The sequence below is a fragment of the Bos mutus genome, chromosome 7 (assembly GCF_027580195.1).
Source record: "Bos mutus isolate GX-2022 chromosome 7, NWIPB_WYAK_1.1, whole genome shotgun sequence".
Classification (NCBI taxonomy): domain Eukaryota; kingdom Metazoa; phylum Chordata; class Mammalia; order Artiodactyla; family Bovidae; genus Bos; species Bos mutus.
The window spans coordinates 43,343,050-43,591,088 of NC_091623.1; the positions used below are offsets into that span (position 1 = coordinate 43,343,050).

The window sequence follows — 248,039 nt, forward strand, 5'->3', positions numbered from 1 at the left end:
CAATGAACACCCAGGACTGATCTCCTTTAGGATGGACTGGTTGGATCTCCTTGCAGAGGAGGCTGGTGGCTACAATTCATGGGGTCACAAAGGGTCTAACATGACTGAGCACACACATATACACAACTCTTTTCAAGCTACAATGTATCCTGTGCAAAATCTAAAATATTTACTATCTAGCCCTTTACAGGGGGATTTTTTTATTTCTTTTTAAATTAATTTTTATCAGAGTAGACTTGCTTTACAATGTTTCTTTAGTTTCTGCTGTACAGTAAAGTGAACCGGCTGTACATATATATTTATCCCCTCTTTTTTAGATTTCCTTCCCATTTAACTGACCTCTTTTCTATAGAAAAAGGAAAGCCTGATACTCAGTGGTCCATGAATCAGAGTCATCATTATTATGAGAAGCTTGACAGAAATGAAGACTCAGACACCACATCAGACCACTTAAGTCATCATTTTAACCATCTCAGGGGAGTTATATGAGCCTTAAAATTTGAGGATCACTGGAATAGATGGGGATAGAGAATGGCTGTGGAGATCCGGGCCCTAAATATGTCTTCAGGAACATGAGAGATGCAAATTTGGGGCATTTTTTCCACAGGCATCTTCCATTTTTCCCTGCCCTGGACAGGGTCAGGAGAGGTTCTACCCGGAAGCTTTAAAAGCATTACAGCTACAGTTTGTTTCTTTAGGTAGATATATTCCTAAGTATTTTATTCTTTCCGTTGCAATGGTGAATGGAATTGTTTCCTTAATTTCTCTCTCTGTTTTCTCATTATTAGTGTATAGGAATGCAAGGGATTTCTGTGTGTTGATTTTATATCCTGCAACTTTACTATAGTCATTGATTAGTTCTAGTAATTTTCTGGTGGAGTCTTTAGGGTTTTCTATGTAGAGGATCATGTCATCTGCAAATAGTGAGAGTTTTACTTCTTCTTTTCCAATTTGGATTCCTTGTATTTCTTTTTCTGCTCTGATTGCTGTGGCCAAAACTTCCAAAACTATGTTGAATAGTAATGGTGAAAGTGGGCACCCTTGTCTTGTTCCTGACTTTAGAGGAAATGCTTTCAATTTTTCACCATTGAGGATAATGTTTGCTGTGGGTTTGTCATATATAGCTTTTATTATGTTGAGGTATGTTCCTTCTATTCCTGCTTTCTGGAGAGTTTTTATCATAAATGGGTGTTGAATTTTGTCAAAGGCTTTCTCTGCATCTATTGAGATAATCATATGGTTTTATTTTTTCAATTTGTTAATGTGGTGTATTACATTGATTGATTTGCAGATATTGAAGAATCCTTGCATCTCTGGGATAAAGCCCACTTGGTCATGGTGTATGATCTTTTTAATGTGTTGTTGGATTCTGATTGCTAGAATTTTGTTAAGGATTTTTGCATCTATGTTCATCAGTGATATTGGCCTGTAGTTTTCTTTATTTGTGGGATCTTTGTCAGGTTTTGGTATTAGGGTGATGGTGGCCTCATAGAATGAGTTTGGAAGTTTACCTTCCTCTGCAATTTTCTGGAAGAGTTTGAGCAGGATAGGTGTTAGCTCTTCTCTAAATTTTTGGTAGAATTCAGCTGTGAAGCCGTCTGGACCTGGGCTTTTGTTTGCTGGGAAAAAGGCAGCCTTCAGAATGGGAGAAAATAATAGCAAATGAAGCAACTAACAAACAACTAATCTCAAAAATATTCAAGCAACTCCTACAGTTCAACTCCAGAAAAATAAATGACCCAATCAAAAAATGGGCCAAAGAACTAAATAGACATTTCTCCAAAGAAGACATACAGATGGCTAACAAACACATGAAAAGATGCTCAACATCACTCATTATCAGAGAAATGCAAATCAAAACCACTATGAGGTACCATTTCACACCAGTCAGAATGGCTGCGATCCAAAAGTCTACAAGCAATAAATGCTGGAGAGGGTGTGGAGAAAAGGGAACCCTCTTACACTGTTGGTGGGAATGCAAACTAGTACAGCCACTATGGAGAACAGTGTGGAGATTCCTTAAAAAACTGGAAATAGAACTGCCTTATGATCCAGCAATCCCACTGCTGGGCATACACACTGAGGAAACCAGAAGGGAAAGAGACACGTGCACCCCAATGTTCATAGCAGCACTGTTTATAATAGCCAGGACACGGAAGCAACCTAGATGTCCATCAGCAGATGAATGGATAAGAAAGCTGTGGTACATATACACAATGGAGTATTACTCAGCCATTAAAAAGAATACATTTGAATCAGTTCTAATGAGGTGGATGAAACTGGAACCTATTATACAGAGTGAAGTAAGCCAGAAAGAAAAACACCAATACAGTATACTAACACATATATATGGAATTTAGAAAGATGTTAACAATAACCCTGTGTACGAGACAGCAAAAGAGACACTGATGTATAGATCAGTCTTATGGACTCTGTGGGAGAGGGAGAGGGTGGGGAGATTTGGGAGAATGGCATTGAAACATGTAAAATATCATGTATGAAACGAGTCGCCAGTCCAGGTTCGATGCACGATACGGATGCTTGGGGCTGGTGCACTGGGACGACCCAGAGGGAGGGTGTGGGGAGGGAGGAGGGAGGAGGGTTCAGGATGGGGAACACGTGTATACCTGTGGCGGATTCATTTCAATATTTGGCAAACCTAATACAATATTGTAAAGTTTAAAAATAAAATAAAATAAATAAAAGCATTACAGCTACAGTTTGAATAAGTGGCCAGCAGGTGGCAATAGTGGAACGTCACAAAATGGATTAAAACCTGCTTTTATTTTTTACTTTTTTTTTTTTTTAGTCCTTGTCTTTTTTTTTTAATTTATTTTAATTGGAGGCTAATTACTTTACAATATTGTATTGGTTTTGCCATACATCAACATGAATCCGCCATGGGCGTACACATGTTCCCCATCCTGAACCCCCCTCCCACCTCCCTCCCCATACCATCCCTCTGGATCAACCCAGTGCACCAGCCCCAAGCATCCTGTATCATGCATCGAACCTGGACTGGCGATTCATTTCTTATATGATATTATACACGTTTCAATGCCATTCTCCCAAATCATCCCGCCCTCTCCCTCTCCCACAGAGTCCAAAAAGACTGTTCTATACATCTGTCTCTTTTGCTGTCTCGCATACAGGGTTATTGTTACCATCTTTCTAAATTCCATATATATGCATTAGTATACAATGGCACCCCACTCCAGTACTCTTGCCTGGAGAATCCCATGGACGGAGGAGCCTGGAAGGCTGCAGTCCATGGGGTCGCTGAGGGTCGGACTCAACTGAACGACTTCACTTTCACTTTTCACTTTCACTCATTGGAGAAGGAAATGGCAACCCACTCCAGTGTTCTTGCCTGGAGAATCCCAGGGACTGGGGAGCCTGGTGGGCTGCCGTCTATTGGGTCGCACAGAGTCGGACACGACTGAAGTGACTTAGCATGTAGCATACTGTAAAAACTGCTTTTAGGAAACACAGATCCTGGCTCCTCTGGGAGGGAACAGCATGTGCAGCCTTCCCGTGGTGGGACAGAGCCTGGGTTGTTCAGGGAAATCATGGAGACCGGTGTGTCTTTAGCCCACAGTGAGGACAGATGAAATGTGCAGGGGGCTGTGGTCAGACCTCACCAGGGGGATTGGACTCAGGATGAGGGGACCATCGGGGGATAAGCAAGAATACAGGAGGGCAGGTGATTCAGAACAGACCTGTTGCCAAGTCCTACCATGCGCTAGTGATGAGCAAGCTTTTTCTGTAAAGGGCCAAAGGGTAAATGAATATCAGCTTTATGGACCATAAGGCCTCTGTCACAATGACTCAGCTCTGATGCTACAAGGAGGAAGGCAATACCTCGAGAAAAGGTATTTCTATCATTTTACATGTCACAAAATATAGTACTTTTTAAAGGTGTGGTACATATATGAACCCCTGGGTTGCAAGGAGATCCAACCAGTCCATCCTAAAGGAAGTCAGTCCTGGGTGTTCATTGGAAGGACTGATGTTGAAGCTGAAACTCCAATACTTTGGCCACCTGATGCGAAGAGCTGACTCATTTGAAAAGACCCTGATGTTGGGAAAGATTGAAGGCAGGAGGAGAAGGGGACGACAGAGGATGCAATGGTGAGATGGCATCACCAACTCAATGGACCTGAGTTTGAGCAAGCTCCGGGAGTTGGTGATGGACAGGGAGGTCTGTCCTGGCATGCTGCAGTTCATGGGGTTGCAAAGAGTCAGACACGACTGAGCAACTGAACTGAACTGAACTGAACATATATGAAAGTATGAAAGTGAAAGTTGCTCAGTCGTGTCTGACTGCAACCGCATGGACAGCAGCCTTCCAGGCTCTTCTGTCCATGGAATTCTCCAGGCAAGAATGCTGGAGTGGTTTGCCATGCCCTTCTCCAGGAGATGATCCTCCTGGCCCAGGGATTGAACCCATGTCTCTCACATTGCAGGCAGATTCTTTACCATCTGAGCCACCAGGGAAACCCAAGAACCATGTAATATGACTGAGCCATTCAAAAGGGTGAAATCATATGGCAGAAACCAACACAACATTTTAAAGCAATTTTTCCTCCCATTTAAAAATAAATTTGAAATAAAGAATGCAATAATGGCACTTGCAGCAACATGGATGGACCTAGAGGTTGAGTGAATAAGACAAAGGAGAAGTATTGTATGACATCCCTTATATGTGGAATCTAAAAAGAAATAATACAAATGAACTTACAAAACAGAAAGAGACTCAGACTCAGAGAACGAACTTAACATTTGCCAGGGCGGGTGGGTGGGGGTAAGGAATAGTTAGGGAGTTTGGTATGGACACAGTTGCTCTATGTAAGGACACGCTGCTATATTTAAAATGGATAACCAATAAGGACCTACTATATAGCACATGGAACTCTGCTCAGCATTATGTGGCAGCCTGGATGGGAGGGGAGTTTGGAAGAGAATGGATACATGCATATGTATGGTTGAGCCCCTTCCCCGTTCACCTGAAACCATTACAACATTGTTTGTTCAGCAGCTATCCCCCAATACAAAATAAAACATTTTAAAAATAAGTAAATAAAATGGATAACTAACAAGGACCTACTCTATAGCACAGGGAATTCTGCTCAGTGTTATGTGGCAGCCTGGATGAGAGGGGAACTTGGGGGAGAATGGATACAGGTATATGTATGGCTGAGTCATTTTGCTGTCCACCTGTATCACAACATTGTTAATCAGCTATACTCCCATCCAAAATCAAGAAAAAGTTTTCTTAAAAATAGTACTTTTTTCCCATTGCATTGAAAAATGTATTGAACTCATCAAATTAATGCAGAAAGAATCTCAACTAATATTAACCTTCTGTGTATTCTGCTCCCCCAAATTATAGTGATAAAATGTAGCATGCAGTGGAGCTTTTGTTTGCTTGTTTTAAAGAAAGTAAAATAATATTGCAGAAATGCATCTGCTGTTTGGGTTTTAGTGGCTGGCACTCCTCCTCAACCCTGCCCCTCCAACATAGTTGCCTCTCTCAATACGGCGGGCTACCTTGCAACTGTGCTGCCCGGTTCTTAACCAGTAGGGCCACCTGGGAAGCTCTACCTGCAACAGATGTTCCCAAATATAGTAACTACCAAAATATCTCAAAATACCAAAATATCTCAACTACATCTTGGGGAGGAGAGGAGGAGGGGATGAGAAGGGGATGATAGAGGATTAGATGGTTGGATGGCATCACCAACTCAATGGACATGAGTTGAGTATGCTCCAGGAGTTGGTGACGGACACGGAAGCCTGGCAAGCTGCAGTCCATGGGGTCGCAAAGAGTCGGACACGACTGAGAGACCGAACTGACATCTCAAAAAGAGGAAATCAGGAAGAAGTTTCCACCTTCTGTATCAACTGTCTGATCCCTAATTTGCAACCCAGAAAATCCTGTCTAAAATCTAGTGTGGGCTTCCTAAAATTACAAATCACTGGACATATTAATCTTATGGTCACATCACTAACTCTTCCCTCACAAACACTAGGTTTGAAGGTCTTAATTACCAAAAAAATTATCAACAGTAGCATGAAATTTGGTCCATGAACTGCAGCCTTTTATTTTCAATCATGGGGCTCAGCAGCTGCTCAAAATTTACTTGTTGAGTAAATTAAGGAATGAATGAACTGATGGATGGATGGATGAGAGGATCGATGGATGAATAACGCTGGCCAGTTGTTGTTGTTCATTTGTTAAGTCATGTCCAACTCTTTTCGACCCAGTGGATATAGCAGGGGGCGCCTCTGTCCTCCACTATCTCGCAGAGTTTGCTCAGACTCCTGTCCATTGAGTCGGTCATGCCATCTAACCATCTCATCCTCTGCTGTCCCCTTCTCCTTTTGCCTTCAGTCTTTCCCAGCACCAGGGAAAGATTCCCTGGCCAGTGTGAGAATACAATAACATTTCTTTCTCTCCATATGGGATTTTACTGGGTATTCAGATCAGTTTGAGAGATTCAGACATGGAGGATCATACAGGGGAACTGATTGTCCCAAGGTCACATGCTGAATCGGGTGGGGTGGAAAGGAATTCCAATCCAAACTGTGTGACCCTAAAACCTGATCCCTCTCGCATCATGATGTTGGTTGGTCTCCCAGGTGGGTGACTTTCCCACCCACCTCCCAGGTGGATGACTTGGAACAGCTCAAGTCCTGCCCCATGTGCGGTTCTCAAGGGGCAAAAGTCCTCACCAGATCTGCTGCTGGGAGTGGCTAGAAAGCCATGCCAACAAGACATAATAAAGGACTCAGTAAGACTTGAGCCCAAGGTCCTGGGAGCCCAAGGAAGTTCCTACTTCCAAATGTACATTTATCAGGGATCTGGGGAATTACTGCCCTCTCTATGAATCTGTGTAGTGGGACGTCCCCCCAAGACCACCCTCAGTGAACCACCCTGTGATTCACTAGAAGGACTCACAGAATTCAGCAAAGTTGCTATATTCATGGTTTATTGCAGAGAAAGGATACAAATTAAAATCATCAGGTGGGATGAACTGGGAGATTGGGATTGACATATATACATTGTTGATACTATATATAAAACATATAACTAACGAGAACCTACTATATAGCCCAGGGAACCCCACTCAGTCCTCTGTGGTGACCTAAATGGGAAGGAAATCCAAAAGAGGGTGGGGGTGTGTATATATATATATACATGATTCACTTTGCTATTCAGTAGACATTAACACAACATTACAAAGCAACTATACTCCAATAAAAATTAATTTTAAAAAATTAAAAAAAATAATATTAGCAAAGGTAAAAGGCACATGGTGCAGGGTCCAAAAGAGACAAGGCTCTAGCTTCTAGTTGTCCACTCCCCGTGGTGTCATGTAGACAGTGCTTAATTCTCCTAGCAATCATGAGTAAACAACACACGTAGTGTACTGCCAACCAGGGTAGCTCCTCTTGAGTGGTCGTGCCCAGGTCTTCATAGGGGGTTGACCAGTGTACTCCTCTGTTCAGGTTGCCTCCTCTACCTCTGGGACAACTAGCACCTATGAAGCCCTGGTGGCCACACTAGCACCCCCAGGCCTTAAAAGTTGGGCACTAGGGCAGCTCTGGGTTTGACTGCAGGTGGCCAATTGTCAAATATGTCCTGGGGCCTGTGCAGACACCTGGTCATCAAGAGAGCCCAGCAGACCTGCAGCTAATAATAAAAGCAAGGTAGGCTGAGTGCCGAAGGATTGATGCTTTGAACTGTGGTGTTGGAGAAGACTCTTGAGAGTCTTTTGGATTGCAAGGAGATCAAACCAGTCAATCCTAAAGGAAATCAATCCTGAATATTCAATCCAATCAATCCAATATTCATTGGAAGGACTGATGCTGAAGCTGAAGCTCCAATACTTTGGCCACCTGATGCAAAGAGCTGATTCATTAGAAAAGACCTTTATGCTGGGAAAGATTGAAGGCAGAAGGAGAAGGGGATGACAGAGGACAAGATGGTTGAATGGCATCACCGACTCAATGGACATGAGTTTGAGCAAGCTCCAGGAGATGGTGAAGGACTGGGAAGCCTGGCATGCTGCGATCCGTGGCGGAGGTGGGGGGGGGGGGGCGGAGCGGGGGCGGGGGCGGCAAGTCACAAAGAGTCAGATACGACTTGAGTGACTGAACAACAACAACATGGGCAGGGCTTCCTTGGTGACTCAGTGGTAAAGATTCCACCTGCCAGTGCAGGAGACATGGGTTCAGCCCTTGAGTCAGGAAGATTCTTTGAGAAGGAAATAGCAACCTATCCCTATAATATTCTTGCCTGGAAAACCCCATGGACAGAGAAGCCTGGCAGGCTACAGTCTATGGGGTTGCAAAGAGTCAGACACAGCTTAGTAACTAAACAAAAACAACTTCATGGGCAACAGGGGGCCCCCCTGTACCTCAGCTCCAGCTCTACAAGTGTCCGGCAGGGCTTTTTCATGGGTCATCGGGAGGCTCTGGCTGACATATGCTGCCCTCTCTGATTGCCTTCCAGGCAATACCACATCCTGCCTCAGGAAGCGGCCTTGTGGGAACTCAACCACCCTCTGTCCCCTCTAGTTCCTCAATGCTGCCCCAGGGGACATCTCTGGGTAGCCACTTCTTCCTTGGTACCTCTGAGGACTGACTCCCAGCCAGAGAGACCTGTGCAGGCTGTAGAACTTGCCTTATCATCCTGGAAGATGCGAGATGCTAGTGAGTCTCCAGTGTGGGAACAACTGCAATGACAACAGGAGGTGGCAGAAACTCCCTGTAATCAGCTCCATCTTTCATTTCCCAGGAAGTGAGGACCCCCAGAGAGGTAGCAGACAGGGGACTTAACCCACAGACGCATGCCTCATCCCCAACACCTCCTACTCCCATAATGGGGAGTTATTCTTCCCTTTGAACAGATGAGGAAATTGAGGCCTAGAGAGAATATCTTCATTCGGCATCTCCCAGAAGTTGATCCTGTGATAAGGATTCAAGGACAAGTAGTTTATTTGGAAAGAGATCTAGGAGGACTTCCCTGATGGTACGGTGGTTAAGAATCTGCCTATTATACAGAGTGAAGTAAGCCAGAAAGAAAAACACCAATACAGTATACTAACGCATATATATGGAATTTAGAAAGATGGTAACAATAACCCTGTGTACGAGACAGCAAAAGAGATACCGATGTATAGATCAGTCTTATGAACTCTGTGGGAGAGGGAGAGGGTGGGGAGATTTGGGAGAATAGCATTGAAACATGTATAATATCATGTATGAAACGAGTCGCCAGTCCAGGTTCAATGCACGGTACTGGATGCTTGGGGCTGGTGCACTGGGACGACCCAGAGGGAGGGGAGGGGAGGGAGGAGGGTGGAGGGTTCAGGATGGGGAACGCGGGTATACCTGTGGTGGATTCATTTTGATATTTGGCAAAACTAATATTATAAAGTTTAAAAATAAAATAAAATTTAAAAAAATAAAAAGAATCTGCCTACCAGTGCAGGGGACACAGGTTCAACCCCTGGTCCAGAGAGATTTCACAAGAAGCAGGGCAAGTAAGTCCACCAGCCACAACTACTGAAGCCCACATGCCCTAGAGTCTGTGCTCCACAACAAGAGAAGCCATGCAATGAGAAGCCCACGCACCACAACTACAGAGTAACCCCTACTCATTGCAACTAGAGAAAGCCTGCGCACAGCAATGAAGACCTAGCACCACCATAAATAAATAAATAGTTTTTCTAAGTGACCTAGAAAATGCTCAAGGGTTTCCCAGGCAGTGCTAGTGGTAAAGAATCCACCTGCCAATGCAGGAGACACAAGAGATACAGGTTTGATCCCTGGGTCAGGAAGATCCCCTGGAGGAGGAAATGGCAACCCACTCCAGTATTCTTGTCTGGAGAATCCCATAGACTGAGGAGCCTGGTGGGCTACAGTCCACAGGCTTACAAAGAGGGACACAGCTGAAGTGACTTGACACACACACAGAGAAAATGCTGAAAGGGAGGTGGAGAAGTGAGACAGGGAAGGGAAGGGAATCAGTAAAGAGTGCACTGATCTGCAAGTTCCCACTGTGGGTTGCTGGGACTCAATCCCATGAGGACCTCTGAGAGTCAGTGCAGAACACACACTTCAGTCAATTCACCTGAAGGGTGAGGAAGGTAGAATACATATTCATCAACTTCCATTGTCTGCCACAGAGGTGTAGAGCTCCACTCAAACCTGATCTGCCCCCTCTGCCTGCATTTCAACAAATCCCTGCTGAGGGCTGATTTATCCATCAGGCATCATAAGCATAGTACATCAGCCAATGATGTGAATATCTGGAGGAAACAAAATACACAAACGTGCACACACACCAAAATCTGAGCAGCAACTAGCAAAATTCAGATGAATTATTGTACAAAATTCACATAGTATGAAGCTTATCACTCATAATCATTTCATAATATACAGTTTGTAGATCATTTGTTTTCACTTATCAACAATTTCTGAGCACTGAGAAAGAATCATAGCCAACTGTGAATTAAATGAGTGGCTGCTGCTGCTAAGTTGCTTCATTCGTGTTCGACTCTGTGCAGCCCCATAGACAGCAGCCCACCAAGCTCCCCTGTCCCTGGGATTCTCCAGGCAAGAACACTGGAGTGGGTATTAAATGAGTTACATGTAACCAAATAAATGCAACAGGAAACATATAGAAGCTCTGTCAAAAGGGTTTACCAAAAATAATAATAATATTGATGTGACCTGTGAGTGTCCTTTGATCATTTGATGTGATATAGGTGGTAAGAGACACAGGTTTGATCCCTGAGTCAGTAAGATCCCCTGGAGGAGGGCCTGGAAACCCACTCCAGTATTCTTGCCTGGAGAATCCCATGGACAGAGAAGCTGGGTGGGCTAAACTCCATAGGGTCACACAGAGTCAGACATGACTGAAGCAACCTATTACACACACACAGTGGAACCAAGGGCTGCTCTTACCCTTACATCAGCCTCCAGCTCCTCTGAGTTACAGTACCCCAAAGGACCATAGTCCTGCAGTCCCTCCCCTCCGCTTGTGAAGAGGTATTGCCTTGACCCCCAACCCCTGTCTCCACTGTCAGCAGTTGCCTCAAATCTGATGGTGTGGACCCCACCCCTCTCAACCTCACTTCTCCCAAATACATAGAACCAAGAAACTAACAGAGCCTAAGAGACCTGTGGGACACCATCAAGTATATCAATATATGCCTAACAGGAATTCCAGAAGGAGAGAGGCGACAGGGGCAGAAAGAATAGTTGAAATAATGTCCCCAAAGCTTTCCAACACTGATGAAAGACATGAATATACACATCGAAGAATCTCAATGAACTACAAGTAGGATAAACACAGAGATCTATACCAAAATATATTATCACCAAACACACACAACGTCCTCTGTCCAAGTCTCTACCACCTGCCACCTGATCTCCCACCTGCACATTCAGCAGTAAATAAGACAGACAAGTGTTACCTCATGCAGCCCCAGTCTGAACAAGGAGACAGATAAACTAGAACTAGTCACTAGAACTATAGAGTTTAAGCCATGGCAAGTGTTACAAGAAACAAAGGGACTTCCTTGGTGGTCCAGTGGTTAAGACTGTGTTTATAATGCAGGGGGCATGGGTTTGATTCCTGGTTGGGGAACTAAGATCCCACATGCCATGTGGTGCAATCAAAAAACTTTTTTAATTTAAAAAAGAAGAAGAAATGAATCACAGTGATATAATAATGACTGGACAATGGTAGATGGTCAGGGAGATGAAGGCCTCCTAAGGAAATGCCATTGGACCTAAAGGATGAGAAAGAGGCAGCTTCAAAAGAATCAGGGCTTCCTAGCCAGAGGGAACTGCATGTGCAAACGGCTTGGGGCAGGAACAGTTTGATGTGAAAAAGAGCCGGACCGAAGGTCATGGTGGGTGATGAAGACAACCAAGGCTATGAAGCCAGAAGTCTTGCTGGACTGGATTTTATTTGTGGAAATCTGGATTTTATTTTAGGTGGAGTGAGCAGTTATGGGAAGACTGTTCAGCAGGGGCATGCCATGATCTGATTTTGGGTTTTTAAGTCCACTCTAGGCACTGCATGGAGAATGGAATATAGGAGTAAGATGGTTAAATTTTCCAAAACAGCCACAAAAACACCTCCCATCCCACATTCTCTTGCACAAAGAATGTTACAAGGTCACCATGACACACCACCCATTGAGAGAGGTGGAGTCTGTGTCCCTTCCTCTTGAATCTGGTGCCAAAAGTAAAACAGTGTGACACTCCAAACTGGATCAGTAAAGGAAATTTAGCTTTTGCTTTGTTTTTTGAAGCCCTGGGTGGCTCTGTAAGAAATCCAACTACCCTGACTGCTGATCTGCTAGGAGGAATCCAGTTCGCACCAAGAGGATGGTTGTTCAGTCACTAAGTCGTGTCCGACTCTTTCTCACCCATGAACTGCAGCACACCAGGTTCCCCTGTCCTTCACTATCTCTAGGAGCTTGCTCAAATTCATGTCCATGGAGTCAGTGATGTTATCTAACCATCTCATCCTCTGCCACCCTCTTCTCCTTTTGCTTCAGTCTATCTCAGCATCGGGGTCTTTTCCAATGAGTCAGCTCTTTACATCATGTGGCCAAAGTATTGGGGCTTCAATGACAGTCCTTCCAATGAATAGTCAGGCTTGATTTCCTTTAGGATTGACTGGTTTGGTCTCCTTGCTGTCCAAAGGACTCTCAAGAGTCTTCTCTAGCACAATTTGAAAGCCTCATTTCTTCTGCACTCAGCCTTCTTTACAGTCCAACTCTCACATCCATATATGACTACTAGAAAAACCACACGTTTGACTGTACAGACCTTTGTTGGCAAGAGGCTTGTGGAGGTGCCACAGCTCCTGTGGCAGTCCCAGCACACACCTGGCATCAACTGCAAGTTCTGTAAGTGAACACGCCTCCAGATGATCCTGGCCCTTCGTTTGTTGAGTCACCCCAAACCTTGAAATCTTTCCAACAAAAGAGTAGAGACAACCAATGTCAGCTCTGTCCTGCCCCAATCCTTAGCCCACAGCATCTGTGAGCATCATAGCACGGCTGATTTACAACCACTAAGCTTTGGGGTGGTTTGTTAAAGAGCAGTAGTAACTGGACTTGGGGAGAGAGAGAAGTGGAGAACTGGATGGAGGAGGAAGGCAAGAGAGTGGCATCCGGGGAAACTAAGGGAAGAGGGGATGTTGTCAAAATAAACGATGCCAGGGCTTGCACCAGGCTGGAGCAGTGGATGGGAGGAAAGAGAAGAGATCTGTGGATTTGTGCAGGACGCCTTTTGGAAGTAAACTCAAGAGAACCTGCTGTATGCGGTCACTAATGGAGGGTGGGTAAGAGGAAAGACAACAGCCAGTGACAGGTCCCCCGCCCGGCCCTGGCGATTGACTACAACTCCCAGCATCGCTCGCTCAGGCCGCGGGAAGGGCAAAAAAAAAAAGTTTGGGCCAAGCATTCCCGGAATGCGCTTCCTGCTGGCGCGGGGCGGGGGGCGGGCAGGGAGACCGGGCGGGGCGGGGGGCGGCGCGGCCGGAGCCCGGGGCGCGCACTCAGCCCGGCCCGGGCCCCAGCATGGCCGAGCCGCTGCTCAGGAAGACCTTCTCCCGCCTTCGGGGCCGGGAGAAACTTCCCCGGAAAAAGTCGGACGCAAAGGAGCGCGGTGAGAGAGAGGGAGGTGGGGAAGAAGGGGCCCCGAACCCCGCCCGGCTTGAAAGAGGGTCCCAGGGCCCCAAAGAGGGACAGCTGAGGGGACAGGAGAAGCCCCGCGGAAACCCCCGGCGGGTCGGGGTTGGGGGCGGGGGCAGGCAAGGGTCGTGAAAATAACGGGCCGGGGGGGGGGCGCGGACCGTTATGTGCGCTTGACCAGGGATGCCAGCGCTGCGGGCTCCTCGGGAGGCCCGGGAGGGGGCCTCACCCCTGACAGGAAATGGGGCCGAGGCTGAGCGCCTGGAGAGTGGTGGGGAGGAGGAGCTGGGAGGCTGAGAAACTTGGGCTTAGTCAGGCCAGGCTGGCGACACCCTGTGCCCTAGAGACCAGGGATGGGAGACGGGGGCGTACACCCTGCAGAGGAGGGAGAGGCTGTGCGTCGATCGTGGGGGCCACCTCCCAGTCCCCTCTTACCTACTAGCCCGTAACTGCAGCTACACCCACCTTAGGCAGCCGCAGGAAACTGCCCCCTATACAGGTGGGGAAACTGAGGCATGGAGCAGTTTGGGTGATTTACCCAATGCCAGTGAAGCGACTTAACAGCTCTGTGGACTACGCTACTAAATGAGAGCCCAGAGAGACTCGGGGAGTGGAAGTATGAGATGACCAGAGGAGGGAGTCGGCATGGAAGACCTTAAAGACATGGGAGCTGCGTGGGACAGGAAGTTCCGGAAAGGAAGGGGTTAAAGGAGGGAGGGCCAGAGGACTTCATGGATCTGACTTCCCCCCAGCGGTCTTCCCAGAGATTCCCAGGGTTCCCAGGGCAGAGAGAAGGGACAGGGGTGCCCACGCACAAACACACACAGGAAACAGCCCAGGATGTCGAAGGGGAGGATGGAGCAGCGGCGGGGCAGGGGAGTGGGGCGGGGTGGGAGGGGGGTGGTTCCTAAAGCAAAACTGTTGGGGTCTGTCTGGGCTAAAACACACGGTCAGCTCCAGGATTGGGGCAAGATTTGGAAAGAAAGGCAGCAGGGTGGGGGAGTGACATGCTACGGGTAAAGAACCTGGCAGCCACACACTCACTGTCACGCCTGCTCTGGTCTTCTAAGCAAGCTAGCCAGCATCCACCATGGGCTGTGTGTGTGCCTGAGATATGAGTGCCTAGGAAGCGCTCTCATGCTGAGATCACAGTGAGACTCAGATGGCAAGTGGTTTCCCCGAAGCCACCCACTGAGAAGGCACAAGCACGGGGCTCCACGCCAGCATTAAAGAGAGGCATGGGGACGTAGAGTGGGGAATACAAGGCCCAGGCCCGGAGAAACCCCTCTGGACCTCTGAGGCTGGAGGGCAGACGGACCGAGTCCTGTTTGGGACACTAGGGCAGGGAGCTGTGGGCAGGGAGCTGGTAGCAGGTGAGATTGCCAGCCTGCAGCCACCCATTCCAAATGAATGTGGGGAGTGTACAGGCTGAGTGCACCCCATGTCCCATAGGGGAAGAGCCCTGGGCTGGGGCTGCTCTGGGGGCAGTGGGGGGCTGCATCTCACTCCCCTTGCTCTCTGCCAGGCCGACCAGCCCAGCGCCCGGAGCCCAGTCCCCCAGAGCCCCAGGCCCCAGAAGGACCCCAGGCTGGAGCGGAGGGGCCCCCCAGCCCTGAGGCATCTCGGAGCCCGGCTCACGGTGCCTACCTGCAGAGCCTGGAGCCCAGCAGCCGCCGCTGGGTGCTGGGCGGGGCCAAGCCACCAGAGGAGGCCACTCTGGGGCCGGGGGCACCTGGCAGTGGGGAGCCTGCTGGTGAGATCTGGTACAACCCCATCCCAGAGGAGGACCCCAGACTCCCAGCACCGGAGCTCCCAGGCCCACAGCCAGGCTCAGCTGAGGCAGACAGCCCGGCCTCTCCAGGTGAGCACAAGCCTCCCACCCTGGGGCCTGCAAGGTGACTACAAGCATAATCACCCCCATCCCAAGCCCAGAATTCTGAACCCTGAGGTCTGCTGTCTTCACAGGCACAGTCCCTGCCAGCCCCCCGACCAAAGCCTCCCGCACCAAGTCCCCCGGCCCAGCCAGGCGCCTCTCAATGAAGATGAAGAAGCTGCCTGAGCTGCGGCGCCGACTGAGTCTGCGGAGCACCCGGACGAGCCGAGAGCGCGAGCGGGCCGCCCCCGAGGGCTCGGTCATTAGTCGTTACCACCTGGACAGCAGCGTGGGGACCCCAGGGCGGACAGCAGTAGCTGAGGGCGCACGCGGCCCGAGGGCGGGTTACCTCAGTGATGGCGACTCTCCTGAGCGCCCCGCGGGGCCTCCGTCACCCACTGCCTTCCGCCCCTATGAGGTGGGCCCCTCCGCCCGGCCGCCCCCGGCTGCGCTCTGGGGCCGCCTCAGCCTGCACCTGTACGGGCTGGGGGGGCTGCGGCCGGCGCCTGGGGCCACTCCGCGAGACCTCTGCTGCCTGCTGCAGGTGGATGGGGTGGCCCGGGCCCGAACCGGGCCGCTGCGTGGGGGGCCAGACTTCCTGCGGCTGGACCACACCTTTCACCTGGAACTCGAGGCAGCCCGGCTGCTGCGGGCCCTGGTGCTGGCCTGGGACCCCGGTGTCCGGCGGCACCGGCCCTGCGCCCAAGGCACTGTGCTGCTGCCCACGGTTTTCCGAGGTAGGGTGCATGGTCTCGGAGGGGGCGGGGAGGGCACAGGACTCGGCTCCCAGCTCCCTCCTTCCTCTAGAGTGCCCAGGGTGGGGACGTAGCTTGGCCTAGGGGACAGGGCACAGGAAGTGATGGGGGAAGACCCCACTCAGGAAGTCCCCCTTGTGTCTTTAGGGTGCCAGGCCCAGCAGCTGGCTGTGCGCCTCGAGCCCCAAGGGCTGCTGTATGCCAAGCTGACCCTGTCGGAGCAACAAGAATCACCCAGCACAGCTGAGCCCCGAGTCTTTGGGCTGCCCTTGCCCCTGCTGGTGGAGCGTGAGCAGTCCCCTGGCCAGGTGCCTCTCATTATTCAGAAGTGTGTTGCGCAGATCGAGCGCCGAGGGCTGCGGGTAAGTCCCTCACCCCACCCTAGCTAGCCCCCAGACCTCAGAACCACTCCCCAGAATACCCAGGGTATGGAGGCCAGGCTTCCCCCTACCCCACCTGGGGAACTCTTAGCTCCAATCCCAGCCTAGACAAGGGCAGGAGCTCCCTACACACCCCCAGATCCTAGCATCTAGCCCAGAACTCATGGGTCCTCTGTTCATTAGATAACATAGGATCCCAGCCCTTTCGGAGCTCAGAGTCTGGTGGGGGGAAAGACATGACTGCTACTGCTACTGCTAAATCACTTCAGTCGTGTCCGACTCTGTACAACCCTGTAGACAGGAGCCCAGCAGGCTCCCCCATCCATGGGATTCTCCAGGCAAGAACACTGGAGTGGGTTGCCATTTCCTTCTCCAATGCATGAAAGTGAAAAGTGAAAGTGAAGTCGCTCAGTCGTGTCCGACCCTCAGCGACCCCATGGACTGCAACTTACCAGGCTCCTCCATCCATGGGATTTTCCAGGCAAGAGTACTGGAGTGGGGTGCCATTGCCTTCTCCGAAAGACATGACTAATAAATCACATATAAGAAACAGGCTGGGATAAGAGTGAAGAAGCTGGGACAACTTAAAGCAGGACCTGACCTGCTGGTTAGGACAGGGAAGGCTTTCCAGAGGAGGTGACAAGTAAGCTGAAAAGGAGTCAAGGTTTCCTGAGTCAAAGGAGGTGGGTGCCAGGACAAGTAATTTGGAGGGTTTACAGGGCTGGGTTGTCCAAGCAGCCAGATGGGGTCCCCCATGACAGGTGTCAGAAGAACAGAAAGGCAGCCAGTGAAGTTTCAGCCAGCCCCCAACCTCTCAGCCCATTGCCACCTGGATCCAGGCCTCTGGCCCTCACCCCATAGGGCCCACATCAGTCTGTACTCTGACAAAAAAGACACCTCTCTGCTCCTACCCCCAGGTGGTGGGGCTATACCGTCTGTGCGGCTCGGCAGCCGTGAAGAAAGAGCTTCGCGATGCCTTTGAGCGAGACAGTGCAGCTGTCTGCCTCTCTGAGGACCTGTACCCTGATATCAATGTCATCACCGGTCAGCTTGCCCCTTTGCTCTCCTGCCTGCTCCCCAGTCAACCCTCAACTCAAGGCAGTCCCTGTGGTCCCTCTAGGACTTCACCCCTTCTGTTGGCCTTGTTTTTACCTTCCTGCACCTGTCCTCCTCCTCTTGCCCCCCTCCCAACCCCTGCTGAAGTTCCAGCCTCAGAACTCAGGGGTGCCCTAACTAGTGTGGGCCCTATATCCACAGGCATCCTCAAGGATTATCTTCGGGAGCTGCCTACCCCACTCATCACCCAGCCCCTCTATCAGGTGGTGCTGGAGGCCATGGCCCGAGGGCCCCCAAGCAGGGCTCCATCCAGCACTGAGGGCACCCGTGAGCTCCTCAGCTGCCTGCCAGATGTGGAGAGGGTGAGTTGGGCCTGGGGGGTGGGGAGAGTGGGCAGGACAGGGAGTGAACTGGCATCAGCAGAATGTTTCTCCCATGCCTGGGCTGGTGATGGCCATGAATGTGTGGCACCATCACACTCCTAGTGCTGTTAGTGTCCCCACTATACATAATGGAAGCCAAGGCCCAGGGCAGTTGAGTGAGTTGCCTCAGGTTTCACAGGCAGAATGTATCGAAATTAACAGACTCAACAGAGGTCTGTCAACCTACCGTAAGGGAGGTTCCTGGCTGTGGGATCCTGCCTCTGTACCTCAATATCCTCATCTGTAAAATGGGATTACTACCAGCCCTGCCTAACACACAGAGGAGAAGGTTCAAGCCCAAGTTCTGCCATTTCAAAGTTGTTACCTTTGGCCTCAGTCTTCCCTCCAGCAAAACGGGAGCATAATACTAATAGCTAAGTTCTGGCAGGATCATCTCCCAGCTATGAGACTGAATCTCAGTTTCCCCATTCTGAACCGCCTTAGTCTGCCTTGAGTGCGACAGGGGACCGACTTTGCCCATCTCGTACTCGCCCAACCCTCTTCTCTCAGGCTACATTGACGCTTCTCCTGGACCACCTGCGCCTTGTCTCCTCCTTCCACGCCCACAACCGCATGACTCCGCAGAACCTGGCCGTTTGCTTCGGTCCTGTGCTGCTGCCAGCGCGCCAGGCACCCGCCAGGCCCCGCATCCGCAGCTCTGGCCCGGGTCTCTCGAATGCGGTGGACTTCAAGCGCCATATCGAGGTGCTGCACTACCTGCTGCAAGCCTGGCCAGGTGAGCTGGCCCCCGCCCCCGCGCCGCGGAAACGAGCCTGGTATCCCAGACGATGCTTTCTCTGGCGGCCAGTTAAGAGTCTTGGGCTTCAGGCGAGGCACGCCCCCTCGTCAGAGTGAAAACCAGTACCTAGTTGCCTGAGCAACCAGTACTAGCTCAGCCAGTGAAATCCCGATCCGGTCGAAGGCCTTGCCTTTCGACAGGCCAGTAAGGGGCGTGATTACCTAAACAGCCAATCAGAGGCCTAGGTGTCGCCTCTGGACGTGACGTCACCCAAGCCCTCCCTCTCCCACTGCAGATCCCCGCAGGCCCCCAGAGCCTCCGGAGCTCGTCCCGTACCTGCGGCCCAAACGACAGCCATCGCTGCACTTGCCGCTAGCGAGCCCCGAAGTGGTGACTCGGCCCCGCGGCCGGGGCGGTCCCGAAAGCCCCCCGAGCAACCGCTACGCGGGTGACTGGAGTGTTTGCGGGCGGGACTTCCTGCCCTGTGGGCGGGACTTCCTCTCCGGGCCAGACTACGACCACGTGACGGGCAGCGACAGTGAAGATGAGGACGACGAGGTTGGAGAGCCGACTGGCGCCACCGATTTTGAAGACGACTTCGAGGCGCCCTTCAACCCGCACCTGAACCTCAAAGACTTTGATGCCCTCATCCTGGACCTGGAGAGAGAGCTCTCCAAGCAGATCAACGTGTGTCTCTGAGCCGGGCGGGGCTGGACCCCAATTACTAAGGCCAGGCTCCTGGTTGCTAAGGCGGTGCCCTAACGACCTAGGGAGGACCAGACCTGTAGCTCAGGCCTAACTCCTGGTTACTGGGGAATTGCCTAGCGACCAGCCGATCCTTTGCTGAGAATCATTCCCTATTTCCAGTACTCAGTATTTGGACACTGGTTGCGACGGCCGGGCATGGGGGACTTTAGGGACCAGCTACTGTGGCCGTCTTTTCTTGAGTACCAAGGGCTTCTCTCCTGGCTGCCAAAAGGCAGTCCTGCTTGCAGGGCCGCCATCTTTAGCCAGGGAAACACCAGTTACTGTGAGCATCACCCTGAGATGGTGAGACACCCTCCCAGTCAGTCCTTGCTGCTGCCAACCAAATCAGTATTAGCTTTGAGCACTGCACTCTGCTTCTCCCTCAGTGGGCCCCAGGACTATGAAGAAGTGCTGTTTGAGGCAGGGTGTCGGGGGAGCCCCTCTCCTGGGCTCTGGATAGATAGGAGCAGCCTGGGGCTTATAGGAAAACAAGTGGTTTCGCCACCCTCTTTTCCAGGGAAAACCTCATAATTGCCTCAAACCAGCAAAAGTAGATAGCAAGAGTCTGGCCCTTCCCCTCCCCAATTCTTCCTCCCCATTCCTGAAGAAATTAAGCACTTATAAGACCTCCCTTTTGGAGGGGACGTGGTTTATTCAGTGTGTGAGACAGGAAGCTGCAATACTTTGGCCACCTGATGCAAAAGAGCCAATTCACTGGAAAAGACCCTGATGCTGGGGAAGACTGAAGGCAAAAGGAGAAGGAGGCAGAAGAGGATGAGGTGGTTAGATAGCATCACCGATTTAATGGACATGAATTTGAGCAAACTCTGGGAGATAGTGGAGGGATGGAGGAGCCTGGCGTGCTGCAGTCCATGAAGTCACGAAGAGACGGACACGACGTAGTGACTGAACAACAAGTGAGCAGGGGAAAGGACACAGTTGAGCTCACAAATAGGCCCAAGGACTCCCCAGGGCTGTCAGAGCCTGTCTTAGCTCTGACTCCTTCCAGCCCCTCCCTGTCCTCAGGGAAGACTGCAGGGTCACTGGGCCTCACGGCTTAGGCCCAGGGCAGGCAAGGATGAAACTCCAAGCCAGCTAGGCACAGTCCAGGGGTGGGAAGAGAGCCAAGAGCACTGACCCACGAGGCCCTACATGGCAATGGAGCCGTCCCGGAAGTCCATCCTCCCGATGAGGATGCTGACCACAACCGGGGGGCCATCCTGGCACCACTGCTGGGCGTCACGCAGCACCTGACCACCTGATCCTCATTCTCGCGTGAGAGCAGCAAGCCCTGGGCCCCCAGTCCCTGGGCTGCCTTGTGATAATCTGAAACGGGAGGGCAAGTCAGAATGGTGGCAGAAACCCAGCCCCCCATGCAGGTAGCCCAGGAGAGGAATACACGTTCAGCTGACCCTGAAATGGCGTTCCCCCTCCCCGCCCATCCAGGCCCCTCTCACCAGTGTAAGCCAAGCCACAGGCCACATTGCTGCCCAGAGAGGGCACCTGCTCCCTGGAAATCTGGGTCCAGCCAGCATCATTTCCTATCAAGGCCATCACTGGGATCTGCAGGGAGGGAGAGGAGGCCAGGCCAAGGCCTTCAGTCCCAAGGCTTGGCCAGCGGCAGGTGAGAGGCAGGGACAGGACCTCTGCCAGATAAGGAGCTCCCTCCCCAGTCCACCCCTGAGGATATCTCCCAGAATCCCAGGCTCTGAGCTTCCCTTAGGCCAGCCCGCCCGGTCACCTTGTGTCTGACGAAGGTGTCAAATTCGATGAGGCTATAGCCAAACGCTCCATCCCCAAACAAGCACCAGACCTGAGGTGGGTACCAAGGATGGTTGGGCTGGCTTACGGCCCAGAAAGCAGCAAGCCTCCCGCACCCAGCACACTCTGACTCACCTCAGCATCTGGCCGACACAGTTTGGCCCCAAGTGCAAATCCGGCACCAACCCCCAGAGTCCCAAAGGCCCCTAGGAGAACCAAGAGCAGGTGTAAAGAGGCCCAGAGGAGTGCAAGCTGCCCCAGGTGTAGGTCTGCCCTTACCAGGATCAAGCCAACGCAAGGGCCCACGGGGCTGCACCAGGTAGGCAGCTGTGCCCACGAAGTCCCCGCCATCAACCACCAGGATGGAGTTGTCAGGCAGAGTGTCCTCCACCAGCTGCAGGACCCGCACCGGGTTAAGATGCTGGGCTACGGGCATCAGTGCCTTCTCCCTGTGACGGAGCAAGGCAGGTCAGCAGAGCCAGCAGCCTAGCCCGCCAGGAACCCATGACCCACCAAGTCCACTCTACCCAGCCCCCACCGAAAGGCCTGCTCCTTCTGTTGGTCGGCTTGCCGAAGCTCCTCTGCCCAGTCTGAGGCCCACATCTGACCCCGGAGGCCCTCCACCAGCTTCACCACGAAGGAGCCCACATCTCCTGGGGAAGGAAGAGGGCACAGCTGTGGGGAGAAGGCCACCTCCTACCCTTTAACCACCAGAGACCCAAAGGCAGCAGGAAGCCAACAGGCATCTGAAGCAAGGAAGCAGGTAGTGGGGAAGGTGGGGGTGGAGATGGCCTAAGGCAAAATGAGTGAAATACCCCAGAGCCTGCCAGAACCAGGATTAGGGCAACAGGGGTGAGGGAGAGCAAGGCCAAAGTGAGTTGGCGGGGCTTCCCTGGGGCCTCAGTGGTAAAGAATCCGTCTACCAATGCAGGAGACACAGGTTCGATCCCTGGTCCGGGAAGATCTCACATGCCACTGAGCAACCAAGCTCATGCACCACAACTACTGAGCCTGTGCTCTGGAGCCCAGGAGCGGAACCCTAGAGCCTGTACTCCACATCAAGAGGAGCCCCACAGTGAGAAGCCTGCACACTGAAACTAAAGAGTAGCCCCCACTGGCCACAACCAGAGAAAAGCCCATGCAGCAATGAAGACCCGGTGCAGCCAAAAATAAAAAAATTACAAAGTGAGTTAGAAACTCATATCTGCCTCTGTCTCCTGCCTCCCCCTTCACACCCTAGGTCACACAGAGGCAGGTCAATTCTGCCTCTGAAACATGTCACTAAACACACCTCTATCGTCCAAGTACATCTCAACAACCCAGGCACACAGAGTATTGGAGAGCAACCAAATTAGCCAATGACGATGTACCTTTCATCAGCTCCATCTCAGAAATGATCACACAGAGGCTCAGCGAAGCTGAGTTTCTCCTCCCTGCCCATCCCAACTCCAGGCCTCATGGTTGCTGTCCTGGCCTTAACAGCCCCCTTGCCTCTACGTGGTCCTCTCCAACTTGCTGCCCATCAGCTGCTCCAGTGGGTCTTCCCAAACATGAATGCACATGGTGCCACTTTTTTGCCTGACACAAGTTCCCTCTCACCTACACTGCAGGGTAGAGTCAACGTCCTTGGAACAATGGGCAAAGCAGGACACGGAAAGGCTGTGGAAGAGGACTGAACAGGGGTAGAAGAGCCATGACAGAAAAACTGAGAGACCCCAGGGCAGGCCCTAAGGGCAGTGGGCAACATGGGAGAGTACAGTCAGGAAACGTGATCACATGCACATTCCCGGGCCTTCCCCCTGGTACACATGCTGTGTGTGCATGTGCGTGTGTGCTCAGTCGGGTCTGAGTCTTTGTGACCTCATGGACTGTAGCCCAAGAGGCTCCTCTGTCCATGGGATCTCCCAGGCACAAATACTGGAGTGGGGTGCCATTTCTTCCTCCAGGGGATCTTCCCAACCCAAGGATCAAACCCGCATCTCTTGCATCTCCTGCATTGTCAAGAGGATTGTTTATCACTAGCGCCATCTGGGAAGCTCTGGTTTACAGTAAACAGTTTTAGAGGTAGTAACAACTGACCTACGAAGGGGAATGACCATTTTATGCACAATAAAAATTTCTAAAAAAAACCCTACCCTTAGTTCATCCAGAAGCACCTACCAGTCTAAGGGACAAATATGCATCTCCAGCCAACTGGGTGCCCCCTGTGGCAGGATCCAGGCCTTGGTCACCAGCACCCAGCTCAAGCCAGCTGTCAGCAGAGGCCAGAAGAAAAGCGACACATACAAAAGGAGGGACTCACCCTGCACAGCCTCTTGGGGCTTCCAGAAAATGTCTGAGTTGATCAGCATCTCCTTCCGGTCACGGTTGACAACAATGATTTTGCTGCTGCGGCTGAGGACACGCCCATAGGACAGGCGGAAGTCACACACTGCTCCTGGGGAAAGGGGACGGGGTCTCAGCAGACCCAGGACCAGCTTCCTGGGGGTGCCCGCCACCTTACTCAATCCACTGTGGTAGCCCGAATGCAGAAAGGTCCCCATCCCTCACCTCTCCCTGTGCCAGTGCCACCTGCAATAAGACTGCAGGTCCCCACTCCTGGAACCTAGACTGGCCCCTGGACCTATGGTGCTCTGGCCTGTAAGAATGTGCGAGAAGTCATGGCGTGTGTTCCTGAAGCCAGACCTCCAGCAGCCTCGCAGCTTCCACCCTTCTCTCTGATATAACCTTGTTCCCCAAGCCCTGCATGTTTCTCATCACCCACCAAGTGAAGAAGGCCAGGCTGCTTGGCTGGATGATGAGAAACATGGAGGAGGAGGTAGGGGGAGAGAGAAAACTCAGTTACCCCAACCGAGGCCATGCTAGCCCAGTCCTGCAGCCAGTCAACCCCCAAGTACACGAGCCAGCCCAACCACTGCCTTCCCACATCCCTGAATGTAGACTCAAGGATGAGCCCTGCCAAAATGAGAAAAAAACTGTCAACTAACTCATGGGTGGGTCTTGAGAAATAATAAGTGCGTTGTAAGCCATGGCGTTTAGGGTGGTTATTATACAACAGTTGCTAACTGATAAAACTATTATTTGCCTAGCAGGATTCAGAGCACTTTATGTAAGAAGATATGTGTACGGGCTGTGTCAATGTTATATAATGCATATATATGCAAGTACTGTATACACAGCCCCACAGGTGCCCACTCTCTGTCCATGCCCTTCTGTGTAAAGCTGGGTCCCAGACACGACTGGCACCTGGTGAGAAATTAGGGGTGAGAGGTAGGAGGGTGGGTGATTATGAGACTAGGTGCCAGCCAGTACCCAACTAGGGGGGCAAGGTCACATGGGCAGGGAGGTACCTAGAGGGAGCGAAAAGGGAGGGAGGGTAGGAGGACCAGGCCCACCTGCCAGGACGACCACATCTGCCTTCTTCAGGGCAGCCCTGCGGTTCTGCCGGAAATGGAGGGGGTGGTTGCGGCCCAGCAGTCCCCGTGCCATCCCCGCCAGGAAGCAAGGGATGCCCAGGGTCTCCACGGCAACCCTAGGGATCCAGGCAGAACAGAAGTGAGTATGGCCCAGGGCCTGCCCGTCCTCCCAGGGCACCAGGGGACCAGGCATGTGACCCTAACAATAAGGGCAGGCCGGAGGCTTCTCACCGAAGCTTGTCTGAGGATGTCGGAGGCAGCAGGGCCTGGCTCCCAATTAGCATGAGGGGCTTTTTGGCCCGACTCAAGATCTCCACACATCGCTGAACCTGGGGCAAGAGGTGGGGGCTCAAAGAGCTGACCTCGGGTCACCAGGAGGCCCCCAAGTTGACAACCCCGATACCGATTCAGAGAGAAGCCACTCAGCATGTGGCAGAGGTTGGAGGAGGGGTGGGGGGGTCCCTGGCCAGGGAACAGAGGTAAGTCACCTGCTGGGGGGAGGCCTGGGGAATGTCCAGGGGCAGAGGTCCCTCAGGCTGAGGCTCCCAAGCTCCTGCAAAGAGGTTGGCCAGGGAATTCGCCAAGTACCTGCGAAGAGAAGAGGAAGAGGCCATTACCAGGAGTAATTACCAGGGTTTCAGAAGCTGAAAGAGAAGGGCCCAGAAAAGGACTGGAAAGGGCAGGAACAGAGGTGGATGAGCAGTGGCCTGGGGACACAGACCCCAGCGGCCAAGTGCCCAGTGGCCTGTTTCCCCTTGGAAGCTTCCAATGACCACCCCAACCTGACACAGACCTTGAGAAATAAGGGCCACAGGCTGGAGCACCAGAATCAGGGGCCAGACCCGCTGGGTCAGACAGATGTGGGCTTGGGTTCTGGCTCTGCTGCTTCCTGTGTGACTCTGGTTGAGAGACTTAACTTTTCTGAGCTTCCTCCTCTGTAAGATGTAAAAGGGACCGTCTCTCCCAAGGTCCAGTGGTATATCCACTCAGGATATAAAGCATGTTGCAAAACACTGTGCTGTTGTCTAGGCACTAAGTCATGTGTGTCCAGTTCCTTTGCAAACCCATGGACTGTATGCCAGGCTCCTCTGTCCATGTTATTCTTCAGACAAGAATACTGGAGTGGGTTGCCATGCCCTTCATCCAGATCTTCCTGACCTGGGGATCTAACCCGACTCTCTTACATCTCCTGCACTGGCAGGCAGGTTCTTTACCACTAGCACCACCTGAGAAGCTTGGTATGTACATATCTATCCCCAGCTCCCTAACTATCCCTTCCCCCATCCTTCCCCACTGACAACCATAAGTTTGTTCTCTAAGTCTGTGAGTCCCTTTCCATTTCATAAATAAGTTCATTTGTATCATTTCTTTTTAGATTCCCCATATAAGGGATGTCATATGATATTTCTCCATCTCTATCGCACTTACTTCACTCAGCATAACAATCTCTAGACCCATCCATGTTGCTGCAAATGGCATTATTTCATTCTTTTTTATGGACTCAGCCCTATTCTTATTTAAGGTAATAATGATTAATTCTTTTCTACCTCAGCATATGCTTTGCAGTATCAAAATAATCTCACTTTATTTTTCACAAAATCTTAGTCTAGAGAGAAAAAGCCATGTTTGTCCAGCTTGCAGATGAGGAAGCTGACATCAAGCAAGGTTTAATCACAATATACATAAGTCAAATCATTATGCTGTACACCTTAAACCTATACTGTGCTGTTTATGTCAATTAGATCTCAGTAAAACTGGAAGAAAAAAAAAGAGGTTTAATCATTTGTTCCCAGCTAGCTAGTGGCAGTTCTGGGATTTGAACCCATCTCTCTGGACTTTCATTTCACTCCAGCTACGTTACAGATGGAACATAGCTGTGTGAATTAAGCACTGAAGGTTCCTTCAGGCTGAACCCTAGTGCACCATTAACAAACTGGACAACTGCATGCAAGTCATTCAGCTGCCTTGGGTCTCAGTTACCTAATCTGTGAAATGGGTTGAATAATACCTGAGTCTTAACTCTAAGGGTTATTATAGAAGACATGTGAGTTAACCTGCTACACCGTGAGCTGGCCTTCCAGGTGCTCCTCATATGCCCAGGGAGCAGGGACCTGTCTGTCCTGTTCATGCCCATCCTGGCACCAAGCACATAGTGGCACTCACTAAATATTTGGAGGGGGAGTAGAAGGCAGAGGGGCAAGGACAGGCAAATGGAAGGGACAGAGGGGGAAGAGGAGGAGAATTGATTCTCCTTTCTGTGTCCTGTTTCAGCGAGGTCCACCTCAGTGGTGACCAGAAAGTGATCCCTGTCACATACCTCTGCTCAGTCTATGCCCCTACTTACAACCTTTTTTAGCCTCTCAATGGAAAGACGTTCCTTCATGAAACTTGCGGCTCTTCCAGGAAAACCTTAAAGCTCATCTCACGCCAGGCCTGATGCCCTGCTCTCTCCAACACCCAGGCTACTCACCACTCAAAAGTCCCATAGGAGGCCCCAGAGTGAACTGTGCCCATGCTGTGGGCCTATAGGGACCCACCGTCCCCTTACCCTGTCCTGCTGCAGGTCCAGACACTCATATGAGATCCATCCACATCTCTGCATTCCACAGCCACCAGCTAGATTCCAGGCCACCATCATCTCTCATCCCAGGGACTGCCACACCACCTCCCTGGCTTCCCAGCTTCCACCTGACCCCAAAGTCCACTCTCTAGCAAGAGCCACAGGGATCATTAACAAAAACCCAAACCAGGGCTTCCATGATGGCTCAGTGGTAAAGGATCCACCTGCCAAAGCAGAAGACACGGCCTCAATCCCTGGCCTGGGAGGACCCCACATGCTTTAGGACAACTAAGCTCAGGTGCCACAACTACTGAGCCTGTACTCTACAGCCCGGGAGCTGCAACTACTGAGCCCCACATGCTCTAGAGCCGGTGCTCCAAACAAGAGAAGCCGCTGCAATGAGAAGCCCACAAACCGCAACTAGAAGAGAGTAGCCCTGATTCACCACAACTGGAGAAAAGCCTGCATAGCAATGAAGACCCAGCACAGCCAAATTAATAAAAATAAAAACCAAACCAGGGTATCCCATGCCAGTGCTTAAGGTCCTAAAATTAAAGGACTCAAATTAAAAACAAAGCCCCAGGGACTTTCCTGGCAGTCCAGTGGTTAAGACTTTGCAGGGGTACAGGTTCAATCCCTGGTCTGGGGGTTCAGATCCCACATGCCTCAAGACCAAAAAAACACAAAGCAGAAGCAACACTGTAACATGTTCAAGACCTTTTATTTAAAAAACCACAGCCATTTATTTAAAAAAACAAAGCCCCAGGTCTGCCCAGGCACTCCTGCTGACTGCTCTCAGCTCAGCTTCTACCCTTCTCCCCTTTGCTCACCTGCTGCCACCACACGGGCCACTTTGCTTACCAGCCCACAAACTTCATTCCTGCCTCAGGACCTTTGCATATGCTGTCTCCTCTACCTAGGAGAAACTCTAGGTAGAGGAGAAACTCTCCCCGTGGCTGGCTCCTCTCAAACTAATGTGCAAATCAGTGAATGAGTCAAAGAAAGGATGGGTGCTGGCAGGGATCTGTGAGAGAAGCCAGGGAATATGGGAGGGAGTGGGCTACTTACCAGTGGACCGCTCGACTCATGAGGCCCTTGGGCGGCTTAGCTGGCACCATCTCCTTCTGAACCATGAAGTAGGGGTACAGCACGTCCAGAGGCAGTTCCACAAACACCGGGCCTGCATGGAGACAAGGAGAACGCTCAGTCTGCTGTGCCTCCCAGGTCCCAGGGCGGAACCTCTGCCCAGCCCCCGCCCCACTACCTACCGGGGGTGCCCGACTGTGCAGCGCCATCGCGGCCCTCAGGGTGGGGATGATATCCCGCACTCTCCGCACAGAAGCACAAAACTTGCAGAGCGGCCGGAACAGGGCTATCTGATCAATTGCCTGGAGTGCACCCGATTCTAGTAGAGACAGAAAAAAATCCAGGAAGTCAACACATGAGCACTTCCAGGCTCCCTGGGGTCCCTGCCACCTGCCCCCCACCCTCACCAGGACAGGGCACCTGCAGCAGGGTGCTGGCAGCCCCACCCAGGAGCAGGACTGGGGACTGGGCTATCTGGGCATTCTTCACTGCAGTCACTGTGTTGGTGAGGCCGGGGCCGGCCGTCACTGCAGCCACGCCCACTGTCCCTGGAACACAAAGCCTGTCTCAGCTGGGTCCACCCTCCCGGCCACGTTCCTCCCCCCGCCAAAATAAAAACCCTGCCCCCTCAAAGACATCCCAGTCTCACCAGCCCCCAGCCCTCCCCATTCTGCCCTCACCGGTCAGGCGGGCTACAGCATCAGCGGCAAAGACAGCTGTGACTTCGTGGCGGGTGTCCACCACGCGGATGCCCAACTTCTCACAGGCCACCAGCAGTGGCGAAATGTGCCCGCCGACCAGTGTGAAAAGGAAGCGCACACCGTGGGCCTTCAGCACGGCTGCCACATTTTCCCGCCATGCCGAGTGCTTGCCGTGTCCACCTGGGCCGGGAGAGGGGAGGAGTGAGATTGTCAAGGACCAAGGTGCGGGCACCAGGGCAGGTGGGCAGAGGAATTACACCCCTCCCCCAGGAAGTAGGGGAGGGGCAAGGTGGGAGGCAGGGGAAGCTTGGTGTTGCTTTGCTGTTGTTTAGTCGCTAGATCGTGCCTGACTCTTTTGAGACCCGCATGGATTGTAGCCCGCCAGGTTCCTCTTTCCATGGAATTTCCCAGGCAGTAAACACCGGAAAGGGTTACCTTCCTTCTCCAGGGGATCTTCCCGACCCAGGGATTGAACCCACGTCTCCCGCATTGGCAGACGGATTCTTTACCACTGAGCCACACCAGGCATCTTATCAGAGCCTCCCGACAATATATCCTTTTACAACAACAAAGACCAAGACTCCTGAGCAAGATTCAAAGTCCCATAGAATCAGTGCTCTCAAGGCACCTGTGGCGCAAGCAGGAAGAGAGGTTAGGGAAGGTGGATCCACGGAACCCAAGGGAGCTTGGCCAGAAGCCACCAGCTGGGACTCCAGAACAGCCCGCCCTCCAGTATCAGGGCCCCACAACAGGAGACTGCTGACTCGTCTCCCAGGCCCCTCCCACCCACTGGAACAGGCCCCGCTCATAGGCTGCCAACCACCAAGTGCCTAGCACGGGAGCAGCCTGTGGCAAAGACGATGCTGGGGCTTCCCAGCCCCAGCTTCCACACAGCCCTGTACACCAGAGACCAGAGGCCTTTGTCACTGTTGTGGTTGTTCAGTCACTCAGTCATGTCCGACTCTTTTGCAACCCCCGGACTGCAGCCTGCCAGGCTCCTCTGTCCACAGGATCCCCCAGGCAAGAATACTGGAGTGGGTGGTCATTTCCTTCTCCAGGGGATCTTCCCAACCTAAGGATCAAATCCACATCTACTGCATTGGCAGGCAGGTTCCTTACCACTGCACCACCTGGGAAGCCCGGCCTTTGTCTTAAATCTTTACAAGTCCACAGGTATAGTGGCGCTGCTCCAGGCTAGGAGGGAGACTTCCCTGGTGGTCAAGACTTCACCTTCCAATGCAGAGGGTGTGGGTTCAATCCCTGGGCAGGGAGCTAAGATCCCACATGCCTGGTAGCCAAAAACCCAAAACATAAAACAGGAGCAACACTGTAACAAATTCAGTAAAGACTTTAGGGTCTGGGAAAGGGTGATTTTCTGCGAGGAGCCAAGTAGTTCAGAGCCAGGTCTGTGGGGTCACTTCTTCCCCAAACAGGTCACCTAAGGCAAGTCATCACACACCCCCTCTGAGCCTCAGTTTCCGCTTGTGGAAAATGAAGACAAACTGTTGGGTACTTGGGAAAATCGCTTAAAGCGTTGAGCAGAACAGACAGCTACCCTCACAAAACTGTTACGGCCAGCCACATCCTCTGGGGCCTGCCCTCAGTACTCTGACTCCACCGTGTTAGGAAGCATCGCTCTGTGAAAAGGACTGGGGACATTTAAGGAAGAGGGTAGATGGGCTGTGGAGTGCCGGGCGGGGTGTGGAGTACCGGGCAGCTGTAGTTTGCCTGTGGCCTCTTCCTAGAGGCAAAGTCCAGGGTCCCAGAAGCAATTCCGCAATAGCAACCGGATCCTAGAATTTCCCGATCAGTCAGTCGCTCTGCATTAATCGGAACCTCACTCTCCTCGCCTGTGAAATGGGTTAGCTAGAAACGGTGCTAACGGAAGTCCACTCCTTTGACTGACCCCGGCCCGCCACCCCTGTATGCCCCCGAACCTTGTGCATCAACTGATAGAAGAGCCCCAGGCGGTGAGCGGCGCCCAGCAAGGCGGCCACTAGCGTCCTGAAGGCCAGGAGCAGGAAAGAGGAGAAGAAGCCCCAAGCTGGGGCGGCAGCCACCGCGGTCTCCATGAGCTGACACCTAAAGAAGAAAGGGCAGTGCTAGGACTTGGACGCGACAATTAAATTATCCAGAAGGCACACCCCATCTCCCGGCCCAGATCCCGGCCACGCCCCTTGTCTCGCACACCTAAACGATCACGCCCCTTACACCTCCAGGCTCCTACCCAGGCCACGCCCCTTGCAACGCTAGCCCAACCCCCTCGCCCCTTACATAACCACGACCACCTAAATTAGGCCACCACAAGTCAACGCGGCGACAACGCCTCCAATTATTTCCCATTTACCTGCTTCTCAATGGGTCCGCGGGAAGCCCCGACTCTCTTTGATATCAAGGACCCGAATCTTCGTCCTAGTGGTGAGCCCACCCCACGACTACACCCCCAAGTCAGCGTGCATGACCCTCTCCTGAAGCCGGACCCCTCCCCTCCAGCGAGGGCCTGGACTCCAATCTGACTCCGGACTCCAGGCCGTGAGTCAAGGTCAGATCGTATCAGGATGCTCCTCCTACCCTCGTGGCACTTTAACCTTCATTCATAGGAAATGGCGCTGGCTCCAGAGGAATTCGGCGCCCTGCGTGTCACGTGACCAGGCGCACAACTTGAAAGGGTTGGGCCAATTACCTATGTCCTTGCCCCTTTTGGCCACTTGGATCCAGGGCTCCCCTCCGCGCATGCGCGGAGCCCTAACCACTCTCCGGGACACAGGCCCCTCCTCTAAGACCTCTGTCTCTACTGGCTGCCTCTTGCACAGGCTCCGCCCTCCCTCGCTTTTCATTGGCTTGTGCTGCAAGCCTCACACACGCACACCCTTTTTTTTTTTTTTTTTAACAAGAAGCCACACCCCTCTACGACTTTCAGCAGCCTGGAGTCTAGCGGATCCGCCCTCCTCCGGTCTCCCCGTGACCCCAAGTTGCTGGCCTGCAGATTCCCTGCATTCCGAGCCCATACTGCTTCCCACATCAGGCATGCTGTACGCCCCTTCACGTTGGCCCAGTACGGACGATCACAGACCCCTCGCCCAGTGTCACCATCCGTGATCTCAGCCCAATCAAACCCTGACCCTCTCTCTGGCTCCAGACTCGGCCTCCCACCCCACCGCAATTCTGAAAAGGCAGAGGCCTGCCCTCTTTCCACTAGGCCTGCTTCCACTGTTTCCCTTACCCTCGTAGGCTCTGCCCACTTCCTGCAGTCTTGGGGGTTTTCTGCTTCCATTGAAGGAGAGGGAACACTCTACGAGTGGTCCCCGTTCCAGCCCACGATTCGCCACATTGCAGCCTTCTGGAAAACGATCTCCCCATCAGTAAAGGAGGAATAATTATGGTCCCCAATGTTCTGCTGCTCTCCAAGACAAACCCTGCCGTTTTATACTGGCTCCCATCCCGAGTCAACTTCTGGGATTGCCCTCTGAGAATTCTACCCCATCGTTCATATTCTGTAGAATCATTCTGTTGCAGAAACCAGTACTCAAGAAACCGAGCACTACACTCAGAGAGTTGGAGAACTCAGGTTTATTTCGCCAGCGGGCTCAGTGGAGTTAACACTCCAAACTCTGAGCCCTGAACAAAGGGGTTATGGAGTTTTTGTACACGAACAGGCATGATTAAGCACGTTTGCTGGGGTTGGGCAATTGCAAAGAGCAGGACAAGGGTGAGATAAGCTCCAGACCCTAGTATTGTGAGTGCCCACTTTCTGAGACCTACGTGATTCAGACTTTGCAAGGAGCAAGCTGAGTTACAGAGGCAGAAGGAGCAGGAGGGTATGTAAATTTTTAACTCTTCAATTCCACCCATTAAAACAAAACTTCCATCAGCCCCACATTCTCCATGTGTTACTGTCCATTTGCTTCTCTTTTTAGAAAAATCCACCTATGCTTGCTGCCTCCGTGAGTTCTTCTATTCCCTTTGTTTTATAAGAACATACATTGAATAATCCCCTGGAGAAGGGAATGGCAACCCACTCCAAGTATTCTTGCCTGATGAATCCCAGGAACAGAGAAGCTTTGATTTTTAGTAATTATTGATAGGTATATTCTTTTTAAATTGTTATTTATTTATTTATTCTTGGCTGCACTGGGTCTTCCTTACTGCACAGGGATTTTCTCTAGCTGTAGGTGAAAGGTTGTTGCTGAAGAATGAAAGACACCGGGATTCTTGGCCTCCGGAGGAGAAAAACTCAACCCAGGGCCAGAGACGAGGCTTGATCGCTCAGAGCTTTTGTGTGATAAAGTTTTATTAAAGTATAAAAGACATAGAGAAAGCTTCCGACAGAGACATCAGAAAGGGGCAGAAAGAGTGCCCCCTGCTAGTCTTTGCTGCTGCTGCTGCTGCTGCTAAGTTGCTTTAGTCGTGTCCAACTCTGTGCGACCCCATGGACTGCAGCCTACCAGGCTCCTCCGTCCATGGGATTTTCCGGGCAACAGTACTGGAGTAGGGTGCCATTGCCTTCTCCCCTGCTAGTCTTTAGCTGGATGTTATACAGCTACTAGCAGTCTGCTAATTAAATAAAGAAAAATGTCTCAAAACTCAGAGAATGGCACCAGGTGAGTCATCCCAGGCCATAAACCGATGGACCTGAATCTTGAAGAAAGGCAGATTACCATACAATATTTCATTAACATAGATTAGGAGAACAGTGTGTAACATACTGTTTGTCAAGTTGGTTCTGAGCTTAAATCTAAGCCTTTAGGCCGAACCGACTTGAAGATAGTACATTAACATAGCTTAAGACAAACATTTCCATAAGAAAAATGCACTGGTTAGCTCAAGGTTTGAGAACAGTTAAGTTCAGGTGGAGCCAGGTGTCACGTTGGCAACACAGAATTTTAAGAGAAACCGCTTTTTAAATTTGTATAGAGAAGGGGGAAATGGCACTAGTTTGTTTCCTCCTGCTGCTTAAGAGAGAGAGAAAAAATGTCCAACACTTGCAGCCTATTTCCTCCGTTTGGAGACCCCTGGCCTTCCTGCTTGTTACCCTCTCATAGGGAGCGGGGACTTCTCTCTAGTTGTGGTGCATGGACTTCTCATTGCAGTGGCTTCTCTTTTTGCAGAGCACAGGCTCAGTAGTGGCACACAGGCTTAGTTGCCCCGAGGCATGTGGAATCTTCCTGGACCCAGGGATTGAACCTGTGTCCCCTGCATCGGCAGGTGGATTCTTAACCACTGGGCTAGCAGGAAGTCCCTTCTATTCCCTCTGGAACATACTCTAAACAGGCTCTTACCTGCCACCCTATGAGAGCTGTTCAGTTATTCCAAGTCTCCAAACCAGTCCCTCCCCACTGTCTCTCACCTACCAGCTCAGCCTGACTCTTCTTGAGGATGAAAGTGAAAGTCGCACAGTCATGTCTGACTCTTTTTGACACCATGGACTATACATCCATGGAATTCTCCTGGCCAGAATACTGGAGGGGACAGCCATTCCCTTCTCCAGGGGATCTTCCCAACCCAGGGATTGAACCCGGATCTCCTGCATTGCAGGTGGATTCTTTACCAGCTGAGCTACCAGGGAATTAACAGGACAAAATGCAAACTTCCTAGAAGGGCCTTCTAGGCCCAATTAAACTTCCAGAGCCAATAATGAAATAGTGATTACCTTATGTCAAGCACTTACCACATGCAAGCAACTGTTCCATATCCTTTTTTAACTGTATGATTCCATGTATTTTATTTTTTTAATGTGTTTCTTTTACTATTATTAATATTTGACTTTGTCAGGTTGTTTCCTGCCCTTTTGACATATTAACTCATTTATTCCTCACAACAGCCCTAGAAGGGAAATGTGTTAGCAATATCTCCATTTTATAGATGCCGCAACTTAAGCACAGAAAGGTTAAGGTGAAGGAGGAAACAGAACAGGCTCCGTCTTGAAAGAAGAACTCTATCTTGGGCTGGACGGTGGACTTTGAGCTATATGCCCAGTATCTATGGAAACAACATACCAACTGGAAAGCCAGACGCCCCGGATGGAAGAGCCCCAGCTCGTACCTAGACTCTCCTTCACCTAAAAGAATATCCTAATTGTCAGGAGAAAAAAATCTCCTGGGTTCTGTGTGGTCTCAAAAATTTGAAGTGACGGACGTTAAAGCCCTCAGCGTGTCACAGCTCTCAGACAGGCCGTGTTATAGCTCTTGGACAGATCAGTGTTACAGCTCTGTGTTACAGCTCAGTTTTATTTAGAAAATAACTGGAAAATACATCCTCGAGGCATGAGGGCATGTTGACTCAAAGAGAGAGAGAACGAGTGTGTGCGGTGGGGAGAGAGAGACCCCCAGCCCTTTGGCTCCTCTTTTTATATATTTTTTCCTCCCCCATGGGCCTGCCCTATGTAAATTGGGCTAGCCAGGAGTGTTGTTTATTCCACCTGAAGTCCTCACTCCGGTCTTCAGACGCCATTCTGGACTCCTTTTCCCTATTCTAACTACCTAACATTCTCCTCCTCAAGAGATGGGATGTTGGGAATTCTTTGGGAATAGGGGCATCGAGGCCACTCCGGCTACTTCCTGCTGAACTGGGATGGCGAGGGGTATTGGGCCTCCCCCTCTTGCTAGTCTCAGGCCTCAGAGTCCTTATAGCGGTGTCCATCTAAGGGTGACTTGTATTTTCCATGGTTGGCTGTAGTTTTATATATCCTTGTGAACTGGTACTACATGTTGTAGCTTGTTGACCTGGGCAGAGACAAAACAGGTTAGACGATTGATAGTACACGGAACAATCATAAGCAGCATCAATATGGCATAACAAGGACTAGTAGGGGCATTAACCAACTCCAAATTTCCATCGCCAGGATGGCTCAAGTCCTTCCTTGTTCAGGGATCAGAAGATCTATTGCCTGTCTGTTTTGGAGTACAACCCCTGCCAAGCTGTGTTGGCTCTTTAGAGCTGTCCTGAGAAATCTTACCCCCAGAAACTAGATTTTGAGGGTGTTCATTAGAATGACACTCATTTTTAGTTCTGAATAGGTATCTGAGATCTCCCAGAGGCTCATAGGTATATTGAATGTCCTCTTCTGTTTTCTTCCACGGCTTGACTCATAAGTAGTGAATCTAGGAGTCATGTCCTGGTACCTTGACTGCTGTGGGGATAGAAAATATTACAGGGTAGGGGCCCTTTCTTGTGGGCTTGAGTTGAGCCTTTGTGGACCCATCCTTCCAGACTTTAATTAGTACTTGAGTTCCTGGAGCATATAGTGGTGACTCCTTAGAATCTTTTGGGTCCTGGTTCACACCCCACGAGCATATATCCTGTTGGAATTGCCCAATGGCCATGGTATAAGACTGGAGGGTCTGAACCTCTGGATCTAGGAAGAGGTCACTGACATAAACAAAAGATCTCCCACATAGCATCTCATAAGGACTAAGACCAACCTGTTCCTAAGGGGTGATACCAGTGTGGGGGAGACCTATTGGTAAAGCCTCCTTCCATCCCATGGATGTCTCCTGGGTTATCTTTTTTTATCGCCGATTTTAAGAACTGGTTGGCTCTTTCTACTTTTCCTGAAGACTGAGGTCTCCAAGTACAATGGAGATAATAAGTTAATGCCCAATGCTTTAGAGACCCCTTAGGTGACCTTAGAAATAAATGATGTCCTGTTGTCACTTTGTAATGACCTGGCAGACCAAATCTCGGAGTGATTTCATGGAGCAGCTTTTTTACCACCTCCTCAGCCCTCTCAGTCCAGGTGGGAAAGCCTTCAATCCATCCTGTGAATGTATCTATCATGACTAATAGGTATTTATACCCTTGAGAAACTGGCATCTGGGTGAAGTCCATCTGCGAGTCCTCTCCTGGGTAGGCCCCATGTCTTTGGACGGGCTGGCCAGCTGGGGTCTTCGAGCTCCTTTTGTTTAATTGACAAGTGGGACAAGAGGAGACCACTTGCTTTGTAGTTGTTTGGAGGCCTGTTCCTCTGAAGGACCTTTCTAGTAATCTTTGGAGGGCCTTTTCCCCTAAATGAGTGGTGGCGTGTCAGGAGTTAACCAACTTCCAGTGGAGGTTCCCAGACAGAAAAAGGAGTCCCCCTTTAGGGAACCACCCCATATGATCTTCTTGAAAGCCCTCGCTTTTAGCTTTAAGAGTCTCACCTTCAGTATATGAAAGAGTTTCTGGCAAATTAGTCTGTGGAACTAAGGTGGCCACCCCTATTAGGTCATTGTTCTGTAATGCTACACTCTTAGCTGCCTGATCCGCTGCGTGGTTCCCTCATGCCACTTTCGTGCTCCCTTTTTGGTGTCCTTTACAATGGGAGACTGAAACCTCAGTGGGCAGATGGGCTGCCTCCAAGAGTCTAAGAATTTGATCACCATATTTGATTGGGGACCCTCGGGTAGTACTTGACAGTGGCCCCTTTCTTTCCAAATAGCAGCATGTGCAGGTAGCACCAGAAAGGCATACTTGGAGTCAGTGTAAATGGCTCCTCTTTTTCCTTTTCCCAGCTCTAAGGCTCAAGTCAGGGCTATGAGCTCAGCTAATTGGGCTGAAGTACCTGGTGGCAGAGGTTTAGCCTCTATGGTCTCAAAACTAGAGACTACTCATACCCGGCTCTTCTTTTTCCATCCAAGACAAAGCTGCTTCCATCAGTGTACCCGATTTCCTCGGGATTGGTCAAAGGATCTTCTGACAATCCCTCTCCGGGTTTTGTCCAGTGGGCCAAGGTTTCTAGGCAAGAGTGAAAGGGGAGAGAGCCCTCGGGGGTAGGGAGGAGGGTGGCTGGGTTAAGAACCTCACAAGGGGATATAGTGAGGCCTGGATTTTCCATCAGCACTGCTTGATATCTGAGGATTCTTTGATCAGACATCCATACTGACCTCTCCCATTTAGGAGTTGTTTCACTTCAGTTGTTTCACTTGGTGGCTGGTAAAAATAGTTTGCCCCCAAATGAGAGTTTTAAAGAATCTTCTATCAGGATTGCAATAGCGGCAAGATTTCGAAGGCAGGGGGGCCAGCCTCGGGGGGTTGGGTAGAGCCTCTTGGATAAGTAAGCTACAGGCTGGATCTCAAATCCCAACCTTTGAGTTAACACTCCCAAGGCTATTCCCTCTCTTTCATGAACATAAAGTTGGGATGCTTTTTCTGGGTCTGGCAACCTCAAGGCAGGTGCCTAAGTTAAGCTTTGTTTTAGTGTAGCCTCTGCCTTCTTTTTGAGGAGTTTCCCACATCAGTGGGATTGAATCATCCCGTCCCTTTGAGCTGGGCATTTAGACCATAGTTGGGTATCCAGACTCTACAATATCCAGTTAGCCCCAGGAAAGCTCGCAATTGTTTTCGAGTCGTGGGGGAGGGCAACTGGAGGATTCCTTGTACCCGATCAGAGGACAGCCTCCTGGACCCGTGTGTAATCTGAACTCCCAGGTAAGTGACCTTTGTCTTGACCATCTGTGCCTTAGCAAGGGAGACTTTATATGCCCTCTCTGCCAAAAAGTTTAGAACCTGAATTGCATGTTGTTGGGCATTTTTCTCATCTGGAGAACAGATTAGTTGGTCATCTACATATTGTAATATTTTCCTATTAGGTCCCAGGTTCAGATCTAGGAGATCTCGGCTAAGAGCCTGTCCAAACAGGTGGGGGCTATCTCTAAACCCCTGAGGTAATACTGTCCAAGTCATCTGTTGGTGTTTTTCTCCTGGGGCCTCCCACTTGAAGGCAAAAAGGTATTGGGATTCTTTAGCCAGTGGTGTGCAAAAAAATGCATCTTTGAGACCCAAGACTGTAAACTGCTTGGCACTGGGTGGGATTTCTCCCAAGATTACATAGGGAGGGTACTGTGGGATGGAGGGGGACTACAGCTTCATTTATGATCCGGAGATCTTGAACCATGCGCCAGGTTCCGTCCTTCTTCTTTACTGAGAGGTAAAGAAGGGTGTTACAGGGCGAAGTGGTGGGTATCAATAGCCCACAAGCAAGGAATTTATTTATTAAAGGCTGTAGTCCCTCCCAAGCCTCTCTTCTGAGGGGATATTGTTCCCGGTTGGGAAACAATAGGATCTCAGAGGACAATGATGACCAGTTCAGCTTGGTGGGCTCATCCAGGAATCCCCTGGTCCCACACCTGGGGGTTAATTTTGTCCTCTCATAGTTTTTGGTCCCTCCCTATTGAAGGTGTAATGGGTTCTTCAGTAGTAACCAGGAGCTGTAGGGCTCTAGGGGCTGAAAAGCTTCCCATCACAAGGGTGGTCCCCAGTTTAGTGTGTATATCTCTTCCCAGTAAGGGAGTAGGGCACTCAGGGACCACCAGAAACTGATGGGAAAATATTTGTCCATCCCAGCAACAAAGAAGAGCTCGGGTGAATCTTTTAGTAGTTGTTTTTCCTGTAGCACCCAAAATGGTACAGGTTTGGGAGGAGAAGCCTCCGGAGTAGGAAATCAGGATAAAGTAGGTAACCCTGTGTCAACCAAGAAATCTCAGGCCTACCTGCCACATCCAGTTGCACCCTTGGCTCCAGCCCCATGATGGTTATCTGTGAGAGGTGGGCTGGCTGGAGCGGGCCTTTTCAGTCCTGTTGAACCATCCTGAGGGAAGGCTTGGCACTTGACCTTGAGGCTCTTGGGTCCCAAGGACAGAGTGCTGCCCAGTCTCCCAGTTGATGGCATTTGTAGCAAGCCATTATAGGAGACTTGTCAAGGTTTGGATACTCTTTGGCCCAATGTCCTGCCTGTCTACAGATTAAGCATTTGTCTCATGCCTTGTCCTTGAAGGACTCAGGGTTTGCCATAGGACTTCTCTGGAGGGCGGCCAACATCTGGGCATGCCTTGTCTCTTTCCTTTCATCCCTCTCCTGGGCCTTGGCCTCCTTCTCCTGTTCTCTGTTATAAAAGGAATTGGTGGCTGTCTTGACCATCTCATCTAAAGAGGAAGCAGGGTTCTGTTGCTGTAGCTGTTGTAGCTTTATTCTGATATCTGATGCACATTGGGACAGGAATTTGTCCTTTAAAATCACCTGTCCCTCGTAAGAGTCTAAGTCCAGATTGGTAAACTTTTGGAAGGTCTCTTTTAGTCTTTCCAGAAAGGCAATGGTGTTTCATTGGGCTCCTGAGTTATTGCTGAGACTGGGCACAGTCCCACAAGTAATAGGCTTCCTTCTATTTCCATGGGTGAACTCCCTTAGGGAAGTCTTTCTGAAGCTTATCTTACCCAGTACTGTTGCAACCTGAGAGCCAGGCGTCCCCGGGTCAGGGTATAGATCCCCAGGCAGGCTGAGGCGTGACAGCCTCCTGGAGATTGAATCCCTGGGCAGGTCAAGGCAGGTCGGCCTCCCAAGAATTGGGTCCCTGGGCAGATCAAGGCATGATGACCTCCTGGGACCCCTGGACTGGTGGATCCCCAAGCATGTTGGCACATGACAACCTTTCGAGAACAAGATCCCTAGGCAGGTCAAGGCAGGTTGAGCTCCTGGAACCCCCAGACTGGAGTTGGGTGTCCCCAAGGTCTCCAGCATGACCAGTGCTGGGTAGGATTAAGGGGTTGTAATTTTAACTCATTACCAGTTCGTTCACCACAGATGCGAATAGATATCATGATGTAAAGCAATCCAAGCCTGTGCCTGAGACTGGGAAACAGTGAAACAGTCATAAACCTTATCCTCTTACTGCTCTGAGGGATTTAAGTCATTGATTTCTTCCCCTAGTCCTCCATTAGAACAGGTTAGGTTATCTCCCTAAGGCAACTGTCTCCCTAGCCTCATGGCTAGGGTTAGCTCAAGACCCTCCTACTTGGACAAGGTTATGTATCTGGAAGGGAAAGGGAAAAATATTAATGGCACAAAAATTGACTGATGATAAAAAAAAAAAAAAAAGAAATTCTACAGGATTTGGATGGGGATGACTTGCCCCCTCCTCCGTACTGGATGATGACACGCCCACCACCCAGTGCTCCACCAGGAACAGAGGCCACCTTAATGCCCGATCCAGGGCCAGGTGAAGTTCCTGCACCAGCCGCTGCTCCTCTGTCAACTCTCCTGGAGATAGTAGAGCTGCCATTTTGGCAGGCTCCGGTCCCAATGATGGTGACCTCTGGTCAACGCCCCCAGGACTCCACCTCAGCCGGACCTCCTAGACTGTATCCACCTCTCCCGGTGAGTACTGATGGGAAAGGGGAAGAAAACACAGGAATTAGACAGAGGCTGCACTCCGCCAAGGAACAGAGGGAAAGAACCCCACTACAGATGCCCCTCAGAGAGCTACAACAGCCTCCGGTTCAGGACGCATGTGGGCACTACCATCTGCCCCCATAGCCTATTATTACCAGCCATTTTCCTCTACGGATATATTAAACTGACAGAGACACACTCCATCGTAGTCAGAGGAGCCACAAGCCATGATTAGGCTAATGGAGACTCTTTTTAGAACCCACCTGTCATCCTACATGGGATGACATAATCCAACTACTAGTCTTCCTTTTCAGCACTGAGGAAAGACACAGGATCCTAACTGAGGCCAGAAAATGGTTAAGAGAAATGGCACCATAAGCATCCCAGAGCGTACTGCAAACCTCCAATGGTGGGCAGAACTAGCCACCCCCGATAAGAGGGAGGCCCAACTGGGACTGTAACACAGAAGAAGGGAGGGGCCACCCGAAGAGATATTGGGTGGCTATTTTCCAAAGTCTTATGAGGGGGGCCCGAAAACCTATGAGTATGGCAAAACCCTCTGAAGTGATTCAAAGGGAAAGTCAATCACCCTCCGAGTTCTACGAAAGACTGTGCGAAGCCTATATACTTTATACGCCAATAGATCCAGAGGCTGCTGGGTCTCAGATGGTGACAAATGCAGCCTTTGTATCGCAAGCCTACCCCGAAAATGTCAGATGGGGACACCAAGTGACTCATGAATTTTTATACATCCCTGAATGCCCAGTACCTTTGTTGGGAAGAGACTTGCTGTCTAAATTGGGGGCACAAGTGACCTTTCCCCTCACGAAAGACCCACTCTTCAAGTGGGCTCAACCACCTATTTACTCTTCCTCTCAGTAACCCCTCAAGATGAATGGAGGTTGCACAATATCCCGGAAGGGAAACCGAATGGGCTAAACAGTCGAGAGGGAGAGTTAACTCAACAATTCCCTGAGTCTGAGTGGAAGATAACACCCCCAGGCTTGCAAAACAAGTCCCACTGGTAATAGAACTCAAACCCGGTACAATTATGTCAGCACCCGCCGTGGGCCTGCCAGACCTTGCGAAGCTGTTTACTCTTCACGTGACTGAAAAGGACAAGGTGGCTATGAGAGTGTTGTCCCAGACTATGGGGACATGGGACAGACTCGTGGCTTATCTCCCGAAACGGCTGGACAACGTTGCCACTGGGTGGCTGGGATGCTTACGGGCAGTTGCTGCAGTTGCCTTACTGGTTTGGGAGGCAACCAAGCTGACTTTGGGCCAAGATTTGATCGCAAAAGTCCTACATGAGGTCAATACTCTCCTGCGAGGGGACCCCCATAAATGGCTGTTGACATCCCGGATTATTCAATACCAGGGACTGCTATGTGAAAACCTCCATGTTACTATTGAGCCTCGTCAGGCCCTGAATCCGGCCACTCTCCTTCCTGTGGGAGAAGGTGGACCCTCACATGATTGCAAGGAAATATGCCAGCAGACCTGACTTGAGAGACCAGCTAATCCCGGACCCAGATTTGATCCTGTACACCAACGGCGCCAGCCTGGTGAAACAAGGACAACAATTGTCGGGATATGCAGTAGTCATGGAAGAAACCGTCGTTGAGGCTAGCTCTCTGCCATCACACTGGTCTGCTCAACGGGCCAAACTATATGCTCTAATCCAGACCCTCAGCTGTCAAAAGGTAAGGAGACAAACATTTACTCAGACTCCAGGTATGCTTTTGCCACACCACATGTAACAGGGATCTGTATAAAGAGAGAGGCCTTTTGACAGCTAGTGAAAAGATATTAAAAACAAGGAAGAACTTCTGACCCTATTAGATGCTGTCTGGGAACCAGAAAGGGCTGTAGTCATACACCGCCAAGGACATCAATAAGAGGATACCCCTCGGGCTCAGGGAAACAGACTGGCAGATAAGACCACTAAACAAGCAGCTGAGGGCTTGGGGGTGACAAGTGAAGCCCCTATTAAAGCTCTCCTATTGGCGGAGCTGCCTGAGCTAACACTGGGCTCTCCAAAATACACTGAAGCCCAAAACCAAGTAGCCAAAGCAGAAGGGGCCATCAAGACTGAAAAGGGATGGTGGGAATTGCCAAGTGGCAAATTATTGGTACCGGAGGATCTGGCACCCACTCTGGTAAGCCAAACACACCAAGCGACCCACCTAGGCCACGATAAACTGGAAAAGCTAATTCAAAAATATTTCTTGATTCCCCGCCTCTCTTCCCTATGTAGGACAGAATCTCAGAATTGCACTGCCTGCTCACAGGTCAATGCTGCCTGTCGGCACAGACAAAAACCTCCGGGAGTTCAGCTAAAAGGCAGGCTGCCCTTTGAACACCTGGAAGTGGACTTCACTGAAATGAAACCTCACAGACCCTACCATTACCTGCTGGTCACGGTATGTACGTTCTCAGGATGGGTAGAAGCTTTTCCTACCCGGACTGAAAGAGCCTCAGAAGTAGCCCGGTTCCTGCTTAGGGAGATAGTTCCTAGATTTGGATTTCCTACCAGCATCGTATCGGACAATGGCCTGGCTTTTGTAGCTGATTTAGTACAACAAGGAAGCAAAACTTTTAGTGGAAATTACCTACAGCATATAAGCCCCAGAGTTCTGGGATGGTGGAAGGAACCAACCAGACTCTTAAAGAGACACTCTCCAAGTGGATCATAGAGACTGACTGCTCCTGGATGGACTTGTTTCCGATGGCTCTGCTCAGACTCAGGATGACCCCATAGTCCCTTGGCTCTTCTCTGTACGAAACTGTGTATGGGAGGCCCCTCCCATAATAAAACAGGTGTCAACAAATTTGCCTCAGGAAGGGGAGATTTTTGGCTCCAAAATCACTGCGGATGGTGACTGCAGCCATGAAATTAAAAGACACTCCTTGGAAGGAAAGTTATGACCAACCTAGATAGCATATTCAAAAGCAGAGACATTACTTTGCCAACAAAGGTCCATCTAGTCAAGGCTATGGTTTTTCCTGTGGTCATGTATGGATGTGAGAGTTGAACTGTGAAGAAGGCTGAGCACCGAAGAATTGATGCTTTTGAACTGTGGTGTTGGAGAAGACTCTTGAGAGTCCCTTGGACTGCAAGGAGATCCAACCAGTCCATTCTGAAGGAGATCAGCCCTGGGATTTCTTTGGAGGGAATGATGCTAAAGCTGAAACTCCAGTACTTTGGCCACCTCATGCAAAGAGTTGACCCATTGGAAAAGACTCTGATGCTGGGAGGGATTGGGGGCAGAAGGAGAAGGGGATGACAGAGGATGAGATGGCTGGATGGCATCACCGACTCAATGGACGTGAGTCTGAGTGAACTCCGGGAGTTGGTGATGGACAGGGAGGCCTGGCGTGCTGCGCTTCATGGGGTCATGAAGAGTCAGACACAACTGAGCGACTGAACTGAACTGAAGGGGAGACGAGATTTCACAGCAGGTGGAACAACTGGGTAAGGTAATAAATCAGGTAGCTAAGTTTGTACAAAAAAAGGTGCTGTTCCCCCTTGGGGAACAGATTCACGAATTTGTGCCCTAGGATCAGGTGTGGGTCAAGGACTGGAAACACGACTCCTTGGCCCACGTCCATATACTGTTGTAACCACCTCTACTGCAGTTAAAGTTGCACGTGTCACTCCCTTGGATCCACCACATGAGGATGAAGAGAACATACCATACAGACCCAGAAAACTCTGAGTGGACTGCGCAGAGGGACCCCACTGACCCTCGAGATACTAAGATCATCCTTAAGAAGAAGAAGGAAAAGAAGATTCCAGACGAGCCCCTTCAGGATGAAGCCACATAATCAACTCCTGCCGCTTGGCCTCATCAACGTGATTTTGAGTTTAACTTCCGTTTCAACTCAGGACAATGTTTTCATCTCACAGGCACATTCCTACACGGACTTCAACAACACCTCCAACTGCCGGGTATGTGGGGCTATGCCTCTGTCTGTGATGGATGGATTCCTTGGTGGGTGTCACCACTCCACCAAGGAGATTTTAAACCACTCTGCTCTTTTCTGGGACAACAAAAAGAGACTTTCCTTTCTCTTGTCAATCATAATCTCTCCCTGCTCTCTTGATGTAAGCCAGATCTACAGTCAATAGACTCGGGTCATGGGGTTACATTTGATATAAACACCAGTTTCATAGAAGTAACAAAAGCCTATCCTTTATATTTAAAGAACAAAAAGGAGAAAAGCTCCCTGACCACCAAGGGAGGACAGGCCTCTAGGTATGTTGAACAATTCTACCAAGTCGGGGATGAATATTTCTGGATGACCCCAGAAAAGGGTCAATTAATTACTCCTGCCACTATATGCTGGGAACAAAAAGAACAAAGGGTAGGGTTTGGGGACTGTCCATTATACCCAAAAGAACTAAAATACATGGGGCATCTATCCCCCAGTGTAAATGAACATTTGAGGTCACATACCACCCCAACCAGTCCATCCATTGGCCAGGCTCTGATTGGCAATATAACCCTGGAATCCACTGGGTGGCACCCAGTGGAACCCAATGGCTTTGTGGACCTAACCTTTGTCCTTGGTTATCAACCGGCTAGGTAGGCCGCTGCACACTGGGATTCGCTTTTGCCCATGGCAGCATAAAGCCTAACCTACAACAAGCCCCGGTAAATCTACCTGGTTTATGTGCTAGGTGGACAAGGTCTGTGTTTCAGTGGTATGAGTATATTGCTGCCGTATTCGTACCTTCTCTAGGGACAACAGAGATTACGATTAAAGTAGAAGCCTTGACTAATTTCACAAAACAGGCCCTCCTAGATGGTGCTAAAGCCATCAAAGTCTTAAATGAAGAACAAATCCAAATAAGAAAAGTGGTAATTCAAAGTAGAATGGCTTTGGACATGCTCACAGCTGCTCAAGGAGGGACCTGTGCTGTAATTAAGGTTGAATGTTATGTATATATTCCTGGTTTATCTGGCAATGTATCAGCTGCTTTAGATGACATGAAAAACCAGGTAAAAGCAATGTCAAATGAAAACATTCCTTTCTGGACTTCAGTCCTATCTTGGGTGAAGGGTGATTGGTGGAAAACTTACTATGTTTACCATTGTTATAGTTGCCTTGATAGTTCTGCTTTGTGGACCCTGCATTTTACAATGAATTATGAACTTTGTAACCCAAAGGTTGGTGTCATTCTCCCAAATTAGCGGCCAGAGAGCTAGGGTGCAATATATCCCTATGAGTGATGCTCATACTATGAGATAAAAGCATCAAGGCGGGGAGTGAAGGAGGAAACAGACAGAACAGGCTCCATCTTGAAAGCAGGACTCCATCTTGGGCAGGACTGTGGACTTTGAGCTATACCCCAGTATCTATGGAAACGGCGTACCAACTGGAAAACCAGACCCCCCCGGGTGGAAGAGCCCCAGGGCTCGTACCTAGACTCTCTGTCACCTAAAAGAATACCCTAATTATCTGTGTAACTGGATAGAATCATAAATTCTATTATGCTTATTGGGGTATGACCACAGGCCTATTGATAATTGTCCACTGTTAACTACCTAGGCTTAAGGCATACGAATCAGGGTTAACTTTGATTATATCTTTCTTTTCCTTTGTTCAGACTAGTTTCAGAGAATTGGGGAAGGTGGGTTTGAGCACGTACACTTAGGGTATATAAGGTTTTCACAAAAACTGGTCGGGGTCCTTGACTAAGAGGAGACTCTGCCTTGGGCCCGCCGGTGTAATAAACTGCACTCCACCATCTGCATTGTCCTTCTGAGTGAGTCTGTTTCCCAGAACACCTGGCTACAACAAAGGAACTTACCCAAGGTTGCACAGCTTGTAAGTGATAGAGGCAGAATGTCGCAGCACTGCCTGTGACTCCAGACTGGGAGCACCTCAAAAATGGGCACTGTGCTTCAACCATATGGCTCCTTCATGCCTATCACAGGGTGTAGTGTTAGGGGCCCACCCAGATCTCCCTGTGCTTATGTTGAATTTTATCCTAAGTGAGTTGCAAAACCAGAAAGGAATTTTTTTTTTTTTTTTTGCCTCACCACATGGCATGCGGTGGTTAAAGATCCACCTGCCAATGCAGAGGACACAGGTTAGCCCTGGTCCCAGGAGATCTCACATGCCAAGGGGCAACTAAGCCCATGTGCCCCAACTACTGAGCCTGTACTCTAGAGCCCACTCACTGCAACTCCTAAAGCCCCAGACACTCTAGAGCCCGTGGTCTGCAGCAAGAGAAGCCACTACAATAAGAGGGCCTGCTTGCTGCAACTAGAGAGAAGCCTGCACACAGCAAAGAAGACTCAGAACAGCCAAAAGCAAATAAACAAACTTATCTTTTAAAAAAAAAAAAAGAATAAGAAGGAACCCAAGTCATCAGGCTCCTTCTAAACTGTGATGCAAGGCCCCAATCCTTGCTCCCATCTACTTGAACCAAAGACAGAGCCACCTGGGCTGGCAGTCATCCTCACCGAGGGCGAGCACAGCTGTGAGTCACGCATAGCAGACTGTGTTTGTTGAGTCTGTAGCTCTCTGGGAGGTGGTTAGGGAAAGCCAGGCTATTTGTTATAGTTGTTGCTTCTTCCCACTATCGTTAAAGAGAGCGGTGGACTTTCCCAGTGGCTAAGATGGTAAAGTCCATCCTTAAGGAGATCAGTCCTGAGTGTTGATTGAAAAGACTGATGTTGAAGCTGAAACTCCAATACTTTGGCCACCTGATGAGAAGAACTGACTCATTTGAAAAGACCCTGATGTTGGGAAAGATTGAAGGCAGGGGTGAAGGGGACGACAGAGGATGAGGTGGTTGGATGGCATCACCAACTCAATGGACATGAGTTTGAGTAAACTCTGGGAGTTGGTGATGGGCAGGGAGTCCTGGCGTGCTGCAGTTCATGGGGTTGCAAAGAGTCAGACACAACTAAGTGACTGAACTGAACTGAAGATGGTAAAGAATCCACCGGCAATGCAGGAGATGAAGGTTTGATCCCTGGGTTGGAACGATTCCCTGGAGGAGGAAATGGCAAGCCTCTCCAGTATTCTTGCCTGCAGAATCCCATGGACAGAGGAACCTGGCGGGCTACAGTCCATGGGGTTGCAGAGTCAGACACAACTGAGCGACTAAGCATGCATGCATGTTCTGAGGCATGCAAAGGTAGAAGGGGCTCTAATAACATGAAGGTATTCTCTCTCCATGCAGACTACAGTTTAAATTGGCTGATTGTGGTGACTTGGGGGCTCACAGAGAAGCAGCGATACAAAGGGCCCTGAGGAGGCAGTTATAGCAAGAAACGGACCATTTCTCCACATCCTTGAGAGAATGCCAAGGTCTAACTGATCTCAGGTGACCTCAAGCCAGCAGCAGCTTGAAGCAGGGTTTCAGTCCCCAGCCACAGATTAAGTTTGGGCTGCAACTGTGAGAGCGCTGAATCTCAGCCACTAGACCAGTGGTCAGTGACACAGGCCCTGGCCCTTCAACTTTGCACAAAAGACAGAAAGACTTTCTGTCTTCCCACAAAGACAGAAAGTAGTTAAACAAGTGAAGTGCTTATTAGGAAGAAAAAGAATACAGTACGTGTGAGTAGACACATGGGCGGACTCAGAAAGAGAGTCAGGGGATTTGAATCACTTTTATGAGGCATTTCTTTCACTGATTTGCCTGGATCTGAGTCCGTATTTGATGTATCTCAGGTCCTCACATGTGCACACAAGCACTTCTTAGCCAAGATAAACTCCAGCAAAGAGGCCTACGGGTAGACTTTTGACCACCAAGGAGTTTTCTAGTCAAGAAGTTCTCCTTGACTTCAAGAGTGAGAAATATGTGGTCTTGAGACATCTCTGGTGGTCCAGTAGCTAAGACTCTGTGCTCCCAATACAGGGTGCCCAGGTTTGATTCCTAGTCAGGGGACTAGATCCCACATGCCACAGTGAAGACAGAGGAAGGTCCCATGTGCCACTTAAGAACTACAGCAGATGGGTGAACCTCGAGGACATGATGCTCAGTGAAATAACTGTCACAGAAAGGCAAATATTACTGCATCATTCCAGTTCTATGAGCAATTTAGAGTAGTCAGATCCATAAAGAAAAGATGGTAGAATATTGGTTGCCAAGAGCTGGGGCAGGGGGCCAAGGAGGAATGAGGTGTTAGTGTTTCAGGGAGACAGAATTTCAGTTTTATGACATGAGGATCTCTGGAGATGGATGGTGGGGATGGTGGCAAAACATTCTAAACGGATTTAATACCACTGAGCTACCCAGGTGGCACTAGTGGTAAAGAACCCACCTGCCAATGCAGGAGATGTAAGAAATATAGGTTTAATCCCTGGACTGGGAAGATCCTCTGAAGGAGCGTATGACAACCCACTCCAGTATTTTTGCCTGGAGAATCCTTTGGACACAGAAGCCTGGCAGACTACAGTCCATAAGGTTGCAAAGAGTTGAACACAACTGAAGTGACTTAGCACATACCATACATTTAAAATTAGTTAAAAAAAAATAAACAAAAAAAAATAAAATAAAATTAGTTAAGATGGGGACTTCCCTAGTGGTCCAGTGGCTAAGACTCTGCACTCCCAATGCAGAGAGGGCCCAGGTTCAATCCCTGGTCAGGGAACTAGATCCCGCATATGTGTGTGCAGGCATGCTCAGTTGTGTTCAACTCTTTCGGACCCCATGGATTGTAGCCTGCCAGTCTCCTCTGTCCATGGAATTTTTCAGGCTGGAATACAAGAGTAGGTTGCCATTTCCTACTCCAGGGGATCTTCCCTACCCAGAGATCAAACTAGTGTCTCCTGCATTGGCAGGTAGATTCTTTACCAGCTACACCACCTGGGAAGTTCCCACCTGCTGCAGTTAAAAAAGATCGTGCATGCTGCAACTAAAGATCTCACATGCAGGGACTTCCCTGGTGGGCCAATGGATAAGACTCTGAGCTCCCAATTCGGAGGGGCCCGGGTTCAATCCCTGGTCAGGAAACTAGATCCCACATGCTATGACTAAGACCTGGCACAGTCAAATAAATAAATATTAAAAAAAAAAAATCTCACATGCCAGGACTAAGACCTAATGCAGGCAAGTAAATAAACAATTTTTAAATAAATAAATAAGGGTAGTTAAGATAGTCAGTTTTATGTTGTAAGTATTTTTGCCACAGTCTAAAAAATGAAAAGGAAAAACAAAAGAGCTGTATCAGGGGAAATCTTTGTCATTACTTGCACGTGGAGCTGCCTGGAGATAAAAAGACCAGACACCTACTACATTTTTGAGAGAAATTATGAACTTGGCCTTCAAAGGATCATGACTCTCTGGTACACTCCCTGGGGAGTTTCCTGGCAGTCCTAGGACTTGTGGTTTTCACTGTGGGCCCCAGAAACTAAGAGCCTGCAAGACTCAAGGTGAGGTCAAAAAAAGAAAACAATGCCCCAGGGTTATGCCATGAGGCCCTTAAAACCATCCCAGTAGGAAATGGAATGAGAAAGCTTCAGAAGTAGCGATGGGGAACAGAGGGCTGCAAGGAGCCTCCCAGAGAACAGAGCCAAGGGCCAGGGACAAAGACCTTACTCATAGCAATGTAGGAGTCTTCACAAGTCCTGCTTAACTAAACATTTGAATTGCTAAATTCAGTGACTTCTGTGTGTTTCCACTGAGGTTTTGGGTTCACTGTGACTTTAACATTTATTTTGCATGTAGATTGGAAATTTTTGTCTTTTTTTTTCAAGTCTGAGTCACCAGCCACAAGAAACCAGTCTGGAGTTCAAAGGACAGTTCGGACAGGATGCTGTGAACAGATGACTCATTAAGCTATGACCTCAGAGGGGATGCTCTGCATCTGAGAAGGAGGGTGTGCTTGTTGTCTGACACGGAGTAGAGTGGCACTAGTCCTTCCGGTTCTGCCTGGCTACAAAAGTGCCTTCAGATCTTTCAGCACCAACATTTTTACAAGACAAAGAAACCCTCCTCTTGCTAATACTGCCTGCCTCTCATATCACAACTTTTTAAATTGTAATTGAAGATGAAGGGAAAAGGCAGCTTTTATGGAGTTTCTGCTGGGTCCCAGGCACTGTTTGTGAATTGCCTCACCTAGACTATTTCATTTAAGGTTATGGGAGTAACCTGTTTTCCGGTTTGGGGAGTTGAGTGTCAGAGAAACTGAGTATCTGGCGGGGCACGTGTTCATGAAAAAGCTAGAGGGGAAACGTAGAGAGAGTGTTTTGTGGGGGGGTTTTGTTTGTTTGTTTGTTTCTTTTTTTTTAATTTTTTTGGTGGTACCAGGTCTTTAGTTGCAGCATGCAGTATTTTTTTTTTTTTTTTTTTGCTTATTGTTGTTGCTGTTGTTCAGTCACTCTCAGTGATGCCATGGACTGCAGCACAGCAAGCTTCCCTGTCCTCCACCATCTCCTGGAGCTTGCTGAAACTCATGTCCCTTGAGTTGGTGATGCCATCCAACCATCTCACCCTCTGTTGTCCCCTTCTCCTCCTGCCTTCAATCTTTCCTAGTATCAGGTTTTCCAGTGAGTCATCTATTTGCATCAAGTGGTCAAAGTACTCAAGCTGAAGCTTCAGTATCAGTCCTTCCAATGGAATATTCAGGGTTGATTTCCTTTAGGATTGACTGGTTTGATCTTCTTCCTGTCCAAGGGACTCTTAAGAGTCTTCTCCCGCACCACAGCTCAAAATGAATTCTTAGTTGCTGACATGTGGGATCTAGCTCGCTGACCAGGGATGGAACCCGGGCCCTCTGAATTGGGAGTGCTGCGGCTTAGCCACTGGATCACCAGAAAGTCCCAGGGAGTGTTTATTTTAAAATTACGTGGCTTAGGGCCAGGATCCTCCTCAGAGCCAACCTCACCTCCTTATTGCGCAAAGTGTACACCACCGGGTTCAGCAGCGGCGTCACCACCGTGTAGAACACAGCCACCAGGCGGTCCTGGTCTGGGTTCCCTCCGGACTCGGGCCTCAGGTAGATGATGGAGGCGCAGCCAAAATGCACGATGACCACGGTGAGGTGGGCAGCGCAGGTGGAGAAGGCTTTGCTCCGGCCAGCGGCCGAGGGGATCCTCAGGAGGGCGGCCACGATGAAGGCGTAGGAGAGAAGGATAAGGAGGAAGGAGATTAGTACCACGAGGATACTCAGGAAGAAGATGGCCAGCGCTTTGCTGGCACTTTCCGCACAACTGAGCTTCAGGACGGGGGCGATGTCGCAGAAGAAGTGCTCCACCCGGTTGCTGCGGCAGAAGCGCGAGGAGAAGATGAGGCTCGTCTCGACGGAGGCCACCGAGAAGCCGGAGCAGAAAACCAGGGCTCCCAGACAGAGGCAAACTGTGGGTCTCATGATCACCGAGTAGCGCAGAGGGTGGCAGATGGCCACGTAGCGGTCGTAACCCATCAGAGTGAGGAGGAAGCAGTGACTGCATCCCAGGCCCAGGAAGAAGAACATCTGAGCCCGACAGCCAGAGATGGAGATGGCCTGGTTCTCCATCCACAGACGAGCCAGCATGTTGGGGATGGTGACCAGAGTGTAGCAGGTCTCGGAGAGGGACAGAGCCGCCAGGAAGCGGTACATGGGCGCGTGCAGGGTCCGGTCCGCATGGATGACGGTGATGATGGTGACGTTGCCGCTGAGGGTAACCAGGTATGTGAGGAAGAACAGTGCAAAGAGGGTGGTCCTCAGGTCTGGGAGGTTGGAGAAACCCACCAGCAAAAACTCTGTCACCAGCCAGGTGGCATTTTCCTGCTGCTTCTCAGGAACCTGGGAGGAGAAAGCAGAGGAAATGGAATAGGACAATACAGTAAGGCTCCACTAAACATCATGTGCAGTGAGAAAGGATAATCATCCCTGTTTTACAAAAAAAAAACGGAAAGAGGGACAGAAATGAGGCCATTGTGGGACCACCCTGGTAGTCCAGTAGTTAAGAATCCGCCTTGCAATGTAGGGGACACAGTTGTCATCACTGGTTGGGAAAATAAGATCCCATATGCTGGGCAGCAGCTAAGCCCATAAGTGGTGCAAGGCAACTTCTGAGCCCCAGAACTCTGGAGTCCCAGCGACACAACTACAGAGCCGGCAGACAGCAACTACAGAGCCCCCACACAGCAACGAAGATCCCACATGCTGCAACTAAGATCCAATGCAGTCAAATAAATAAATAGTAAAAATAAATAAACAAGAAACGAGGTCATGGTTTTCCTAATATCACACATCTAGCAGCTCTACAATAGACAAGAAAATCATAGGTGTGGAAATAACTTGGATGCCCATTAACAGATGAATGAAAAAGGAAGACTGGTATATATACACATCGGAATATGATTCAGAGATGAGAAAGAAGGAAATGTTGCCATTTGACAATATGAATGGACTTTGAGGACATAATGCTAAGTGTGATATCAGATAGAGAAAGAAAAACACTGTATGACCTCACTTATTTGTAGAACATAAAAGTCAAACTTTAAAAAAAAAATACATATATATATAGGTGGGAGTTAGGGATAAATAGTAAAATGGTCATTACCAGGGCCTGGGAGGTGGGTGGGGAATTGGAGAGATGATGTTTAAGTATACAAACTTGCAACTATCAGGAAATAAGTCCTAGAGATCTAATGCATGGCATAGTGAATATAGACCAGTTTATATTATAAACATCGAAGTTGCTAAGAGACTAGATCTTAATTGTTGTTCAGTTGCGAAGTCGTGTCTGACTCTTTTGTGACTCTTTGGAGTGTAGCCCTCCAGGTTCCTCTGTCCATGGGATTTCCCAGGCAAGAATACTGCAGTGGGTTGTCACTTCCTTCTCCAGGGAAACTTTCCAACCCAGGGATTGAACCCAGGTCTCCTGCATTGGCAGGGAAGCTTAGATCTTAATTATTCCCACCATAAAAAAGCAATGATAATTATGTGACATGATAAGAGATGCTGCTAATGGCTACAATGGTGCATCTGTGCCAAGTCGCTTCAGTAATGTCCAGCCCTTTGCAACCCTGTGGACTGCAGCCCTGCAGGTTGCTCAGTCCATGGGATTCCTCAGGCAAGAATACTGGAGAGGTTTACCATTTCCTTCTCCAAGGGATCTTCCCAACCTCAAGGTCGAACCCACATCTCTTACATGTCCTGCATTGGCAGGCAGGTTCTTTACCACTAGGGCCACCTAGGAAGCCTGGCTACAATGGTAATTATATTCACAATATATCAATATAGGATACACCTTAAAATTACACAGTCAAATATATTTCAATTAAAAAAAGAAAAGAAAAGAGGGACATCCCTGCCTGTCCAGTGATGAAAACATCATGCTTCCACTGAAGCATGGATTTGATCCCTTATCAAACAATTGGATCCCGAATGCCACACATGGCCAAAAACTAGGGGGGGGGGGATTTTTTTTAATAAAATAAAAAAAGTTCTTGATCAAAAAAATTTAAAAAAGAAAATCACAAGAACCTTATAAGGAGTAAATTACAATATCTGGGGCAGGGAGAGGGGGTAAGAACTTCAGGGTGTTAGTCTGAATTCCCCTAGAAACAGATCCTGAGGCAAGGATTCAAAAGCAAGTAATTTATCTGAGGCAAGGATTCAAAAGCAAGTAATTTATCTCCAAAGACTTGGGTGGTGGAATGGTGAAGGGAGACAGACCATAAAAGGTGCATTATCAAGATGTTGACTGAAATGAAAACACACAACATGAGAGCTGTTAGTTTCAGTTAAGTTGGGGACTTACTGAGCACTAAAGCTTGAGAGACAGCTGCCCTGGTGGCTCAGACAGTAAAGAATCCGCCTGCAATGTGGGAGACCCAGGTTCGATCCCTGAGTGGGTAAGATCCCCTGCAAAAGGGAATGGCTACTCACTCCAGTATTCTTGCCTGGAGAGTTCCATGAACAGAAGAGCCTGGCAGGCTATAGTCCATGGAGTTTCAAAGAGTCAGACATGACTGAGTGACTAACACTTCAAAGCTTAGGAGACAGCCTCTCAGAGAGCTCTGAGCAACTGCTTGGAAGTGGGGGTGGGGGTGGGGGGTGCAGTGGAGTGCAGGGGAATCCAATTTTGGAGAAGGGGGAAGTGCAATCAAGCATGCACCTCAGTAGAAGGTTGCTGCTAGTCACAAGGAGCAGATATCTTATTGATTTTAGTGCTTTTCTAACTTTGGGAAGATACAAGAAACTCTGTTGTTGTTCAGTCACTAAGTCGTATATGACTCTGTGACCCCAAGGACTGCAGCACACCAAGCTCCCTGTCCTTCACTATCTCCCAGAGTTTGTTCAAGTTCATGTCCATTGAGTCAGTGATGCAATAAATTGGGCTCACAAAAATCTCTCCTGAAAATCTAATTATCTGAAGAGCTGTTCTGCCTGTTTTCCCAGAACACGAAGACTTTCATTCTTGATCCCTACCCTGAACTCCTTTCAGGATGTGTTGAAGGTCAGTGATTGCAGTGGTCTGTGCCTCAATCCTTGTAGAGCCGGGAGGCCAGTGACTTTCTTCTGGAGCATTACTACAATTCAATCCTACCTGGAGGTCCTTGAGGGGTAGTGAGGGAACTGGGCTGTTTATCCACCAATCCCCAATCATCTTGCTCAAGAATTTCTACCAGGAGGCATTAATCTCCCAGGACTTCCACACCTGCCACATGTACAGGGAATTCAGTCTGACAGGTAAGACAGGAAATTGTGGCCAAGGGGATGTGGGCTAGGAATTTACAGAATCCTCTACTATCCGTGTGAAAAGGATACCCAAGAAAGGCAAAGCCTGTAACATTGATATCTGAAATGAACAAAGTAATACTTTTAGAAAATTTGATACCCAAGGCTATATAAAGTCTTCCACGGTCCCTAGGCATTTTTGCCTTCCTCCATAAAAATTGCTTTTTGGGGGTTTTGTTTGTTTGGGGGGGTGGGGTTGGCCAAGCCTCGAGGCTTGTGGGATCCTAGTTCCTCAACCAGGGATTGAATCCGGGGCCTTCAGCAGTAAAAGCACCAAGTTCTAACCACTGGACTACTAGGGAATTCCTGAAAATTATTTTTTAAAATAGGGGAGGAATTCCCTGGCTGCCCAATGGTTAGGAGTCCTTGATTCCATTGCAAGAGACCCAGGTTCGATCCCTAGTTGAAGAACTAAGATTCTGCAAGCCATGAGAAATAGCCAAAGAAAAAAAATTGTTTTTTTTTTTTAAGTAAATTTTATTTCTAATTTTTATTTAAATAAAATTTCATTTATCAAATGAAATAAAACCAACCTTTTAATTTATTTAAATTTTATAAAAACTCAAAACTTTTACATTTTTAGGACTGTATTGATATAAAGATAAATATAATTCTCACCCTAAGGGCTTATTTATTTCTTCTGATCTTAGAAATTTACATAATTTCATGGGCCACCTAACAGTATTTTGGATCCAGGCCTTGTGCTAATAAATACTTCTGTGTTAATTAAATGGAAAATAATTCTGAAATTATTGACTTTTTTCTTTTCTTTTGCCGTGCTTCACAGCATTCAGGATCTTAGTTCCTGGACCAGGAATCAAACCCATGTCCCCTGTAATGGAAGTACAGAGTCCTAACCACTAAATAGCCAGGGAATTCCTGTAAAATTTTTAACCATTTTAATTCAAATAATGAAGCATTAGTAAAACTCCTGGGATTTCCCTAGTGGTCCAGTGGTTAAGAATTTGCCTGCCAATGCAGGGAACACAGGCTCGATCCCTAGTCTGGAAGGATTCCACATGCCATGAGGCAACTAAGCCTGTGTACTACAACTACTGAAGCCTGCATGCCCTAAAGCCTGTGCTCTGAAACAAGAGAAGCCGCCTCCAAGGGAAGCCCACGCACTGCGGCTGGAGAGTAGCCCCTGCTCACGGCAACTAGGGAAAGCCCAAGTGTAGCAATGAAAACTCAACACTGCCATAAATAAATAGAAAAAAATTTAAATACTGGATTGGTGATAGTTTTATTATTTTATAATCAATTAACTTGCAAGCCCAGAAAATGCATATAATCTATATTGGAATGTTTCTGAGTATTTTGCACTCGTTTGGAAAATGGTCCTAATGTAATCCTTCCCTACTTATCAAGAGTTAATTCGTTTGGAGGGAAGCACATTTCAAAACACCAACTCAAGAGACTCCATGACTGGGAGTCCTGGAGAGATGAGGGCTGATTTATTCGCCATCTAGTGGCACTTGGGGTAACCTGCAAGCCAGTGACCCTCGAAGTGAAGTGAAGTGAAAGTTGCTCAGTCGTGTCCTACTCTGCGACACGGACTTTCACCCGCCAGGCTCCTCTGTCCATGGAATTCTCCAGGCAAGAATACTGGAGTGGGTTGCCATTTCAGTGACTCTTAGAAGAGAAGAAATAGCTGCACCACCGAAATTACTCATCTGCAGCAATTGGTCAAGAGAAATTGAGAATGATTCTGTAAAGGTTTTAGAAGTTTGTTGAAATTTTAATTTGTGAAAAATGCATTTTAAATTCTAGTTCTAAAGATATATAAGTAGAGAAAAGCAACAAAAATGTGCTTGATCGCGTCCAAAGACATTCTGTTCATAAAGAAAAGACTAGTCAGGACCATCGAAGAACTTAATAGGTGCAAAAGACAGTAAGAAATGGTTGCCCATTTTTCATGAAGAAAGGAAAACCAGGAACCAGGCAGTCATATTGATCAAGCACAGGGGTGCAAACGTTTTCTGTAAAGGACCAGAGAGTGAATATTTTAGGCCATTTGAGTTGTACAATCTCTGTCATGACTGCTCAACTCTGCCCATCTAGTATAAAAGCAGCCATGGACAATGTATACACGAGTGTCCCTGAATGTTTAAATAAAACTTTATTTACAAAAACAGACAGGGGGCCAGATTTGGCCCTCTGACTATAGTTTGCTGGGTGTCCCAGGTGGCTCAGTGGTAAAGAATCCACCTGCAGGAGACACAGCAGATAGGGGTTCGATCACTGGGTCAGGAAGATCCCCTGGAGTAGAAATGGCAACCCCCTCCAGTATTCTTCCCTGGAAAATTCCTTGGACAGAGGAGCCTGGTGGGCTACAGTCCACAGGGTTGCAGAGTCAGACATGACTGAGCACTCAAGGACACATGCATGCTATAGTTTGCCAACTCCTGATCCAGCATAAATAAAACTAAAAGAATATTCAACTTAGGAAAATTCCAATGAGGTCCTCTGAGGAATTCACACTATTAAAAAAAAAAGCAAAGCCTGACTTGAAATCTTCAAAAACTAAAGCAAAATGAAATTCCAACTTAAGAATCTCAGACTCCACTTAAGAAATCTAGATCTAGGGGGACTTCCCTGGCAGTCTAGCCTCCGCCAATTCAGGGGCTCCAGTTCAATCCCTTGATCTGTGGAATAAGATCCCACATGCTGTGCTGTGCAGGGATGGGGAATCAGGGGAAATCTAAATCTAAGAAAAGGTACACTGGAAGAGATACCCAGAGCATACGTCTGAAAAAGGCTCCTTTATTGCAAATTAAACTAAATCAGAAAGAACATCAGGGCCCTTATATAGTGAGACTTGTAGAAATTCAATTACCTGGAAGACTTCACAGAGGAAAAAAAGTAATTGGATTATGACCACTAAAAAAGTGTAATTTCTGAATATCACAAAACATTGTTAAATTGAAACAAATATATAGGCAAATAACAAACTAGAAAAGGCTGTGACTCTAGAAACTCTTCAGTTCCTCTTTTGCACAGCAAAAGAAATCATAAACAAAAAGACAACCTATAGAATGGGAGAAAATATTTGCAAACGATGAAACTGACAAGAGCTTTATTTCCAAAATATACAAACAGCTCATACAGCTCAATATCAGGAAAAACAAACAATCCACTCAAAAAATGGGCAGAAGACCTAAATAGCATTTTTTTTTAATTATCAAATTGGCAAAGACTGAAGAAGAAAATGAGAGGCAGGTGCTAATGAGTGTGAGTAAAACTAGGCCCTCTACCTCTTTGCGTTGTTGGTTGCAGGGGAATACAGTTTGTTTATATATCTGAAATCTTATTTCGGTTCTATAATTCTCCTTCTAAATATTTTCTCAAAAATAAATTATCTGGGGAATTTCCCTGGTGGTCCAGTGGTTAAGAATTGCCTGTCAGTACAGTGCACTTGGGTTCCATCCCTGGTCTGGGGAGATCCCACATGTCACAGAGTAACTAAGCCCACTTACCACAATTATTGAAGCCCAGGCATCCTAGAGGCTCCACCCTGCACCTAGAGAGTAGCCCCCACTTGCCACACTAGAGAAAAGCCTGTGCACAGCAATGAAGACCCAGCAGAGCCCAAAAATAAATAAACAAACATATAATTTAAATAAAAGAAAAAATTACCTGGGACTTCCCTGGTGGTCCAGTGGGTAAAACTCCTCGCTTCCAATGCAGGGGGCCCAGGTTCTATTCTTGGTCAGACAACTAGATCCCACGTGCCTCAACTAAGGATTCCACATTCCACAACAGAGATCACAGATCCTGTGTGCTGTAACTAAGACCCAGCACAGCCAAACAAACGAACATTTTTTTAAAAAAAGAAATTCTTTGACTTCCAGGTACAAGAATGTTCATAGTAGCATTGCTGCTACTGCTAAGTCGCTTCAGTCGTGTCCAACTCTGTGCGACCCCATAGACGGCAGCCCACCAGGCTCCACCATCCCTGGGATTCTCCAGGCAAGAATACTGGAGTGGGTTTCCATTTCCTTCTCCAATGCATGAAAGTGAAAAGGGAAAGTGAAGTCGCTCAGTCGTGTCCGACTCTTAACGACCCCATGGACTTCAGCCTACCAGGCTCCTCCGTCCATGGGATTTTCCAGGCAAGAGTACTAGAGTGGGGTGCCATTGGCTTCTCCACATAGTAGCATTATTTAAAGTTTAAAAAAAAAAAGAGAAAGAACAACCTAAGTGTTCAATAAAATGCCCTTACAAATCATTAAGGGGAGGGGGGGAAAGCTAAAACTTTAATAGACGAGAAGATGGACTATCATTAAAGTCACGTATTTGAGAATAATTGATGACAAGAGAAGAATTTTCATATATGTGTTTGCTGAGAAATGGAAAACAAAACATTTGGATCCCAATTGACTTACTACAAATGCATGTGTTTTCCATTCTTTTTTGTATGTCCCAATTTTTCTGCATCAAGTGGGGATTTTTGTAAATAGAAGAAATAAAATTTTTTGGAGGGATTCTTTTTCCTCTGGGTAAGTATTTTTATTGTTCTTAAAGAAGTTTAATCAATCTGGTTCAGAAAAAAAGGAGCTAAGTGTAGAGATAAAGAGGTTCCCTTTGAAACACAAAGCTCAGATGGTAAGGAATCTGCCTGCAATGCAGGAATTCTATCCCTAGGTTGGGAAGATCCCCTGGAGAAGGGAATGGCAACCCACTCCAGTACTCTTGCCTGAAGAATTCCATGGACAGAGGAGACTGGCGAGATACAATCTATGGGGTCACAAAGAGTTGGACACGATTAAGCAACTAACACACAAGGGTAGAGATAAAGAGGTTCCCTTTGGAATGCAAAATATGCTAACACCATTTGTGATCAATATTTTCAATATACGATCTGAGGAGAAAACGTCTAGTAAAAACTGCAAATAAGTAGGTGACTTGGCTCCCTAGCAAACCCTGTATACTCAGTCCCTCAGTCATGTCCTACTTTTTGTGACCCTGTGGACTATAGCCCACCAGGCTCCTCTGTCCGTGGAATGTTCCAGGCTGGAGTGGGTTACCATTTCCTCCTCCAGGGGATCTTCCTGACCCAGGGATCAAACCCTTGTCTGTTGCATCAAACCTGTGTCTCGTGTCTCCTGCATTGGCAGGCGGATTCTTTATCCTGGGCAAGCCATGAGGCGGACCTTTTTGGAATATCACAGGAAGTATGTGTGGGCATCTAAGCGCATTAGAGAAATGTTCCAAAGTGAGGTGATGCTTTTTAGAGAGAGGAGTTAAGACCAGGTTGATGGACTCCCAGCTGTAATTGTCCTATAGGAAGGGGTCCTTCATGGTATTAACACAAGCTTTCTCCAGGAATGTCAGCTCTTCTTGGGCCTCATAAAGAGGGCAGTTGGGAAGGAAACATCCCTCAATACGCACTCAGTGTAGAAGTCTCCTCTAGCTAAATTAGCCAGCTTATACTTGCATGCCTCCAGTGATGGAGAGGTCACTACCTGACCAAAAGTCCCATTACATAAAGCAGAAATCTTGTGTTCAAGACAGTGATGTGCTGAGACAACAAGATTGAGCTCTAGAATCAGACAAGACTGCATTTGAATGCTGGCACCTTCACTAACTGGGAGCAGTGTGAGCCTGGGTAGCTGGCTTTCTCCCTGAGCATCATCTGTCAAAGTGAAAATTGATCCTCTGAGATCACAGATAATATTAAGATTCTCTGAACAATGTTAAGAATCCTTTGGTCTCAGGCTCCTGGCAAGGATAGCTGGGATTACTATTCTTGGCTTTGCACTGCTGGAGAAGCAGAGCATAGAGGGGATCACTGTTCACATTCTCACAGTGATGGTACCAAGATTTGAAGCCTGGAGTCTGTCTCCGGAGGCTGTGCTTTAAGGGCTGCCGTGAGTTTTGCAGGCTCACCTTCCATGCTATATACATTCATGGAGCATCAGTTCTCTGCCAGGCATTGCTTTCGGCATGGAGGGCATAGCAGGGAACTAGACAGAGATCCCAGCTTGGGAGGAACAAAAGGCTCTAGGGAAGTGAATCAGGAAATAAGCAACAAACTTGATAACTAAATAAGTGAGATTCTCTAAAAAGAGAAAGCAGAGAACTTAGGGGATAATTGAGAGGTCTGAGCAGGCTGCAATTTTACATAAGATAGTCAGAAAAGGACTTGTTGATAGAACTACCATGAAAGTGAAAATGAAAGTGTTAGTCGCTCGGTCGTGTCCAACTCTTTGTGATCCCACGGACTGTAGCTACCAGGTTTCTCTGTCCACAGATTTCTCCAGGCAAGAATACTGGAGTGGATATCTATTCCCTTCTCCAGGGGATCTAACCTGGGTCTCCTACATTGCAGGCAGATTCTTTACTGTCTGAGCTGCCTTGGAAGCCCACGTGATGTGCTGTGCTTAGTCGCTCATAGTCACTCAGTTGTATCTGACTCTTTCCAACCCCATGGACTGTAGCCCACCAGGTTCCTCTGTCCATGGGGATTCTCCACAAAAGAATACTGGAGTGGGTTGCCATGCCCCGCTCCAGGGGGTCTTCCTAACCCGGGAATCCAACCCAGGTCTCCCGCATTGCAGGCAGATTCTTTACTGAGCCACCAAGGAAGCCCTTATGACCCAGCAAATCCCACTTCTGGGCATATACCCAGAGAAAACCATAATTCCAAAAGATACATGCACCTCAGTGTTTATTGCTGCACCATTTAGATTAGCCGAGATATGGAGGCAGCCTGGATGTCCATCCACAGAGGAATGGATAGGGAAGATGTGGCACATATATACAATGGAATATTACTTGGTCATGAAAAGGGAAAGAAATTGTGCCATCTGCAGACACGTGGATGGACCTACAGACTGTCATACAGAGTGAAATATCAGAAAGAAAAGCATTGTGTATTAACATATATGTGGAATCTAGAAAAATGGTATAGATGAACCTATTTGCAAAGCAGAAATGGAGACACAGATGAGGAGAACAAGTATATGGACATTGGGTGGGGAAGGAGAGATGGGTTGAGTTGGGAGATTGGGACTGACATGTAAACACTACTGTGTATAAAATGGGCTTTCCAGGTGGCACTAGTGGTAAAGAACCCTCCTGCCAATGCAGGAGATGTTAAGAGACACAGGTTTGATCCCTGGGTGGGGAAGATCCCCTGGAGGAGGGCATGGCAACCCACTCCAGTATTCTTGCCTGGAGAATCCCATGGACAGAGGAGCTTGGTGGGCTACAGTCCATGGGGTCACAAAGAGTCGGACACGACTGAAGTGACCTGGCACGCATGCATAAAATAGGTAACAAATGAGAGCCCACTCTATAGCACAGAGAACTCTACTCAGTGCTCTGTGGTGACCTAAATGGGAAGGAAATCTAAAAAAAAGGGGGGGGGAGATATATGTCTACCTATGGCTGGTTCACACTGCTGTACACAAGGAACTAACTCAACATTGTAAAGAAACTATTGAAAAGAAGATGAAAGAAAAGAACTTGTTGACGTTCGATGCTCAGTTGGTCTGGAATGTATTTCCCCACTTTGTTTTCAGATCTCACCTTGAAGGCTGGGGATGGGCCATAGAGGCTTGTCTCAGCTTGCAAGGAACCTAGTCTTTGCTCTTGCTTCCCTCTGAACTGGGCAGATGCCACGTCCATGGTGAGGATGGAGAGGTGCCTGCCAACTGTCTGCATGACCCCGCCCTGCTCAGCCCGTGTCCACCCTAGCATTCCCTGAGATAATCAGAGTCCCCTCTGCTCCTGGCTGGACTGGTCCCTCCCTGTCCTCCTGGTACAGCTTTGCCAGCTTCTCCACCCTCCTCTTTCTCCCACACCCTCATCTAACCTGCCCGGAAATTCTGCGGGCTCCACTTGCACATCTGTCCAGGATCCGCCACCTCTCACCACCTCCATGGCCCACATTCATCATCAGTCCAGCTCAGCCACCTTGTCCTGGATCTCCTGGCTGTCACCCCTGTCCCTCACATTCTGGTTTCCCACAGCGGCCAGAGGGCACCTGGGAACCCCTCAGTCAGGTCAACTCCGTCCTCTGCTCAGAATCCCCCATGGCTCCCACAGCACTTGGTGTAAAAGTCAGGGTCCTCACTGTGACTCACAAGACACGCTCAATTACGTCCTTGCCCTCACCTCCTCCCTCCCTCTCAGACACTCCTTCTACCTCCCTGTTTCTCCTTGCGGTTACTGTTCTAAGCCCATTGCAGGCAATACGGGGATGTTGCCTCTGCTGCTGCTGCTGCTGCTGCTAAGTTGCTTCAGTCATGTCCGACTCTGTGCGACCCCATAGACGGCAGCCCACCAGGCTCCCCCATCCGTGGGATTCTCCAGGCAAGAACACTGGAGTGGGTTTCCATTTCCTTCTCCAATGCATGAAAGTGAAAAGTGAATGTGAGGTCACTCAGTCATGTCCGACTCTTAGCGACCCCATGGACTGCAGCCCACCAGGCTCCTCCATCCATGGGATTTGCCAGGCAAGAGTACTGGAGTGGGGTGCCATTGCCTTCTCCAATGTTGCCTCTACCCCATGCATTTTCTTGACTGATGTCCTAGCTTGTTTCAAGGGTGGATTGGGGATCTTTGCCAAGCTGAAACAAGCCACCCTGATCTACTCTTACTTCTTTCTGGAAGACCTGGGATTTCCCTGGTGGCATAGTGGATAAGAATCTGCCTGCCAGTGCAGGGAACACGGGTTCAATCCCTGTTCCTGGAAGATCCCATATGCTGTGGATCAACTAAGCCCAGGAGCCACAACCACTGAGTCTGAGTGTTGCAACTACTGAAGCCCCTGCAATTAGAGCCTGTGCTCCACAACAGTGAGAAGCCCAGGCACCACAACAGAGAGTAGCCCCCCACTTGCCCCAATAAGAGAGCCTGCGTAACGCATTGAAGACCCAGCAGAGCCAAAAATAAAAAGACATTAAAAAAAAAGACAGAAGCCTAAACGTAGCTGCAATTTAACCCTGCAGCAGCTGAGAAGCTGTGACTTTGAATTTGCCTCAACATGTCCAAAGTCTGTTTTCCAATTATGACAGGTGAGAGTGCCTGGCCAAAAAGACGTCAGGTTACAGGGCTAGACATTGTCTTATTTGCATAACTGGAACCCATGACAGTTGCACCCATGGACAGATCTCCAGGCGAGTTGCTTGTTTCATGGGAGAGTTGGGACCCAGAAAGTTCTGAGCTTAGGACTCCCCAGGAGGCTCAGATGGTAAAGAACCCACCTGCCAATGCAGGAGACGAGGGTTCGATCCAGGGATCGGGAAGATCCTGTGGAGAAGGAAATGGCAACCCACTCCAGTATTCTTGCCTGGAGAATCCCATGGACAGAGGAGCCTGGAAGTCCATGGGGTCAAAAAGAGCCAGACAAGACTTAGTGACTAAACAACAACAACAACAACAAAGTCCTGAGCTCAGGGGCATGCCCATGCCAGCCCCATGGTGAGGGTGAGAGCCAAGGAACACATAGAACTGGGACCCGGATGCTTTCCTTTTGTACCAGGAAGCCTCCTCAACACTGGAACTGCTACGCCATCACCATCGAGCCCTCACCACTAACTGACCCTCAATGTGTATGTGGGCCTTTGTGCCCATGAAGCTTCTGGATTCGTGTGTGTGCATGTGCATGCCTGCCACCTGCAGGGCACACGTGTGTGCATTTTGCACCCCTAGTGCATGCGAGAGCCCCACCCTCCTTCTGCTATCTGCTCACATGCCCGTGTGTGCCCGTCAGGGCTGTGGTGTAGCTTCTCCAGCCAGGCAGGGGCCCTGAATCCACACTCACCATGGCCGAGAGAGGCTCCCACATTGCCTGCCAACATCACTGTCTGCTTACTGCCTGAGAGAGGAGGAGCTGAGGGCCAGGGTCCTGTTATACAGGGGGTCCCTGGAGCTGCTGTCCCAGGGGGTCCCCAGACACTAACGAGCCCCCCAGGGCTCAGGCTGGAAACACCCCGCAGGGTTTTTCCCTCCAGGAAACTGGAGACCCCAGGGTCTGCTTCTCCAGCCCACAGGATCTGTTGGTAAAAACGAGTGGGAAAGGACTCATGACAATTTCTTTTTTTGGGTGGTGGTCCCAAATGCACACCTCACTCCATCCATTCCTCCTAGTGACCCTCAGGGCCCAGCAGGTGCTGGACAAGCCTGCTGCCCCAAGGAAGGTGGGCCCTCTATACTCTGCTCTCAAAGCGGGAAGGAAGAAGTGCATCATTTTGATGTTATTCAGTTGCTCAGTTGTGTCTGACTCTTTGCGACCCCACGGACTATGGCACACCAGGCTTCTCTGTCCGTCACCAACTCCCGAAGTTTGCTCAAACTTATGTCCATCAAGTCAGTGATGCCATCCAACCATCTTATCCTCAGCGTCCCCTTCTCCTCCTGTCTTCAATCTTTCCCAGCATCAGGGTCCTTTCCAGTGAGTCAGTTCTTCGCATCAGGTGGCCAAAGTACTGGAGCTTCATCTTCAGCATCAGTCCTTCCAATGAATATTCAAGGTTGATTTCCTTTAAGATTGACTGGTTTGATCTCCTTGATCAACTAGAAGACTCTCAAGAGTCTTCTCCAGTACCACAGTTTGAAGGTATCAATTCTTCGGCTCTCTGCATTTTTTATTGTCCAGCTCTCACATCTGTACATGACTACTGGAAAAACTATAGCTGTGACTATACAGACTGTTGTCAGCAAAGTAAAGGAGAAAAGCAGAGAGATAGCTACAAAAGGAATGAAGAGGCTGAGCCAAAGTGGAAACAATGCCCAGTTATGGATGTGTCTGGTGGTGAAAATAAGTTCAACGCTGTAAAGAACAATATTGCATAGGACCCTGGAATATTAGGTCCATGAATCAAGGTAAATTGGAAGTATTCAAACACGAGATGGCAAGAGTGAACATCGACATTTTAGGTATCAGTGATGTTGCTGTACAATTTTTGTTTGTTTTAGTCACTAAGTTGTGCCCAACACTTTTGAGACCCCATGGACTGTAGCCATCCAGAATCCCTCTGTCCATGGGATTTCCCAGGCAAGCATACTGAAGTGGGTTTCTATTTCCTTTTCCAGGGGATCTTCCTGACCCAGCGATCAAACCCTCATCTGCTACTTTGGCAGGCGGATTCTGTACTGCTGTGAAGTAGTGAAGTCACTCAGTTGTGTCCTACTCTTTGCGACCCCATGGACTGTAGTCTACCAGGCTCCTCTGTTTGTGGGATTTTCCAGGCAAGAATACTGGAGTGGGTTGCCATTTCTTTCTCCAGGAGATCTTCCCAACCCAGGGATCCCGCATTGTAGGCAGACGTTTTACCTCTGAGCCACCAGGGAAGTCCCTATACTGCTGAGCCACCTGGAAAACCTTTGGCCAATATCTCTCACATTATTTTCCCCTCCATCAATTCCTGGTAACCACCACTCTACTCTGTTTATGAGTTCAGCTTTCTTACATTCCCCACATAAGTGAGATCATGCAGTATTTGTCTTTTGGTGTCTGATTTATTTCACTTAGCATAAATGGCCTCAAGGTCCTGTTGTAACAATTGGCAAGGTTTCTGTTATTACAAATGGCAAGGTTTCCTTCGATATACCATATTATATACAATATATATACATATATATAACATTATATATATTTCTTCTTTGTCTATTTTCATCCAATGCCAGACACTTAGGTTGTTTCCATGTCTTGGCTATTATGAACACTGCTGCAATGAACATAGGAGTCCAAGCTGAGCAATTTAACTTCACGAGTTAAATTTCTCAACTGTACATGAGTCCAGTCTCATGATTTTTCATACCCACCCGCTGTACACCTACAACCCCTGTCATAGTTGAAGGTCCCCCAGAAGCAGACGCTGAGACAAGGATTTGAGTGTAGGTAAGCTTATTTTCCCCGTCTATTTCCCATGAAGTGATGGGACCAGATGCCATGATCTTCGTTTTCTGAATGTTGAGCTTTAAGCCAACCTTTTCACTCTCTTCTTTCACTTTCATCAAGAGGCTTTTTAGTTTCTCTTCACTTTCTGCCATAAGGGTGGTGTCATCTGCATATCTGAGGTTATTGATATTTCTCCCGGCAATCTTGATTCCAGCTTGTGTTCTTTCCAGCCCAGCGTTTCTCATGATGTACTCTGCATAGAAGTTAAATAAGCAGGGTGACAATATACAGCCTTGACGTACTCCTTTTCCTATTTGGAAGCAGTCTGTTGTTCCATGTCCAGTTCTAACTGTTGCTTCCTGACCTGCATATAGGTTTCTCAAGAGGCAGGTTAGGTGGTCTGGTATTCCCATCTCTTTCAGAATTGTCCACAGTTTATTGTGATCCAGGCAGTCAAAGCATCGGTATAGTCAATAAAGCAGAAATAGATGATTTTCTGGAACTCTCTTGCTTTTTCGATGATCCAGCAGATGTTGGCAATTTGATCTCTGGTTCCTCTGCCTTTTCTAAAACTAGCTTGAACATCAGGAAGTTCACGGTTCACATATTGCTGAAGCCTGGCTTGGAGAATTTTGAGCATTTCTTTACTAGCATGTGAGATGAGTGCAATTTTGCAGTAGTTTTAGCATTCTTTGGCATTGCCTTTCTTTGGGATTGTAATGAAAACTGACCTTTTCCAGTCCTGTGGCCACTGATGAGTTTTCCAAATTTGCTGGCATATTGAGTGCAGCACTTTCACAGCATCATCTTTCAGGATTTGAAATAGCTCAACTGAAATTCCATCACCTCCACTAGCTTTGTTCGTAGTGATGCTCTCTAAGGCCCACTTGACTTCACATTCCAGGATGTCTGGCTCTAGGTGAGTGATCACACCATCGTGATTATCTTAGTCGTGAAGATCTTTTTTTGTACAGTTCTTCTGTGTATTCTTGCCACCTCTTCTTAATATCTTCTGCTTCTGTTAGGTCCATACCATTTCTGTCCTTTATCCAGCCCATCTTTGCATGAAATGTTCCCTTGGTATCTCTAATTTTCTTGAAGAGATCTCTAGTCTTTCCCATTCTGCTGTTTTCCTCTATTTCTTTGCATTGATTGCTGAGAAAGGCTTTCTTATCTCTTCTTGCTATTCTTTGGAACTCTGCATTCAGATGCTTATATCTTTCCTTTTCTCCTTTGCTTTTCACTTCTCTTCTTTTCACAGCTATTTGTAAGGCCTCCCGAGACAGCCATTTTGCTTTTTTGCATTTCTTGTCTGAAATGCAGTACTTGGATGCAATCTCAAAAACGACAGAATGATCCCTGTTCGTTTCCAAGGCAAACCATTCAATATCACAGTAATCCAAGTCTATGCCCCAATCAGTAATGCTGAAGAAGCTGAAGTTGAACGGTTCTATGAAGACCTACAAGACCTTTTAGAACTAACACCCAAAAAAGATGTCCTTTTCATTATAGGGGACTGGAATGCAAAAGTAGGAAGTCAAGAAACATCTGGAGTAACAGGCAAATTTGGCCTTGGAATACGGAATGAAGCAGGGCAAAGGCTAATAGAGTTTTGCCAAGAGAATGCACTGGTCATAGCAAACACCTTCTTCCAATAACACAAGAGAAGACTCTACACATGGACATCACCAGATGGTCAACACCGAAATCAGATTGATTATATTCTTTGCAGCCAAAGATGGAGAAGCTCTATACAGTCAGCAAAAACAAGATCGAGAGCTGACTGTGGCTCAGATCATGAACTCCTTATCGCCAAATTCAGACTTAAATTGAAGAAAGTAGGGAAAACCACTAGACCATTCAGGTATGACATAAATCAAATCCCTTATGATTATACAGTGGAAGTGAGAAATAGATTTAAGGGACTAGATCTGATAAAGTGCCTGATGAACTATGGATGGAGGTTCATGACATTGTACAGGAGACAGGGATTAAGACCATCCCCATGGAAAAGAAATGCAACCATGCCGTCTGAACTCCAAACTCATAAATCCAACAATTAAAAACCAATCAGTGTCAGAACGATGCCTTCAAAAATTCCCTCCTCCATAAAGTAATGAAAGTGAAAGTGTTAGTCCCTCAGTCATGTCTGACTCTTTGCGATCCCATGGACTGTAGCTCACCAGGCTCCTCTGTCCATGGAATTCTCCAGGCAAGAATACTAGAGTGGGTTGCCATGCCCTCCTCCAGGGGATCTTCCTGACCCAGGGATAAAACCCAGATCGCCAGCATTTCAGGCAGATTCTTTACAATTTGAGCCACCAGGGAAACCCCTAAAAAAGCAATGAGAAAACTAAAAATAGATAGTGGTACTGATGGCATAATCTTGTAAATATACTACAATCCCCTGAATGGTGCACTTTAAATATGTGAATTTTATAGTATTTGAATTATATTTCAATTTAAAAAATCAATCAATGTAATCTACCATATTATCAAACTAAAGAAGAAAACTTATATATTGACACAGAAAAAGCACTTGACAAAATCCATCACTATTAGCACACTAGTAATAAGAGACTTCCACAACTTGATATACTTCTACCCAAAACCTACAGCTAACACTTTACTTAATGGTGAAAGATTTAATGTTTTCCCTCTAAAATGTAAAACAAGACCAGGATGTCTCCTTTCACCACATCTATTCATTATTGTATTGAAGTCAAGTCTCATAAAATAAGGCAAGGAATTCCTAGCAAAACATAAAAGAAAAAGCATTTTGACTGGGCTTTAGTAAAACTAGAAATGTCTGCGTTATGAAAGATACAGTTAGAAGAGTGAAAAGTTAAGACATTTGAAATAAAGATATTTGCAAATATCTGACAAAAGATTGTTATCTAGAACATATAGAGAACTCCAAAAATCAACAGTAAGAAAACAAAAAAAGTCTTCAGTTGGGTTCAGTTCAGTCGCTTAGTTGTGTCCAACTCTTTGTGACCCCATGAACCACAGCACACCAGGCCTCCCTGTCCACCACCAACTCCCGGAGTTCACCCAAACCCATGTCCATCGAGTCGGTGATGCCATCCAACCATCTCATCCTCTGCCATCCCCTTCTCCTCCTGCCCTCAATCTTTCCCAGCATCAGGGTCTTTTCAAATGAGTCAGCTGTTTGCATCAGGTAGCCAAAATACTGGAGTTTCAACTTCAACATCAGTCCTTCCAGTGAACACCCAGGACTGATCTCTTTTAGGATGGACTGGGATTATTGATATTTCTCCCAGCAATCTTGATTCCAGCTTAAAAATGGACAAAACAGGGACTTCCCTAGTGGTCCAGTGGTTAAGAATCCCCCTTGTAATGCAGAGAACACTGGTTTGATCTCTGATCCTGGAAAATCCCACACGCCATGAGGCAACTAAGCCTGCATGCCCTAGAGCCTACGCTCCACACAAGAGGGACCACCACTATGAGAAGCCTCACAGCACAGCTAGAGTGTAGCCCCTGCTCACTACAACTAGAGAAAGCCCACATGCAGCCAAAGGAAGACCCAGTGCAGCCAAAAATAAAATAAACTAATTTTTTAAATGGACAAAACACACAAGACAAACATTTCACTAAAGAGGATATACAGATGGCAAATAAATACATGAAAATATGATCAAATCATTAGCCATTAGGAAAATGCATATAAAAACCTCAATTAGATACATCTGTGCATCTAATCAGAGAAGACAATGGCACCCCACTCCAGTACTCTTGCCTGGAAAATCCCATGGATGGAGGAGCCTGGTAGGCTGCAGTCCATGGGGTCGCTAAGAGTCGGACACAACTGAGTGACCTCACATTCACTTTTCACTTTCACGAATTTGGAGAAGGAAATGGCAACCCACTCCAGTGTTCTTGCCTGGAGAATCCCAGGGACGGCGGAGCCTGGTGGGCTGCCGTCTATGGGGTCGCACAGAGTCGGACACGACTGAAGCGACTGAGCAGCAGCAGCAGCAGTGCATCTAATAAAATGGCAAAAGATAAAAACAAAACAACAACAATAACAAAACTTGACGATACCAAGTGCCAATGAGGATGTGGAACTGGAGGTTTCAGACATTGTTGTAAATGCAAAATTGCATATAGCCTCTCTTGAAAACAATGTGGAAGTTTCTTATAAAGTTAAACATCTTTACCATATGGGCCAATAATTCCACTTCTACATATTTTTCCTAGGAAATGAAAACATACATCCACACAAAAACCTATCCATGAAATGTTTATGACAGCCATATTTAAAACTGCCAGAAACTGGTCACAATGCCGATGTCCTTCAATAAGTAAAGGGTTAAACAAACTGTGATATATCCTTATAGTGGAATACTACTCAGAAATGAAAAATAGAAACTTACTGAAACATGGAAGAAAAGCTATGACAAACCTAGACAGTGTATTAAAAAGCAGAGACATCACTTTGCCAGTAAAGGTCCCTATAGTCAAAGCTATGGTTTTTCCCGTAGTCATGTATGGATGTGAGAGTTGGACCATAAGGAAGGCTGAACACCGAAGAACTGATACTTTTGAACTGTGGTGTTAGGGAAGACTCTTGAGAGTCCCTTGGACAGCAAGGAGATCAAATCAGTCAATTCCAAAGGAAATCAACCCTGAATATTCATTGGAAGAACTGATGTTGAAGCTGAAGTTCCAATACTTGGCCACCTGATGCGAAGAGCAAACTCACTGGAAAAGACCCTGACGCTGGAAAGATTGAGGGCAGGAGGAGAAGGGGGTGACAGAGGATGAGATGGTTGGATGGCATCACTGACTCGATGGACATGAATTTGAGCAAACTCCAGGAGACAGTGAAGGACAGGGAAGCCTGGCATGCTGCAGTCCATGGGGTTCTCAAGGAGTCAGACAGAGAACTTAGCAACTGAGCAACAACTGAAACATGAATCAAAGGAGGCGGAGTGACTGTTTAGTAGTTGTTTCCACAGAATTCCTGCTTCCACAAAACTGATAACCCTTAAATATACCCCACCCCCCAGTTCCAGAGCAGAGACTGATTGCTTTAAGAAATAAGCACATTCTTTTTTTTTTTGGTGGTAAAGCTGAATTAGCTGATGCACTATCAAAGGTGTCAAAAACTTAAAGATTGTTGAGAGGCAAAACCCAACAATTTTATTTCAAGATAGCAAGTTGCCCTGGCATACAAAAAAAAAACACAGAAAAAGTTTATTTGGTGGTCACTGCATGAATCTTGAAACCAAATTCCAGATTGATGATACTGATAAAAGATGGTAGTTATTAATTAATCCATGTTCAGTTCAGTCACTCAGTCATGTCCAACTCTTTGCAACCCCGAGACCCAAGGACTGCAGCATGCCAGGGTTCCCTGTCCTTTACCAACTCCCAGACCTTATTCAAACTCATGTCCATAGAGTCGGTGATGCCATCCAACCATCTCATCCTCTGTCATCCCCTTCTCCTCCCACCTTCAATCTTTCCCAGCATCAGGGTCTTTTCAAAAGAGTCAGTTCTTCACATCAGGTGGCCAAATTATTGGAGTTTCATTTTCAGCATCAGTCCTTTCAATGAATATTCAGGACTGATTTCCTTTAGGATGGACTGGTTTGATCTCTTTGCAGTCTGCGGGACTCTCAAGAGTCTTCTTCAATACCACAGTTCAAAAGCATCAGTTCTTTGGTGCTCAGCTTTCTTTATTGTCCAACTCTCACATCCATACATGACTACTGGAAAAACCATAGCTTTGACTAGACAGACCTTTGTTGGCAAAGTAATGTCTCTGCTTTATAATATGCTGTCTAGGTTGGTAATAGCTTTTCTTCCAAGGAGCAAGCGTCTTTTAATTTCATGGCTGCAGTCACCATCTGCAGTGATTTTGAAGCCCAAAGAAATAAAGTCTCTCACTGTTTCCATAGTTTCTCCATCTATTTGCTATGATGAGATGGGACTGGATGCCATGATGTTAGTTTTTGAATGTTGAATTTTAAGCCAACTTTTTTACTCTCCTCTTTCACTTTCATCAAGAGGCTCTTTAGATCTTCTTCACTTTCTGCCATAAAGTTGGTGTCACCTATGTATTTGAGGTTGTTGATATTTCTCCCAGCAATCTTGACTCCAGCTTGTGCTTCATCCAGCCCAGCATTTCACATGATGTACTCTGCATAGAAGTTAAATAAGCAGGGTGACAATATACAGTCTTGTTGTACTCCTTTCCCTATTTGGAACCAGTCTGTTCTTCCATATACAGTTCTAACTGTTGCTTCTTGACCTGCATACAGATTTCTCAGGAGACAGGTAAGGTGGTCTGGTATTCCCATCTCTTTCAGAATTTTCCACAGTTTATTGTGATCCACATGGTCAAAGGCTTTGGTGTAGTCAGTAAAGCAGAAGTAGATGTTTTTCTGGAACTCTCTTGCTTTTCAATTACTCAGAGGATGATGGCAATTTGATCTCTGGTTCCTCTCCCTTTCTAAATCCAGCTTTAACATCTGGAAGTTCATGGTTCACATACTGCTGAAGCCTGGCTTGGAGAATTTTGAGCATTACTTTGCTACCGTATGAGATGAGTGCAGTTGTGCAGTAATTTGAAGATTCTTTGGCATTGACTTTCTTTGGGATTGGAATGAAAACTGACCTTTTCCAGTCCTGTGGCCACTGATGAGTTTTCCAAATTTGCTGGCATATTGAGTGCAGCACTTTCACAGCATCATCTTTTAGGATTTGAAATAGCTCACCTGGAATTCCATCCCGTTATCCACACTAGCCCACTGCAAACTAATTTACATTGCCCGCCAGAACTCTCCCACATAACCTTGTTATGGGTGGGGACTCCCGTGTTGGCTCCCGACAATCATATATACGTAAATGAGTCTCTGTTAGTACTGACACCTCCTTCTCACTCCCCATAGGATTTAAGTTCTAGTTTCAGCCATCTTATGGGTTAAACGTGCTTGGTCTAACAGAGAACTATTTAGATGTTGTCAAGCAAGATTTTCTTTATTTGATGGTAACAACAGAGGCTACAGTTTAGTACTTAAACCAGCAGTTAATAGGGACCTTCTATTCGGCTGCCGTCTATGGGGTCACAGAGTCGGACACGACTGAAGCGACTTAGCAGCAGCAGCAGCAGCATTCAGGCAGAGTAACTAAAAGCAGCTGTGAAAACTGCAAAGAAAACTAGAGACAGGACAAGAGGCAGTGAAAGCCTGACTGCTGTAAGCTGGTACACACCCCTGCATTTCAGCAAGCACAGGAAAGCCAAAGTCACTGACTGCTTTCCTCACTGACTTGAATTGACAGTTTCTTCTCCAACCATCTTGTTACTGGTTGCATTCTACTGCTGCTGCTACTGCTAAGTCGCTTCAGTCGTGTCTGACTCCATGCGACCCCATAGACGGCAGCCCACCAGGCTCCCCCGTCCCTGGGATTCTCCAGGCAAGAACACTGGAGTGGGTTGCCATTTCCTTCTCCAATGTGTGAAAGTGAAAAGTGAAAGTGAAGTCGCTCAGTCGTGTCTGACTCTTTGCGACCCCATGGACTGCAGCCCACCAGGCTCCTCTGTCCGTGGGATTTTCCAGGCAAGAGTACTGGAGTAGGGTGCCATTGCTTCAGGTTGCATGTGCTTTAATTTGCTTCCTGGGGGTCCCAGAGGCTGCTCTCCAGGCAGAGGCGCCAGGCTGGGCTCTCCTGCAGCGGGCCCCCCATGCCAGCCCTGCAGACCCTCGGGAAGGGCCGTGTCCTCCTCCAGGCCTCCCGTGCCCTCCACGAGCTCCTCGTAAGTGATCTTCTCAGCGAACGGCCGCGGCCCAAGCAGCTCCACCATGTCAGCCCGCTCCAGCACCTCCTTCTTCAGCAGCCGCCTGCCCAGCTTGTCCACCTTGTCCACCTGCTCACAGTAGCATATGAGCAGGTCCAGAGTGCATGCAAGCGCGGAGCCGATGAGCCACCGCACCTCCTTGTCTATGAGCTGGGCCATGGCCTCGCTGAATGGCTTCTCCACCAGCGCCTCTCCTGGCCACGGGAGGTCGAAGGACACCTGGCCCAGCTTCTCGCTCATCCCGAACTGCATGATCTGAGCCTAGGCGCTCTGGGTGACCTTCCTCAGGTCATCCTGGGCCCCCGTGGTGACCCGCCCGAAGAACAGCTGCTCAGCCATGCGGCTGCCCAACATGGCACACAAGCGGTCAAAGAGCTGCTCCAGTGTGTACAGGTACTACTCCCTGGGCAGGCACTGGGCATAGCTGAGCCCCTTGCCCCGGGGGACAATGGACACCTTGAGCAGGGAGTCTGCATGTTCCAGGAACCAGCCCACCACCTCATGGCCAGCCTCGTGGTAGACCACCATCATCTTCTCGCAGGGCTGCAGGACCTGTGTCTTCTTCTCAAGGCCTCCAATGACCCTCTGGATGGCCTGCTCGAAGTGCTTCTCCCCGACACAGGGGTTTAGGTGGCGGGTGGCAATCAGGGCGGTTTCGTTGCAAACATTAGAAATATCAGCACCTGTGAAGCCTGGAGTGAGGGCCGCAAGCTTCCTCGCCAGGGCATCCTTGCTGAGGCTCTCGTCCAACTTGAGTGGACGCAGGTGGACCCTGAAGATAGACGACCTGCCTTTGATGTCCGGGGGGCCAGTGTAAATCTGATGGTCGAAGCGGCCCGGCCACATCAGGGCTGGGTCAAGGACGTGGGGACGGTTGGTGCTGGCCAGCACGATGACGTTCGTGGTAGAGTTGAATCCGTCCATCTCCACGAGCAGCTGGTTCAGGGTGTTCCGCTCACTCCGGCCTCCAAAGTGCCTGCAGCCACGCTTCTGGCCAATTGCATCAATCTCATCAACAAACAAGATACAGGGAGCATTTTTCCGGGCCACTGCAAACATGTCATGAACCCAAGCTGGGCCAACACCAACAAACATCTCCAGGAACTCAGACCCATTCATGGTGATGAAGGGCACACCAGCCTCCCCCACGATTGCCTTGGGGAGAAGCGTCTTGCCAGTACCAGGAGGACCTGTGAGCAGGGGTCCCTTTGGAATTTTGGCCCCAAGGTCCTGGTACTGTTTGGAGTTCTTCAGGGAATTCACAAACTCCGTGATCTCCAGCTTGGCCTCTTCGCAACCAGCCACGTCTGCAAACCGCACACCGATGTCATCCTTGATGGTCTTGGCTATTGTCTCACCAATGCCAAAGAGGCCCCCTCCTCGCCCACCATGCCCAGCCCCCATCAGACCCCACCTCATGGCATAGAGGAAGATGCCAATCAGGAGAAGGGTGGGCACCAGGCTTCACAAGAAAGTCCCATCACTCTCTAGTTAAATATAAAGAATCAGTCTTCATAGTAAAATCATCTTTTCAGAAGAGCTATACACAATACATTCAAAACCACTGACTGTTTTTTCTTCTTTGTTTCCTTGAACTTGTAGGTGGTTGAATCTCTTGTGTTTCTTCTTTTTCACCAGATATGGGCTGTTTGAAAACTATTTCATTATCTTTATCATCATCATTCATTTTAGCCACTTGAGATTTTTGTTTTTCCAAAAATGTTGGTGTACAAATTGGTGTGGGACCCTGGCTATCCACAGCCTTCTCAGGAGTGTTAGGAGTGACTGAAGCTGCTTTCTTCTTACATACAACCTGGTGCTTTCTGGAATTTCAAGGACCAGTGTTCGAGCATTTTCCTCATTTTTATGTAAGACCTTAACCAATGAAGGGAAACTATAATCAATTCTCTTTTTAGCCAGTCTCTTCCTGAGTAATTTTTCCTCCGTTTTAAACCACTCCTCCGTCCATAGCTTTTAAAGAAGCGACTGATTCTGATTGTACCATTTCACTGCTGGATATGATGACCTTTTAAATAGTATATGCCACTCTCAAAAAGTTCTTCATGTATCTTTTCAGGTGGTATAAAATGACACTTCAAGAGTCTTTCACCAAAAAGGTAGCTGTTCATTGTTTCAGCAGCTATTTTGGCAACATCTTCAGACTCAAACTCCACAAAGCCATAGCCTTTGCTACTTCCAGTCTTTTTTACCCCTGGACAGTCTGAATTTTGTAACAGTGCCAAACTGGAAGAAATATACTCAGATCTGGGTTTCATAAAGTGATGGTGGTAAGCAAACCTGAGCCACCTCCTTTTTAAATTTGGCATCCTCCTGTAGGTTTAGGGACAGGAGTGGCTTAGCTGGGTCATTGAAGGCTGCCATTCCACCAACTTGTACGCAGATGAGAAATCAACACATTCTATATCCCATTGCCGTAGTGATTGGCTAGTGCCGTGATGTTCAAAAGCAAGTTTTCATTGCTTGGCAATTGGCAACATCTGGAAACATTTTTGGTTATCACTATGGAAGAGTGGATGCTGCTGGCATCTAGTGGGTGGAGGTCAGGGATGCTGTTAAACATCCTACAATGCAAAGGACAACCTTCTACAGCAAAGAGTGATTTGGCCCTAAATGCCAGTATTACCAACATTGAGGGACACTAGGCTAGAGGATAAATATGTGACCCAGTTGAAGTCAATACAAAATCAACCCCAAGATTGAAAGCTTCTCAACTCTCTGGAATGTACAAGATGGTCTATGATCCTTACACCTATTTTGTTAACACAGAGAGGGAAGATCAGAGCTGTGGAGGTGGGAAGAGAAGCCAGGTTGAGTATCATGTGGAGCCTGGGGGTGAAATGTTGACCTCATTTGAGCCACTAGATGAAATCTCCCCTGAAGCTGGTCCTTTTCAGTTATATGAATCGGTTGGTTTTTGTTTGTTTTAGCTAGCTGGGTAGACTTTTGTGTTACCTGCAACCAAGAGTGCACCAGCTGACAGGAATGAACACTAAACTTCCTCTTTCCTGGAGGAGCCCAGTCTAAACACAGCCTTGTCTTGTGCACAATTATCTGCAAGACATAAAAACCCGTTCAAGCTGGAGTACTTATTAAACGATGCAGCAGTCTCTCCAAACCCCAAGGAAGCATGAAGTATAGTTGAGATCCGTGCAAAACCAGCCTTAGGCACTTAGAAGGCAATTAATAAATACCCACTGATGGCAAAGCTATAGTTTTTGCAGGAATCATGTATGGATGTGAGAGTTGGACCATAAAGAAGGCTGAGTGCCAAAGAATTGATGCTTTCAAATTGTGGAGCTGGAGAAGACTTTTGAGAATCCCTCAGAAAGCAAGGAGTTCAAACAAGTTAATCCTAAAGGAAATCAACTCTGAATATTCACTGGAAGGACTGATGCTGAAGTTGAAACTCCAATCTTTTGACCACCTGATTTGAAGATCTGAATCATTGAAAAAGACCCTGATGCTGGCAAAGATGGAGGGCTGGAGGAGAAAGGGGTGACAGAGGATGAGATGGTTGGATGGTCTCACCAATTCGATAGACATGAGTTTGAGCAAACTCCAGGAGATAGTGAGGGACAGGGAAGCCTGGCATGCTGCAGTCAGTCCATGGGGTCACAAAGAGTCAGACACGACTTAGAGACTGAAGAACGAATAACATTGATGTCAATGGAATATATGTTCAATTAACTGGAATTTCCATTTGGAAATGAAGTACTCAACATCCTGGAACCATTTGAGTGCTCATCTCTGATTCTCCCATAGAATCTGATCCTCCCAAAGAAGACTGCATAGTTCCAGTCTTCTGCTGTTTTCTCATCAGTACCCAGCACCCCAAATTGTCCATCAATATTTCTTCATCTGTCTTGGCCTTAGTAGCTCCACCAAATGATAGCTTTCTTGGCATCCTCATTTTAAAAACATTCTCAAGCAAGAATCTGATTGGCTCAACTTTAGTTAGGTGGCCATCCCTAGTCCAGTCAATGGAGTCATCCATCAAAAGAGGAAGCAAAAGTGGGTCAGCAGGTGAACCAGATGGTTTGGTCCCAAGATGAAAGCTCAAGTTACCAACCAGGGTTCTTGTACACCTTCATCAATAGAATTGATCAGAGGCCAGATAAGAAATTCCGGCAATCTTGTGTTATATTTAGCTGTCATATATTTTTTGTTTCCTTCAGTCTGGAAAAGTTTCTCATTCTTTTCTTGACCTTCATCATCTTGACACTTTTGAAGATTACAGACCAGTTATTCTGTAGAATGCCCATTAGTCTGGATTTATCTGATAATTCCCCATGATTACATTCAAGATATGCATCTTTGGCAGAAATACCAGACAAGTGACACTGTTCTTCTCATTACATCATATCAGATGGTGCAAATTTCAATTTCTCACATTACTGATAACAAATTGATGTCTTGATTACGATAGTATCTACCAGTCTTCACTAAAGTTACTCATTTTTCTTTTGTAAATAGCAAGTACTTTGTGGTGAGGTACTTGGAGACTTTGAAACTTTCACATTCCCAATCAGACTTCAATCAATGTATTTATTTATGTTGGGATGGATTAATGGTTTTCTACTTTATTCAGCTGGTTATCATCTGTTAGTATCATTTGTTTGATGTTTCATTTTTTCCTTGCTTTTACTACTGGGTGCCCCTTTAAGATGACATTTTTTATCTTTTAACATGTCTCTATGAGGATGCCCTTTTCACCCCACTTGGGAGTGGGCACCTTCATCGGGTTTCCCTCCTGCCCCACCTCTTGGATGCCCTCCTTCCCCTGCTCACACTCTGGCACCCTCCTCTGGGCTGCTTCGGTTCCATCCCAACCCTCTGTCAGTGGCAGAGACTTCTTTCCTGCATTCTGAACTGAATCCTTCTGTTATATAGAAATATATTATCGGGACAATTAACAAACTTGAATGGCTTCTTCAAATTATACAGTAGTAATGTATCAATGTTAATTTTCTGATCTTGATAATTATATTAAGGACATGTACAAAACTGTTCTTATTTTTAGGAAATATACCAAACAGAATTCAAAAATGATCAGGAATCACATAAGTAATTTTCTCTCAAAAGGATTAGGAAAAGGTTCTTTGCATTATGCTTATAACTTTTCTGTAAATTTTAGAATGAAAACCATACAAAGTGTGTGTGTGTGTATGATAATCCTAGACAGCGTATTATTAAAAAGCAGAGACATCATTTTGCCGACAAAAGTCTGTATCGTCAAAGCTATGGTTTCTCCAGTAGTCATGTATGGATGTGAGAGTTGAAAGATAAAGAAGGTTGAGCGCCAAAGAATTGATGCTTTTGAATTGTGGTGCTGGAGAAGACTCTTGAGGGTTCCTTGGACTGCAAGGAAATCAAATCAGTCAATCCTAAATAAATCAACCCTGAATATTCATTGGAAGGACTGATGCTGAGGCTGAAGCTCTAATACTTTGGCCACCTGATGAGAAGAGCCAACTCATTGGAAAAGACTCTGATGCTGGGAAAGATTGATGGCAAAACGAGAAGAAGCCACTGCAGTGAGAAGCCCACACACCACAGTGAAGAGTAGCTCCTGCTCACCACAACTAGAAATAAAGTCCCAGCGCTTTTATAATTTATACATATATAAATTCCTTTTCAAACTGATAATTAATTTGTCATTGCTAAAGAACTAGCCAGCCGCATTTGGTTCTATCTACACACTATTTGTATCAAGCATCAGAAATAATACCTGTTGATTTTCTTTCTTTTTATTTTAGTAGCTATATATATTTTTTGGAAGACTATCAATGCTGTAAAAAAAATTAAACATACTTTTTATTTAATAACCATCATATTTTTTAAAAGCAAAAAAAAAAGAAAGAAATTCCGGCAAGGTTTTGTTGGGACCGCTGTTGCAGCAGTGGGGAGTGAGAACAAGCAACAGGTTCCCTTTACTTGCTCATTTCCCAACAGCAGAGAGGGACAAGCTGGTTCCTTATATGGGGTAAGTGGGGGCGGGGGGTCCAGGGGTTGAGCTGGAGGGGTGGCTTAGGTGGTACCCAGCCCTCACGTGGTATTGTGTGCAGGAGGCAGGCACAGTACCCTGTTCTTGCTCCCAGCTCTTCAGAGGCGGCAGTTGGGGTTTTCTGGTCTTTTCACATCTTATTGTCTGTAATTTGCCCCCAATACACATGCCTGCAGGTGTTTTTAGTCCCTTATAGTTTCTTTGTATTTTATTGCTCCAGGAGATGTTTGTCTAGGTGCAAGCACTGCAGGAAAGGGTCCCAGGTCCCGTGTCTCAGCCTGTCTCAAAGTTAATGCTGAAGAGGCCAAACCCCCACACTACCACCACCCCTCCTCACCTAGACACACAACAATGACACCGAGTGTTAACTATTCCTTTATTAGGTGGTGACGGAACAGGGGGCTGTACAATGCAAGGCCTGGGGACTTAGCTACACAGGGATTGTGACCAGAAGCTATATTACAAAAATAGCCTACAAATACTTCTATTTTGCCCTGAGGCTGGGCCAGGGGAGTACCAGGAAGAAGAGGTGCCAGGCAGGCAGCTCCTTCTCTTCCTGCAGGCCCATTGTTTACAGGGAGACAAAGTAGAATGCACACATCTCCCTTGGTCGTCATAGTCCCACCAGCCACCCCACCCTCCCAGCTCCCAAAGGGAGAAGGCCCACACCCTAGGATGGGGGTGGGGGGACTGTGGGCGGGCTCTCTTGGGCCAGAGGGCAAAGCTCTAGAATAAGTTCCATCTGGAATGCAGTGAAGTGAGGGAGGTGGAGCAGGGAGGAGGCTCCCAAGTCTCACCCGACCCCTAGCCCCGGAGGGTGCGCCCAAGGGTGCCTACTTGGTACACACCAGGGTTGTGTACTTGGTACACAGGAGCCCGGTCATGCCTGTGTACTTGGTACACAGAATCCAGCTTGGCCGAATGGGCCCACAGACTCAGCCCCACGGGGGCACTGGGGGGGTTTGCAGGGGGGCAGAGAGCATCTCCATATATATATTTTGTAAAAAATAATAATAATAATAAGTTTGTTTAAATGAATTTGTTTCTATACAAAATGTAAAAAAAAATAATAATAATCCACTTGTGTCAGAGCAGGAGGAGTGACAGAAGGGGGCCAGAGAAGGCAAGAAAAGGGGGGAAAAGAGAATGGGGGTAGGGGGGTGTTGGCCACAGGATGAGGGGAGAGGCAGGCGGATGTCCTAGACTCACCACAGGACCCAAGTGTAAGGGTCAGCCTGCACCCCTTATAAATAAAGGAAGACTGAAGCCCTAGGCTGGTGACCTATCTTGGTCACATTGCAAGGAGAGCAGGGTGCAGGAGAAAACAAGAAACAGAATGAAATGGACTAAAAGGGGAGAGAGAGAGGGGAATCATGACTGGGAGCCCCTTCAGCCTTCCAAAATTCAGGAACTGGGGAGCCCTCAGGCCAACACTTGCCTCTTGGGGGTGACTTCAGGCTGGGGCCCTAGCTGGGTCTGGGCCTGAGCAAGAGCGCCAGGGACCGACAGGGGAAGCGGCTGGGCCGACAGGGACCCAGCAGCTGTGGCCGAGGCCCCGGTGGCAGTGGCCGGGCTGGGCGTGGAGTCAGACCAGTCCGAGAGTGAGGGTGGGGAGGGGCTGGCCCAGTGCTCGGGGGACTCGGGGGATGGGGTCAAGTAAGGGTGCTCGCTGGGGACCCGCAGGAAGCGGGCCTTGGGGGGGCTGCCGTGAGCCCCAGCCACCGCGGGGAACTCCTCGCCGTGTCCTGGGGCAGCCAGGTAGGGCGGGGGCCGCTCCTGGGGGGACACAGGATTCCCGGGGTTCAGCAGCTGGGGTCCCGGGGCCAGCGGCAGCAGGAAGGAGGGACCTGGAGGGGCGGGTGGGGGCAGCCGGGCCCAGTCGAGGGGTACGGCCACGGGGTTCAACAGGCCCAGGCTGAGCACGCAGCCCCCAGGGGGCTGACGCCCTAGACCCGCCCGGCCCGCGCCACCCAGCTGCGCCAGAGACACAGCCGTGGCCGTGGCGGCCGCGTAGGGCCCCTCGAGGGGGAAGCCGCCAGGGGACGCGGGGGGCCCGCCAAAGGGCCGCGGGGAGTCCAGCGAGTCCACGGGCGAGAGCGTGACCGAGCTGTCGGCCAAGGGCCCGGGGCAGGCCAGCGTCAGCTTCTTGCCCCGCCCCCGGGTGCCCTGCGCCCCCAGCCCCGCCTTCCCCGGGGGCCTCCGGCTCTTCTTAGCCCCGGACTGCGCCACCTTGAGGCCGGGGAGGAAGGCCCCGGGGGGACAGAGCAAGGGCCCCAGGCCGTGGGGGCCAGCGGGGCTTCGGGGCCCGCTGGGCTGGTCCAGCAAGCGCACGATGTCCTGGTGCAGCCTCTCCTGGGCCACGTCCCGGGGCAGCCTGTCCAGGTGGTCTGTGATCTCCCGGTTGGCAAAGTGGTCTAGCAGCAGCTTGGCCGCCTCGAAGCTACCCTCCCGGGCGGCCAGGAACAGTGGAGTCTCTTCCTGTGGGGGCCCAGGAACCCACAAGATGTCAGGGTCAAGAGTCAGGTTAAGTCCTGCCTAACGTCACAGAGGCCTCTAGTCTCTGGGGGAAACAGAGCTAGGAGTTCATACTCTGCAGCCAGACAGACCTTGATTGGAATCTCAGTTCTGCCTGGATGAAAAACTGGGCAAGTTCTTTCCTTAAAGCCCTATTCATCCAGCACCTATTAAGAAACTTCAGGCCCCAAAGCCAGGACTAGAGTGAGGAGAGTGAGGCACTCACCTTAGGCACAGAATTTAAGGGGGTGGTGAAAAATTCTGCTATCAAAATAAATGGTATTTAATGCAGTTTTTAAAGTTAAGATTAATGCAAAAATATATACATAACAAATATAACATGGATATCTTAGATAAAGATGGAATCTACCCCCTGCATTCTTTTGAACCTCATTTTTCCATTTGTAAAATGAGAGTAATACCACCTTGCAAGGGTTTTCAAACAACAGTCATAATAGCTATCTTTTGTTGAGGATCCTCTAAGCACTTTACAAAAGCATTAGCTCACTGAATTCTTGGAAGAGGCGATGAGGTGGGTACTGTTGCTTCCCCATTTCAAAAATGTGAACAGAAGTTCGGAAGAGTTAAGTAACTTGCCCAAGGTCACCAGCAGCTGCCATACACTTCCTCCCCTGATCCGCTATTGGAACCTCTTGGGCCCTGATCCCACGTGAACACTGGCTACAGGCAGGGTGAATGTCCCCACCAGCCTCCCCCAATCTGCTCTCTGCTGCCTGTGGAGGCTGTTCCAGGGCTGAAGGTGAACCAAAAGCTGGGGCTCACCTTGCTATCCTGCATGTCCTTGTTGGCTCCATTTTTGAGCAGAGCCAAGGTGGCCTCCACGTTGTTGACAGCTGCAGCCCAGTGTAAGGCCGATTTTCCTGTGGGGAAGTGAGGGGAGGTCAAGGTCAGGACCTGGCTCATTAGCTGCCCCTCCCCCACAGGGGAGGACAGGAGTGTCTAGAATATGGGATGGGATGGGGGGGAGGGTAGGCTGAGTACCTGTGTTTGGGTCTATGTGTGCACAGCTATAGGTGTAACTTTCCATATTTGGGGCATATTATGTGGGCCTAACTAAGTTGTATGTAGAGCTGTGCTGTCCAATGCAACAGCCACAGTCACATGTGGTTCTTTAGTTTATATAAATTACAAAAAAAAAAAAAAAAGAAGTTCCCTGGTAGCCTAGTGGTTAGGATTCCAAGCTTTCATTGCTATGGCCCAGGTCCAATCCCTGGTCAGGGAACTGAGATCCCACAAGCTTCACAGCATAGCAAAAAATAAATTAATTCATTAAATTGGTGTCAAGATAGTTTAATGGGGAAAGGATAACTTTCTCAACAGATCATGCTGGAGGGCTTCCCTGGTGGCTCTGCGGTGGAAAATCTGCTTGCCAGTGCAGGGGACACAAATCTGATCCCTGGTCTGGAAGGATCCCACATGCCTTGGAGCAACTAAGCCTGTGTGCCCCAACTATTGGGCCTGTGGTCTAGAGCCCAGGAGCCACAACTACTGATGTCCTTGAGCCCAGAGCTCATGCTCTGCAACAAGAGAAGCCACGACAGTGAGACGCCCACACACTTCAACTAGAGAGTAGCCCCCAGTCACTGCAACTAGAGAAAACCCACACACAGCAATGAAGACCCAGCACAGCCAAAAATAAAAAAAATTATTTTTTTAAATGGTACTGGTACAACCGGATCTCCATATGCAAAAGAACAAAGTTGGACCCCTACCTCACACCACATACAAAAAATAATTCAAAGTGAATCCAATATCTAAATGTAAGACCTCAAACTATAAAACATTTAGAAAGAAACACAGGAGTAAATTTTCACAAGACCTTGAATTAGGCAGTACTTTGGCCACCTCATGTGAAGAGTTGACTCATTGGAAAAGACTGATGCTGGGAGGGATTGGGGGCAGGAGGAGAAGGGGACGACAGAGGATGAGATGGCTGGATGGCATCACTGACTCAATGGAAGTGAGTCTGAGTGAACTCCGGGAGTTGGTGATGGACAGGGAGGCCTGGCGTGCTGTGATTCATGGGGTCGCAAAGAGTCGGACATGACTGAGCAACTGAACTGAACTGAACTGAATTAGGCAAAGGATTCTTAGATATGACACCCAAAACACAAGCAACAATAACAACAACAACAAAAATAGATAAACTGGACATAATCAAGATGAAAAAACTTTTGTGCTTGTAAGGACATCATCTAGAAAGTAAAAAAGAGAACCTATAGGGAAATTCCCTGGCAGTCCAATGGTTAAGACTCCAAGCTTCCGCTGTAGGGGGTGGAGGTTTGCTTCCTGGTAGGGGAACGAAGGGCTTGCCCAGTGGCTCAATGGGTAAAGAATCTGCCTGCAATGCTGGAGACACAGGAGACTCAGGTTCAATCCCTGGGTTGGGAAGATGCCCTGCAGAAGGGAATGGCAACCCACTCCAGTATTCTTGCCTGGAGAATTCCGTGGACAGAAGGTGGAAAGAGTCAGACATGACTGAGCGACTAACACACACAAGGACATCATCTAGAAAGTAAAAAGAAAACCTACAAGAACTTCCCTGATGGTCCAATAGTTAAGACTCCAAGCTTCCACTGCACAGAGTAGGGGGTTTGATTCCTGGTTGGGAAACTAAGATCCCATATGCCGTGGGGTACAGTCCCCACTGAAAGAAAACCTACAAATATAATAAACCTACTGTATGTTTGATAAGAGACCTACCTAGAATATATGAAGAACTTTTATAACTCAATCATAAAAAGACAAATAACCCAATTTTTAAATGGGCAAAGAATCTGAATAGACATTTCTCCAAAGATATACAAATGGCTAATAAATGTGGAAAAATGCTCAACATCATTGGCCATCAGGGAAATGTAAATCAAACCACATTGATATACTAAATCACATCCACTAGGGAGACAGTACAAAAAGAGAGAAAAACAAGTTGTCAGTCAGGATGTGGCGATAGCAGAACCTGTTTTATACACTGTTGGTAGGAATGAAAAATAGGGCAGCCACTGTGGAAAACAGTCTGGCAGTTCCTCAGAAAGTGAAAAAGAGTTATCATGTGACCTAGCAATTCTGCCCATAGGGATACATCCCAGAGAAATAAAACCATGTCCATACAAAAACTGATACATGAATTCTACACCAGCATTATTCATAATAGCCCCAAAGCAGAAACAACCCACATGTCCATCAATGGATGAATGCATACACAAAATGTGGTGCCTCCATATAACAGAGTATTACCTAGTCATTAAAAACAAAAAAGGGGGTTTCTCTGTGTGTTCTAGTGGTCAAGAACCCAGTGGTTAAGAACCCTGCAACACAGGGGACACGGGTTCGGTCTCTGGTGTGGGAGGATCCTACATATGGTGGAGCAACTAAGCCTGTGCAGCACAGCTACTGAGCCTGTGCTGCAGAGCCCGGGAGCTGCAACCACTGAAAGCTGTGAGCCCTAGAGCCCGAGCTCTCCAAGAGAAGCCACAGCAATGAGAAGCCCACGTTCCGCAACTAGAGAAAGCCAGCAACGAAGACCCAGAACAGCCAAAAATAAATAGTTTTCTTAAAAAAAGAGGGAGTTCCCTAGTGACCCAGTGGTTAGGATTCCGGGCTTTCACTGCTGTGGCTGGGGATCAATCCCTGTCAGAGAACTGGGACCCTGCAAACCTTACAGCAAGGCCACAAAACAAACAAAAAGTAATCCTGGTACACGCTGCCATGCATATACCTGCTACTTGCAGGCTCATGAACCTAGAAAACATCATGAAAGGAGCCAACCAAGAAAGACCACATATTGTGTGATTCCATTTATATAAAGTAGAATACACAAATCTTTATAGAGAGAAAGTACATTAGCAATCATCTAAGGGCCACAGAAAATGAGAGGGTGTGGAGGGGTGATGGCTAAGAAGCAAAGGCTTCTTTTTCAGGTGATGAAAACATTCTAAAATTTATTGTAACAAAAAATAAAATAAAATTTATTGTGATGATATTTGCACAACCTTGTGGTTATATTAGGGGGCTTCCCAGGCAGCGCTAGTGGTAAAGAACCCAGCTGCCAATGCAGGAGACATAACAGATGTAAGTTCAATCCCTGGGTTGGGAAGGTCCCCTGGAGGAGAGCATGGTAACCCACTTTGGTATTCTTGCCTGGAGAATCCCAAGGACAGAGGAGCCTGGTGGGCTACAGTGCATGGAGTCACAAAGGGTTGGACATGACTGAGGCCAACTTAGCACACACACAGGTGGTTATACAAAAAAAATCACTGGATTTTACCCTTGAATGAATTGCATGGTATGTGAATAACATGTCAATTCAGCTATTTTTTTAAAAAAAGCAAAACAAAGGTTAAAATATTCAGTGAAATAAAAGACTCAGTTCTTTGTTCATACCAGCCACATTTCGGCGCTGAGTTATCACCATGCGTTGCCAGTAGCTACCATATTAGACAGCACAGACCAAGAGTACTTCATCATCACAGACAGTTCTATTGGCCAGCGCCCTTCTAGACCATATTTCTAAAGCAGGGGTGATTTTCCTCTAAGGGGCATTTGGCAATGTCTGGAGATATTTTTGGTTGTCATATCTGGGAGGTGGGGTGCTACTGGCATCTCATGGATCAAGACCAAGGATGCTACACTGCACAGGGTGGCCCCCACTGCAAAGGATGATCCAACCCCCAAATGTCAGCGTTGCTGAGACTGAGAACACCCAGCTCCAAAGATGTTTCTGAGAGTCCGAGTGTGTCTATGTGAGGTTCTCTAGACACAAGGCAGGTTGCTGTTGGGCAAGCAAGCCACCTCCAAGCAAGAAGTGATCCCCACCTACAGATTGGCCGATTCGCAAATTTTACACCAGTAGTCCAGCAGGTGGCACCAGTGTACGATCTTCTAACAAAGCAGATGGAAAGAACGTGTCTTGCAGAATGGCATGCTTGCCTGCTCAGTCCTTCAGTCCTGTCAGACTCTTTGTGAAGCCATGGACTGTAGCCCACCAAGCTCCTCTGTCCATGGAATTTTCCAGGCAAGAATACTGTAGTGGGTTGCCATTTCCTACTCCAGGGGATCTTCTTGACCCAGGGATCGAACCCATGTCTCCTGTGTCTCCTGCATTGTCAGGTAAATTCTTTACCACTGAGCCACCTGGGAAGCCCCATGGGGAAAGGCACCTTTTTCTAAATCACTGAGCGCAATATAGGCTAATGGGTGCCATTTAAAAAAAAATAAATGTATGAGAGTATAAGTCCATGTTGAAACTCTGTTATGAGTGCATGGGTTTCACTGACTGGGTCTCAGTGTGGGTATGAGTGAGTTCAGACCAAGTCAGGGTCCAGGTGACACTGTCTCAGCCTCCACCCACCACTACCCACCACAGCCTACCGAGCTCATCCACAGCATTGACATCAGCATGGCTGGCGATTAGCTCTTCCACCATGCCCTCCACCGCCAGGCGGGCTGCCAGGATCAGTGCCGTGGAGCCGTCTGCCATGCGAGCATCCAGGTCTGTAGAGCGGTTCCGGATAAGAATCTAAGGGAGACGGGGATGCAGGAGGGGGAGTCATGGCAAGAACAAGGGAACAAGAAGCACTCCCAAGCCCTCTGAGGACCCCAACCAATGCCTCCCATGGAACCCATGGGTTCAGGGAGCAGCTACTTGACAGTACACTCATATATCCTCATTTCACAAATGAGAAAGATGAGCTCTGACAGGCAAAACCTGGGCTCAAATCCAAGTCTGTCTGATGTGTGTCCCAGCTCTGAAGTCCCAAGAGGCAAGCCGATCTCACCTGGAAGACACCCTGGGCATCAGCAGTGACAGCTGTGTGCAGGGGGGTGCGGCCAGAGTGGTCCTGGGCATTGGTGTCTGCCCCAGCGTCCAGCAGCCGCTTGGCCGCGTCAGCCCGGGCATAGCGGGCAGCCAGGTGCAGGGCCGTCTCACCAGTGCGGTCAGTCCGAGCCCCAAGCTGTGCCCCTTGGCAGATCAGGTCTGAGATGATGCTGGCTGATGTGTCTTCTGCCTCGTCCTCCTCAGTTGGGATTGGCTCCAGGGCTCCCCCGCAGAAGGAGGCCAGCATTAGAGGGGTGAAGCCATCTGCAGGGACCAGGAGTGTGTCAGAAAGGAGGCAGACACAGGGCCTTCCCAGGGAATATGACACTGTATTAGGAGGAAGCGCACTGCATTAGGGGGAAGTGGGATGTGGGGAAGTACATGATCGAAGGGCCAAACCTCCCATCACACACACGCACACGTGCACACACACACACACACACACACTTGTGTGTCAGGTACTTCGGAGCCAACCCAGGATGAGGCTTTACAGGCATTTGGTTTGTGGCAGGAGGCCTCCTAAGCAGTAGGGTACACAGAACGAGGGAGGAATAAAGTCAAGCAAGTGGACGATGACCACATTCCTGGAGAGTTATTTCAGCCTGAGTTATTTCACTTTGTCAACAAAGGTCATCTAGTCAAAGCTATGGTTTTTCCAGGAGTCATGTACAGATGGGAGAGTTGGACCATGAAGAAGGCTGAGCACCCAAGAATTGATGCTTTTGAATCATGGTGCTGGAGCAAGGAGATCAAACCAGTCCATCCTAAAGGAAATCAACCCTGAATATTCAGTGGAAGGACTGCTGCTGAAGCTTAACCTCCAATACTTTGACCACCTGATGCGAAGAGCTGATTCACTGGAAAAGACCCTCATGTTGGGAAAGACTGAGGGCAGGAGGAGAAGGGGGCAACAGAGAATGAGATGGTTGGATGGCATCACCAACTCAATGGACATGAGTTTGAGCAAACTTCGGGAGACAGTGAAGGACAGGGAAGACTGGTGTGCTGCAGTCCATGGGGTCGGGAAGAGTCAGACACGAGTCTGAACAACAACAACATTTCAGCCTGATCCCAAAGGGGGACTCTGAAAGCTGAGTTGTACCCAGAGTTGTAATCCAGCTTGAGACAAAGGAGCTGAGCCTTTCATATACCTGCATCCACTGCTTAGGAGCTGCACCGAGGGACATAAAATACCAAGTACGTGGGGGCCTAATGGGAGTCAAAAGACAGCCACAGGTGCGAGTCATTTGGAGCGAAAGCAAATCAGAACTGCAGGAGGCATATTATAAAATGTGACAAAGACAGACCCCAGAGGATTCAGACACCATGGTCTGCTCTACTCTGCAAGAGCACTTGCCCTTCTTTCCCTTAGGAAGCCACTAGCACCCCCATTCTCCATTCTCAAGGCCTCAGTTCAGTTCAGTCGCTCAGTCGTGTCCAACTCTTTGCGACCCCATGAATCACAGGAGAAGGAGCCTTCTCCTCCTGCCCCCAATCTCTCCCAGCATCAGAGTCTTTTCCAATGAGTCAACTCTTCGCATGAGGTGGCCAAAGCACTGGAGTTTCAGCTTTAGCATCAGTCCTTCCAAAGAACACGCAGGGCTGATCTCCTTTAGAATGGACTGGTTGGATCTCCTTGCAGTCCAAGGGACTCTCAAGAGTCTTCTCCAACACCACAGTTCAAAAGCATCAATTCTTCGGTGCTCAGCTTTCTTCACAGTCCAACTCTCACATCCATACATGACCACTGGAAAAACCATAGCCTTGACTAGACGGACCTTTGTTGGCAAAGTAATGTCTCTGCTTTTCAATATGCTATCTAGGTTGGTCATAACTTTTCTTCCAAGGAGTAAGCGTCTTTTAATTTCATGGCTGCAGTCACCATCTGCAGTGATTTTGGAGCCCCAAAAAATAAAGTCTGACACTGTTTCCACTGTTTCCCCATCTATTTCCCATGAAGTGATGGGACCAGATGCCATGATCTTCGTTTTCTGAATGTTGAGCTTTAAGCCAACTTTATCACTCTCCTCTTTCACTTTCATCAAGAGGCTTTTTAGTTCCTCTTGACTTTCTGCCATAAGGGTGGTGTCATCTGCATATCTCAAGCCCTGCTGCTGCTGCTGCTGCTAAGTCACTTCAGTCGTGTCCAACTCTGTGCGACCCCAGAGACGGCAGCCCACCAGGCTCCCCCGTCCCTGGGATTCTCCAAGCAAGAACACTGGAGTGGGTTGCCATTTCCTTCTCCAACTCATGAAAGTGAAAAGTGAAAGTGAAGTCGCTCAGTCGTGTCCGACTCTCCTCAACCCCATAGACTGCAGCCTACCAGGCTCCTCCGTCCATGGGATTCTTCAGGCAAGAGCACTGGAGTGGGGTGCCATCGCCTTCTCCTATCTCAAGCCCTGCTGCTACTGCTGCTAAGTCGCTTCAGTCATGTCCGACTCTGTGTGACCCCATAGACGGCAGCCCACCAGGCTCCACCATCCCTGGGATTCTCCAGGCAAGAACACTGGAGTGGGTTGCCATTTCCTCCAATGCATGAAACTGAAAAGTGAAAGTGAAGTTGCTCAGTCGTGTCTGACCTTCAGCGACCCCATGGACTGCAGCCCACCAGGCTCCTCCGTCCATGGGGTTTTCCAGGCAAGAGTACTGGAGTAGGGTGCCATCGCCTTCTCCTCTCAAGCCCTAGGTAAAGGCAAACCCCCGCTGCAGGGACAGGCATATAGCCCAGGCCTGTCAATCTGCATGTTCCAGGCCCCAGGCCACATTGATTGGTTCACACATGGGGCACGTGACCTTAGACTATCCAATCAGAACTCATCCTGGGAGGACTTCCCTGGTGGCCCAGTGACTAAGAATCTAAGGACCAATGCAGGGGAACCAGGTTGGATCCCTAATCTGGGAAGATCCCACATGCTGCAGAGGAACTAAGCCCGTGTGCCACAACTACTGAGCCTGGGTACCCTAGAGGCGTGCTCCGCAGCAGGAGAAGCCGCGGCAACGAGAAGCTCCTGCACTGCAACTAGAGAAGACCTGTGAGCAGCAACAAAGAGCCCACACACTGCAACGAAGACCCAGTGCAGCCAAAAATTTTAAAAAAAATAAATAGCTTTCATTGGCCAAAGATACAATAGTTTGAGCATCAACAAGAATGTGTACATTAAATTTAAACATATCAGTTACATTAAAAAAAAAAAAAAACAAAAACCCTCATCTTGGGACTTTTGCTGTTACAGATGAGAAAAAGGTTGTGTAATGCCTGCAGGAGAAAGACTGCCTGGACTGGAACCAAAAGCTGACAAGTCCAGGATCCAAATGTGCCTGAAGCTTCTGTTTACAAGAGCCAGTAAATCGTTTGTTTTACTTAAGTTAGCTTGAGTTGGGCTATTATCACTTACAACCAAGAGTCCTGATTAACAGGACTGATTAACCCACTGACAGACAGCCAGACACACCCAGCTGTTCCCAGAGCACAGACTCAGATGGAACCTCTCATGAGCAGGATGGATCAAGGGCATTCTGGAGGCAGGGGCGCCATCACTGACCTGGACCGCGCACGTTGACATCCATGCCATCCGCATCTGCGTCGCCCTGCGGCGGTGTCAAGGCCATGGCTGGTGCCACGCGGATGTCGGCCGCAACCAGGTGGTGTTGAGTCCACTGGCGGCAATCCACAGCGTCCTCAGTCCCCATACCAGGCTCCTCCACCTGGAGGCACAAGCACCCAGGTTCTCACAAGGAATTGGGAGACACAGAGGAACCATCTGGGCATTCTCACAGATTTCTCTCACAGAGATGCACACACGGCAGGTGCCGAGAAGCCATTAACATCCTGCTTGATAGGGGCTTCCCAGGTGTTTCAGTGGGAAATGGCAACCCATTCCAGTTCTTACCTGGGAAATCCCTTGGTAAGAACTGGAATGGACCTAGCGGGCTACAGCCCATGGGGGTTGAAAAGAGTCGGACATGACTGAGCGACTGAGCACACACAGCAAGACTAAACAGAGCCTGATCAAATTAGATCTGAACTTAAGGACCCAGGTGGGGAGTTTAATTTCATAAAAAAGGACAGCCAGGTGACGGACAGGTAACCAGAAAAGGTCCTGGAGGATGGGACACCCTTCAATGTGGATTCAGTGTCTGACACAGTCATTTAGTAGGCTTGTAATCCTAGAATTCTGAGCTTCTCATTGGTAAAATCAAGATGATGCAGTCAGGGACTTCCCTGGTGGCCCAATAGTTAAGACTCCGCCTGCCAATGCAGGGACATGGGTTTGATGCCTGGTCCAGGAAGATTCACTATGCCTCGGAGTAACTAAGCCTGGGCGCCACAACTACTGAGCCCTCGACCCTAGAGCCTATGCTCTGCAACAAGAGAAGCCACCGTGATGAGAAGCCTGCCCACCATAACTAGAGAGTAGCCCTGGTCACCACAACTAGAGAAAGCCCACTCAAAGCAACAAAGATCCAGCATTGCCAAGGACTAATTAATTAACTTAAAAAAAAAAAAGAGATGATGCAATAATTTCACAAGACCCACATAAACATTCTACACCATATACTTAACACCCACTTTTGGATGAGAAAGAAAGAAAAAAAAAAGCCTGGGGTAAGCAGATTTCTTTGGCTGTCATTTGCAACAGAAGTATCCATTCTAACAAACATTAAAACATAGGCAGGAGGAGAAGGGGATGACAGAGGATGAGATGGTAGGATGGCATCACCAACTCAATGGACATGAATTTGAGCAAACTCAGGGAGATGGTGAAGGACAGGGAAGCCTGGCGTGCTACAGTCCATGGGGTCGCCAAATCAGACACGACTTAGCGACTGAACAACAACAAAAATCGTATGATGAAGGCCTAATCCCCCAACACGACTATATTTAGAGACAGAGCCTTTAAGGAAGTAATTACGGTTAAATAAGATCTTAAGGGTGGAGCCCTAATCCAACAGGACCAGTGGAAGAGGAAGAGACACCACAGTTCTCCCTCATTCTCTGCACACGAAGAGGAAAGGTCATCTGAGGACACAGTGAGAAGAGGCATTCTGCAAGATAAGAAGTCCTCACCAAGAGCCAATCCTGCCAGCGCACTGATCCTGGACTTACAGCCTCCAGTGTGTATCTGTGCCTGCTAAGTCGCTTCAGTCGTGTCCAACTCTGTGCAACCCTATGGAGCCCAGCAGGCTCCTCTGTCCATGGGATTCTCCAGGAGAGAATTCTGGAGTGGGTTGCCATGCCCTCCTCCAGGGGATCTTCCCGACCCAGGGACTGGACCCACATCTCCTGCCTCTCCTGCACTAGCAGGCAGGTTCTTTATACCATCAGTGCCACCTGGGAAGCCCCAGCCTCCAGAGGTGTGAGAAAAATAAGTGTCTGTTGTTTGAGCCACTCAGTCTGCAGTATTTCATTATGGCAACTCTCGCTGACAAAGACAGGGCCCATCGGCGTGGCCCCTGGACAGGAAAAGACTAGCTGGGGGTGTTCTCAGGCTGGGCACGCTGGACTAAGGTGGCCACATCAGAGAGAATGCAGAGTCACTCTCTGGGATACAGGATCCCCTCTGGAAAGACGCCAGGAGCAGGATGGGGTGGTTGCCGTGACTGTTCCCCTGGCTCTCCCACTGACCACTGGGCCCCCACCCAGGACCCTGAGGGCAGGGGTCACAGGAGGGAACACAACCTTCAGTCGCTTGGCCTCTGGGCACTCTGTGTCCATCCAGTCGGTGGCCACCTCCCCCATCAGACTCTCACCCTTGGCCATGTTCCTGTGGGGACAGTGGGAAAGGGGAGGGGAGAAGGGACAATGCGGTCAGCAGGGGCAGGGTACTCAGGGTCAAGAGATAGGGTCCAAGGATGGGATGCAGGATGCGGTCAAGGTTGCAGGGGGTACTGTCAGGGGTTGTGATGGGTGACAGTCAGGTGGAACTGGGGAAGGGACAGGAGTGGAGTCAGAGGTCAGAGCAGATAGATGTCTATGGGACAGGTGAGGGTCACAGGCATACAGCATGGGTTACAGCAGATGACATCATAGGTCATGGAAGACAGAGTTATCCTCATAGCAGGTGAGAGATGTAGCCAGGAATAAAGAGGTTGTGGAGAGGGAGCAGAGGGCAGAGGGTCACAGGAGAGGTAAATTCAGGGGTTAGGACAGGGTGGGGCTGGAGTCTTGAGGGGCCGGTCAGGGAGGTGGAGATCATGGCCAAGGCCAGGACTGAGGATCATGGGGAATGAGCACTGAGTTGGGGTGGAAAGAGAGGTCAGGTCAAGAGTCAGGGTAGGTTATTCTTGAGGCTTTCAATAGCTAAGTCAAAGATCTCTCGGTAAATGTCACAGTGCTCTTATAAATATGTGGGTTATTTTCAATTTCTTTTGATATTGATTTCTAACATGATTCCAGTAACAAGAGAACAGACTCTATATGATTTCAATACCTTTAGACCATGACACTTTTGCACCTTGTTTTATGACCCTGGGTATGGGCCAGTATCTCCTGGTTTATAGTCTATGGGAACTTGAAGATTTTGTACCCTGCTGTTGTATGAAAATTGTATAATCTTAATTATGTTGAATTGGCTCATACTGCTTTTCAGGTCTACCATATCCCTCTGCTTTTCTGTCTATTCATTCTGTTAATTTTTTGAGAGCTTGATATTGAAACTCCAATGAAAAATCTTAATTTATCTACTTAAAAAATAATTGTAATATACAGTGGAATTATATGTAACTTTCTTCTGTATTTCCCAAGTCTTCTGTAAACGTGCTATCATACTTTCATAAATTAAAAAATAAAAAATTAAAACAAAACAAAAAAAGTCAGGGTAGGTTAGAGCCAGAGGTGGTACTGGGGCTCACAGAGGATAGGATCAGGGGGTCCAGTGAGGGGTTGGGGTGCAGACAGAGGTCATGAGGTCCACGGTCATGTGGGAACACATATCAGGGTGAAGTCTGAGAGGCTGGGGTTGGGGGAGGGGGTTGTCACAGAAGGATCTGAGTCAGGGAACTGGACCATAGGAAAGGGGATCCAGGGTCACAAATCAGGGGTGATCCCTTAGGGATTATGGAGTCGTTGGTCAAGGAGACAAACACTGATGTCCAAGCTGGAGTCTGAAGTTAGGGTCAGGTAGGGGTCAGAGGTCAGAGTCAGGTGACGGTGGGCTCAAGAGCTCAGGCCCCGCCATAGTCAGGGACCGGATGAGGGATCGGGTAGGGTCCTCACTTCATGCCCAGCGCGTCTTGGCCCACGGGTTCCCGCCGGCCCTTGTGTCCCACGGCCACATCCTTGTGCAGTGCAAAGCCCTCGGGGAACCAGAGGGTGCTGTGCTCACGCTTGCGGCGGGCCACCATGACGCCGAGAACCAGGAGGACCAACAGGAAGATGCCGCTGGCCGCCAGCAGCGGTAACAGCGGCACGCTTGGTTCCGGCAGCTCCACTGGCTCCCCTGCGGGCAGGAAGCAGGGGGTCTTTACCAGGGGTCCAGGCCCACCCTCATCTCCCTATCTCGGGCGGGGCCTCACCCCGCGCCGCCCGCAGTGGGTAGGGGAAGTCGAGGCGCTCCACCGCCGACAACGCTCCCAAATAGTCCGCCGCGCTCTGAGCATCAGGGAAACAGTGGTCGTTCTCCGGTGACTGCAGGCACAGACGGTTGTCAATCTCCAGCATCACTACAGAGCTGCAGAGACACAGTGGAGGGACAGGAGGCTCAGCAGGCACTGCCAGAAGCCCCGCCCTAGGCCCCGCCCACCTCCCCACACCTCGCTCAGAAGAGCATCTCTACTCACCAGGTCACCACTAACTCCCATCCGGCATCCAATCCTGCCACATCCCCTCAAACTATCGTTTTTTTAAATCCACTTATGATATATTTGGTGATATTAAGGATATTTATTTTTTAGCTGTGATCACGGTATTACAGTGCTTTTAAGAAGAGAGCTTATGTGTTTAGAGAAGCATGCTGAAATGTCTACATATGAAGTGACGCACTATCTAGGAATTATTTTGACATAGCATGGGAACTAAGACAATCGAAGGGACTATATATGAAACAGGAATGGCCATATGGGGGGCTTCCCTCATAATCCAATGGCTAAGACTCCCAGCGCCAAGCGCAGGAGGCCTGGGTTCAGTTCCTGGTCAGGGCACTAGATCCCACATGCCACAACTAAAGACCCCGCAAAGAAGATCAAAGATCCCGTGTGCCACTAAGACCCAGTGAAGCCAAAGATATAAATATATATATAAAGAATGGCCTTATGCGTTCATTGTCAATGCTTGGTCCTAGGTACCTAGATGTGCATAACCCTGATCTGTTTTTGCATATGCTTAAAGTTCTTTGTCAATTCCCAAGCCAGTCTTGCTGTGGTCACCAGTGTCCTCTAAGTCATGAATCCAATGGCCACTGTTTTCCCATCAATATCTCCTTTCTCAGGCTGGTATATCCATCTCCTGCCTGCTATGAGCACTGGCTTCTAACAGTTGACAGCTGTTCCTTCCCCCAGAGAACTGGCCTCAGCAAAGTGGGGAGCCCTTCACTTGGGAGGTGACACCACTTAGGGAAGCCCTAGGCCAGGGATTGACTGATGTGTACAAAAGCTGGCCCTTTTGTCTCAAGGCAGGACCAACTTTATCCTCCAGAGCTCTCCAAGGGATCAGGCTGTGGCCCGATCCTGGCTGAGGCTCCCTCCTGCCTCAGTTCCTGCCCCTGTCCCATCCTGCCTCCCTCATCCCCTATCTACCCAGAGCACCCTTTCAATACATTGCATATATCTGAATCTCAGGCTCTGCTTCCAGGAACGCAACCCTCCAAACTTTTTCCTTCTTCAGGATACCCAGTACCCCAAGCCCTGGGTCTCCTACTGTCTCTGCTCCTTCCGCTTCTCTTTTCTGAGCTAATTTCTTTCAACCCATCTTTAGGACTCAGTGTCCCCATGTCATCCTTCTGTTCCCCACAACTCTCCCTACTTCTTCAAGTCCCTCCATGGCTACCATGATTGCCAAGTGCTTCGGTCTCACTCTTCAGACCCTAGCTGCCTCCTGAGGGTCTCCCCGAGACCCCCAGTTCCCTCCAGACTCTACAAGTCACAAAGTGACCCTTAATTTTGAGCTGGTGTCTTAATCTTTTTTAAAAGAGATTTAAAATAATTTTACTTGTTTATTTTTGGCTGTGCTGAGTCTTCACTGCTCCACGGACTTGTCTCTAGTTGTGGAGAACAGGGGCTACGCTCTAGTTGCAGTGTGCGGGCTTCTCACCGCTGACGTCTCTTGTTGCAGAGCTTTGGCTCTAGGGAACATGGGCTCAGCAGCTGTGGTGCACGAGCTTAGTCCCTCCACCGCTGGTGGGAGCTTCCCAAAACAGGGATCAAACCGATGTCTCTTTGCATTGGCAGGTAGATTCTTTACCACTAAGCTGCCAGGGAAGCGTTGTTTCTTCATCTTGATGAGAACACTTCCAGCAACTCAGTCACCCAGCCAAGGACAGGCACATCACCCATCCACCCACCTCCTTCATCCCAGTCAGAGGTCCTGCTCCTTATCTCTGACTTCCAGCCCTCCTCTCTGTGTCAGGGTCCTACCCTATTCAGAAGCCACATCTCCCTCTGGCTCCTCCACCAGGTCACCAGCAAGAGTGTTTTATATTTTCCATTTATGTTAATTTTTGAGAGTTTGATACTGAAACTCCAACTAAAAATCATAATTTACCTACTTAAAAATGATCAGAATATACACATTCGTGCTAAGTGGCTTCATTCATGTCCGACTCATTGCGACCCCAATGAACTGTAGCCCGCCAGACTCCTCTGTCCATGGAATTCTCTAGGCAAGGATACCAGAGTGGGTTGACATGCCCTTCTATAGGGGATCTTCCTGACCCAGGGATTGAACCCATGTCTCTTACATCTCCTGCATTGGCAAGAGGGTTCTTTACCACTATCACCACCTGGAAAGCCCATAATATATAATGGAAATACATGTAACTTTGTTTTTTATTTTACAACTCTCCTATATGCTTCCCTTGTGGCTCAGCTGGTAAAGAATCTGCCTGCAATGCAGGAGACCTGGGTTCAATCCCTGTGTTGGGAAGATCCCCTGGAAAAGGGGAAGGCTACCCACTCCAGTATTCTGTCCTGGAGAATTCCATGGACTCTATAGTCCATGGGGTCGCAAAGAGTCAGACACGACTGAGCGACTTTTATTTCACTATAAACTTTATAAGTTAAAAAATAAAAAATTAAAACAAAATGGGCAAGTTAGAGCCAGAGGTGGTATTGGAGCTCATAGCGCATAGGATCAGGGGGTTCAGTGAGGGCCTGGGGTGCAGACAGGGGTCAGGAGGGGGCTCTTCTTCTGCTCCCCAAAGGACCATTGCCCATGTCTGAAGGCATTTCCGGTTGTCACATCTGGGAGGGGGGAGATCTGTTGCCTGCATCCAGTGGGGAAAGGCCAGGGAAGATGCCAGACATCCTACAGTGCACAAGACAGACGGCCCCTCACAGTAAAGAATGACCTGGCCTCAGATGTCAATGGTGCTGAGGCTGAGATGTGTGTATTATATGTATTACATGACTCTGTATGTACCACCAAGAAGGCCCTCCCACACGCCGGGCATTTCCTAAGCAGTGAAATCAGTGAAAACATAACTGGACTAAAGACCTAACCCAGTGCCTGAAACCTATTAGGTGCTTTATCAGATATTTCCGGAATAAAGCCAAGTTCAGCCACAGAGTTTTACAGTTTGAAGGGAACTTAAAAAATAGCTAGAATAGTGTTTCCCAGATGTTAAGGGAAGTAAAACGCACAAGGGGCTTCCCTGGTAGCTCAGCTGGTAAAGAATCTGCCTGCAATGCGGGAGACCTGGGTTCCAGCCCTGGGTTGGGAAGATCCCCAGGAGGAGGGCATGTCAACCTACTCCAGTATTCTTGCCTGGAAAATCCCCATGGACAAGAGGAGCCAGGCAGGCTACAGTCCATGGGATCGCAAAGAGTCAGACATGACTGAGAGACTAAGCACAGCACAGCAAACGCACAAGGCCTTGTGAATGGTGCCCCTTCCCTAGCATCTGCATGCGCCCCCCACGGCTCCCCTGGGGCTGGAGTCACTCACCCAATCACCTCAGGGGCCAGCTCCCGCCGGTTCCGGGATTCAGCGCCAGGCCCCGGCCGGTGGTAAGGGAAGACCATGGCCTGGCCATTCTCGTCCAGACGGAAGCGTAGCGAGGTGCGCAGGATGCCGCTGAGCCGCTGCAGGAAGTCGGCGCTGGAGCGCAGCAGCTCCTCTGGCGGCAGCAGCACTGTGAGCACCAGGACGCCTCGGGCCAGCAGGGCCGGCACCTCACCCGCACAGTCCAGGCCATCCCAGCCGCACTCCTCCGTGTTGCAGCCCTGGTCGCAGCGGCCGTCAGCGAAGTGGTCCGCGCAGTACTTCTCATACACTGGGCTGGGGGAGGAGGAGGGCTGGGTCAAGGGAGCCTCTCCCCCAACTCCCACCCCCCACCCCACATGCCCCCACCTTGCCCCACGCTGCCCGAATACACCACAAAGCACCCAAGATTCCTCAGGGAGCAGAGAACTGGAACGTATCCACATGCCTGTGGAATGTATCAGGCTTTCTGCAAAACCAGCCAGTTGCTATACAATTATTAATAAGTCAGTAACTATTGACAACTGCATCCTAGGTGCTGAGCGCAGTTATAGGAGCTAAGGATATGAGTGAAGTGAAAAACCTTAGTCACTCAGTCGTGTCTAACTCTTTGAGATCCCATGGATGGTGGTCTGCCAGGCTCCTCTGTCCATGGAATCCTCCAGGCAGGAATACGGAAGTGAGTAGCTTTCCCTTTTCCAGGGAATCTTTCCCACCCAGGGATCAAATCCAGGTCTCCTGCATTGCAGGCAGATTCTTTACCGACTGAGCTACTGGGGAAGTCCACTAAGGATATGGCCCCAACACAAAACCTTACCCACTTGAAGCTGTCATTACAATGGGCAGAGACATATATTAAAAATGATGAATGAGCAGAACATACAGTATTTTGATTACACAACAATAAAGGCTAAATGTAAACATACACACACACGAATTAAATGCTAAGGGAAGAAATTAAGCAGAGGAAGTGCTGTGGGTGGCCAGGAAGGTGTTCACGGAGAGACTTGTGCTTGAGCAAAGACTTGAAGGAGATGAGGGAGGAGCCATGTGACTTCCTGAAGGACAGCATCCCGGCAGAGCGGACAGCCAGTGCAAACGCCCTGAGATGGGACCAAGCCTGGGGAATCTAAAGACTGGAAAAAAGGCCAGGATGGCTGGAGCAGAATGAGACGGGGGAGACAGAGGGACAGAGGGTCAGACAGGGCAGAGAATATGGATGAATACATAGAATGTATGAGACAGATAGACAGGCCTCATGAACAGACTGAGAAGGTCAGAAGAGGGGCAGGGAAAGACCAGCAGGGCCATGGATAGATGGGCATATAGAGGGGCAAAAACACGCATGGGTGGACATAAGGACAGAAGGGGCACATGAATGAACAGGTGGGGCACAAAGGTGTGCAGATGGACAGATGGGGCACATAGAGAGACAGACTGGCATAGAGACAGACAAATGGACAGGTGAGGTCCGAGGATGGACAAGCAGGGGTGCAGACAGACAGCTGGGTGCATAGAGGGACAAAACGAATTCATGGATGGACAGAAAGACCAACAAACAGGGTATAAAGAGGGACGGATGGAGTGCAGAGGCAGACAGAAAAACAGAAAGGGCTAATGGATGGACAAACTGCCACGCTGATAGGCAGGGAACGAAGATGTACAGACAGAGCACAAGAATGGGAAGACAGGCAGACAGGCATAAATGGCACGTGGATGGCTAGGTGAGGGGCACAGACAGACAAACTGCACGCAGATGGACAAAGTACACCAAGAAACAGGGCAAACGAAGGGACAGCCCAACAGACAGACTGAGGACGGACTGACAGATCAAGGCAAATGGATGGACAACAGAGAAGCAGGGCCCATGGGTGGTCAGATGTGGCACATGGACAGACAAGACCCAGACTGAGGACGGACTCACTTGCAGGTGCGCTCGCGGCCGCCGGCGCGGCAGTCGAAGTTGTCGTAGAGGCAGGCGGGCGAACTGCAGGCAGGGTCGCAGCGGCTGTTGTTGAACAGGAGCCAGCACTGCAGCGCCGCGCACTGCCGCCAGGGGTCGCTCACGCTCAGCGAGCAGTCGCCGCCGTCCCAGCCGCAGCCGGGGCTGTTGCACTCTCGGTCGCAGTTCTTGTCACCGCTCTTGGCCTCGCAGGCGGCTCTCGGGCACGCCGGCTCCTCTGGGACCTCGGGCATCGCCACGGATACCTCGGGCATCGTCGCGGGCACCTCACAGCGGGGCCCGGCCCAGCCTGACGCGCAAGCGCAGCGGAAGAAGGGCGCGAGCGGCTCCGGGCGGCAGGAGCCCCCGTGGAGGCAGGGAGAGGTCACACAGCTGGCATTGGCGGCCCCGGGGGTCAGCCCCCGGGAGCCCCGGCAGGCGGGACCCGACAGCCCCGGGGGGCAGGCGCAGCGCGGTCCACGGACCGTCTGCTGGCACGGGACACCCACGGGGCACTGCAGCTCCCGGCAGGAGCGTGCCACCCGCTCGCAACGCGGGCCCCAGAACGGCTGTGGGTTGGTTGCGGGGAGGGGAGAAAAGAGCGCAGGGGCAGGGGATATAGAGGGGGAGAGAGAAGGGAAGGAGAAAATAGGGAAGGTGAGAGAAATGGAAAGGTGGAGAAGCGCATTGAGGGTTGAAGGGGGAGAGGAAAGGAAATATGGAGGATCAGAACTTGGGAAAGGTTGTGCCTCTGATCTCCCGAGGTCTGGCCCAACCTCTCCCGGCTCCCACTGCCAGCCCCACCTTACAGGTAAGCCCAAGCTTTCCCAAGAGGCCGCAACTCCAAATTCCGGAGAGACACACACACACAACCTCCAGGTAATTTCAACATTTCCCAGAAATCCTCTTCCACTTCTTGTCCCCTAAAAGCCTCACCTTCCCATGAGGCCACGCCCCCTACCCCCCATCCCTACCTGCTTCCAGAGACCCTGTTACCACCGGCCACCCCCACCTACCACCTACCGGGATGCAGTGGCAAGAGAAGGTCAGCACACCCCCAGGGCCCGGGCTAGGACGGCACTGGCCTCCATGCTGGCAAGGCTGAGACTCACAGGGAGACAAGACAGTCTGACAGCGGGGACCTGGGCAAGCAGAAGGGAGTGGATCAGCTGCCTGTGGGGAACACAGGCAGGATCCCAGGCCAGCCCCCTCTTCCCATGCTCACCTGTGAAGCCAGGGTGACACAGGCAGCGGAAGCCCCCACCTGGGTCCTGCAGGCAGTCCCGGGTATGTGCCGCATGGCAGGCACCTGGGCGACACTCATTGATGTCCCCCTCACAGCGCAGGCCAGTGTATCCTGGGGGGCAGGTGCAGCGGAAACCACCCACCAGATCCACGCAGGTACCATTGTGCAGGCACCGGGGCCCCAGGTCCAGGGCTGGGCCTGGGCCACAGTCATCCTCATTAATCTCGCAGAGCACGCCTAGGGGGATGGGGGATGGGGAACATCAGGAGGGCTCAGAAACCCAGCCTCCCCACCTGTCCCCAAACCCTGGTCCTGGCCTACCCAGTGTCCCTGGAGGACAGGAGCAGAGATAGTGGGCCACGAGGTCAATGCAGATGCCCCCATGCTGGCAGGGCTGGGAGGCACACTCGTCTACATCATCCTCACAGTTGTCACCAGTGTAGCCAGCTGGACACTGCAGTGGGGGCGAGACAGGGACCTCCTCAGCCCAGAGGGACACAGATGCTCCCCATGAAGATACAGAGAATCCCAGGGCAAAGGGACACACACAGTCATCCCATGCACAGAGATATGCTCAGTGAGCAAAAACACACACCCAGTACATGGAAACACCCAGACACAGAGGGCTACAGATACACTCAGTGCAAAGAAACACACATACATACAAATGTACAGGCACATACATACAAATGTACACAGGAGAAATACCCAGATACACCCAAGACACACACAGCCAGAGATGCACACTCAGGCACTGGCACATGTGTGCCATTCATACCCATAGAGACACTATGCACAGAGACACACATGTCCAAGAAATAATGAAAGACAGAGGTAGAGCCAGAGACACCCTGAGATCTACCCAGAGTGACACCCACAAAGATACACCCAGAGTCACAAAAGCAAAAACCCAGACATGCCTAGAGAGGGACACCGCACCAGGCTCTAGACACACAGAAATGTGTAGCCAGACACACTCAGGGTGACCAGCCCTCCATCTCCTTCCCTGGGTGCTCCTTACCTCACACACATAACCGCCCGTGTAGCCTCGGCAGGTGCCCCCATGCTGGCAGGGCTGAGCCAAGCAGGGGTCCATCTCCTGCTCACAGTGGCTGCCGGTGTGGCCCTCTGGGCACACACAGTAGTGGGAGCTGTCCTTGTCCACACACTGCCCACCCGCCTGACACAGCTGCTCTGTGGGCACCCCTGAGCAGAGGAGAGCGGCATCAGGCAGACTCCCTCCTCCCTGCCCCCGTCATACACAGCACACCCAGCATCCCCACTAGCCTCAGTCACCAAGGCGTCACACACATTCCACTGGGTTACCACACATCCCCTGACACTGACACACACACACATGCACTTTCAAAGCTCACATCAGCTAGGTCACACACAGCATTGCAGACATCCCCGCTGTTTCACAGTGATAGACACACATACCACCTTGTCCTGGCCAGCTGTCAGACAGTCACATATCCACACACTCGCACACACCCCACGACGTCCATAAGCTCTGGTGCACTCTCATTCAGCTCACACTAGGAGGAAGTATGTGCACACACGCCCAATCACGCGCTCCCCCTCACCGATTTGGGCTGCGGCCTCTCTGCAGGGCAGGCTCCGGATGTCACATAGGCGGCCGCTCCACCCAGGGGGGCAAAGGCAGTAGAAAGAGGCCCCCGTTCGGGCACAGCGACCCCCATTCTGACAGGGCGAGCGGCTGCACCAGTCCACCAGCGTCTGTCGAGGAAGGGCAGGGTGTTCACACTCGGGGACCCCTAGAAACCCTGCCCAGCTTCTCCTCTGAGCAGGCTCCAGAACGCCTCTCCAGATTTCTCCCTCAGGATCCCTGCCAGGCCCCTCACCACAATCCCTCTGCCAACTCCTCCCCAGGATCCAGGCTGCCTTCTCAACCAACCAGGGTACCCAAAAGGCCCCTCCCCCAGAACATCCCTCTAGACTCCTCCCCAAGACTCCAGTGACCCCGCCCACCTGGCACTGAGCGCCGGTGAAGCCATCTGGGCAGGCGCAGTGGAAGCCAGGGTGGGCGGCAGTGCAGACGCCCCCATGCAGGCAGGGCCGCGAGAGGCAAGGGTCCGCTTCATGTTGGCAGTGTGTGCCAGTGTAGCCCGGGCGGCACAGGCAGGTGAATGAGTTCACACCATCCACGCAGGTCCCTCCATTAAAGCAGGAGCTGGAGGGAAAGGAGGGGCGCGTCTGGCCCCACCCTTCAGAGGCCCTGCCCCTTCCTGGGCCCCTCCTGGCGGAAGTGACAAGACCCCTACCCCAAGGAGAAGCTGAGGTCCCCCAAAGGCCCTGCCCTGTCATGTCCCTTAACCCCAGTATACCAGATGCTTCAGGGCTATGTGGAAGCCACATGGAGGCCCCCGTCCCCGTGGCCTGGCCTTGCTCCCACAGGGACCAGGGTACCTAAGGTGACCTCCCAACAGATGTCCTGCCCCTTCCCGGACACGTTCCCATCGGGCATCAGAGTCCTGAAGTGGGTGTCTAGCCGAGGACTCCTTGTCCCCGGCTCCTCGGGTCCCACGCCCCATCCGATGCCAGGGTCCTTGACTCCCAGGAGAGGCCCCACCCACCTGGGACTGCAGTCGGGGAGGTCCTGCTCGCAGTGGAAGCCGCCATAACCCGGTGGGCAGGTACAGGTGAAGGAGGCCACGTGGTCTGTGCAGGTGCCTGAGCCGCAGGGGCTGCTCAGACACTCGTCCACGTCTCGGGCACAGCGAGGACCAGCAAAGCCAGGGAGGCAGGAGCAGGAAAAGGAGCCCACCCCATCCTGACATGAGCCACCATTCAGGCAGGGGTCTACGGTCAGAAGGGAGGAGGTCTGGTCACGCACCTCACCCCCTGACCTGGCCATGCCTTGCATAGAGGGAAATGGGGAGAAAGCCAAGCTTCATTGGGAGGGGCACACTTAGCCAGGGGAACCAAACCCTGTTCTCTCTGTGGCCTCATTCCCTCCCTTATCTGATGGAAACCTCATCTATGTGTAAGGGAGGAAAGGTTTGAGAAGTTCCCAAAAGGTCCCTTTGAGCTCCCAAGTGCTAGTTGCCTGCGTGCGTGCTATGTCGCTTCAGACATATCCAAATCTGTTTGACTCTATGGACTATAGCCCACCAGGCTCCTCTGTCCATGGGATTCTCTGGGCAAGAATACTTGAGTGGGTTGTCATGCCCTCCTTCAGAGGATCACCCCCACCCAGGGATCGAACCCTCATCTCTTATGTCTCCTGCATGGGCAGGTGGGTTCTTTACCACTAGCACCACGTGGGAAACCCCAAGTACTAGTTGTATCTACTTAATTCCTGAGCTCAGCACAGGAGGTCTCCTCCAGGCCTGGGCTAGCCAGTAGGGTGGCCACTGACCACATGTGGCTCTTGAGCACTTGACATGTGGTTGGTCCAATTTGAGATGTACTGTCAGCATAAAACAGACACCAGAGAGCAGATCGTGAAGATTCCATATGAAAAAAGAAAAAAATAATGTAAAATACCTCAATCATTTTATATTGATTACATGCTGAAATGATAATATTTTTATGTATTAGGTTAAATAAAATATATTATTAAATTTAATATCACCTGTTATCATTTTGTTTGCTTTTTAATACAGCTATTAGAAAATAATTAATTCAAGGACTTCCCTGGTGGTCCAGAGGTTAAGACTACCTGCTCCCAGTGCAGGGGGCCTAGGTTTGATCCCTGGTAAGGGAACAAGATCCCCCATGCTGCAACTAAGATGCAGTGCAATGAAATAAATTTTTAAAAAATTAATTCAAAAATAAACAAAAAAAGATTTTTTAAAAATCAACTAAAAAATTTTAATTCATATGTGACTTGCATTATTTGTCTATTGAACAGTGCTCCTGGTGACTCACTAAGGGGCCTATTATCTCATAGTTTACATACAATTTTAACTTGCTTGCTGCCAGAGGCAGTTTACAGCCTTCAGAGTCAAACAGACCTGTGCTCCTAACCTAGCTCATCTCTCTACTCACTGCATTACCTTGGGCAAGTCACTTAACCTCTGTGGGGCCTCAGTTTTCATGAACAAATGCGGAAAGTAAGACAACTGTGAAGATGAAATGAAAGCACAGTGCTAGGCATACTGTAGCAACTTGATGAACATGTTCCCTAGGTCAAAATCCTCCCCCCAAGAGCTCCCTTGAACTCACTGGGGTCACAGTCATCGATGTCCTGATCACAGGAAGGGCCACTGTAGCCCTCGTGGCAGGTACAGCTGAAACTCCCTGCCAGGTTGGTGCAGGTACCATGGGGACCACAGGGTGAGGGGCTGGCACACTCATCCACATCCTGCTGACATCGTGGGCCTGGGGGTGGGGAGGGAAATAACATCCAGGATTAGCAGATGCAGGGTAGGGTCCGGGAGTACCTGGTGCTCAGGAGGAATCTTAAGACTGAGATGGATGAAGGCAAGAACAATTTGCCTCTGGGCGTTTTGCACATACTGTTCCAGAACACCCCTCTCCTTATTTCAGTGGATGAAGAATGTGATTCTGTGATTGAGGTCTGCTCCTCCAGGCTCTCCCTAAACTCTCAGCCTGAATTCTAGATTCTTAAGCCCTTATCAAACCAAAACCAGTCACTCATAAAGGAAATCAACCCTGAATATTCATTGCAAGGACTGAAGCTGAAGCCGAACCTCCAACACTTTGGCCACCTGATGCTAGCCAACTCACTGGAAAAGACCCTGATGCTGGGAAGGATTGAGGGCAGACGGAGAAGGGGACAACAGAGGGTGAGATGGGAAGTTGTATGGCATCACTGACTCAATCGACGTGAATTTGAGCAAACTCCGGGAGATGGTGAAGGACAGGGAAGCCTGGCATGCTGCCCTTCATGGGGTCAAAAGAGTCAGACATGACTTAGCAACTAAACAATGAACAACACAGCCCATATCTCTTCCTCTTCTCCTGAACTGACTACACAGGCTGCAAGTGTCTGTATCTAGCTCTGTTCCTTCCCAGAGGAAGCTCCCTTAAAAGGCAGAACCAGGGGACTTCCCTGCTGGTGTAGTGGCTAAGACTCTGTGCTTCCAATGCCGGAGGCCTGGGTTCAATCCCTGATCAGGAAACTAGATCCCACATGCTGCAACTAAGACCCAGTACAGCCAAATAAATAATAAATAATTTACTAAAAAAAAAATTTTTTTTAAGGCAGAGCCGGTGGTGGGGGGACTCCTTCTCTGGGTCCCCAGCATCACCCAGTATAGAGCAAGTTGCAGAGGAGGTGAGGAAGAGAAGAAGCAACTGGTGTACCTTGCCAACCAGGGGTGCAGGAGCAGACAGCCATCTGGCCAGGAGCAGACTCACAGTAGCCCCCATGCTCACAGGGATTCGGGGTGCAGGGGGACAGCAGCTCACACTGATGGCCTGTAGTGGGCAGGCAGAGTGAGATAGTCTTGAGAGATTCCTTGTTCCCATCTCCCCGAAAGGTCCCCACCTTGATACCCACCTCCCAAGCTCCTGTGTAAGAGTGGGAAAGGAAAAGAAAAAAAAGGGCAAACACAGAGAAGGAAGAGAGAATGAAGCAGAAAGGAAATAAGAAGGAAGAAGGAAGGAAGAGGCCCTGGGGAGGGAAGGTAGAGACACGCACCCTGGACACCAGGGGGACAGGTGCAGCGGAAGCCCATTCCATCACTGGTGCAGGTGCCGCCTGCCCGGCAGGGATGGGATTCACAGGCATCTCGAGTGAGGCTCTGACTGCACTGAGGGCCACTCCAGCCAGGCTCACACACACAGCGGAACCTGGTGAGGGAGGCAGTCAGGGCTGGCAGGAGGGTAGGGAAGTTGTGGGGGTCAGGGATCTGGGGAGAGACCTCACCCTCCAGGCGCATCGTGGCAGACGCCATGACTGCAGGGTTCCTGGGCACAAGGATGGCTTGGGGGAAGGCAGAGTGGGGGCAGGGAGCCAGGTGGGCAGAGGCATCGGAAGCCATTTTCACCATCCACGCAGGAGGCTCCCTCGCCGCAGGGGTTGGACGCACATTCGTTGATCTCCACGTTGCAGAGGGGCCCTGGGGAGCAGGCAGGCAACCTCATCCCGGGACAAGGATAGCGGAGCCAACCAGGGAAGGGCAACTTTGCCCCATTTAGCACAGTCACACCCTTGAGCAAGGAGCATCTCATTTGCTTCATAACACATCAGCTCTTGTGCATATTAGGACAGCCACCTCCGCAACCCAGAGATACCTCGCCCCAGATCACCCTTGCCCCCAAACTTATATGAAGTCACTTTAATTTCCGCCAAGGATTGCCTTGGCCCCACTCAGAAACACCTCAATCTCTGAGTCTGAATACCTTCATGGACATACCAGGATAATCTTGAGCCAACATGGGGATACATGCCAATGAGAGAAAGCAAAAATCTCAGGGCAAAGCATGGACAATCCCTAAGGACAAGCACGTGCAAAGAGAGGGGCAAAACCCGGCCAGGAAAGATAGATGATTTCACCCTCACGCTATAAAGACCCCGTTTCCATGGCAGCCACTTGCCCACCTGTGAATCCAGGCTGGCAGACACAGTCATAGCGGTTGATGCCGTCCCGGCAGACTCCAAAGGTGCAGGGGTTGCTGGCACAATCATCAGTGTTCACCTCGCAGTTCACACCTGCGGAAGGGGAACATGACTGGGATTGCCACCACCGTGACCTGCCAGAAACACCATTCCTGAACCCTCTGTGTCCCATCAGATGTACTATTCCTGTCCCAGCCCAGCTCCTGGCCCTACCTGTGGTGCCAGGAGGGCAGCGGCAGAGGTATTTGTCCACCAGGTCTAGGCATTTGCCCCCATGTCGGCAGGGCTGGCTTCGGCATTCATCCACCTGGCTCTCACAGCGCATGCCTGTATAGCCCGGGGCACAGGCACACGAGAAACTGGCGATGCCGTCCACACAGCGCCCGTGGTGGCAAGGGTCAGGCGAGCAGTCATCCACGTTGCGCTCACACACTGTGCCCTCGAAGCCTGCGGGGGACAGAGGGTCAGGCTCCACCCAATGGCCAAGGTCCTGCCCACAGCCATGGCTTCTGCCCAATCTTAACTCAGTTCTCCCTCAGGCCTGGCCCATTGAGCCAATAGGAGGCGGGCTCAGTTCAGGCTCCGCCCCTGGCTGGCCTCCAGAGGCCATCCAGCGGCCACCTCCGAGACTTGTCCCTGGCCAGGACCCTACAAGTTAAATCACACCCCTAGCGAGACCATGCTTCCAATCCTTACACCGTCAGCCCTGATTTGCCTCTCCCTCCATTGGAGATGCAGACACATGGGAGGTTCCTGGGCTTCCCAGGTGGTTCAGTGGGTAAAGAATCCGCCTGCAATGCAGGAGAGATGAGTTCGATCCCTGGGTGGGGAAGGTCCCCTGGAGGAGAGCATGACAACCCATTCCAGTATTCTTGCCTGTAGAATCCCATGGACAGAGGAGCCTTGTGGGCTACAGTCCATTGGCTTGCAAAGAGTGGACACAACTGAAGTGACAGAGCAGGACAGTACGGGAGGTTCCTGGGGGTGGAGGGGGTCAGACGGGGTCCCTCCAATCCAGTGCGCATCTATCCTGCCAGATCCTTTGGGCCCACCGCATAGCCTTACCTCTGCTTATGTCCAGGATTGGCTCCTCCTCCTGGCTCTTTCATTGGTCCTGCTCCGGGCCTGCCTTGTGGCAGCTCTGCCCGCAACTTTCCCCCAAGCGTATTATTGGCCCTTTTCCCCCACTAGCCCTGCCTCCAGATTCCTGCAGTCTTGTCATTGGCCCGCCCTCACCCTCTGCGCAGCGGCACTCGTAGCCATCTGGCTGGTCCACGCACTTGGCTCCATTCCGGCAGGGTGTGCTGGCGCACTCATCCACATCCAGCTGGCACATGGCACCACTGAAGCCTGGAGCGGGGAGTGTGAGATAAACAGAGACCCAAGTAGGGTCAGAGCAGTCACCCCTCACCCATGCTGCCTGGTTTGGGTGGAAAGCCCATTTACTTTTAAAATTAACTTCAGTGTTTTTCATAAGGTGGTATCTGCTATATAGGAAGCCACTAACACGATGTTATAAGCTCCCATCCTGGAGTCTTTGCCCCAAAAGATCTTTCTCAGGCTCCCTAGCCCAGAGTCCTCACCCGAGGGGCACGTGCAGCTGAAGCCATTGACTCTGTCCTTGCAGACCCCACCGTTAACACATGGGCTGCTCTGACACTCATCCATGTCCACCTCACAATAGGTGCCTGTGAAACCTGGAGGGATAGAGGGAGGGGGATTACGGCAATGAGGGTTTAGCTTCTGGTCTGAAGGGAGAGCAAGGGGGGACATACCCCGCTTCCCTTGAGCCTTGGCCTTGCCCCTCAACTCATCCCTACATTCAGTTTTCAGACTCAGGCTGGATCTGCATTCAGTGTGGCCCCAATTGGTTCAAGGCTTAAGAGACTCCATGTAGGCTTGTCCTTCTTCCTTCTTCAAACTATGCCTCTTCCCCAGCTCCCAGCCGAGGGCCCACCATAGCCTTGTGCCCAACCTCAATCCCACCCCAGCATCTCTGTCCACAGTCTCCACTTTGACCTCCACTCCAGACCCTGCTCCTGCCCTCATGTCATTACCATCCCACAGTGCCGTCCTGAGGCCCAGACTCCACTCCCAGCCCATCTGAGGTTCTACTGACTCCACCCAACCATGCCCCCAGACTCTGCTCTGGCTCCGCCTCCACCTCATCCCAGGCTTTAGTCTCTCACCCTTCCAGTTCTATCTGCTCTGGGCCCCTCTGCCTGAAGGCTTTTCTCGCCCTGCCTCCCAGCCTCAGGCCCCGCCCCAGCCACGCCCACCACACACCTGCCATGCAGATGCAGGTAAACTGGCCTATGCGGTCCAGACACGTGGCCTGGTTGCGGCAGGGTCCGGAGAGGCATTCATTTACGTCGGTCTCACAGCGCGGACCAGTGTAGCCACGGCCGCACTGGCACAGGAATGAGCCCTGTGTGTTCACACACCGGCCCAGGTGCTCACAAGGATTGGCACCTGCAAGGTGGAGTAACAGTCAGTGTGGGTGTGGGTGGCCGAGGAGCAGCCTCTCCCCTCCTTCCCTACCCTCAGACTGCGCCCCCTCACCAATGGAACACTCGTCCACGTCCTGGTCGCAAGCTCCACCTGTGAAACCCGGTGGACAGGTGCAGATGGCCCGGCCATTCACTGGGTTAGTGTCACAGATAGCATCCTCGTGACAGGGGTTGCTGACACAAGCATCGTCCAGATGACACAAAAGTCCTGGGAAAGAGTAAGTAGAAGTCAAGGGAAGACCATCCCCCAGCTCTGCCCAAAGGTCCCACATCCCTGAACATTGTAGTGTTTTGGGTTTTTTTGTTTATTTTTATTAACCAGCAGTGTATTTAGTGGGCTTCCCAAGTGGCGCTAGTGGTAAAGAATCTGCCTGCCAATGCAGGAGACATAAGAGATGCAGGTTCAATCCCTAGGTTGGGAAGATCCCCTGGAGGAGGGCATGGCAACCCACTCCAGTATTCTCTCCTGGAGAATCTCATGGACAGAGGAGCCTGGCAGGGCTGCAGTTCATAAGCAACTTAGCATGCACACCCATATTTAGTAGCTATTCTCCCCCAATCATTTATTTAAAATTTAAGCATACAGAAAAGTTTATTCATATACCCACCACCTAGATTCAACTATTGTAACTTTATTTTTTCTGAACCATTTGAAAATAAGTTGGAAATATCCACATATTGTTTTTAAAATCTGTTGACTCTTTTCATGATTCTAAGAGGGTCCTAGCATTAAGTCTTTGCCCCGGCAGTACCCTCTGCCTGACATACGCTGCCCTCTGCTCCAAGTCCCCCTCCCAAACATCTCTGATCTTTGCCACTCCCAAAAGTCCCCTCTCCTTATGAGTCACAGTTTAGCTCTCCATTCCTGTGACTTCTTCTCTGGATTGTCTGCCCTCCCAGGCCTCTCCCAGGCTTATCCTTCACCCCAAACCCAGCTTCTAGCATAAGCATTAAGCATATGCTTAATTAATTAAGAACAATATGTTTAATTATGCTTCTAGCATAGCGTAAGTCTGATTCAAGTCAGACTCCATCCTTGGCCCCACTCAAGAGCCATCAACAACTCCCTGCTGCCTTCAGGGAAAAAAGTCACTCACCAGTTTTGCCCATGGGGCAGGCACAGTAAAAAGAGGCCACACGGTCGTGGCAAGTGGCCCCGTGGAAGCACACAGCCGTGGCACAGTCATCAATATTCTGACTGCAGCTCTCGCCCGTCCAGCCATTGACACACACACAACTGTGGCCACCCAGTGTGTTGAAGCAGGTGCCCCCGTTGTGGCAAGCGTTGGGCTGCAGCTGGCACTCGTCCACGTCCTCCGTACAGAACTGGCCTATGGCACACAGACACATGAGTCCGGTTACCTGGCGCATGCCCATCCAAGGGCTTCCCTCAGGTCCCACTGCTCACCTGTCCACTCAGGAGAGCACTGGCAGTTGTAGGTGTTGACACCGTCCACGCACGTCCCCCCATTTAGACACCGGTGCCCTGGACAGTCATCCACATTCACTTCACAGTTCTGGCCCTCAAACCCTAGCGTGGAGCACAAGAATGGTCACTACCAGGCAGGCTTGCTGTGCCCCCACCTCTGCTGCCTCCCCCTGGGTACAGCTCCCTCACCAGGAAGGCAGGCACAGTCATAGGTGAGGTCGCCACTCTGTCTGCAGGTGCCCCCATTACGGCACGGGGAGGGAGCACAGGGCACCGCGGGGCTCTCACACAGTGGCCCAGTGTAGCCACCTGGGCACTGGCAGCGGAAAGAGCCAGGCGTGTTGAGGCAGGTGCCACCATGGCGGCAGGGCCCGCCCATCCGGCACTCATCTACATCACTCCGGCAGCTGCGGCCCTGGTAGCCGGGTGGGCAGGAGCACAGGTAGCGGCCATCGGAGCCCACTGAGCAGCGGGCACCATGGGCACAGGGGCTGCTGAGGCAGGGGTCTGGCAGGGAGCAGTCGGGGCCTGCCGGGAACCAGAAATGGTGAGCCCAGGCCGACCACACCCTTGCCTGCCTTCAGCTCCCTTCCAGACCCTCCTTTACCTCGGAAGCCCCGGGGACAGCGGCAGGTAAACCGGGCAGTCCCTGCCACCACCGAGCTCTGGCAGACACCACGGCCAGCACAGGGGCCAGAATGGCAGGGGTCTTCCAGCTGACACCGTTCACCCACCCAGCCTGGTGGGCACCTGCAGACAGAGACGACTCAGTGGGGAAAGTCAAGGCAGAACAGCCCAGAACATAAGAGATACACACCAGACAGACCAAAAACACACAGGTAAACAAACACACACACGTATTCAACCATGCAACAGTTTCCCTGAGCATACCTACTATCTTCTTAGCAATGGGAATACAGCGTGCATGCTAAGTCACTTCAATCATGTCCAACTCTTTGCAACCCCATGGACTGGCTGGCTCCTCCATCTATGGGATTTTCCAGGCAAGAATACTGGAGCGGGTCGCCATACCCTCCTCCAGGGGATCTTCCCAACCCAGAAATTGAACCCGCACATCTCTTAAGTCTCCTGTATTGGCAAGTGGGTTCTTCACCATTAGCGCCACCTGAGAAGCCCAGCAGCAAACACAATTAAAGTGGTCCCTACCCTCTTGATGTTCATAGCCAGGTCTGCCAAAGAGAAGATATACAAATAATGAATGAATAAGCAACATGCCGGGAGTGGAGGGAAGAGTAGTTCAGGCCATGGGGACCATGAAGGATGCAGTTGGATAGAGTGGTGGCCCCAGAAAAATTATGTCCATGACCAAGAACCTGTGACTGTGACCTTATTTGGAAAAAGAAATGTAATTAATGATGTAATTAAATGATGGATGTCTAGATGAGACCATCCTGATTACCCAAGTTGGCTCTAAACTGAGTGACAACTGTCCTTACAAGGGAAAGGTGAAGACTCCTGGCCTCCAGAACTGCGAGAATACATTTCTGTTGTTTTAAACCACCCAGTTTGTGGTCATTTGTTCCACAGCCACAAGAAGCTAAAACACAGGATAAGGAGAACAGAGGGATGGGGGTGGGGAAAAGGCAACTATGTTTTCCCAGACAAAGTGAGGGAAAAAAAGAAGACTGTGTGGGAAAAGAAAATGAGGGAGGGGGCCATGAGCCTGTGTGGGGAAGAGTAGAGGAAATGGAAAATGCAAAAGGTCTCAGGCTCCAGACGACAACCACCCAGGCGCACAAAGACGGGCAGAACCCCCAAATGTACCAGATGAGAGGGACACACGAACACGATGCACTGGGCTGGCAAATACTCAAAGACACCAACCCACAGCCTCATTCACCAATACGGACTAACTCTCACATGCCAGGCAGGAGGACCTCCACAAAGCCTCAGTTCCTTTCCTGGGGGCACAGAGACCCCTTCCTTCCTTCCGTTGCGGGGAGGTGGCCACCAATGCTTGGGCCCCCTGTTGGGGGAAGGTCCTTCAGCCTCCAGCCCCCTCCAAACCCACTAAGGCCACCCTGAGAGTGAAGGTACAGAAGGGCGCTGGTCCAGAGTGGGGTCAGGGGGAGGGACTTGGACCGGCCCCCGACGCTACCCGTCCTTCGCCTGTGTTCCTCCCTCTGGCCGGTCCCGGTCGCTTGGGGCTAAACTTAAGTAGCTGACTCAGTCCTTAGCGTCACCCACAAGATTCCCCCCACCCCAGCCCCCAGCGAAACAAGTCGGGGCACGGGCGGGTGCAGAGGGAGAACCCAGTTCCCAAACCCCCTCCCCAAAGATCCGCAAGGCAAGGACCGCCGCCAAGACTGCGCGCCGGGAGGGGGCGTGCTGCGCTGGGTGTAGAGCACGGCGGGTTGTTCCTCCCGCGACCACGCGCGCGCGCGCACGGCAGGCAGGGCGTGGCCGCGCGGCCCGCTCCCGGCGCCCCCGGCGGGTTCCCACGCTCTGTGCCCCGCGCCCCTGCCGACCGGTCGGGCTGGTTCTCCGCTGCCCGCGCCCCGCCCAGTCGCCTGGGCTTCACCGGAGACCGATGGGGGCGGGAGAGTGGGGGTGGCGGGGAGCACGGACTTGGTTTGGGGGACTGGCTGGGGAAGAGGTGATGACTAGGAGATAGAGACTAGAGATTGAGAGACTTTGAGAGTTGGAGGATCCATGGAGCGGTGACAGACTGCGGGGTCCACGAAAGGGCTTTGAAGGAAACTCGGGATGAGCGGGGGCGTGGGGAGAGGTTCCCAAGGCCCAGCTCTGGAGACTAAGCCCGGCGCTCCGCTCCGGGCGATCCGGGCTCCGGGAGGCCGCGCGGGCCGGTGATTCACCTGTCGGGGGGGCGGGGCAGCCGGGGGCGCATTCACCTGTCGGCAGCTTTCCAGGCGCGGGGTCCCAGAGCGCAGGCGCCCGGTCCCGCGACTCCGCCTCTCAGGTGAGTAGCGCCAGGTGAGGTCACAGTTTCCCCCTATTCCCACCATCCCAACCCGAGGAACCCGCTCTACCAGGCTGAGACACCCCCCCACCCCCATCCAGATGAGTCAAAGTGCCTGTGTAACTTCAAAGGGTCTCTGAAGTCACCCCAGACCCACCCAGCTTGGGCTGGACACACAAGTTGCTGAATAAATGGATGCATTTAATGAATCGACCAATGGCTACTGGGTGACCTGCTATTATTAATGATGATATTATAAAAGGAACCAAGCATTTTCCCATAACCTCAGCGGTTTCTCCTTATGGCACCTATTTTCCACATCTCTACCAGTAACATTAATAAAAATACCATTTATTGAGCACTTACTGTATGCCCGACACTATGCTGATTTCACTCTTAATCTTTACAATCAACTCCATAAAGGAGAGAACTGTTATTGCCCCATTTTCCGGATGCAAAAATGAGGCTCAGAGAGCTCAAAGCACTTGCTCAAGGTTATCCCACAGCCCAGAATTCAAATTGATCTCTGTCTGCCTCTGCTCAGCAATTCCCCAGGCCCTGCCCTGCTTTCCCAACCCTCTGCCTTTCCTTGCACTTTCCAACAACTGCATTTGGGGGGACTTTGGTCACAAATCAGGCAGAAGGACCATTATTTTATAGATCAATGAGGTTCAGAGAGGGGAAGTGACTCACTCAAGGTCACACAGAAAGTAAGTGGCAGAGCAGGGCTCCTGTGGCCCCACCACTAAATCTTGAGCTGTGGGAAGGTACAGATGCTATACCCACTACTGCCAATCCACTGTTACTAGTCCCTGAAAGTCTGTTGATTGAATAACTATCTGTCCATCAGGGGATTTACACAAGACCGCAGGCAGCAGAGAATTCTGTGTAGTTAGCATTAGTGGGCCCATTTTCCAGACTAGGACACTGAGGCTTAAAAAGTCAGACCATCAGCAACATGATGTGGGATTTGAACCCCAGCCAGGCAGACTCCAGAGCCTCTACTCTTAGCTCTGCTCCACTCAAAGGGGAAACAAGAGGTTGCCCAAGCTACACACTTGAAGGAAGTGGTGGAAGCATCTATGGTGAACACAGAGGCAGGGGGAGAAGACAGACCGCCTCCCCACACAGGGCCCACTGATGGCTCAGAGCCAGGCACTCACAGGCAGGCAGCCTCCCGGGAGGGCAGCTGGGTGCAGCGACCTCCGTTCGCACACGGGCTTCCGTCCAGGCAAGGGGGGGCTGGGTGGGGGTGAAGGAAGGTGGGGGTATCAGGCCGGCGCCCAGGAACCCCAGCCTAGATTGAGACTCCGTCCTTTGCTCCCTCAGGCAACAGCTGCACCAGGCTGGGGGCGTCTCTACGAGTGCAGGGAGCCCCCCCATTCACAGTTCCCACGGCCCCCCGCCCCGGCCCCAGCTGTTGGGGCTGCAGCTGTCACTGCCAACTCGGGCCCTGGGAACCACAAGGCAGGGGCAGGCAGGAGAAGGGGCCGACTTGTGCCAGATGTGGGGGCTCAGAAGCTGCCACAAGGGGGGACAGGAAGTGGGGTGCTGCAAGGGTTGAAGGGAGGTCTGGGACTGTGTACCCAGATCCCAGGGTTGTGGAGGGGGCAGGAGTGGGGAGTCCTGGGGCCCCAGGTCTTCCTTCTGTTGATGCTGGGCATCTACTCCAACACGGCAGGCCTGCATGCTAGTTCTGGGGAGAGATGCCAGGGCATGAACGAACGCCGTGCGCAGCCAGCAACTGGGTGTTACAGGGACGGAGTCTGTGTTAAGGGAGGGGCAGCTGGCACAGCTGACCTGTCCAGCATCCTCACCCTTAAGGACTGTGTCTCTCTGCAGTGTGGCACAGTCTAACTGTCCTGTCGGATGGGTCAGGGGTGTGGTGGGGTGTGAGTTAGTGGGCCCTTGTGTGAGCCAGCAGGTGTGGGGCCGCTTGTGCATGTGTGCTTGTGTGTGCAAGTAGGGGAGAAAGAAAGGGAGAGGAAGAAGATGAGAAAAACAGACAGACATAAAAGAAGGAAACTAGAAGCAGACAGACACAGAGAGGAGATCAAGAAGGACAGAGACAGAGTTTAAAAAAAGAGAGAGAGAAATGAGATAAACTGGACATGTGAATGCATTAAACATGGCTTCTGTCCCCTTCAAGGCACAAGCAGCCAGGACACTATTACCCAGACAGGAGCCCAGGCGTGTTTGTGAACTCATGCTGGGGGCCACATGACACGAGCCATGGGCCTTGCTGAGCAGTGGGCCCTGTGGGCCATGTGTGTGTCTGCGTGGCCTGCATGGATGTAGAGATGTTTGTAGGCTGAAACTTGTTGTGTGTCCATGTATGTGAACTATGTATCTGGGTATATAGCTGTGTGCTGTGTGTGACTTGCGTGTGCATGGGTATGTCTGGGTATGGGTTGGATGTGCCCCTATACCTGCATGTGTCAGCTGGGTGTAGGCATATCCTTGCATCTGTCTATATGCATCTGAGTGTGTGCAGACAGTGAGTGTGAGGCCTTGGGCTGGTGGTGCAGGGTATGTATGAACATGTGTGATTGTATGAGCACGTGTGAGCTGTGAATGTCTGTGTCTTGTGTGAGCTGGGTGTGCACGTGTGCGGGTGTACCCTATGTGTGTGTGTGCACGCACATACACATCTGCATCTCCACATGTGTGATCCAAGATTGTGTGTCCTGTGAGTGTGTGACAGGCCATGTGTGCCTGCCGGCTGGCCTCTGGGGGCAGCTGCTCCTGCCCACTCCTGCCCCATCTGCCCGGCCAGGGCTGGGCTGGGCTGGGCTGGGGAGGCCTGTTTCCTCCCCACCCCTCCCTGGGCTGAGCCCCACAGCGGCGTCCAGAGACCCAGGGCCAGGGCCACTGGGCTCGCGTCCCTCCCCTGCTGGCCAGGCCTCCCTTGGCTGGGGGTGCGCCCCAGCAGCCCCGGTCCGGCCCCGCTGCCGTCCCCGCTTTGTCTGGCAAAGAAAGCGCGAGGCTGCCGGGGGGGAGGGGGTGTCTAGACGGCGCGGCCATTGTCCCAGGCGGGGGAGGGGAAGAGTGGGGAGGGGGAGGGGCGGGGGGCTCCCCGGGCCCGCTGGGGAGGGGGTCGGGCTGCTGGGAGGGGGCGCTGGAGCGGGAGAGGAGCACGTGGGCTCGCGCCCCAAGCCCTCCCCTCCCTTCCCCAGGCGGGGAGAGGGTCCCGGGACGCCGTCCGGTCCAAGCAGCCGGGGGGAGGGAGCGGGGCCGCGGGCGGGGGAAGGGGCGCTGGCGCCTCTATGGCTCCAGCTCTGGCTCCGGTTCCGGGTCTTGCCGCGCTCCGGCCTGGGAAGTTTTCTCCGAGTTCAGAGCTCCCAGAACTTCGCGCCCCCTCCGGCCCCCAGCCCTGCCAGACCTGCCCCGGGTGTGTGCATGGGGAGGGGGAGCTTTTATGCGAGGGGTCCCCGACCTGGGGATACTTGGATTCCAATCGTGACCTTCCCAGGGCTCTAGACAGGCATGGTTGGTGAGAGAGCCCCAGATTCTTGGTTACCCCCCTACTCGCCCGCTAATCTTGATCCGCTCACCTCCAGCTCCCAGTCCCGGGCTCCAGGGTCCCTTTATTCCCAGCCCACATCTCTCCCGGGCCACAGTTCCCCCGGTCTCTGGGGTCCTGCCTCGCCCCCACTCTCAATTCGGAGTCCCTGCCCCCGGCTCCTGCGCTCCCTGCCCCTGCGCTCTGGTCCCTGATTTCCAGGGACCGCCCCACCCCCCCGCCACCCCTCATCAAGTCCCAGACTCGGGGAGGCCTTGCACTCCATTCTTCCCCTTCCCCCACCCACTCACCCCATCCCGCCCTCAGGGTCCCGGCCCCTCACCTGCAGCCCCCGGCCCCGCTAGCAGCAGCAATAAGGGCAGCGTCCGCACGGACGGCAGGGGTGGCGGCGGCGACATCGGGCGACGGCGGCGGGGGCGGCGGCCCCGGGGCCCCGGCCCCATGGCGGCCGGCCGCGACCCTCCCTCCTCCCACCTCTCTCCTCCCTTCTCCCTCCTTCCTTGGGCTCCGGGCGCGTCCGGGGCCAGCCTCCGCGCAGCCAACTTCGCTGAAGTGAGACGGCCGGGCCGCCCCGCCCCCAACCCTGGGCGGCTCGCCCCGCCCCAGGGCCGGCCCAGAACTCCCCCGCCTCCGGCCCGGCCTCCTGGGGTCCCTGCCCACCCTCCACCCACACAGCCTGGGACCCGAAGACCCTCTCGGAAACTCAGGCCAGCGGGCCCAACCCAAGGTGTCAGACACACCCAACTTCCTGAACATCTCCCTGCTCCCCAAAACACATCCAGAGCCCGAGATACACACGGAGCCGGGCACAAACAGACACTCCCCTCCACTGCCCGCCCCCCCGCCCCGACACCCCGAAACTGAAACCAGGCACGTCCTGCAAGGCTCCTGAATACACAGCCAGGATGCACAAATGCAGAGGCGTGCACAGAGCTTCCTCGGGGACTTAAAATCTGAAATATTCACAACTCTAAACTCAGGCCCTCTCAGACCAAGAGCCTTGGGCGATTTTTGCAGCCTCGGACCTCGGACAAAGTCTAGGCGTCTCAAGTGTGCTACCAAATACCCACACCCTTCTTACTCTCAGCGCTTCCTGAAAGTAACCCCTTCCTCCTCAATATCCAAAGGTCCACCCCACCCCATAGCCTACACAGCTTTGCTGCTCAGCCAATCTTGCTCAGTTTCATCCAACTGCCTTTTCCAAAATCAGTCATGCTGAAAAACAACCACCCTGCAGTGAGCTCTGTCCCTGTGGCAAGAACGGGTACTCCGGAAAGGCCCCAAGACCAGCCTAGAGAAGCCCCCACTCTGGGGAAGAAAAAACCAGACTCCAGCACTGAGGACTTAGGGTTGGGCCAGAGGGAGGGACACAGCAGAGAAGCTGGTGAGGGCTCTGCTTGGGGGAAGGGGTCACTTATTCATTCATTCATTTATTCAACATAAAGCTCAAGCTCTACGTCTGGCGATGTTTCAGCGGCTGGGAGTACACCTCCCCTGCCCTCTCCAGGAGAGAGCTTCCCTGAGAAGGGTTCAGTGGGGGCTCAGCCCAGAACTGAAAGAAAGACATTTCAGGAGAGGGACAGGTTCGCAAACAGAGGAGGGGGCCGAGTCAAGTAGGGAAGGAGGGGAGAGTGGGCAGGTCAGGGGTCACCCTGGCCCTGAGGAGAAGGAGAAAGAGACCAGGCCGACCTGTAGGTGTTTAGCATGGTGATGAGGCTGTAGTGAGGAGGAATGGGTTGGGGGTGAGGTGCTGAAACCCAGGAATCTGAGGTTCACCCATGAGGCAGCTGAGCACTGGGGCTAAGCACGGGGGCACCAGGGTGAGAGACAGTCACCTGGGCACCCCAGAGCTCTTTGAGCAATTTTAAATTTTCATTTAGAAATAATTTAAAATGCAATTTCCATAGGCCTTTTATCCAGCTTCACCAACTCGGCCCACACTTTGCCAAATTTACTTTATAATTATTGTTGTTTAGTCACTAAGTCATGTCTGACTCTTTGCAACCCCCTGGACTGCAGCATGACAGGCTCCCCTGTCCTTCACTATCTCCTGAAGTTTGCTCAAACTAATGTCCGTTGAGTCAGTGATGCCATCCAACCATCTCATCCGCTGTCACTCCTTTCTCTTTTTGCAAACTTCAGTCTTTCCCAGCATCAGGATCTTTTCCAAAGTATTGAAAAAGAGTTGGCTCTTCGAATCAGGTGGCCAAAGTATTGGAGCTTTAGCATCCCAGCATCCCCTTCCAATGAATATTCAGGGTTGATTTCCTTTAGGATTAACTGGTTTGATCTCCTTGCTGTCCAAGGGATTCTCAAGAATCTTCTCTAGCACCCCAATTTGAAGGTATCAGTTCTTCAGTGCTCAGCCTTCTTTATGGTCCAACTCTCACATCTGTACATGACTACTGGAAAAACCATAGTTTTGAAGAAATTATATATAATTTTTAATTATATGTAATATATTATATAATATATGTATTTGAGAGCAGAGCTTCCCAGATGGGTGGTAAAGAACCCACCTACTAAGTGCAGGAGACATAAGAGATGCAGTTTCAATCCCTGGGTCAGGAAGATCCCCTGGACAAGGGCATAGCAACCCACTCCAGTCTTCATGCCTGGAGAATCCCATGGCCAGAGGAGCCTGGTGGGCTACAGTTCATGGGGTCACAAAGAGTCGGACACAACTGAAGCGAGTTAGCACGCACACGTGTTTGAAAGCAAGATGTTGCTATGATGTTCCTTTGCCCCCCAAATCATCACTGAATGTTTCCTAAGATCGAGGGCATCCTTTTATACAAACACACAAGTTTTCTCCATACGGACAGTTTTTGGTTTCTCCAGTTATATCCTCTGTAGCATGTTTCTTTGCTGGTCCAGGATCTAATCTCTGACCATGTGTTGCATTTAATTGTTATGTTTCTTCATGTCCTTTAATCTGTATCAGTTCCTTAGTCTTTCTTTGTCTGTCATGATGTTGATATTTTTGTTTGTTTGTTTGTTTTCTAATTTTATTTTTAAACTTTACATAATTGTATTAGTTTTGCCAAATATCAAAATGAATCCGCCAATGTTGATATTTTTGGATAGGCAAGGTCATCTGTTTCACAGAACATCCCTTAGTGAACTGGGCTGCAGTTTCCTCGTGACCAGGTTCAGGCTCTGTATCTTTGGCAAGAACTGCCAAAGAAGTGATGCTGGTACTCTTCCGTGGGTTGTATCAGGAGGCACCTGATATGAGTCCTCAACACTGGTCTTGTTAGATTTTGATCGCTTGAATGAAGCTGGTCCAGTTTCTCTACTGTAAATGTACCATTCTCTTCCCATCCCCTCTTGTAATGAGTAAATATCAATATCATGTGGGGAGATATATTGAGCTGTGTGACTATCCCGATGCCTGTCAAACTATCACCACTGTTTGGAGCATTTATTGGTGATTGCCTCTGATGATTTTTTTTTTAATTGAGATAAAATTCCCTTACATAAAATTACTTACCATTTTAAAGTGTACAGTTCAGTGGCATTTAGTGCAACCACCAGCTCTACCTAGTCTCATCACATTTTCATCAACCCTAAAGAAAATGTTGTCCCCGTCAGCAGTCACTCTTCATCTGTCCCTGGCAGCCATTAATGTGTTTCTGTCTCCATGGATGTACCTTGTTCTGAATGTTTCACATCTGTGGAATCATACAGCATGTGGTCTTTTATGTCTGACTTTTTTCACTGGGTATAATATTTTAGAGGTTCATCCATTTTGTAGCATGTGTCAGTTCTTCATTCCTTTTTATGGCTGAGTAACATCCCATTGAAGAAGGCAATGGCACCCCACTCCAGTATTCTTGCCTGGAAAATCCTATGGATGGAGGAGCCTGGTGGGCTGCAGTCCATGGAGTCGCTAAGAGTCGGACACAACTGAGCGACTTCACTTTCACTTTTTACTTTCATGCATTGGAGGGGGGAATGGCAACCCACTCCAGCGTTCTTGCCTGGAGAATCCCAGGGACAGAGGAGCCTAATGGGCTGCAGTCTATGGGGTTGCACAGAGTTGGACACGACTTAAGTGACTTAGCAGCAACATTCCATTGGAGATATAAAAAATGCAGCTTCCATCCCTGGGTTGGGAAGATCCCCTGGAGAAGGGAATGGCAACCCACTCCAGAATTCTTGCCTGGAGAGTCCCAGGGACAGAGGAGCCTCTTGGGCTACGGTCCAAAGGGTTGCAAAGAGTCGGACACGACTGAAGCGACTTAGCACGCAGGCACGACATTCCATTGATTGGCTACACCACATTTTACTGATCCATTCCTCTGTTTGCCTGGGATGATTTTCATAATTATTTATTTTTGGCTGCACTGAGTTTTCATTGCTGCGTGAAGGCTCTCTCTTGTTGGAGCAAGCAGGGGCTTCTCTTCGTTGCCGTGGGCGGGCTTCTCCTTTCGGTGGCTTCTCTTGTTGCAGAGCATGGGCTCTAGGTGGGTGAGCTTCAGTAATTGCAGCACATGGGCTCAGTAGCTGCAGCTCTTGGGCTTAGTTGCTCCATGGCATGTGGAGTTTTCCCAGACTAGGGATCGAATGTGAGTCCCCTGGCTTGGCAGGTGGATTCCTATCCACTGTACCACTGTGGAAGTCCCCTTGGATGATATTAAAACACTGGAAGAGGAAGAGGTGGTAGAGGCAGAGAAGTACCATTAGAGAGAAAGAAGAATGAAAAGCCAAGGGTGAAAGTTGAACAATTGACCAGGGCCCAACACAGGAGATGATCTCCAGCCCTGCTGAGGGTGGCAGAGAGTCAAGCACCAGGGGACAGGAACTGAGGGTGTCCCAGCCTCTCAGCTTATGAGTGCAACCTCCATCTGGGAGGGGAGCTATTCACCCATCTTACGGGGTCAACCCTCATGGGGGTGGGTCTCTGCCCATCTTATGATGATTTGCTGGAGGCTTTCTAGAGGAAGAGCTGAGATTTGAACCCAGTAACTCCGGGCCACATGGAATGAGAGGGAGGGGTGGGGTGGGGTTGGGGTGGGGACTGGGAAGAGAAAAAGACAAAAGTTGCATAATCAGAAGGGGCACAGCTGACTCACTGTGAGTGTGCTGAGTCAACAGGCCCATGGGGATGAGGGAAGGCACAGCTTAAGTCCTTCTCATACCCATCACCCCGGGAGGAAATCCAAGCCCCTCAGCCCTGCTTTCAGAGCCTTCAGACACTCCCCAGCCCCTCCTGTTCCCTTCATCATCACACTGAGTCACCCAGTAGGCTCTGCACTCTCACAGCCTTTGCTCAGGTTCTTCTTTCTGCCTGGGACATCCAGCTAGTTAGAAGGACCCTTTTGCTTCCTCCCCAAGCAGGAACTCATAGTAGATGTGTTCTTTTTAAAAATGCATTTCCTGGGGCTTCCCTGGTGGTCCAGTGGTTAAGAATCTGCCTTGCAATTCAGGGGACACAGTTTGATCTCTGGTCCCGGAAGATTCTACATGCCACAGGGCAACTGAGCCCATGTGCCGCAACTACCAAAGCCTGCTGGCTCTAGAGCCTATGCAATGCAACAAGAGAAGCCACCACAAGAAGAAGTCTGTGCATCATGATGAAGAGTAGTCCCCTCTCACTGCAACCAGAGGAAGCCAGTGCACAGTGATGAAGACCCAGCACAGCCAAAAATAAAGATAAATAAATGTATTTCCTGGGAGTTCCCTGGTGGCCTAGGGCTAAGGATTCCAGGCTTTCACTTCTGCGGCCCTGGGTTCAGTCCCTGGTTAGGGAACTGAGATCCTACAAGCTGCACGGTGCAGCCAAAGTACATAAATAAATAAAAATTTTAAAATGCATTTCCTTCTAGCTATAGGGAATGCTGTACTATTTCCTGCACATGTCGTGGCTTTGCACGTGCTGGTCCCTCCTTCTAGCATGCCTATTCACCTCCATTCCTGTACCCGGTAAATTCCTATTCTTTAAGATTTCAGCTCCAGGAAGTCCTCTCTGCTCCCCACCCCTGGCTTTCCTAGCATACTTTCACCCTACCACTTGGCTTGTCCACAAGGGGCTGGGAGTGTCTGTATCCTGCCTTTATCCCCTCTTCTATAATGGGGGCTCACCAGTGGCCAGACATCACACAACATGAGGTGGGCACTGAGAGGGTAACGTGGGAGGGAACTGGCTGAAGGAGTTGGCATGCTCAGTCCAAAGGAGCCACCACTGGAGGCCCAGACGACTCTCCTCAGTAACTTCTAGGTATCTGGGGGTCCTGAAAAGGGTCAAGTGGCCCAGGGGACAAAGGTAGAGACTTCAGTGCCTCCCCTGACCCCCCTGAGAAAGGATTTTCTGCTGCAATAGATGCCCTAATGGGTGCTGAGCTCCCCATCACAAGGAGCAACCAAGAACCTGGACACACATTTTGCTAGGCAGGAAGTCCAAAGTCTCCTACTCTGTTGACCCAATGATCCCTGGCCTGTGGCAGACAGAGACAGAGAGGAAGCAGTAATGATGAAAAAACAGGCTGAGTATAGCACAAGGGGAGTGAGGACAAAAAGAAGATACGTTTACAGAGCCCCTACTGTGCATCCTTCTCTTTTTCCCTTCCAATTATTTATTTACTTTCTTTTTGGCCGCCCTGGGTCTTCATTGCTGCATGCAGGCTTTCTCTAGTTGCGGTGCTCAGACTTCTCATTGTGGTGGCGTCTCTCGCTGTGGAGCACGGGCTTTACAGCGTGCAGGCTTCAGTAGTTTCAGCACACAGGCTCAGTAATTGCGGCTCATGGACTCTAGAGCTCAGGCTCAGTCATGGTGGTGCACAAGCTTAGCTGCCCCGCGGCACGTGGGATCTTTCCGGACCATGGATCGAACCAGCGTCCCCTGCATTGCAAACAGGATTCTTAAGCACTGAGCCACCAGGGAAGCCCTGTCAGTCCCTTTCTGAAGCCCCCAAATTCTGAGGACACCAACTCAGCAAGGCAGAAAGTGAGGGTCCCCGCTCCGGTTTTCCTCTGCCCTCCAGTCACAGTGGCAGGAATAGCCCAAGGTGTCCAGATCCCTGGGGGTCAGGACAGTCAGAGCAATTATTCCCATGGCTTTGCAGCAGGCAGACACCCAGTTCCCAACATGGTGGGGGGTAGGGGTGGGTTTGAGCCGTCTCCCTTGCCCCTGCTGGTTGCCTTGGCCAGGGACTGCATTTCTCCTCAATGAGCTCAGTCCCCAGGGATGCAGGACCTGGGGCCAGGCCAAGACACAGCTGCTGGGCCCCGGCCCGCTGACTGGGAACCTGAGAATGTGCCCTTCGCTTATCCTCTTGGGACCACAGTCCTGTCCTCTGCATATGAAAACTGGGGCTAGGCCCTTACACCCAGGCTGTGGGAGCCTAACAAGAACCAGCAGGAGTGAGGGCCGCTGGGTTATGGGGCCTGGGCAATGGGGGGAAGGGATGGACCCCAGGGGTTGTGGGCTGCAGACCCAGCCAGTGATCCTGACCACTGCCTCCCTGGAGCCCTCTCATGCTCAAACCCTTCATGGCTTCCCATTGCCCAGAACGACATCTTCCTCACCAGTTTCTCTTCCCTGTTTCCCAGTCCTAGCTTTTTTTCTGGCTGTGTGCTGGGGCCTTGGCTGCTGTGCAGGGTTTTCTCTAGTTGCAACGTGCTGGCTTCTCATTGCAGTGGCTTCTCTTGTTGCGGAGCACACGCTCTAGGGCACTCGGGCTTCAGTTGTTGTGGTCCGTGTGCTTAGCAGTCGTGGCTCCCGGGCTCCAGAGCACAGGCTCTGCAGTTGTGGTGCACAGGCTTAGTTGCCCAGTGGCACATGAGATCTTTTGGTACCAGGGATTGAACCCATCTCCGTTGTATTAGCTGGTGGATTCTTTACCATGAAGCCACCAGGGAAGCCCTCAGCCTTTCCAGTTTTCACAATGGCTGTACCCACTGCCTGGAACACCTTACTCCAACTTGGGAGACTCCTGTCACCTGACAGCTCACTCTGGCCCTCCAGCTCTCCTCACCTTCGTTCAGTCATTTGACAAACACACACTGAGCAACTACTTCATGCCTGACCCTATTACAGGTAGAGGTGATGAAGACCGAGCAGGTTCCTGCCCTGATAGGGGAGACAGATAAGAAACAAGGAGGTAAACAAATAAGAAGCCTAGAATGGGACATGAGAGGTGAAGAGATTTCAGTGTAGGTGATGGAGATGGGAGTTGCTAACAAGGGAACATTAGAACTAAGACATGGGTCTTCTCTTGTGGTCCAGTGGCTAACACCCCAAGCTCCCAATGCAGGGGGCCTGGATTCCATCCCTGATCAGGGAACTATGAATAGATCCCACATGCCACAGCTAAGGAGTTTGCATGCCACAACTAAGAGTTCGAATGCCACGATGAAGATCGAAGATCCTATGTACCGCAACTAAGACCAGCCAAATAAATAAATAAATAAAAATATTTAGGGACTTCCCTGGAGGTCCAGTGGTAGAAACACTGTGCTTCCACTGCAGGGGGTGCGGATTCCATCCCTGGTCGGGCAAATAAGATCCCATGTGTTGCAGTGAGGCCAAAAAAATAAATGAATAAATATATCTATGTTATGTTCAGTTGCTCAGTCGTATCCGACTCTGCAACCCCATGGACTGCAGCATGCCAGGCTTCCCTGTCTTTCACCATCTCCTGGAGTTTGCTCAAACTCATTGAGTTGGTGATTCCATCCAACCATCTCATCCTCTGTCACCCCCTTCTCCTCCTGCCCTCAATCCTTCCCAGCATCAGGATCTTTTCCAATGAGTCGGCTTTTCACATCACGTGGCCTAAGTACTGGAGCTTCAGCTCCAGCATTAGTCCTTCCAATGACTATTCAGGGTTGATTTCCTTTAGGATAGACTGGTTTGAGCTAAAAGAACTGTGATCTGAAAGGAGGAGCTTTTCAGACTGTAAGCTGTAAGCCAGAGAGGCAAACAGTCTGGTAGCATGTTCCAGGTGGAAGGAAAAGAAAGTGCAAAGGCCCAGAGGAGAGAGGGGTGGGTGGCTAAGAGGAGCAGCAAGGAGGCCAGGGTGCTGGGTGCAGAGTGAGCAAGGGGTAGGTGCTCAGGGAAGCTGATGGGGGCCGAGTTCCAAGGGGCCAAAGATCTGGGTTTAAATGAAAAGCACAGTGGACACCACTGGAGGGGTTAGGCCGAGGGAAGCTGACCTGATCAAGGTTGGAAACGAAAAAAAAAAAGAAGAAGAAAAAAAAATGGTTGGAAACAATAACACCACCATTTCCTTTTTTTTTTTTAATTTTTTTATTTGGCTGTGCTGGGTCTTGGTTGCGTCAGGTGGCATCTTCATTTCTGCGTGTGGGATCTTCAGTTGCGTCGTGATGGATCTAGTTCCCTGACCAGGGATTGAATCCGGGCCCCCTGCATTGGGAGCGTGGAGTCTTTAAGCACTGGATCACCAGGGAAGTTCCAACACTGCTATTTCTTCTCCCAGGGATCCTTCCTTGCAGTTTCCCATGGGCTCTGCTGGCTCCCATGGCCTCTCTCAGTTCCACTCTGACCCTTCCCTGTGATCCTACCTGGCTCCCATAGCATTCTGAGCTCTGTGGGCCTCTGGCTTGCTCACTGCTGAATCCCTGATGTCTAGTATAGAGCCTGACACACAGTAGGTGAAATAACGGTCACCTGAATGAATGAATGAATATACCCAGCACGTGTCAGAGGAACAGCAGGACCCAGGTGCTGGGACTTGAACCTGCTCGAAACCAGTCCCTATCTGGACATGGACATGTCTGGCCTCAGTTAGACCAGGGCTCAGTCAGAGCAGGGCTGATAGGGCCTCCTGAAGGAGGAGTGGGTGGGAAGGCTTAAAGTGGAAGAAAGGGGAGTGAAAAGAAAGGAACTCACTTCCATCAAGCACCTACTGGCTCAACAGCTCTGGGCAGGGGAAGAAGGGAAGCCATACTCCCACCCTTGGTGGGGGATGGGCAGGCAGTGGTTTCCCTGCCTTAAGACCCTCCACTGGGTAGGACATCCCAATGGATGTCTTGGCCTCACAGGCTGTGTGGTCAGACCACTCCAACCTTCCTTGCCCAGGGCCTCACCCAGGACCCCATCTCTTCCAGCTCACCTCTGAACTAAGACACTCTGTGTGTGTGCGTGCGTGCATTTTTTAAGTTGCTTCAGTCATGTAAGACTTTGTGCGACCCTAGGGATTGTAGCCTGCCAGGCTCCTCTGTTCATGGGATTCTCCAGGCAAAGAATACTGGAGTGGGTTGCCATGCCCTCCTCCGGGAGATCTTCCCCACCCAGGGATCAAACCCGTGTCTATTATGTCTCCTACATTGACAAGCAGGTTCTTTATGACTAGCATCACCTGGGAAGCCCCAAACACTCTGACACCCTTTATTACTTCCTTGCCGCCCCAGCTCCTGAAACTTGTCTTCCTTCTCCCCTGCAGGTGTGGCACTTGTCCCCCACCCATGCACTTTTCCTCTTGCTTCAGAGAAGGGGAGCATTCCCCCCACCTTGGCTTTTCATTACCTCTTTCTTTGGCCATAGGCTGAGGTCTCTTCTGTGACAAAGTGAAGTGTTAGTTGCTCAGTCGTACCCGAATCCTTGAGACCCTATGGACTGTAGCCCGCCAGGCTCTTTTGTCCATGGGATTCTCCAGGCAAGGATACTAGAGGCGTTGCCATTTCCTACTCCAGGGGATCAAACTCGCATCTCCCGAGTCTCATCATCGAAGGCGGATTCTTTACCATCTGAGCCACCAGGGATTCTATGATAAAGTGAAACCTGCAGCAAACGCTCATTTCACATGCACACCCCTTCCCTGAGCTCATCTCTCTCCCCTGCATCTCTCCCCACTGCTTGCTCCATTCTTCCCCTTCTCCATTCTGCTCTACACCCCAAGAGGCTGACCTCTACAGACTGTATCAATGGACATCCTTGTCCTCTGGCTTCCAAGTGGGTTTGGCCAATAGGAGGCACTGGCAGAGGATGAAGAGGTGGGGCAGGGGTTAGGGGGAGGGAGGAGGAGAAAACAGGATATTAATTCACTTGTATCTTTCCTGGTAGGGTCACCACTTCAGCTGACTGTATCACTGGACCAAAGGTCCTGTCCATACAATCCACAGGGTATTAAAGAGCAGAGAAATCATTTGGCCAACAAAAGTCTGTATAGTCAAAGCTATGGTTTTTCCAGTAGTCGTGTATGGATGTGAGAGTTGGTCCATAAGGACGGCTAAGTGCTGAAGAATTGATGCTTTTGAACTGTGGTGTGGAGAAGACTCTTGAGAGTCCCTTGGACAGCAAGGAGATCAAACCAGTCAGTCCTAAAGGAAATCAATCCTGAATATTCATTGGAAGGACTGATGCTGAAGCTGAATCTCCAATACTTTGGCCACCTGATGTGAAAAGCTGACTCACTGGAAAAGACCCTGATGCTGGGAAAGACCCTGTCCCCTGGGAAACAAGGGGGCAACAGAGGGTGAGATGGTTAGATAGCATCACCAACTCAATGGACATGAATCTGAGCAAACACCAGGAGATAGTGAAGAACAGAGAGCCAGATGTGCTGCAGTCCATGGGGTCGCAAATAGTCAGACACAACTTAGCGACTGAACGACAAACAACACTGAAACAACAAACCTCTCTCTGGGCTCTGCTAACATCCTTCCTTCCCCCTTCCTAGGCAGGGGGATCCGGAAGTGGTCATGCCTCTTCGAGGGTGCTCACTGGGGTTTGCTGCACTAACCCCTGTTGGTTTCCTCAAACCCTGCCCACTGTATATGGTCCCTATAGCAAATCTGTCTCAAATTGCTCCATTTGAATGTCAGTTGTTCCCTCCAGGCTCCCGACTGGGGTCCCCACTCTTCCCTCCCATCTCCACTTAACTGCATTCAGAGCATCCAAGTCTACTGTCCTCAGCCTGAATTCTCAGGTTTCCTCCCTCACAATCTGCATGGCTCAATCCTCCAAATCTCTCAGTAGCTTTTGATACCATGGGCTGTGCATGCCTCTCTTCCTTGACCTCCTCCCCCACCATTTCTGGGGCATCACCCTTGCCTACTTCCTCTGCTGCCTAACCCTAACCCCTCCTCCTTTGCCTGTCTCTTAGATGCTGGGGGCTCCCAAGTCTTGTTTGTTCTCCACTCTGTTCTGGGGAGGCTTCATTCTCTCTCCCAGCTTCAGTGCCCTTTTGCCTCACCAAACATGGATGCTTGCTGGATTATCTTTGAGTGAGTTATGTCGCGCAGTCATGTCCAACTCTTTGCAACCCCGTGGACTGTAGCCCACCAGGCTCCTCTGCCCAAGGGATTCTCCAGGCAAGAATACTGGAGTGGGTTGCCATTCCCTTCTCCAGGGGATCTTCCCGACCCAGGGATCGAACCCAGGTCTCCCACATTGCAGGCAGATGCTTTAACTTCTGAGCCACCAGGGAAGCCCATTATCTTTAAGGATAAGCCCAGGGATTATCTTTATCTTTAACCTATTAGATGCTTCCAGGTTCCTGCCTCAGGGGTCCCGCTCCCTCAGGTTGAATATGCCGCAAACGTGCTTCTGGTCTTCTCTGGGATTCTACTCCTCCTTCGAGTGCCTGGACTTCATCCTCTATTGCCTGGACCACACCCATTCTCCTTCCAGGCCTCCCCACCTTCAGTCTTCCCCCTCTGGTCCTGCCCCCTTACCAGCTCCCAAGTAATATTCCAGACATGCAGATCTGTCTGGGACCCTTCCCTGTGGCCCTGGTCGTACTGGAGATGTGGCTCCTGGCCTCGTGTTGGAATCATTTTGCATTCCCACGTCTTCCCATCCCAAACCTTCCTCCCAGTCCCACAGAAATGCTAAATGACTTGTGCACGGGAGGTTTCTGTGGACTGGAGCACATTCCAGCAGGATTCAGCTCTAAGGCCGCCTCCTCCAGGTAGGTGCCCATCCCATCCCCTCGCCCCTAGTCCCTCATTCCACTGGGGTCTGACAACATAGGGCTGGGAGAGTCTGCCCGGCTGTATCTCCCCTGTCCGTCCACTGGTGCAGGACCACGTATTACAGTTGGTAGCAAGGACATGTTGGAGAAGGCAATGGCACCCCACTCTAGTACTCTTGCCTGGCAAATCCCATGGACGGAGGAGCCTGGTGGGCTGCAGTCCATGGGGTCGCGAAGAGTCGGACACGACTGAGCGACTTCACTTTCACTTTTCACTTTCATGCATTGGAGAAGGAAATGGCAACACACTCCAGTGTTCTTGCCCGGAGAATCCCAGGGATGGGGGAGCCTGGTGGGCTGCCATCTATGGGGTCACACAGAGTCGGACACGACTTAAGTGACTTAGCAGCAGCAGCAGCAACGACATGTACACGAGTGGGTGAGCGAATGAATGAGTGAATGATAAGTGAGTAAACGATGGAAGGTGATCTGGAGACGGGAGTCCGGAGCAGGAAGAGGGTGACTCGGTGTCTGGGAGGGGCCTCAGTCAGAGTCCAAAACCTCCGGGTGTCGGCTCCTCCTCAGCTCTAAGAAAGACGCTCCCGGATTGGCTCAGGCTGAGAGAGGCGGGTTTTGGCCAAGCCTCTAGTTGCTATTGGCTCACTTGCCAGGACTCTGCCCAATCAACCCGATCGCCTCTCCCCTCTGCCCACCACACCGCCTTTCGCCCGCCAGCAGGCGCGGAGGCGTAAGACGGCGCCTTCTCGTTACCCTGACAACCGTCTGCGGACCCCCTCCCCCGTCGCCCTGGCAACTGTTCCAGGCCTCCCGTCAGCCTTCTCCTGGGCCCCTCTGGTCACCCAGACAACCTCTACCCGTTCCGGTTAACCATCAGCCCTTTCCCCGTCACCCTAGCAACGGTCACCAGACCCACGGCCAACCCTGCCCGCCCCCCGCCCCCGCGACACACCGTCTTCATCCTGCACACAGGCTTCCTCGACCTAAACCTTAACTAAGGTCCCGGGCTCCCTCTTCCTCTCGTTCATCTTCCTGGCCCCTTGATTGCGGCGAGGAAGAGTAGAGGGAGGAGGTGGAATGGGTGGGGTCTGGGGGTCCCGGCTCAGATGGGGCTAACAGACCATCTGGTTCTGAGGCTGTGCGCGGCTCTGGGCCTATCTCCTCGCTCTCACTCTTGCGTGAGAAGTTCAGCCGCCACAGGGAGCTTCTCAAAATGCAAACCATGTCCCTCCCCTGCTGAAAACCCTCCCTGGCTCCCCTTGAGAATCAGATCCGAACTCTTTGAAGCCCCTGGCGGTCTGGCTGTGGCCTCTTCCTCGAGCCTGCCCCCTCGCTCCACCCTAGCAGGCACTAATCTCCACACTGTTTGCTACTCCAGTAGCCCAAGCATACCCCAGCCTCTGACCTTCCTGTTACTGCTTCCCACTCCCTGAAACGAAAACCTTTTCTGGGACTGGTCACACACCCACGTTGCTCTTTCTGCCTCTTCTCTGTTAACTCCAGAAGGGGGCCTGTGTCCTTGAATACACTCTATCCTCAGGGCCTAGAACAGCTCCTGACACATATGATGAGTGAAAGGATTTTTATGCAGGGGACAAAGGAGGACAGAGCGGATAACCAGCAGGCAGGCTTTGGCTAGGCAGGCCCATCCCGGAGATAAAAGTGAAAAAGTAAAAAGTGTTAGTCGCTCAGTCATGTCCAAGTCTTTGTGACCCCATAGACTGTAACCCACTAGGCTCTCTGTCCAGGAGATTCTCCAGGTAAAAACACTGGAGTGGGTTGCCATGCCCTTCTCCAGGGGATCATCCCCAACCAGGGATCAAATCCGGGTCTCCTGCATTGCAGGCAGATTCTTTACCATCTGAGCCACCAGAGAAACCCCTGGAGATAAGAGAAAGGTATTAATATTTCTGAGACCCTCAGACTGATTCATCACACTGCTGCAAGTCCTGACAGTGTTCCCAGAGGCCAGGACAAGGCCTAGGGAGATAAAAGTTAATGCTGTGACCGGCTTGGGGCTGGATAGTTCACCTTTGATGTGTATGATCTTCACTTGGAGGCTGGAGCCAAGAGTCCCCAGGAAGAATCAACAGAAATTCTGGTTAATTTGGAGCAGAAGAGTCCAGGAACTGGGGAGGCAGGCCAGACACCCCAGATGGCTATTTAGGGAGCTGGTCCCTTCCTGTGCTGAGTCCACAATCTTACTTATCCTAACAGAGCCAAGAGCTGTTTTCCCATAGATCTGAGACAGAGATCCCAGGGATCTTTCCCAGGCTGGGGCGGGAGAATTTGACCTCATAAGGCCAGGAGTCATGACCGGGAGGGAGATCATAGGAGTTTACCCAGGGCCTGGCTGGAGAGGAGGACCTCCACCTGCCTGTGTGAGTGAGGAACTAAATTTTTCATCTTTATTTAATTTTAATTAACTTGCATTAACATGGAAGTAGCCAGACGTGGCTACAAGTACTGTATTGGACAGAGCAGCATTTAGCTGAGGACTCCAGACTGGCGGTGGAAGCCAGGGACAGAAAGGTCATAGTTCATGGTCAACGCAGCTCTGGGCTTTGACTTTGGCAAGATGGGTGGGGCCTCATGGAAAGGAGAAGTAGGACACTCGTATCTAGCTCCCCAGAGAGGCACACCTGGTTCCCAGGGGTCAAAGTGCTTGCTCACACGTGCATACATGCCTGCCTGTATGTGAGCATATGAGGGTGGTGTGCCTGAGGGTATCCACAGAAGCACTTGTGTGCAGTCTAGGAATTCCATCCGTGTGCATCAAGAGTCCATCCGTATATATACAACCTGGGACCATGCAAGCCAGTGTGAGAACTCCTGGGTGCATGCAAGCCAGTGAGCTAGGGCCATCAGTCCAGCAGATCTTGCAAGAAGGCCCACATATACTGGTGCATTTCCACAGGGTTGGTCTGGGGGATCCAGTGCCCCATGCCTGGCAGGATGTGGGCTTCGAGCCGGCCTGGCACAAAACGGCTGCTGATGGCCTCTACCAGCCCTTGCTCAAAATAGGGGTCCTTCTCCCCCCATAGCAGCAGTGTGGGTGTGGCCAGCTCCTGGGGCTCCAGGGGGAAGGTCCTATGATCAAGACAGACAGACAGACAGGCAGAAGGATGGCTGCCCCACCCCCACCCCCATGCCCACAACTCTCCTGAGCCTGTCAGGCCCTGGGTCCTCACCTGAAGATGTTTCGATAGTAGTTGAGGGGCCCGGTGAGGCCACCAGGCTGTGAGAAGTCATAAAGGAAGGCTTCAAGTTCACTGGGGGTCAACTGTGGAATGCCCCTCTTGCGGTGGGTGAGGGTGGTCTTCAGGATCTGGGCATAACAACAGGACGCCGGCTTCAGTCCCAGCCCACGACCTTCCACCCAGCCCTGGGCCTTCACCCTACTGCACCTGGAAGTCAGACATGGATAGCAGCTTCTCGGGCAGCCAGGGAAGCTGGAATAGGAACACGTAGTTGGAACGGAAGAACTGGCCGATGTGGTGCAAAGAGTAGTCTAGGGTAGGGAGAGCGAGGCAGGTGTGAGGCCTGGGTTTCTGCAGGCCCCACACCTCTGCACTTGACACACACCCAGATCGTGCACACAGATATGCCAAGACTCAGGAATACCATGGCTGCCTGCCTGAGCCTGTGGGGACACTCAATGGTTCTCTTGGCCAGGGAATAAGCTTGTCTCTCTCCTAAGTGGCCACTGTACCCACAGAATGGGGGCACTTTCCTCCACAGTCCCCAGGAGCTCCCTGAGCCACTGGCGTGCTCCCCCTGCCATGTCTGAATGCGTTTCTCCTGCCTCATTCAGCTAACATTTATTGACCACCTACTGGCCCTGTTCTAGACTCTGGAGATATAGCAGTGAATGGAACAGACAAAACCCTCTTGCCCTCAGGAAGCTGGAGATGGAGACAGATAAGAAACAACAAAAAAAGAAAGAGAGATAATACAGCTCTGACTACAATTCTGGGATTTAAAATTAGGTGATGTGATGGACACTTGGTGGCCAGAGAAATGACATCTCAAATGTTATTGTAGTTGCTTCTGTTTCCCCAACTGGACCATGGGATAATAACATTTTCATAAGCCCAGGAGGCTTGTGTAGGTTACTCTATGCAGGCTCCTTGTCAAAGCAATTGTAGGGCCTTTCCTGGTGGTCCAGTGGTTAAGAATGCACCCTGCAATGCAGGGGGACATGGGTTCAATTCCTGGTCTGGGAAGATCTCACATGCTGTGGAATAACAAAGCCCGTGTACCACAGCTATTGAGCCTGTGCTCCAGAGCCTGGGAGCCACAACTCCCAGGTGCTACCAGGGCAGCACCTCTGCATGACGCCCACATGTGACAACTACTGAAGCCCACACACCTAGAACCCATGCTCTGCAACAAGAAAAGCCACCACAATGGGGAGCCTATGCACCACAACAAAGAGCAGTCCTTGCTCATGGCAACTAGAGAAAGCCCACGTGCAGAAACGATGACCCATCACAGCCAAAAATAAAATAAATAAATAGTAGATCTTGGGGGGAAAAAAAGCAATTGTAACCTGTAAGTGCTCACAAAAATGTGGATTACTCCTTGGTGTACTGTCATGGATTATAGATTGACAGCACCATGGGGGAAGGAAGCCAGGTTTACCGTTGTGCCCCCAGCCCCTGGAGTGGTGACTAGGATGGATGGACATAGAAGTGCTGACACAGACATACACACCCCTTCACACAAGCACACTCCAGCATCCAGGACTCCCCGACACACCTTGGTACACTGACATGGGGGCAGCACTGACCACTACCATTCGCTCCACCAGGGATGGGTAGTAGATGGAGAAATTCCAGGCTAGGAGTGCACCCCAGTCATGGGCCACGAGGATACACTTGGAATAACCTGGCGGGGAAGTCAGAGGAAACTGTGTAAGTGAGATGTCAGGTAGAGGTGAAGCAGGGGTGAGGGGGGCCAGGGCTGGGACGGGGGCACCTCCCTACCCAGGCCCAGAATGACATCCTGGATATCTGCCATCAGTAGGTCTATGGTGTAACAATCCACATCCTTTGGCGCATCGGAGGGGCCGTATCCCCGCAGGTCCACAGCCACCACGTGGAAGCGGCTCTGAAACTCCCGGAGCTGGTAGCGCCAGGAGAACCTGTTAGGCGGGCCAGGGAGGGAGGTTGAGTCAGGGTACCAGGGCAGCACCTCTGCATGATGCCCAGCAGGGACCCTGGGGTGACCCCCACTTTCCTGCCCAGGACTTCGCAGAAGGGAGGATGGGGAACCACAGCAGGTCAGCTGCGCCCTGGATTCTGGACAGCCTCAACATGGATATTTCTTCGTCCCATCCCTTCAGGGCCTTCTGTCTCCATCTATCTCCGTTTGGACTCCTGTCCTCCAGTCTAGGCCCGATATACTTTGCCTTAGGGGCTCCCAGTCTACCCAGCCCTTGTCTCCGTCTCCTCAGTGCTCTAGTGGTCCAAGCTCCACACCTCCCACCCCACCCCACCCCTCCCGCCCGCCCGACCCCACCCCTTCCTCGCGCATCCGGTCCTGTGCGTCCCAGGACCCTGGGCCTCCGACATACCAGTTCTCAGGGAAGCCATGCAGAAACAGCATGAGGGGCCCTTTGCCGCGTCCAGCGGAGACATAGTGCAGGCGCAGGCCCGAGCTCTGGGGGAGGGCACAGTCTGAGACCTGGGAAACCCCTCTTCCCCGGGCTTGAACACCTCCCTTCTCCCAGGTCACATGCATACTCAGACTTGGATTCAACCATTTGCCACTCCGCACCAATCCAACACGGGCCGGCCTTCCAGGATCCTTGAACCTCGAAAGCCCGGTGACGGCGCCCCTTCCGCACCCCCGTCATGCTCACCCTGAGAATAAGGAAGCAGTGCTCTCCCAGCGTGGGGTCGCTCAAGCAGACCGGTGGGGTGTGCCGGGGGCGCCCCAAAAAACCGCGTCGCGGCCGGCACATCACGTGTGTGAGCGCGATGCAGCCATAGACAGCTGCAGCCACCAGCGCCGCCGAGAACACGAGGCTCCACATAAAGGCACGAAGCAGCTTCAGAGTGAGGCGCGAGGGCGCCAGTAGCGCCGTCACCACCAGCTCGGGCATGGCTCCGCGTCCCGGGACTACCGCGTTGCCGTCTGGGGTATGGGCGAGGGGTGCGGGCTGCAGCAGCGAGGCGGGATCTGGGCTGGCGAGCCCGCCGCCTTTGGTTTGGAGCCCCTCCGTGTCGTCGGGCTTTGCTGAACGCACCGAGAGAAGAGGCGGGCGGCTCAGACCGAAACTGCCATGGCTTACAACTCAACCAAGTGCTAGATAAACACCTGGGCGCGACAGTGGCAGGGAGCAAGGCTCGAGGTGCGGGGGAGGAGGCTGCGAGGACGAGACTCAGGTGGTTGGGGTGGAACCTTGGGGAGAAGGGATGCTAAAGACTCGGGCTGTGGGAGGGATCTAGAAAGGCTTAGGCGAGTCTTAAGGGGCGGGGGTCTAGTAGGACGACGGAGTTGGCTGGGTGATCGGGTGAGGGGGGCCCGATCTAGAGGGAGACTGGGGTCTGGCCTGAACAGAAGACAGCAGGCGCTGTGGGTGAAATGGGCGGGGTCTGGGGCAAAGGGGCGGGGCAATGCAGGGTAAGTGCAACCTACTAGCTGGAAATGTGGGCCCCAACTAGGCCTAAGAACCTTATATGGGCTAGGGGCGCGGCTTAGGAGGCCGGGAATGAGGATGGAGCCTAGAGAAGGCGGGCCCTAAGTTGGGCGGAGAAGCCCCGAGGCAGGGTCTGGATGGTTTCGGTGAGAGGGATGGACCAATGAGCTGGGAGTCGGCCTGGTTACGGGCCAATGAGGCGGGCCGGGATCGGAACCTAATATGGCGGGTCAGGCGGGCCCGGAAGCGGAAGAAGGGGGATAGGCAGTGCCATGGAGAAGGTTAGGAGGGAATCGCGGGCTGTCGCCGCGGCCCAAGGAGGCCTCGGGAGCTCCTGCCGCTACCCTCATCTCCCAGGAGCTCCCCTCCCTGGAGCGCGCGATCCTCCCCTCAGTCTGACTCCAAGGGACCTGGCAGTACCTACACTAAGCTCTGGTTCCAACGGTGGTCCAGCCGCCCAGACCCCGCGCCGGCTCCAGTTGGTCCAGCGGATCCGTTGGCCCCCCCTGCACGCCTGTGATTGGATAGCGGCGGTTATTGACGTGCAGGCTACAGGTCCAGCCCCGGAGCCAATCCGCAGTTGTTGAGACCGGGACTCAGCCAGTGAAGACCAGAGCTTAACTCCTAGAGGGCAGGCCCGGCCCGGGCCCTGGAGAACCGGACTGGTCGAATCACTGGGACTCTGGTCAAAAGAGGAAACAGAGCAGGGAGGGTTGGACGAGAAGCCCGGCAGGGTAGCTTCTTCCTCCTCCAGTTTTGCAATCTTCCTCCCAAGATCCTAAACATTTCAAAGTTACTCATTACTTAACCGTGATAATAATCCTATTAAGTGTAGATACTATCACCTTCCCGTATTATAAACCAAGAGCCTGAAATTCGAGTATTAAGTCATTTGCCTGAAGCCTAACAGCTGACTCAACAGCAATCAAGGACTTGAGAAAAACAGCAGTCTTGGGCTCCACCTCTTCCTCCAACCAGAGGCAGCCTTTGGGATGACTTTCGATATTTATTAATAGCTATCTCTAAATGTGTTTATGTGGTTTTATCTTTTGATTACCAGTTTGGGGCATTGACTATCATTGTCACCGCCACTGCAGGAGCTGTATCCATGTTTAGTTTTCCTACTGGTTTCCTCTAACTTTACCCCATTTTGTCACCTCTCATCTTTCCTCACAAGGACTTTTGTGGTGACTTAGTGGCAAAATCTGCCTGCCAATGCAGATGCAGGTTTGACTCCTGGGTCGGGAAGATGCCCTGGAGAAGGAAATGGCAACCCACTCCAATGTTCTTGCCTGGGAAATCCCATGGACAGAGGAGCCTGGTGGGCTACAGTACCCAGGGTCACAAAAGAGTCAGACACGACTTAGCTACTGAACACCATCATCAAATCTCCCATCTACCAGTTAACCTTGCCTTTGTATTGTCAAAGCTGCTCAACATTATATTCGTCCTGGCACCATATTAAGTTCATAGGTCCCTATTTATTTTTTTTAATCAAATACTGCAGTAGTGATTTAATCAGTATAAAATTTTAAGAGCTTTAGATCTGTAATAAAAAATCCAAATTTGGGGAAGGAAGGGCAAACTTTAAAACAGCAGCCAGTAGAGAAGGGCTGGGGATGGTGTGGGCAAGTGAACAGGCACCTCAGAGCTGTGGGGACGTGTTATCGACCACTGTCAAACTAGTTTCCTGGTTTCTCATGGAAAACATTTTATACACCTGGTTTTTTCCTTTTATACTTAAGGTCAATCAGTGTTCAGATAGGCCCATTCCTTGTTTTTCTTGCTGATATTACCACACAGGTGCCTATTTAAGGGAAATCTGGTTTATGTGGTTCTGCAGAGGAGCCTGGTAGGTTGCAGTCCATGGGGTCGCTAAGAGTCGGACTCGACTGAGCGACTTCACTTTCACGCATTGGAGAAGGAAATGGAAACCCACTCCAGTGTTCTTGCCTGGAGAATCCCAGGGACGGGGGAGCCCGGTGGGCTGCCGTCTATGGGGTCACACAGAGTCGGACACAACTGAAGTGACTTAGCAGCAGCAGCTTCAGTAAACAGTTCATTTCAGGGCCCAACAGAGATCTATGATTACATTGCGTATCAATGTACAAACAGTTGTTCACCTCACATTTATCACCTACCTTTTCTTGCACAGTTAGCCTGTATCATGGCTTTGGTTTCACTTACATTTCCCATCAAATCAATTTTCCAACCACTTGATCCAGGAATCCCTCCTCCTGAGGCCTCTAACCTGGCTGCTGCACACACCAACCAGTCATGGCTGGGGGGTGTTTGTGGATCTCCCTTCTGCAGAACACTGACTCCTACATTCCCCCTACCCACACCCATCCCCAAGCTCTACCCTTAGACAAAAAGACAGCAGTAGTCACAGGATGATAATTTTATATTCAGTACAAATGTTTATTTTTGCAATGAGAACTGCACAAAAAAAAAAAAACTTTTAGTATATAAGTGAAAAGTCTACGAATTCCCTTCTACAAATGTCTAAAGTGTTTAATACAAGTCTCAGATTCACTGACATAATTATTGGCCAAGCGATCCGTGCATACAGTACAGTATGGGCTCGTACACACCTCTTACTCTTGTATAGAACTAAGATTTCTAGTACTGTGGGAGGGGTTGGGAAGTGGCCAGAGAAATTAAATAGTAGATCCAAGTTCTAATAACAACCCAGTTAGAGAAACACCCTTCAGGGAGGTGTGGAGAGGGCCATGGCAGAGTTAAATCTTTAGAAGGAAGGTGCAGACAAACCGTTTCTCCAGCTAAACAGACTTGGCCTGGGGAAGTTTCTGAACAAAACACGGAACAAAAAATGAGAGTGGGATGAGAAGGAAGAAACCCCATGGAACCAAAATATAAGTCACACTTGAACCAGCACAGTGGTTTGTTTATAAGGAAGTGCTGTGGGAGGGGGAAGAGGGTAGGGAGGAGTGTGGAGCAGGAGTGGGGCAGGTCTCTGGCTGAATGCCTGAACTACATATACCATCAGTTGGGATGTTTGGCAGATCCCAAACCCAAGATACAGGGCCTTTCTGCTTGAAAAAAAGGAGAGTGTGGGTTAATAAACAGTGCTGGAAATGTTTCAACCACTGTGTCTTTGCATACGTGTAAGTGATAAACTTTCATCTCACATACTGGGGGCTGCTCTTGAGTACTGCCCTTGCCCTGTGGCTGGGGCATGTGTGTACAGATGGGTGCACAGGCAGGCCCAGCAGGGTGTCCACCCAGCAGGCTTGGGGGTGGAGTGGGGTGAGGATCCTATCTGGGGAGATGTACATTATCTAAGTATCTTGTTAACCCTGAGCTTAAATGAAAGGAGTTCGGCAGAGGCAGGCAAGGTGGGAGACGTGGCTCAAGTCCTTTGGGCGAGTGGGAGATCAGGATGGAGGAAGGGCAAAGGGAAAGAATACTGTCTGGACTTTGGCCAGGTTCTGCTGGAGCATGTCACCAACTTCGAGTCCACAGGGAGAAGGGATACCTGGGCTCCCAGTTAACAGCTTCAGTCTAGAGGGGGCAGCTCCTGCCCAAGGACAGGCCAGGTGGTCCCAGGCGGTAGTTCTTGTACCAAGGTGGTGCGTGCGTGTGTGTGTGTGTGTGTGTGTGTATGTTGGGCGGTGGGGGCAGACTTAGCCTAGGCAACAACAGGTGGTTCACAAAGAAATATCAGGGAGACGCCAGCATTAAAAAAGAGAGATGTGTTTATTCCATGATCAGTACAGACCAAATGCATATTCACCGTATGAAAGTCAAACCAGTCAATGACTCCAGAGTTTGGCCAACACTGAGGCGCCAGCGTCATGGTGTAGAGTGGGTTCTCATGGCACGCGTAACCTCACCAAGGGCTCCAATTATAAAATTAAAAAAAAAAGTCGGGAAGGGGCAGCCGGTTGGTAGGGCCAAGCGCCAGGCAGGGAGTCTCTGCCTCAGTCTGTGGCTAATGGCCCCTTGTGCCCACCTCACCCCCTGGCCCTTCCTCTCCTGGTTTAAAAAAAAAAAAAAAAAAAACAAAAAACTCAAAAACAAACCAAAAAAAAACCCCAACAGATTTTACATTAAAAATAAAAAGAAGCCAACAAATGGGGGGAGGAAAAAAGAATAAGAAAACGCAGTTTTCTGGTTTTATAATTAAAAACAGACTAGTAAAAGTTTGAAACTGAGTAAAATGTAGGCAGTTTTTTTTGTGTGTTTTGTATTTTGTGTGTGTGTGGGTTTTTCTTTTTTTTTTTTTTGAGTTTTTTTTACACCAGTTTGGTGGAGTCACCAACAAACTTCAAACAAAGATATGCCAACTATGTTTCACTACACAGTACAGCCACGGTCACACACTACCCACAGCGCGGTGGCAGCCGCCGCTCAATGAGGAGACGATCACACCATTTCAGAGATAAGCAGTGCCATTGTGTCTGGAGGAGAAGAGAGAATTAAAAATAAAATAGAATTCAACAAAAAATATATATATAGAAAAAAACAAAACAAAACAAAACCAGAAACACAGGTGGGAAGGAACTGACTTTGGTTGGTGGCCTCACTCGCCAGGCGAGGCCGGCCCACACACACGCGTGTGACAGTCACCTCGCTCCAGATTGCCATGGACACACACACACCTCCACGGCACTATTCCCTTTTGCACAAGCGAACACTTACAGAGAGCGGCTCTCAATTAAAGGCTTGTGGGGGGAGGGGAAGGGAGGGGTGGGGTCTGTTCAAGGCAAAGTCAGTGCCAGCAAGGGGGTGGGCCAGCGCCCTTGCCACCTCCAGCTCTTGCAAGCCTGCCCTGGTCTCCTGGGTGTGGGCAGCGGCAGCTGGGGTGTGGGAAAGGACTCCCGGTGGGCAGGACGTCACGAACGTCACGCTCTTGGGGACAGTAAACCAGTCACGGTGGCGGCAGCAACGATGTCCTGTGTATACTGTGTAGACATTTGGCAGAGAGAAGGGCCTCTGCCCCACACGCGGGGACTCGGGGCTTGGGTCTAGCCGGCACTTGCTCATGGCGAGGCGTGCCCTGTGCCGATGTCCTGTGGGGGTGGCAGGACGTGCGGCTGGCTGTAAGGCAGACAGGCTCTGCGATCCTCAGCTGCCCACCAGGCCTGCCCCAGGCATAGCATGCAGGAGAGCCAGGCCTGAAGACACCCCCTCGCCGCTGCTACTGCCTCCGTTGCTGCCCCTAACACTATGGAGAGTCAACGTTTTGCCAGGAAATCAAAGTCAGAAGTCACCCAGGTGCTCTCAGAAAAGATTTTCTTCAAATATTGACAACAGATCACTCTGAAAATTCATGTCAATGGTAGCTGCCATCTGGAGGAGAGAGGAGGGTAAGAGGAAGTGAAATTTCGTGCTCTGCCCTTGCTCCCAGAATCCCCGCCCTGCCCTCCATCGACGGCTCTCCCCACAAGCCCACACTGTAGTACTTCCTGAATCAGGCCTGAGCACCCTGGAGGCCCAGAGGGCCAGCACAGCACAAACAAGGAGAGCTCGGCCCCCGCCACCTCCTGGACCTCAGGGTCCCCTTTCTCAACTCCCCCAGGGGTGGATCTCTTCCCAGCAGTGCCCAGCAAAGCCCCCCGGCTCACCGCTTCCCGGCGCCTTCGCTCCTGCTCCTGCTTCCGGGCCAGCTCTCGCTGCTGGTCCAGCATGGACTGGGGCTGGGAGCTCCGGGCCTGGGGGGCGGCGGCGGCAGCTACAGCAGCTGCCTGTTGCTGCTGCTGCTGCTGTTCCTGGCGCTGCTGCTGCTGCTGCTCCTGGCGCCGCCGTGCCTCCTCATGGGCTCGCCGGGCCTGCTCCAGCGCATCCTCATCCTCCCGGCTCCTGAGCAGGGCAGGGCTCTGTGTCAGCATCCACATGGGGACAGGTTTGAGCCCAGGGAGCCCCACGCCCCACCCAGATCCCACGCCCACCTCATGCGCTCCTGCCGCAGCCGCTCCTTCTCCTTCTCTGCGTGCTCAGCCTGCGCCTTCAAGGCCTTCTCGCGCTCCTCCTTCTCTCGGGCTGCGCGGCGGAACTGCTCGAAGCTGTCGCTTGAGGACTTTGCTGTGGAGGATGGGGTGGTGGGATGCTTCTGCACCAGGCTAGCCCAGGAGCCCATGTTCTTGATTTTTAGGTCCTGTGAGACAGATAGACCACGGGGCTGGTGAGGCACTCTGCTGTGCCTGGACTCCTCAAGAGGCCTGAAGTCTGAGGATGCACCCACCCAGGCAGCTCCCTGAGTGCCCTGGGTGGGGTGGGAGTGAAGGGCATTCATGGCTCCAACTGCTCCTACCTTTTTGGGTGCAACTGGCGTCTTCGGCTCCTGTTTCTGTTTGTCCTTGTCTGGGGCCCCTGGTGGGGGTGCATTCTGCTCAGGGGGCCGAATGACAGGCCTCCCGACATCCACAGGCTTCATCTCAGGCCCTGGAACACAAACAGCCCATGGGCCTGGGCCCTACCCACCTCAGCAGGGCATGGCTGACCGGCCCACAGAAAGCTCACACCCAGTGCAGGCTCCCGGAGACCCTCAACCTCTGCAGGGGTTGGAGAGGGCACTCACGCTGGGGCAAGTGGACAGGGGCCTTGATGCTCTCCGGGTGCTTGGGGGGCTCCGGCCGCAGTGAGGGGCTGAAAGGCTCACTGCGGATGATGGGTGAGTGGATCTTCTCCTCCTTCACCACCACCAGAGGCTGGGGCTGGACCACAGAGGCCGCTCGGAGCTCCTGGGACAGCACAGGCATGGCAGCTGGTGAGGCAGACAGCCACCTCTGGCCCCGCCTGTCCCCACCCCTGGGGGCTGATGCCCAGCCCTGTCCTTTACCTGCTTCTTAGGCTGGACATTTTGCTGGGGTGGCGACTGGTGGGTCAGGCTCTGGAACTGTGGTATCTGGGGGGAATGTATCATAAGCGGGGAGGGGGCTTCACGGAGGTGACCTAAGAGAAGGAACAAGGAGCTTATCAGCCAATCTGGTGTGGAGGTCACAGGCCCTGAGCCCAGCCAGGGAAGCCCCACAACAGCTCAGCCCCTGGCACCTCGGGCCCTCTGCTCACTGTGCTGTGCTTAGTGGCTCAGTTGTGTCTGACTCTGCAACCCCATGGACTATAGCCCACCAAGCTTCTCTGTCCATAAGAATTCTCCAAGCAAGAATACTGGAATGGGTAAATTCCTTCTCCAGGGGAACTTCCCAACCCAGGAATCAAACCAGGGTCTCCTGCATTGCAGGCGGATTCCTCACCAGCTGAGCTCATTATGTTCACTGCGCTCACTGTAAAACAGGGCTCTACGGAGCCATGAACTCAATTCTGGTTGGTTGGTAGCACTGTGTGTCAGGAAAAACAGCCTTCATTAAGAAACTTTAAGAAGTACAGATACATCTGGGCCTACGTGGGGTCTGGACTTAAGTCCTTTTTAAAAGTTCTTCAGGTGGTCCGATGGTACGATCTGGGTCAAACACGACGGATGTCAGTAACCCCACAGAGCAGGCAGCCTCGGTGCCCAGCTGTCCCCATGTGACTAGGCCAGTCTGCCTGGACAGCTGCTTCGGGTCTAAGGCCGGACCCCCAGGAACCTCCCCAACACAACTCAACCTGCAAGGCCCACAGAGTAGGGAGAAGGGCCCGGCACACCCACCTTCATCCAAGCCAATGCTGGGGGGACCCAGGCAGCCTTGGCCCAGGCCTGCCAGAAATCCACAAACACACAAGTACAACAAGCCCCCTCCGGAGGGGGGGGGGTTGCTCCCTTGGGAGCCCCTTCTGAGGAGGATCTAGCTGATGGCTCCCAGGCCTGTGACATGGAGGCATCTCCTGCCTCCTGGTGGCTCACTCAGCAGGACCTAAAGGGGAGCCGAGCAGCCTGGGGCAATGCCTGCAAGTTGGCCTTCCCCAGAGTCGCTTGCCAAGCCTCCTTGGCCTCCAAAAACTTGGCCTTTGACCCAGAGCCCCCAGCTGGACTCCAACACACATCACTCCCTGTGACCCAGTCTAGGCCACAGAACTCAAGCGGAAATGGGCCCAGGGACTGTAAGCACAGGCAGCCAGAGGGAACCTGCCCTGCTCCAGATGCTGACTCTTCCAAAGGTATCTCATCACCAGACGAGCCCTGGTCTCAGACTCGAGGAAACCCCCAGCCATCTGCAAGCTGCTGGGACCGTTACTGGTCTTCCCGAGAAACGACGGCCAGCTGCTCTCAGCTCAGGGTGCACAGCGAGCCACTTGGCACCTACAGCTTTTACCAGGTTTAGGAAAAATCACAGCCTTAAGCCAACAGCTTTATTCAATTTGTTGGCAGCACCCACAGCACCCCTCAGGTCAGGCTGCACAGTCTATGTGCCAAGCCCAGGACCCTCAGCTCTGACCCTCACATGTCACCACACCATGAGGCATCAACAAGAATACTGCCAGACTGTTTTGGTCAGAGACACCTAGAAAACAAGTATTCAGGAAAGGCAGGAGGGCTTGGCCTGCCCGATGCTGCTGACTGAAAATGGGCAGCGGAGGTCAGGCTAGAGACTGGGAGCAGAAGACACGAGTGGTTTCCCAGAAAGTTGTGCGCTACCTTTGGGCTTCAGCCCAATTCTCCCTGACATGTTTCCAGCTCCACCAGGGGGGCCTCCTGACACCAAAAGCAGAGCACCTTTTCAGGCAGGTATCCAGAGAGCCACTGCTGCCCAGATTTGCTCCTGGCTCAGCCTGGACCTTATACCCCACTGTTTGTTAAACCAGCTCCTGCTCATCTTGGTCACCTCCAGGAAGCCTGCCCCAACCCCCAGAGGCAGAGGGGGTACCTTCCTTGGGCTCTCAGCTCCCCTTCCTACAGGAATCACCATGCACTGTAATGCTATCTTGACTGTGAGTTCCAAAAAACTGACCGAGGGCTTAATCTGTCACCTTGGCTTGAAAGCAAGATGCACACCTGATTAAAACACTGTATCACTGCCTCTTTTCAGCTGTGTCTCTCCAACCAACCCAGAGCCTCTGAGACTTAGCTCTGAGCTCACGTCAGCCTGCTGTGCCCAACTGACCCACCTGGCTCCTCGGGGATGAGATTCTGGGCCTGGAGCCAGCCTCCCCAAAGCCCGGGGGCAGGGTGGGGACACTTACCAGTGGAGTAGGGGTCTGACTTGTGGTGCCGGGGTGAAGGGTGGTGCTGGATGACTTGTTGAGGCTTGGCAGGCTGCGGCGGGGGTGGCTGCTGGCCTGTGGGTGGGTGGGGTGGCTGCTGGCCAGGGGGCGGCGGGGGCTGCTGGATGTGAGCGGGGAACTGCATGGGCTGCATGTGCACAGGCCGTGGGGGGGGCTGGTGCTGCTGCTGGGGTGGGGGCTGGGGTTGGGGTGGGGGTGGGGGTGGCGGCTGCTGCTGCTGCAGCTGCTGCTGCACGGAGGGATGGGGAGGTGGGGGCAGGGGGGGCGGGGGCTGCGACTGCACCTTCACGGAAGGGAGTAGTGGCGTGGGGGGCTGCACCTTCTGCAGCTGCTGCAGGTAGAGCTGCATCTGCATGGAGGTGAGGGGCGGGGCAGGCGGCTCTTCGTCCTCCTGCAGCAGCACTTGGGGGGGCTGAGCCATGGGGGGCTGCGGGAGGAGGGGTGGCTGGGCCAGGGCGGGCGACACAGTGGGGGGACGGGAAGCCTTGGGGGGCAAGGCGGCAGCTCGGTTACTGGGCCGTGATGGCTGCTGAGGCAGCGCGTTGTGCAAAGCTGCAAGGACGGGAGCCAGGTGGTGAGGCTCACACACTGTGCGGCCCCCAGCCCAGCCTTTCTCCTCCATCCCGCCCTCTGACTTGTCTCCCTTCAACTGGCAACCTCTCCCCACCCTCCTTGGCTTCCCCAGAACTCGAGAGTCAGGATGGCATCCAGGGAGGGCTACAGGAAGAAGCCCCCCCCCGCCCCCCCCCCACCAGCATCATCCTGCCCTGTGCTCCGTGCCCCTAACTTTCCTCCCTCCCCTCCAACCGTTCCACTCACCCTCCAGGTCTTTCGTCATCCCCACATCCCTTGCAGGATGAGAGTTCATGCCCTCCCACCCCTGACTGGGAGCCACAGAGGAGTCCCATCTTTTCCCACCTCGCACTGCGAGGCCTGGCCCACCAGACCTGAATCAGTATCTTCTGCACCAAAGCACGGTCTCTCCTCGCAAGGCCTGTCCTGTCCACACTTCTGGCATCATTTCCAGAATGGGGCCAAGGAGCGGCTAATCGACCCCGAGCAACCAGACAACTGAGGCTAAGAGGGATTCTACCCGTGGCTCAGAGGAGCCCGTCACCGTACTAAGACCCGAGTGGGCGTGGTTACCGCTCACCTGGAGGAGAGACCACCGAGTGCTGGTTGAGATGAGGCGGAGTGCTGTGCTCAGGAGGCTGGGGCAGGTGAGGGGGTAGCTCGGGCTGTGGCAGGTGCAGGATGGGCTGGGTGAAGTGGCCGATGGGGTCGAAGACACTGCCTGGAAGCTGGGGCTCCAGCACAGGCACCTGGGCGGCGATGAAGGGTGGAGGCGAGGACTTCATCGCGGGGGCCGCCTGCTGTGGCATGGAGGGGGGCGGGGGCGGGGCCGGGGGCTGCTGCGGAGGCTGCTGCTGGGGCGGCGGCGGCGGCGGCGGGGGCTGCTGGGGTGGCGGCGGCGGTGGGGGCTGGGGCATGGGGGCCGGGGCCTGCTGCATCTGCTGATGGTGGTGGTGGTGGTGCTGCAGACAGACAGGACAGGCTGACATGAGGTAGGCCACAGTGTCTGGGCCAAGCACAGGACCCCTCCCCGCCAGGGCCCACACAAGCAGGCAGCCACTGCCCACCTGCTCAAAGACACCCCTGAAACCACCTACCTTCTTCTGCTCCCTCCCAGGGTGCCCCTTCTTTTTTGACTTCGGAGCCATCTCTGTGGAGGTAAAGAGAAGGCGGTGAGGCTCTAAGGGAGAAGACTGGGAGTGGGCCTTCCACGCAGAGTGAGGAGAAAACAGAGGGTGAGTTCAGGAGAAGGGCCAAGTGACAGTGAGAGGGAGGGTGGCCGCATTCCATCTGGGAGGGGTCACAGGGGAGGGAAAGATGTGTGGGTGTCACCTACCCATTTGCCTGTGGCTTTTTTTCCTAGCGGGGACCATGCCTAGCTTCCCCACCAAACTCCAGACCATCAGCTTCTTGACAAGAACACACCCGAGCGTGTGGGGGACTGAACTACGAGGGACCTCCTGGCTCAACCGTCTCCCCTTCTTGGCTAGTCAGAGGCCTCCACAGGGATCTGAGCATCTGCACCCCAACCTGCTTCACCCTGGGACCACCACGGTGCTTGAAATGATCTTATCCATTTAAGAAACTAGTAAAGTAAGGCTCAGAGAAGTTGAGGGACTTGCCCCAGCCACACAGCCCAAAAGTAACAACTCGGCGGCCTCCAGCTGCACTGCCCTCTGACACTTGCGCCTTCCCATTGTCCCAGGAGAAGCAGATATGTACAGGTGGTGACAGGGACCACTGGTGCCAGCACGGGCCAAGGCCCTGGCCACAGAGCCGTGGGACAGGCGAGGAGAGCGCTGCCAAGCGGGAAGTGCTGACAAGCAGGAAGTGCTGATAAGCAGGAAGTGCTGACAAGCTTGTGCATTTTGTGGAGGGAGAGAAGCCAGCCAGCCAGCCTCTCTGGACGACCCAGGAACCAATGAGGGAGGCACTCGATGCTGTGGCCAGCAGAGGCGGCGGCCACTGGCCAGACTCCTCTTCCTCTCAGGAGACCAGCCTCAGAGAAGTCCCTGTGTTGGGACATGGTTCATGTGCTGTAGGGAGACAAAGTATGTGTCCTGGCTTCTCAGGAGCCCATGGCTTGTTGCTGCCACTGTGTGGGCACATCTGGGGTGTGCCCGTCTCTGTGAGGAGTGTGCAAGAGCCACCCTGAGCCCCTCTACCCCACCTCTATAGAGCTTCATGCTAAGGAACTTTGGCCCACAGGATTCCCCTCGCCAAACACCGCTGGGTGCACATCCTGGAGCGGGAGACAGGGAGGGTAAGCCTGGCCAGGGCTCGAAGGCTGGGAAGGGAAGCCACCGACCACCAGGTGGGAGCTGGGATCTCGTCGCTTCGCGTGGCCTCCCCTGCACTCCTCACCAGGGTACCGGCTCTTGCCGCTGGTGCTGGAGGACACATGCTTTTTACCCAAAGTGGGGCTAGCTCCGCTGGTAGCTGCTTCACGGAGGGCAGTGCTAAGGAAGCTTTGGAGAGGCGTACGGCCTTGGTGTAGTGTGCCACTTAGAGGGGTGAGGGAGACCTCGTGCCCTGCCAGAACTCACCATTCCATGCAAGAGGTAAGACAGTGACACAGAACTCTGAGGCTACAGACACGTTTTTACCTGAGTGGCAGTGACTAGGGACACCTGGGGTGGGGGAACTGCAGGCCCAGCCCCAAACCCAGATACTAGAGACACCAGGATACAGGGCTCAGGACTCTACAGGTCACGTATGAGACCTGGTAGAAAGGACACTCGAGTCACAACGTATGAAGGGAGCAGTTTGGGTAATTTGCAGGATTGGGCCACGAGCCGGGTGTCTGGGACCTCGGGGTGAAGGAACGCTGGGCCACACAGAAGATGGAAGCCCAGGGCTGAGGGGACCCTACACACACAAGGCTGGAGCATGGCACACAGGAGGAAGAGGACGGGGCGTTCTCCCAGGCCGGGCTCCCCTCCCAGGGTAGATGCCAGCAACAGAAATTGCAGCTCAAGGGAGGCTGGGGGCAGGAAGGCGGTCAGTGCATTAAGTATGACCTGGATAGGACACTGTGTCGCAGGGAAAAGGTTGGATGGGGTTGAGATGGCCTTTCATCTCATAGCCTTGGTGGGGAAAACACTTTTTTCCAACACAGAAGAGGGACAAGTGGCTTTGAGCCCTCACCACCTCCCTGCAGCCATGAGCAAGAGAGGCCCACTGGGGGAACTAGAGGGGACAAAGTGCAATGGGGCCCTTAAGGATCCAGGGAGTGGGTATCAGCTGCCTTAGAAAGGTCACCAGGAGTATCACCCCCAAGCTGCACAGAAGTGCGGGGTAGGGCTGGCCTAGAGCGGGAGAGAAGGTGGGAGGCACCCAGCAGACCACCAGGACCAGAGGACTCAAGGGGCTGGCGGCAGGGACCAAGGGGTGCTGGAGCCTATTTGGGGCTGTCACAGCTGGCTCACATGCACCACTCGCCTCGTGGTAGGAAGACAAGACAGGAAGTGTACAACTTCACCACACACCAGCCCCAAGACACCCCCCACACAAAACTCTCTAGAAAGGGTTACATGAAGATGGCCTCAAGTACTGTGTGATCTTTATTCCATGAACATCTTGAACTCAACACAAATTTCAGCTTTACATAAGATGGTAATTGTACAAAGAATTAAAACGTTTTTGTAAAATCTGATTAAAACACTGATTCCTCCCCACTCCCCCACAACTCAAGGGAAGGAGACAGGACGGAAGGCAAGGGCAGAGGTGCAGAGCCCCTCAACTGAACAGACTGGAAGCCTCCGCACCAGCAGACACCCGGCCTCCCACCCTTCCCTAGAGCAACTTCTCAGGCCCGGCTGGCACCGGCCAGCGCCCGCACACTGGAGGCTGCCGAAAGGGTGGGCGGGCTTCTGCTCGCTCTGCTCTTCCTGGGGCATCGGTGCCAGCCCGAATCGAACGATCAAGTTCTCTGTCAGACGGAAGCACCATGGGCAAGGACAGGACCCCTGAACAGAGAAGATGCAAGGATCACATAGGAAGAGCTGGCCTGGGGCTACAGCCTCTGTGCCCACGAGCGGGAAGGGGTGGGGTGGCACACAGGCTGACGCCATGGGAATCTAGCCTGCCATTTGCTCCAAGACGGCAGAATCTTCCCAGAAAGACAATGCCAGCAGCTTCCCAACTGTCCTGTGGGAATCTCTGGGCATGAAGCCCCCGGACCCAAGCCAGGCCAAGCAGTACTGGAAACATCAGGAACAGGCCAAAGGGCAGCTCAAAATAGTCTGTTTGGCAAACGAGCTCAACTGGAAGCTGACCGGCTGGAGGATCCGGGAGCAGCTGAGGAACTCCCAAGTATCACTGCAGGGCCCGAGGGGCTCCGGGGAGGCTGAGAGCAGAACCCAAGGCCAAGAGCAGTCTGGGGCTGTTACAACTGCTTGGGCTCAAGGTCCCAAGGAGCTGGGGAGGGGGCCAGGGCTTCCACACAGGCGCTGGCCAACTGCACCTCCTCAAGCCCACTCCAAGGTGCAGGAGGAGGCTGATCCCAAAATGCCAGGAGACGGTCAGGCCTCGAAGTACACACCAACTACATTTAAAACAAACGCTATTCCTTAGGGGACTTTACACGCCAGGCAGTTTTCTGCTGAGATGCTGGATTCATGACCAAAAAAGGGCTGATGTTTATTTTTAGAGCCAAAAAAAAAAAGCCTATCCAGTGCCTCTCAGAGGGCTTGGATGATGTGGCCCACCCGGCGGCTCCCATCACTCTTGGGGGCTGAACTGAGGGGAGTACCTGCATGGGCACGAAGAGGGCCCAAAGGCTCCAATGCCCTCACCACTGATTGGTCCAGCCCTCTTGTGCTACTAGCCCAGATCTCGACCCCCAGCGGGGGCAAGGACTGTGGGCTGCAGGAGTCAGGTCAGCCGGCGGCACGGCCACGTCTCCCCAGATGTCCCTCACTCCCGGCCTGCCTGGCAGCTCCTGCGGTCTGCGTCTATGTACCTGGGAAGAGAGGGGCAAGGAGGCCGCCTAGGAGGTACTTTCCCTGTGCGACTTTAGGAGAAGAGGCCAAAGAAATTGGGAAGATGCCCAACAGACAACAGTGGGAACGATGAAAACAGAGAGAGGACTCCAGGGGGCTGTGGGTCAGCTGTGGCTGGTGGGCGCCTCTGGCCAACAGAGCCGCGTGGGCCACCAGAGAAGGCAGGCTGAGGGACAGCCCCAGGGAGCCGTGGGCCCAGCTGGCCTCGCCTCTAAAGCCTCGCTCCTCACTTGGGGAAACTCTAGATGTCACAATGTTCTTCCTGAGGCTGAGTTGAGTGAGATCTTTCCTGGGCTAACATCATTGGAAGGTCCAGGAGGGAAGCAGTTAGGATCCAGAGTCCCCCCAAAAGAGGGAGGGGTGGAGACAGAAAACGCATCTGTGACGGGCGGGGCCTTGCACACGGAGCAGCACCGCATGAATGTGTGTGCAGGGGGATTGTCATCACCCTCTGGGAGATGCCACCCACTCAGAGGACCCCAGACGACCAGGGAGGCTGGGCAGAACAGCCAGGCAGTCTTTACACAGGAGGCCCGGGCGGGCGGGCAGCCAGGCAGGCAGCCTTCCCGGAGGCGGGACTAGGTGTGAGCTGCTGGACATGACTAATCCACCCCGGGGGACAGGCCCAGGGCTCTGAGGAATTCCATAACTTGATGGAGTCCTGTCCCTTTCACGGAAGAAAATGGACTTAAGCTATAGCTTGCTGGGAAGGAATCTGGAACTGAAGACCGTTTTATTAAGAGTCCGTGTCCAATGATTAGGCAGGACCTACGTAGAGGGAGAGAGAAACCAGTGTGAGAGAAATGGTGTGGAATGTACCGTTCAAGTCATAAAGAACAGAAGAACTGCAGACCAAGCCAGCCTCCGGTGCCCCGCCTGCTGTCAGGGCACGAGAAGACAGCGCCGCAACTGGGAGTTCCACCCCTGCCTGGCCAGCTGCGGGTGGGGACAGGCCCACCTTCCCCTGAAAAGGGCCTCAGATCAGGCACGCACAGATGTCTCCAGAACCGCCTGAGCCCGCTCATGCCTCTAGACAGAATGGCTTCCAGTAACGAGCTCCATGTGTGTGCACTGCGTGCTGGGGTCTCCTTTGCTGGGCTCTGCGGCTGAGAGACTACCCCGCCTGTCCTCTCCTTGCCTCACTTCTGAAGTCCCGCGTGGTGTGCCACACCCACTGGGCACCCACGGATTCTGTCCTTACCCTCCAGGGTCCACTTTTCTGCACCCTATCTCAGCGAGGTAATGCTGACCCTGCCTTGGGGCTCAGCTGGAAGGAGGGAATGCCCCTAAGAAAGGAGCTCTGGAGTGCAGGACCTCTAGCTAACTAGCCTCTGCATTCCTTTGAACTCCAAGAAACAAGCAAAACTATAAAAAAGAGGAGCCAGTGACATACACTGTTAAGGAAGAGAACAAATTAAAAATAAAAACAAGTTGAGGAAGAAAGTTGTCCTTTCTTTTTTCCCAGGCATCGAATGCAGCTTCCTTTGACTGGGGAGAGGGGCTGGGGCTCTTTCCCACCCACAGAGCAGAGCAGATGCTTCTGTTAGAATCACGGATGCAACCAACACTGCACTCCCATGGTCCCCAAGTGTGTGTGTGTGTGTGGGAAAAACCCGCCCACCGGCTGCTCTCTCATTCAAGGCACATTCCACAAGGCGCGCCCTCGCCCGGGAAGCCCTTGCATCCCTCCCTGCATGTGTGTGGGTGTGAGGGGTCGCCTGGCACTGCAGGCAGATTGGCTATAGCCCCATCCTCCAGATCTCTTCCTATCCCCACCCCCGCCAGGGACTCAGCCCTTCCCCAAGAGCAAGCATCACACCCTTGGAGTGGGCAGCAGCAGGCCTCAAGACGGGGCAGGAACCGAGTCATTCCAAGACCCAGGGTCGCGGAAGTTGAGGTTGGTTGTCTAGGAAGAATGCCCCACGGCCTCTGTCTGCACTTTCCAGCTCAAATCTTTCCAAAACATAAAGCATTCCTTTTCCCCCTGGAGCTATTAAGAAACACCCACATGCTCCAATCCTGGGAAAAGGAAACCAGGAGACTAAAATAGCTGGTGCATGCTCTCTCTGCAACTAGAAGACCAAAACCAAGTCCAGGAGAATGCTCTGAACTCCTATCCTAGCCTAGGCTAGGGATGCTCCTGAGAGGGACAGGAGGTGGTGTCCAGCCCTGTGTGCCCATAAAACCTGTGGGTAGCACTGGGGAGGAGCCAGACATCAATCAGCAATGGGATGGGGTGAAAGTTTACGCTGGCTCAGGGGTAGTGGGAGGGTGGCCCTTGTACCACTGTCTTTGTCCCAATACTAAACCTCTCAAGCAGATTCAGAGTTTAAGCACAATCAAAGCTCAATGGAAGACTATGACTCAGGTAACAGTTGGGTTCTAAAGACGTGGTGGGTCTGGCCAACAGTGCTGCCTGCTGCTCACGGGAGGAGGAGCACATGGTGCCTGGGGCGGAAAGACCCCCCCTCCCCTCTGACCCCAGTCTGTGGATGCACTGCATCCCTGAACAGTAGCCCTGTCCCAACAGCCAGCCCCCCTGTCCTGAGCAGTTGGCAGCATCCTTGTCTATGGACAGTGGCCAGAGATGAGACCACGTACCACTGCCCTAGCCCCAAGTTAGTGCCTCTGGTCAGTTTCTTTTGGTGATTTGAGTCCTGGGGCTGTGTTGGCAGAACTGACAAATACAGGCCCTTCAGGAATTTTGGCTCTAATCCAAATGGAAACACAAGAACAAGAAGGGCGAAACAGTTAAGCCCCCAGAGACCCCCACCAGGCCCCCACACCCCTCCCTGCCAAGGCAGAACCACCTGTACCTAGTCACAGCAATCTACCCAGCTCCACGGACCCCACACGAGGAACCACCCAGCAAGTAAGCAGTTTCCTGTGCAGGAGGGTGGTGGCAGACAGCCCATCCCCTGGAACCAGGACACGGGCTCCCACTTGGAGCCTGGGGCACCTGAGGTGCAGGGCACAAACCTACAGGGTTGGTCCCTCCCGAGAGCAGAAGCTCTCAGTAGGTCCCCGGAGCACACAGATGGCAAAGGAAAAGGCAGAACCACAAAGACAAAGAACGGCCTCGCAAAACTCAAGGTGGGGAGGGCGCCTGGGGAGAAGAAGGAGCTGAGGCAGCCGAGGGAGCCGCCAGGGCTGGACTGCTGGAGCCTGGGAGCCTGCAGGCTGGCGGCTCCAAGACTGTAAATCTTGCCCTCTTTCCCGCCAGGACAGCTGTTCCCAGGACTCTCAGATTACTTGTTGCACAATCTTTCCACTTTCTTTAAAGGAGGGAAAAATGTGAAGGAAAAAAAAAAGTCTCGGCAGCAGCAGAGAGCTGCTGGAAATGCCGTCATGGTTACTCCACAGGAGGCGGCATCAGGCGGGGTGCAGGGCACTCAGAAGCTCAGGAGTCAGGGACAAAGGCCACAGTCCGAACTCAGGACTGGGACACCAAGGTGTGATGGTCACGATGCCGTAAGGCGCCACGCTAGGCGGGGCCTGGTCGCGCGGGTTTTAGCCCTCAGGTCCTCTGCCAATTTGAATCTCTGGGGTTTTCTCTGGTTGCTCAGATCCTTAGGGGAAAAGGCTGCAAAACCCCTAGTAGGAGAAGCCTGCTAGAAAACATAGGAGGTACAAAACCCCAGAAGCAAAGGCAAACCTGAGGTTTGGCTGGAACTGAGAGTGAGAGGTCAGCAGCCACCTGGAATGCTAATTAGGCCCAAGAATACAGCCATTCACCCTGGCCAGTGCACTGGGCCCTGGCCCAAGGCCCCACTCTGCCTCAGCAAGCACGGGGTGTGGCTCCCCCTACTGGCCAGCAGATTTTAAAAACACACTGGAAGAGGGAGCTAGTTAGGAAGAAAGAAAAAGGGTAAAGGATAGAGACATGACCAGCAAACTACCCACAGCAGTCTCTGCATACAACAGGAGCTCAATAAATACAGAATATCCTCAATGGATTTCACATCACTTGGGCCCACTGAAAGGAGGTAGTCCAGAGCACTGATGTCCTAGAGAAGGCTCCCCTCCCCCCTCCCCTGGGAAACCTAGAGTCCTTACAAGGGGAAAGGAACAGTGACAAGGTCCAGGGACCCCTGCCCCACAAGACCCACACACCTCAGAGCAGCACCACTCTTCAACTGCTGCAAGTAATCCTCATACCTCCTCGGCACCACCGGATCACATTATCTATCTATGTGAACTAAGTGGAGCTTGTCATTTCCTTCCAGTTACAGTAAAGTACCAGAGACAGGATTAGGCATACGGAAGAATACGCCAGGAGCCTTGCTGCCCACTGTGAGGTGCACACTGCAGCCTGCCTGGAGGGACCGGCCCAAGGCAGGCTCGTGGGCGGTCTGCAGACTGCTAACTCAGCCGATGAAGACACCTGCCTGCCCACCAACAACCCTATTCACCCAGACACAGAAGTCAGCTCCACCTCAGAGCAGCCTAGTCACCAGGCTTCTTCTCAGCCTCTCCTCTGGGCCAGTCTGAGCATCAGCTCCCAAGAATAACCAGAAATGCTTGTGTCTGGAGGAAAGGTCCCCTGCCCCACCACCGGCACAGCTCTCAGCATCTCCACCTGCCCCCGCCTCCCACGTCAAGGCTGCTGCTTAGCCGCACCAGGGGGCACACGTGCACGCCCGTGGAGCATGGAGAGAACGAACTGTTAAGAAATACAGGACACGCATGTCCAAGTGCGTGCAGTTAGGAGCAGCCAATGCAGCAGCGAGCAAACTCCGGGGAGAATGGCAGTGCTCTAAGCCCTGGGAACAGCGGGGCCAAAAGCAGGCTGCTCCACCCCTGCCGAAGCACATCAATGGAAAGGGCCGAGCTGCATGCAACAGTGCTGCCGGGGGACTCTGAGGCTGGGCGGGGTCACGCCAAGATCAATTCCATCATCTGCCCCTATTCCTCCTTTCCCAGGGCTCTGCAGTGTTAATACCACTGGCCCCTGGTCTCCGCCCCCAGCCCAGGTCAGGGGTGGGGTGGAGGTAGGTGCTGGGATACCCACCACCCTAGGTAGAGGTCAACATGGTGACCAGGAAGACGGACAGACGGGAGGGCCCAGCAGGTTCTTATGACTGCCGCCTCTGCTCTCTGGTAGCCTGGACACAGGGTGGAACACAGGCAGGAGTGTGGTGAGACAACATCAAAGACACCTAACCTGTTTCAGAGTCTTCGCTGTCAGAGGAGCTGGACTCGCTGGTGCTCTCCGACTCTGAGGATGAGAAGCCCTTCATCTTGGAGGAGCCAGCAATGACATCAACTTTCTCAGCTGCAATAAAGCAACGGGGACAACAGAGTCAGGCAGGGCCCAGAGCCCCATGAGCCAGAGGGCTGCTCCCAAAGACCGGCTGCTGTCCTTCCAGACCCCGGCCCAACCCACACTTCCCAAGGGTGCAGCTAGCCTGGCACCACCCATGCCAGCCAAAATCCTGGCTTATACTCAACTTTCAAGGCCCCTTCAATCTCTCAAAATTCCCTCTCACAGGATTCACTGAGGATCAGGAGACCAGGACAGGAGGGGACTCCCTAACAAGGCACTGCTGGGAGTATGCTCCCTCAGCTACTTTTCTGGCAGTGGGGAGAAGACCTAAAGGGGACACAACAACCAGAGACAAAGCAAGACAAGGAAAAGGCCCCAGGGGACCTCCCAGCACCTCAGTGTGCAGAGTGAGGTTCGGTGTCACTGTGTGACACCCTGAACAGAGGGGAGGGAGTACCAAGGACCCCAAGTCAGTCTGGGCTGGAATGAAGGCTGTGTGCAAAACCCTGACTCAGATCCTAAATTCTACTGGTCCTGAGACAAAACTATGAGCCAAGACAAGGCACTGATAACACCAAAGAGCCACTTCAAAGACTCGCAGAGCAGGTCACAAGGAACTAGAAAAGACAGCAGGCAGGTGCAGTGCCAATCTAATGCTTTTCTCCTAGCCATGTCCCCCACCCCAGAGACCCCAAAGAGGTGTGTGTGGCGGGGTGCCTTCTGGGGAAGACTCAGAAGTGGCAACTGAGGATGAAGGCTGCTGCTGGTCAGAGCAAGGCTTAAGACCCCAAGGGCCATCTGCCAGAGAGGTCAAGAAAGGCGCCCCACAGCCTAGGGTCGAGTTTGATGTCACAACCCTCCAGAGGCTTCTATGTCGAGGACACAGACTTCATAATCAGAAATTTAAATAGCCTGCAGAGGGAGAGGGCCGGGATTGGAAGGCCAAGTTAACTAAAGGTGCCAATGGGGTCTGGCTAATAGGGGTGCAAGGGCAGCGCCTGGCCCCACCTGCCAGCCCTCTCCCTCACCCGGGACTGGGAACGCCCCAGCCCCACCCCAGAGGGCCAAAGGGCACCTTGAGGTTTCCTCTTCTTCCGCAAACAGGAGGTGACGTAGCGCTCCAGTTCACGCAGGGTGGATGGCTTCAGGGTCTCGAAGTCAATCTCGATCTCGTCGGGGTTGGAGTTCTTGAGGGAAGGCTCCCGCGACTGAATGATGTGCACCACGCGGCCCAGCTTCTCGCCAGGCAGTTTGTTGATGTCCAGGCTCAGCTGCCGCTTTTCCTCATATGACATGGGCTTGCATTTGTCCTCTTCCTCCGACTCATAGGCGGGAGGGGGCTTGCTCTTCAAGGGTGCTGGCTCCTTCTTGCTACGAAGGGGTGATGCAGATACCGTTAGGAATGGGTCTCTGCAGGGAAGTGGGGCACCCATCCCTTCGTTTAGGGCTTGGGGAGGCTTCTACACCCCCTCCCAGTGGTCTTCACAGGGGACAGGGGACGCTGGCAACACCCTTCTGTGAGTGCGGAGCTGTGGCTGAGACCAAGACCGGTGAGCTGGGGGCATCTCGCTGCCCACCACGCCCTACCATCCTCCCCTCAAGGCCCGTCCCAGGGAGGGGGCATTTGTCAGGCGGGGCGGCCACAGACCTCGTGCTGCTGTTACTGCTGTTATTTTTCTTGGTCTTTTTGGGAGGAAGTTCCTTGGCTTTGCTTTTCTTATTCTCCTCCACTTCCTCTTTCTTTTTGTGCTTTTCTTTTTTCTTTTCCTTTTTGTCTTTCTCCTTTTTCTTTGGTTTGTTCTGCTGGGGCTGTGAAAGCGCTGCAAGCTGCTCGTGCACGGCTTTGAGCTGTGGTGCAGACAAGCAAGACACACTCTTGTCATGACCTGCCATCTCACCAGCTATCCGCGGGGCACAGGCCCACCCAGACCCTTGAACCCCCAAGGCAGACCAGTGTCCTCCTTGTCAGAGGAGCTGACACTCAAGCCCCATGACCATCCTTGGTCCCAGGAAGAGGGTCCCTAAAGTGGCTGGGCAAGTGTATAGACACGTGTGGGCTCTAAAGGCCAAATTGTAGGGAGATGACCATCCAGGAGGCCCCAGGAGACGGACAAACTGGCTCAACCACCTCCTTCCAGACACCAGAAGTTCCAGAAGCCTGACTTCTGCCCAGAGAACGGCCACATCAGCCCACATCCATACCCACAGTGTACATATAAGTATGAACAATACGCACTTGACTAGGCACAAGGGGACCTGCTGGCATGCAAAGCCAAGGGCATCATGCGGACACCTCCCTCTAGCAGGGCTGCCCGGGCCATGGACTGGCAAGGCCAGAGGTGGGAGCTGGATGGAGAACAGGGCTGCCTCTGCCCTCACCTGCTCCTGGAGCTCGGCCAGCCGCTGGGCTCGCTCCTCCTCGGAGTCGTCAGTGGAGCTGTCACTGTCTGAGGAGCTGTCGCTGCTGCTGTCACTGGAGGAGGGCGGGGCAGCAACCTTGGTGGGAGGCGGCACCACTGGAGAGGACACGGCCACTGCAGGCTCCTCGGGCTCATCTGGCATCTTGGCAAAGCGCATCTCGAACACATCCTGGAGGTGGGGGAGGGAGGGGAAGCCGTGCCCATGAGGGCTGCTAGGTGCCCGAGGCGGGCACCTGGACTGTGGCCCCACACCAAGCCATTCCTGGCTGGGAGAGCTGACTCGACAGGAAGCAGAGGGCTGGGTCAGCGGTGACCCCCTTCTTGCCACTAAGCTGAAGCGTGTGCAAGGGCTCCCAGAAGTTCTTCCAAAACTCCTCTCTCAAATCTCACTTGGAGGTGAAAGGCACTCCCAACATGGCCTGATGCCCACTCCCTGAGAGACGTGGCCTAAGGACCCACCTCACAGTAGATGGCTGGCCCAATGAGGACATCAGGCTGGGCACCCCTGACAGCTGCAGACCTGGACAGACTCACAGAGAAAGTGCTCTGAGGCTCCTGACAGCTTGGTGCTCAGTGAGCACCCCCCAGGGGAGCCTGCCAGACGCTGGGCTGGGCAGCAGGGCACAATACTGAACAGAACAGGAGGCTCTCTCACGGGTCACATCCCCACAGGCAGCAGACACGGCCTGCAGGTTTAGAGTTCCAGAGGGAGTGAAGGCCCCAAGGTGGGAGTGTGCCCCACGTAGAGCCCACAGCCTGCAGTGATCGGGTCCTCACTGGCGATGGCATCTCCAGGACACAATACGAGAAAAGTACAGAAAAGGTGTGGAGCACTGCAGACCGGCTATGGGAGAGGGCTGGCTTTGTGAGGCGAAAGCTACCTGAGCAGAGACCCTGGGTGGACTGAGCACCAAATCCTACCCCAGGAGATCCCAAGACCTTTCAACTCTGAGATTCAGAAATCTGATGGAATTGCATGGGTCACAGAACCCAGCGGGGCAGCAATCCTTCCTGGGCTCCAGGGGTTCAACTGTGTGTTGCCTCGCCTGCCAGCTGGCCATTCCCTCTCTACCCAAGGGACTTTGTCACCAGAAATCCAATGACGACTCAGAACTGATAGTGGTGGAAGGAACAGAGCTGTTTCCCTAGCAGGATGTTGAGACCTGTTTTAAGCCCAGTTTAATACAGCAACTCACACAACAGAAGCAGGGGGACCTTTCTCAAGCGCGAGCTGATGCTTGAGAGGAACAGCAGGGCCCAGAAGGGCCACAGGGTCAAACTGCAAGGCTGCTATTTCAAACTGGGGTGTGTTTGACAGGGCGCAACCTAGGAGACTCTCTCGATGCTCTAGAGACACATCTTCAGGTTTCCCCACCCAGAGAGCTGGGGAAGCATGATCTGGGCAGCAGACTGTGGGACTGTTCCCTCTGCTCCAGATTACTCAGTTTGACCTCCTCCAAGGCAGTTTCTCCTCTCAAATAAGGTGCCTGCCTGAACTCTGCTGAGTGGGTTTGAGGTTAAGAAGGACAATAGCTTTCTATATTTATTCAGAAATAAATCCTGGAGCATATCCAAGGGCAATGAAGAAGAAAAACAGGAGAGATGACCAGACACTATCATTGTTCAGATTGCCAGGTGCAAGACCTGTGGGCAAGCCCATCTCTGCCCACAGGGCCCCTGAATGTGGGCAGGGGCCCACAACTGCCCCCCACAAGCATCTAGAAGAACCGGGCCCACACTTGGAGAAGTGTGTTTAAGAAGGCAGTGGGGCAGCTGGACCCCAAGACAGGACAGTTGCAAGCACCTTGTGCTGCTGGGAGGTGATCCTTTACCAAGTAGAAGCTACGTGTGTCACTAGTTTGTGAACCAGCCCCCATGCCAGCCGTCAGAGAGCTCTACCTTACCACAAGGGCACCCCTGTTCTTGCCCCACAGGTTACAGCTGCTGTGGAAATGAAGCCTCCTTCCACTCCCTGGCTGCTTCTGGCCCTTGACCTACCAAGGCCCCAAAACCAAACAGCAAGGAGCATGGAACAGAAGGCCAAATGGGCCGCCAGCCTCCTGGGCTGTGCCCAGCTGAACGATCCATCATCCCCGTGTCTGCTCCAGCCCTAGGGGGGACACCCCGGGAACACACTTGGGCCTGTGTGCCAGTGAGCTAAGGGCTGCTGCAGAAAACCTTCCCAAGTGACCCAGACAAACATGCACCTGGCTGCTGCTGCTGCTAAGTCGCTTCACTCGTGTCCGACTCTGTGCGACCCCATAGACGGCAGCCCACCAGGCTTCCCCATCCCTGGGATTCTCCAAGTAAGAACACTGGAGTGGGGTGCCATTTCCTTCTCCAATGCATGAAAGTAAAAAGTGAAAGTGAAGTCGCTCAGTCGTTCCCGACTCCTAGCGACCCCATGGACTGCAGCCTACCAGGCTCCTCTGTCCATGGATTTTCCAGGCAAGAGTACTGGAGTGGGGTGACATTGCCTTCTCCGAACATGCACCTGCTCTGTGGTAAACAAGACAGATGTGCTCCTTGTCCTCAAGGGGCAAACTCAGATTGTTATAATGTGTCCTAAGTGCTAAGGCAGAAACGGCAAGAGTTGGCCAAGAGCCTGTGGAGGAACCTGAGACCTAAGAATGAGAAGAGGGTAACAAAGGCTGCAGACACACAGGATGGTACAAATGAGAGAAAGGTCAAAGTGGCGTGGGGTCAGGCAAGAGACAGTAAAACCCAATGAGCTGCACCCAGGGCAAGTGTCTCAGAAGGGGGGAGTGACAGGAAGGAGCAGTGATCAGCAGCACACACCAGGGGAGCAGGGCTCAGGCCTTCTGTGCTAGGACGCTAGTGTCTTGAGGTGTACCCATCTACTCTGCCTAGTATGACATGACCTCCACCCCACTCCAAGGACCTGGGCCACATCGCAATTCTCAACATCAGAGAGAACCCTGGCTTCCGAGAGCAAGCATCTCTTCTCACTATAGTGTTGACCAGGGCCATCTACTCTGGACTGTATCAGACTCATGGAGGAAGCTCCCTACCCTCTTTAGTGACAGAGATGCTCAGGTGCTGGGAGGCGGTGGTGTCCAAAGACTCCCAGGCAAACCAGCCTTCAGCTGAGCACAGCTGGAGACCAAAGGGGAGGTGCTGTCCAGTCAGCCCGTCTTTGCCCCACCTGGATACTGCTTTCGGGCTTAGCCATACCTGGGCATACCAGGCTCAGGGGCTGGGGACATGCAAGTGAGAAGTAGAATTCAGGCCATGGAGGCCCACTTGGCCCCAGGTGCTGGAGATGCAGCCATGAGGGGACACTCAAGATACACACACGAACACACACAACCATACATACACTGGAGGTACACTGGGCCTTGGCTATGTATGTACCTTCCTCAGTTTAATGTTTTTCCCTTGCTGTAAAACAACTGTGTACCACCATGAATTTGCACTTTCTGCTAAAATAAAACTCTGGTAATCCACGTAAGCACAAAACTTCCTAAACTACCCCTCCCTTCACAGCAGAACAGAGAGCAATGGACAGTACCAGCAGCAGCTCTGGGCCCAGAAGCTAGGCTAGCAACCCTCAGCTCAAGTCAACTGCAGGTTCCCAAGGACACTGTGAACCCAAGGGTTCCTAGCTATCTTTGTGACCATAGCTGCCAGGAGGTGGGATGTGGGCTTTCTAAAGATCCAGCATTTGGAGGCTGGACAAAAAACATAAAGTGGATCCTTTCCAGTAAAACTTTCTGGGTCAACCTCAGCCCCTGGGCACAGCAGGTCTCAACTCTTCTTACTGACACACACAAGGGCCAGAATTTTTTTGCTCCTCTTCCCCAGTAGGCAATCTAGCCCCCTAAACCATGCTGATCCTGGAGAACTTTGAAAGAAAGAAGAAAAACAAACCTCTAAATGCTACAAAATATAGGAAGTGCGTTCTAGAAATGCCCACAAGGGACCTGCCACGTCAACTCTGCCGAAGCAGACACCCCAACCTGCTTCCAGGCGTTTTACTTTCAGTAGCATGGAGACCCACCCTGTGAAGGGCAAAGCAAGCTGGGGGCAGAGGCAGCCCTGCACTGAGTCGCCCACTGGGCACTGCCCTCTGCCTCCCACCTAAGTGGACCCTCCTCGAGGGCAAGGACCTTGTCCCATTCCAGCCTTGTATCTGGAACCAACATTTAGAAAAGAGCTGCCATGTGGCAAACACCTCGGTGTCCGTGCTATGAGTAGATCCCATGTTTGGGCATGCTCATGGCACTTCCAGAACAAGAAAAATGCTGTGTGTGTGTCTGTGTGGCTCTGAGGGAACCACTGCCACCTGGTGGTGATGTCTGAGAACTGCAGCACAGGTATGACGCCTGAGCAGCTAGGATGGCAAATGCAAAAGTAAATAGTAGAAAAGGCAACCTTGTGAGGAAAGCAGACAACACAGCACCAAACTGAAGAGAGTGCCCCTTCCAAAAACAGAAAACCTCAAATAAAGTAATACACAGTCAGCATAAATCAGAACCTTCAAGTCTGAGTGCATGTTTAATTAACAATAACCAGGTTCATACTAGTCAGGTGTTCTTTTCTTTTTAAATACCTAGAGTTTCAGGACACCAAAGGCTGACCCAGACAAGCCCAAGTGAAAGAACATCTTGGCTCCAAGACGATGACACAGGAGACAACATGCTGGTGAGTGTGGGACAGTGTGTGAAGCTAGCGGAGCCAGGAGACAGGTGGACAGCAGAGCCGGAGTGGTCTCTGACAGACACCGACTCAAGGCCATCAAAGGCCCTGTGCAAGTCCTCGCTTCTGGAAGCATTCCACAGCTGACAGAGAAAAGCCTGGGGTGAGGAAGCCCCACCAGGACCCCAGGAGAGCCTGTCGCAGGATGTGTGACTTGGACCGTGTGACAACGGGTGGTCCAGGCTGCTCTGACCCTGAAAGCAGAAGTGCAACCTGGGGTCTTGGGGAGAAGAGGCTGAGAATTTTCATTATATGTGATTTCAAAAAATTATAATAATGAAAACAGGTAACAGTACTAAATGTTGACTTTATTCTCCATAATTTTTAACTCCTGATCTTTTTACTCAAAAGACATGTCTCTGCTGAAATTTGGGCATAGTTGTTCCTTGTTTCTTTTTAAAAACAAAAAAACAAAAAAAGAAAAGTGGAGCTAGTTCACGCGTTTCTTTTGTAATCTGCCCCCTCGCCCCCACCCACGTGTGCACTCCACAGCACACACCACCTAGAATCAACCTGAAGGGGCCAGAATCCCACCCCACTAGGGCTCCGTAGCCACACAGAACGTCTAGAGGCAGCCGCGCTGCAGCGGGAAGGCACGCATCATGGCTGTCAAGGCTCCAGTGAATGCCCGCAAATGAGCAGCTACTTCAGCTCACAGCTGGGACAAAGTGTCTACCTGGCAAGAGTGTCCCTCGCCGACTTGAGACAGGTCTGTTTTGGAGAAGAGTTGGGCCATGCACAGGATGCGCACTCTTCCGGCCAAGGGGAATCGAATGCAGGGGGGTGGGGGTGGGGGGTTGGGGGGGCTTTCAGTGGAACACCCCAAAACCCAAAATGCCCAAGACCAAAACCAACCACCCTACCTTAATCAAAAGGAAATAATCCCAATGTAAAATATATGTATTATTCTGACTTTAGTCCACTCTTCCAAAGCAACATGGCATTATACCAAAGCAAGCGACAAAAGTAAAACCTGCTGAGGCCCACAGAGGCCTGGCCCACCCAGGACCCCAGCCTGCTCTGCTGCAGGACGCCACACCCGGAGCTGCCCCAGAGCCTCACCTGGAGCTTGCGGGCCATGGCCACCACCTCATGGTCAGGAGGGTTGTACTTGTAGCAGTTAGAGAACATCAATCGGACATCGGCACCAAATTCCTGAGCATCACGGTACTCACGGGCCTCCAGTTTAGACTTAAAAAGACAGGACGGGTCCTGGTTAGTCACGGCTGCCTATGCTCCAAGAAGGGCTGTCTGCAGGAGCAAGTCAACTTCTCAATGGCTCGGAGTTTAACCCAGACCTCAATGGGCAGAAGTTATTACCTCAGTCCTCAGCATCAAGCGGACACAGAGATACTCTAACAGCAAGTCTCAAGGCCAGGAGATGCCCTGCTAGTGTCTAACCCACTGTGCCTGGCAAGAGTACACAGGATCCAGAGAGACGAAGCTTAAGCTACAACTAACTGTAAAGAGAGGGCTGGCCCTAGTTCTGACCTGGCCTGTATTTGTCCTGTTGACGTCAGACAGGACACCAATCAAAAGGAACACAGCAATGTCCTCTGCTCTGCCCAAGTTTGGACAGGTTTACTCCACTCCCACATGGAAAAAATGCCAAAGGCTTAAAATAAACAAAATCAAAAATGCCAAGAAAATGCCAGCACTTGGGACTTCCCCTGGTGGTCTAGTGGCTCAGATTCAGAGCTCCCAATGTAGGGGGCCCTGGTTCAACCCCTGGTCAAGGAACTGGCTCCTGCATGCTGCAACTAAAGACCCCATGTGCTGCAACTAAGACCCAGCACAGCCAAACAAAAAAACATATATGTATATATATATTTAAAATGCCAGCACTCACGTGCCTCTCAAGAGCCTGTCAAAGTCACCACTGTCCAAACCCTCCTGTGCCTGCCACGCAAAGGTGGCTATGGGCACTGGGCCTCAGGACCACAGATGGCTGGCCTCAGATGGGGGCAGGGGCAGCACTGCTGTCCGCGACCAGCAGGGTCCCAGGATCTCGGGGGCTGCACGCCTCCACAACCCCCAGCAGGGGGCACTAGGCCACTCTGGGTTGGTGAGGAGATTTAGACAGCTCCTGAGACTGGGCTCTCCTCCTGGACAGGGCTCAGAGGTGCTGGCCTTTCCTGTTCTGAACGCATCCACTCACCTTGATTGTGCTCATGTCCATGGGGTGCTTGATGATGTCACAGTAGTCATGCAGACCCAGCGCCTCCACGTCCACGGGCTTGTAGAAGGGCCAGGCGTAGGCCGCGTGCTTCTTGGCGAACATCTCCTTAAGGATGCCATTGCAGCACTTGAGCTGCTCTGAGACCTTGCTGCTCTTATCTGGCGCCGGGTGCTGCTGCGAGTCAGGCACGTCCTTCTTCGGGGGTTTAACAGGCCGGCTGCTCTCCCGCCGGGGGCCCAGCTTGGCAGTCTTAGGCTCCGGGGGCAGTGAGGGCGGCTCATGAATGGGGTCAATGGTGGTAGGGGTGGTGGTATCTGCTTTCCTCTTAACCCCCTTCTTTGTCTGCCAAGAGCACAGGCGCAACAGGCATGGTCAGAGGCAGTGGCTGGCACAGCGGGCCCTCAGGGTCACTCCTGAAGCCAAGTCCTTTCTAGGGTCTCAATTCTCAACAGGAACAGGGCCCAAAGGTGAAGGACTGAAAACAGGGAGACCCTGTCCCACCACTCTGTTCTGCAGCTGGGACAGGACCCTGCCAGTGGCAGGAGAAAGCACATAACCGAGTGTGGGATCTGCTCACCAGAGGCCAAAGAGACTTCTGAGAGCAATTTCCCACAGGCCAGGGACCTCTCCCAGAGCCCACCCCTGTCACTGGCCACCCACGGAAGGCACACTCAGAGACTATTTAGACGGCATCTGCAAACACACAGTCTACATTAGAACCGGGAAGGGGGCAGCAACCACCTGGAAGGTGTTACTCAATTATGGGATCTCTGGGTCAACAGCTTTCGGGCTGTGCTGATTTAAACACAGCTTGATGCCCCCTTGAAATACCCACAAGTGCCCTGGGAGCCAGAAGCATTGGTAAGGATGGGTGACTGTCTCCTGTAAGCCTCACTGCAACTGGGGGGGTGGGAAAGGGGTTCTTTTAGCTGACATGGCGGGACCTACAGAGTGGCCAGGCTGGGCCACACATACACAGGACGCTCACCTTCACAGGCTGTGGGGTGGCTGCAATGATGGGCGGGTGGCTCTGCACGGGCTGGGGGGCTGGCGCAGGTGGGGGCAGTGGCTGGGGGGGCACTGGCGGGGGCGTCTGCAGCGGCTGGGCAGGTACCACTGTCATGACAGGGGTCTGGACGATGAGGTCTGGGGTGACGGCAGGGAAGGGGTGAGGTGTGGCCTGCACAGATGGAGGATTCTGCTGAGGGGTCTGGGTCTGCGGAGGAGTCGACGCTGCGTTGTGTTTGGTACCGTAGAGACGCCAGGTTTTGCTGTCCCTATCAATCATAAAAGGGACAGGTGGTTAGATGCCAGGCCTGCACGCTGGCTGACCTTGTGGGGACACTGCCACACGTGGTGAGCACACAGTGGCATGGGCATGGCACACACAGTCACCAGAACAATTTGTCTAAGAGACGGAACAGCCCAAACACCCTGGCCCTCAGACAGATCTGTCCACCTGTCCTAGGAGGCTCCAAGAGCAGTGGCACACCACATGCCACACTTCCTGGGGTGTCCTGGCTGCAAGTCCTCACTCAGGCACAGAGACCCCTTCATGAGCACGAAGGCGTGAGCCAAAGGAACAGGAAACTCATGCTGAGACTTAGCACCATGACAGTGATAGCAAAAAAATATTCCTTGGCACTTTCAGGCAGAGCTGTCCTCATTCCCAGAAACGCTGCCTTCTGAGTAAGCATTTCTGGCAGGAGGCCAGGATCAGCAGCCCGAGCCAAGGTTTCTGGAAACTGGCAGCCCACCATCCCTCTGAATCACAGGGGCAGGATGGACAGCTGCTGCCCTTCAGGACTGGCTCACACTGCCTCCCTGCAGCAGTGTGGGTGAGCCAAAACACACAAGGTCCCACAACTACCCAGGTGAATGAAGCCCAAACCCCTCCCAGCAGGGAGGCTACGGCTCCTTGGTTCTGAGTATACTGGACACCTGTGGGCAGGTTCCACAGCCAAGGGGTGACCCTCAAGACCAGCTCTCTTTGGCTACCCCTCAGCACTGCAACGGAGATAGCCAACCCCCTTCACTCCCATGAAATTACCCCTTCCAAGCAAGACAGGAAGTCAGGTGAAAGCTTGCTCCTTAGAGCAAACAACTCACAGCACAGGCCACCTTGCAAACATCATCTTTCTGCAACTTGGGTGCTGCAGATGGCAAGATGCAGAAGGCAGCTGTGAAAACTTCCTGTACAGAAACATTTCACGAGTAGGCTACTCCCTACCAACTGGCCTTCAGAATGGTATGTCAGGCTGGGGGGCAGGGCCGGGGTGGGAGCTAAGACAGAGAGAGTTTGACTTCAGAAGACTATCCAGTAGCAGGTATGACTCTGACACAAGTGGATTAAGATAACTCAAGTGACAAACCTTAAGGCTCTAGGATTACTTAAGACTAAGACTGCCCTTGATCAGATCAATTTTACCCAAAATGAAAAAGACGGTCTATGGCATTGGTGGGATGAAGAACTCAAATTGTGAAATACTTAAAAAAAAAAAAAAAAAAGTTACACTTTCTTTTTAACTGAAGTCCATCGAGAAAGGCAAGGCCCAATGTTTTCTACTCTGCTGGAGGGTCAAATGACCCTCTGAGCTGGCTCCCCTGATGAACCTGGCTCCACCATATCCAAAACAGCAACAACACAGGTAGCAAATAATATACCCGTCTTCCCACCACTCTAGTCTCCCAATGAACTCAGAGAAGGCTAGCCAACTGGGGAGAGAGAAAGCCAATTTTCTTGCTGTTTCAATGTGAAGCTAAGAGTGCCAGGGCCACTGAAGGTACCCTACCTGCTTCTTTCCTCCCACGTCCTCTTCCTTTTGCCTGGACTATCACGATCTCAGTTTCTTCAGTGGGCAGTTCGTTGATTTTTTGCAAGAAGAGCTTCTCCAGAGCTTCTGCCATTAAGACTATGTCATCTCCAGGCTAAAAGAGGAGACACACACAGTGAGGGTTGGCAAGCCCTCCCCACCTTTCTAGACAGAACAAGAGCTCCCCATCCTAGGTCCCAAAGTGTGGAGCATCGTATTCAGAGTCCTCCAATTTGAACTCCAAAGGGCCACAACACAGCTATACTACCTGGCACTGCAGAGGCTTCCTAGGCCTGCAAGTCTGCTGCCTCTCCAGCCTTTTAACTTCTGGCCTGAGAAATCATCCTAATGCCTGCAGTATTTATCGAGCACTGGCAACCACAGACTGGGGTCCCTCCCTTGACACGATGCAACTTCACCAGAATTACTTGGATTACATAGGATACATGAGCAGGGCTCCAATAACGTTCCCCAGGGTGTTGCCAAAGCAGCTCACTGAGGCCTGGGGAAATGCCCATTCCTTACTGCCTCATGGGTTCCACTCTGTCACCTCACCTGTAACATCCCTCAACCCACTCAGCTCTAAATGGAGAACTCTAACTGTACATATTTCCCTTAAACCTAGCGATGAGAGCTGAGACTTTAAACAAATGATCTGGCTTCACGGCATAGCCAAGATGAATGGCTTGGCTATTGGGTTAAGATGTGATCTTTAGGCCTACAGGTAAGACCCTACAAGGGGATACTTGATTCTCCGGCCACAGGCTATTATTGATGGTCATGTCCACAGTTGCAAATGCAGCAGGCCCCACACTGTACCCTCTCTCACATGTACGTTTCTGTCTGAGCACATCTTTCTTTACAACTGGGCTTCCCTGGTGGCTCAGCTGGTAAACAATCCGCCTGCAATGCAGGAGATACGTTTTGTTTAATCCCTGGGTTGGGAAGATCCCCTGGAGAACTGAACGGCTACCCACGCCAGTATATTGGCCTGGACAATTTCATGGACTGTATAGCCCATGGGGTCGAAAAGAGTCGGACACGACTAAGCAGCTTTCACTTTCTTTACATTTTCTCTACATTTCAGTAGATTCCTTCCTGACAATTTGAGTCTCCTAACAAACTTTTTAGTGATTCACTACTGTCCTTTTCACATCTTCTCTACTAGACATGCTCAAGAACCAAAGTCCCAAGGGCATCAGAAGCACATGCTTCCAGAAGCACATGCTAACGAGGACGGCTGAGAAACACAGCCAGAAGGCTACTGGCCTCAAAAGACACATACCCAGTTCACACGCAAAACCAACGGCCCCACCTACCTCTGCTGCCAGCGGTCTCCTCTGGCCAGACCCCACTCTACCTGCACCCCGCACCCCTGCCCATGGGTTCCAGACGTGCCCACCACCTCCTCTACCTTCTGCTTCTCCACCAGCCCCCACGTCTCACCTTGTTGTAGATGTAACAATTTGTAAACATAGTGTTGAAGTCCTGGATACATTCCTGAGCATTCCAGTAATAGTTGTTTTCCAAGCGCTTCTTTATTGTTCCCATATCCATAGGTGTTTTAATGATCTTATAGTAATCCTGCAGAGCAGAGAGAGCAAAAAGGCCAATGTCACCTCCGCAGCCAGGCAGCACTCATGGGTGGGGCGCGGATCTCACCCCGCCTCACGCCACAGACATGCAGACCTAAGCTCTGCCACCGCATCAGTGAGCCATCTCATGGATGGACTCCAAGATAAAGTGGTTCACAGAAGAGTTGCTAAAAGCTGAGTGGCAATTTAGAATAAGTAACAGGCAAAGTCACTCAACCTTTAAAAAAGTGGTTCTTATCTGGTAAAATAACCCACGGGAGTTTCTACTTTCTCCCCACCATGTGAAATTATCCACATCCATAAAATATATTCAAGCCTCAACAACTGGACCCCTTGCTTCCTGTCACACTGAAGCACCATGGACCAAAAGCCTCTATCCAGTTCATCTCACTTCCATTCCTTTTACCTACATATAGTCTATCACTAAGGATCCAGTAGTATCTGGATACAGTTCAACAACTAACCAGGTTAAGTGCCAGATGAGGAATCAAATGGAGAGTCCTCACTGTTCTTAGTTTTAAAAAAAAAAACAAAAATTCAAAATTCCAGCAGACCCACTCCTCAAACCTCTGGATCTTATTCTACAAGTGCTGAACAGAAGACATCAGACAGCAGGTGTAGATGTGGCAAAAGCCCTTCCAATCAAATTCTCTTCTACCATTATACCTTTCCCAAAATCTAAACCTATCTTACAAGCAAATGCTTATGATCAGACAGGGCCTGGGTTTCCAGGAGGAAGGACCACAGAGGGGCAGGCGAGAAGGTGCACCTGCACACAGCTCGCCGCCCCATTAAGGTCCACTCTCTCCAAGGCTCCCACAGTCAGGCCCAGGTGAAGTACCAGAACCGCATCACATCCCAGGGGCAGCCTGACGGCAGCGGGGCAAGTCGGTGCTCTGGCAAGCATCGAGGTCCTGCCTAAGAACAGAGGCGGGCAATGCTGAAAAAGTAAGCCAAGGGTGTGAGGTTCTGAGTTGCTCTGACACCCACGAGAAAGGAACAGAAGTCGCTGGCATACACCTGAGAGCTGGCACAGCTCACACCCCTGCCCCAAATGGGGCTGCGGCACAGGCCTAGGTACCCTGGCGAACAGGCCTCAAGAGGAGACTGAACCAGACTTTCTACACTGTATTTGCTCTGACCACCTTTCCCAAGAGAACGAAGTCCAAATATATCTGCCCTGGGGGAAACTCAGATTTTATTCCATGGCCCAAGATCGTGGGGTCACCACCTCAGACTGGTGTCAGGCGCTTGAACCGGCCGTGGGGTGCCGACAGTGGTATGAGGCCCAACAAGACAGTAGCTGAGGACAGAGCAGGAGGAGGAGGTGAGACAGCGACAGGTGAGGGCGGGGGGACTGAAAGGGAGGCAGGGGCTTAAGGGGCAAGACGACCACCCATCTGCACACATGTATGGAATAACAGAAGCAGGCATTCCAATAAGGCCAGCAGGGACCAGAGGCCGAGACACAGGTAAAGATCTGGAAGGGATCAGAAAATAGAAAAAGAATAAACTCTTTCCTGAGATGGCCCTATTCCCATTTCCTGGGGAGGGGGCTGTCCCTGGAAACTGGGCTTCAGTATGACACTGTTCCCAGCCAAAGAGCCCTGCCCCAGCCCTCTGGGTTAGCCCCTAGCTCGGCCACCTCTGTGAAGGCACCAGATCAGTGCCACCACCCCCAGCTTCTTCTTCCTCCATTGGAGCTGCTGAGGGTGACACCAAGTCACACTGGGACCCCAGGGGAGCTTGGCCTCTACTTCAGAGAATGACCTCAAACTCCCAAACCCCTTAGCCTGCCAGCCCACGCACACCCTTGTCTGTCCCACTGGCTGGCGGGCCGCCTTCTCAGGATCTCCGGTCCCCCGACCCCCTTTCTGCTCAGTCTTCACCGTCTTAGCTCTCCGTGCCTCTGCTCCCTCCGCATTCACCTGAACAAACCAACCCCTCCCTCCTCCACCTGGCCCTGCCACAGTTTCCCTTCAAAGCCAAATTTCTTGAACCGGTGGCTTCACATCCTCACCTTCTTGTCCACACTGCTGCGAATCTGGTTTCTACTTCTGCGCCACAGCTTCCTAAGGTCACCAATGCCCTCCTAAAGGCCAACAGGAGGGTCAGGGTGGAATCCTCAGCTCTCTGACCTTCCTGTAGTCTCTGATGTGGACACCTGAGAGGCTGCTCTCTGTTGGTGACCCTCCTAGCCTCCTGCTCCCTCCAGTGCTATAAAAGCTGTGGGCCCCCTTGGATTCCAACTGCAGTGCCTTCTCTCCCCACTCTTTGCATGTGCTCTAGGAAGGTCACCTCACCTGTGGATCCTGCACAGCCCACTCCTTAGTCTAGCTAGAAGCTGGTACCGCAAGCTCTCCCAAGAGCCTCCTTCCAGTGATGGGCTCAATGCCTCTGTGGTCAATGAGGAGAGAGACCTTTGGAGCCCAGATTCCATGAGGACCCTTCTTTTGTTCCCACCGGCTTTCCTCCACCAGTTCATGACCTGAGCCTGCAGCACCCCCACCTGACTCTCCTCCTGAGTGCACACGATGGGTATTCAACGGACAGACAGTACTGGACAGCTGTCAAGAGATACAGCGACCGTCAAGCAAGGAAGGTCGCACTGATGGGTCCCTCCTCCTTGAGACCAAGTGCCCGGCAGAGGCTGGGGTCCTGCACCAGTGCAGTTCTGCCTCGCAGATTCACATCTGGGTCAGCTGCAACAATCATCTAATTCCAACGCCCTTGTCCAGGTGTGTGTGGGATTTGGCAAACAACAGAAGACAATTTAAAGACAATTAGTCCTTGATGCTTTGAAGAAAGAAAAAATTAACACGTTATCCTGTTTCCTCCCCAAGGTTCAGTTAAAGGCAGAAGTTGAGTTTCCAGAGCCATTTGCTAGCAATGTGGGCAAACAGAGAACTCACAAAGCAAAAAGGAGAGGAACAGGGGCACAAAAGAATAACAGCAGATGTAACATGGCCACAACACACCCCTCTTCAATCCAGGCCACCTCCGTGTACCTGGCTCCATCCTGCCACCTTTCCCTGCCCATGCTCTGGGTGACAACGAGGATGCCAGTACCAGAACAGGTACTGCAGCAAGCCAATTCTTCTCAGAATCTGACCAACCACGTCTGCTGAACCTACTGGGTCGGTCTGGCCAACCAAGTCTGTGGAGGGAGGGCCTGGACCACCAAGTGACCCCACTTCAAGTCCCCCGAAGCAAGGGCAAACTGCAAGCAACCCTCCACTTCTATTTCAATCTCGTCACACAACATGTCCCAGAATCGTAGTATCAAAGAAACCAGTTACTATTTAATTCAGTCAGCACTTCTCTCTTTCCCCACTTCCATTCATCAGGACTGCTAAAACCCCTCACTCAAGGATACTGGAGTTTGGCTCCACCCTCCCATCAATCCATCCTTACAGGAGCAACACAGGAGGAGACCTGGAGGAAGGCAGCCCTGGACCCTGCCCAGATTACTCACAGGGAGGTTTAGCTTGACGGCATCCACAGGCTGCTGGAAAGGCCACGCAAACTGGTGTTTCCATAGTGTCTTGAGCACCACTTTGAGCAGATATTGCAGTTGGTTGGTCTGCCTCTTGGGCTTGTTGGGGTTGGAAGTCTCCGGAGGAGGGGGGTTGGTGCTGGCTGTGTTGGCTTGCTGGGGTTGGGCCTGGGCCTGCGTTGTAGACATCTGGGTAGTTTCTAGTCCATCCCCCATTACTGGCAGATTTCTCAATCTCGTCCCAGGGCCACTCTCCGCAGACATGCTACTGATCCCATCACATTCTTCACTGGGCAATCTACAAAGGAAAAGCCACTGTCAGAGATGAGGCAGTAGAGCGGAGCCATTCACAATGACACAGCCCCGAGGGCTGTGGCCTACAAAGGCCGAGTCCCTCTGATGAAGACCGACTGGGTCGGCTGGAGAGACACTCCAGGCACTGACTAAAAGGGCCCCACTGTCTGCTCCCCTCAAAGATTCATCATCCAGTAGGGAAGAGAACCAGAAATCAACTTTGAGGGCCAGGCCATGGAGTCTCGAGTCAGCCAGGGGCTGAAAGGGGCTGTGGGAGCTAAGGAGTTCAGGGGAAGGTGGATATAATAAACAACAAACCAAGTTTTCACCTCTGAGTTTTTAGTGGACACTGTGAGAGAGGATGATTTGCAAGCCTCAAATTATCTCTTCATTAATATTTTTGTTTATATTTGTGGCTCATGAAACATTTAGCCACGTCGGTAATTGTACTTGGTGAGTGGGGGCCAAGCAGGAAGGCCAGACTGCCTGAACCTTTTTTAGCCCACACAGTCCGCTGCTGAGTGCTCACACTTACGAAAAATATTTTCTTGGTAACTTACATAATGTAGGTTTGGAGATTAAAGAGATACCACACGGTAACTGCTGATAACATAAAAATGAATCCATACTTGACCTACTGTTTTATTAACCAGCTTTTCAAAGTTTGTTTATAAAGGGATAGAGGGGCACTTCCTGTGATTCTTTGAGGGCTTGGGGTGGGGGACAGTACATGTGACCTCCCCCCACCCCAATCAGTGCCTTATTAGCACTCTGTCCATGCACTGCCCCCAACAACCCCTGCTTCAAGCCATACTATGGACATTCTTGCAACGGTGGCTTTGTGCACCTGTCCAGTTATTCTATAGGACAACCACAGGGAAGTGGGTTCATGTTTTTAACGTCAAACGGCCCCTCAGAAAACACACTAACCCACCCCTTACTTTTCATTCTTTTAATGAGAAGAAACATCTGCTTAAAAGCGTACTGATCATTTGCACTCTTGTGCAGTACTTTTCTGACACTTTACTACTAGCAAGAAGGAACAATCAGAAAGTGAGGCAGGAGCTGCTTCCATGTAACGAGCAACTCCAGTAATAAATCCAGGAGTTCAGTGAGGGTAAGAAAACCTCCGTAGCTGAGGAAGTCAGGCAAGGGCTTAGGCAAAGAGGGACGACAGGACTCTGGCAGGCAGAGGGGACAAGAAAAAATGGGGCAAGCTGGCTCGCTTTGTCCCAGCTTTCTTTCTGGAAGACGCTCAGCACATACTAGGCATTCTGGTTCAGTCCAAGTGTAATTTAAAACAAGGTTTTCACAATGGTTTCCATAAATGCAGTTCTGGCAAAATGTTACTGTTGTTGTTCTGTCACTAAGTCATGTCTCTTTGTGACCCCACGGACTACAGCAAGCCAGGCTCCTCTGTCCTCCAGTATCTCCCGAATTTGCTCAAATTCAAGTTTACTGAGTCGGTGATGCTATCTAACCATCTCATCCTCTGCTGCCCCCTTCTCATTTTGCCTTCACTCTTTCCCAGCAAGAAGGTATTTTCCAGTAAGTCAGCTTTTCACATCAGATGGCCAAAGTATTTCAGCTTTAGCTTCAGCATCAGTCCTTCCAAGGAAGGACTGGAAAATCACTTAATTTTTAAATGCACAAGGTGAGAACTCACTACATAAAAGCAACTCAGTAGTGAAGTCCGTCATGGCGTGGAGGGGGTGGAGAGCTGAACCTCTTGGTCTGAGGCCTGACAAAGCCAACACGGCCAGGGAGACCGCTTTCCTTCCAGGGTGCTCTGGCTGACTACAGACCTAGCTATCAAGTGGCTAGACAACCCAAGAAGAGAGCGCTGCTCCGAAGAAAAGGCTGATGCGGGGGCAGGAACCCACGTGGGGAGCCCATGGCCATCACATGGCAGACTGTGGATCCTAGGGATCTGAATCCTTGTTTGCTTTAAGAGGAAGCATTGTTCTCTACCCCCTTTCACCATATAGATATAAAACTTAAGAGTGAAAGTGAATGTGAAGTCGCTCAGTCGTGTCCGACTCTTCGTGACCCCATGGACTGTAGCCCACCAGGCTCCTCCGTCCATGGGATTCTCCAGGCAAGAGTACTGGAGTGGGTTGCCATTTCCTTTTCCGGGTGAATCTTCTCGATCCAGGGATCAAACCCAGGTCTCCCGCACTGCAGGCAGATGCTTTAACCTCTGAACCACCAGGAAAGAGTGCCATTTGCCTATTCTGAGATGGGATACCAATCACTCAAACAAAAACCCATCACTCTGAATAAGTGATTCATCATTTAACTCACAGGAAAGGTCAATACTGTCAATGCTAGAGAAAGGGTGTGTTACAGCAGTGCCAGTTAGGTGTCTAGAGGTGGTCATGCATCTATTCAATGATGTCCAGCTGCTCCCAATATGCCAGTAAGACTTTAAGGTTTATGCCCTCCAGGTAACTCCCAAGACCCAAGAAGGAAGGGACAGCTCCTACAGCAACCTCTAAGCTCTCTACAAGGAGAACACCAACCCAGTTCTAACAACGCCTACAGGAAAAGGGGTTTTGCACGTGCAAAGCTGATTCCTGGTACCTCTCCTGCACATATGGTGCTGGAGATGAAGAAGGGGCACCCAGAGTTAAAACCAGATAGGTGTCCGGCATAAAAGTGTGATGGAGACTGATGGGCCAGCAACCTGCGGAAAGCATCCTCCAAGCCATGACAGCAGTGTGCTAGGAGCTGAGGACCACGAACGGGCATTTCCAGAAGCAACTTAATCTGCTGGTGGGCCAGTGAATATTGCAATAGCACAACAAGCTCTCAGGACCACAACTACTGAAATACAATAGTTTTCAAAGGCAGACGTGACAGGATAGGTCTGCCTCAGGCTCTGAGGATACAAGGCACTTTCCTTTCTCCACCAAGGGGACTTCTGGTACAAGTATGGCCAGAACTAAGGGCCATGTGGTCCTGAAAACGTGTCATGCAATGAGCTGTGGTGGGACAGTGGGGATGGAGATGCTCCTAATGGGAGGGAGGTACATAAAGCACACCGGGCTGGGAGCCTGGAGAGGACGGGGTGGACACTGGAGCCTTAAGGTGAGTAAACACACCCCAGTGAAAGGAGGAAGGAGGTCACATACAGATTCAGGGAGGGGAAGCCTCCAAAGGCTGGGTGGGATAAGGTGTGGAGTCATCAGAAAGAGTGCTCAGAGAACAGAGGTGGAGAGGACAAGGGCTTAAGCTGAATCACCCAACACTGAGTGTGACTCAGGAGGAAGGGAGGAATCTAGCTGAGAGCATGTCACTGCTGACCTCAGGTGAAGCAGGATGTGGAGGGCGGCCCCCTGGAAGCTGCATTTGGCCGCACGTGGAACCTTGCACACAAAAAGCATGCCTTCACTCCTGAAGTGAGTGACAAGGAAGAGAAGAAATTTCTCTAGTTCTGAGGTCTAGCTGATAAAAGAACAGGACCTCAATCTCACAGAAGCTAGGTCTTACAGCCACCCGCAGAGTAATAAGGCATGGCAAAGTTCAGGCAGGCGAGTTCACAGAACTGCGTCCCTGACGGCAGCAGGCGAGTGCAGACCACCTTTAGGTAGCTGCCATTTAATTACTTATTCCCCTCTTCATTTCTTTTTATTCTTACCCCAGCATTGATTGCTAAGAAAAGCTCCTGTTTGTACCAGTGTTAAAGGTTGTACTTAGAGGTGTCAGCAGACAATAATACTATTTTCTGGATGAAATTTAACAACACTGTTTTGCTCTCATGGTTTCTAATGTAACTGAATATCCACGCGTGACTCCTGATTTAGTTTCCTTTCAAAATAAAGGTACTATAAACAAAACAGTAAACTGATTAAAAAAACAACACAGTAAAGGATACAAGTATCAAGGTAGGACATGACAAAAATAAAGTAGGAGTTGTAAGGGCAACCTGGTCTTGCCCTGTGATCCTCTTCAGAGGGGAGCCAGGCGAGACCTACTGCAGGTTGCCGGTGGGGAAGCCAGTGAAAGTCGCTCAGTCGTATCCGACTCTGCGACCCAATGGACTATACAGTCCATGGAGTTCTCCAGGCCAGAATACTGGAATGTGTACATGTTCCCTTTTCCAGGGGATCTTCCCAACCCAGGGATCAAACTCAGGTCTCTGGCATTCCAGGTGGATTCTCTACCAGCTGAACCACCTGGGAAGCTCAAGAACACTGGAGTGGGTAGCCCATCCATTCTCCAGCGGATATCTTCCCAATCCAGGAATTGAATTGGGGGTCTCCTGCATTGCAGGCAGATTCTTTACCAGCTGAGCTACTAGGGAAGCCCAGGGAAGCCAGTAGGCTAGGAAAATGTGCAGGAAACTGCTGGAAGAGGGAGGGAAGATGGAGAGGCATCCCCAAGACGGCGGAGACTATGCAGCGTTCCCTTGAAGCCCTCCACAGGTAAGTGAATGGAGGTAATCATTTACTGAGCAGAAACAGAAACTGGGGTTTTGGGCCAATACGAGGGAGACAGAAGGACAAATGACACAGGCAACACACCAGCTGGCCAGGAGCCTTGAGTTTGGTGGCCATGAGCAAGATACACAGAGATATAAGATATGCTGAGTGCGGGACATAAGCGTTGACAGAGGGGCAGCACACAGAGAAGGAAATATGTCAGTGGGATCTAAGAACACATGGAGAATAAATTTATTTAAAAAAAAAGAGCACGTGGAGTTGGCTGGGGGAGGGTTTCTATGCAGCAGGACCAACATGTCCAGAGGAGCACAAGGGGACTAATGTTAACTGTGACCCATGATGAAGGGAGGAATTAAGCTATGAGGATAAAGATTGATGCACAGTCTGGTTTCTCCTTAGATCTCTCCCAGAAAGAAGCTCTAGAATTACACAGCCAAGCCCGAGCCAGGTGAGTTACAGCAAGCAAGGGACAGGAGCCACCCCACCCTGAAGGAGACAGTCTGGCTCTAGGGCAGTGGAGCTCTTTGGGCTACAAGAATGCAAGCCGCCAGAGGGTGGAGCCAAGCACATCCCACCAGGAGGAATCAGCCCCATGTTTTCCATTAAGTAATGACATCCTGGAAATCTTCAAGCAGTGTCCCCAAGGCAAGAGGGAGTCAAAGTAAATGACTTCTAAAGCTTCAGGGCTGGGCTGTGCCTTTTCTCTTTTCAAGTGGACTCTCAGCAAAGTCAAAGGACGGTGGACTCTGGACACAACCATTTTCCTTCACCTTCAAGGCAGGCCCACAGGGGCCTTTGGGCCAAGGAAGTTAAATTTTCTGCTCAAAAAAATGAATACTTTTTCTACAGAAAATCTGACCCTTTAACTTTGCTTCATCTCTATTTTAAACCAGTACGTCTATGACAGAAACCAAAACATCCTTTCAAGCCTGTAAGAACTGGGCAAGTAAACTCCTTAGAAAACTTTGAGAAGCCATTCATTCATACTGTGGCAAGAACACCAGGGAAACCAAGAATCTCTAATCTGTTATGGGCCAAGAAAGAGAGGCACTGGTGAGCAGCGCTGTGTGAGAGCCAGGATGCCTTTTCTAAGGTACAGATCCAACTGGGTTGCCATCTCAAGTACATTGGTCCCACAGTAGTCACCCCTAGCCTGCACTGTCCCAGCGCCTAGTATCAATACTCCGAACAACACGGTGGCCACAACGGGCCCCTTCTCTTGTCACCTTCACGACCTTCATTTGCTGTATCTGGTGCTTCCCTGATCTGTCTCATGGTTTTGATGGTCAGCCTCCCCTATACATGCAGCTGGGAGCCCTAGGGCCATCTTTACTTCACTCTTGTCCTCCTAACACACAGGTGTTTACTGAATGACTCAAGTACCGAAGTCACCCTACACTGACCACACACAATGGTCAGTTACTCTGGGGCTTCTAGTTCAATTTCAAAACTCTGGAAAAGGAAACCAGCTAGCATTCTCACAAGGAATATGTGACTCCTATAGTCTCACTTGCTCAGCCAATGCATCCCATCTGAGTTACAAGCCACGCTTGGGGACTCTGTAGTCCACATGATGTCCTCCAAGTGATTAAGCAACACTTGGGCGAGTACTGTGAAAAAGAATGGCAGGGTTGCTGTGACCACTGACACTGAGGAAGGGCACGCCTGTGGTGGGGAATGTGGAGAGAGACAAGGCTTTTGATAGCCTGGGGAAGGTGCCACTGACGCAGTAACACAGGCACGGGCCTGGAGGCAGGAGAGACACCAGTGCACGTGCAGAGCCGAGAGGAGGACACACAGGAGCATGTGGCCACGCTGGCCTCGTGTCCTCCCTAAGTCCCTGACTGCGGGGCAGGGAAGACAGTGAAAGGGGCAAGGGGGGTGGAAGAGGCACTGAGGTCTGATTCTAGGGACACCAGGAGGTAAAGACTATAAAGAATCTCATTCCTGCCTGGAATATAGTTTCATCCTCAACTATACCTGCACACCGCAGCATGCTGTTTACAGATGCAGAAGATGGGATGCGCAGGGACACGGTAAATCACGAGTGTGAACACAGGGTGGCTCTCTGTCTGCCCCTGAGTCCCACAGGAAATGAACAGCTCTCAGCACCAGAGCTCTCTTTAGAGAGAGGAGGCTGAAAAGTCAAACTTATCAATCTGCAGATATGGAGGAATTTATTAATTCTCATGACAAAGTATAAATGGCCTTCAACTAATTCAACCAAAGTTTTACAGCTGAAAGATTCAAAAATGCTGTCCCCTGTTTCCACACTCACCTGTGGCTAAGAGGCAGGAGCCACCAGGTACTGAGCTGAGACAGGGGAAGGTCAAGGGACAGGAAGAGGATTTCACTTATTGTTTTCAACCCAAAGAAGGCTCAAAGACCCCACAGGGTGTCCAATTCTGGATCTACTCCCAACAGTTATCTTACAGCATGTTCCCAGTTTAGAGGAAGAAGAAAAAGATGAAGAAAACCTGGATGGTCAGTGTCCTGGTTCAAAGACTGACTGTTGAGGCACCACAGAGTGTCACAGTGGGAACTATCAGTGCAAGGTAATTGATAATGTTACACCCTACTATATTCAACAATGTCCCATCTTCCAAAGCCTGCATTCAGCAGTTACTGTCATAAAAAGCAAATACAGCTGGTCCTTCTTATCTGCAGATTCCACCAACAGCAGATCAACAATGGGGGGGGGATATTCTAGAAAGTTCTAAAAAGCAAAATTTGAACTGGTATGCACTGGCAACACAGAATTTACACTGTCTAAATTACTTTCATAATGTTTACTTGCATTAGCTATAAATAACCTAGAGATGATTTAAAGTATAGGACAGGACGCGCAGTTGGTTATATGCAAACACTATGCCATCAAATTTTGTTTCTTTATTGGAGTCTAGCTGATTTACAATGTTGTGTTAGTTTCTGTTGTACAACAAAGTGAATCAGTTCCATTTATACGTATACCAACTCTTTCTTAATACTGATTTCTTGGCTGTGTTGGGTCTTAGTTGCAGGACACAGATCTTCCATCTTCACTGTAGCATGTGGGATCTTTAGTCGCAACATGCAAACTCCCAGCTGAGGCATGTGGGATCTAGTCCCCTGATTAGGGAACGAACCTGAGCTCCCTGCATTGGCAGTGCAGAGTCCAAGCCACTGGACCACCAGGAAGTCCCTGACGCTGCTTTAGACTCTTTGCCTGTAAAGGTCATTACAGAGTACTGAGTAGAGCTCTGTGTGTTGCACAGTGGGTCCTTAAAAGTTCTCTATCTTATATAGACCAGTGCGTATGTCATTCCAAATCTTCCAATCTAACCCTCCCCCCTCCCCCCACTGCTAACAGTGTTTTCTACATCTATGATTTGATTTGTTTTATAACTAAGTTCACTTGTATCAATTTCTTTGGATTGCACATACAAGAGAAATGGTATGTGCAATGATTATATGATATTCGTTTTTTTTCTGACTTACTTCACTCAGCATAATAATCTCTAATCTATCCATGTTGCTGCAATGTAAGAGACTCGAGCACCTCTGGATGTGGGTGCCTGGCAGTGGGTGTGATTGTGTGGCCGTGTGTCCTAAAACGGAATCCTCAACAGATACCAAGGGACGGCTGTACCATGTAAAATTCAACACAGGATACAAAACGTGGGTGACAGATGTCTTAAGGTTGTAGTTCTAAGGTTTAAGGAGTTGTGCTGTAGCCAACAGGCACACATATTCCATAAGCAATTGGCTGTAGTAATGCAAGAATATAATATTTTTTCCTTTCAATTCATGTGTTTTCTTCAAACAGGTGTAAACTGTTGTTGGGATATTAGTACTTACTTTGTTGTTTGTACCTAACTATCCACTAAACAAGCTTGTTAGGTATTCCCTGTGGCCTAATATCATGATTAAAAAAAGTGATATGCTACTTTTGCCATGAACTAAAGTATGGGAACCTCTGGGTTGACTAATAAAAGTTAAAATGTCAATTCTATTTATTTTTGTCTGCACTGGGTCTTCATTGCTGCTCGCAGGCTTTCTCTAGTGGCGAGAGGGGGCTACTCTCGAGTTCTGGTGTGCAGGCTTTGCGCTGCAGTGGCTTCTCTCACTGCAGAGCGCAGGCTCTAGGGCACACAGGCTTAGCTGCCTGGCAGCATGTGGAATCTTCTGGACCAGTGACTGAACCCTTGTCCCCTACACAGTGGCAGCTGTATTCTTAACCAGTAAACCACCAGGGAAGTCCAAAATGCCAGTTCTTTTCCTATGTTTACAGTCCCCTGATTAATTACTCCTGCTGTGAAGAATATTGCTTGCTATCATTCCAACTCATCTAAGGACACTGTTTAGCAGACAATACAACTGTAATGTTTTTCAAATTTCAACAGAAATATTTTCTTTCCTGGAGATTAGTAGGAGGCGAGACAGACACGGGAGAGGCTTGGGTCTAGGCTTCTGTAAGTAACTGAGAGAGGACAAGAGAAAGACTTGATTCCTGGAGATTTAGTCCCAGCTCTGTCTCTGGAGAGAGGCTGACAGTTACACTTTGTATTTGCAGTTCCACCTTAACTCCTGACCTCCCAGAGGGCCCACAAACCCAGTGACCCCACCTTGACTCCTTCCCGTCCATTCACTCGCCTCTGAATTAAAGTGACAAAGCACATAGGCAGTAAGATGCCAGAGAAGGCAGGAGCAGTGCAGGTTAACTGGGAAGCCTTACAAACTCTCCTGTGAGATACAGTGACAATACTCAACATCTGTGCTGGGACCTAGAAAAGCCTGTCAGCAGATAACTGCTGCTTCCTGGGCTGATGCCCTGTACTGAACACTCACTTAATCCTCAAGGCAAGACTTTCATCGTCCTGGCAACAAAGCAGCATAATGGGTGCTGGTCTGGTCAGCAGGAGGTCAGCCAGGGCTGTGTGTCTCTTGACTGCTCTGTTTCACAGCTGCTTCTGTTCATGAAGCCCAGGGGCAAAGGCCCAGTCAACTGCTGGGCCCAGAGCGTGTGGTTTGGCTGAGGGCACCCCACTTCCATATCCTGGTATGTTATTTCTTAAGAAATTTATTTGAGCTGTGCTGGCCCTTCGTTGCTGCATGGGCTTTCTCTAGCTGAGGCAAGCAGGGGCTCCTCTCCAGCTGTGCTGTGCGGGCTTCTCACCGCAGCGGCTTCTCGTTGCAGCTCCCAGGCTCTAGAGCACTGGCTCTACAGTGGTGCCACAGGGGCTTGGCTGCTCTGCAGCATGTGGCATCTTTCCAGATCAGCGATTGAACCTGTGTCTCTTGCACTTGAGCCACCAGGGAAGCCCTTGGCATGTATTTTAATCAACAGACTTGCTCTCTCTGCAGAAGCAGCTCAATGTCACATGACCCTCAAGTAAATGAGGTTAGCTTCTGAAGAATTAAACCCCTGCAAATGTACCAAAGTCAAGGTAACTCTCACAGCACCTGGCCATCTGTGACTTGGACAACATCATAGGTGAAATCAGCAGCACACTCCCCTGCTGATGCCATGCGGAGCAGGGTCAAGGGGAGCGGAGACCAAATTATTTATGCTTCCCAAGCAGTAAAGGGCTGGAGGGGCTGTGGCTTTAACTGGTTTCATGCCAAGAAAAAAAGCTGGCCAATGCCAGATGACCCCAGCATCTCTTGAAAGTATAAGCTGACAGGAGCATGCACCCTTCAGACAAAGGAGATTCCCCTCCTCACTACTACAAGGTTCTTCTATAAGAAGGAGACACTGAAGGCGATAGGGGACCTTGATTCTGGTTAAAAAAAAAAACAAAAAAACCTGGCAATTTTTCAATACTAGTTAATGTGCAGCAAATCGTAGCCTGTCCTAGGAACATCTTTGTTGAAATGTTAGTTACAATGGTTACGGAACACCAATATCAGAAAGCATGTTCCTCCTGGTCCCAGAGGAGAAGCTGCTTCCCGTTCACAGCGAAGGCCCATTTCACTGTGCAATCTGTGTCGGTGGGGAAGCACAAACAGGATTACTCTTCCATCTGACCGGCTCAGACGGCTGGTGAGAACAGCAATCATGTCATCAGCCAGACTGAGGTGTCTGGAGGCTGGCCAGTGGTTGTGCACTGAGGAAGCTCTCAGAAGCCTTAATCCTCCTCCCTGCAGCTTGAACATGCCCTGACCCCTGGACTTGCCAAACAGGGCCCCATCACCTCAGAATCAAGCTGGCAGCTGCCTTGAGCCCAGCAGCTCCAGGTGGAAATGAGTCAGCCATGCTGCTAAGCATGCACAGACTCACTCATGCTCTCTGTCTCCCAATGGAGGGAACCAGGCCCATGAGGACCCTGCAGCCGGAAGACCAGGACCCAGAAGGCTGGGCAGGCCACAACCCCGCCAATCAGAAATCCACTCGCTCTGCTTTAGAAACCAATCAGCAAAAACATTACATTAGGGGCAGTGAAAAATGTGTACCATCTTTAGCTTCCCTATGAAAGCTGCCAGCAGCTGGAGGTCCAATAAAAGGCTCCATTGTTACATACGGCTTACATCATGGTGTTGATGGTTAAATCTGGACAGATGATTTGTGAATTTAAAGTGTTCCTGAGATGGGCAGGCAGTTAAAAAGAAAACAAAACTTTGATGTGGACAAGACTAAAACTACTAAAACATACATCAGCAGGGGGAGGCTAATTTTTCCCAGAGAGTAAAAACAGTCAGCTATGCAGGATAAACAGTCTTTGTAACACTTCATTCTGCTGTTGCTGTATCATGAAAGCAGCCTGCTGACAATCCTGGGACGAGGAACGGTGGCTGTGTGTCAGTAAAATTCAGACTAGTCGGCAGGCCTCAGTTTGCAACCCCTGTTTCATAGATTTCTAGACTTTGTGTCAAAATGAAGGAACTCTTAAGTAACATGAGTGCTATGTTAGAAAAGCAGAATACACAATTACAGATGAAATTAGGTAAAGACAGACAACTGGGTGTGTACATGAAACCATAAAATGGAAGTGAGACATGGTGGCAGCTCTGTGGGTGACTATACCTACTGCTGCTGCTAAGTCGCTTCAGTCGTGTCCGACTCTGTGTGACCCCATAGACGACGGCAGCCCACCAGGCTCCTCCGTCCCTGGGATTCTCCAGGCAAGAACACTGGAGTGGGTTGCCATTTCCTTCTCCAATGCATGAAAGTGAAAAGTGAAAGTGAAGTCACTCAGTCGTGTCCGACTCTTAGCGACCCCATGGACTGCAGCCCACCAGGCTCCTCCATCCATGGGATTTTCCAGGCTAGAGTACTGGAGTGGGGTGCCATTGCCTTCTCCATGACTATACCTACTTACATTTAAAAACCAACCAACCAACAATATGCCCCCCCTCTCACAAATTCCCACTGACCTCTGCTGAGGTGGTTTTTTGATCTGTCTACCTCTTTACCTGGTGAGCTGGCCTCCAGACACTGCTTCTCAAAGCAGCCTTGACCTGCCCAAGTCTGTAAATCAGAGGCTGGAAGACTGACAGAAACACAATCTGCCATTAATTCAAACTCTCCATTCCCACAGACCTAGGTCTAAGGTTGTGCCCTTCATAGGTTAAGGTAAGAGTGATACTTTCTTCTGGTTGCCTCTTTTAAAGTTATTACTACTACTATTCTATCTGCCTTTACTTTTAAACCTTTTATTTTTAGTGATTTTATTTTCCAAAAGAGCTGTTCTGATGTATGTAACACTAAGATTAACCCACACTACAACACGTAATGCCAACAGAACAGACTGTTGTTTCATGCAGAAAATTCCTGCTCGCTTTGAGAGGTGGACTCCAATATGGCCAGAGACATGCAGATCGCAAAGCCAAGGCAGGCAGAGAGGCCAGGCACTTCCTCTGCCTAGATGAGAGTTTCCCAGTAGGAAGGAAGCATAGGGAACAATGCAGAATTGAATAATCTGCAAGGCAGCAAGAATGAGAGATGGTGTTCATTTCACAACACAGAGAAAGTACTGAAATGAGGAAAATGTCTGAGAAGTGAGAAACTAGGATTAGCCAAACGAGGCTGACGTAGTATTACGGGTGACCTGCATGTAGACCATAAAGCTTCTGAGGGTGATGCTACACTGGTTCTCTGTAACTGTCACATTGATTCTCTATAACCCTCCCATTTCCAACAAAAAGATAAAATGTAAGTTCATGATCCTCATGAACAAAATTTAAAACTAAAACTAGTACAAGAAAGACAACTGTGGTATTTCTAGAACACCAAACACCAGGAAAACACGTTAGTGTTAACCTTCAAGCTAGTGGTCAAAGTCGAGCTGTTTGGGAATTTGGGAGGCCAAGAGGAAGGTATGAAGTGCAGATGATGAACCACCTGCAACAGGCAACAGGAAGCACCACACGGGGGAGAGGCAGTCTACTGTCTGTGGCTGAAATGTTCCAGAACATGCCAGCTCACAGGCACACAGGTCTGCTTTGTTTAAGTGGCAACAGCAACATCCCAACCAACTTTCCCATAAAGTCATTCCCTGAAATGAGAAGCAGCCTCCACAAGAAGGCCAAGCTAACAAGGTGGGAGATATCCCACAAAAGCCTATCATGGCTCTAAGCTTCTCTCCAAAGCAGCAGAATGGAAGCTGAGAGGGAGACTCAAAACCACACTTAACTCGGACTTCCCTAGTGGTCCGGTTATGACGATGCTCCCAACACAGAGGACCCAGGTCTGATCCCTAGTCAGGGAGCTAGATCCCACGTGCCACAACTAAAGAGTTCACATGCTACAACTAGAGACCCTGAGTGCTGCTAAATAAATATTTTTTAAAACTACACTTACTGGGGACAAATGGGGCTCAGGAAGAGGGCTAACACAAGAGCTTCCCAAGACACCATGACCCCAACATCTTCAGCCATGACCACCAAGGAGGCAGGAACAGATGCATCAATCAAGGACAAGGGCACACACTGACTTGGGCTTTAGCGAAGCACGAGAGCCTGTTTACCTTGATGAAGAGCCAACGCTTATGGGTGACCTCTTCTTTAATGATACTACCCTCTGACCTTCACTGTGAAGCTGAACTTTAAAAGAAAAATCTCAGAAAAAGGAATTATCTGTCATTAGCAGGCACTCTCAAGAAGAGGATCCAGCTAGGATGACCTGTTCCCCTCACCTTTCACCAGGTACAGAACTCAAATAATAGCAAGAGCTGACAGTGTCTGAACTAGACATCCACTGCCAAGGCTACAGGAAAAGGCTGGTGCTCTGAGAGTCAAGCTGCCCCAGGCAAATAGACCGAGGGGCCCTGGCCTCCAAAATGCACTGATTTTCAGACAGGTGCTTCTCTCAGGCAAGGGCAAGCCACCTCCATGCACTGCAAGGAGGTCTCTACCCTCAGGAAACATTCAGTGTTGACTTTTGCCCTCACAATCTCACCACGTCAGCTTGAGAAGGACGTGTGGATTTAAACAACCAACCTCCTCTAGATCTCAGTAACTTTCGGAGTACAAAGCCAATCAAGGACAAAACTCAACACTGCTTTAGATGAGAACAGCAAGGGAAGCAAAAAAAATAAAAGGTGACAGGGATGTTTCTTTGTAAAAACTGATGTTTTTGTTTGTCATTAATTCCACCTAACTTCCACCAAAAGCTGATTCACAGAAGTCAAGTACCCCAACTCTGACAGACAGAAGGTGGATACAGGTGCTGGAGAGAAAAAGGTCAAACCTCACCAGGCACATATGATCTCTTCAGCCACTGTGCTCTGGGCAGGGGGGTCTTGTCACAGGCAGTGCTCTGCCCTGGGGAACCTCAGCTGCAGCAGAATCTCACAGGCTCAGATCTTGTTGCACAACCCAAGTTTACTCCCTGCTAGACACAATCAGGTCAGCTTGTCCCCAGTGTCCACTTGGGAAAGTAAGGGTTGCTCACTGGTGAGGAGCTCTCAGCCCATCAGAAGCCAAAACCCCTGCCCCAGTGCATAGACTACCACACTCCCAATGAACCCACGGTATTTCCTGGAACTCTCTGCCACTTTTCTATTAATATCAGAAAAAATATTTAAGGATGTGGAACTAACATACACCCCACGTGAAGCTTCAAACCAAGGTCCAATGCACAGAATGACTGAATAAAAAAAATGTGTGCACACACGTCTCTGGCTGGGAATGCCAACTGCCTTCACTGGATTTAGTAACTGGTTTTCCCAGTGCATGGGGAAAGCTGGAGACCCACATGCTGGGCAGATTGAGGCCCCTGGCCCTTCCCCATCTCTCCACATAACTCTCTGGAATTCTGAGTTCTTCTAGACTCCATGCCAGGTACATCTCACCCAGAAGAGAGCAAAGCTGAACAGGGCCAGTGACCCCACTATCTTCTCCGGGGTCTCAGTGTGCTCCCACCAATGATCCCCAAACTTTGTGCAGCTTCAGACCTGGGGCCAAGAGCTAGACAGAAGAGGAGCAAAGAAGTGTTCTCCACCCGTTTAACCAGGAACACAGATGGGCTGCCATGTAATTCCCACCCCCCACACGCCTTACACAGATGAGATGTGGCTGGGCCCCTTCCCTCCACCAGTCTAACACTCAGTGGAGAAGCAAAGGCTTCAAGAGGTGTGCCCAAGGCTTAGGTGCTCCCAGGCCTTATTAAGACAGGACAGAAGTGAGAAAGAGAATCCAGCTGAGAATTCACCAAAAAAAAACAGCAGGGCCCAAAAGTTTTCAGGAGTCTTCAGAAGTCAGAGAAGGACCTGGTAGAAGATGGTAGTGCAGGCTGCCGCACAGAGGAAAAGATTCTTCACTCCTACATCCTATCTACATGTGTCTGACAGAAATAAATGTGACCATTCAAGCACCTTCATTTTCTTGTAGCCAGATTATAATGCTAAAAGGTGAAGTTAACAGTATATTTCGTGGAACCCAATATACTCAAAATTCCATTTCAATGTGTAACCATAAGAGAAACGGAGACATTTTACATTTTTCATACTAAATGTCTTAAATTGGTGTGTACTCCACACCTTCAGCACATCTCAATTCAGGAGCTAAATTTTCATTCAAAATATTTGATCTGTGTGTACATTTTATAAAGTTTGATGTTTAAAGCAGATTCACGGACTTCCCTGGAGGTCCAGTGGTTAGGGCTCCAACCTTTTCATTGCACAGGGCATGGGTTCGATCCCTGGTCGGGGAACTAAGATCTTGCATACCATGCTGCATGGCCAAAGAAAGAAAAAAATAGATGCACGTGCCCAAGATGTTCCAAACATACTTAAAAAGTTCTCCAAAACTAAATGGTGGCACCAGTTTTAAATTTTTAATTAGAATTCATTAAAAATTTAAAATTCAGTTCCTCAGTCGCAGTACCACATTTTGATGAGGCCTAAAAGCCTGATGAGGTTAGTACTGACCTTGACTGTAAAGATGTAGAAGGTTCCTCCTGTAGAAGCTAGGCAGGCTGGGGCAGTCATGTTAGAAACTCAGCTCTGGGGCCAAAGAGCCCAGATCACTATACACATTTGACCCTAGCGATTTCAAACCCATTCACCTGCACATTACATCAACTTGCTTTTTATAAATTTAAATATATTTATTTAAAATAAAATGCTAACATATCACATGTGATGTGTCAACCTATTTGAATGGGAGACAGACATTTTTTGAGACAACATGGGAATTCTTAATATGGAATGCAATTATTGTTGATTTTCCATAATATTTACTGTGGTTTAATAGGACAATGCCCTTATTTAAAAAAAATAATAAAAACTTCAGTAGCCTTTTATATTATTTATCCTTTTATTGTGGCAAAATACACATAACATGAAATTTACCATTACAACCATTTGCAAGGTGGCTCAGTGGGTAAGGAATCCACCTGCAACGCGGGAGACACAGGAGACACTGGTTCAATCCCTGGGCTGGGAAGCTCCCCTGGAGGAGGGCATGGCAGCCCACCCCAGGATTCCTGCCTGGAGAATCCCAGGGACAGAGGAGCCTGGCGGGCTGCAGCCCGTGGGGGTCACAAACAGCCGGCCATGACTGGAGCGTCTGAGCACGCACGCAAGCACACAGGTGAGTGGCCCTAAGCACAACCACACAGTTGGCCAACTATAGCCACTGTCCAACTCAAGAACGCTTTTCATCTTGCAAAATCGAAACTCCACGCCCATTAAACACTAACTCTCCATTTCCTCCACCCTCCAGCTCCTAGTAATCACCATTCTACTTTCCGTCTCTATGAAACCAACTACTCTCACTACCTAATGTAAGTGGAATCACAAAGCATTTGTCCTTCTGTAACTGGCTTCTTTTTCTTAACATAATGTCCTCAAGGTTCATACATGTAGCATGTATCAGAATTTCCTTCCTTTTATGGCTGAATAATATTCCATCATGTGGATAGACTGTATTTTTCATTCATCCCTCCATGGAAACTTGGGTTGCTTCCATCTTTTGGCCATTATTTTGGCCATTATGACCAATACGTCTATGAACACGGATACACAAATATCTGCTGGGAGTCCCTGCTTTCACGAAAACACCTTTATTCTGAAAGAGATGCTTGCTGAAGTACATGAGGTAAAATATCACATCTGCAACCTACTTTCAACGACTGGGGTGGGAGGAAACCTGTGCACTGAAAAATAAAACAAACGTGGCAAAATATTAACTGGTGAATCTACTTTTTGAAGCTATGAAAATTTTCAAAAATAAAAGAAAAAGTCATTAACTTAAAAACAAGCACCAGCTGCTATGAAGAGAAAGTCCGTGTAAAAAGAAGGACAATGAAAGCAATGTTGGCATGACTACTGGCCCAAGATTCTCACTGGCATTGGAAGTGCACCAAGGGAGATTAACAACAGCTGACACTTTTTCCTCAAAGTGAACAGAAGCACTGTGGGAGACTGAAAATGTAACTAGGCCCCTCTCTCATGAGGACTGCTAGCCCTGGCACTCGCCAAAGTCATTCCACTTAGGGGTTAGGCATCCCACAATTTGGGAACACTACCGAGGGGTTGGAGAGCAAATTTATCATGGAGGCTACTGCAGGAACAAAGCACCAAGACGGGGCAGGGCAGGGCAGATGCATGCGGAGGATGGGGTCAGACCCAAAGATAATTTAAGGGGACAAATCCCAGCCATTGAGGCCCAAAGGAAGACCAGAATTAACTGATGAGCCATCATACGACAAACTTGCATCTGGCTATAGGAGCAGAGCACAGCACAGCAGAGTAGCCAGGCTGAGTGAGGCCATTCAGGACACTGTGCCCAGAGATGCTGCTGCTGCTAAGTCGCTTCAGTCGTGTCCGACTCTGTGCGACCCCATAGACGGCAGCCCACCAGGCTCCCCCGTCCCTGGGATTCTCCAGGCAAGAACACTGGAGTGGGGTGCCATTGCCTTCTCCGGCCCAGAGATGAGAGTGCCCCAAATTGAAATCCCTGCCAGGGAGGTAGACATAGGCAATGGAATCAGTAGCCTCCTGAATGGCGACACCACAGAAACAGGTTAGAGGCAGTAGGTGTGGGTCACGGTCTCAGGCATCACGGCTGCTCCTGGGTTTTCAATGAGGCGGTTGGCAACCTGGGGTGAGGGTAGGGGGACTCAAACCATACAATTTCGTCCTCCCAAAGTTGAATAATGGGTGTGAAAGGGGAGGGAGTAGAAAATACGTCAGAAAACATTAAATGTGAGATACACAAAGGCTTTTAAAGCATCAAGACACCGAAGGAGAGTTTTAGATCAAGGCAAAAAACCCAGAAGAAAATAAATTTCAAAGAAGATTCCAGAGCCTGGGCTGTGATCCTGCAGGGCCCCCACGGTCCTCATAACTAGAGGGAGGGGACTAGAACACAAGTTTTAGTTATAAACTCAGCTCCTTCCCAGAGGCTGTTTTGTGAGACACAGGCAGAATTCAGCCAGAACTACTGACCCTGCCCTGAGCCCTCCACAAACTCGGGTGGCTCCTCCCACTAATATAAAGGAGCGCGGAGCCATTCTGTATTTCCCTTGTTCTGGCCTCAGCAGCTGGTGCTACGCAGGATCGTGTGCTGCAGCAGGCGGATGTGAGGAAGTCAGCCCATGAGGGTGGCTTCAGAATAGGGTGGAGGGCACCGACCCAGGCAGATGGAGGAAGGCAGAGCTCAGAGTCCACCCTCAACGAATGGCATGAATGAGCTCTTTCACTGGGAAAGGAGAGCGTGCAGCAGTGCCATCTGCTATGAGGAGAGAAAGGTCAGAGAACAGGCACTGCGTCCTCAGCCCTCCAGAGTCGGGTGAAAATCACCACCTGGCTCTCCACCCTGCCAAGGCTGCTGGAGCCGGCAAGGCCTTAACATGAGAAGCTGCAACATGTGAGCTACAGTCTCTGCAACAAGTGGGGGAAACCAAAGTGCAGAACCATCTCAGGATAGCTTCATAACTTCCACCTCTGGCTGCCCTGTTCAACTCCACGTCCCCAACTCACCCTCCACCCCACCCCCATTTCTCAGCTTAGACATTAGCACCCAGAGCCAGCGAGGGTAGAGATGCTTCACCAAGATGCCTCCAAATGACTCCAGCAGAGAGCTAGGCTTCTTACCAACTTACAATCAGAAAATAGGCGAGCATTTCCCCAACCCCAAACTGCTAACAGGATAGCTCAAGCTGATGAAATCAAGAGAATGGAAGCTGGGAAAGGTGTGGTTTGTGGAGGCCACTGCTCTCTCCCCCTGGGGCACCACCCATTGCCAAGACCATATCCACAGAGAGAGGAAGGCCCAGGGCACTCTCTCTCCATATGCCACCACCACCTCAGCAAGGGGTTCAGGTCAAGGAAGGCTTCCTGGGGAAGGAATTCACATTTTTATTTTGTCTCTTGAAGAGGCAAGATAAGTTAAAATCACCTATCTCCAGGCTCAGGCTGGGGTAGAGAGTTACATGCTTGAACACAAGAATCCCCAATGATAGAAGCCTCTAAACAAAGTTTTGAAACCCAGAGAATGGACATTTTACCGAAGACCCATTTTGGATTAAAAATAAGCTTCCATCAACACCCCCACCACCCAACCAAATGACATTTAAAACCAGACTAACTTGACTGCCATGCAGATGGATTATTGGAAGTGGACTCAAATGAAGTCAATGTTGAAAATTTGGTGCTGGACCATTTAAATTCTCTTCAAACTGCAACAAACTTATAATGGTATTTTCGATGTGCCTTCACTAATCCTGTTACCATGTTAAAGCACAAAAATAGAATCTGTTCCCTTGGAGTTCACTGGTTGCCATAGGAATGGCATCAAAATGTATTATACTTTCAGGTGTAGAAATGCACCATAGGTGCTTAAGAAGAAAAACCCTTATCAAACCCAGTTCAAACTCAAATCCCTTTAAAAATAAATGGGTACAAGTATACCAAGAACATGACTCAAACCGATGTGCTCCAGGTCTGGGGAAGAAAGGGAAATTTCACTCAACACAAACATAGAACACCAGGCCTGTGAAAGACCCTCCCATGAAATACAGCCAACCTGGCCCGACTATCCTCCTGACCAGGACCCTCCACACCCTGCTCCCAGCCTGGGCACACGTACCAGAGGCAACAGAGCTCATGCACACACATTCCCACTCCAAGCCCAGTCTTCTTTTATTCCTGATTTATTCCATTTTTATATGGACCCATATTTGAAAGCATAAGCTTTAACTCCCAGTGGATTCAACTTCCCTAGTGAGTTAGGCTCACTTCCTCTAGTGAGTAAGGACAGAGATATAAGCTATTATGGATCTGACTTCAACCCAAGGCATGATTTGAAACATTTTAAAAAGTGTTCTTTAAAAAGAGAAAAGCCTACTGCATTACAGAGGTTAACGGTCCCCAGCAAACCTAGACGAAGAGACAGGCACAATGGTACTCCAGACCCCGCAGAACCCCAAATCAAGGGGTTCCAAAAAGGGCTGAGCTTGCTCCTCTTTCTTGTTAACTTGCTCCTGTGATCCAACTACTGCTCTCCTCACTAACCACTATCTATCTGGCCTGTCCTGCTTCTTACTTTTGCTTCCTTCACTACACAGATATATGCTAATATAACACGTATTTGTGTTGTGTGAGTATGTAAGGAGATGATGTTGAAGATTAAGAACAAGCTGAAAACCAACTGGTCCAGTCTGGCCAAGCAGCAGAGGCCTGGGGATGACTGGGTATAACCCTGTCATTTGAGGTGTTCCTAGTTTAGGTGAAAACTTTGGATTTGCTATAGTTTTCAACAAACACCTTACTGTGTATCTCTTAATTCTACAGGCTCTGAGGATTCAGTATGAAGACACCTACCCTCATGGGCTTACATTCTGGCCGAGAGGTGGGGCAATGGAGACAGACAGGCAACCAAGAACTAAAATAACAACTAAAATTATGTGATGTATATCGAAAAAAGAAATGATAGGGGGCATATGGCATTGGAGCTTTTAAAAGTAACTACTCCTTGGGACTTTCACAAAAAGCAAGACTGTGGTTTCTGAGCTCTCCCCATTTCATCTATATGATGTATTCAAGGAATTTAGCTGACAAATTTTCTCCATTAAAATATCTAATTCATGTGCAAATTACTCTAAAGATGGTTTCCCAGGTCTATCTACTTTGAACTCAGGGGCTTGTGGCTTACTTAAAACCACAGCTTTCATCCCATGACAGGCTCACCTTTAAAGATACTGAAAAAGGACAGAATTCATTTACCTTACAGAATTTACATACAAGACAAAAGAACTCATTAAGCCAGTTCATACTACAAATTCACTTTTTGCCTACACATTTATTGCATGCATGCACGCTGAACCACTTCAGTTGTGTCCAACTCTTTGTGATCCTATGTACTGCAGCCTGCTAGGCTCCTCTGTCCATGGAATTCTCCAGGCAGAAACACTGCAGTGGGTCGCCATGCCCTCCTCCAGGGGATCTTTCCAACCCAGGGATTGAACCCGAGTGTCTCTAATGTCTCCTGCATTGGCAAGCAGGATCTTTACCACTAAGGCCACCTGGGAAGCCCATTCACATTTATTACACAGCGTATTTTCCTGCAAAGAGTCATGTCTGAGAGGCAAGTCATCCTTGATTCCACCCCTCAGGCAGGATACAAAGACAGCAAATCCTAGGTTTACCTTGTTACAGCCAGAAGAATGCAGTTCCTTCTGGTACACCAGTTACTTGGGTGGCAATAACAAAATTATGGGTTTCCCTGGTGGCTCAGCAGTAAAGAAACCGCCTGCAATGCAGGAGACGCAGGTTCAATCCCTGGGTCAGGAAAATCCCCAGCAGAAGGAAATGGCAACCCACTCCAGTATTCTTTCCTGGGAAATCCCATGGATAGAGGAGCCTGGCAGGCCACAGACTATGCAGTGCAACAGGACTTAGTAACTAAAAACAAAATGATTCCCTAAATAAATGTCACAGTTGTAAGCCTTGCCGAATGATAACTTCTCAGTTGATCAAAGCCTGATTTTTCATTTCACAAACATATTCCACCTTTAATTAGGAAAGCAGGTCAAAGAGAGTACCCTAGTAATAACTGGGGTATTACTGTTACACATTCCCTATCCTAATCACCTACTCAGAATCCTCAGAAGTTTCACAGCTCCCGTGTGCCAAAGGCAAAGTGTGCCTTCACCTGGAGAGGTGCCTTCACAACCCCTATCCATGACTGCTGACTCGGGGAATTTAATCTACACCCTAAGGGTCTCCTCTTTGCTGCTGGAAAGTCCTTGTCATTATTTGGACTGAGCAATGGGCTGTGAAGAAACCTGCCAAATACAGCACTGTGAGCACATGAGAAAAGCACAAAGACCCCAACCTAAAGCGGCCCAGGCCTTGGGTTTCACAGTCTTCAGGCCGCAGAGGATCCCAGCAAAGGAAGGCGAGCACATCTGTCCTCCTCACCAGGCAGGGCGGAGGGTGAGCACCTCCTTTTGGATTTCAGTGCCCCTGCAAGGGCTGGTTCATGCAAGACCACCATGCCAGTGCACACCCGGGGGTCCTGACAACAGCCATCTACCATCGATGCCAGCAGCTCAAGGGGGCCAAGAGAAGCAGCACTCGAGTCAGTAACACCCAGATGGAAAAAAATCCATGAATAATAAAGTCACCTTTAACTCAAAACAAGATTAGCTGAACCTCAGATAACAGTGTAAAACCTAAGCTGGGAAAACCGTGAAACCCAACAACCACAGTGGCTATTTGGAAGAGGGGGGTGGTTCTGGCCACTTGAAAGCCCAGAAGGGTGGCATCGGGTAAGGCTACCACAAAGCCCAACACCACTAAGAAGACAAGCTTATCTCCATTCCCAGGACACCAGATTAGAAGCAGCCCACTGAAAGCAGAGAGGAGCAGTTGAAGGCACAGGAGGAAGCAACAGCTGGCAATGCGATAGCAGACAAGGAGACAATTACGCCGGTTTACTAAATGAAAAAAGAGCCAACGATTTAACTGCCACCATGGCAGAGAAGAACAGCCTTAGGCAACCCGTGCAGACCAGAGGCCATTAGTCTGAAGTGAATATGATCAATATACAGCTAGTCACCTGGAAGAGGTAAGGTACACGCATTTTTTTTTTAATTGTGGTAAAATATACATAAGGTTTACAATTTTAAAGTGTAAAGTTCCATAGCACGAGGTACATTCACAGTTATTCAACCACCACTACCATCCATTTCCAGAACTTTTTCATCTTTCTAAACATGAACTCTGTCCCCATTAAACAAGAACTCCCCCTCCCCTTCCTCCCCCAACTCCTGGCAACCAGTGTTCTGTTTCCTGTCTCTACGAATAAGGCTGCTGCAGGTACCGCACCTAAGTGAGATCACACAGCGTCCGTCCTTCTGGGCCTGGCTTCTCTAACTTGGCAGGGTCTTTAAGGTTTGTCCGTGTTGTAACCAAAAGTCCGAATTTCCTTCCTTCCGCAGTTGACTAATGCTCCATTATATGGAGATGCCACACTTGGTTCAACCATTCATCAAGTGGACATCTGCATTGCTCCTAGCTTTTTACTACTGTGAGGAGTGGCGGTATGAGCAATGGTGAGGGCCCAGCTCTCTGCCTCAGGACAGAGATGCTGGTAATTCTGTTCAGAGCGTGCTCCATCTCCAACTGACTGGCAGAAACGGCTTCAACACTTCAGTCAGTCAGGGGCCTGCATTCCAGATTTTAACAAGGCCCAAATATAGCCCAAATAGTTAACTGGGCTTTAATAATAAACCAGACCACCATTCCCTCTGTCCTCACACTAAGAAGGTGCTCTACAACAAAGATAGCAAGGGAAAAATCCAGTACCAGATTTAAACCAGTGACTTTAAGCCAAGCATGCCCAGAAGAGTCTGTGACTTGCCCAGTGTACGTCTCTCTTCACAAGACTGTGCAGCTTCCAGATTCTCAATACTCAGTACTCGACTTGGGGTGATATCTGGGTAAACAATAATTTACAGACCTGTACAGTTGGCAGCATCTGGAAAATAGTTTAAAAAAGTAAAGAAAATAAAGACGCCTGGGCCCCTCCTCAGAGAGCCCAGTGACAAGAGTCTTGGGTAAGGGCCAAGTATTAGGAGTCTCACGTGCTCCCAAGGGGATTCTGAACAGTCAAGGCAAGACTGACCCACTGTACAAACCAAGAGCTGGGGTGCCAACGCTAGGACACACCAGTGGTCTGGAGTGCTCACAAATGTACTTCACAACAACTTTCTCAAACTATATGCTGAGTAAAACACAAATGAAAACACCAAAATCTAAGGTTCTCCTTCCCCCTGCATTTCTTCAGCTGTAACTGATAAAATAAAGGTCTGAAGGTGCAAGTTCACAGAGGAAGAGAAAGACATGCTGGCCTCTACAAATACATCTATCAGACCATCTGTGATCTCCGCCAACTAGGAGGAAAACCACCTTGTGCAGATTTCCTGGGTCCTTGTTTCCTTTCCAATCCAGAAGCCAAGGGGACAGGAAGAGGAATAAGATTCCACTGCCAGCACTGAATACAACTGAAACTTGACTATAATTCCAGGGCCAGTTTCTGGGTGTGGAACTTCCCTCTTTCCACTGTTTTTTCCCAGAAAAGTTTTCTCAGTATACCACAGCAACCTCGGGCAGGCTCCTGTTCCAAAGGTTCATCAAGTCAGCTCTTGGGATGTCTCTGCTGGGTTCCCAGGGAAAAATGCTGTAAAAGATGGCTGGATGCCAGGACTAATCCAAAGTGAACAGGCTGATTTCCTTGGAGCCTAGGGCTCTAATATCTGGCTGACATCCAAGATTCATTCCCAGGATGCAGCGAGTCAGTGTGACGCAAAGCCTGGAGTTTAGGCCCTGTGTGGTGAAGTGGCAAAGCAGTCATGGATACAGTTAAGGCTAATGAATGGTGGGGCAGGCTGTCCCAGACCCGAGGCCAGAGAACAAAGAACTAACACATCTGTTTTTAAAAAGAGAAAAGATAAGATTATTCTTCAGTTATGATCGTTTCCCCAATTGTCTCAACACTTAATACCATACTACTTCATCTTGTTTAGAATTTCAAAATCAGGTCCCGACTGGAGGTGCCACGAATAGGGCCAGTGGCCCAGGGAACAAGCCACAGAGTTGAAGCCGAACCTTGGTAGAGTCTGCCCACACTAGAGAACCAGCATGCTGAAGGAAGCTGCACCACAACTAAACTCCTCCTGCAGTCTGCAGGTATTGTCCCTGGCATCTCAGGGCACTGGGCCCATGACAGGAGCCCAAGGATTCTAGCCAGAATCCTCCTCCTAGTCCCCATCTTTCTCAAAAAGATGCTTGCTGCTACTCACATATGTACCATTCTAACACATCTGACTTCTTCTTTTCACTATACTAGGCCTTCCCTGTCTAAAAACACCCTGCTCTCCACAGCTCCCCATCCTAGCACACCACTCTCCTTCAAGAAGCCTTTGCTGAGTCCCCACCCGCTGCCCACCCCAAGTGTGCCTCAGGGGGCTTTCCCAAGAGTTCCTGTGGCCAGATTTTGTCTTATCACAATCACAGGATCTACTTCCTACTGAGAAACTAGACACTTTCTCCTTAAGATCTTGGACCAAGGCAAGGATGTCCTTTCTTTTCTTTCAGTATTTATTATTATTTATTTATTGACTGCACTGGGTCTTAGTTGTGGCACTCAGCACCTTCGATCTTTGTTGTGGTATGTAGGATCTTTAGTTGAAGCATGAGAACTCTTAGTTGTGACATATGGAATCTAGTTCCCTGACCAGGGATAGAACCTGGGCCCTCTGCACTGGAAGGGCAGAGTCCTAGCCACTGAACCACCAGGAAGTCCAAGGATGTCCTTTCTCACCAATCCTTCAACACTGTACTGTAAGTCCTAACAAATGCATTAAGAAAAGGAAATAAAAAGAATACAGACTGGGAAGAAACAAGACTGTCTTTATTTGAAAACGGCATGATTGCATCTACAGAGAATCTGAAAGAATCAAAAAAACCACCTGGAACTAAGAAGCAATTAGAGCAAAGTTGTAGGATATAGGGTTAATGTACAAAAGCCAACCACTTTCCTATATATCAGCAATGAACAATCGGAAATGATAACCACAGCACACACAGATCTGCGATCATGCTTGTTCTCCTTCTCCAAGTTCATATTGCCACAGACAACATCAAGTCAGTGTCTGACAGGTTGAAAGGTCTCAATAAAAGTTCGAAGAAAGCTAGAAACCAACCACAGTTGCCAGTTATGCAAAGCCCAAAGCCTGGGACAGAGGCCTCCCAACCCCAGAGAGAGAGGGCAGGATGTCTGCAGACAAGTCAGTGTGTCTTCAGACCGTCGTAATGCAGAGTATGACATGTCAGCCAAGGTGAACAGGGAACCTAGAGGATCAGTGTCGGGGGTGGATCATCAACAATGATAATCACTGATCATCAAGGTGGCCCCACAATATGCAGTGTGAGTGCGTGCATGCTAAGTCACTTCAGTTGTGTCCAACTCTTTTCAACCCTGTACACTGCAGCCTGCCAGGCTCCTCTGTCCATGGGATTCCCCAGGCAAGAATACTGGAGTGGGTTGCCATGACTCCTCCAAGGGATCTTCCTGACCCAGGGATCAAACCTTTTGTCTCCTGGATTGGCAGGCAGTTTCTTTACCACTAGCGCCACCTGGCAAGCCCAATGTGCAGTGTACTGACCTCCTAAACACACTGAGCTTCTGAAGCAGCACTTCACCCAAGGACAGAGCTTTAAATTTGAGTTTGGGAAATCCAGACGCCTAATGCTTTTGAACTATGGTGTCGGAGAAGACTCTTGAGAGTCCCTTGGACTGCAAGGAGATCAAACCAGTCAATCCTGAAGGAAATCAATCCTGAATATTCAATGCAAGGACTGATGCTGAAGCTCCAATACTTTGGCCACGTGATACGAAGAGCCGATTCATTAGAAAAGACCCTAATTCTGGGAAAGATTGAAGGCAGGAGGAGAAAGGGACGACAGAAGACAAGATGGTTGGACAGCATCACCGACTCAATGGACGTGAGTTTGAGCAAGCTCTGGGAGATGGTGATGGACAGGGAGGCCTGAGCGACTAAACAACAAAGGGGAGACAAACCAACTGACTCTCAATCTTCTGAAAATCCACTTAACAAATGAGATGTGTGGAAAAGGCACCTCTAATTTGGTTCTCTAAGCACATAACTCCCTTTGCCTCCCTTTCCTGGGGGATTGGTCTCTGATGGTGGTGATTCCCCCAGGTGAAAGACTTATCAGTACTTCAAAGCCAGGAAGACCTTGGTTCAGATACTGCCTTCGTGACCCTAGGCAGGCACCTTAGCCAGGGGCCTTCTTCTGCTGGGATTTTGTCTTATCTTCTTGTGTTCTTCTGAAAACTAAAAAGGATAAGAAGTTAGTACAGCTCCCAGCAAAAGATTAAAGAAAAAAAAAGTTCCTTCCCCTCTCACACACAAATAGGTAATAACAAGTTGTGAAACACTAGTAGCCCTCAGTTACAAGTGTCATAATCCTCAGGAAAGACATAGCATGGAATTCCCCTGGTGCTACAGTGAATAGGAGACTGATTGCCAATGCAGGGGATATAGGTTCAATCCCTGATCCAGGAAGATTCCACATGCCAGGAACATTCCACGACTGCGGAGCCTGTGCACCTAGAGCCTGTGCTCTGCAACAAGAGAAACCACTGCAACGAGAAACCCACGCACCTCAATGAAGAGTAGCTCCCACTTGCTGTAACTAGAGAAAGCCCTTACACAGCATGAAGCCCCAGTGCAACCAAAAATTAATTTAAAAAGGAAGAATGGTTGCTTCTTTTTTAAAAAAAAAGGGAGGGGGACACAGCATGGCAACCAGGTCTGGCATCACTGCATTACGTCACTTTCAAATGTCAGAAAGGCCAGGGTATCCTGCCACCCTCCTGCTGACCAGGCCACACAAACTGGAGGACTTTCCAAACTGTTCTTCACAGTTCTAAATTTAATGAGAGCTTTTTCTCTTTTCGGTCTCTAAGAAAAGGTCGGGTAGAATATGTTACCCCCTTATTGTCACAAACAAGCAATGCACAAACAAGACAGAGAAATATTTAGAGCCCCAGACCTATCTTCACTAAGTGTGTAAATCTCTGGATGGCTTCGGCTGCTTCTCAAATCTTCTACTTACCAAAGCCTGACACACTCCCATACCCTCCTTTGTTCTATTGGACAAGTACAAGAAACTTTCTATTTGCATAGTTAATAAGCCTCCTTCAGGCTTCCCTGGTGGCTCAGACAGTGAAGAATTTGCCTGCAACGTGGGAGACCTGGGTTCAATCCCTGGGTCAGGAAGATCCCCTGGAGGAGTCATGGCAACGCACTCCAGTATTCTTGCCTGGGAAATTCCATGAACTGAGGAGCCTGGCAGGTTCCTGGCTACAGTCCATAGGGGTGGCAAAGAGTCAGACATGACTGAGAGACTAACAATTTCACTTTTAACCCTCCTTCAGGGGCTTGTTGACATTTCATCAGCTTTTGTTGCTGTTGCTCAGTCACCCAGTCGTGTCCGACTCTTTGCGACCCCATGGACGGCAGCACGCCAGGGCTCCCTGTCCCTCACAATTTCCCAGAGTTTGCCCAACTTCGTGTCCATTGCATCGGTGATGCCATTCACACATCTCATCCTCTGATGCCCTCTTCTCCTTCTGCCCTCAATCTTTCCCAGCATCAGGGACTTCCCCAATCAAGTCAGCTGTTCACATCAGATGACCAAAACACTGGAACTTCAGCTTCAGCATTATTCCTTCAAACCCTGAGTATTCAGGGTTAATTTCCCTTAAGACTGACTGGTTTGATCTCCTTGCTGTCCAAGGGACCTTCAGAAATCTCCTCCAGCACCACAGTTCGAAGGCATCAGTTCTTTGGCACTCTGCCTTCTTTACAGTACAGCTCTCACAACCATACATGACCACTGGGAAGACCACAGTCTTGACTATACGGATCTTTGTGGACAGAGTAATGTTAACTTTTCTGCTTTTCAACCTGCAGAGTCTAGGTTTGTCATAGTTTTCCTGCTAAGGAACAACAGTCATCTGATTTCAAGGCTTCAGTCATCAGGTTTTAGATTTATCTTTATAAGGGGCTCAGGTCTAGTGGGAGATGCCCGACTTGCTGATAAAGGGAAAACAGAGGTAGGCTCCATCTAGGAGAGTCCTCATTTTCTCTTATCTGAGGTGGCAAAAGGCAGAAAGCAGCTGGTTCACTTGGAAATTGAAAATGGAAACAGCAGCATAGATGGGCCAAGCCCATAAAGCAAACACCCTCACAGCAGGAAGGAAGAGGTGATGTCTGCACGTCCTCGTTCCCAATCTCGGGCATTTTTGCAATTTCATCTTCGAGGTGAAGGTATTAACAACAGGGAGTTGTTACAACCAGCAATGTCCCCAGATGGGAGAACCACTATGAGCCACAGCACAACAGGCGGCCAGACACCAGGTATGCAGCAGCTAACTGTGATAAAGGTTCCTCTGAGCCTATTCTACAAAGGCAATGGGGCACACAGCAGGCGCAAAGACTCACAACCCAACTGGGACTTGATTCTTAAACTGGTTTTTTTCGTGGGCTCTGCAAAACACACAAACATGGATAAAATTCCACAAACAGAAATATTTACTGTAAGTACTCCTGGGATATTTGGTTTCTTTTCGCCCAAATCTTGCCTAAGTCTATACAAGACGGTGGTTAACTCCAATGGTAGTTGAGAAAAGAATCACAAAATGCTTTCCTTGCATACTTAATATAAAAGCTTGCAGTCACATCATTCCTCTCCTCACTCCATCCCTGAAAAAGGGATGAAACTACACTTCTCTACAGCCTCCCTAACACTTGTGGACTAGACCAAATTACAACAATCTATTTCCTACAATCAGAAAATTGGCGTAAAAAAAAGAAAGCCAAATTGTTTATCCCGACTAGAATACAAAGTCAATCCAACTCTACCCGAGGCCTCGAGAAAGAAAATCAGTGCCACATTGAGAGCTCCCAAAGCAGTCCAGGCTACCTCCTGGGACTCCAGCACTTGGGTTACCGCTGACACTTCATGCCGTCACTTCTGTATGTTGTGCCTCTGGCACCGTCGCCAACAGCCCTCTTCTGCTGGCACAGAGCCAAGCACTATAAACACCTGCGGATACAGACACTCCTTGGGGAGCAGACATGCTTAGCTACCTCCAACTGCCCACCTGAATGCCTTAGGCTCTACACTGGCTCCGCTCACACTTGTGACCCATGTGACTATCTCACAGCAGAAGGACCCAGCATTTCACTAGAAGGGGACCATCATGCATGGAATGGGTAGAGCAGCCCTTCTTGCCATTAAAAAATAAAATCCTCTCCTTAGAATTTTGCTATTTTCACACAATTCTTTCTTTGTGCTCCATAGGCACAGTAACCAACTCAAGAGTCCCTGGGTGTGGGGGAGAGGGGTGGGGGCAAGGATGAAGGGACAGGATAGGACCTGGGGCATCCAAACCATGGCCAGTATCAGCTAAGAAGCAGTTCACTCTGTGATTCCAGGCAAGAGAGGCCTTCGCCTCAGGCAGAACTCCCAATATGGACAAATGCAGAGAGGCACACAAGAGGGACACACTTTTATAGCTTTCAGCACGAGTGCACGCTGTGGCATCATGTTCAAGCTTCCTCCTCCCTCCCCAGGTAAGGCAGCGACAACAGCAGGCAGGCAGCCACCACTCAGAACAAGGCCCGATATTCCAGGGCTCTCTCTTCTTACAGCAACTGGTCACCTCCTTCTGCATCTTACCCACCAGGCTCACAGGCAAAATCATGACATAACTGCCGCTCCGGAGAGAGCTCATAAGGTGGTGGTACTCATCTCTGGCTGCACAGAGAATTGTTTAGGGATCTTGCTTTAAACCCTCATGTGTACAGCTGGGGACAGGAGGAAGGGCTGACTGCAAAGAAGCACAAAAGGAGTTTGGGGGAATGCTGGAAACACTCTATCTTGACTGCAGTGGTGTATTTGTCAGAGTGAATTTTATAGCATATATTTCTATACCCATACAGAAAATGGATAAACAAACAAATCATGTCTGTGCCCCCACCTACTTCAGATTTGACGCTGTGCAGGGAATGTGGAGACAGACCTGCAGATGAAGAACAAAAGCAGGCTGGCCTGAGCCTTGTCAACCTCCAGAGCTAATCTCTGAAACTTTTAGCCACAGACACTGTCATTAGACCTGTGACTCCTCATCTGTGAATCAGAGTGGCTAACAGGGCCCATCCTTAGGACCGTCTCAAGTTTCGAAGGCTTACAAACAGTGCCTGCCTTATGTGCAGTGCCCAGTGCTGTTCAATCACAGCTTTTGGAGGGCGGCGGGGCTGAGAAAGACCCAAACTGCTCTACTTTCTGGGAATGACCCATCCACCTTGTGCAAACTGGAAACACCTCCAAGATGAGAGTAGCTACTGGAGCACTGCTTAACAACTGTTATGAAGTGCTTTTCTGAAAGGAAAGTTTAAGATAAAGAATAGGTTCTATGACTTGTGGTTTACATTTAAGACAGCAAAACAGCGAGACTAACAATCTTAAAGGAGTAACAAAAAAATCCTTGTGGGCTGCACAACCACAACATTTCCTGCACTCACATCAGGGCAAACATGAGGCTACTCCTAGCTCAGAAAGTTGATACCCAGCTGTTCAAGAGGTTTAATGTACAAGAAAGTTTATTAATCTTTTGAGAAAATTAACTTACCCTTATAGAACAAAGCTATTCTGCAGAGCAATTTTTCATAGTAAATATTTCCTTGAGGACCTTAGTCCAATTTTACAATTTTGGTTAAATCTCAAAACTAGTAAAGATTTGCTGCTGCAGGGCTGAGAGTGGGACTCCCAGACAGCAAGTGCCAGAGAACCAAGCAACGGCCTACTAGCCCTGACAAAAGAATACCTTCCAGTTCAGCGGGAACAAGCAATGTTAAAACAAACAGGGTAATTCTGCCCTATATTTTTAGAGCTCTTGATTAAAACATTTAGCTGTTATTATAACAAAATGTAACAAAGCCACAAGTAGGGGAAAGGTCACCCTAAAGCATGGACACCTATTTTCACATTGGTAAACTCACAGGGTCACTTACAATCAATGCTCTGGCATTGATGGGACACGTGTACAGACCCTGCCTATCACCTTTACACGGGACCTGACAGCCACTCCAAAGGGCAAAGTTTACTACTCCTCAGCACTTTTACACTGGGACATCTCCAGTTTTTCAAGTGTGGACATTATATGATTGGGAAGGCTCAACAAATGTTTGATGGCTTAATATTAGCTGCTCAGCTCAGTGGTCTCCTCCGTGAAAGGTGTTATGACAAGCCCCTGATCAAAATGGCAGCAGGAACGCTGGAGAGTGAAAGCAGAAACAGCTCAAGAGAGACCAGTAACCGCCATAATAGACTCCATGAGCAATGCTTGAAATCCATGCCTTCAGTCTCCTCTGACAGCTGATCTCCCAGAACACATGGAAAAATGTCCACCCATCCTTCACTGTCATTACTCTCCTCCAGAGGAAAAAGCAAAGCCTCTTTGATCACAGGGATCTCTAACTGTACTTCACACAATCCCAGCCCATTCTCTCCACGAGTCAGAGAAAGCATACTGTGACACAAATGCGAAACATCACCAGATCCCCAGCCTTCCGTTTGCTCACAGGACCTGCTCACTGGATGTCTGCACATGTGGTCACCGGCAGTCACTTAAGCTCCTTTCAAGGACCACAGCTCCTGGTTAGAATGTCCAAACTCAACTCTGTAACTGTATGGGGGAGTTAGGAAGCAGTCACTTCTACAATGCATCAGATCTACACCAATAAGCTCTAAGATCTCGCACCTGCCCGCACCAGGCACGTCTGCAAGCTGCTAAACATTCTGCAAGCCACCAGTGCCCTGCCGGGGGATTTGCTGAGCAGTCAAACCCAGCCTGGCTGTGATGGCTGTAGCAGTTGGCAGGCAATGTACTAGCAACAACTTTCCCAGTTAAGTGCCAACTTTCCCTGAGTGTCCACATGCTTAGAGAATGCAGCTGGACTCAGAACAAGGAGCAATTACTGAATGCTTACTGAGGCTTGCTGTCTGACCTCACAAGAACCCTGCACACAGTAGGGATTAGAATCTCACTGTGTAGCCAAGGACACTGATGTAGAAGAAATCAGTCATTTAGATGAGGCCACCAAGCCAGCAAGGAATTCAGAGGCTGCATGATTCTTCACCCTATACCTCCAAATCATTTCCTGATGGACGAAAGGCAAAACCCGATCAATTTTAGAAGATGGTGGCCCAGTGGCTAAGAATCTACCTTGCAATGCAGGGTATGTGGGTTTAATCCCTGGTCAAGGAAATAAGATCCCACCTGCCCGGAACAATTAAGCCTGTATCCCGCAAGTACACTGGACAGACTGAGCGCCCCAGCAAAAGATTCTGTGTGGCACAACTAAACACTGATACAGTCAAATAATAAATATTTTTTTTAAAAAGATACTAAAAAGTGTGTGTACGTGGTGGTGGTGGTAGAGATACCAAACTACGAGGAAATATTTGTAAAATGTACTATCCACAAAGATCTGGTACTCAAATATAAAGAACTGCTGCAAATCAATTTTAAAAGATAAACAAGCTAAAGGAAAATGAGCAAAAGTCAGAAACAGGTATTTCAAACAGGTACAATAAACAAACATGAGAAGATACTCAGAGCTGAGTTAACTTGCAAATATAAGAAGTCTGTTAATGTCAAAATGTTGGTGAAAACACGGCTCAACATTTTCCGATGTGGGAAGGTAAACAGATGCAACTGCTTCTTTTTTTTTTTAAGTAACCTGGCATTAAGGTATCCCCCATGGCCTAGCAATCCCACTCCCGGGGCACTTACTTGAGACACCTGCACACCCCTTGGATGCACGCAAGCACGCAGAAGAATGCTAGAGCAAGAATGCTTATTAACAGCGCCTCTTCCACCCTCCTTTCCCTGTTCAATAAAAGCAAATCTACTGACCTAAACGTCCACCAACGGGAATAAATTTTGATACACTCAAACTTAGGTGAAAATAAATAAGGTAACCATAGACAGCTACCACAACATGGATGAACTTTAAATGAAGAAGTGGCAGAAGTCTGCAAATGGTATGCAGCATTGATAACAAAGCTGCAAAACAAGACTGAACAACATACCGTTCAGCAATACAAGCAACTGAGACAAAAGTATCAGATGGTCTCCTCAAAATTCAGGATGGGGCAAGAAAATGTGTAGGAAAAGGAACACACGCAAACCAGAAATGAATGAGGTAGTCCCAGGTCCCCTCGAGTTGGGAAACAAATTAGAATCATTCAAATTTAAAGTGGAAAAAAAAAAAAAAATTAAAGTGAAAACCATTGCAGCTTTAATCAGAATGACTACAGTATCTTCTGTGCAATCACACCACCCCAGAGTAGGCAGAAGCAATGCTCTGCTGCCCCCGATTCTCCTAACAGTAGGGCTACTTGACCCCAGACAAATCTTCACCATCTCCAGGCAGGTGGAGTGCTTCTATCATCCTATTTTACTGATAGGGGAACAGAGGTTAAGCAGTCTTTGCCAGATCACTGCCAAAAGCCGTTGAGTCCATTTTCGGCATCAATACCATCGGTCACAGCTCATCTGCTCACCTCCTCAGGTAGTACATTCCATTTTCAGCATGCTCTAATGGTCAGCATAAAACACACTGGAGGTACAGAGAACTTCAGCTAAGCATAAACACTTAGTGACTAGCTCACTCCCTTCCCAGGACAAGAAAATGACACTGGCAGTTTAACAGTTAAAAAAAGTGACTTCAAAGTTACAGCTGGCTTCAAAACTTGATGCACAGTCTGCATAAGATCCTTATGAATCAAGTCTGCATCCTCTGGCCTCGACTAGAAGCTGTTTGGCAACACGTACGACAGGATGGATTCTGAAACACATCTTTATATTTAGATGCACATGTGTGCCTATGACTAAAAACCGGGAAGGAGAGTGTGGATTGGAACGCTCACCCCAAGATTCCAACACTGTATTATCTAAAAAACAAATCAAGACACTACTAGACTAAAAGTTTACAGAAAGTGAGTCCATTAAACACTTAAAATTCAACCTCTTTAAAACATCCCGCATCCAGGTGCTTCACATGCATTCAGAGTCACCTTGTAACTTGTGTGTCACATGACAAAAGACTCATCTGGGTGGAAGCAGCCTTCAAGAACATTGAGAAAACAAAGAATCCTGCAATCCCTGGTCAACTCACAGAACAGAAGGAAGTTAAAAAAAAAAAAAGAAAAAAAAAGGACAAAAGCTGAAAACTACTTAACTTCTGCTAGGTTTAAAAAGCTACAAACAAAAAATTATTCTTAAGTGCCAGAAAGGATATGGGGTTTTGCAGTCCTCATACAGTGTTGATGGAAATGTAAAATGGGGCAGCAACTTCCGACAACAGTCCAGCAGCTCCTCAAAAGTACGTATGATGCAGAAATACCACTGTAGATATAAAGCCAAGAGAAAGAAAAACACAAAACTTGCAAATGAATGTTCACAGCAGCATTATTCCCAAAAGCCAAAAGGTAGAAACTGAAATGTTCATGAACTGATGAATGGATCGTCCTATTCATAAGGATACAATAGATTTTCTGAAAATGGGGGGTCTAAGCTGCTTCCTTTTGGGGGAGCAAACTGTCTAGCTTATTGCACTCCCCTTTGAAGGAGATGCCTGGTACTCAGGAGGCACAGGGATGCAGGATGAAGCAATTAAAGTTACCCAGGCTTGGGATTTCCCTGGTGGTCCAGTGGTCCATCTTCCAAAACAGGGGAAATGGGTTCCATCCCTGTAAGATCCCACATGCCATCGGGTAACTGAGCCCCCAGGTCACAACTACTGAGCCACATGCCATAAGAAGAGAGAAGCCTATGAGCCGCAAGGAAGATCCTGTGTGCTTCAACTAAGACCCAACACAGCCAAAAATAAATTTAAAAATTACTAAAGTTGTCCAGGCTTAAGACACAGAACACTGAATGCAGAGACGTGGTCTGCTGAGACTGGTGCTATAGGCTCCTCTCAACTCTGATATGTCTGCTCATGAGTTGGTAAGGGCCCTCCCACTTACAGGATTTAAAAAGTAAGCTGCTCTGGTCACATTTTGAGGCAATGCATGGAGAAATGTTCAATTACAATAATTCTGTGAGTCTTTTTAGGGTTCGACTGGTTGAAATCAAGACACAAGTCACGAAGAATATAGCCAATATTTTATAAGAACTATAAATGGAATATAACCTTTTGAAGGTGTGAATTATGTTGTACACCTGAAACATATAATAATGTGTATCAACTATACCACAATTGAAAAAAAGACATGTCAAACCAATTGCTATGGAAAAGGCTGTCTTGGTACTTTGGGGGTTGAGAAGCCAGGGCTGTGGGGTAACTGACAGACCCTGAGAAACCAAGACGGGGTGGGATCCATTTCAATTTTAACCAGTCACTTCTTTTAGGATGCCCTGAAAGACAGCTGGCTGAATACCACAGTGCCACCGCTTGAACCATATCCTATACCTTTTGACCATCTTTCATAGCTGCCTGATAAAAATCCCCTAACCACAAATCAGTTTCAGAGCAAAATTAGAACATGAAAAGTTTACAGTCCTCTGCAAGCTTGTTTCAAGTTCTTATTTTCAAAATTGCCAGGACTTCCCTCGTGGTCTAGTGGTTAAGAATACACCTTGCAATGCAGGGGACACAGGCTGGATCCCTGGATGGGGAACTAAACCCATGCACCACAACCAGCCAGAGACCGTATGCCTCAAGCATGGAGCCCGCCAGCCGCAATGAAGATCCCACGTGATGCAACAAAGACGCAACAGATAAATAAAGAGCCAAGTATTTAAAATAGCCAAGAGGTGAAAGCAATTTAAATGTCCATCAACAAACAGATGGATGGATAAAGAAAATGGGTATGTGTATATACAATGGATTAGTAATCAGCCTTTTAAAAAGTAAGGAAATGCTGGCATTTAGGACATGGATGAACCTGTATGACATTATGCACAGTGAAACAAGTCAGTCATAAAAAGACAAATACTGCATAACTCCACTGTACGAAGTATCTGAAACAGTCAAACTCTTAAAAACAGAAAGTAGAATGTAGTTGCCAGTGGCTAGGTAGAGAGGAAAGGGGAGAGTTTTCAGTGGCTATAGTTTCAGTTTTGCAAGATGAAAAAGTTCTCAGGATCTACTGCACAACAATGTACACATAGTTAACACTATCGTACACTTGAATGTTAAGATGGCAAAATTGTCTTATGCATTTTTGACCAGAAAACATAGGTAGATGGCGTCACTGCAGCTTCCTCAACTCTAAAATAGAAATATGGCCCTTACAATGCCTGTGTAAGAGCCAAATGAGATGCAACAGAAATTGCTCGATAAACACTATTAACTCTGAAAATATTCACATTTCATGAGCTGTAAACCACGAAACATGTAAAACCAAAGGCAGCCCACTATCAACAGCTCAGTGGGCAGGTTTCTGCCCACCTTGCTCAGTTGATTCACTCCAGGTGGACTCACCACCGGCACCTTCTAGTCAGCTCAGTCTTCAGTCTCTGCTTGAACCTTAGTTCACATTCTCCACACAGGTAATGGGGCCAAATGACCCAGCCCTGCCCCTAAAGGTCACAAAAATGAGAGTGGAAGGGAAGATGACAGATAAAGCAAATTCCAAAGAGGGGTGGGGGATTTTCTAGGCTATAAAGACAGGCAGAGACTAGAGATCATCTTTTCCAGATAACTCCAGGATGAATAGTTTCCGAAGTCAAAGACCTCACCCTGCTGCTGCTGCTAAGTCACTTCAGTCGTGTCCAACTCTGTGCGACCCCAAAGACAGCAGCCCACCAGGCTCCCCCGTCCCTGGGATTCTCCAGGCAAGAACACTGGAGTGGGTTGCCATTTCCTTCTCCAATGCAGGAAAGTGAAGTCGCTCAGTCGTGCCCGACCCTCCGAGACCCCATGGACTGCAGACTTCCAGGCTCCTCCATCCATGGGAGTTTCCGATGAGGGCTAATTCTCTGAGTTCTCATCCGGCACAGGCTTGGCTCTCAAGTCCAGGCCCTTTCTGTGATTCCTCTTCCAACCTCCTAGGGGTGGGAGAGAGGAATAGAGGAGAAACCTGCCTATCCATAAATCAGGATTCAGTCCCCACTATCTTCTCATCTAAATGCTGGCCCCAGGTCCCTCATTTCTACCCCCACAGCCCCAGGGAGACTTCTCTCACCTTCCTGACAATTGCCCAAAGTCTCCAAGTCTGGCAAACCCTCCCCTGAATTCTAGAACTGCACAGCCACCTGCCCACAGGCCAATGTTAACATAGATACCTGAAAGTACCATGGGACTAAAATGAGTCCAGCTTCTCTAAAATCTGTCAAACCGAGCACAGTGTTAGTCTTCCAGCCACTTTCAAGGCCTTATGTGCCACATGAGTGTAGTGTTAACACACTAAATAACCCAGAAAACAAATGTTTCTATGACTGTAGAAAGTTCCACTGGAGACCACTGCTTTGAGTGGGTAACCTTTCCCTTCTCCAGGAGATCCTCCCAACCCAGGATGGAACCCAGGTCTCCCGTATTGTAGGTGGATTCTTTACCAGCTGAGCCACAAGGGAAACCCTAGGAACTGGGCAGATCACTGTAAAATAAGAATGCTCCAAACGGGACCCTAAAATATGGAGGGAGTACAGAAGCAGCAAAGAATCAAGACATGGAATTGGGCGATGGTCTTGTGACAAAAGCCAGGAGCTCACAGTACCACAGGATGGGAATTTCAATTTTATCCTATATGCAATTTTAGAGTTTTAGAGCAACAGAATTATGCAGCAATAAATCTATTATATTTTGATAATGTACTGAGTTGGGAAAAAAATTCCTTCGGTTTTTAAAGTAAAACTAAAAGACATTATCCATTTTCACTAAGAACTTTATTGAACAATGTATTTGCCATTTTGTTCTACTACCTTTTCCCACTTTCCAGGCAACTTTGTAATTCCATCTTCCCAAAACTTACCTTTTTTGAGCAAAGAACTGTTTCAGGTGTCTTTTACAGTCTATCAGGGAATTAATTTTTTTCCATTAAGAGAATTTATAAAGACCAAAATAAATGGACATCCAAAGGTCCAATGTGTGGTGAATACAGCAGACAAATCAGAACTTCCCAGACACGCTGTAACAATTTTTGCCTAATCACCAAAGAAACATGTAGTCTTGCATTACCCTGATGGAAGATTATGCATTTTCTGTTGACTAACTCCAGATGCTTTTCATCAAGTGCTGCCTTCAGCTAGTCTAACTGGGGGCAGTACTGGTTAGAAATAATTGTTTCATTTTCCAGAAGGAGATTGTAATAAAATGACTTCCTTCCAATCCTACCATAGACACATCACCTTCTTTGGATGAAGACTGGCCTTTGGTGTGGTTGGTAGTGGTTCATTTCGTTTGCTCCACAATCTTTCATTTCATATTACTGTACAGTATCCACTTTTCATCGTCTATCACAATTTGTTTTAAAAAACAGAACATTTTTGTTACATTTCAGTAGAGAAATCGTAGGCGGAAATACTGTCAGGAAGGTTTTTTTCTGCTTCAGTTATGTGGAACCCAAACATCAAAGTGATCAACATAACCAAGGTGGTACAAAAGATTTTCAATGCTTGATTTGGATATTGTGAGTATATCAGCTATCTCCCAAGTGGTGTAACACTGATTGTTATTCTCCACTAATGTTTCAATTTGACTGCCAGCAACTTCAACTGGTCTACCCAACTATGGTACACGGTGCAGTGAGAAATTTCCATCACAAAGCTTCGAAAAACACTTCTGACACATTCAATCAGTCACAGCACCTTCTCCATACACTGCACAAATCTTTTTGCTTTTCAGTTGCATTTTTGCCTTTCTTGAAACAATAAAGAATATGCTGAAAATGTTGCTTTTTATTTCATCTTCTTTTTTAAGACGACTACACAAAAATTCACCAATTTCGTTAAGTTTTTTTTTAAATGCATGCTGATATGACCGCCATCACCATACAATCTAACAAAGTTGTTTCGGATGACATTAAAGACAGCTAACCACTACCACAGCTATCTTATGGAAAAAAAAACAAATGAACCTTTTGGCCAACCCAATACTTTCCAACTAGCTTACTAGTCAAGTTTTGCAGGGAATTTGTTTAACATCTACCATTTTCTCTTGACTGCATATTTTTTTCACATATACTCGAACCAAACCTTTAATGAGATCATTTGTCATTTTACAAATTGAAAGAAAAGTTTTAAAAGTAAAATGAAACATCTATTTCTTCAAGGCACACTTCTTAAATGAATTACCACCGTTCTAACACTGGGTTGCTGCTCACCACTGAAGATAGAAAGATCTCTGAAACACCTGTCTCACTCCCCCAAGCCCCAATCACGTTTTAAATGTACTAGGCATACAAACATGGGAGACACTTTTACTCATCACTGAATCCTCACTGCACACAAAGAATACTGAACACAGTATCTGATTACGTAAAAGTCCCATGCGCACACGATGAAGGAATCATCCAAGTCGACAAGTTTGCTTCCGGCAGGAAATTCCTTGTAAATAAGAGTCCCTAAGTGGGAAATAAGTGCCCAAGAGCTGGAATTCAATTTCACCCTACAAAAAGCAGAGCTTAGAGACTGTGCAGCTCACAGTAATCATAAGAGATCATCCAGCTCACACCAATTTAACAAGCCCGGGTGGAGTGCCTGGGCAAAAGATGACACTCCAGCTTACTACTCCCCCAAAATTCTTCTTCTGTACTCATAATACTTCCACTGGAGTATCAAGGGGAAAATGGAGATGAAACCAAATCAAAGCACTGGTGGAAACCTTTTCAGGGTGCAGCTTAATTCCACTTGTTTGAATTTCCTCATAAGACTCTTCAGGAGAGTGGCACAGAATTCTGGATGAAAAGATCTATCCAGTGAAAGCAATGACTCTCCTCTGCTAATTCTCTGCCATGCGGACTACCTCCAAAGGACAGGTGTTTGCTTGCAGCACTATCCAGGTCTCCTCCAAGCCTCAGCTATCCTCACTGACAGACCAGCCTAAACATCAGTTCTTTTCCAATGTTCACAGCTGGATGGACTCTTCCTTCCAGGAGTGCCTGGCCTGCACCTCTCAGAGAGTACTTCCAAGATCTACCTTATGCTATTAGGTACCATTCCAACCATCTGCATGCATTACATTCCTTCCTCCCTAGTCATGAACACTTGGGGTCTAGAGCCAGGCCTTGACACTTAACAGCAACCCTGTCCAAGTGACTGAGCTCTCCAGACATCAAATTTCTTATCCTTAAGACAGAAATGATACCAGTACCTATCTTCAGAGGACTTTAGGAATACAGAAGGTCTTAGAAATTCAACAAACAGTACACCTGGCACACAGTAATCACTCAAATATTCACTAAAATGGAGTGATCATAAATGGATGCACAAGCTCCATCTGTGCAGGGGAATACAGTGGAGAAAGGGAAGTGATTCACACTGCAGTTCCATACATGAAGGCTGACTCAGACAGCAAGCAGAGTGACTTCTGTGCAAATCTACCACTTCAGAATAGGCCAGCAGTAAGAAACAGACTGCAACCATGAAATTAAAAGACGCTTGATCCTTGGAAGGAAAGCTATGATCAACCTAGACAGCATTTTAAAAAGCAGAGACATTACTTTGCCAACAAAGGTCCGTCTAGTCAAAGCTATGCTATGGTTTTTCCAGTAGTCATTTTCCCAGTATGGATGTGAGAGTTGGACTATGATGAAAGCTGAGTACCGAAGAACTGATGCTTTTGAACTGTAGTGTTGGAAAAGACTCTTGAGAGTCGCTTGGACCGCAAGAAGATCCAACCACTGTATCCTAAAGGAAACTAGTCCTGAATATTCATTGGAAGGACTGATGATGAAGTTGAAACTCCAATACTTTGGCCACCTGATGCGAAGAATGGACTCGCTAGAAAAGACTCTGATGCTGGAAAAGATTGAAGGCAGGAGGAGAAGGGGCCAACAGAGGATGAGATGGTTGGATGGCATCACTGACTCGATGGACATGAGTTTGAGTACGATCTGGGAGTTGGTGATGGACAAGGAAGCCTGGCATGCTGCCGTCCATGGGGTCGCAAAGAGTCAGACACGACTGAACTGAAGAAACAAAAAAAAGGCAACCCACTCCAGTATTTTTGCCTGGAAAACCCCACGGACAGAGGAGCCTGGTGGGCTACAGTCTATTGGGTCGCAAGAGTTGGACACGACTTGGTAACTAAACAACAAGAAACAAAAAAAGACCTATTCAGAAAAGGTATTTCTACCCTTTGAAGGGAAATCTGTTCATAGGCAACTACTTGCTAGAAATCCTTTTCACAAAGAGTCAATGATCAAAGACAAGCAACTGTCTCAAGGTGAACAATTGGGGGGCGGGGGTGTTTAAAGAGGCACAGGCCAAAGGAGGAACCCAGCTCTCCCAAGTGTAAGGGAAGGGTACTCAGATGGGCTCCCAGAGCAAACAGGCCCACAGGCGTCCTGAGAAATGACACTGAGGACAGGCAAGCTAAGATGCAGGCTATCAGCTCCAATGTGAAGAACTCAAAACTGCACTCCTGGGATTACAAATATATGCGAGCTATTATCTTGAAACAGACGAACATGAAGGTGGACGAACATGAAGGTGGTGTTATTTCCAGACAACTCATCTGTGAGCTCAATAGTTTCCTGGAATCAAAAGGAAAATGAAGACACAAATATGCAAACTTCACTACTTAGCCATTTTTTTTAATATATATAACTGAAAGCATTTCAAAGCTAAATAACTTTAAATGAAGATTATGAATGAAAACAACCTACACATGGATGATACTACCTCTTATAAAACTCCTTCATATAAGTTATGTTTATTTCTTTTAATTACAGAATAAAAAGAGCAACCTGTTTAAGCAACAAAGCCATGTGTGTACAATACATAAGACTGTAACTCAACTGGGCAGAGCAAAGGAATGCATTATAGCCAAAGACCAGCAGAAAATGAACGGGGGAAATATCCATTAGCACATATAAATTTAATTCAAACTTTAGAGATTAGGGGAGAGCAAAGAGGTTTTGATATTGTTAAAAATAGGACAACAGGCCCAAAATGAGCCCCATGTCAACAAACCACAGGTTAATTCATTTCAGCTCTCCCAGAAATGGAATCTTAAAACCAGTCAATCAGGAATCACCTGGTCAGCACTAGTGAGGTAATCTGCCTGACAGACCCCTGCCATCCCTAAAAAGAAAGTGACCTTGCCACAAGCAATCTGTTTTTTGACAGCTTAGTTTCCCCCACCGCACTCTGTCTTTCCTCTGTACAGCTCCGTGTATCTGCTAGATAGAATGCTGTTCCATTCACAAATCACTGAAGAAAGTCACTAAGATCTTAAAATTTACTCCACTGAATTTTTAAAACAACATGCACTATTCCTAGAAGTAATACAAGTTATTTTCCATCCTTTGACAACTCTGCCCCAATTACAAAGCATGAATTATTCAAGTTAATAACACTGAATTTCCCCTTCCTTGTACCAGACAAAGGATTTGGAAGAGAGAAGAATGGTATCATGCACACCACCTGTGCAGCATGCTTCAATCCCTAAGCACAAACATATCACGCTGAAGAATGGTTATTTTCTCATCCCACAAGTTCTCCCTCAGTCTGAAGGTTCAAATGCAAGCATGGAAAAAAGGTCTCACAGCTAAGAGCAAGCACTAAGACACATAAGGGACCACAGCCACGAGTCTTTCTAAGTCTATCCATATGCAGCACGACCAAATGATCAGGCTAGCTAGCAGGCCACTGGATTACCTTCTGCAGCAAAGCCTCCAAGCCAACACCAAATCCTGGAAAACAGTTTTATGAACAGCAGAAGTTGCTTCAGCGAAGAGCCCTAGAACAAAAACCTTCCTTCATCTGCAGCCACTGCAATAGGCCCAGTCTGGCATTTTGAGACATTCCTCATACCCAACAAAGAGAGCAAGTTGAAAAAGAGGGGTGTAGAAGGCTCCTGGGCAGATCTGCACCAAAGCTGACACAGGTTGACAGCTCTGAGAAAGTCTCTGGAGGATTTTCCACAAGGATAAACCAAAATGGGTGCTCCACATTGTTTCCTAGGGTCATAAAAATTGCAAATGTTTGGAAAAGCAGGATACACGCAAAAACAAAAGTCTTCAAAATCATCAAGGGTCATTTAATAACATAATAATTTCTCATTCTCAAAGTAAACTCCAGGGAATTCATTTTAGTACATGCTTCTTGGATGGGCTCTAGGGTTCTAAGAAATGCCTCTACCCCTAACTATTCAATGTTCACACATACGCATTTTTCTGGAGAAAGGATCCACAGCTTTGTCACCTTTTCAAAGGGACCTCCAACCTCCCCTTAAGTTAAGAACTGATGCTCTAATGAGAAGCAGAGCTGATCTATCTTTGGCCACTGGATCCTCAATTATTTTGAGTTCCTTAAAGAACTGAATAAATCCAACAGAAAGAACTGTAGGAAGATGATTACTCTAGCAATGTTTAACACTTGTTTTTGATTATGGAAATCTGAGTAAGCTTTCTGTAATACTAGAGGAATGCCAAGCAGCAGACTTTACAAGAATTTAAGTATAGAAACAGCTTAACAAATGGCAAAATTACAAATGTAGTTTTTGTGTGGACAAAGATGATCCAGTCTACTGAAATATTCTCCATTACAATTTCATTCATGAATGCATATGCTGATGTTTACCTACCTGGTCTATTAACCCAGTCTTCCCCTGCACTTCCTTCCATGTTATAAGCCTATCTCACCCCTGTGCTTTCTGAGGGCTGTTTACTGATCAAATTAGGCTCTATCACCAGCGGCTGGAGTCTTCTTGCCCACCCAAGAGACTACTGAGACTTGGCTTGACTCCTCCCTGAGTCCCCATAGCAAATTCCTCTGTACCTGAACCTGGTATAAATCATGTCTTTCATTTAATTCTGGACCAAGGATTTGGAATACCCACATCCTTAACTATCTTCACTTTATCCTTTTTCTTGAGTAACTCGTTATAAGCTAATTGCAGCTAATTCTGGTTTTTTATTACCAAGTATGGAAAATTAACTTCCCTTCAGCCATCCAAAATTTATTGCTTCAAGATAAGGGATACACTCTACTTCAAACATAAAATGTAGACTGTTCAAGAAAAATATCCCATCTAGCATGGCTCACAATGAGGAGCAAGATGCTGCTGGGGTCACCACTGGAGGTAAGCAAGTGGAGGGCAGAGATGAATCAATGTGTTATGTTCGAGTGAGGTGGCTTGGCATTCCCACTCTGAACATGGTCAGGGATAAGCAATGATCCAAGCCAGTGTCTTCTGTCATCAGAGCACTACTGGGGAAGAATCATTCTTGACCTTGAAGTCAGGATATTAGAGATAAAAAACAGCTCTGATATCCCTATTTGAGTCCCTGATTTCAGCTGTGCCTGAGGTCCACTCTAGACCTACTACATCAACCAGCAAATTCCATTTTGTTTCAACAAATCCCCTTTTGTTTCATGTTTGTTATTGATACCATAAGTAAGTAACCAATATAGCCATTTCCTTTAGAACTAACATCTTTCTTGATTAAAAAGTTGGGAGGACACTATCTCAAGAGCAAAAATAACTTGCCCCCCCCCAACACATACACAAAATACTCTTTACATACTTACTGTTTTGCTTGTTGCAATCTGCTGACAGCCTTCCCCACATGCTTCCTCCTCAACTTCCCCATCCCACTCTACCCTCCAAAGAGCTTCTAGCAGGCACAGCACAAGGAAGAAAAGAAACTAAAGATCAATGCAGTTCACATGCTACTAGAAAGCATATCCAGGATAATCACCTTGGGCAAATGATAAAGAAATAGATTGTAAAATAACCACCAAAAAAAGAAAGAAAAAAAAATTCAAGGTACCCACAGTTAACAATGAGTGGTATCTAAAACAAGGCTATTTCATACTAGTCTGAAAAGATTCACAATAGGAAACAGATTTCGCCGTGTACACAATACACAGAATCACAGTAAATGTTTTATGAAATACCCTTGAATGTGTAACACCCTTTGACATTTCCTTTTTCTCCCCCTTAAACAATGATTGCAACCTACTAAATTCACTTCATAATCCAGAGTTTGAAAAACAAGACCCGAAACAAGAATTACTTTCTCTTAAAACCTAGACTGTGGTCAAAGTTCACTGGAGCCCAAATCTATTACCTCATTTTACATATGAGGTATTGTTTTTACATTGTGAGCTATGGTTTTTCCAGTGGTCATGTATGGATGTGAGAGTTGGACAATAAAGAAAGCTGAGCACCAAAGAATTGATGCTTTTGAACTGTGGTGTTGGAGAAAACTCGAGTGTCCCTTGGACTGCAAGGAGATCCAACCAGTCCATCCTAAAGGAAATGAGTCCTGAATATTCATTGGAAGGACTGATGCTGAAGTTGAAACTCAATACTTTGGCCACCTGATGCAAAGAACTGATTCATCTGAAAAGACCGTCTTGCCAGGAAAGACTGAAGATGAGAGAAGGGGACGACAGAGGATGAGATGGCTGGATGGCATCACTGACTCAATGGACATGGGTTTGAGTGAGCTCCGGGAGTTGGTGATGGACAGGGAGGCCTGGCGTGCTGCAGTCCATGGGGTCGCAAAGAGGTGGACACAACTGAGCTGAACTGAACATATGAGAAACTGAGGCCTGGAAGGATATGCAACTTGTCCAAGGGAGGCACACAGCAGATCCAGAGTCCAGGCCAGCTCCTTCCTTCTCTCCCTCTTGTGCGCGGAAGCGCCGGCACATGCTCGCACAACGTGCACTGGCAGGTTCACACTCCATGCAGTCCTCTGGTTTCAACCTTCAGAATTTGCTCACCTGAAATGTATGTCTCCTCAAACATAGTGGGAAATGTTTTAAGTGTAAAATCCCCCAATTTATCTTACTCTCTCTCTTTTACACAAAATAATCTCAAAGGCCAACTCGCCTGTAGGCATGTATGTGTTACTGCCTGGGGTATGACAACTGGGGATGTTAGCCACACACAAAGACACAGAAACTACTAATTCCTGTTTCTAGAAATTGCATAATACCAAACCCAACACCTCTTCCTGGCAGTGCTTCCACAATGTGCCAGTGTCTCTTGGCATGACAGCAACTAGAAACAAATAGTTTCAGCCTTAAGCGCACACCAAGACAAGAGAAGTGACCACAGGCACAGTGAGGCCTGCTCAGCTATTCTTGAACCCCTTCGGCAAAGCAAAAGCAGCACTCTCCCCCACCCCAAACAAATATAGTACAAGTCAGAGACCCCCTTCCCTTCCCCATCTTAATACAACCCAGATGCCAGGCACCCCCATCTTTTGTCTACCCAGTCAATGCTTAAACATACACACCCCATTTTACCAGTAAGGAAACTGAGGTGTAGGGAGATTATGTAACTTGCCTGAGGCTGAGGTCAAGGTCAGAAGGAGGTGGGGCTGATCCCCCGACATGGCTCCTCAGTTCTCCCTTTTCAGTACGCAGCTCCACCCAAGCCCAACTCTGCTAGCCATAGCCCAAAGTCCTGAAACTTCCTACATTGAGAACAGGCCAACACTTGTCAAGGAACAGATCACAGAATAACCTATACCTAGGATGACCTTTAAAAAGCCTTTATTTGTAAGTATGTCACAGATCAAAAAGAAGAAATGCATATTCACTTAGGTGCTCTGAATTTTCAGTTAAATGCTCATATCTGATCAATATCTGAAAAAAACAGACTCTTCAATTGGGTTTCACAGACATACACAAAACACATTCCACATGGAACTGGATCCTGACAGCCCCTAGTAAAAGTGACTGGCATTGACTGGTTTTCTTCTGGTCAATAGACCCAGAGTCCATCAGCAGGGATTTAACCTCCCAGCCAGGAACTCCACTTTCCTGGCCCACCATACAACTGCCTGCCTCCTTTCCAAGGAGTCCCTGACTTGTGATACAAACCTTCCTGGAGACCAGAATCCTTTCACCAAGTCCAAATGTCAACATACTTTAGAGTCAAAATAGGCAGGGAAGATATAGAAAGATGCTGTGCTTGTGCTTTGGAAAAACTTCCTCGACCAGCAACTTTGGACGACTGTTGCCATTGTTCACATAACCAGGTTTTAAGGAAATGGTTAAGTTTCATCTTAGGACTGAGAATACACTGGACCACCTTCCCCAGCTGGATCATTTCTCCAAAACTATGCAGCCAACAATAGCCCAAGGTGGGCACCCCCAGAGCTTGCTGAATTTCCATTAATCCCATTACCCTCCACTTTTAATCTCATTATCAGCTAAAGACAAATTCTCACTTAAAAAACCCAATCCACACTTTAAATCACCTCCCCCACTGAGCTCTACTCAAGAGTTCACTCGAAGGCAGACACAGCACAAAGGGGGATCTGAAAGGCACCTCGCTGATCTTGGTGTCACCTGATGACACAGTGTCCAGGCATGTCAGCTGGCACATCTTCCGAACCCTCAGCTGCTCCACTTTCTAATACCTGGCTGCCTCTCCCCACTTCTGTTCTTCACCCTGGGTAATGACAGCAAATAACCTTGAGAGAGCACCACCTCACTTTACCCTTAACTGAAAGATGGACAAGTGAAGTTTGGGGAAGGTTGAGTGACAGGCTGAAGGTCACACAGCAGGCAAGAGGGCCAGGATTCAAACTGGGGTCTAACAGTGCCACCCTGGCAGTATCAGTCCTTGGAGAAGGTCAGCAAAAATGAGACAGGACTGGATGCCAAGAGGCTGTTCAAGCCTTTCCCAGAGCATTCATATTACACTGGACTTCTATCACGGAGTCAGGAATTCTGAGACCTGATTTCAGGAAGCAAAGTCCAACTCTGGGCAGGAGAGAAGAAAGGTCAAAGGGCAAGATCTCGGAGACACTTCTGCTTCTCAGAACGCTTCACAGAACACAAAGACCACACTTGGGTTTTACCTAATTGCTATTTGTTGGGGATTGGGGGACTGTTAAAAGCCTCATCCTTAAAAATAAGACACTGTAAAGTTTGACTGGATAAAAGGAGAGTCATAGAACTTTTCCAGAAAACTAAATTGTACCAAGTTTCCAAAAACACACCCCCTCTGGTCTGGTAATTTCATTTCTAGATATGAAAAAAGGGGAAAACTTGAAAATCATGACCAGAAACAGCAGAATTATGGTATGTTCACATAACAGAATTTTAGACACCGACTTAAAATAGAGCATTTTGGAAATGTTCACAGTGCAATATTTTTTGAAAAGTTAAGCACAAAATACCCTTACAATCTCTTTTGCAGATGATGTGGACCAACCAGTGCTATTACAGGACAGATGGACAGATGGCTGCTTTGCCCTAACTTTGAGACTGAACTCACTCTTCATCTATTTCTTTAGAATGGAACACATCCCATGATTTACACTGGGAGACGTGCATGCAGTTTAATCAAGTTTAATCAGTTGTAGCCTGTTTGGACTGGGGGAAAAAAACAACCCTAAGTGTTTTTAAACACTTTACAGCAACGGCACAAGTCTGGAGTGCATCTTCCTGACTGTTCTCTATGCCTCATCAGCACTTCGCGCTGTTCTCTAACAATTACAATTAAGAAATCAAATGGGGATCAAACCATACAGACTGTACCACAGGTCAACACGCTGACATCCTTGTACTTCCATTCCCCATTCTTTTAGATGGCTACACCACATTCTATTAAGGTTTTTCTTTTTTAACCCCTCCATGAAAGTACTAGAAAAATCACTGCAATAAAGTCATTGAGCACGGTTAAGTACCATGACCTAGCAATTCCACTCCTAGCTATCCACCCAACAGAAATTAATACAAAATGTCCACACAAAAATTTGTACGTGAATGTTTGGAGCAGCACCATTCACCATAGTTCAAAAAAGTGGAAACCCAAATACCCATCAACTGAAGAACAGAGAAATAAAATGTGACATATGCATATAAGGAAATAGTATTCACTCATAAAAGAAATGAAGTACTGATTCCTGCTGCACCATGTAAAACCTTGAAAACATTACACCAAGTAACAGAAGCCAGACACAAAAGGTTGTATATATTGTACAATTTCTGGAATATCCAGAATAGGCAAATTTATAGACACACAGAGTACATTAGTAGTTGCCATGGATTGAAGGGATGGAGAGTGCCTGCTAATGAATAGGGATCTCTTTTTGGAGGGATGAAAATGTTCTAAAATTGGTTGTGGTGGTGGCTGCACCATTCTGAATATACTAAAAAACCACTGAATTGTACACTGTAAATTGGTGAACTATCATTTGTGAATTATATCTCAATAAAGCTATTACAAAATGACTAAAAACAAAACAGTAAGATTTTACAATAGTATAATGCTCAAAATATACATAATTTATACTCAATAAATGTTTGGGGGTAGATACATTAAAATTATATAAGCCATAAAAAAATCATCGTACAAATATCTTTTTGTCTTCCTTTATACATAGTAGAAGCTCAAAAAATCATTGATGAAATAGATTGGTCAATCACATGAAATCAGGGCTCAATGTTTTTTTTAAATTTTTTTACTGACAAAATGAGATTCACATTAAGAAATGCTACCCATACTTAACATTACCCACTTCATCTCCCTCTTAAAATACTTTTCCCAGGTCAGGACTGAACCACAACCCAAACCCACTCACCACATTTCAAAGTGCAAAGCGGGAAATGTACCGTAGACAGGGCACAGAGGCAACTGCATGCCATGCTGCTTTGACTATTAATAAGTTTACCATAATTAGAGACCTTAACGTTACCTTAGTTAAAATTCACATTCCCTGAAAGTCACTACTAATTATGCCCACTGTTAATATTTTATTGATTTAAGAAAAATTATTTGCATGTTATTATGGGCATACCAAATTCTTCTTCAATTATCTCTCCAGTTTATTCACTCAAGGAATATTACAGCTGCTCTTCAAAGGTGCTGAGGATACACTAAAGAATAAAAATAGGCAAAGACTGGCAAACAAAACCCTGCCCTCATAGAACTCACATTCCAGTTTTGTTTTTAAAGTATGATTTAAAGAAATTTTATTTATTTTTAACAAACTCATGTCTTATGAAATAAATGTCAGCATCAGCAAAGAATCCCAATTCTCACCTTGCAAATGTTCAGTCTTTTCTAAACACTAAAAATCACGAAGATTTATTAAACATCAGCAGCAGTTTTCAATAACAAGCCCTTTTTCCCCCGTTTTACAGATGTGCCTGGAACATAAAGACAAACGTGTCTAACTTACAATTTTATTCAAAATCAGAATCTGAAACGTTGATATAGACAACGTCTATTGATACAGACGACAGTGGGCTCTCAGAGCAGATTTAACAGCCCAAGGTTTTCAAATCATTGATACCAAATGGTTTTTACTGAAAATTTAAATAAAAAGACTCCAATCTCCCTCTAAAATTCATAATCTCAAGTCATTCAATAACCTGAATTGTGTAACACGAAAATATTGCATCCCCTCCACCTCCAAAAGCAAAAGTGCAATTTAGTTCAAAGATCACAACAACTGGCTCAAAAGGGTAACTTTTGGAAACAAAGTCTAAATTCCATTAAACAATTCAATAATTTAGTGGAAATTTTACAAAGTGGCCAATGATTCTCTTGCACTTCTTAAGTAATATTTTTTCTCATCACCCTCTCAACCAGGAAGAGTAGCCTTAAAGACACCTCAAACAGCCAACCCATCCTTAAAATGCAGTCACTTTTGCGTTCTAACTTTTCATCTGTTGGCAAAATTTCTTATCTTCAGCAATTTGGTTGGGGCTGAATTCTAGCAAGATGCACACATGTGGGTTCACGTCCTCAGATAAGACAAACTAAAACCACCTTAAGAGACTCACTCCACAGCTTGAGCCCTTAAATACTGTTTCCTACTAAGGTTAAGTGGGTATGGCAGGTAACAGGGAGCAATGCATTTGTTTCAGATCACACTTTTCTCGATTTGGTTGAGGGAAATCATCGGAGAAGTTTATCTTTCCCAGGTTGAAGACCGGGGGGAGAACAGGTCAGTTACCTAAAACCTTGGTGGAAAGATAAACCCCATCCAAATTCAACAGAAAGTAATGTTTTATCATATTACTGGCAAGGTCATAAAACAGACTGTGCCATCCAAAAACTTCTTGAAACTGGTAACATACTCATAAATCCTATTGGGAATTCCTTTCTTTACAACCTCCAAGAACTAAATCCCAAGAACCAACAATTTAAGGAACCTGACAGCCCCATTCATAGAAATCTCCCAAACATTAGTACAGCACCTAAGAGCCACTGGCTTAGAGGTACTCTGATGGTCTTTGTAAACAACGGGCAGGGAAAACCCTCTTGAAGGTAAGCAAAGGCACTTTAATTCTCATGAGGCGCAGACTCCAAGAGGTTACCTCTTGCATCCAGCACACACATAAAAAGTAACCCAAGGGCCAAGACCATACATAGGACCAGGTTGCACAAAACGTTAAATGAGTAAACAAAAATAACACTTCAAAATACAGTGCGTGATCCTGAGTAAAAGAGAGGTCAGCCACACAGTAAAAGCACATGACTCATCCACAGGCCTAAACACAAGTATCTGTACAGTCCACTACACCAGAGTGGGATTTCCCATCCTCATCCAAGCCTGGGCCTTACGGGTATCTCAGTCGGGAGAAGTTGTGCTATTTCCGTTTTGGAGGGGAGGGTCATTTTATTTCGCTGAATCACAACTCCCCCATATCCCCACCCCAAACCACCACCACGCACAATACTGCAAATAGACGAGACGGTGGCAAGGACGCCAGCGAGCACCGACCGAACAAAACAAAGCACCCAGTGAGGGGCTGCCGGGCCGGGAGTGGGTGGGTAAAGGGGGCCAGGCTCGCCCCTCGGAGCACGGCTCCCGCCCCCAACGGCCTCTCTCCGGGTAGGTGTACGGCGGCAGCCTCCTCCCTCCACCTGGGGACCAGCTCCGTTCTCCGCAGAGCTCCGAGGGACAGTCCGGAAGGTGAGGAAATGAGGGCGGGGGCGCGCTGCCCCGGCCTGAGCCAGAGGACCAAAGCTCCAGAGGGAGGGCGCGTCGGGCCGCCCCACGTGAACACCGGGGCCGAGGCCGCCCCGGGGACCGCGGCCGGAAACAGCGGCGCTCGTGACCACCACGCCGGGCCCGGACTTACCCGGGCCTGGCGCACCGCGGACTCCGCGGCGGCCGCTTCCTCCTCCCTCCTCCTCCTCCTCCTCCTCACTTGACAAAATGGCGGCGACAGGAAGTGCCGGGCGCCTCGGCCCGCCCCCTGCCCGCCCCCGGCCACCCGCCCCGCCGCTGCGCCCGCGCCCCCCGCCCGCGCCCCTGCCCGGCCGCCCAGCCAGAGCCGGGGCGCGCTGGCGCCAACGGCGGGGCGCTCGTGAGCCGCCCTGCCGCCCCGACGCCAACGGCGCAAGCGGCCCTAGCCCGGCGCGAGCGGCGCGGGGACGCGGGAGGCCCGCAGGCCGGAGCCCGCGTCGCCCCGGCCTCCCCGCCCCCGCGCCGCGCCGATGGCGTAGCTCCTGGCGCACCAGCCCCATTACGCAATGCAGGTTACGCGGACCGCGCCGCGGGCCCCAGAAGGCTGCCCCACGCCGTCTGCTGCCCCGAAGGGCACCGGTCCTCACCTGAGACGCTAGGCCGCACGCCGCCCCCGCCGGCCGCCCGCCGCCGCCCCCTCCTCTTCGGGCTGCCTGCGCGGCGCCGGGGCCCGCCCGCCGCTCCGCCGCGCTCACAGGCCCAGCTCGGCCGCGGGCACTGCCGGCAGCCGCCGCCGCCGCCGCAGCCCCCGCTTCGGCTCCTCGGCTGCGGGAGAGCAGAACAAACAGCCGTGCCGCCGCTACCGCCGCCGCCGCCAGCGCACTGACGTCACCGCGCACGCTGCGGGCGCGGTCACGCGCTGCCGCCGCCCGGCGTGCGCGCCCCAAACCGTGACCAGCGGGAGCGAGCTTAAGCGAGCTGGTGGCTGGGCGGTGAGTGGGGAAAGCAGGTGCTCGCGGCCCGCGGAGAGATGAGATTTCCACCCCCCCCAACCCTCCCACACCCCACACCAGACAAAGGGTGAGTGCTGACGAGAGATTTTGCGCACCTGAGGTAGGGGACCGCTTCCTCGGAGGGAAGGAGCCCCGCAGAACGAGGGAGGAGTAATCTCAGACCGGGAGAGAGGACCTCGCAGACCGAGAGGGGAGATACTTCAGACCTAGAGGGGACCGCCCCCCCCAGACCTTGAGGGGACCCCGAAGACCGAAAAGGATACACCTCAGACTGAGAGGGGACCTCACAGACCGAGAGTTGGGATCCTGAAGACGAAGAGGAAACACTTGAGAGCGAGCGAGGAGACATGCAGGCTGAGAAAGGGGATCCCTTGGACTGAGGGAGGGAATAGTCGGAGGGAAGGCTGAAAGTTGAGCCTGAGGGAAAACATCTGAAAACAGAGGGAGACGTCCAAAAATTTAAAAAGGGATTGATGACAGGCCCTCAAAGAGAGGGAAGACAGTGAGGATAGGCTCCACAGACTGATGGCAGAGGCCGGGAGAGACACCTGCCTGAGGGAGGCCGCGCTGCAGGGGAGGTTGAAGGGTGTTGGAGGAGGCTGGAGTAGGATGGGGCTTGAACGTTAAGGGAGAGAGCTGCGATGGGGGCGCTGGGGTGAGGGAAGGCAGGTGGGAGAGGAGGCTCTTAGCAAGGCTGGGTGGCATCTTTCTTGGCTGGCTCGCCAGCCACTGGGATCTAAGGACTGGAAGGTATCAGACTCTATGCCTAGGGCGCTCTCCCTGCAGTTGGCCCCCAGCTGACCTTCTCATCCTTAAAATCCAAACCACAAGCCAGCTCCCTAAAACAAAGAGATTAGGTTTAGGTTGCTTACAATTTAATGTGGTAATCCTGTTAAAATTTTCATATGGAGAGCCATAACCTCTTTTCCCCTTTTGCCCTTATTATCACTCTTTTAGCATTTTAAGTCCCATCCTTTAAAAATAGCAAACTCAGTTCTTCAAAAAAGTCTAGGTAATTTAAAAAAATTCCTGATGTCCCCTTCTTTCAGAACATATTGATACACTAGGATAGCAGTCAAATAGTTTTGACTCTCTTATGGGGTTTGCTCCCCTGAGAAACCTGTATGCAGGTCAAGAAGCAACAGTTAGAACTAGACATGGAACAACAGACTGGTTCCAAATTGGGAAATGAGTACGTCAAGGCTGTATGTTGTCACCCTGCTTATTTAACTTATGTGCAGAGTACATCATAGGAAATGCTGGGCTGGATGAAGCACAAGCTGGAATCAAGATTACGGACAGAAATATCAATAACCTCAGATACACAGGTGATACCACCCTTATGGCATAAAGTGAAGAGGAACTGAAGAGCCTCTTGATGAAAGTGAAAGAGGAGAGTGAAAAAGCTGGCTTAAAACTCAACATTCAAAAAACTAAAATCATGGCATCCGGTCCCATTACTTCATGGAAAATGGATGGGGAATCAATGGAAACAGTGACAGACTTTATTTTCTCAGGCTCTAAAATCACTGCAGATGGTGACTGTAGCCATGAAATTAAAAGATGCTTGCTCCTTGGAAGAAAAGCTATGACCAACCTGAAAGTGAAAGTGAAGTCGCTCAGTCGTGTCTGACTCTTTACAACCCCATGGACTGTAGCCTACCAGGCTCTTCTGTCCATGGGATTTTCCAGGCAAGAATACTGGAGTGGGTTGCCATTTCCTTCTCCAGGAGATCTTCCTAACCCAGGGATTGAACCCAGATCTCCCGCATTGTAGGCAGACACTTTACCATCAGAGCCACCAGGGAAGTCCAACCTAGATAGCATATTAAAAAGCAGAGACATTACTTTGCCAACAAAGGTCCATCTAGTCAAGGCTATGGTTTTTCCAGTAGTCATCTATGGATGTGAGAGTTGGACTATAAAGAAAGCTGAGCACCGAAGAATTGATGCTTTTGAACTATGGTGTTGGAGAAGACTCTTGAGAGTCCCTTGGACTGCAAGAAGCTCCAACCAGTCCATCCTAAAGGAAATCAGTCCTGAATATTCATTGCAAGGACAGATGCTGAAGCTGAGTCTCCAATACTTTGGCCACCTGATGCAAAGAACTGACTCATTGGAAAAGACTCTGATTCTGGGAAAGATTGAAGGCAGGAGAAGGGGACGACAGAGGATGAGATATGGTTGAATGGTATCATTGACTCGATGGACATGAGTCTGAACAAGCTCCGGGAGCTGGTGATGGACAGGGAAGCCTGGCATGCTGCAGTCAGTCCACGGGGTCACAAAGAATTGGACACGACTGAGAACTGACCTGACTGATGGGGTTTGCTCACTCTTCACTAAGGTCAATTATAAATTAATGATAGGTCCTGGGCAAAGTAAAGACTTAACTTTTGCCCTTTATTTTAACAAAGTATGAAGTAACAAACTATTAAGTACCAGCAACAAAGGAGGTAATTATAACAGGTTCATTAATAAGGTTTATTCTAGTACTGTATTACAGAATATTGAAATTTGTGAATATCTCTGGCTCCTAATGTCACATATCTGACAATTTGCAGAAGCTGATGAGAAATGGAAAAAGAATAGGAAAGTACACAGGGATAAATGAATATGGAGTAACAACCTTTTTTAAGAAAAAAAAAGACAAAACAGAGTATATCCATTTAAAGCTCATCTTCCCCATAGTAGCCTAGTTGCATTATCTACTTAATTTATTGTTGTTGCTGTAAACATGTTTTGGGAAGCATTTGGAACTGCCAGTTTGCAAGTCACATAACAAAGTCTTTTGTTACACTTCATTTTAGACAAAACCATAATATCTAGCTTGATTTACTGGGCCTTACTACAGGGCTTTTGGCTATGACTGGAAGTCAAATCCAACCTGAAGAGAATTTACAAGCTGTGAAGGCAGTCCCAAAAGCTTTGTCCAAAAATCTTGTAGGAGAGCAATGTCTCACCCAAGATCACATGTTTACATGTTAGAACTCAGATCTCATGACTCCACAAAGGCTGCATTCTCTAACCCAGGAATTAACTCTTTGTTGTTGTGTTTTTTGTTTTTGTTTTTTTTGCTCACCTAATGTGCTTTGTGGGACCCCTAACGGATCAAACCTGTGCCCCTCCTAACCCCCAATGAAAGGACAGAGTCCCAACCACTGGACTGCCAGGGTACTCCCAATAAATGTTTTCTATAAAGAGCCAGGTAGTAAATATTTAGCGTTTGTGGGCCATGCAATCTCTGTAACATAACCAGTCTGTAGCTCTGCCATTGTACTACAAAAGCAGCCATAATTAATATGTGTTCCAATAAAACTTTATGGATACTAAAATGAGAATTTCACGTAAATTTCAAAAGTCACAAAATGTTGTTCTTTTTTTTTTTTCCCCTAACCATTGAAAAAATATGAAAACCATTCTTTGCTGGAAGGCCTTGGAAAAACAGACAGCGGTCCAGATTTGTCCCATACATTTGCTGATCTCTGCTCTTGAACCTCAAGTTTAGAGAAATGGAAATTTCTTTACCATTATACAGAAGCTATTCTGCTTACAGTTTGTTTGTTTAATTAATAGTTTTGGGAAAGCAGTTTTAGATTTAACATTGAGTAGAAAGCACAGAGTTCCCTTACACCTTTCACTTTCCCCATCTTGCAGAATGTGGTACACTGGTTAGGGTCAATGGGCCAATAGTGACACATTATTAACTAAAGTTCACAGTTTGCATTAGAGTTCACTTTTTGTGTTGTGCGTCTTATGGGTATTAACAAACATATAACAACACACTCGTCAACCATTATGCTTGCCAATTTTTTAACTCAAAAGCTAGCTAAGAACAAAAATAAGTTTCAGAATAAAGCACTATAATTCTGTCAGCCACAAATAGGTACAGGGTGGCTCTAAGGGTCATTTTGGTTTCTGCTACTTTGTTCATGTTTATTTGCGGTTGCTTAGTTTCAAATTATTTACAAATATCATTCACTATAACACTTAAAATAATGAGAGTGCTGGAAGACCTAGTGTGAAGAACCATACAATTGCAATTTTGAAAAGGAACTGATTTTTTTTTCTTTAAGTTTCAAAGTGGAAAGAAAATGCAAGTATTACACATGGGATAAAAGTATTCAAGAGGAAGGAGTCTGGAAGTCAAAGGAATGATAGTAGGAGCTCTTATATACTGCTCATTGCTTGGTTCAATCATTTTAGAATACATTTGGCCTTGTTTGGTGAAGTTGAAGCTCTGTACACTCCATGGCCCACTAATTCCAATCCGTGGAAACTCTCAGTGACGTACTTAAGAAAGTTCAGCATAGTCCTTAGAGCCCACACTGAAAACAACCTAAATGTCTGCCTGGTAGAATGTAGTATAATGAAAACGAACAAATCACAGCCACACACAATAGCACAGATGAAACTCACAATAGCACAGAGGAAAACCAAAGAAGCAAGGCATATGTGATGATTCCATTTCTATGCTGATTTCTAAAACAGATAAAAATATGTGGAGATTTTTAGGGAAATTATACAATTTCCTGTCACCTGAGAAGCTCTGAACCTGAGATCCAGCATCACAAAATCCTGTGGAGATAGGAGGACTGCTGCTTCTTTCCTTGATTTGGATGTGTTCTGGGCAAGAACCAGTGGAGTGTGGGAACTATAAAAAACAAGCAGGTAATTACCACTGGTTACTTGACAGGGTGATCAGGAAGGGATGAAGAGAATGGGGTTGGTAACCGATTTCTGAGGTATAGCAGTATTCTATTTCTTTTCCTTTAAAACTTTTTAGATCGAAAACCTCGCATGGTGCTATTGATTCACTTGTGTGTGTGTGTGGTAAAAAAACATTACATCTACCCTTTTAAATTGTTACATGTATAGTACATTAAGTATAAGCACAGTGTTGTACAGGGGTCTTTTTCATCTTGCATGGCTGGAAAGTATTTTGCTTCTTGATTATGCGTTTACTTTGTAATTATTTGGTCAATGTTTTATGCATATTTGTATCATATATTCATTTTTTAAGGAAAGAAAAGAATAAATTATATAAACAAAGAAAACTGTGCCTAAGTGAAGAGAACTGAACAGAAAAAGGTAATGATGAAGTTGACATGGACAAACTTCTGAATGTATGGCCAGGAAGTAAAATTTTTATCATGAGCTACTGGTGGTCACAGGGATTCAAGCTGTTCTGGAATCATCATGGCATCAAAATGAAAGACAAGTCAAGTAAAATTGCCCCAACTGCTCAAAAATTCTCTTCAGCATTTGCTGAGCAGAAAAGGTATCTTGACAGATCTTCACTATAATTTCAGCCAGCCTATTTTGGTGAAGGATACCTGACCATTTATTTCAGCAAGGACTTCATGGATAAGCCCATGTTGGAATGCTCTAACTGGAGTAAGTACATATCAGGACTGAAAGCTTACATCTTTTTTGCTTCTTTCATCTTCAAGACAAATGCGCTGATGAAGCAGGTTCTTGCATCTGGGGACTTCTCCAGCATTCCAATGGTTAAGACTCTGTGCTCCCAATGCAGGGGGCACAGGTTCGATTCTTGGCCAGAAAACTAACATCCCCCATGCTGAGCAGTGCAGCCAAAAAAAAAAAAAAAAGCATTTGTATCTAGATTTATACTAGTATTGTCTGGTAGCCAGCTTTCAAAAATGGCCCCCAAAGATTACCCCTATCTAAACTCCTCCCCTTGAGTGTGGTCTGTTGACTTGTTGATGACAAAAAAATTATGGCAAAAGCAATAGGGTATCTGTTTCATGATTAGGTTACAAAAGACTGACTTTCCAGCTGGACTCTTTTTTGCCTTTTCGGCTTCAACTTTTTTGATGAAGCAAGCTGCCATGTAGGAGAGGCCCATGTGGCAAGGGACTGAGGGTAGCATCTGGTCAATGCCAGCACTGGACTAAAGCCGTCAGTCCAACAACTGCAAGGAACTTAGTTCTGCCAGCAAACACATCAATACCCTTGAAAGTAGATCCATAGTCAAACCTTCAGAAGAAACCACAGCCTAGGCCAACACTTTGATTACAATCCTGTAATTCCAACCAGAGGACCCAACTAAGTGACATCTGACTTCCAGAAATTATAAAATGCTAAGTGTGCTTTAATTTTTTAACAGTAAATTTTGGAGTAGTTTGTTATGCAGCAGTAGATAACTAATAACACATCCTGGGACCAAATACCCTTTCCCCTAGGGAAGACATGTTTCAGCCTTCGTGGGGTTGATGAACAGTGTGGCAAGCAAATTCTTCCTTCTCCCAAAATATCCCCTTTAGTTGCCCTGGTTTTGCATTGTTAAACTAGACAAAGTGTATTTCAGTCACTGGGGGATATTGCTGTGGTCTTAGTTCTTTTGAGACAAACAGTATAATCTTTAAGTTCTCTTCCAACGGGAATGAGTTAGGAACTTAGGTCTCTAAGGAGGCTAGAGTTTTCCTTCTGGGGACTATTGTAGTAAACAGTTCACACATTCTGTTACCCTGAAGTTAGTCAGTCATTGACCCTTGGGGCTTATCTCTACAGAGGAATTTTTCCTAAGATAATTTCAAGGCAGCAAATAAGGGAAATCTATGATATATTTGTGAGCTGTCTGTCTTCACTCCTCTTTAGAGAAATGCTCCCAAATCTTTGTAGGCATCTAAGAGGCTAAAATATCCAAGCATTTCCCATGGGGCAAGTTGAGGCTCTGTCCTGAGTTTGTATCTGTGGGCAGGTTACTGAACAAAGAGTTGATGCATGCATCCACAATGCCTTGGCCCTGCAGGCGTTCAGCAGTCAATGTGTTGACCTTACTCATAAAGAAGCTGCTGTATACTTTACGTTCTTTATTTAAAGAATCCAGCTTAAATGGATTGGCTGGAATTAGGAGTATTTGCAGGAACCTAGACACACGGTCGTCCACATAAACTTAATGCAATTCACAGTAAGGAGAAATTACTAAAGATATAAGTAACTTTATAAAAAATAATGTATTGCAAATTCTCTGGTGGACCAGTGGTTAGGACTCTGCTGTCACTGCTGAGGTTCCATCCATGCCCGGGTTTGGTTCATGGTTGGGGAACTAAAATCCCACAAGCTGTGCAGTGCAGCTAAAAGACAGAGAAAACAATTCCATTTACAGTTGCACCAAAAGAATACTTAGGAATAAATTTGACAAAGTAAGTGCAGAAGTTATGCATTGGAAACTACAGAATACTGCTTAAAGAAGTTAAAGAAGAACTAAATAGTGGAAAGACATCCATGATCATGAGTTGGAAAACTTAATCTTTTACAGATGACAGTAATCTCCAAATTGGTCTACAGATTCAGTGTAATTGCTGCCAGAGTATCATTGACTTATGTGTAGAAAATAAGATAACCCTAAAGTTAACACCTTCTTCCAACAACACAAGAGAAGACTCTACACGTGGACATCACCGAAATCAGATTGATTATATTCTTTGCAGCCAAAGATGGAGAATCTCTATACAGTCAACAAAAACAAGACCAGGAGCTGACTGTGGCTCAGATCATGAACTCCTTATTACCAAATTCAGACTGAAATTGAAGAAAGTAGGGAAAACCACTAGACCATTCAGGTATGACCTAAATCAAATACCTTATGATTATACCGTGGAAGTGAGAAATAGATTTAAGGGACTAGATCTGATAGATAGAGTGCCTGATGAACTATGGACGGAGGTTTGTGACATGGTACAGGAGACAGGGATCAAGACCATCCCCATGGAAAAGAAATGCAAAAAAGCAAAATGGCTATCTGGGGAGGCCTTACAAATAGCTGTGAAAAGAAGAGAAGCGAAAAGCAAAGGAGAAAAGGAAAGATACAAGCATCTGAATGCAGAGTTCCAAAGAATAGCAAGGAGAGATAAGAAAGCCTTCCTCAGTGATCAATGCAAAGAAATAGAGGAAAACAACAGAATGGGAAACACTAGAGATCTCTTCAAGAAAATTAGAGACACCAATGGAACATTTCATGCAAAGATGGGCTGGATAAAGGACAGAAATGCTATGGACCTAACAGAAGCAGAAGATATTAAGAAGAGGTGGCAAGAATACACAGAAGAACTGTACAAAAAAGATCTTCACGATCCAGATAATCACGATGGTGTGATCACTCACCTAGAGCCAGACATCCTGGAATGTGAAGTCAAGTGGGCCTTAGAAAGCATCACTACAAACAAAGCTGGTGGAGGTGATGGCATTCCAGTTGAGCTATTTCAAATCCTGAAAGATGATGCTGTGAAAGTGCTGCACTCAATATGCCAGCAAATCTGGAAAACTCAGCAGTGGCCACAGGACTGGAAAAGGTCAGTTTTCATTACAATCCCAAAGAAAGGCAATGCCAAAGAATGCTCAAACTACCACACAATTGCACTCATCTCACACGCTAGTAAAGTAATGCTCAAAATTCTCCAAGCCAGGCTTCAGCAATACGTGAACCGTGAACTTCCTGATGTTCAAGCTGGTTTTAGAAAAGGCAGAGGAACCAGAGATCAAATTGTCAACATCTGCTGGATCATGGAAAAAGCAAGAGAGTTCCAGAAAAACATCTATTTCTGCTTTATTGACTATGCCAAAGCCTTTGACTGTGTGGATCACAATAAACTGTGGAAAATTCTGAAAGAGATGGGAATACCAAACCACCTGACCTGCCTCTTGAGAAATCTGTATGCAGGTCAGGAAGCAACAGTTAGAACTGGACATGGAACAACAGACTGGTTCCAAATAGGAAAAGGAGTACGTCAAGGCTGTAGATTGTCACCCTGCTTATTTAACTTATATGCAGAGTACATCATGAGAAACGCTGGGCTGGAAGAAGCACCAGCTGGAATCAAGATTGCCGGGAGAAATATCAATAACCTGAGATATGCAGATGACACCACCATTATGGCAGAAAGTGAAGAGGAACTAAAAAGCCTCTTGATGAAAGTGAAAAAGGAAAGTGAAAAAGTTGGCTTGAAGCTCCACATTCAGAAAACGAAGATCATGGCATCCGGTCCCATCACTTCATGGGAAATAGATGGGGAAAGAGTGGAAACAGTGTCAGACTATTTTTCTGGGCTCCAAAATTACTGCAGATGGTGACTGCAGCCATGAAATTAAAAGACGCTTACTCCTTGGAAAGAAAGTTATGTCCAACCTAGATAGCATATTGAAAAGCAGAGACATTACTTTGCCAACAAAGGTCCATCTAGTCAAGGCTATGGTTTTTCCTGTGGTCATGTATGGATGTGAGAGTTGGACTGTGAAGAAGGCTGAGCGCCGAAGAATTGATGCTTTTGAACTGTGGTGTTGGAGAAGACTCTTGAGAGTCCCTTGGACTGCAAGGAGATCCAACCAGTCCATTCTGAAGGAGATCAGCCCTGGGATTTCTTTGGAAGGAATGATGCTAAAGCTGAAACTCCAGTACTTTGGCCACCTCATGCGAAGAGTTGACTCATTGGAAAAGACTCTGATGCTGTGAGGGATTGGGGCAGGAGGAGAAGGGGACGACAGAGGATGAGATGGCTGGATGGCATCACTGACTCGATGGACGTGAGTCTGAGTGAACTCCGGGAGTTGGTGATGGACAGGGAGGCCTGGTGTGCTGCAATTCATGGGGTCACAAAGAGTCGGACACGACTGAGCGACTGAACTGGACTGAACTGAAGCGACTTCACATGCAGAATAACCAAAACAATCTTGAAAAAGGGGAAGAACATTGAAAGATTCACATTTCCTAATTCCAAATCTTACTATAAATCTACTTAATGGTATTGGCATGAGGATAGATATAAAGAGCAAAAAAATACAGAGTACAGAAATCAATCCATGAAGCTATGGTCAACTTGTTTTTGACAACTGTGTCCAAGATCATTCAATGGGGAAAGATGAATGATCTCTCTCAACAAATGGTGCTGAGAAAACTGGATATCACATGGAATAGAATTTTTGTATATGGTAGGACTACCTCCTTGAGAAGGCAATGGCGACCCACTCCAGTACTCTTGCCTGGAAAATCTCATGGACAGAGGAGCCTGGTAGGCTACAGTCCATGGGGTCGCTAGGAGTCGGACACGACTGAGCAACTTCACTTTGATGCATTGGAGAAGGAAATGGCAACCCACTCCAGTGTTCTTGCCTGGAGAATCCCAGGGATGGGGGAGCCTGGTAGGCTGCCGTCTATGGGGTCGCACAGAGTCAGATATGACTGAAGCAACTTATCGGCAGCATCAGCAAGACCACATCCTACCATATACAAAAATTAACTCAAAATAGATCATAGACTTAAATGTAAGGGCTAAAACCATAAAACTCTTAGAAGAAAACATAGGGGTAAATCTTCACAGCCTTGGAATTGGCAATGATTTACCTATCACACCCAAAGTACAAGCAACAGAGAAAAAAAGATAAATTGGACTGGACCAAAAACCCATGGAAGGGAGCCCAACATCATTTGTCATTAGGAAAATGTAGGTCAAAACCACAGTAAAAGAGTTCCCTGGCAATCCAGTGGTTAGGACACCATGCTTTCACTGCCATGGGCCCAGGTTCAATCCCTGGTCAGGGAACTAAGATCCCATATGCCATACAGTGTCATCAAAAAAAAAAAAAAAAACTCACAGTGAGACACATACCACTTCAAAAGTTATGGTTTTTCCAGTGGTCATGTATGGTTGTAAGAGCTGGACTATAAAGAAAGCTGAGCGCTGAAGAATTGATGCTTTTGAACTGTGTTGGAGAAGACTCTTGAGAGTCCCTTGGACTGCAAGGAGATCCAACCAGTCAATCCTAAAGGAAATCAGCCCTGAATATTCATTGGAGGGACTGATGCTGAAGCTGAAGCTCCAATCAATACTTTGGCCACCTGATGCAAAGAACTGACTCATTTGAAAAGACCCTGATTCTGGGAAAGATTGAAGGTGGGAGGAGAAGGACGGCAGAGGATGAGATGTTTGGATGGTATCACTGACTCAATGGACATGAATTTGTGTAAACTCCGGGAGTTGGTGATGGACAGGGAAGCCTGGCATACTGCAGTCCATGGGGTCACAAAGAGTCAGACATGACTGAGTGACTGAACTGAACTGAAGGATGTAGAGAAAGTGGAACCCTTGCAAATTGCTGATTGGAATGGAAAATGGTACAGCTGCTATGAAAAAATTTGGTGCGTCCTCAAAATTTTAAACATAAGAATTACCATATGATATAGTAATTTCTGTGCTAGGTATATACCCTGCAAAATTGAAAATAGGTACTCAGAGACTTCCCTGGTGGTCCAGTGGTTAAGAATCAGCCTTCCAATGCGGGGACTCAGGTTCCATCCCTGGAGGTGAACTAAGATCCCACATGTGCACATCACAGCTAGAGAGAAACCCATGTGCCTCAACTGCTGAGCCTGCGTGCTCTAGATCCTGTGCTCCACAACTCAAGAAGCCCCCGATTTCCCTAACAAAGACCCCGCAAAGCCCCTCCCTCAAAAAAGGTACTCAATGGATTTCCCTGGCAGTCCAGTCGTTAAGACTGCATGCTTCCAATGCAGGGGGCATGGGTTTAACCCCTCATTAGGTAACTAAGATCCCACATGACACGTGGTGTACATACTCAGTCTCTCAGTCGTGTCCAGCTCTTTGGAACCCCAAGCTTCTCTGTCCATGTAATTTTCCAGGCAAGAATACTGGAGTGGGCCGCCGTTTCCTCCTCCAGGGATCTTCCCGACCCAGGGATTGAACTTGCGTGTCCTGCATTGTCAGGCGGATTCTGGCCACCTGGGGAGCCAGCTGAATAAATGAATACTTCATCCCCTTATATGACTGAATATCTCATCATATATATATACTACAACTGGATAAATAAATGTGGTGTGTCCTTACAATGGGATATTCAGCCATATAAAGGAATGAACTACTGATACAGGCTGCAACATGGAGGAACCTCAAAAACATGAATGCTTACTTAAGAAGCCGACCAGAATTGATAAATGAAGACAGGAAGCAGATGAGTGGTTGTCAGGAGACTAGGGAGGAGGAGTGGGGAGAAACTACTGGTGGATCAGGAGTATCCTTGAAGGGTGAGAGAAATGTCTTGGAACCAGTTATAAGAGATGGTTGCACAACTTTGTGAGTGTGCTAAATACCACTGCACCATCAGCTTTAAAGTGGTTAACAGCCCATTTTGTCCCATGAATTTTACCTCTTGGGGGGGAAAAAACTTAGAAACCACTTTTTTTTTCAACAGTGCCAAGTATTTATTATACAATTTTAAAAAATATTTATTTGGCTGCACTGGGTCTTAGTTGTGGCAGGCAGGATCTTCACTGCAGCATGTAAACACATATAATAGTTCAGGCATGTGGGATCTAGTTCCCTGACTAGGGAACGAACCCTGGCCCTCTACACTGGGAGTGAAGAGTCTTATCCACTGGACCACAAGGCAGGTCCCCTTATGTCACTTAATTTTGATACCAGCCCTGTGAGAATGGACAGATTCCTCCCTACCCCACCACATTATGTTATCCTCCAAGCTGAATTCCAGTTTCTTTCGAATACATATAAAGTATACACTCGACCAGATGGCGTTTTGAGAGGAAGTATATAGACTCTTAAGTCTGATTATAGAAAACCAACTAAACCTCATAGGCCTCAGGGTCCTGGTACAAGATGAAGGAAGTGGCCCAGTTCTAAAAGTCTCTTCTACTTTGTTCTAAAATTCTACTCGAACTCTGTGGTGCCTGTCTAATCACTCCTGGCCTCCTTTTTGGTGAGCCAGGATCACTTTCAGCAGTAGACATGATTTCTTTATGGTCCAAAATCTAAGAGAAGATTTACAAATACTGATTATGTACTCTTGAATGAGCACTTTGGTTATTACATTGTATTTTTTCCTCTTTAGCAACTGTAGTAACTTCATAAAAACCCAATTGGATCACACAGACCCACAGTATTACCTAAAGCTGAAACTATTAATAGGTTGACATTCGTAAGATTATTTTTTTGCTGCCAGCCGTCTACGGGGTCGCACAGAGTCGGACACGACTGAAGCGACTTAGCAGCAGCAGCAGCAGAGAATACATTCTCTAAACTTGTTTTTTGTTGTTGTTGTTTTTAGTTGCAGCATGCAAACTGTTAGTTTGTGGCATATGGAATCTAGTTCCCTGCCTGACCAGGGATCGAACCTGGGCCTCCTGCACTTGGGAGCTTGGAGTCTTAGCCACTCGACCACCAGGGAAGTCCCAAACAGACCTGTGTATTGATCTCAGTATTTCAGATTCCCACATCTTTTTTTTTTTTTGGCTGCATTGGGTCTTAGTTGTGGGTAGTGGGATCTTCGTTGTGGCACAGATTCTCTAGCTGTGGCTTGTGCGCCTGTGGCTCGTGGGCCCCGAAGCACTCAGGCTTAATTGCTCCATGGCATGTGGGATCTTAGTTTCCCCACTACGGATTGAACCCGTGTCCCATGCATGGAAGGTGGATTTTTTTTTAACTAACTTTTAAAATTTTTGGCTGTGCTGGGTCCTCGTTGCTGCACGGACTTTTATCTAGCTGTGACGTGTGGGCTTCTCACTGTGGTGGCTTCTCCTGTTGTGGAGCACAGGCTCTAGGGTCTGCGGGCTTCAGTTAGCTGTGGCTCCCGGGCTCTAGAGCACAGGCTCAATAGATGTGTCACAGAAGCTTAGCTGCTCTGAGGCACTGGGATCTTCCTGGACCAGGGATGGTAGGCAGATTCCTTACCACTGAGCCACCAGGGATGTCACAGTATTCCCACATCTTTAATGTGGGGCCTTAGAAGTTACTTAACTTCCCTCTCAGGTTTCTCCCCTACAGATAAGATATAACTGATAAATATTCGTTTCCAATGAGTGAGCCTGCAACTTATTCCTGTCATCTCAGGCATATTAAGACATCCTTTTGTGCAACCAAGTAATGACTCCCCACCTTGGGGAATGAGGGCCTCATTTAAACCAAAATTTAGGAATAAAATGAACCATGTCATTTCATACTGGGGGTAGGTGGTAAGGGTGGTGGTAAAAAGAACTTAATAGAAATTCAGATTCAATGGCAGGCCTTGTATTAATTTTACAAGAAAAACAAGGGAATTCCCTGGCAGTTCAGAGGTTAGGACGCCATGCTTTGACTGCTCAGGGCACCGGTGACTGCGGAACCAAGATTCCCCAAGTCGCATGGCATGGCCAAAAAAACCTAGTTACATAGTTTTGTTATTCTCTCTCAGACACTTTTGCCTCAAGAAAACAAGCTTCAACGGGCATGCATAACCTGTGACTAAGCCACGTATATGCAGTATTAGTCAGCAAATGCGGAAAACTCAGCAGTGGCCACAGGACTGGAAGAGGTCAGTTTTCATTCCAACCTTAAAGGGCAGTGCCAAAGAATGTTCAGACTACTGTACAATTGTGCTCATTTCACATGCCAGTAAGGTTATGCTCAAAATCCTTCAAGCTAGGCCTCAGCAGTCCGTTCGAGCTTCTGGAACCGAGAACTTCCAGATATACAAGCTGGATTCAGAAAAGGCCTAGGAATCAGAGATCAAATTGCCAACATTTGTTGGATCATAGAGAAAGCAAGGGAATTTCAGAAAAACATCTACTCTGCTTCGTGAACAACACTAAAGCCTTTGTGGATCACAGCAAACTGTGGAAAATTCCTAGAGATGGGAATGCCAGATCACCTTACCTGTCTCCTAAGAAAACTGTATGCAGGTCAAGAAACGACAGAACCGGACGTAACAACTGACTGGTTCCAAATTGGGAAAGGAGTATGACAAGGCTGTGTATTGTCACCCTGCTTATTTAAGTTATATGCAGTGTACATCATGGGAAATGCCAGGCTCAAGCTGGAATCAAGATTGCCAGGAGAAATATCAGCAACCTCAGATATGCAGATGATACCACTCTAATGGCACAAAGTGAAGAGGAACTAGTCTCTTGATAAGGGTGAAAGAGAGTGAAAAAGCTGGCTTAAAACTCAATGTTCAAAAAATGAATATCATGGCATCTAGTCCCATCAGTTCAAGGCAAATAAGATGGGGAAAAAATGTAAACAGTGACAAGTTTTATTTTCTCGGGCTCCAAAATCACTGTGGACAGTGACAGCAGCCATGAAATTAAAAGGCGCTTGCTCCATGGAAGGAAATCTATGACAAACCTAGTGTATTAAAAAGTAGAGACATCACTTTGCCAACAAAGGTCCATACAGTCAAAGCTATGGGTTTTCCAGTAGTCTTATACAGATGTGAGTTAGACTATAAACAAGGCTGAACACCGAAGAATTGATTCTTTCAAACTGTGGTGTTGGAGAAGACTCTCGAGTCCCTTGGACAGCAAGATCAAACCAGTCAATCCTAAAGGAAGTCAACCCTGAAAGTTCCTTGGAAGGGCTGATGCTGAAGCTCCAATACTTTGGCCATCTGATTCGAAGAGCTGACTCATTGGAAAAGACCCTGATCCTGAAAAATTGAAGTAGGGGCTGGAAGAGAATGAGATGGTTAGATAACATTGTTGATTCAATGGACATGAATCTGGGCAAACTCTGGGAGATTGAC

General features: G+C 49.5%; 6 protein-coding genes, 1 long non-coding RNA gene, 1 other non-coding gene and 1 pseudogene across 14 annotated transcripts; 3 read left to right on the forward strand and 6 right to left on the reverse strand.

Annotated features, from left to right (window-relative positions):
• The first annotated feature begins 13,535 nt into the window (after positions 1-13,535).
• SYDE1 (synapse defective Rho GTPase homolog 1) lies at positions 13,536-20,327 on the forward strand. 2 transcript variants are annotated; one of them, XM_070373215.1, is made up of 9 exons: positions 13,536-13,701; positions 15,253-15,588; positions 15,693-16,018; positions 16,145-16,337; positions 16,503-16,717; positions 17,653-17,779; positions 17,993-18,153; positions 18,724-18,949; positions 19,248-20,327. In XM_070373215.1, exons 1-9 carry the CDS (start codon positions 13,614-13,616, stop codon positions 19,649-19,651), a joined length of 2,076 nt encoding a protein of 691 aa, XP_070229316.1. In that variant the 5' UTR covers positions 13,536-13,613; the 3' UTR covers positions 19,652-20,327. The 2 variants fall into 2 exon arrangements, with proteins under 2 accessions (XP_070229316.1, XP_070229315.1); XM_070373214.1 differs by having other exon boundaries at positions 15,693-16,337.
• A 505-nt stretch (positions 20,328-20,832) lies between these two features.
• On the reverse strand, positions 20,833-31,953 carry ILVBL (ilvB acetolactate synthase like). The gene is given in 19 exon segments (XM_070373216.1): positions 20,833-20,951; positions 20,954-21,025; positions 21,157-21,262; positions 21,441-21,512; positions 21,596-21,666; positions 21,740-21,909; positions 21,999-22,113; positions 23,763-23,897; positions 24,856-24,992; positions 25,108-25,205; positions 25,365-25,464; positions 28,505-28,616; positions 28,705-28,728; positions 28,731-28,841; positions 28,930-29,070; positions 29,203-29,373; positions 29,376-29,403; positions 31,161-31,305; positions 31,907-31,953. Coding segments are annotated over 18 exon segments (1,902 nt in total). The 5' UTR covers positions 31,296-31,305; positions 31,907-31,953; the 3' UTR covers positions 20,833-20,847.
• A 17,954-nt stretch (positions 31,954-49,907) lies between these two features.
• Positions 49,908-49,982, forward strand: TRNAG-CCC (transfer RNA glycine (anticodon CCC)). Its single transcript has one exon. It is a non-coding gene; the product is annotated as a tRNA-Gly (tRNA).
• Positions 49,983-51,707: 1,725 nt separating this feature from the next.
• LOC102270796 (olfactory receptor 10T2) lies at positions 51,708-63,731 on the reverse strand. The gene is made up of 2 exons (XM_070374695.1): positions 63,597-63,731; positions 51,708-53,168 (listed from the first exon to the last, which is right to left on the reverse strand). Exons 1-2 carry the CDS (start codon positions 63,729-63,731, stop codon positions 52,164-52,166), a joined length of 1,140 nt encoding a protein of 379 aa, XP_070230796.1. The 3' UTR covers positions 51,708-52,163.
• A 234-nt stretch (positions 63,732-63,965) lies between these two features.
• Positions 63,966-78,127, reverse strand: LOC102270508 (mitochondrial inner membrane m-AAA protease component AFG3L1 pseudogene; annotated as a pseudogene).
• A 4,005-nt stretch (positions 78,128-82,132) lies between these two features.
• NOTCH3 (notch receptor 3) lies at positions 82,133-121,925 on the reverse strand. The gene is made up of 33 exons (XM_070373217.1): positions 121,724-121,925; positions 119,042-119,120; positions 115,545-115,687; positions 115,127-115,465; positions 114,917-115,039; positions 114,606-114,839; positions 113,561-113,716; positions 113,285-113,470; positions 112,582-112,695; positions 112,235-112,348; positions 111,212-111,445; positions 110,981-111,091; positions 110,306-110,498; positions 110,078-110,229; positions 109,741-109,854; positions 108,637-108,792; positions 107,043-107,268; positions 106,438-106,639; positions 106,032-106,185; positions 105,467-105,651; positions 104,767-104,899; positions 104,425-104,682; positions 104,223-104,341; positions 103,182-103,768; positions 101,222-101,554; positions 97,639-97,793; positions 97,340-97,562; positions 95,804-95,888; positions 93,666-93,828; positions 90,083-90,387; positions 89,676-89,823; positions 85,068-85,165; positions 82,133-84,248 (listed from the first exon to the last, which is right to left on the reverse strand). The coding sequence occupies exons 1-33, from the start codon at positions 121,842-121,844 to the stop codon at positions 83,193-83,195; spliced, it is 6,999 nt and encodes a 2,332-aa protein (XP_070229318.1). The 5' UTR covers positions 121,845-121,925; the 3' UTR covers positions 82,133-83,192.
• Positions 121,926-127,988: 6,063 nt separating this feature from the next.
• On the reverse strand, positions 127,989-141,606 carry EPHX3 (epoxide hydrolase 3). 6 transcript variants are annotated; one of them, XM_070373221.1, is made up of 8 exons: positions 141,371-141,606; positions 140,167-140,543; positions 139,879-139,964; positions 139,289-139,446; positions 139,062-139,190; positions 137,708-137,811; positions 137,492-137,628; positions 127,989-128,245 (listed from the first exon to the last, which is right to left on the reverse strand). In XM_070373221.1, exons 2-8 carry the CDS (start codon positions 140,407-140,409, stop codon positions 128,155-128,157), a joined length of 948 nt encoding a protein of 315 aa, XP_070229322.1. In that variant the 5' UTR covers positions 140,410-140,543; positions 141,371-141,606; the 3' UTR covers positions 127,989-128,154. The 6 variants fall into 6 exon arrangements, with proteins under 6 accessions (XP_070229322.1, XP_070229325.1, XP_070229323.1 ...); XM_070373224.1 differs by lacking the exon at positions 127,989-128,245 and adding an exon at positions 130,650-130,771 and having other exon boundaries at positions 141,371-141,603; XM_070373222.1 differs by lacking the exon at positions 127,989-128,245 and adding an exon at positions 130,785-136,181 and having other exon boundaries at positions 141,371-141,604.
• A 3,041-nt stretch (positions 141,607-144,647) lies between these two features.
• BRD4 (bromodomain containing 4) lies at positions 144,648-232,052 on the reverse strand. The gene is given in 21 exon segments (XM_070373230.1): positions 144,648-146,262; positions 146,538-146,772; positions 146,862-147,067; positions 147,224-147,354; positions 147,491-147,653; positions 147,752-147,864; positions 150,034-150,627; positions 151,229-151,610; positions 151,746-151,798; positions 160,816-160,926; positions 161,993-162,288; positions 162,566-162,765; positions 163,297-163,506; positions 169,119-169,247; positions 170,215-170,577; positions 171,224-171,468; positions 171,471-171,512; positions 173,028-173,163; positions 174,495-174,632; positions 178,119-178,437; positions 231,650-232,052. Coding segments are annotated over 20 exon segments (4,101 nt in total). The 5' UTR covers positions 178,404-178,437; positions 231,650-232,052; the 3' UTR covers positions 144,648-146,193.
• Positions 231,229-241,669, forward strand: LOC138988484 (uncharacterized). Its single transcript, XR_011464721.1, has 3 exons — positions 231,229-231,480; positions 232,050-237,161; positions 237,514-241,669. It is a non-coding gene; the product is annotated as an uncharacterized lncRNA (long non-coding RNA).
• Positions 241,670-248,039: the final 6,370 nt, after the last annotated feature.

Excerpts from the sequence above, each read along its gene's own strand:
- SYDE1 (XM_070373214.1), top strand. The coding sequence starts at position 13,614 with ATGGCCGAGCCGCTGCTCAGGAAGACCTTCTCCCGCCTTCGGGGCCGG. Across the intron at positions 15,589-15,692 it reads AGACAGCCCGGCCTCTCCAG|GCACAGTCCCTGCCAGCCCC; the intron begins GTGAGCACAAGC and ends CTGTCTTCACAG. Across the intron at positions 17,780-17,992 it reads TGATATCAATGTCATCACCG|GCATCCTCAAGGATTATCTT; the intron begins GTCAGCTTGCCC and ends CTATATCCACAG.
- LOC102270796 (XM_070374695.1), bottom strand. The coding sequence starts at position 63,731 with ATGCAGACAGTTGGCAGGCACCTCTCCATCCTCACCATGGACGTGGCA. Across the intron at positions 53,169-63,596 it reads GCCCATCCCCAGCCTTCAAG|TGGAGCCTTACTGTATTGTC; the intron begins GTGAGATCTGAA and ends CATGATGTTTAG.
- NOTCH3 (XM_070373217.1), bottom strand. The coding sequence starts at position 121,844 with ATGGGGCCGGGGCCCCGGGGCCGCCGCCCCCGCCGCCGTCGCCCGATG. Across the intron at positions 111,446-112,234 it reads CGAGTGCCGCTGCGCAGAGG|GCTTCGAGGGCACAGTGTGT; the intron begins GTGAGGGCGGGC and ends TGTCCCCCGCAG. Across the intron at positions 105,652-106,031 it reads AGAGGCCGCAGCCCAAATCG|GGGTGCCCACAGAGCAGCTG; the intron begins GTGAGGGGGAGC and ends TCCTCTGCTCAG.
- EPHX3 (XM_070373220.1), bottom strand. The coding sequence starts at position 140,409 with ATGCCCGAGCTGGTGGTGACGGCGCTACTGGCGCCCTCGCGCCTCACT. Across the intron at positions 139,447-139,878 it reads CATGGCTTCCCTGAGAACTG|GTTCTCCTGGCGCTACCAGC; the intron begins GTATGTCGGAGG and ends CCCGCCTAACAG. Across the intron at positions 137,391-137,491 it reads TACTATCGAAACATCTTCAG|GACCTTCCCCCTGGAGCCCC; the intron begins GTGAGGACCCAG and ends TCTTGATCATAG.